The 288358-nt window shown below is 41.7% G+C and overlaps 5 protein-coding genes across 10 annotated transcripts; 3 read left to right on the forward strand and 2 right to left on the reverse strand.

Moving 5' to 3' along the window:
• Positions 1 to 61854: 61854 nt before the first annotated feature.
• On the forward strand, positions 61855 to 84099 carry LOC108701230 (ly6/PLAUR domain-containing protein 1). 3 transcript variants are annotated; one of them, XM_041576380.1, is made up of 4 exons: positions 61855 to 62036; positions 63925 to 64003; positions 64530 to 64664; positions 83578 to 84099. In XM_041576380.1, exons 2-4 carry the CDS (start codon positions 63955 to 63957, stop codon positions 83811 to 83813), a joined length of 420 nt encoding a protein of 139 aa, XP_041432314.1. In that variant the 5' UTR covers positions 61855 to 62036; positions 63925 to 63954; the 3' UTR covers positions 83814 to 84099. The 3 variants fall into 3 exon arrangements, with proteins under 3 accessions (XP_041432314.1, XP_018091066.1, XP_041432315.1); XM_018235577.2 differs by lacking the exon at positions 63925 to 64003 and having other exon boundaries at positions 61856 to 62036; XM_041576381.1 differs by lacking the exon at positions 63925 to 64003 and having other exon boundaries at positions 61880 to 61961.
• Positions 84051 to 132292, reverse strand: LOC108701229 (G-protein coupled receptor 39). The gene is made up of 3 exons (XM_041576379.1): positions 131952 to 132292; positions 130483 to 131713; positions 84051 to 84649 (listed from the first exon to the last, which is right to left on the reverse strand). The coding sequence occupies exons 2-3, from the start codon at positions 131333 to 131335 to the stop codon at positions 84138 to 84140; spliced, it is 1365 nt and encodes a 454-aa protein (XP_041432313.1). The 5' UTR covers positions 131336 to 131713; positions 131952 to 132292; the 3' UTR covers positions 84051 to 84137.
• Positions 132293 to 145270: 12978 nt separating this feature from the next.
• slc35f5.L (solute carrier family 35 member F5 L homeolog) lies at positions 145271 to 162613 on the reverse strand. 4 transcript variants are annotated; one of them, XM_018235580.2, is made up of 17 exons: positions 162490 to 162613; positions 161196 to 161253; positions 160808 to 160949; positions 159778 to 159921; positions 159606 to 159626; positions 159089 to 159151; positions 158634 to 158715; positions 158156 to 158346; positions 155681 to 155762; positions 154351 to 154438; positions 153382 to 153446; positions 152399 to 152503; positions 151773 to 151932; positions 149585 to 149675; positions 146941 to 147095; positions 146748 to 146833; positions 145271 to 146088 (listed from the first exon to the last, which is right to left on the reverse strand). In XM_018235580.2, exons 3-16 carry the CDS (start codon positions 160940 to 160942, stop codon positions 146755 to 146757), a joined length of 1461 nt encoding a protein of 486 aa, XP_018091069.1. In that variant the 5' UTR covers positions 160943 to 160949; positions 161196 to 161253; positions 162490 to 162613; the 3' UTR covers positions 145271 to 146088; positions 146748 to 146754. The 4 variants fall into 4 exon arrangements, with proteins under 4 accessions (XP_018091069.1, XP_018091071.1, XP_018091072.1 ...); XM_018235582.2 differs by lacking the exon at positions 159606 to 159626; XM_018235583.2 differs by lacking the exon at positions 159089 to 159151.
• On the forward strand, positions 162558 to 179029 carry actr3.L (ARP3 actin-related protein 3 homolog L homeolog). Its single transcript, XM_018235586.2, has 12 exons — positions 162558 to 162690; positions 167627 to 167682; positions 168238 to 168362; positions 168662 to 168772; positions 169823 to 169918; positions 170617 to 170724; positions 170982 to 171125; positions 171506 to 171679; positions 172138 to 172230; positions 173125 to 173250; positions 177197 to 177280; positions 178393 to 179029. The coding sequence occupies exons 1-12, from the start codon at positions 162647 to 162649 to the stop codon at positions 178486 to 178488; spliced, it is 1257 nt and encodes a 418-aa protein (XP_018091075.1). The 5' UTR covers positions 162558 to 162646; the 3' UTR covers positions 178489 to 179029.
• Positions 179030 to 194184: 15155 nt separating this feature from the next.
• dpp10.L (dipeptidyl-peptidase 10 (inactive) L homeolog) lies at positions 194185 to 269289 on the forward strand. The gene is given in 26 exon segments (NM_001091635.1): positions 194185 to 194398; positions 215134 to 215248; positions 221535 to 221630; positions 238085 to 238179; positions 239743 to 239817; positions 245100 to 245152; positions 245239 to 245320; positions 248797 to 248917; positions 249902 to 250056; positions 251983 to 252080; positions 252208 to 252331; positions 254030 to 254068; positions 254425 to 254532; positions 254933 to 255024; positions 255114 to 255161; positions 255902 to 256023; positions 258114 to 258161; positions 260858 to 260956; positions 261435 to 261504; positions 261811 to 262005; positions 263181 to 263235; positions 263549 to 263648; positions 266880 to 266938; positions 267023 to 267095; positions 267843 to 267916; positions 268317 to 269289. Coding segments are annotated over 26 exon segments (2391 nt in total). The 5' UTR covers positions 194185 to 194341; the 3' UTR covers positions 268455 to 269289.
• The last annotated feature ends 19069 nt before the right edge of the window (positions 269290 to 288358 follow it).

The following is a 288358-nucleotide window of genomic DNA, read 5'->3' on the forward strand; positions in this document are numbered from 1 at the left end:
ATGAAAATGCAGAAATGGTGTATTATTCCCTACAAGCAGGACAGTGGGAGCAGAATAAGAGATTTAATGCATTAAGTGCCACATATTGATCTGAAATATCTACTCTGCACCATAACCTTGTGCCCTGCAGGTGCAGCTTATGGATATGTGATAGGATTCATTTTCCAGACATCTGCACATGGTTTAAACAGCATTTTAAAGACTTGAAACGCTCTTAGATCAAAGCCAACCACAGGGCTGCAAAGTCATTTTGCTCTGAAATGCTGTAATCCATAATAATCACTATATGGTTAGTCAACTAAAGAAAAGCCCATTTTTTTCTGTGTCTAAATTTGTCTTTACATTTTCCCAGTAGTTTCTAGGATGTCTTAATACCCTGTTTGTTAAACTTTGATCCCGGATGTTGTTAGACTACAACTACCAGTATGCTTTGTCCTTGATTATGTCTTGAAGAATGATACTCCAGCCACATTTGGGGTCCCAAAGTTGAAATGTGGGGTCTGGACAAGCTCTGTATCCATTTACATTTAAGATAGAGAGATAGACAGACAGACAGAAAAGCAGACAGATTTGTTAGATGATAGGTAGATGATAGATAGATAATAGATGACAGATAGATAGATAGATAGATAGATAGATAGATAGATAGATAGATAGATAGATAGATAGATAGATACATAGATAGATAGATACATAGATAGATAGATAGATAGATAGATAGATAGATAGATAGATAGATACTGCAGATTGATTATATGCAGGCACAGCTATTACTGGTTTGCAAGAGCCTAAGTGTTTCTTTAAATGTATTTCCAAACGTACATCACCCTGAAATCGCTGTGGGTTTACAAAGTCTCCTTTGGGAATATAGTCAACACTTAGAGCTGCTGATTGTGCCTGTGTTATGCTGCTGCATGGGATTGGTGAGTTGTATTGGTTGGTGAGACTCAAATAAGGTGGTATCAAACTATTTGCTAGGCAACTCCAGCTTATCACACTTTCAATTCTGAGTTATTTTTGTTATTATTATTATTATTATTAATAATAATAATAATAATAATAATCCTATCCTAGCTGTAACTTAAATGAACACCATTTCCAGACACAAAGGTCACAGTGAACTTTAAGCATTAAATGACTCTGTGACTCCCAGCAACACCCAGCCACTGAACTGTGATCTTATAGTACAGAATATATATACCAGGGCTGGGCCATGCCGACTGGACGCTCTAGGCAACCTCGCTCCACACCCGACCCCTAGTGTGAGCACATGAATGCACGACTGCACATGCTCACACATGCAATGACATCAGGGGGTTGGGGCGAAGAGATACAGGAGTAGTAGTGACGGGGGCAGTAAATGGCTGATACTGGAGGGACATGAGGGCCTGGATTAGAGGTATGCAGACTACAGGTAAGAGGCACTAGCCCTGACTTATACATATTATACAGTGTTGCTCCAGAACAGGAACTTTTGTATATTGGGGGCATTAGTATTTTTTTAGGGTATCAAAGTTTGATGAGAATGATTAATATTACCACGAACATCTGTATAACAGCAGTTTTTAGCCGTCTATATGCTTATTATGATGAAGATTCCTGCAAAAGATAATCCCAAAAATAAAATGATTGTCCAAATGAAACTTTTTGACCAAAGCAACTTTCCTTAAATGAGGCATATTGTGTAAAAACAAGAATCTGCCAGTGCATTATACTCCTTTAAATATAGAAGGAATATGCTTAAAAAATGTGCATTTAGGGTAAGGGTTGATTTATTGAAAAATTCCCCCAAAACCCAACTAGCCCTGACCATCTTTTCCACTTCCTGCTAGCTGAATTCTTTAGCTGTACATGGGAGCCGGCGGCACTCAGCATACTGAACTGTAGGATAGGAACCAATCAGCAGCTAGACTGACCTGAAAGGGAACTGAAGTCTGTCTTTGCTTGTGTGACTGCAGGGCTGTGATTGGCTGTCCCCCTCCTACTGTGCCTCTGGCAGAAACCTTTAGGACACGCCCACTCTTCATATGAACACAGACAGAGACTATAGCAGATCTATAGGGAACTCCAATAAAGTTGCAATTTTTAAAGCTTATATTAATTTTTAGCCCCAAGTAAAACCAGCCCCCCCATATTACTCATTATTGTCTACAAAATTAGAGTTTTTTTTTACATATTCAATATGTCTCCTTTAAAGGGAAAATTGAAGATGTAATATAAGTGCCATCATACTAAAATAAGAAACTTTCTAAATGTAATCAATTAAAATTCGGTCCTGTTTCTGAAAAGTTACGCTTCCATACGCCTCATCAGAATTCTAAATACTTGCTGAAAGTTTCTATGCATCAGACTTACCTTCCACTTTCTGTATTAGTCTGCAAAGCATTTCCTGAAAGCGTTAGGTATATGCAGAGCTGTATATACCATATCGGGACTTGGGCCTGGGGTGTGGGTGCCTATATTGTAAAAATAAAATATACTTGCTGCAGCAAAGCTGAGGCTGAGAGGGGGTCCCTGTATTTCCTGCGATTGGAGGCAGGAAATCAGAATATTAAATATATCAATATATAATATATAATTGTAAATAAATGTGCTGGGTATCCAGTTTCCCTTTGAGTAAAAAATTCAGGGATCCCATCATGAGTTATTTAATAAGCCCACTTTTTGTTTACACAAGTGCTAAAGTTTATTGTATATGCAATTAAATAGGCTTCACTGTTCGTAAACGAAAAGCAGATGTAATTAGCACCCAGATTAGTAGAAGGGAATATCTCCAGTCAGATGTCTCACCATGTAACAAGAAAGAATTGAAAATTTAAGAAAACGGCAAGTGAATATTAATGCCAAAAATCCCCAAATCCCTGATGTAATTATTCTGCATTCACAATAATTGTTCCTAACAGATGACATTAATGACTTTGAGATATGAAGTGTGCCAGAGAGGGAAGCCAAGAGATCACAGCTAAAAGAAAAAATCAGGGTCACGCTCATAATCAGCCACTTGACTCATCTTAAATGCTCCGTGCATTACCATTAGCACTTGCAGCTTTCTCCGGTTCTCATTTCTGCTGGTATTCTTGTGTCCCATCACCAAGACCAAGTGACAATTTTATTCTGCAGCAACTTCTTTTCATTTGTAACATTTTAATTGTTGCTTAAAAATCTCCGCCCCTCCGAAAAAAATACACAGGGTGGGACACGGGTAAAAATGTTTGCATTGTTCCTTGCTGTACAACTTTAAACAACAATACAGATACTAAACTGATACGTTAACCACAACTTTTCTTTCTTCTAGTTGCTGTAGAAATAGGCGTGTAGTTGCTTTGAAATGTATCATTATTAACAATAACATCACTAAAATAACAAATACGCATTTAGTTCTAAGCTACCTTTGAGAAGAGGCATAGGGTCCATTATCTGTAAACTTGTTATATAGTGAAGTCCATAATACAGAAGTGCAATTTCCCATAGAGTCCAATTTAAAGGGGAAGTAAAGTCTAAAATATAATAAGGCAAGAAATGTTGTATTCTGTATACTAAACATAAACAAATCAACTAATCAACAAATAAACTAATCAAACAAATGATTTATGTTTTCAAAGTTGGCCAAAGGGGGTCACCATCTTGTAACGTTGTTAAACATCTTTGCAAGACCAAGACTGTGCACATGCTCAGTGTGGTCTGGGCTGCTTAGGTCATGAATTATCAAAACGGCACAAGTCAAATAATATCTGCCAGAAGCCGATACAGCAAGACTGATTAATAATCAGAATATGCAGACTGCACTGGGTCCTGTGTTGTCTTGTAATCTAATGTGGATTTTATAGTTTTTGTATTGTTTGATACAAACTTTCTCCAGCTCTGTAGAACCAATGGCTGCAGAAAAATAATCCTCCAAATATTATCCCAGTTTATCTTTTTAAATCTGGCTCCATGATCTTTGTCCCTGCAGCTGGAGTTGGAAACAGTAAAGGGGATGTAAAGAAAACAATAAAAACAATACAAATCTCTACACAGTCGCCAACTGCTCTACAGGGAAAGAAACAAAGCTGCTTGAGTTCTGCATGGCTGGGAAGTAAGGCGGGGGCTCCCCCTGCTCCTCATAAATATGATTGTTTCCCTGCAGAGCATTTAGGGACCATCTGACAATTCCTATCCACAGCAGTAAATGAAGGGAGAATTTCACTGCATACAGTCAGGTTTCTTATAAAAAACAATACACATTGGATGTGGGCGGAGGTGGGGCGGGGCATGGGCGGGTGGAGGCCAGACATGGGCGGAGTGAGAAGTGGGCAGGAGGATGGGATCAGAGTGTGCCGGTTGAACTCTTCTGAAGGTTTTTTTGTAGGGGCACCCGGCACACTCTAGTTACACTACTGATCCACAGCATTGTTTTCTACAGGAAACTTCTGACCCTATACAAATTGCATTGATCTTTAAGAACCAAATCTAAATCTCAGGTGCATTCAAATTTGTTTGGATTAATATTAGCTAATAACTTAAACCTAAAGTTATAACTTAAAAAAATTTTATACAGTGAATTTATCGTACAGGAATGGGATTCCTAATCCTAACCTGGAAACCCGTTTTCCGGAAAGCTTCAAATTTGGGGATGGCCATCTCCCATTCCCACTTATTTAAAGGAGAACTAAAGATTATGCCTAAAAATTACGTATTTTATATAGTCAAATTATTGTACAGGAATGGAATGCCTAATCTGAAAACCTGTTATCCAGAAAACTCCAAATTAGGAAGCCAAATGGAGTCCATTTTAAGCAGACAATTCAATTCCAATAATAAATCAGAACCTTGTACTTGAGCCTAATTGAGCTGCATGAATTCATATTGGTGGCAAAACAATCCTGTTAAGTTTACATAATGTATAAATTTCTTTTTAGCAGACAAACTATGAGAAGCTAAGCTTAGGGGGTTGTTGAAAATGATCAAAACAATTATAAAAACATTAGCACAAAGTGTGCTTACATCTGTCATAAGAGATGCTGCTACAAAGCTGATTATTAATCCTAATGCGGGATGCACTGTATTCTATGTTGCCATGTAATGTCAATGTCAATTCCTTGTTTAACATCTCCTTGAAAGCTATTCTAGGAAACACTTTATGTAGTTCAGATTCAAATTCTGACATATGAATGGCAAAACTTTTTTGTACCATGCTACTGACACGCTGGAGCTATCTTAATGGAGGGCAATTATTGCACTCTCCAAGAAAACTCTTTGGGAAAATCAAATGAAATTCATTCCACATTCATCTCCTCTTTTATCTGCGGTGCTGCTCACTTCACTGCATCTACAGTTTTGTCACAGTCATCAGAAATTACATTTGGAAAGAGGAGATAACTGCAGAAGTACTCAAGGAAGCCACAAAATGCCAATAAATTGCCTAAAGAGGAGATTTCAGTTGCCTAGGAGTGACATGAAGATGGATGATTCAACAATAGAGAGTTTCTTAGACAAAGCTTTGATCAGATAAGTATCCAAAATTAGTTCATAATGGAGAGATCCATTCTCACTGGACATTCAGTTTGGTACACAAAATTAATTTACCTTGTTCAGACTAGGGACCCTCATCTGTTATTTTGTGGCACTAAAATGTAGTTATCAGGCAGGTTTCCCATTGCATTATTGCAGCTGTGCAGCATGGTAAGCTTAGTGGAATGGGGGTTATTCTTGGCTACAATATATATTTTCTTTGTGTTGAAACAGAATGTACTACCAAGTTATAACTAGACTATAGTTCAACACACTGCTTTATTTTATGGATCAACTCTCTGGAGAATTTTCACAATGAAGAAATTACGTAAGTGAAAAATTAGTATAGAAAGGGTGATGTTGATTATGAAATTTAAAAGTGACAGTTCTGTTTTTATAATTGTTAGGAATAGCTTATGATAAACTGCCAGGAGCCAATGTGCTGTGTAACTAAGAGTTTAATAAGAAAAAAACGTACACAGACCCCCTACAGACAGTTGAAAATGCGGCAGAGAGAAATAAACAAGTCCTTAAATCAGGCCAAAAGTCAAGGGCAGGGGGCAGACAAGGTCAGAACAGGCCAAAGGTCAGGACAAGCATAGAACTTGCGAAGTCAGGAAATAGGCCGAGATCAAATCAAGAAGTTAGACCCAGAGGGAACAGGACAGGGACATTACAGGAACAGAGTTACCAGATCAGGAACAGGAACATGGGCACAAATCAGGAGCAAGATCTTTACGACACAAGCCTGGGCTAAGGTAGAATGAGCATAAATGTTGGTGCCGGGCACACTGGCAAACTCACGTATTGATCAGACCAGAAAAATAGTAAATTAAAAATTGAAGCTTTATTATATAGTCATCTCTCGCCTAGCACGTTTCATGTCACTAGGAAACTTAATCATAGGCTTGAGTTTACACAGATATGGATCAGTATTTAAAGGCTGAACCAGCAATCAAAAGGGGGGGGGGGGGGGGAGAAAGGAAAAAATTACATCACATCTAATCCAAATTTAAAGGCAAAGTATGCCCAAATGCAGAAAATACACAGAAAATACACAAAAAATATGTACAAAAGGCACAGAAAAAATATGAATAAAGGAAAAAAGCTATATGCAATCTGAAAACAACTAACAAAGAGCAAGATGACTATATAAAGGCATTAGAGAAAACTATTTGAGTAGAAAAATATATAAATGTAAATAAGTATTAAGTTATTATTACAATAATAATAAAAGATACATGAACGGTCTTGTTCAAAAAGTCTGATATAAATATTTAGCAATATATTAATATATGAACATGAATAAATATATAAATATGATATAAATATATGTTACTAAGAAAAGTGTTGAAACCTCTTTCTTTTTTTATACAAGAAGAAATAACATTGTCTGTTAATTACACACTTGGGGGCACATTTACTAAGGGTCAAATATCGAGGGTTAATTAACCCTCGATATACGACCATCGAAGTACAATCCTTCGACTTCTAATAAAAAAGTTGAAGGATTTACCGCATTTACTTCGATCGAACGATCGAAGGAAAAATCGAACGATCGAACGATTAAATCCTTTGAATCGAACAATTCGAAGGATTTTAATCCATCGATCGAACAATTTTCCTTCGATCAGAAATTGCTTAGAAAGCTTATGGGGAAGGTCCCCATAGGCTTACATTGGTGCTCGGTAGGTTTGAAGTGGCGAAGTAGGTAGTCAAAGTTTTTTTTAAAGAGACAGTACTTCGACTATCGGATGGTCGAATAGTCAAACGATTTTTAGTTTGAATCGTTCGAATCAAAGCGAAGTCGTAGTCGAACGTCGAAGTAGCCTATTCGATGGTCGAAGTACCCAAAAAAAACTTCGAAACTCTACGTTTTTTTCATTCGAATCCTAAATGTGCCCCTATGTGTGTGAGACTATAACGTTATAAGACAAATATCGTTCTATGGTAGTTTATAATATATGATTCACCTCATTCGAAACAGGAGGGAAATGGTGGAAAAAATAGTGGAGAAAAGAGAAACCAAGGGAGAGAGAAAAGGGGACGTGGACCAAGCTGGATAAATGATGAATACCCCTGAATCTGTATATAGTTATATCTCTAATCATAGTAACAAGATAGGTCAAAGTCTGAATTTAGACCCTTGGGCAGTCTGGTGTCAAGGGTAAAAATCCAAAAAACTTCCCTTTTTAAGTATTCTTTGTAAGATATCACCTAATAGGGGGGGTATCTTACAAAGAATACTTAAACGGGAAGTTTTTTGGATTTTTTTTAATTTACTATTTTTTTGGTCTGATCAATGCGTGAGTTTGCCAGTGTGCCCGGCACCAACATTTATGCTTTTTCTATACGGATTATCCGCTCCCTTGAGCTGAGGGCCTGGGGCTGGAGCACCTGGGCCATGTCTTTACTTTGGTGAGTGATTCTACTACATCTGCCTTATGCTTGAAAACTTATTCAAGATAAGGTAGAATGGCCAATGATTCAGCATTGGGCTGTCTGGGAAGCGGGTTTAAATGGCCAATATTCAATTAACGATTGCCTGTAGCTGGATAGGGGGTGTGTATCAGGGAAGAGTGGCACAGAGGCATCATTACAGAAGGCAATATGACTATGAAGATTTCATTCATCCAGGTCATGGTAAATCTAATATAAGTAATTCAAGAAACAACTTGACTTGCTGAGTAATTATTGAAGACGTTTCACTACTCATCCGAGCAGCTTCTTCAGTTCAACTGACTGGCGTGGGAAGTTTTCGGCATATAGACTCTTCCACTAATCCAATCACATCGGCACATTGTAACTCTTCAGAGAGGTGACATCTGAAATTCACAGAGATGTAGATTCTGTGTAGTTACTGTGATAGGATTAGCAATGTGTCATGCAACTCCTAGAAACATGTGTTACTTTCTTGGCGAAAATTTGTTCTTGTGATATACTACATCAGTCAGGAACCTCACTGGCCTCTCTACTCTTTGAACCCCATCCCCTGAACCTTGATTATAGTGCTATATATTTCACATACGCAGTATAATTATTTTTGGACATCAGTCAGGATCCTCACTGGGTCATCTGTGCTCCTGGCCATTTCTACAAAAAAGACACAGAGCAGATCAAAGGAAAATATTTTATAAAATGAAATACGAGTAACAGTAAGTAATGCCATTGAAACAGTTTATTTCTCCATATAAGTATCATTGAAGCTTGTTTATTCTAAAAGACCAATTTTCTTCTTAAAACACATTTTGAGCAAGATGAAATAATGGAGCCATTTCTAAAAGCAATGACATATGAGGTACTAAAAGCTCTATTTGTGTGACGGTTTTCTTGTCAGATAGAAACATGAACAAATCAGCCCTCTAATGGTGTCCGCTGTAGCTTTTGCATTACCTAAGATTGCTGTGCTGGCTCTAAGAAAACCTAAAAACAGCCAAACTTTCATCATGAGTTCATCATTGCACCAAGGAATCTGGAACCCAAACTCATATCCAAAGTTGTATTTGCTTAAAAAAGATGACCAAAGTTTCTGGATCTTCCCCTTTAGTATCCGACCCACAAAAACTCATTTCTCCTCAAGTAAAATACAATAAAATCCAAAGTTTAAAAGGTCAGCGCTAAATAAAGCTCAGGGGAAAAAAGAAGGATGAAGAGGGAGAACAATAACAATTTTCATAGTGTAGTATTTACTTATAATATTAATAACGCCCAATTGCTGCGTGTACAAGGCCAGTCCCGAGGGCCAAAACATTTCTGGAATACAGCCCCCAGTCCAATAGGGCCCAATTATCAGTTACACAAAAATTATACTCCAAAAATGTTAAGTTCAGTATAAAAAAATCAATATTTATCGAGTACAAAATTTAAAAGAATAGGCATACTGACCCATTGATCCTCTGCCTTACGCGTTTCATACCCACTGGCACTGCCTATGATTAAGTACCAGTGGGTATGAAACGCGTAAGGCGGAGGATCAATGGGTCAGTATGCCTATTCTTTTAAATTTTGTACTCAATAAATATTGATTTTTTTATACTGAACTTAACATTTTTGGAGTATAATTTTTGTGTAACTAGTATTTACTTATAACGTTGTAGTTCCACACTTTCATATGTTCCCAATTATACCTTAAGTGTGATTATCCTTTATAAGTCACCACGTGTGGGAGTTTGAGTGGGTACTTACAAACGTTTAGCTTAAACATGTGCACATCAGGAAACTTTGTAGAAATATGGCTGTGAGATATCCTCTTGATTTTCATGATTAAAAACAGGCATAACGTGTCTCACGTGTCATAGATCTTAAATTGCTTGCTATAAAACAAGGGGGCATTAGATTGACATAATAACTAGAAATTAATTAATTTCTTCTGCATCTCTGGACAATACCAGTAAGCCCTGGGGCACAGAAATAGTGTCAGTTAATAGTGCTGCTCCAGCAGAACTCTGCACTGACAAACAGTTTTTTAAATATTTAAGTTTGAAATTTGGCATGGGGCTAGATATGATGTCCATATCCCAGGTTCTCCAAACCATGTGACTTGTGCTCTGATAAACTAATTTCTCTGCCAGTTAAAATACAATATAAAAAAAGTCCCATGTACCATTAGCCTCATAAAGCTTGTACAGTAAAGGAGATATAGATATATAGATATACACACAGAATGCTCTTGTAAATAATGGTACTCTGCCTTCTATGAACAATAACTCCAGATCATAAATACATTACATACATACATGAGGGGGAGAAGTAGTGGCAACCAAAATACATTCAATTTTGAAATCTGACATGGGGCTAGACATATTGTCAATTTCCCAGCTGCCCCTGGTCATGTGACTTGTGCCTGCACTTCAGGAGAGAAATTCTTTCTGGCAGGCTGCTGTTTTTCCTTCTCAATGTAACTGAATGTGTCCCAGTGGGACATGGGTTTTTACTATTGAGTGCTGTTCTTAGATCTACCAGGCAGCTGTTATCTTGTGTTAGGGAGCTGCTATCAGGTTACCTTACCATTGTTCTTTTGTTTGGCTGCTGGGGGAGAAAAGGGAGGGGGTGATATCACTCCAACTTGCAGTACAGCAGTAAAGAGTGATTGAAGTTTATCAGAGCACAAGTCACATGACTTGGGGCAGCTGGGAAATTGGCAATACGTCTAGCCCCATGTCAGGTTTCAAAATTGAATATAAAAAAATCTGTTTGCTCTTTTGAGAATGGATTTCAGTGCAGAATTCTGCTGGAGCAGCACTATTAACGGATTCGTTTAAAAAAAATTCCCATGACAGTATCCCTTTAAATACAAGGAGAAGCAGTGGAAACTTTAGCCTCATATGGCATAAATACACTCAGAGACAGTGAGAACCTCAAGCCCAAATACATTAAATACAGTGAGAGGCAATGATTTATGACACCCCAAACCCACTTACCCTTTCAAAAAAAAGGTTTCTTGGAGACTGAAGAATATTTTAAAGATCCAAATGAAGTCAGACATTGTTTGCATTGCTCCCCAACCAAGTGGTACACATGAAAATAGCACCCAAGAGGGAAAAACCCTTCTTTGCTATTGCACAACCTGGGTCGTATTGAAGTACAATAGGAAGGGAAGAAACAATAGCTGTCTCAAAGCTGTTCCATCATGAAGTGCTGGCTCCTTCTCAAAGCTCAGAATCAGGTATAATACACTGAGATGGCTGCCTCTACACCAATGGCTACAATTACATTTCCCCATCACAGCCAGTGTCTATTGCAGCTGAAAGCAACTGTCCTAAGACAAAGTTACCGCCTGATTTCTGCCTTTCCTATGAACACATCCCGTGTATCTTTCATTGCAGATGATGTCAGTGACACTCACATGCAACGTTCCTTTTTTATAATGGGCACAAGGGGGAATGTAATTAAAAGTCGCAAGCGTTATTTGAAATGGTGTCTTTGCAAATGTTTAGCAGTGCACCACTAGTAATGTAAAATCAGTTGATGGCAAATATTACAATGCGCATTGTCCTGCTCATCTGCTCTGGAGTTTCGTAAAATATTTTGTCAATAAAAAGAATTTGCACTTGCGAAATCGAATTACTGTACATATGCTACGAATGTTCGCAACAGCCATTTGCTCACAAAATTTGCGATTACGTCGTTATGGTCAAAAAGGACGCAAACATGGTTGCTAACATTTGCAAGCGTCTTTGCTCAGTTTTTTTTTGCACATTTTTTTAGCACTAGCGAAACATATTACATCCCCCCCATTAGTGTGCAAATATTATTATTTGTGCAAATTACAGTACGGCTATCTACTATAGCGTCAATGTTTAGCAAATAATTTAAATGGATTCTGTAATGATTTTTCGGTGTCGTTTTCATTTCTAAATGACATTGTTTACACTGCAAATAATTCACTCTACCAAAATATTCCTGAACCAACACGTATATTTGTTTTAGTTCTACTATTGGTGTGTAGGCAGCTATTATGAGTGGTCATGTCAGTGGCGTAATAGGAGTTTGAGCATTGAAATGGAAACAGGCATTTATGAGTCCTAACCCCAAACCAATAACTTAAAAGCTTATAGTATATCCAGTTTAGACTCGACCCCGTTATATGTAATTTTCTGTGTGATGGAAAACAGGGCCATTGGGTGTATGTGATCAATTGGTGCATTCTGTAATTTAATACAGAGGAAATGGGGATATGTGATATATATTTTCTTGCTGTGTAATTTAATATAGGGACGCAGGGCAAATGTACACTGCATATGCATATATTAGATGTGTAATTTAGAGTACATGGGGTTGCTGTGTAATGCAGGGATTCTGTGTATATGTGATATAATCATATACTGGGCTATATGTTTGTTGGGGATATTTAGTATACATTACTGCTCTTTAATGAAATGATTCCTGACAATATGGCATGTAATGATGTTATATGACCTGCTGTAGGGTCCCATGACATTAATTGATATACTGTTGTTGTATCCTGTACAATGCAATTAAGAAGCACTGGGTTCATATGATATGGGCTTATGCTGCTGAATGGATGGGCCTGGGGGGACCCATAATAAACTGTTGTGCTGTGATAATTAGCACATGGACACCGGGGATACATGATAAATTAATATGTTTGGCTTCTGAATGTTTTGTGTTATACACTGACCAAATTATGCAATGATATGCAGAGAAACTGTGGATGTATATTTCACTGTGTCTGTTGTAGAGTGTTACAGAGACTCTTGGGTTATGCGGGATACCATCATCATCACCATCATCATTTATTTACATAGCCCAGCAAGTTTGCCATTTATTTATAACAAGCAGAGGTCTTACACAGGGGCGTAATAACAGCACGCATGGCCCCCCGCCAGAAAAATATTCGGAGGGCCTGGCACACATAGGGACTCCAGCGAGCACCCCTATCTACGCCAGCAGAGAAAACACTGTGTGACCCTTCCAATATGTTCCAATGTCTTACACCAATAAGAAGAGAATGATTTGGCTGTATCTGTGCAATAAAACCAGGGGTTCTTTTGCCACTGGGACATAAAGAGTAATAAACATGTCTTTACCCATCATGGTTGAAGCCTCTATATTTTTTTTATTTGATAATGTTTACTGTTCGTAGCATGAGCCACTTAAAGGGGTTGTTCATCTTTGTGTTAACTTTTATTTTAAAGGGATACTGTCATGGGAAAAAAATTTTTTTTCAAAATGAATCAGTTAATAGTGCTGCTCCAGCAGAATTCTGCACTGAAATCCATTTCTCAAAAGAGCAAACAGATTTTTTTATATTCAATTTTGAAATCTGACATGGGGCTAGACATTTTGTCAATTTCCCAGCTGCCCCATGTCATGTGACTTGTGCCTGCACTTCAGGAGAGAAATGCTTTCTGGCAGGCTGCTGTTTTTCCTTCTCAATGTAACTGAATGTGTCCCAGTGGGACATGGGTTTTTACTATTGAGTGTTGTTCTTAGATCTACCAGGCAGCTGTTATCTTGTGTTAGGGAGCTGTTATCTGGTTACCTTCCCATTGTGCTTTTGTTTGGCTGCTGGGGGGGAAAAGGGAGGAGGGTGATATCACTCCAACTTGCAGTACAGCAGTAAAGAGTGATTGAAGTTTATCAGAGCACAAGTCACATGACCAGGGGCTGCTGGGAAATTGACAAAATGTCTAGCCCCATGTCAGATTTCAAAATTGAATATAAAAAAATCTGTTTGCTCTTTTGAGAAATGGATTTTAGTGCAGAATTCTGCTGGAGCAGCACTATTAACTGATTCATTTTGAAAAAAATTTTTTTTCCCATGACAGTATCCCTTTAATGTAGAGAATGGTATTCTGTGACAATTAGGGGGTTATATACTAAAACTCCAATTTTTATTAAACCAAGCTTGACCAAACTCCCATCCATAATTTTATCTTATTTATAAATAAAATAACAAAAAAGTCGGTAGGGAAAACACTTGATAAAATAGAGCGAAAACTCAAATCATACAATTTTTTTTCAGATTTGATGTCTGAATCACTTGATTTTTTCAGGTTATCGCCCAAAAAACCCAGAATTTATCAGATGATCAGACGAAACCCAACACAGACCTTCCAATTGTAAAAGGGACATCTGCTATTGACTTTATGGATTGGATTTGGATTTTTAGCAACTTCAGTGTATAATATTAAAAAAATTTTTTTAATTTTTGCCCAAAAAACTTTGGCCACAAAGAAAAGCAAGTATTTGGTTTTCATTTTTTTATTTTTTTTATTTCTTTGAGTTATTTAGCTTTTTATTCAGCAGCTCTCCAGTTTACAATTTCAGCAAACTGGTTGCTAGGGTTAAAATGACCTTTGCAACCACACATTGATTTAAATAAGAGACTGGAATAGGAATAGGAGAGGGCCGGAATAGAAAGATGAGTAATAAAAAGTAGCAATAACAATACATTTGTATCTTAACAAAGCATTTGTTTTTTAGATGGGGTCAGTGACCCCCATTTGAAAAAGACAAATCATTAAAAAACTATAAAAAAATAAATAATGAAAACCATTTTATAACATACTTAAAGGGAATCAGTTAATAGAGCTGCTCCAGCAGAATTCTGCATTGAAATCCATTTCTCAAAAGAGCAAACAGATTTTTTTATATTCAATTTTGAAATCTGACATGGGGCTAGACATATTGTCAATTTCCCAGCTGCCCAAGTCATGTGATTTGTGCTCTTGATATACTTCAATCACTCTTTACTGCTGTAATGCAAGCTGGAGTGTTATCACCCCCTCCCTTTCCCCCCCCCAGCAGCCAAACAAAAGAACAATAGGAAGGTAACCAGATAACAGCTCCCTAACACAAGATAACAGCTGCCTGGTAGATTTAAGAACAACACTCAAAAGTAAAAACCCATGTCCCATTGAGACTCCTTCAGTTACATTGAGAAGGAAAAACAGCAGCCTGCCAGAAAGCATTTCTGTCCTAAAGTGCAGGCACAAGTCACATGACCAGGGGCAGCTGGGAAATTGACAAAATGTCTAGCCCCATGTCAGATTTCAAAATTGAATATAAAAAAATCTGTTTGCTCTTTTGAGAAATGGATTTCAGTGCAGAACATGTTTTCCGATGACAGGATCCCTTAAAAGTTAACTAGACCATTTCCAGAAGACTTTCACTGTCTTTCAAAGACTTTCAATGTTGAGCTTTGCAGGGAGCTTTTTAATCTCAGTTTCTCCAGTGTTGTACTCGCCCACCAGGATACCAAGAAAACTCCCGGTGGGCCCAGGTGTCAGTAAGCCCTTCTGCTCTTAACCATTTGGTCAATGTCATGGTCATTCCTTACATATGAAAACAAAAAAGCAAAATAGATGGAAGGATACATAGTATTTATGGAAAAGGGACCAGGACAATAAAGAGTTTGAGGGATGAGAGAAGTACAAATAATTTGGAGAGTGGGTCTATGGTTTGAGGTTTTTGATGGGCCCATGTCCAACAATGCCCTTCTCATCCTAACTTTTATGTTTTTTTCATATAGATTTAGACTCAAACCCCCAAAGATTTTAGTTTTAGTTTGCACACAAAACTAAAAAAAATAAAAAAATCAATTAAAGGAATGTTATAATTTTAAGCTTTATTCGAAACGGTTTGCTCATTTTTTTTCTAACTGGTTCTAATCCCCATACAAATAAACAGAATGTGTTCTTGTAACCTTCCCTCGGCGCCTGTACTTGCCTTTTATATTATAAAATCATGAATTATAAGCATATCTCAGCCTGACCTTGTAGTGTTCATGAAAGAGAAGAGAATGGGAGCCTGGAAATGTGCAATATGCAGGAAATTCAATCCAAATGATCTAGAACAGCGATAACAAAGAAGAGCCTGTTATCAGAGTCACTCAATATAACTCGTGGCCCATTTAATATGGCACAGACAGGCTAAGCTTCACATTCAGGAACATAAACATTAAAAATACTTTTATTCAGATCTCCTTTCTCCAGCGTTACTCTATTTATTTAGCTACTGACTTGGGCTCTGCAGAGCTCATATTTCATTGGTAAGTGCAAGTGCCAGGGGCACTAAGGGACACTAGAGCACCACACTTAACACTACCCCCAGTACAATACTCCCTGCAACGGCGTCCAATTTGTGACCAGTAACGTAACTACCCCCTGCAGGGCTCAAGTCAAGTAGTTATTTATTGCCTTTTGTACGAGGAGTACAAAACCCCCAGTAGTTCTACCACTGTTCGCAACAAAATGTATGCGCATTTGTGCTGAATAATTTAAATGTCTGCCTGTCATCATTTCTGTTGTTCCACATGTGAGTGATGCCTGCACCCGATTCTTTAGGTGCAACTGCACTACAGTCTGCAGCAATTGACACAGGATGCTATATGGATGCATAAAGAACAAATTTGGATGCAAGTACCTTTAATAAAAGTGGTTTTACACAACTTACTGTGGGGACGTATATAAGCCTTATAAAAATCTATTTAACTTTTAACCGAGTTGCTGAACTCTCACTTGTCAGTATGAGTCCTCAGAAAGTGAAGTGAGAGGCAGGACTCAAATTCCTCAGTAAAGCAGGTCCCATGAATGTGATACTGCCAATAGGCATGCTGCAGGGAGGTCACTAGGCATAAGTAGGTACACATATAGGGGCAGATTTACTAAAGGGTGCTAGACACGCTAGAGACTTTTCGCCAGCGTTGCAACCCACAGGGACATCTCCAATTCATTAGCAGACACCTACGCGAATTCGCTAGCGAATGGGGCCGTCGCTAGCGTTCATTCGCACTCTATCTCCTGGCGACTTTTTGCTCTGGCGAACAATCGTTACTCCGCAAATTTACTAAAGTACGGATTTTACTGAACATTATCTCTTTCGCCAGAGTTGACTTCACCACCTCAGACCAGACTAGGGGGCAAATTCATCAAGGGTCAAATATCGAGGGTTAATTAACCCTCGATATTCGACTGGGAATGAAAATCCTTCGACTTCGAAAATCGAAGTCGAAGGATTTTGCGCAAATACTGCGGTCGAACAATCGAAGGAATAATCGTTCGATCGAACGATTAAATCCTTCGAATCGAACGATTCGAAGGATTTTAATCCAACGTTCAAAGGATTATCCTTCGACAAAAAAACTTAGCCAAGCCTATGGGGACCTTCCCCATAGGCTAACATTGGGTTCGGTAGCTTTTAGGTGGCGAACTAGGGGGTCGAAGTTTTTTCTTAAAGAGACAGTACTTCCACTATCGAATGGTCGAATAGTCAAACAATTTTTAGTTTGAATCCTTCAATTCGAAGTCGAAGTCGAAGGTCGAAGTAGCCCATTCGATGGTCGAAGTAGCCAAAAAAACACTTCGAAATTCAAAGTTTTTTTTCTTCTATTCCCTCACTCGAAGTTAATGAATTGGCCCTAAGTGTTAAAAAGAAGCTAGATCTTCCTCGATCTTCTGTCACTTACATCATAACCTGTGTGACGAAAATGCATTAAAGTTCAAAAAAAGCTGGCGACTTTTCCTTTTTTTAAGCAGGATTAGCTGCAAAAGTCCTAACTTACTTTTTTAGGTAACCGGTTTTCTCCAGACATTTCATAACATGTGGGCTCATGTGTAGGGCATTATATTAACTCTCTTGTCTTTATTAAGGTTCCCTGGCCATGTGTAATAAAAAGTGGTAACTTCCAGCATTTGCACCAACATTTATAGTAAAGACGTTCATACAACTTTAAATTACCCATGTATGCAAATAGACCTAAGCGCAAGATCACTATTTGCAGTGCTGGAATATTGGAGGTTGGCGTCTTTTAAGCCTTTTGTTTTCTTTATATGGATCTATATTGGGATCCATTCAAAATGTAGTATTGTCTCTATAGATGGCAACTTGCACAAAGGTGAATAAAAGACTAATAACACTAAGAGGTACATTTTTAAATGAAAAAAATGAGAATTCCAAGCTATTTTTTGTGTACTTCGACTAGGGAATAGTATAAATTCTATTTGAATTTGAAAAAAATGCAAAAATTTGAATATCGAAATTTATCATGTATGAATTCGACTTCGACCATTCGCCATCTAAAACCTGACAAATTGCTGTTTTAGCCTATTGGGGAACTCCTAGAACCTATTTGGAGTCAATTGGTGGACTTCGAAAAATCAAAGTTTTTTTGGGAAAAACTTCAAATCGAATTAGATAGAATGCGCTATTCCTTCGATTGGTACGATTTGAATTTGGCCGAATACGGACGTATTCAATCGAAAACAGGCCTATTCAACCTAAAAAACTTCGTCTTTCTCAATTCAAATTTCAAAGTTTTTTCAATTCGAAATTCAACCCTTGATAAATATGCCCCCCCCTAAAACATGATAACATTTTGCTTGCATATAAATATACTGCACTGTTATGCTGCAATGGTGCAAAAATAGTGTGATTTTATAAATTACATTTTATATAGAAAAGGACTCTTTGTAGCCATTTCAGCTTCCTTTCAAACAGAAATTGGGCTGCCGTGCTTACATAACCCAAAACAGATATGCTGCCTAGAATACAATTTAATTTATTTAATTCTTACACAGGAAGATAAATAGGGGCCAAATGCCAGCCATGGCTCTCTGCAGGTGAAGCCTCTCTTTCATAGAAAACAGTCAAGAAGGTTTTGAATGAACAGATAGAAACTTTAGTGTTAATCTTTACATGTATCCCATATTCATTGCAAGTATCCAAGATTCACTGATTACAACTCAGAGCCAGATTATGATTAATAATCAGGGCTTATATATCCTTTGGGGGGGGGGGGGGTTGCACCCTTTGCCTAGAAGATGTATTAGAATTCATTTTTTTCAGAATAACCAACTCTGACAGAAATCCTGTCTCTCTACATGCAGGATGTTTGAGTCAATTATTTTGTTTGTGCTGGAATCGGTTATTAGAGCGAGCTCTACTATATCAAAATCTGACTCCTGATTAAGGGGCAAATTTACTTCCGTGCTAATTCTCGCTTCGGAAGGCTTCGCCATACTTCGTGCAACTACGTAAGACATTATTTCGTAGCAAAAAAGCTCATTAATCAAAATATGGAACTTGGTCTGGTGTACTTTTGCCAGCGAAAATTCGTGAAAGTTTTCTCTAGCGTTACTTTCTTCCTAGAGAAACTTTGTTAACATACTAAGACTTATGTCAATATAAATTTTTCAGGTACATACAGGTAATATGTATGTATTTATTAGTGATGTTGGTGAAATTGCTGGAAGTGGCCACTTATTATTAAAAATGCCCAAGGAAACAAAATAAAGACAAAATAGATCTCCTATTGTCCTAGACATGAGCCCACCCTAAAACAAATGTGGCCCGAGCTTCACATGGTTAAAAAGTAACATGTATTTAACAGTTACAGCTTGACAACTTTTTGTCTTTTTTTATGACTTTGTTGGAATACAGGATATGATGTTACTGGCACAATGTTGAGGATGTAGCTTCATCGTATCAATTTGCCAGGTAGAACCTGGTAAAATAAACTTTGTTGAAAAGGATAACATATTAGAGAGTTAAAACTTGGATAAATCTGCGGATAAACAATTTTTCCCTTACGTCCCATACGGCAGCAACCATGAGATTTATCTCCCTCCCTGTTAGGTAAGAGAAGTGGTCAATCACAATTTAACTAACCCCGCCTATAAGTTAACTCCCCCTCCTCACCAGTGTTTTCTTGTCCTACCTGTGGTAGGTAAGTGGTTTTCAGTAACTGATGTTTTTTTCTTTTCAGTATGTAGATGTCCAGATCCCAAGGGGGCTTGATGACCGCAGGCATGACACCCAAGGGGTAGATTGCCGGGGGTAGATTACTGCCCTTAGGTTTTGGTCTATCTTCTCATTATGCAGCCTTAGGGTTGCCAGTCCCAAAGATGGCCGATGGAGATGTATTGATCGTTCAGGAGACGTTAACTCCTTCCAGGAGTATGCTTTTTTTCTGAGGTGAGTGGGCACCTCGCAGTGACGTCTAAGGCCACTGTGCACTCTGGAGGTGGTGGTCTGAGGACGCTGGAGTCTCAAGGAGTCAGGAGTGTTCTGATGGGCATGTGCACAAAAGTTGAGCACAGTGTGGAAATTGTCACGCGCCGGAAATACCCGCGTCGCTTCTAGATGTGGAGGAGAGTGTACGCTGAGAGCAGTGTTGATTTCTGCCTGGATTGCAGCCTCCTGAGTAGGCTATAAGGTACCTTGTGTTTAATATGTTTCACGGAAACGAATGGTGTTGTTCTTGTGTTGCAGATGTCCAACTGTTGCAAATAGTGAACCACCTGCAAAGAAGCGCAGGAAATCTAAACAGTTGCAGTGCAGAGCTTGTGATGATCAGCTGCCTGATAATTATGACAAGAGATTCTGTGAGCAGTGCTTTCAGTATTTGGCGGATAAGGAGAAGGGAAATGCTGTTTACCCAGAAACTTCAATTGCCTGGATTAAGGATGTTGTAAGATCCACCATGTAGGAGATGTTATCCCAGTCTCAGCATGCGACTAATTTAGAAAGCATCTCAAGTCCGGTGCATTCTTCCTTTTCCAGCACAGTTCAATTAGAAGAGTCAGATAATGATTCTGCAGTATCCTCAGACGAAGAAGAAGCTATTTATCTGTTTCCAACTGTGTACCTCTAGATTAATTATTAACTAAGGACTAAGCCCTATGACTGAAACCAATGCCCAGGTCAGGAGACCTTTATTTCAGGTAATGCTCTTATGCTGGGAGGCTTTAGCATTTGAAATTATGACCAGAGGTAAATAGTCAGGGACCGCCATATGGGTTTTACCTTGACGTGGTATGGTGGCTTATCAATCTTATGATCATAATTTTGTAACTAAAAAAACCCTGTCTTTGTAAATTTTTCTAATTTTTTTCTATGTCTGTAGTTAATTTGGCCAGATCAGTAGCACTTCCATTGTATTTCAGTACATTTTTATTAAGCCATGGAGTGCTCCCACAACCTTTCCTTTTTGCATATCCTTATAGCACCATTTTGGCCCAGGAGGTGCTGGTTCTCCCTTCTAATGAGAATGTCCAGGAACGACTACTGGATACTTCCCCAGATTCCCATACTTCTGATGCAGGGGGTCTTATGGTGCCAGAATCTGCAACTACTTCAGATGACTGCTTGGAGACTGACAGGTCCATACTAGAAGTCCAGGGGCTGTCCTCTGACGTGATTGACATCCTGATTCAGTCCAGAAAAAGACCTACGAATAGAGTTTACTCAAGAATTTGGAAGATCTTTCAAAATTGGGGTGCTAAACATGAGTTTGGGAATGAATTATCTTCCACCAATACACTCCTTAAATTTCTACAGGAGGGGTTTGAAAAGGGGCTTGCAGTAAATACACTCAAGGTACAGATTTCGGCTCTGTCAGCTCTCTTCAACAAGCCACTGTCTTCGTTGGCCCTCATTAAGAGGTTTTTAAAGGCCATATCCAAGATTCGGCCCAGACAGCTCCAACCTTTTCCTACTTGGGAGTTATCGCTGGTGTTAGAAAAGTTGTAAGGAAATCCGTTTGAGCCTTTGGAAGAATGCTCCCTAAAATGTCTTTCTTTCAAGACTCTATTCTTGGTAGCTATTACATTAGCTAAGAGAACGGGAGAATTGCAGGCTTTATCCATCAAGGAACCTTACCTGGTGTTTTTACCAGACCGAGTAATCCTGAGACCTCTTCCATCTTTCAGGCTGAAGGCAAATTCCTTTTCCAACAACAATCAGGAGATTGTGCTTCCATATATTAATCAAACAGGAGAAGAACAAGAAACACAATTGCTCCTCCTAGATGTTGGTCGAGCTATCAGGATTTTTATTGATCGCACTAAGGCGTTTAGAACCTGTTAGAATCTGTTTGTCTCATTCTCTCTAGAAACATCTCCACATTGTGGGCAGAAGTAGCAGGGGTGTCTGTGGACAATATCTGCAGATCAGCCACATGGAGTACCCCAAATACATTCATTCGGCACTACAGAGTGGACATCTTAGCCTCTCAGGAAGCCTCCTTTGGTAGGAAAGTTCTCCAGAAGGCAGTGTAACTGGATCCCGCCCTTATCTTGCTAACTCTCACGGTTGCTGCCATATGGGACGTACGAGAATGAGTACATTTTATACTTACCGAAATTTTTTTTCGGTAACTTAAATTTTATTTCTCAGCAAAGAAAGATACAGCAATAACATGTCGGATACAATTCTGGCAAAGACCAATGAAAAAAAAAATGACATGAGCTTCAAATAACATGGTGGGGTCTATCGCAGACATGCTTAATACGTGTTATACATGTTACATCGTATACATAACAATGAGTATTAAAACAAGTATATAAAGTCAAACATCATGGGAGAGGAGGAAAAGAAAGACAGATAGAAAACAATTAAAGAGGGGGGGGGGGTGGGAGTAGTAGGGGAAGGGGTCCTATGCTCACTGAATGCTAACCACGTCACCATACCATGCGTGAGAAGGGGTCACGGTTGGGTGGAATCTGAGAAAAGCTCCCAAGGAGACCAGACCTTGAGATACAGGGGGATTCTGTTTTGCATCCTCGCCAAATTGTATTCATACCGTTTGATACCATTAACCCTGTGCTGTACTTCTCGGAGGGAGGGGATAGAAGAGGTTTTCCATTTGGTAGCAATCGAGATACGGGCCGCTGAAAGTATCTGGTTAGCCAGCTTTTGTGTGTGCTTAGAAAGCTGCTTGTATGGTTTCCCCAAGAGTACATGTAAAATGCATTTATCCAGAGTTTGATGGGTCACCTGGTTTAGCAGAGTTAAAATGTCGTCCCAGAATGTTAGTAATCGGGGGCAGAACCAGAATATATGGGGTAAATCCCCTCGGTGTCCGCAATCTCTCCAGCAGCTAGAGGAAGTTTCCGGGAACAACCTATTGAGCAGAACTGGAGTGTGATACCAAAACATTAAAATTTTAAAAACATTTTCCTGTTGCCTAACACAGGTGATCCCTCTTTTGGTATTATCCCAGATCGCCTCCCATTCCTTAATATTGATCCTTCGCCCTACACAATCATCCCATTTCTGCATATAGCTATGTCTAGATCCCGTATCCAGGGAGGGGCAGACTAACAACTTATAAATGGAGGAGATTAAACCTTTTTGGGGTAACCCCCGGACCGCCAGACGTTCAAAGGGAGTAAGTGGGTCATCTCTTGTCACCAACAGTGGGGCATAGTAGTGCCTTAGCTGAAAATATGCATACCATGAGAGTGAGAGACCCGGTGCCTTATCCCGTAGCATTTCCCTCGTTGGGAAAGTGCCATTGGCCAGCTGGGTCAAATCCCTCAGGGTAAAAAAAAGGGGCATGTATCCATTGCTGGACGTATTGCGGGTTTAACGCAGGCTGGAATTGAGGGTTGCCCAAGTGCGAAAGTAGTATGGATGGGTTTGAGGCTAGCTTATATTTGAACCGTAACCTCCACCAGAGTCTAAGTGTATGCTCTGTGGCCTTAAGCATCCGCACTTTGGGCGTAGCCTTTCCCAGGTTGGACCAAACCCAGGCATTAGGATGGTAGGGTTGAAAGTGGTGTGTTTCAATGTTTGCCCATACAATTTCAGAGGACCATCGAGACCATGCCAAAACTTGACGGAGATGGGCTGCTTCATAGTAGCGTTGAAGCTGTGGAGCCCCCATACCACCCATTTGTATTGGGGTTGTTAAGGTTTTCTGATTTATCCTATGTCTCTTCTTCCCCCAAATAAAGACATGGAACAGTGTCTGAATCTCCTTCAATACTGTCAAGGGGAGAGAGATAGGCAAAGTTTCGAAGAGATAGAGGTATTTTGGGAGGATAGACATTTTTAGAGAGGCGATTCTGCCCATCCAGGATATGGAATAGCCCGTCCATGTCTGAAGTTTACATTTAGTCTCCTGAATCAAAGGTGGGAAGTTGTACCTGAAAAGATCTCCATATTTAGGTGTGATCTTTATTCCCAAGTAAGTGATATAGTCCCTCTTCCAGTTATACTTAAATGTGGCCTGCAATGTTTCCAAGGATGGAGTAGGGATAAATAAAGGGAGGGCTGCAGTCTTAGTTACATTGACTTTATAGCCAGAGAGAGTGCTGTAAGTATCTAGCAATTTGTGTAGAGAAGGAAGGGAGACCTGTGGGTTGGTTAACGTTAAGAGCACGTCATCAGCGAAGAGAGCGATCTTGTGTTGAGTAGAGCCTACCTCTACCCCTTTAATGTCCCTATGATTGCGTATGTGGGCGGCTAGTGGTTCTATGCTTAATGCATAGAGAAGGGGCGAAAGAGGGCACCCCTGCCGGGTACCGTTTGAGATCTTGATGGAGGCTATAGAACGGCCAGGCAATTTCAGGTAGGTCGTGGGATTGCTATAGAGGGCCTGTAGGGCCTGGAGAAAGGGGCGTGTTAGGTTAAGGTGGTGGAGAAGGGCGAAAAGGTATGTCCAATCCAGGCGATCAAACGCCTTCTCCGCGTCCAAACTTAGCAACAGTGCTTGCTTTTTTTGCGAGTCTAAAATGTCAAGTAAATTAACCACTCGTCTAGTGTTATCCCCTGCCTGGCGGCCAAGTATGAAACCTACTTGGTCAGCATTGATCAATCTCGGGCAACAAGGGGGCTAGACGATTAGCTAACAATTTGGAAAATAGTTTTAGATCGGTGTTTAATAAGGCGATCGGCCTATAATTGGCACATACCGTTGGGCCTTCGGCAGCTTTTTCATCTTTGCAATACAGGTATGGGACCTGTTATCCTGAATGATTGGAACCTGGGGTTTTCCGGATAACGTCCATAATTTGGATCTTCATGCCTAAAGTCTACTATAAAATTATTTGAACATTAAATAAACCCAATAGGCTTGTTCTGCTTCCAATAAGGATTAATTATATCTTAGTTTGTATCAAGTACAAGGTACTGTTTTATTATTATTATTATTATTATTATTATTATTATTTTTACAGAGAAAAAGTGAATCATTTTTAAAAAATGTGGATTATTTGGATAAAATGGAGTCTATAGGAGACAACCTTTCTGTAATTCGGAGCTTTCTGGAAAACAGGTTCCAGGATAATGGATCCCATACCTGTAGTTCCCCTTTAATTTGGAAAGTGTGGGACTGTGGATTACTTAAAAAGATACATAAATCTTTTCTTGCTGCTGTCTGTATTGCAGGAGATTTTCCCTATGTATCTGACTCTAAGAAAGTGATTTTCAGTCGCTGTGGGAAGGTAAGTCATTGCAATTAAAACAAGTCAGATTTATGCCCACTCTTGTTTTCTTTTGTTTGCAGAGCTACGCGCTGTTTTCTTTCGGATCCACTGGCTAACATGATACAAATCCGGTTTTATTTGGACTTCATTAATTATTGGCAAAGATCTCTTTATTCAACAAAAGATTGTATTGCACACTTGATTTGCCCCCCATGTTTGCCTGCCTAGGCTGTGCCGCCAGTTACAAGGGAAGAATAAATGATTAAACGCAGACATTAAGCAAATTGAATAAAAAGCGCCAAGCATTAAATTACTTGAGAGAAACTGGGGCTAGCACTGGTTGCTTGGTGCCAACAATCACTATTCAGAGATTCAGAGTTTTCATCATAATTAAATTGTCATTGCAGAAAAGCAAAAAGTTGTGTACAAGCAGTCGAGCCATTGTAAGCAAGACGTTTTAATCTGAATGTCTCATTGTGTCACTTCTTCCTGAGAGAAACCCATTTCTTATTTTATCACACAAAGCACAATCTATTTCCTTGCATTCTATTACGCGGAGAGCAAATTAAGTAAATAAAATCCCTTCACGTGGGATCTGCTTGTCCCAGGTGCTTTATCATCCCCAGTAGATGGGACTGCTGAATGATTTGTGTGAGCTCCACACAGGGAAGATAAGAAGATTTTTCAGAAGCAATTACCCAGAGAACCTATTTTAATCATCAGCGTTTCAATTTCTTTCTGAAGTTTCTTTGGGCACATAAATCAAATTCTTTGTGTTTTCCAGTTGTTTGTGTTTTTTTTTTGGTTGATGGAACCCATATTTCAGGGACATTGTAGGGATTATTAGCATTTAGGGTCTCTTGCAGTTATTTACCAAATAACAAATATTTGAATAAAGGGCTGAAATTTGAATAGGAGAGGACCTAAATAGAAAGATGAGTAGTAAAAGGTAGCTATAACAATACATTTGTAGCCTTACAGAGCATGTGTTTTTAAGATGTTGTCAATGACCCCCATTTGAAAGCTGGAAGAAGGCAAAATTATTTCATAACTATAAAAAATAAATAATGAAGACCAACTGAAAAGTTGTTTAGAACTGGTCATGCTATAACATACTAAAAGTTAACTGTTATTAAAGCAAGCTTTGCATCATGCCAAAATACTGTTTATGTGCCAGAATGGGGCATCTGATTCCAATGTCTATACACTGGCTACACAATTAGATGGTGAGGATGGAGGGAGAATGTGGGTTTAGTGTTTATACAAATGGCCTGCGGGTGTCACTGTGCACAGGACTTGTACTGTGCATACACAAGATTTTCTGTACAGCTTGAGAGTGTTAGAGTTTAAGCTTACTGTTGTGTAATGCCTGCATGACTCTGCTAATAAAGCACTGTTATACTCTACTCATCCTCGGCTACCCAAAACATAACAGTGGGGAGTACAACGACATCTAGGAAGTGCAGAATGGAAAGTCATCTCTTGCCCTGCCTCTATGTCTAAGAAATAGAGGCGGGGCAGGCAATATATGATTGGCAGCTGAGACTTTTAAACAAGTTTATAACAGGTATGGATGTTTTAATAAAAAAAAGAATTTGGCTTTCATGTTTAATTTAAAAAGGAATTATTATACATATTTTTATGTCTGGATGACAGGTCCCCTTTAAAGCTGAACCATCCCATTAAGAGGTCACCGCATGTAATGATACTGGTGCTTATTCTTTAGTGCTCTCATTTACTACAAGATTCGACTGGAAAGTCAGGGTATGTTATATGAAGCAGCAATAGAAATGTGGTGCACGGGAAGTAAATGAAAAGTGTGCTGGGTGCTTCATCATAGGCAGTGCTGGAATCGGGATGGGATGTGCAGGGGTGCCATGCTTCCACTTCTTTATTTCACTGAAATAACTTCCCCTCGGGGGGGCATGCAAGAGTTTTGATTCCCGGAAGTTTTTTTTATTGTAATACCGGAGGGTTTTTATTTGCTTCTACTACTGCATGCAAATAAAACAGTTTTAATATAAAAAAACATATAAAAAGCATATAAAAAAGGAAAGAAAAGATTGCTGGGAGAGAAGAGATGGAAAAGTGTTATATAGATGAAGAAGTTGGAGGTATCAAAGAGGGTTATAGAGAACACGAGAGAAAAAGAAAATAGGGGAAACAAAAGGAAAAAAAGAAGGTAGCATTGCCGGGCCGTCGGCCAAGCGCCCTAGGCAACCCGGCCAACTATGTCGCCCCCATTGTTTGCGCATGCGCAGAAGAGAGGAAGCAAGAGTGCGCATGCATGGAAAAGGCAAGGAAGCGCGAGTGCGTATGCACGGGAGCACCAATGACCCGAGATTGCACATGCGCAGAAAAGCGCATGATTGCCATTCAGAAGGAACTGCAGCCACACATGGGTCCAAACTAGGGGAAAACATCAGAAGAGGTACATGCCTGGCGCCCTAGGCACTTGTCTCTTCTGCCTACCCCTAGTTCCCGCCCTGGAAGGTAGACAGCAGTAACAGATTGAGGAATGGTGAGAGAATGATAGAAATGAAATAATGTGGGTTAATATACAATATGCTGGCAGACAAGAAAACTCCTATGCACAATTTAGGTAAATCTATGCAAACTGGGAACCAAACTATTCATTAGAAGGAAATTGCAAATTGGCTTTGCTTTAAAGTGGGTAAAACCAGAAAGTGTTGGTAGCCGAGGCTTATTATGACAGTGGGTGTGGCTTCTAATTGTAGGAGGGGCTTGATTTAGCATCCCGTGCTATGAGCAACACATATAGCATCCCTCCACCCTTTTCACCCTAATTCAAACACTGACCATAGGAACTGCATTATTCCAGCAATATCCCCATGGGGTCATTTTCCCTCAAGACCCAAAACAACCTTGGTCTTTAATGCTCCACCCATTGTGTCATATTATATGATAAACAGCAAGTAATACAATCTGTCCTTCATACAAGGTGACATCATGCGGATTCCTACTTATAATGCCATTCTGCAGGACGTACTCTCGAATGCGCTCTCTTAACAACGTGCAGTCAGACCTGCAGGCCAATAACTGAGTTGAGACATTGGAGTTAATATGCATAGGTTGATCCTTATTACTTTTACATTTTCTGTCCACAGGGTATTTTCTGAAAAGACCAATTTTTTTTTTAATTCTAAAATGTATATTTTAAAAATAAATTGGATTTGTTTTCTCCATCTCACGTTTCCCAAACACGCTCAATAATCAGGTCGTACCTTTCTTTTACCCACAATGCAGCATTTCTTCACCGAATTTCGGAATAATTGTGGGTGCTGGTCAAGCCAGTTGCAGCATACAAAAATTCTCAGCAGCTCCAGCCCCAAATGAGCATGCTCCCTGAGCTATACCAATGTTTCTTATAGAACAACTGTTATAATTGGTACATTATTTGCTGGCAGGTCCAGCATCAGGGGGCACAAGGGCCAGGGGGGGCCGGCAGTGCTGCACTGAAGTCATTCGCTGAACTGTCATCCTGAACCACAGTCGACCCAAAGCACAGAAGATTCAAAGTTCCGAAGTCCTGAAGCTCCAAAGTCACAAAGATCAAAGTGCTGAAGACCAGAAGCACCAAAGACCCAAAACCGCGAATGGAGCCAAATCTGCGAAAAGACCCAAAGCCACGAAAAGACCCAAAGTTGAAGCGCTGAAGCCATGAAAAGACCCAAAGCCACGAAAGGAGCCGAAGCTGAAGCCCCAAAACAGCTAAAAGACCAGAAGTTAAACATAAAATCCAGATTCTTTTTTTCATTAATACATCCGTACCTGTTATAGATGTGTTTATACATCTGAGCTGTCAATCATATTTTGCCTGCCCTGCCTCTATGCCTGATGCATAGAGGTGGGGCAGTCAGTAACTTTCACTTTCCATTCAACACTTCCTAGATGTCACCCTATTCCTATCATTCCCCCTCTCGCCTCATGCTCTATAATTGTGTAGGGCAGGGGTCCCCAACTGCTGGGCCGTGGACAGTCCTGAACTTGGCTGCTGAGCCTAGCCCGCAATTAACGTCCGTGCACCGAATTGGACACCTGAGTGCCCGTTTTGGACGCACAGTTGCCACTGGCACCCCTGATCCCCCCAACCCCCCCATAGCCCCTCCCGACCCCCCGGTCCTTGAAAAAATGTTTGCCTTTACACCGGTCACTGGGCCAAAAATGGTTGGGGGCCGCTGGTGTAGGGCACTTCGTATGGGCATTAGGTTCGCCATTTTGGAGCATACACAAGATTTGGTGGTGATACACAACTTGCCTTAATAACAGTGTCCACAAAATGGCACCTACCTGCTTGCTGTGATTGTGTAATCCCAAGGAAACAAAATTTAAAAAATGTAAATAGTATAAGTAAAGTTTATTTTGCACAACTAACATGATAGAAAATTATTTGGAATTATTTCTTAGGGTGACAGGTCCCCTTTAAAATGAAGCTCAGAGATCCCCTTGAATACAGCTCTACCTGTCTGCACTGAGCAGCGCTGTCCAGGCACGTTTCAGGGGCTGCTGCCGCCTGAGGCAGCAGCCCCAATGCCGCCCCTCCTCCTGCTCCGCTCTTCTAACTACCAGCTTCGGAGCGGGTGGAGGAGGGGCCGCATCGCTAGTGCAGTGAGCGCTATTGCGCTCGCTGCGCTAGAAGAGCCGAATTTCCGTTTTAAAAAACGGAAATTCGGCTCTTAAAGTTACCAGAGGCGGCTTTTTGCCGCCCCTGGTAACTGGCCGCTCCGTGCCGCCTGAGGCAAGATTCTCACCTTGCCTCATGGCCGGAGCGGCCCTGGCGCTGTCCAAACCTCCCAACTGTCTGGTTTTTAGAGGGACATTCCCTGTTTTGACAGCTCAACCTGCAGTCCCTCATTGGTACTGGAATGTTCCATTTTTCCCTGAACTAAAAAGCCAGAAAAAGAAACAAAGTTTCTAACTTAACTGGCTTTTAGTAGAGAGCACAGAACAGCCACAGCTGCTTATAAGATACTTCTGTAACAATTTCAAGATAAGGAAATTGTAACAATATTAGGTAACAGGTCCCTTGGTAAATGTTAGACTCACAGCTTAAAGGGCAATTCACCTTCATTAGCAAAACTGTAATAACTGGAAAAAAAAACAACAGAAATATTTTCAAACTTTCATAACCTGCCAAATTTTGTAAAATGAACATGGTAATTAGGGGGTTTGACCACACAAATGGGCATGTTTAAAAATCCATTGCGCTACGCACAGCAATTTTTTGTCCCTCTTTTTACTTTCAAAATGTTGGGAGGTATGCTGTACCCATGAGGGGCAGGCTTGGGAGACAAATACCTAACTTGTACATTATTCAGACACAATAGAACCCTGCATGGCACGTGGTAATGACAGGCATTGCTCCTGCTGGAACTATGCGCTGCTTCTAGAGCCAGACAGGAACGTTAAAGAAAGTGAAGACGGGCATAGTAAGACCCCAGATGCCAGTGCCCAGAGCACACTTACTGTTGGCACCTATTCTGTTTTGAACCAGACAATTTGGTTTTTACATGGTATGTGCAGTTTAAAACTTCCTGCCTTTTTTTTTTAGAAATTGCATCCCTTAGTTTATTGCAAGACGTGGCAGATTCTCAGCCTGCGGATAAACTCAGGTCAGTAATCAGCCCCTACACTGAGACGCAGGCCGAGAATCCACCATATTTGTCATAAGGTAATTGTGAATAACCTCAATGATTTCTGGTAGAGAGGGCAGAGAAGGATTTCCACTGATGCAAATTCTGTCTATTGTTTCCAAATTTATAACAAAGGGCACACTCACATTAGATGGATGCAGAGAAATATCATTAGAAAGTCTTGATTTTTTTTGGATCATATTCTAGCTGAGCATTTTTTGCACATTTCTAGTAAATGTTTACCTTGCTTTTTCTTATATCTCAGACCAAAGTAATTCAATTTCAGAACAGTCCGTGTTTGCATAATCACCACAGGAGGTAGAGGCAGATAAGAACCCTGGGAAGAGGAAGATGAACGGGCTGCAGTTTAACTAGAATCAAGCCCCAAGCGCCATTCTTTCCTTTTAAAACAAGACATTAAACGCGGGCTTGACTCTGCGGATGGCGGCTATGCAATCTTTTTACTTTTTCTTATGTTTTTAATGGGATACTGTCATAAGGTAATTATCTTTTCTACAATTAGATTTTATTTTCTGAAACAGGCTGAAACTTATTTTCTGCCACACAAGAAATCTAGTTTTTTTTCAAAGCGCTGTGTTATTGTTTGATGTGGGCATGTTATTACTTATTGCTACAGTTATTTTCTTTAGCACTAATAGGGAATGTAATACAATTACAGTAAACATTAGCACTAGTGATGGGCGAATAAATTTGTCAGACGCGAATATGCTGCGAATTTCTGCGCTTCGACACGACGCGAAACAGCTGCGAAAATTCACCAGCAAAAATCTGCCGCAGCGAGAAAAATTTGGGCACGCATCAGAATAGTAGTGCGCATATACAGTACATTGCCACACGTCAAAATGACAAAGGAAGGAGAGTTTGTAGGTCTAGTCCCCTGTTTTAAAAAAACAAATAACCCCTGTTATTATAGCATAGGGATCCCATCACCAGGGCCACCATTAGAAATTGTGGGGCCTCGTACAACAAAATTTTCAGGGCCCCCTGGGCCTCAGCCCCAAGGACGGCGCGGCTTTGGCGCTGTCAAGGGGGGCCCGGCTCTTTCGAAAAGTGCAGTACAGCCGGGCCTGGTACAGTTGTACCCCCTGTGCCCCCCTGGTGGTGGCCCTGCCCATCGGAAACCACACGAGTTGTTGACCAATAAGAGTCATACTCTGGGTTGGATCCAACTCTAATACACTGTCCAGGAGACGGATTGTAGATAAATTAAATGCCAAATCCCCCAAAGCAGTGGGAATGTAATTCATTGACTTTAACACATGACCAAATAACAATACTCAGGTCTGGACTGGGATTCAAAATAGGCCTTGGCATTTATATTGAACAGAGGCCCAAACAGCCCCCACCAGCCCACTAAATAGTGACTTTCTATATAATCTTATAGCAGCCCCTCTGGCATTTGCCAAAATCCTCAGATTGCAAGTCCGGGCCTGACCCTACTCCAAACCCCACTTAAATGACAAAGAGGCACCCTTACTTTGCAAAACATAGGGACTGATCAATACTTATTCCTTGACTCATGTTTCACTAAAAATTCATTCCTTGAAGGCATTCATTTTAAAAAATAAGACCACAAGGGATGCCATTATGGTGGGTCATAAGAACTGCCACAAAATAAAGGACAAGGTTACACTTGAAATAGGCAAGTTGGGGGAAAGTTTGGACGGCAACCCTGAGCATACTATATTTGGGGGATTCCTTTGTATTGCATGGGGCGTTAGCAATTTTATGATTTTTTTTATAGAAATGGTACAGAATTTTTTTTATAGATTATAATTAGAGAGTTTCTTATTTCAGTATGATGAAGCTTATATTCAATTTTCATGAGAGTTCCCCTTTAAGGTTGAGTCTCTATGGTCACTCAAAAATTACATTTCTGGTGTGGAAAGAATATTATTATATACTGTAATTTACAGGGTACATTAGAACTACTGTTACAATTATGGAAATAGTTTATAATGACACAAAAGTGATACGTAATCTAACAATGTGTTTGTAGTTAAAAGACAGAAAAGACTCCATACAGTTTCTGGGAACCAACAAACTCTTTAGAATCCTATATACCATGGGCTATGGATATGTTAGTGCACTGTAAGGATTACTAGACTTCCAGGCCCAGGCCTTTAACACAATGGGCAGAGGACTGATGCAAGGGTGGGTTGGATAGGGGGCAACCAAATGCAACAAAATGTTTTAGGGAGAATTATTTTATCCAGAGAGAGATCAATGGCATTTTATTTTCCAAAAAACAATAACCCCCTGACTGCAGTATACCTGCCTATTTATATGACTTTCCAGTGTTAATTACAAAGCTCAAGGGCAGCCTCTTACGGTTCCCATTATTAACCTAGAGGCTCATTGATTTTTCCAGTCAACTTTACGAGGCACGTTCAGGAGTTGGAACTAAAAATTGTCTATATATCCTTGCCTCTGATTAAAAAACAGCAGTAAAAATGTACTGCAATACAGACCATTCAGATTCATCACTGAGAGAGCCCTTCCTCTGCAGGAAATAATCTGGTTCAGGCAGCTCTAGGGCTTACCCAATGCAGGGACAACCCCCAAGCTATTCCTCTACTGAAGGGCATTTCTAAGCTAAAGAACAAGTATTTTCTCTTCTGTTGTAGAAGATTGAATACTGCCTGTTGCTTTGCTGTGTTTCTTAGCAGTAACCGGAATGGTATCCACCTATTACTGTACACATGGGTGGATTTTGGCCCAAAAGAAGGAGAAAACACTTGGTGTGTCATTAATCTTAACAAATAGTCTGACACATCAGCCAACCATCTTTGGTGACCAGAGCCAAGGCTGCCTGGGTTAACCACATGGTACCTGAAGAACAAAGGGACATGGTGGCTTCCTCTTCCTTTAATATCCTGGGCACTGGTTCAGAGCTAAATATTTTAATAGGGTCTGTGAAGAACTCAGGTTTCCCTGAAGAGACAGGTAGAAAGGCAGCTCAAAGCAAAAGGCAATAAAATAGCATGAGATAAAAAGTAGGAATGCACCTGAGAAGGCTCAGGTTGGAGTTGCGGACCAAGGAGGAAGCAGTAGGCTCCAAAACACAGATTGCGGTATCAAGGCATAAAGATCTCCAAAATTTTGAAACAAACTGAGAACCTCTATCAGAAACAATCTCAGTAGGAAAGCCATGGAGGTGAAAAATATGTCGAATTAATAATTTGGAAAGTTCCATCGCTGTAGGTAATTTGCGTAGTGAAATGAAGTGTGCCATCTTACTGAATCTGTCTACTACTACTCAGATGACTGTGTTGCCCCAAGAAGCAGGTAAGTCTACAATAAAGTCCATGGCTAGATGGGTCCAGGGCCGAGAGGGTATGGGTAACGGCTGAGGCAGTCCCTTTGGCTTCGGGTGGAGCCCCCCGCTACTCAGATGCCGCTAGGTCTTAATGCAGGAGAACCAGCAGGCCCGGACTGGCAATCTGTGGGTTCTGGCAAATGCCAGAGGGGCTGCTGTATGGTTCCATAGAAAGTTACCATATAGTGGGCTGGTAGGGGTCTGTTTGGGCCTCTGTGTACTTGGAATGACAGGGCCTATTTTGACTTCCAGTCCAGGCCTGAGAACCAGGGATAGAGTTCTGGGCAAGCAAGGAAACCGTACATATAAACAGGAATGGGGGATAGAAGGTTAAGGACAGGCCGAGTCAGTACCAAATTGAGCAGTGCAGTACAAAGTCGAGAGGCAGGAGCGTAGTAAGGGTCCCAGGCCAGGTCGGTACACAATAAGCAGGTAAGACAAGATCAGAGAGAATGGTACAGACCAGCATCAAAATGGGCATCAGACTAGAGTTGGACAGGGAACAGGCAGGGTCAAAAACTGGAAATAATATGTAGAAAGGAACCAGAGCTGGGCCAGTCGCCCTAGGCAACCTGGCCGGTGGCAGCGCTGGCTGGTCGCACACATGTGCAACTGCCGGTCGGGACAGAAACGCAAATAGATGTGCATAAGCAATAGAAAGCCAGCAATACTATCATGCCATTGTCTCCTTTGCAACATATTTTCTTCATCTGCATAACATTTGTTGTCATTTTGATTTCATTTGTTTAATATGAAAATCAAATAAAATATTTTAAACATTAGAAAGCCAGCAAACCCCGAAGCGCAATCACAAAGGAACAGCGCGTTTTAGAGTACCGAATTCAACAGTCACCAGAATTCCCCGCTGCCCCACTAGACAACCAGGGACAGGTATATTTCTTACACCAGCCCTGAAAAAGACTGCAAAGGGGCTGATGTATGTTCCTACAGCAAACAAAGAAACACAGGACACACAGTTCATAGAAATATAAAATTATAAACCAAGCCATAAAAACATCTAAAATTGTAAAACTATTGTGAGTAAGGACTCTCCTGCTACAATCTGTACCTGCTGATTATGTCCCATCATACTTAGATGGATTTGGATGAGTTCCATTTATCTGTACATAAACTACAGCAATACACATGGGTCTTGTATATATTTAATTTCACAGTAATATATAAGCTGTGCAGAGCAACAGCCAGTGGAGTATATAGGTCGGTCATGACTGACATGTTAGGAAATATACTGAAATGTCATAAGTTTTGGGTTTGTCTTATCAGGCCAGTAACAGAACTACAGACAGCATTTGGAAAGGATGCCAAATGACTGCATCTTGCCTTGATATGCCCATCTCGAGTGGCCGATATTGGGTTGATCCGATCGTGGTCCCTAGGGCCCAATGATCGGACCATCATAGCAGGAATGCAGGTGGTCAGTGTGAGGACCACATCAATGAAGCGACTTGGCCCTCAATCCTACTGGATTTTTATACCTACAAATTGGCCTCTGCACGGAAAGATCCAATATTAAAAATAACCTATATAAATAAGAAACAATATGTAACACGGAGCTGGAAAGTTTGGACGTGAAAACAGCATCTGCTGCCTGGCACCCGACAGGGATCTTTTATCAAAGGTATGAAGAGTTAAATATTGCTGCAAATCACTTGTACAGGGGCTCATTTATCAAGACTGGGCAAATCTGCACCTGGGCAGTAACCCATGGCAACCAACCAATGATTAGATTTTTTAGCCAGCTGCTGGGTAAATTATGAAAGCAACCATTTGACCATGGGTTACTGTCCAGGTGCAGATTTGCCCAGTATTGATAAATGACTCCCTTATGTTTAACTCACAATGTAGAGTTTATTTTCCCAAAATGTCAGTATCATTTCAGGTATCTGCAGACTACAGTAACATTTGCAACTTGAGTGTGATTTACCAAAGTTGGTGTAAATTAGTATTTATTTTAGTTAACTGCACGACAGTTGCAACACCAGTGGGAAAATTGGGTCCGGACTGCAGGGTCTGTTTCTTCTATAGCATTCAAACCCTCCTCCTCGTTGCTTTCTTCTTTTAATTCACACACTTGCTTCTGAGCAAGGACATAGCGGGGGAGGGGGTAGTAGAGAGGTGCGAGCGGGAGTGTTTAAGCATGCCGGGCCCTCTGAATTTTTCTGGCAAGGGAGCTTGGTATGCAGGAAGTATGCAAAGTATAAGTCTTGAGCACAGTGACATCTACAGGCCATTTGTATAAACACCACATATTCCCCCTATAGTAGGAAAGCATTTGGACAACTATAATAAACAGCAACAATTAAACAGTATGCATTTTAAAACAATATTATTCATTCTTCACATCACAAAGTCCTTGGTCCATGCAGGTAGTTTTCTGATTCTCTCAGTATGTCTTATAAGTTCACTTTCTTTAGGCCTATTGCAGTTGACATCAGGAGTAGGAAAATGTCCTTCATCAAATGAAGCTTCTCCAAAGTCATATCTAACAGGAGCAAGACGACTTGCATTCCATATGCCTCCATCAGACAGTTCATATGTGTATGGTCCTCGCTGGCATCTCACTTCAAGATGTGTAATAATTTAGATTGTCCTTGTTTCAGTATTCCTGGTTTCTTAATTCTGACTAAAGATCCAAGCTGAAAGTGCACTTCTCTGGCACCACGTTTTCTGCGTTGCATTTGGCTTGTTGACGTTTCACAATGTCAGCAGTAGATGATTTTGTAGGCACAGTATTTTGTGGAAGTTTCATCTCTGCAACATGTAACTTAGTGCGCATCTGTCTGCCATGTAATAATTCAGCAGGAGAGGATTGGGTTGTTGCATGACACGTTGCTCTGTAGTTATGTAGGAACTCTGTTGTAAATACTTTCCAAGATTTCCCAGTAAGATTTGCTGTCTGTAGTGCTTCTTTCAGACTACTGTTGAATCGCTCGATTTCTCCATTTGCTTGCGGGTAATACACTGAAGATTTCCTATGCACAATATTCCTCTCTCTCAGAAAGGATTCATATGAGACAAACTGTGGTCCGTTGTCTGATATTAACTCCTTTGGATTACCTTCTCTGCTGAAGACTGTAGACAGAAATGTTATTACTGTAGCTGAAGTTATATGAGAAACAAATGCAATTTCAGGCCATTTACTGTAATAGTCTATCAAGGTTATAGCAAATCTGCAGTCTATAGGGGCATCTGTAAAAGGACCGACAATATTAATAGCAAGTTTTTCCCATGCTGAATTAGGGAATGGTACTGGTTTTTCGTCTGGTCTCAACTTAACTTTGTGTACAAAGTTCTTTGCACAGCCCAGTGAAGTGTTGCTTTGTGGTGAAATTTTAGACATTGGCTGTGTGACAGGCACTGGTGCTGTAGTAATGAGACCATCAACTAATTGTAGGTTTAATGCAGCAAAGAGATCCCTTCCAAGTATAGCAGTACCCTTATTCACAATGTAAAAGTCACATTTTGCAGTATTTGATTCAAATTGTACAGTCAATGGCAAGCAACCAAGCACAGGGATTGGATTCTTTAAGTAACTGACCAGTTTCAGGGCAGGTGCAACAAGCGGATCTTTTGCAAAGTACTTCAAGAAAATATCCTTTAGTAGTATAGAAACAACTGAACCTGTATCAAGCATCAGGTTAATGGAGTGTCCCTTGTCAGCAGAAGCAGTACTGACATTGACAGTGCATATAAACTTGTCTGGAATAAATGTACCAGCTTTATCCACACTTAATACTGTAACATTTGTAGTAATGACTTCATGAACATCTTTAGCAGAACTACGGCAGATCTTAGCAAAATGTCCTCCTTATTGCATTTGTAGCACTGTAAAGCTTTTGCAGGACATGTTACATAATTTGCAGTGTGTTGTGTTGAACCACAGCGAAAGCAGTATTTTTTATTTGTATTTGCTGCACGGTTTTGTAGTGTAGGTGAATCTCTTTCCTTGTGCACTGTATTTGTCCTGTGACTGTGCATTATTAGGCCACAGTGCTGAATTCACAGTCTGTACATTCCCAGCAGTTCCCTGACTGAGAGTTATAGCCTCTGCCACTGCTGTTTCAATTTGGCTAGCAACTGTAATAGCCTTTGCAAGGGTTAAATCCTGCTCTAGGAGCAGTCTCTCTCTAATGCGAGATGAGTTTGTTTTTTCCACTATTTGGTCTCTTAGCATTTCATCTGTTAGATTCCCAAACTCACAGGTACAACCAGCTCTCTCAAATTGTCCGCGTTGGCGGAATATATATCTTTCAGCAACCACAATTACTCTTGGCACGAAAAATTTCTTTATAGCAGTAAGAGCAGTTTCATAAGTCTCATCAGGTAATGGTAATGTATAGAATATACGCTGTCCCTCTGCTCCCAGGCAGTGAATAAGTAAAGCACGCTTTCTAGCAGCAGAAATCTCCCCTTGGTCAGCAGCAATAATGTCATTTTCAAACATACGGATCCAAGCAGTAAAAGGTATGGTAGGCTCACCAGGGTTTGGAAGAAAAGGTGTAGACTGTTGCAGAGGTAGAAGAGCCATCTTGTCGTCAATCTGTTATGTTTTGGGTAGCCGAGGATGAGTAGAGTATAAAAGTGCTTTACTAGCAGAGACTCATGCAGGCATCACAACAGTAACTTTCACTTTTAAGCTGTCAGGAAGTATGCACAGTATAAGTCTTGAGCACAGTGACATCTACAGGTCATTTGTATAAACACCACACACAATAATGCCATGCATGCCAGTACACTGTGATTTGGGGCAGAAGGAAGTTGATTGATCCCCCCCCCCCGTGTAGATACAACTGATGAAGAAAAGCCTGGTGTGACATAGCCCTAAGGTGAGATGGGAACCAGGTGCTCTGGTGAGTTGTTTAAAGGGGTTGTTCACCTTTAAATTAACTTTTAGAATGATGTAGAGAGTGATAGTCTTTGCAGTTGGCTTTCTTTTTTTTTATTATTAGTGGTTTTTGAGTTATATAACTTTTTATTCAGTAGTCAGAAGGAAGCAGATCAGTGATTTCCCCCTGGCGTAGATATGCTGGCAGAGAAAATGCTTGGTGTGACATTGTCCTTTGTTTGGGGAGGCTTATCTTACCAAAATGCCATTTTAGTCCAATTACTGGATAATGGATTAACCATCATCCAGACATGTTCACTGACCCATATTTGTCCTGAGTCTCCTGGATTTAAGCCCCAGTCCTCTGCGCTTTTCCGAAGTTACAGGTCCGTCTCCTGCTATTAGTAATTTGATCCTGAAACCTAATTTACCTGCTTTGGAATGCACTGAATCTTGACTTGAAGTCCTCCAACATTGTCCAAAGCAGTGGAACAGAGAGCACAGCAGAGGGAGGAGTATGAGTGGGATGGAGGTGGGGCCAGGGTGGAATGGGGGTGTGGCCAGGGCATATCAGGAGTGTCCAAGATCACTTTGGGTCAGGGTTGGCATCTCTGATCAGACACCTGCATTGGTTTTTTTTAGGATTTTTGAAAAGTCTTTCTCCACCCCAGCATCGCAAGCTCAGTGTGGATTAAAGCTGCCAGACTGCTTCCCTGCACCTGCTCCACCTCCCAAGATCCATCTTACTTTATTAACATTGGGGTTTGTGAGATACTTTGTTTCTACACAGCCCTGGTATTGCAACACAGTATTCTGCCTACACTACACTGGTACCTATATTTAACTCTTCCTGACTCATAATGTGCACACTTAAAGGGACATTTCTGTGTTAATGGTGACCAAGGCCTCCATCAGAATTTATGTGCCCTCATACTATTAAGTTAGCAGGACCCTCCCCCCAATTATTAGCATATTAATTATCTAGTGCCCCATGGCAGACAGCCCTATAAACAAGAAAATATGCTGTTTTGAGTAGTTCTATTATTGCATATAGAGAGAATTTACCAGCCTATGTAAAGCAAATTCAGATTGAAAGGTAACTTTCCCTTTGCTAAAATAGTACCTGAAGGGTTAATTCTTTTGTGATGTATAACAAAGATTCCCATTTACTCTCTAAACAAAGAAGAGAAAAGTCTAGATTTAGGAGTCACAGATGGAAAACAATTCAAGCTTTGCCTCTTTGCTGCTTATCTAACAAGGTTTGCTGAATAAGTGCTCTTTAGGCAAAATTCTGCTTATTCCGAGAGAAGAAAGTAATGAACATGCCAGAACATGGTGCAAATGTGCTTACTATGAATTAAGCAGGTGGAGGAATTAATTAGGAAAATGTGTGATTGGGAAAGATAGTACAAGACTGTCTGGAAAGAGATGCTTTTGGAAACTAGAGGCATAAAAAAGCATAAAACAGCTGTGTAATAACAGGGGAGGCTTAGACGTAGCCCAGTGCGCAGGAACAGAACTATAGATGGAGCAGACCTTGCTACTGCTGGGGGCCAAGGAGCAGGGGTAGAGAACTAGGGGTAGGCGCCTGCCTAGGGCGCAATCATGGGGGGCGCACCTTTAAGGACATTTTTTCTTCTTTTTTTTTAAACCCTGGTTTGCTTGGCCTTTAATAGTATATTAATTTTATAAACCACCTGTTCCAACCCCCTATTGCCAGTGATTCGTACTGCGGCAGAAGCACTTCCCACTTCCCTCTTGGCAGCTGCTGGAACAGGTACATATTTGGGGTCAATATGATGGATTTTAGGCTCCTGCTGGCACAAGTACATATTTGGGGATAATATTGTGGATTTTTTGGCTGCTGCTGGCACAGGTACAGATTGGGGGCAAGCTGGGGATTGGCTGCTGCTGCTGGCTCAGGTACAGGGCCAGAACTAGGGGTAGGCAGAGTAGGCACGTGCCTAGGGTGCAAAGCTGGGAGGGCGCCAGGCACGTACCTCCTCTGTCGCCTACCCCAAGTCCGGTTCCCTTCTCTGGCTGACTCTACATACAGTTTGCGCTTTATGCGCAAATTCACGCATGCGCACGCGTGCGCAAAATCGTGCATGCGCACACACTAAATAGGCGCTGCGACTGCCGGGCCTGCCTAGGGCGCCTGCCCAGCATGGCCCGGCTCTGCTCAGGTATATGGTGTCTGCTGGCACAGGTACACAGATGTTTGGTCAATGTGATGGATATTTGGCTCCTGCTGGCACAGATACAAATTAGGGGCAATATGATGGATTCTTTTTTGCTGCCGCTGGGATAGGTATGGATTGGGCAGGGGCGATCCACCCCCCTCTCCTGCTCTGCCCTTAAAACTTTAGCATCGGAGCGGGTCAAAAGGGGCTGCATCGCTAGTACAATGAGCGTGTACTGCACTTTCTGCACTAGCAGAGCCAAATTTCCAGTTTAAAAACCTGAAATTTGGCTCTTAAAGTTACAGGAGACGGCTTTTTGCTGCCCCTTGTAACTGGCCGTTCACTGCCGCCTGAGGTGCCTCATGGCAGGAATGGCCCTGGGATTGGGGGTAACAATATGATGGATGTTTTGGATTGTGCTGGCACAGGTACAGAATGTGGGCCTGGGGACAACCTGAGGGATTGATTGCTGTTGGCACAGGTACAAATGGGGGCAATATGATGGCTGCTGGCACAGGTACAGGGGGCAATATGAATGTTAAGGTGGGAAATGGTAATGCAGGACTGGGTGAGGGAGGCACCAGGGCCTGAACTAGGGGTAGGCAGAGTAGGCACCCGCCTAGGGCGCAATCATGATGGGGGGGGCGCACTTTTAAGGGGCTCTTGTTTTCTTTTCTTTTTTTAAACCCTGGCTTGGCCTTTAATAGTTTTTTAATTTTATAAACCGGCTATTCCAACCCCCTTTTGCCTGTGATTTGTACTGCTGGCACTCCCCATCTCCCTCTTGGCAGCTGCTGGCACAGGTACATATTTGTGGCAATATGATGGATTTTTGGCTCCTGCTGGCACAAGTACATATTTGTGGGCAATATTGTGGATTTTCTGGCTGCTGCTGGCACAGGTACAAATGGGGGTAATATGATAGGTGCTGGAACAGGTACACAGATGTTTGGGGCATTATGATGTTTTTGGCTTCTGCTGGCACAGGTACAAATTAGGGGCAATATGATGGATTATTTTGGCTGCTGCTAGCGTAATTACAGACTGGGGGTAACAATATGATGGATGTTTTGTCTTTTGCTGGCACAGGTACACATTGGGGGCTTGGGAGCAATTGACTGCCGTTGGCACAGGTACATATGGGGCAATATGATAGGTGCTGGCACAGGTACATGGGGCAACATAATGAGTGTGCAATTTGAATGGTAAGGTGGGAAATGGTAATGTTGGCCCGGCCCTGGGAGGCACTGATTAAATTCCTTGCCTAGGGTGCCAAAATACCTTGGCCCGGCCCTGCCAAGGAGATGTAGGAGGCACTAACTGATAAGAAGTTACAATACAGTATATCTTTATGTTTAACTCCCAAAGTTTAGGGGGAGGTTAAAGGATTTTGCTGGATGGCCCAGTAACGCAGTGCAGAGCCAAGTCAGCTGGACGCCCAAGGCAACCCGGCCAACTACATTGCTCCATTCTGATGTTCACGAACAGCGCAGGACAGATTTTACAGTTTAAAGGGTGAGTAGGATTTGGAAGGGTAGGTGGGCTTGGTCACAGCTTGTCCACATCAACAGATTTGCCATCTTGGTAGCTCTGAACTGGCATGTATGGGGCAAGCTGACTCTCAAAGCTCTCAGCGTCTCTAATACAGATAGGGAGGTGGTGTGCTAGGAAGGAAAGGCAGCTTGTAGTTATAGAGGATTCAAGGCAAGGACTTGCTGGCTACTTATCTCTGAGATATTACATGTGCCATGTTAAGGAGGCAGAAAGAGCTTAGGGAGTCGCATGTTTGAGAGATTGGTGTAGGGAGATTTGGCTTTTTGGAGAACTGAGCTGATTTTTTCATTGCCCGTACCTCCTAAGATTTGAAAGGCAGAAAGAGGGACAAAAAATGTGCCACACTTAATATTTTTTTTTACCACACCCCCTAATTTCCATTTTACAAAATTTGGCAGGTTATGAAAGTCTGAACACATTTGGGCCATGTTTTATGTGTTATAACAGTTTTGTTAAAGAAGTCACCCAGCAACAAATCTTCTCTACTGTGGCGGGCGACTAATCTCCCCAAATGCCTTCCTGTCGGCAAGAATACAAGGACAATATTTAGTGATATATATATATATATATATATATATATATCAGAAAAGAAGGACGGCACTCCGATACGTGGAATATACATTTATTCCAAATACATACAAGGATCCAACGCCCTACGCGTTTCGGGAATCACTCCCTTAATCATAGGCATACATCTTGGACCATCTTGGACCAAACAGACAGGTTATATAGAAAAAATAAATAGCGACCCCTACTGGGCTCAATGTAGGTAATGCAGTTTAAAAACACATGTACTTTATTATCTATTAAAACCAGTCTACAAAAGGTCAAAACCTCGTTTTTCATATTAAAAAACAGACAATCCTTGTAAGAATGTGTGTAGGTTTTACTATAGCGCCCTGGAGAGTGGGTAACCAGTAATTAATACTTAAAGACTTCTAATCAGCGTGTAAGAAGTAAACCTTTTCCAGTAAAAAAGGTTTCAAAATGTATATATACAATATGATTTATTAAAATATGCAAAAAAGGTGGTAGGTGGATGTAAATGGAAAAAGCATCAAAAAAGAAAAAAGAAAAAAAAAGAAAAAAGAAAGAAAATAAGAAAATAAGTAATAAGTTGAAAACAGGAGGGTAGGAGAGGGAAATATTTGTAGCTGAATACCAATCCTGTTAATAGCCCGGCACTCTAATATAAATATAACAGGTCATGTCTAGTATTCAAGCCGTTCGGTAACCTAGTCTCCATCTTTAGGATCCAGAACGCCTCTCTCAAATTTAATAAATGCTCAGCATCTCCACCCCTAAGGGGTAGTTTCACCTGTTCAATAACTTTCACCGACAAATCGCGGATTCCTTTTTTTGAGCATAATACGAAATGTTTACCAACGGGGTCCCCTCATCCCTATTCTCGATCGATCTAATGTGTTCTCGTATTCTTTCTTTTAGACAACGGGTAGTGCGGCCCACATATTGCTTATTGCAACTTAAACATTCCAATAGATAAACCACATTTTTGGTGTTGCAATTAAAAAAACCGTTACTGTGGAACACCCTACCCGTTGCGCTAGATCTGAAGGTCGCCCCAGTAGAAATAACTTTACAGGTTTTGCAAATGTTGGCCCCACATCTATAACTACCCTTAGTGGACAGCCAGTTCCCCCTGTGGCTCTCACTTCCTGTAACCACTAGGCTGGGCGCCAGCATTTTCCCTAAAGTGAGTGCTTTCCTTGAGACACATTTGACATTAGTGGCAGATAGGACACCTGACAGTTTTTCATCATTGTACAGTACTGGAAGGTATCTTCTGACAACGTTACAGATTTATATATATATATATATTTTTTTATTCAAAGGACACACATTACCAATCTTTAGATGTATGGCAATCGACTTCCAACCCCCCCTGTACAGTGTCAGTGATAGAGATCAAGCCCTCCTCAGAAGAGAATCAAGATGGATATTCAGATTGGACGCAGTGGCTTCACGGGGCCTGAATGAAACACTACCTTTTGGTTGTTTCAAATAATCTTCTTCTTATTTTTTTTCAGCAGTTGAGAAAGTACACAGCTGTGCTTTTGCTCCAGATCCGGACTAACAAGCTACTATATGCTTAATGTGACATTGTATCGAACTTTCACTTTCTCCTATTTAGGATACATTTTGTAAACAACATTGCTATATTTTTGTTGTAATTGATTTATGTAACCTTTATCCCCAGGTTGTAGCCAGCCACGGTCCACATCTAACCCCTCTCCACCGTCTATTCCCCCCTCCTCTGAGCATTGGGTAGCAGGAGTACCCAGGAATTGAGCTAATTGTGTGCCAGTTGCCGTGTATACCAGGGCTTATGTATGTACCCTGTCCTTACATGTCTGTTTGGGTTAACAATCAAGCCCTCCCCTTTATTAATGCAAATTTTTTCTTTATTAATGCAAAAGTTTAAAAAAATATTGTATCTCCTGCTCATCACCAGTGTTTCTGAACCAATGTGGGTGTGGCTGGGCAGCATGCCACCCCCTAAAATCGTGCCCCCCTAGGCCTGGGCCTTGGTGGCCTTTCCACAAATCCGGGCCTGGGGTTGCCACCTTTTCTGGAAAAAAATACCGGCCTTCCTATATATTTATCTTTCCCTGGTCACTATGGCAGCCTTCACACCAAGGGTATTCCCCACCTCTCCAGCCGATAGGACAGGATAACTAAAACTCCTCCCAAAATACCTACCTTCATCCCATATACACTCCCTACTCCCCTCATACTCTTGTCTTTTTTCCTGTCCTCGCTGCATATAGGATGTGGATTGGTTTTGCAGGGTTTTTGGATAACCCGAGGAATGTTTTCTTTTATGGCTCACCAGGACCCATTATGGGATCCTTGAACCTGGGGAGTTCTGTGCCTCTCTCCATGGAAGGGTTTGAAAGAATGCTGCCTCACAGAGGAGCAGTCAGACCACAACCCCGTTATTAGGCAGCCCGGGGTGGTATATTATACAATTCCCTGTGCAGAGCGATACACAGGAAGATTCAAAATGAAGTACTATACCTGCGTGATACACCAGGTTTCTTGGGCGGCACCAGGGATCCCTTCGGTTTGTTTCTGAAGCGATAGAGTAGGCGGATGCGCGCCGCCATGTTTTTGGTGGGCGCACGCAGGCAAGCACGCAAGTAAGACGCGTCATAGGATATGCGCTCAATGCGAGCGCATTGTGATGACGTCACTTCGGCGCGAAAGTGATACTGAACGCGCAGGAGAGAGAGATACAGCTTGTGCTGCACGGGGAAAAATTTAGATTACTATTTGCTGAATAGGTATGTGCAGGCTTTTTGGTTTTATGGAGGTTTTCTGTTTTAAAGCCTTCATGGTTGTTTCTTTCGGTCTTTTGGTTTAGATTGCTCAAGATGGAGCCACAGGTGCCTAGCAGCCCAGACAATGCTGCCCAAAATGATAGGAGGTGAGTCATGTGGAAGGTAAGTTTTTGTTACACTGAGAGAGAAAAGAGTGCATTCTGAATATTTTCAATTGGTCTTGTTTTCAGTGTGTCTTCACCCAGGAAGAGGAGTAGTAAAGAAAAGAACAGGGTATGTGTTGCATGCCAGAACTCAGCACAGAAACATTCAAAATTTTGTGACCGCTGTTCAAGGAGATTGGCTGGAGACGCTGCAGCAGACACAGCAGACATTATAAAATGGATTAAGGAAGCAGTATCTGAAGGAGTACAAGCAGCTACTAAGAGATCCAGAAGTGAGTTGGAAGCTGAATCAGAAATACCTGTACATTTAAGTAGAAGGCAAATTGAAAGTGAAGTAATATCTGAGGATTCAGCAGATGAGGATTCAGAGGAAGAAGAAATTAGATCTTCTTTTGATTTGTCATTGGTTGAACCATTAATAAAGGCAGTCAGAACACAATTGGAATTACCAGAGACACAAGAGGCTCATTCTTCATCGTTTAATCCTTTTAAAGCTTTGAAAAGGGAAAGAGCGACATTTCCAGTACATGAGGTGATAAAGGAAATCGTGACAAAAGAATGGGAAAAGACTGAAGGAAAGAATCAGATTCCTGCCAAAGTATTTAAAAAATATCCTTTTTCGGTACAGGAGGAACAAGTATTGAGTAAACCGCCTAGAGTAGATGCGGCAGTGGCCCGGTTATCTAGAAGAACAGCACTGCCAGTGGAAGATGTGGTGGCATTTCAGAATCCGATGGACAAGAGAATTGAAACCTCATTAAAGAGGTCATATGTAGCTTTAGGGGCAACCACAAAACCAGCGTTAGCCTTAACATCAGTCTCAAGAGCTTTGCAATGTTGGCTACAGAATGTGGAAAAAGCATTGAAGGATGGAGTCAAAAGAGCCTGTATTGTAGATTCATTGGCCGAGATTAAACTGGCAGTTGATTTTATAGCAGAAGCATCAGTGGATTTGGTAAGAGCATCATCCAGGGCAACCGCGTTGTCAGTGTCAGCTCGTAGAGCTTTATGGTTGAGATCTTGGTCGGCGGATAAAGCGTCAAAGATAAGTCTTTGTAACTTGCCATTTGAAGGTACAATGCTATTTGGGGAGAAGTTGGAAGACATTATTAAGAAGGTCACAGGGGGAAAGAGCGTGTTTCTTCCCCAAGAAAGGTTGTTTGGAAGAGGAGAAGTAAGTCAAAGTAGGCAGTTTTTTCAAGACAGAAGATTTCCTAAAGAACAAAGATTTAATGAAGCAACAAGACAAAACATCACATCAAATCAATGGAGAGGAGGTCAAAGTTCTCTTTCTAAACAACAGAGAGGAAGAGGAACAAGGATCGGAGGTCGGAACAGAAAATTTTTCTGAGGATTCGGCAGTCCAGTCTCTTTTAATACCCAGAAGATTGGAAAGATTTGGGGAGATCTGGACAGAGTCAATCAGAGATCAATGGGTATTACAGACAATAAAAGAAGGTTATCATCTGGAATTCGAAGTGACTCCGAAACACAATTTCTTTACAATGTCGGAGGTGCCAACACAAAAGGAGAAGAGAAAGATAATGTTGAATCATATACACCAACTGCTGATGGATGGAGCTATTGTTCCGGTGCCTCGAGAATTCAGGAGAAAAGGATTCTATTCAGCGATGTTTCTTTTAGAAAAGAAGACAGGGGATTTTCGTCCAGTGTTAGACCTCAGACCAATAAATTCTTACCTGAAAATAAGGAAGTTCAGAATGGAATCAATCCAAACGATCATAGCAGAGATTCAGCCAACAGATTGGATGTTGTCTCTGGACCTAAAAGATGCTTATTTACACATACCAATTGCAGTAAAGCATCAAAAATTTCTCAGATTTGCTATAGAGGAGAACAAGCATTTTCAATTCACATGCCTACCATTTGGGTTGGCGACGTCTCCAAGAGTTTTCACGAAGATTCTACAGTCGTTAATAGCAGAAATCAGAAAGAAGGGAATTTTAATATATCATTACTTGGACGACATTATGTTGAGAGCGAAGGATGCAAAGACCTTGCAACTTCAGAGAAATTTAGTGATGAAAATTCTTCAGAATCATGGTTGGAGACTGAATATGGAGAAGAGTCAGCTTACACCCACACAGGATCTGGTATATTTAGGAGCAAGGTTCTTGACGAAGCAGGTGTTAGTGACTTTACCGCAGGACAAAATGATCAAGATAAACAGCGTGATGACACAGTTTCTTCAGAAGACAAGTTGGTCAGCCAGGAAGATAGCCAGTGTTTTGGGACTTTTGAATTCAACAATTCCAATGGTCAAATGGGCAAGGTGGCATATCAGACCATTGCAACAAAACTTTATTCGACAATGGAAACGGTCGAATCAGTTGTGGAATCAGAGAGTAGTGATTTCGGATCAGGTCAGGGAAGACATGAAATGGTGGCTGTTAAAAGAAAATTTGGCCACAGGGAAATCCCTGGACGAAGTTCGTTGGACAGTATTGACAACAGACTCAAGCCCTTGGGGCTGGGGAGCACATCTGAATCAGACATTTGTTCAGGGCAGATGGAAGACAGAAGAACAACACATGTCAGCCAATGTCTTGGAATTAAGAGCGGTTTGGAAGGCAATTCAAGAGTTAGAGCATCAATTGAAGGGAACTGCCTTAATGATAAGAATGGACAATCTAGCGGCAGTGATGTATATAAAGAAGCAAGGAGGTACGAGAAGTCTAAGCCTACTGGGGGAATTAAGCCCCATTATGAGGTGGACAGAGAGATATCTGCAAGATTTGTCAGCATTGCATATCCCAGGAAGACACAATCAAATAGCAGATTTTCTAAGTCGCACGACAGTCAACAAGCACGAATGGGAATTAAACCAAGAGATATTCCTACAAATAACAAAAAGATGGGGTCAGCCAATAATAGACCTAATGGCAACGAGAGTGAATCGGAAGGTGAAACAGTTTTATGTCAGAACACAGTGTTACCAAGCAATGGGGACAGATGCTCTTTCACAGGATTGGAGCCAAGGTCTATTGTACATATTTCCTCCATACCCATTAATCGCGAGGGTGCTCAGGAAGATAAAGAGGGACAAAGCCGAGGTGATAGCAATTCTTCCAGATTGGCCCAGGAGGGTATGGTATCCCTTATTGATTACAATGTCAATAGACAATCCATGGGCGCTTCCGAACAGGAGGGATCTTCTCCTACAAGGACCAATAATGCATCCATGTCCGCAGGAATTATCATTGAAGGCTTGGAGGTTGAGAGGAATAGACTAAGGAAAGAGGGATTTTCAAATGCAGTCATTGATACGATGTTAGCATCTAGAAAACCTTCTACAAATAATACTTACCGGAGGGTATGGAAAGTATTTTTACCATGGTTACTTGAGAAAGGAGTTACTCCTGAGCAAGTAACAGTGTCTCATGTATTAGACTTTCTCCAGGCTGGTTTTGACAAAAACTTAAGTGTCAGAACTTTAAGATTGCAAACATCAGCTATATCAGTATTAACGGGGAAACAATGGGCAAGAGATCAAAAGGTAATAAAATTCTTGACAGGAGTGTTGCATTTAAGACCTCCAATTAAGAAGCTGTCGGCAACTTGGAGTTTACCTTTGGTGTTAAAAGGATTAACGAAGGAGCCATTTGAACCGTTGGACACAGTTTCAGAGATGTTGTTAACCTTAAAAACAACATTATTAATCGCAATCACGTCGGCAAGGAGAGTGAGCGATTTACAAGCTCTATCAGCAGAGGAGCCATTTACGATAGTTCAAGCAGACAAAGTGGTGTTAAGAACAATGCCGGAATTTTTACCAAAGGTGGTGAAGGATAGTCATCTAAACAGTGAGATTATTTTACCATAATTTTTTCCGGAGCCAGTTTCAGATCAAGAGAAAAAGTGGCATAATTTGGACATAGTAAGGTGTCTATCTATCTATTTAAAAAGAACAAAGTCTTGGAGGAAGACGAATAAGTTGTTGATTATTCCGTCTGGAAACAGGAAAGGCCAAGCAGCATCCACTACTACGATTAGTAGGTGGATAGTGAATTGCATTAAGGCAGTTTATCAAGAAGCGGGAGTTCGTTTTCCTAAAGGGGTAAAGGCACACTCTACTAGGGCAGTTAGTGCTTCATGGGCATTTCAGGCAGAAGTGTCGATGGAAAAAGTATGCAAAGCAGCATCCTGGAGTTCTGCAAATACTTTTTTGAAGCACTACCATTTGGATGTGCGATCTACTCAAGAAGCTAATGTTGCTTTAAGCATTTTGGGATCAGTGTGTGAATAAAAATTTTTTTTTGGATTCGAAACAGTCTGAAGAGTTAATGTTTATCCCTCCCTTAAAAATTGCTCAAGTATATCACCCTTGGTGTGAAGGCTGCCATAGTGACCAGGGAAAAGAGAAAATTTAAATTCATACTTACCGGAATTTTCTTTTCCTGGTTACTATGGGCAGCATTCACACTAACCCCCCCCTAGAGACATGCTCGGACAAAAAAGACAAGAGTATGAGGGGAGTAGGGAGTGTATATGGGATGAAGGTAGGTATTTTGGGAGGAGTTTTAGTTATCCTGTCCTATCGGCTGGAGAGGTGGGGAATACCCTTGGTGTGAATGCTGCCCATAGTAACCAGGAAAAGAAAATTCCGGTAAGTATGAATTTAAATTTTCTCTTTTTTCCCCTATTAATAACATTGGGATCAACCATCGTTTTTACCGGCCAGGCCAGTAAAATACCGGCCAGGTGGCAACCCTAGACCCAACCCACCGCTGTAAGACTACGGTTTGGTAATACTTCTAGCATATCTTGTAGACTCGCTTAGACAAATAAATATTGCTTTTCAAGGTACACCTAACAGCACCACTCACAAGAGCAGGCAATTAACTGTGTTTTTTTTCCCCCATACTTAGAATTACCCTCATATATGCTTCCTTGGTTACGGCCCCGTAGCAACCACATTTTGGCGCCAACATTGAGCTTTTTTTAAACGGTCACTTGTGTACTGCCCTTTATTCCTGATGAAAGTTCCAGTAAGGAACTGAAACGTCACTCTAAATAAACCTCTATTTTTCAGCATATCGTCATTTGAAAAAAATTTTCCTTGGAGTGCTGTCAATATGGCTGCTTTATACTCATTTTTTCTAGACTAGCACCCAGGTTTTTTCTTGGTTGTGCATTCCATTGGATGGCTATATATATATATATATATATATATATATATATATATATATATATATATATATATATATATATATATATATATATATTCCAGTTTGGTAAAATTCTTTACTAGGCCATTTGATATGGTTATATATACTTAATATAATTACGAGTATATAAAATGAAGGTTTTACAGTATATCACTTGTGATCTGACAATTTTTATTAATTAAGCTACAATTTCATCACCTACAGTAGATGCTACAGAAATCCAGATTGAAAATAGAAATGAAAAATCTGTTGAGACAAGAAGAATAAACTAATGGAAATATCCCTCAATAAGGAGGGTAAATGCTTATTAAGGTAATCTAATTGCTAATGACAAGGAAACAAAGTCTAAAGAGGCCGGACCCATAGCGGCAGCACTTTATCCTCTTATTATAATGAACTTCACTCCCTGCTGTTTTCAATAACAGATTTAATAAATATGTAAATGAAAAAAGTTCCATCCATACATTTAATAGTGAGAACTTTGAGTTGACACTTTGATGGATTGTAATGTTATCCTTTTGAATATCCCTCTTCATAGAAAGACTTTATCAAAATCTTCATGTGCCAATGCTTTCTTCACCTTATCTGCAGAGACACTCGGTTCAAATTGATTATAAACCAGGATGTTTGCGAGTCTATAATTCATTCACAGATTAATTAGATTCTAGGCTAATGGCCAATCATGGAACGAAGCGGTTGCTGAGCTGCTGTAAAGAAACCTTGAAAATGGCCTCCATAAGACTTAGAGGCCAGCTCTAATCACTAATATGATTAAACCAGCGTTAGACAGAACATCCCTTTGAGCCGTTCCTTAGCGGCATTTAGTAGGAAATGTTTTATTGACTTAGAAGAAATGGCTGAATGAGATACAAGACATCCCCATTCTTATTTCTTATCAAGCTCTGTGGCAAAATTGATAAATATCTGTTGGTGAACATGTGCCTGACAGTAGGTTTAGCCTTAACACCCAATTACCCAGATACCATGGGTGTCCGCAGAAAATTTTCCAGGGTGGGGCAAGGAGGCATCTGTGGGCAGGCCTGTGAGATAGGTGGGTGTCAATCAAGGGAATCCTGCACAGTTTCCCTAATTTGAAAAACCATCCAGGAAGTTTTGACCCGGGCAACCCTTCAAAATACCGGTTGTCTGACAAGTGGCAACCCTAGTTCACACAAAGATGGCAAAGTGGCAAGTTCATGTATAAATACCCCCAGAACTCACAAACAGATGGTACAGTGGCAAGTACATACATAAATACCAGCATAACACACAAACAGATGGCACAGGGGCAAGTAATTGTATAAATACCCCCAGAACTCACAAGTACAAGGCTGCAGACTGCAATAGATAGGGCTTTCCTTCCTTCGTTTTCTCCCGCGCTGCAATCTGTGCTACTGGCCAATCAGATGCTCCCTGGCTGCTCTCTCTCTCTGTCACAGCTGAAGTAATACAATCCGGCAGCACCGTGACAAGGGAGGGGGGAGCGAGCACCTAGGGAAGGAGCTAAAAGAAAACTCTGCTGCACAGAAGAAAAATCTTCGAGGGATCGCGACAGAAACCACAGTAAGCTGGGGCCAATGCACAAACAGGTGGAAACTTATGTGCACAGTCCCAGGGGGGGGCACTGCCCCCTCTTGCCCCCCTCTGCGGACGCCCATGCCAGATACCTGACTGTTTCAGTCAATAATATATAGATTTTATTTTGCAAACATCTATAACTATATTGCATTCCATAGTACTAATATTTGTATTGGTGTTCACCAAAATGTATGTGACCTGTTGAGCCTGTACTGAACTTGGAGAAGTGAAATGCAGATCATTAGGGCTCATTTATAAACAAATTGCAAATTTGCACTTGGGCAGTAACCAATTGCAACCAATCAAATGTTTGCTTTCATTGCTGAACCTGCAGCTGCCTGCAAAAAAGCCAGTAATTGGTTACATTTGCCCTGTGCAAATGGGGCTCATTTATCAACACTGGGCAAATTATCCCATGGGCTGTTAACTATAGCAACCAATCAGTAATTAGTTTTTTTAAAGCCAGCTGCAAGAAGAACAATGAATGCAGCAATATGATTGGTTGCCATGGGTTACAGCCCATGGGCAAATTTGCCCATTGTTGATAAATGAGCCCCAGTGTCTATTATGCTTGTAGCACCTTTAGGGATATTGAAAATGCCATGGGCAGCAAATTAATGGTGACTGGAACCAGGTTCAGACTAGGGCAACGGGACCCCGTAAAAAAAAACCCAGTGGGCCCCACCGACCCAGACCCATTCATCGCTGCATTTTTATCTGCCCCTCAGCCCAATTGTGGCTGCAACAAGTTAAAAATAAGGTAAGTGGGGGGCAGAGTGGAGTTGCTGCTTTGGGGCCAAGGGGCAAAGAGGGTGGCGGCTTCGGCCGGTGGGCCCTGGACCCCCAGTCTGACACTTGATGGAACCATCTACTCCTGCATCCAGTATTAACTGCACCACTTCACATCCCACTGCAATTCACTTCCAAAGGGTGCATTCAAACCATGACAAATGGTATTTCCCTGGCGGGACAGGGGACCCGCCAGCAAAATTTTCATCTGGAATAACTTTTGACAGAAGAAGGCAGACCTCCTTATTCTAATCAACTGGAAAATCTCTAAAGTGTGGTTATTTTAATTTGTTTGCTTTTCTTTTGTGGCATTCCCATTTTACGGGGGGGGGGGGGGACGCCTGGGGATCAACTGAATTTCATGGGCTTGACTGTTTTCATATCACAAATTTCTTGAAGCAGTCAGTGTTTTTTTTTTGCAAATACAGTGTGCCGTCCTACTGGCTTCTGCAAGATAATTTCTACTACAGTAACCCAGTTGGGGGGCAGAGCTGAGCTGGGTGTCAGACAAAAGTCAGAATGCCCTGAGTGAAGTTCAGCACCCTGACATTTCACAGCCTCATGCAGGCCAAACAGAAAGTGTCAGTCTGTGGCATTTTACAGCAGTATCTTAAGCATTATACAAAGCAGTATAAAGACTCCTTTAAAGCTTTTAAAACAGCTATAGAAAAGTAAATGAATAATTGAAAAATTCCCAAACTTCTCCCCTTCAAAATCCCCCTTGTAGGCAATGATGAATAATATATAGTGTTGATCCTCTCTGGTCCCTGTCTGTGTTTCAAATGAGTGGTGGATGTGTCCTGATGGTCCCTATAAAAAGCATAGTAAGAGCTGGGTAGCCAATCACGACCCCTCATTGTCACAGGCAAAATTGGCTGCAGTTCCCTGTCCCTGTCTAGTAGCTGATTGGTTGGCCTGTTAAATTGCAGAGTTCAAAAAAAGCCCTGGCTCTGCAGCCAGCAGAATGTGGAACAGATTTGTGAGACCCAAGTTTGTGGGTTCTGGCAAATGGCAGTGGGAAGTTGCCAAAGATAGTCACTATTTATTGAGCTTGTAGGGGGATGTTTGGGCCTCTTTGTACCTGAAATGCCAGGGCCTATTTTGATTGGTGGTGGAACCAGTAGAATGTTATGAGAAAACAAAATTTTCAAAGCACATTCCTTTTATATTTAGAGGTGTTTAATGCAAAGGCACACTCTTTTTTTTTATTTTTTTTACACAATATGCCCCCTTTAACGAGTGAATGACTGCCATCTTTGCATTAACCCTAAGCATCCCAAATATATGCCTCTTTAAGTTGGCTGATAAATCATATTTGTAGACGATAGGGGTGCAATTTGCTGCACTTAGAGTAATGCCATTTTATCTTAGCAATCTTTATAATAAGCATTAAATCTCTGGCAGACATGAGCCAGGCACAGCTGGAAGTAACTTATCTTGATTCAATGCTGTGCTCAGGCTTTGAATGTTGTTGTTTGAGACGAGTGAGCGGCTGGAGATGCTGAATGGCATCAGTGCAGTCCTACCTAACGCAGCAGGATGTGGCCCTCTCATTAGTTATCTTCAGCGTCTGATAGGCTCTTCTCAGAAGGTCACCGTCTGCAACAGCCAAATAATCATGATATTTCTGTGCAAGCAGAAAAAGAAGAAGGATTCATTATTTTCAAAATTATAGGACCTTACGTCTACAAAACAGATGAAGCTTCCTGCCAGAGAGGAGAGCTCGGAGGCTTAGCCTATTATTTGAGGTTATTCTTGAAAGAAAGGTTTGAAAATTACATTTTTAGCACAGCTGTTATAGCGAATAGATCATGTATTTCCATCCTTCACCTCTGCACTTTGCCAGAACTGGACAATAGGCTTTGAAGATTCTCGTTTCCTTCTCACACTTTCATACATTTATAAAATGAAATTTGGGGAAATGTAGACAGATTTTTTCACTCCTTTTTCTGGGTGGGCAAACCGTCTGTACTAGTTGAACTATTGGAATTCACCTGAATACTTTCTTAGCAAACCAACTTCATTCCTGAAACAGGGCTTGGAAACTATTTATGCCCCTTTTTTGGTATTTTGGAACAGAAAAAATAGTTTGTAAGCAGATTTAACACCTACCCATATAAATCAAATGAAGGATAAGACTGGATTCTAAATAGGCCCGACATTTAAATGCACAGAGGCTCAAACAGCCTCCAATGGGCCCAATAAATATTGACTGTCTATGGCATCTTATAGCAGCCCCTCTGGCATTTGCCAAAATCCACAGATTGCCAGTCAGGGCCTGAGTGAATGACATTTCATGAATATCTGTATGTATCGCATACAATATTGTTACTATCAGTTACATATAGTTACAGTACATAGTTAATTGACAAAGTTTATCAAGCTCAACTCCTCAAAATGAACCCATTCTATTATATACACATGCAAACCCAAAACTAATTGTAGACCTTAAGATCACAGTAGCCTTGGGTATTGTACTTGCTCAAGAAATCATCCAAGCTACTCTTAGTAAGTTAATAAAATTTACCATCACAACCTTACTGCCCTCCCCATAGAACCACCTCCACTGCTTCAAATGAAAGTTCAGTTTGTCGAGTCTTATGGGGGCGGGGGGGGGGGCTCTGGTTCTTTGGTTTTTTAATGGGATCTTTTCTATCTCTATTCCACTGACATGTAAACCACCCAAGTGACCTGACTAACTTCTAACAGCTAATACCTACAGATTGTTTTATAGTCACACTCTCAGCCATTCCTAATACATTTCTGTATTAAATCTCTATAACTTCTTATTAACCCTGTATTCCTGAGGGTCTGATAGAGGGAGGCAAAATAGGGTCCACTCTCATGTGATCTACCTCAACCTGCCAGTGGGTGCAAGGTGCAAAGGAGCCCTAAAGCAAATGGTAATGCTCCATACTCCCTGAATCTAACAGGCATACCCGATAAATCTCTCTAATGTCATACTCTCTACATCTAATAGCCATACCCTATTAATCTATATAAAGTCATACTCTCTACATCTAACAGCCATACCCTATAAATCTCTATAAAGTCATTCTTTCTACATATATCAGCCATACCCTATAAATCTCTCTAATGTCATACTTTCCACATCTAATAGCCATACCCTATAAATCTCTATAAAATCATACTTTCTACATATATCAGCCATACCCTATTAATCTCTACAAAGTCATACTTTCTACATCTAACAGCCATACCCTATAAATCTCTATAAAATCATACTTTCTACATATATCAGCCATACCCTATTAATCTCTACAAAGTCATACTTTCTACATCTAATAGCCATACCCTATAAATCCCTATAAAGTCATACTTTCTACATCTAACAGCAATACCCTATAAATCTCTCTAAAGCCATACTCTCTACATATAGCAGCCATACCCTATAAATCTCTATAAAGTCATACTTTCTACATCTAACAGCCATACCCTATAAATCTCTATAAAGTCATACTCTATTCTTGTAAAGGTCATACACTATAGATCTCTATCAAGCCATTCTCTCTACATTCCACAACCCTGAGTATATGTGTATCATGTGTATCCCTATAGAACCATACACTCTACATATAAGAGCCTATAGCTATCTATACTGACATATTTTATAAAACTAACAGCCATTCCCTATAGATCCCTATGAAACCATACTCTCTAGATTTAACGGTCATACACAATAGATCTCTATAGAGACATACTCTCTGCATCTAATGGCCATACTCTATACACCTAACAAATGTACCCTATAGATCTCTGTAGAGTCAAACACTGCAGATCTAAAGTAAGAAACCAGCTTAGCTGGATCAAGAAACTAGAAACTTAAAGGAGAACTAAACCCTAACATTGAATATGGCTAAAAGTGCCATATATTATATGCTGAACTTATTGTACCAGCCTAAAGTCTCAGCTTCTCAATAGCAGCATTGATCCAGGACTTCACATTGTCAGAGGGGGTCACCATCTTGGAAAGCGTCTGCAACACTCAGTGCTCAGTGTGCTCTGAGTAGCTGTTGAGAAGCTAAGCTTAGAATGTATACTGTATATTGTGAGTGGGTCCCTGAGCTCAGTAACTGACAGCAGCACAGAGCATGTCCAGTGAATCGGAAGAAAAGAGGATGGGGAGCTACTGGGGCATCTTTGGAGGCACAGATCTTCCCTGCTAAAGGGCTGTAGTTGCCTTGGGTTGGTACAGAAGCACAAAACATAATGTAAAACATGTCTAGCCTACTTCTTTAGTTAAGCTTTAGTTTTCCCTTAAATATTTTTATGCATATGAAGATTCAAACGTAAGGTGCGTGCAGGAAGAAATGTTGCAGCCTACACTGAAATGATGACAGTGAAAAATAAATACACGCCAAATGTCAGTTTATGCCGTTATACTGGATGATGAATATTTCAGACCGTTGATTAAAAAAATGCTTTTCCTTTTAACCGACTTGGAATAAAGTCCCCCCCTCCCTGATTCAGTGACAGTGACAACAAAAGCTTTTAGGCCCCCAACCCAACAAGGTCTCCCAAGGTATGTTTCCCCTGTTGATTACCCTAAGTGTTCCACCTGAACTGCATGTCAATTAATATTTATTTGTCCATTCACATGCACTGTGTGTCTGTTAGCAATAGCTCTAGATTTTAGAAGATTGTAATGCCACATACAAGGAATATATATATATAATGAATTATATGCCACTTGGCACACATAGGGCAGAGTCAGGAGACAAGGCTTGGCCCCATGATAAGGCACTTAGGGCACCAGTGATATTCTCTGAGAGTCTCATGTTTTATTCTTGTTGATTATACCTTTATTTACTCCTTTTTGCTATTGGAAAGTTTCCATTATAAGATGTGCAAGGCAGGGAGTCACTGTGCCTAATCCATTCTGCATATAATGAGTAGCTCTGTGATGCACAAATAAGATATGTTACATAAAAGGATTATACAGCACCATGGCACAGTTGATACCATTGCTGTGGGGCAGAGTTGGGGTGCAGAGTTTGATTCAGATGTGGGCATCTGCAAGTAGGGTAAATGTTCTCCCCACATCTGCGTGGGGTTCCTTGTGGTATTCAGTTTCCTTCCACACAGCAACATAATAGAGGTGTGTGAATATGATAGAGATGTTAAAGTGCAAGCTCCATTGGGGCAGGAACTGGTGAGAATGATGTATAGTCTCTGTAATGCAGTGCAGAATATGTCGGTGTTATATAGATAACAGATAATAAGACATTTTCCAGGTTCTGAAAGATGGGAAAAATCATGTGAAGCCGCAGACACGTTTCATGAGGGGAATAGACAGCACTTAATGCTTCCAAGGTTTCTTCTCTTTCACAAATTAGTGAGCGTTGCACATAGTGCCGGCTCAAGGCATTCCTTGCGCTACAGGTGCAGCCAAACCCACCCCAGGGCTCATAGAAAAAACGCATTTCTCTTCCTGAGACACTGAACTCGCCGCTAATTAACCCAATCAAGTTCAATCAGTTCTGCACAAAAATTCCTTTCATAGAAAAAGATCTCGGCATCGGCTGGCGGCGTGGAGCAGCTCTGTGCCAGAAACCACCATGTGAGCAGCCTACATTGCTTTTATTGATTGCAGGCGATTGTTGTCAGTTCTGAACACAAGCTTCTCAGATTTCCATCAATTGCTTAATTGCCTTGATTAAACGAGACAAAACCACAGTCATCACCACTAATATCTTGCTTGAAAAGTTACTGCTGAAATTGATTTTTTTTTCTGCAATGTAAACAATGTGATTTGATATGAAAGGAAATGAATTATATGTGAGCCCCTGTCTATTCCTGTTCATATGCTCCTGATCTCTAACACATTCCATAGAATTTGGAGGGGGGGGGGATGGTCCCCTTGTTATTATTAACATGTATTTATTGTGCACCGGAGGCACAAGAGCAAGAGGAACACTTTGGTATCAGAAAGAGATTTAAGGAGAACCCAAAAGAGCATGATATTGATGGCAATGTATTTGCCAATGAACCTATGGGGGCCCCTGTTTTATGTAGGCAAGAGACACCTTCCCAAAATAATGGAATCAAGCTGGGAAGTACTAAGTTAGGACCACCATAACTGACAGCTGATTGGAGTGGTTGGTTGGCATATTGAGCTAATGGCTATAAGCAGTTGGTGGGAGCAGTAGTTCTGACTTGCTGGCAGTTAAGATGGGTGTTTTTTTTTTTTGGAGTAACAAAGCAGACACCCACCCACAGCATTTTAAGGGCTCTTACAGACAAGCGTTTTTTACCTGCGCTCCCCTGCGTTCCGTTTTTCTGCGTTCAGCCGCAGGGGAGTGCAGGAATAGACGCATTAATTTTTTCCAATGGGGCTGTACTCACAGAGGCGCGTGTAGGCGCCGAATGCAGGTTGAGACGCAACATGCTGCATTTTCCCTGCGTTCGGCGCCTACACGCGCCTCTGTGAGTACAGCCCCATTGGAAAAAATTAACGCGTCTATTCCTGCACTCCCCTGCGGCTGAACGCAGAAAAACGGAACGCTGGGGAGCGCAGGTAAAAACGCTCATCTGTAAGAGCCCTAAATCAGAAGTGATTGGCAGCTCTGGTCCCGGTTATAGGTGTATACATGTATATACCTATGATGTGTGGTGTATGATGCTGGGCCAGAAGGCAGAGATTGTAATTTGGAATGAGAATATGAAAGAAGGGAAAACTAATCTAGAATATGTAGGGGATGATATTGAAGACTTTCTGAGCTAAAAGACTGATGGAGGATGGATGTGACAGAGATACAATTTGGGTGAAAGACAATTGCAAACCATTTGCTATAGGAATGTCCTAATTCTGTTTTTATAGGAAACTTGTAATAACACCACATAGTTAACCTCTTATTTATTTGGTCTTGATCACATTAAATGTGGGTAATTTTCTAAAATGTTCAGCAACTCAGTCAGCATGTGGCTCCATTTCAAACGTCCCCCCTTAGTGATGGGAGCCTGTTGGGAGGAGAGGGGGGGGATGAAGATTTGGATACCAAAAATAGAACTATTTTTTAACATCTATCATAACATTGTCTTTGCATGCTATATCAGCAAAAAATACGTGACCTATAGGTATCGTTTAATGTACGTTACGATTTTGTGTCAATATCATTTTAAGTATAAACAGTTCTATGAGTTCTAGAGCTATGTAGTAACATCATATACATTTGTGATGCATTTTATTGTGGCTCAATAATTTCACTAAAAATTATTGAAAGAAAGGAAATCAGTTTTTATTCAGATTCGGACTCACAAAAGCCATTTCCCACCAATATGAAATAGACAAACAAAATAGACCCCTTACCTGGATTTTATATTCCAGCTCCCATATCTGCATTTTATTGGCTCACTCCTGTACCTGGATGTTATATTCCCACTCCCATACCTGGATATAATTGGACCACTCCCTTTCCTGGATTTGATATCCCCACTAACATACCTGCATTTTATTGGCTCACCTCCTTACCTGGAAACCTGCAAATGGTTTAAAGATGTGCAGTATTATTTATTCTGACATGGAGGCTAAATTACTGAAATTTGGAGGATGAAGAGCATTTGGAGAGGGGAACATGTTGTTGGATTAGGGATGACAAAAGAGATTTGGGTTAAACTTTGTCAGTTTAGGGGAGAGAGAAAATATTTGGGATGTAACAGGTTATCACATTAGGAGAGAGAAGTCATTTGGGGTGTGACAGATTAGCAGATTGGGAAAAACAAGAGATTCAGGATGTGACAAATTGTCAGATTAGGGTAGAGTAGAGAGTCAGGACAGAGAACAAGACAGATTAGGGTAAAGAAAAGACATTTGAGATGTGAAATCTTGTCAGAAAAGGGAAAAGGGGAAAGAGAAGAGATTTGGGGTGTGACAGGGTCAGACTAGAAAAGAGTCAGAGTGAAGGGATTTAGGATAAAGATTATCAGATTAGGTCGAAGAGGCGATTTGGGTACTGAGCGTTAGGTTATTTGTAGAGGCTGCAGGGACGATGAGGGTGGCATAGCGGGGCCTGGGGGGGGGGTTGAAAAGAGAGAGAAAAGATTTTGGGGAGTGTGAGGAGCCGCCCATCGCCCGGTGACGCTCCAGGGGGCGGAGTCTCGGCGCTGTAGTGACAGGGGAGACTCAGAGCGCAGAGACTTCGCGAAGGATCAGGGGGCTCGGGGGGCTCAGGATGGGTCAGTAGCCGCTGGACAGGATGTTCGTTCCGCTCTTGTGGGCAGCTGTCTGCGGGGGGCTCCTGATGGGCGCAGGTACCAGGGGCTCCTCTGTCACAACCCTCACCCCGTGTATCACTGTCAGACCCCCCAAACCTCTCTCCCCCGTGTCTCGTGTCCGTCCCTCCTGTTCTCCCCTACCCAGTGTCTCACTACCCTCCACCCCATCCTCCCGCTCTCCCTACTGTCTCCCTGTCACCCACCTGTGTCTCCCCGAGTAGCCTCTCGCCACCAACTCGCTCACTTACTGCAGCCCGATGTCTCTTCCCACTCGCTTGCGGCTCCCTCTCCCCGGCGCCTCTCACTCTCCTTTCTCCGAGTTCATTCCCCGAACCCCATTTCCCTCCCGATCCCCTCTGTCTTTTCCCGTCTGTCCTTTGGTTACTTTCTCTCATTTCTCTTTCTTCTCTCTCCCCCTATTTCTGTTTCTCTTGCCTCTTCTGTATCATTTCTCCCTCTCCTTTTCTCCTATTCCTCTCTCTTCCTCCTTCTCTCCTATCTCTTTTCTCTTCTGTATCTCTTGCCCCTTCTATAAAATGTCTCTCTTTCTCTCCTATTTCTCCCTCACACATTTACAGGATCGTCTTCTGTTTCTTTTCTGTCTGTTCCATATGTCTGCTCCTCTTTTTCTCTCTCCCCCATCTCCCAACACCCCCTATTTGTCTATCTGCCTCCAAGTTACTTTTCTTCTCATCTTCAGCCTCATCCCTTTCTCATTTCACTCTCTCTCTCTGCCATCACTTTCTGTCCTTTTTTTTAGATGCCCCTTTCTCTCTTTTACATTTCACTCCCTATCTCTCACCAACTTCTCTCTCTGTTTCTCATTCTGACAGTCTGTATGTCTATATCTTTTGACCTCTCTCTCTGTTCATTGAGTCTGCCTCTGTTCCATTATGGAGAGCCCCCAGTGCACAACTTAGTTCAGCCCCCCTTCCATTTCAACCCTAAACTCCAACAATACACACAGTATTAGGGAGAGTTCACTTCTCACTTGCTCTTTTTTCTTATGTGGTGATTCACATGTAGGGCCTGAGTGACCCAAACAATTGTATTTATTTCAATAAATAGAGTACTTCGGCACATGAGGGCCACTCCTTCAACTTCCACTTAGAAGCACCTAGAAGCTTGAGGCAAGTGTGAGGTGTTAGTAGGAAGGTGCATCTATACACTATTGCTGTACAGAGACACATCTCTGCTGACTGCCCCCTGCCCACAAGTTTCATTCTTCTCTGTCTCCCCTTGAATCATGTACATTCCATTTATTTGTGTTATTCATCCACCCCCCCACTAATTCCAGTCTGTAACCCAACTGTTGTTCTCCCTCTTTTTGTCCTTATTCGCATATTTCCCTATTTCCACTCTCTATCACCTTTGTAACCCTAGGGCGTGTCTCTGCTCCTCTTGTTACTTACATTCCACCTTTCCACTTTGGGGCATAGTGATGCATTATGGGGTGTGCTGGAAATGGAATACATTGATTTGCAATGATTAATTATTGGGTATGTTGGAGATGGAATACGCTGGGATTTTTGGGGGGCTGTTGATGAAATACAGTGGGGGTACAGCAAGTTTGGGGTATTGTAATGGATTATGGGAGATGTTAGAGAGGGAATACAGTTGACAGGGTGAGACTACAGCCACTTTTGGGTACAACAATGGATTATCAGGGCTGCTGGGGATGAAATAATTTGGGAGTCTGAGTGGTAAACACAATCTGGGGTACAGTCATTTATTATAGGGGAATGATGGAGATGCAATACATTGGACGGGATGGAGTGACATCCAGTTTATGGTACAGTAATGGATTTTGATTTGGAGGAGGTGTAATAGTAATACTAAGCCACCTGCTGGCAGCGCTGCTTCAGTTCCATAAGTGGGTATCAGGAAAAATTGCTATTCATACACTGATTTTGAATTTTCTTAGTTTTAGTGAGAGAGCTGAGCAGCCAATCAGATGAAAGGAAAGAAAATTAAGGAAAAGGGGATGCGAGGGGACAATCGCAGTAAGTGTGGAGTGAAAATACATTTATCATTTGTGTGTGTTAGTGCCAAATGGTGTGTGTGTGTTAGTTCCACATGGTGTGTGTGTGTTAGTTCCACATGGTGTGTGAGTGTGTTAGTGTCACATGATGTTTGTGTCAGTGGCACATGTTGTGTGTGTGTCACAGTGGATGACAGTGCAAGGCTGGCTTCCCATGGTAGGGTTTTATATAAAAAGGACATGCAATGAGAACCCTAAAGTCTGAAACTTAGGAGTATAGGACATAACCGTGGGGTACTTGGGCAGCATTTTACTAACTTATAGGAACAGGTCTTCCGTATTATGGGTGCATGACCAGATCTATAGACAATTCGGTGGCATTGTGCATAGAATACAGCACTGTCCCCCTTCCATGTGCTTCTTCCCTCTTCTCCTGCTCTTTTCATTCCATTGCTCCCTCACTATTGTTTCTTCCCTTTCAGCAATACCATTTATTGCCCCGGACCTCTCTAAAGACCCCTGAGCCCTGTTCTCTCTCTTTCCTGCAGGGTTTGCTCTGCAGATCCAGTGCTACCAGTGTGAAGAATTTCAGTTGGATGACTGCTCTTCCCCAGAATTCATTGTCAACTGCACAGTCAATGTCCAGGACACTTGTCAGAAGGAAGTGATGGAGAACAGTCACGGTAAGGGGCATTAGGGCAGGTTGGTGGCAATGGTCCATTTCTAGATTAGCTTAGATTTCTCCCTGCAGAAGGGGAATGGGTGGTGGTGGGGGCAGGTTGGTGATGTGGGTGAGCTCTGGGTGCCTCTCAATCTGTTGTTTTATAGTTGTCTTTCTGCTTGGGCCAGACTCTGAAGGTCATTAGGGCAAAACTGATAAATATTCCACTGGTATTTATGAGGAGTTGGGCAGCTAGGCTGAATATAAATAAAAGGCAAGTAGAAGCAGTGTGAGATGAATAAGGGACCAGAACTTGGAGGTTTCTGGAGGGTCACTGCTAGATATTTTAACTTCAGAGTAAAGGGCATGTGAAGTGTGGAATAGGCAGAATTTGCTTCAGTTTCTTCGGGAAAGAAAATAGCTTATTCTACACAGACAGGTATACGTGTAATGTTGAATTTATTCACCTTACTGTGAGGTGCCATACTAATTCCCAATAACCAGATAATGTATAAATCCTAGATTCCAATCAACTGGAACAGGGCTTCACTTTAGACTAGAGGAAAATAATCCTCTTTGAAGCAGTGTTGTTGGTTCTTCACAGTGAGGACAGAGAGGTTGGGGAATGACCTGCAAGATGATGGCCGATCTACTGTACAAGCATGGACAAGCATACTATCATAGGCTATTGTGATACTAAAATCTAAAGTTAGTATAGATATTGGTATATATAGTTTATGTGAGGGTATGGAGGGGTGTGTTTATGGATGCTGGCTTTTCATTTGGAGGGGTTAAACTTGATGGACTTTGTCTTTTTTCAAACCAACTTAACTATGTAACTATCAGGCAAATATGACACTGACTTGCCAAGAAGTGTTGAATCAAGTATCTAAATGTACTCAATGAGATAAATTGCACATGATGGGTCTCATTTACTTATACTACGTGCAACGGGGGAGGGGTGAATTTTGCCCTCTAAAACACAAAGTGCTCATACTTGATTGCCTTTTATCTGTACTATGATAATGTGACAGTTTACGATTAATTTCAATGGTGATGTAGCAGAGAAAGGTTAGATTGAGATTTCTTTTCCCCAGTTGGGCCAAACAGTTGTGAAGTAATGCCTTCCTATTTATTTTCCTTCTGGTGTTCTGCCATAAGAACAAGGGCCCATTTATTAACTTTTACTTCTATTTAATTTCCTCTATTTTTCTTGTATTTCTTTGGCTATTTTTCTCTGCTCTCATTCTTTGTCTCTTGGCCTCTTCCCCCTGTCATTTATACTTCTAAATGGTTTCCAATGGTTAAAAAGATCAACAAAAGCCGTAGTTAAATATAATAATAAAAATACAGTCTTGTACATAGTGGCATTATAAGCACTCGCTAAGCCATCAAGGAGAAGGTTATAGAGTTTTACGCTAAATACGCTGAAGTAGCAGCTAATGAATGTTTAGATCAGTCTATGATTGGCTGAATGTGCTAGAGTATGTATGGACCCATTGCGCCAAATCACATCGCATACAGGGCTGATCACATTTTCTGTGGGTTCAAAATGCAGTTATTTTAAAAGGCTCTTTTATGGGGAGTGTTTGGGGGTCACTCTGGATTCCCTTCAATTAAATCTATTATTGGGCACAGATTACACATGCAAACCAAACTCCATAAGCACCAACTGGGGGAAAATGGACCCGATTTTTTCTGCCTCCTCCTGTATTACTTCTAGTTGGCCGCCATGCCAGAATGCAGACACCCATATTTAGTATTAATAACCGGAAAGGTGACGCTCGTTATGTTCTTCTTCCCTTGTAACTAAATGTGCCCGGCGCTTTCTCCGCCACTCTCAGGCTAATAGGGACTGTCTTTATCTTAAAGATGATTTCATTTCAGATGGAAAATTTTCCTGCCACGAAATATTATATATTGTGAACCCTGGCATCTGTACAGCCCAAGGTAATAATGACCTCAATCAGAAAACTTCAGGGATAAAATGTGTGAGTCGGAATTTAATCCCTTCCCCGGCGGCGAGACCGTTGGGTGACTCTGTGAAATGTGCTCTGCTGCCTGCGCTCCCCTCCGCTCTCTGCTTTTACTCACAATGAAAGTTAAACAGCTGCTCCCGAGATCAGGGATTGTGCGTGGTAAGAGGAAACGTTCAGTACTTTTTTGTTTTTTGAAACAAGTCAACTGGGGGGTAATTGTTAAACCTATTAAGAATAACGGGGGCACAGTAGTAGCTGCCTCCTACACCCCCTTGGGTGAAAATCTGCACAAATTACACACTAATGTAAACATAGCTGTGAATTAATCCTCCATTCTGCCAAATCTTGGTATCATTTACCTTAAACAGTGAGATGCATTTGTATGCAGAGAGTTTCCACCCTGTCTCTTGCTCTGTACGTCTTCATCGTTTGGATTTCTGTGTTAGGAGAACGGGCACGTCTTACTACAATGGGAGTCTCAGATCTGCCATCCAGCCTGGAGGCCACGAGGACCTCAATCCCTCAAATTTACCCAGGCACTTATTTTGTACAGATATGGGTATTTCTAAGTCACTCTTAGGCCCAGATTTCCTACATGATCGCCCCTAGGCCTTGAGGTCCTAGCTCCCTTCTGCTGACCTTCACACGAGCAACCCCATGCCCCACTCAAGCGCATGTGCCAGAGCACTCGGGAGCAGTGTCGGACTGGCCCACAGGGATAGCAGGAAAACTCCCGGTGGGCCAAGGTGTCAGTGGGCCCTCATGCTGCTTAACTTTTGGCCTATTTCATGGCCATTCCCTATTTCTATGACAACAAAGAGGCTAAATAGATGGAATAATTGATTATAGTGTGTAAAGAAAACAGACTAGGAGAATATAGGTTGATAGAGGAGATGAAGAATAATAGTACTAAAAGTGACCCCTGGTCTAAGGTTTTATGGTGGGCCCCTGGTCTGAGGTTTTTGGGTGGGCCCCTGGTGTCCCAGTCCGACACTGCTCGGGAGCTGTACGTACCCAGTGCGCCTTAGAATGCAGCTGGGAGGCATGTCGCCCCAAATCCGGGCCTGGTCTCTCGGAGATACTTCCTCAGCCACAAGTGTTTTAGTCAACCCCCTTAGATACAAGAATTGTCCTACAGCTCCAATAGTCACACTGAGATCATCCTCCCCTTTGTACCCAGGGCCGCCATCAGGGGGCCCGACTGTGCTGCACTTTTGGAAATAGCCAGGCCTCCCATGACAGCGCCAAAGCCATGCCGCCTCTTCCTGAAGTCCTGAACTGAATTGTCGAAGTCCCGAAGCCGCAAAAAGACCCGAAGTCACGACAAGAGCCAAACTTAAAGTCCTGAAGCCGAGAAAATACCCAAAGTCATGAAAGGAGCTGAAGTTAAAGTCCTGGAGCCAGTTCTACTGAATACCAATATATTATTTTAATACTCTATAGGCCCCTGTCACCAATGTTTTTTTGAAAAATATATTCTCGGACCCCAATGTTATATTTAACTTGTAAGGGAGGCCCTGGGGCAAATGTTTTTTTTTAACCTAAAGGGGGCCCTGACCACCAATGATTTTAAAAAAACGTTTATGGTGTGCCCTGGCCCCACAGATTTTTTTCTAAAAAGGAATCATCACGAAAATGAAAATTTAATATAAGCTTCAGTATACTGAAATAAGAAACTTTCCCTGGCGCCAATGTTTTTTTTTTTACTTTATAGGGGCCCCTGTTCATCAATTATTTTTTTAACTTGTAGTTTTTTTAAAAAAAAACTTTTATGGTGGGCCCTGGCCCCAAAGTTTTTTTCTAAAAGGAAACTATCACGAAAATGTAAATTTAATATAAGCTTCAGTATACTGAAATAAGAAACTTTCTAAATATAATCAATTAGAAATTATATACGGTTTCTGAAATTATCAAGTTCATCTTCACTGTTCCTGTCTCAGCATCTGTTTCTCTTCATGCTGGAGTTGGGTGTCAGATGAATGATCCAATATATCTTATAGGGGGGCTCCTTTTGCCTAGAAAATGTATTAGAGCTCACTCTATTAAAATCACCAGACGTCATGTCTCTCTACATGCAGGTTTTGTGCAAAAGGCAGTTATTTTGTTAGATTTTGTTTGTACTGGAATCAATTATTTCAATGAACTGTAATACATCTGCTTGGAAAGGAAGCCCCCCCCATAAGATATACTGGATCTAACTGTCAATGAATATCTGACACCCAACTCCTACATGAAGACAGAATGAAGAGAAACAGATGCTGAGAGAGGAATAGTGAAGACAAACTTGATTATTATGCAGTATATTTTATTGATTGTATTTACAAAGTTTCTTATTTTAGTATGATGAATCTTATATTAAATTTTCGTTTTCACAATAGTTCCCCTTTAACTTATAGGGGGACCCTGACCATCAATGGCTTTTTATAACTTGTGTGTGTGGGGGGGGTGTTACCGTTTTTAGCGCTAATGGTCTTTTAACTGTGGTGTGGCGGGATCTGCTTTCTAATGGAGGCCTTGTTTGTACCCATCATCTCCTGCTCCCCAGTATCATTCTACCCCTGCACTTACAGAGAAATTGGAGTTTCATCCTTAGCAAGCAGTGCCATCTCCTTGGCTTCCATTCTCCAGGCTGCCTGTCAGAAGCTTGCTATGGATCCCAGTGATATTGATTTGCATTTCTGACACTTCTTCAGCAGAGGTTGCTGAACTCAATAGAGGTTGTAGAAATTAATCCGGTTGACGGCACAATCCTGTAATTAGAGTTTTACTCTTCAATAGATTTGGGAGAAAAGCTATTATTTTATGTTTATGTATTCGCCGATTCCCGCCTCAGGTAAAAATGTGCTTGTGTCTTGGAGCAAAGTGAGATAACCCCTTCAAAGCTTGCGCAAATGCAAAGGCTTTGTGTTGAGATAAGGTTGATGATGTGAATCAGAAGCATAATCGATCTTCTCGCCATCCTGTACACTATGGATTAATCAGTATATAAGGGGCAGTAAAAGCCTTAGCAGATCAGCATGTAAATTCATGGAAAATGTTCTCTGTGTTCATGTTCCCCACATACACCAATTATACTAAGCAAGGTGCCATGGGGAGGGGGAATGAATATTCATTGCTGCAGACTATGGACAATAGAGCAAGAGGCAGATTACACAATTGTGATATATTATTTTGTATCAGAGTTCTGAGAATATGGCAAGCTCAGAATTCCCAGTGGTCCATGGGAGGTAGATAATTACATTTCTCAGTGCACATATTACCTCCCTGCATAATTGGCTCCTGCTAACAAAACAGTCACAACAAAGGGTGAAAGGGAGGATGTTGTATACTGGCAATCTAATTATCTACATTGCATGGACCAAACATGGAGGAGTTTCAGTTTTCCTTTTTCGCTGTTTAGCTCAAGAAATAACAAAAAACATACTTTTTTGTGATTAGAACAGTAGACATATGTAATAAAATGCAATACGTTTGCCCAGGAGCAGTAACCCATAGCAATCAATAAGATGTTTGCTTTTAAACAGGTGACCAGTAAATGCTTGGTGCTGATTGGTTGCTATGGGTTTACTGCTTTTGGGCAAATTTAGTGTCTTATAATAACTAATCCCAAAAAAAGTCTAGCACAAGCCGTATTCAGTGAACTCATTTTGCACAAAGTAGTTTACTGACCCATTAAGGATCAGCAGTTGCAAAGAGGGGCATAGTGGGCCTTTAAAGTACAAGTATGATGTTATAGTATTCATCCTGCCGCTTTTGTAGAAAAAAAGTTGTTAGGGTTTAAACAAGGTTTCCACCAAAATAGGCATATCTCATTAGACAACTTTTTTTTTCTCATTTTGGTTCTGTACATTACCACAATGAATTTTAAATGAAACAACTCAGATGCAGTTGAACTGCAGACTTTCAGCTCTAATTAAGTGGGTTAAACAAAAAGATTTCATTAAAATGTGAGGAACTAAAGCCTTTCTTTAACACAATCTCTTCATTTCAGGGGCTCAAAAGCAAGTGGGCAAATTAAAAAACAGAACCAAAATTGGAAAAAACTTATCCAAATATTTACGGACCTAACTGTAACTGATATAAACTAATATAAAAAGTAATCTGATGATCTTTTAACCATAAGGATGACTTGACAGTTGCCCCACTGGGGAATTTGACTTTCTTTGGATTTTCGCTTCCCTTTATTCATATTCCCTTGATGCCTATGATATTGGGACTACCGAGGCTTCCTTAATAGTGATGAGTGAAATTTTTCACCAAGTTTTGCCAGTAAAAATGATGATCATAGACTCTAATGGATGAAAAAAAATTGTCACGCATAAAAATTTGTTGCACAATTTGTCACGTGTCAAAAACATTTTATCACCCATAGAATTCAATGACTTCCAGACAAATATTTGCATCTTTCTGGGTTTTGATATTTTATAATATGTAATAAATACTGAGTTTTTAGGGAGCAATGTTATGTTTCTAGTTTGAGACCTCTCTGATGCATTGTATTATAAATAGTGATGGGCGAAATTGACCCGTTTCGCTTTGCTGAAAACTGGCGGAACGATGAAAATCCGCCTAAATACATTGATGTCTGCGAGCAACAAAATTTTGTCGCGCTACAATTTTTTTTGACACATGACAATTTTTTCCGCCCATTGGAGTCTATGGGCGTCATTTTCGCGTGCGAATCTTGGCTGTAAAATTTTCTCATCACTAATTATAAAGAATAATGTTTGATAAGGATATTGAAAGTCAATGAGTGGATGTGTGACCATAGAAAAGCTGCAGGGTGAGTTAAGCAGGGAACTCTGAGTATCTTTCATGCATTATAAGGAATAATGTACCCCCTACTGTAAATTATAAGGATATTAAAAGTCACTGAGTGGTTCTGTGACCATATAAAGGCACAAGGCTGCAGACTGAGTTTTACAGGGAGCAATGAGGATCACTAATGTATTATAAGGGATAATGTTCCCCCCTACTGTAAATTATAAGGATATTAGAAGTCACAGAGGGGTTCTGTGACCATATAAAGGCACAAGGCTGCAGACTGAGTTATACAGGGAACTCTGAGTATCACTCATGTATTATAAGGAATAATGTACCCCCTACTGCAGTGATCCCCAACCAGTAGCTCGCGAGCAACATGTTGCTCTCCAACCCCTTGAATGTTGCTCTCTGTGTCCTCAAAGCAGATGCTTATTTTTGAATTCCAGGCTTGGAAGCAAGTTTTAATTGCATAAAAACTAAGTATAGTACCAAGTAGAGCCTCTTGTAGGCTTCCAGTCCACATAGGGGCAACCAAATGGCCAATCACAGCCCTTATTTGGCACCCCATGGGACTATTTTATGCTTGTATTGCTCTCCATCTCTTTTTACATTTGAATGTGGCTCACGGGTAAAAAAAGGTTGGGGACCCCTGCCCTACTGTAATTTATAAGGATATTAGAAGTGACTGAGGGGTTCTGTGACCATATAAAGGCACAAGGCTGCAGACTAAGTTATACAGGGAATTCTGAGTATCACTCGTGTATTATAAGGGATATACAGTATAAGTATATTAGAAGTGACTGAGGAGTTATGTAACCATATAAAGGTACAAGGCTGCAGACTGTGTTATACAGGGCAGGGAACACTGAGTATTAGTCAGATCTCAGGTCAAGGCAGGTTTGTATTGGGCTCCCTTGCACCTGATTGCCCTGCACCTTGTGCCCCATGTAAAAAGTAACATCATTCAGGTCACTCCTATGTATGGTCACAAGTATGGCATTTTAATGGGTGTGAATCTGCGCCCACTTAGGACCACTGGGCCAAATTATTTTTAAAAAACCCTTTTGTCTCGTCATCTCATTTCCCTCAAACCATTTCTGTTCTTTCTGTTTCCAGTAATTTCACATGAATATGGTGATAATCCAAGAAGCTCTAACATTTCATTTTGAGCACAGAATTGAGACCTTGGCAGGGCAGATTTCTGTTTGTAAGAGATTGGTCCAAAATGTTTCCTTCTATTAACAACGGCTTTAAATGAATTTCATTTTTTAGATGTTTTCTCAATTATCTGTTCCCTGGGGTTCGGCCATTTATTTAAGAGCTTCTCAGTGGAAGTTTAAGTTGAAATTCATGAGCATGACTCCCTGCTCTGCCTGGAAAGAGATAACTGCAGGACAGAGCAGCTGAAATCAAGTGTGAATAAAGCAATCTCTTTACATAAACCCCTCCTTACTAAATGCTGTATTCTGAGCGTCACACCAGGGTTTATACAATCATACCTAATTCATTATCTCATCCTTCCCACAGGGCTTAAGAACGTTGGTTTAATGATGTATTTTACATGCATAATAGGTCAGTTCTTTGCCAGCAATAAATGGCGTTTGCCTATAAAATGTACTTTTCTTATGATTTTGTTACTCAGTCATATAACATATAATACATGTAACAGAACAGGATGACTACCACATCATACTGATAAAAAACAGGTACCCATGGCATTGACTCTAAAGCTCCCGCGATAATTCAAAACAAGATGTCTCCAAAATGTAGTGAGAGATTGAGCATGACATTTGTAGGATCATCTACATGTCTGTCTACTGTAGAGAACATCTGATGAAGAGCCATTGCACATCCAGGCAACATCTCAGGAGTAGTCCTTGTGCTATTGTATGTCCAGGAACAATCTCAGGGATGAGTCACAATGCTATTGTGTATCCAAGAACCATCTCCGGAGTCTCATTGCCATTGTGCAGCCTGGTCCGTGTCCACATGAAAGTTGGTGGTAGCTTCAGGATTCTCACAGTGGCCGACATTCATACTTGCACCTAAAGAAACAGGCCCATACATCATTTTGACATGAATCTTACTTTACTCCAGATTTGCCTGTTAAGATTGGAGGCCCATTGCCACCATTTGAAACAGTAATGTAACTACCCTCTGCGAAGTTGTGTAGCCAGGCCCCCCCACCCCCCTACAAAAGCAATTTTCACTGTGGATTCACTCTTTGCACGGCCCAAGGGGGTGCAGTCGCATCCCCAGTAGTTCCCCACAGATTCAAAATGTAAAAACATTTCTGATACACCCAAACCATGCCCCATTCTGACCAAACCCCAGACCAGGTGAAATACCACTGTTTCTAAATTAAGCTTCATACCTTTTCAGGTCTACAATTCAGGACTTTTGCCTTTTACTGGGCCTCAACTATCACAATTTCCCAAACTGGACCACAGCCTGTCTCTCACTGATAGCAGCCTGGTGAGGCCAGTGACTAAAGGCCTACTTTACGGAGTAATAAAAAGAACCAGATAGCATGAGCGCCGGCCAGCACTCCTCTTTCATCTGATGCTGTGTCCAAGACAATGGTGCTCATGGTCGCCATGTGGTTTCCATGGTAGTGAATGTCAGCGCTGGTGTAAAGATGTGTTGGTGGTGTTGGTGTGTGACAGTATTAAAATGTGGTTTGGCAAGAAATTTGGGTTAAATACCTGATTATAGGACTGATTCTGTGAGTTCCTGGGTATATCCTAAATTGCTATGTCTGGCTGATCTTCTGGTTCCTGACTCTCAATTTTGAATATTCTGATCACTTCCTGCCCTTACCTTTGCCCAAACTTTGACCTGAGACTCTATAAAGCCATGGATACTGCATATTCTACTTTATCTGCTTGCCAGAAATCTGCTTCCTCCTTGATTGTCACTTCAACCCTGGTAAGGGCCGAGCCTAACGTAAAGATCATGCACTTCAGTAGTGAATACTGTGGGATTTTTTCTGTTGAACCAAGAACTAGTCGACTGGGATTAAAATTTAATAAATTTTCCTACATTTTTGACCATGTTAAGGTAGCAAAAATTTCATCCAATCTGGATCTCCAAAGGACTTCCAATCTTGTCCACATCTTCCGGGGTGGGGGGGCAAATGGAAAAACAATTTTTACAATTGTGACTGCTATTATGAATATACCAGCATGCTGTTTGCTCTTTGCAATCCACTGGTTCAATGAAGTATTTCAAGATTTCATTCGAGATATCCTCCTGTTATTGTCTGTTACACTGAATCCTGACTTACCTCTCCTCTGAATAGGGAAACATTCATCATGTTCATCTTCAGTCCCATCATTCTTATACTAAGTATGGTTGTCCCCAGTCCATGATTTCCTTCCATGGTTACAGCATCTCTCCACAGTGAACTGTTATAAAATGGCATGCTCTAATGGGGGGGGGGGGGGGTGCAGTCCACCAGATTATTACCACAAACATTGCTCTTACTTAAATGGGGCTAAAATCACTGCTCTCACTGTAACAACCCTTTCCCCTCCTTAAATGAAAACTATGCCCCAAACTGAATACTCGAGCAACAGATAGTTTATATCAAAGTGGCATAAAAAAGAATCTTACCAAACTGGAATATATATTCAAGTAAATTTACATCTCGTGCTCCCTTAAGCCCCCATTTCGTGATGGTCTGTGTGCTGCCTCAGAGATCACCTGACCAGAAATACTACAACTCTAACTGTATCAGGAAGAAGTGTGGAAGCAAAAGACAGAACTCTGTCTGCTTATTGGCTCATGTGACCTAGCATTTATGGTTTGTTTGGTATGTTTCTGTGCACTGTGAATCATACGATCCCAGGGGACGGCCCTTATTTTTTAAAATGGCAGTTTTCTATTTATGATTACTCAATGGCATATACTACTAAAGAAGTATATTATTTTGAAAATGGTTTATTTACATGAAGCAGGGTTTTACACATGAGCTGTTTTATGTAATATCTTTTTATACATTTTTCGGGGGTATAGTTTTCCTTTAACATAGGATGTCTTTTCATCTAATCTGAGGATATATTTATAATATATATATATATATATATATATATATATATATATATATATATATATATTAATAATTATACCCCCTTAACAAGCTTCTTTTCCAGTGTAACTAATTCCAATTTGGCCAGCCTTTCCCCATGACTGCTCCATTTTATTCCCTTTTATCAGCTTAGTTGCTATTCTCTGTGCTTTCTCTACTTCATTACATAACTGCCTCTTCTCCAGTCTTTCCTCATAATTGAGCCCTTCCATTCCCTTTATCAGCTTAGTTGCTTTTCTCTGTACTTTCTCCTTTCATTGCTGCCCATATATATTTATATATATATATATATATATATATATATATATATATATATATATATATATATATATATATATACACACATAGTGATCATATCCCCCATAACTGCCTCTTCTCCAGAGTAACCAATCCCAACTTGGCCAGTCTTTACTTTATAACAGATTTTTTTAGTTCACTGGAATAGGGATCCGGGCTTAAGGCATGTCAATATAGTCCAACCGAAACACCTTTCACTTGCTTTTCATAATTATAAAACAAATGTGATAATCTGAATTTCTAACACAATCATTGTATATGATGCTTCCCTAATTGTCACCCTCCTGGTACTCTCCTCAGCAGAGGGCCTCCTGGACTGTGGGTGTCTTATATATACAAAGGTTTCCTGTGGAAAACAAATGTATAAGCACAACAGAGTGGGACAAGCTGTGGTGTCCACTCTTTTTAGGTTCCAGTTCTACAGTTAGACACTCCATGTTCTGAAATATTATGGGTAGACTATTTAAACTTGAGTTTCTGTCTGGCTGAATAACTTGGAAGCTGGGACTGTCACTGTAAGTGACTGTTACATCAACTTTATTCTAAGAAAATGCAAATATATGGATTGGTTATAGTGGGTGTTGTCTCCCCACACTTTACTGGTGCCTCTGATTTATAGGGGCAAATTCACTAAGATTCGTAGTTGCGCCAGGCGTAACTTCGCCGCACTTCGTCGCACTTCGCCGCACTTTCGCCACACTTCGCCAGGCGTAGTTTCGCCAGCGCTTCGCAAATTCACTAAAATCCAAAGTTGTGCTCAGGGGTAGCGTAAGGTTGCGAAGTTGCGATAGCGTTGATTCTCTAAGCGAAGCTACGATAGCGATGGTTAATTTGCATACGGCGCCAAATTCAAATTTCAATGGAGGAATACGTATCAGCACTACAAATGCCTGGGAAACCTTCAAAACATCAAATAAAAATTTTATTTTGCCCTACACATGTGCCCACTGTATAGGTAAGTTGCCATGAGTCAGGAAATGTAGGGGGGGAAGGTTGGGAGCCCCAAAAAAATTTTTCGATCTTTTTCAGCCTATCACCCATAATGTAGAAAACACGCCAGCGTTTTTTGGGACTTAGAAAAATTTTTGACTTTTTTTGAAGCAATCCCTATCTACTCTATTGCGCTTCGCCTGGTCTGAGGTGGCGAAGGAAGTCTAGCGTAAAAGGTAGCGTTCAGTACACTGCACGCGTTAGTGAATTTGCGTAGTTACGTCCGTAGCGAAACTTCGCCAGGCGTAAGGGTGCGAAGTAACACTAGCGAATCGACGCCAGCGTTCGTTAGTGAATTTGCGCAGTAACGAAAATGCCAAACGCTAGCGAAGTAACGCTAGCGTTCGGCGCTTCGGCGCTTAGTGAATTTGCCCCATAGAGAGATTGTGATGAGGTGTGACTGAGCTACATGGTGTCTCAGTAATTGTTTTATTTGTTGTTTGACAAAGGCATTGTTGCTAATACAATCCTGGTTGTGCGGTTACCCTTCTGTTTGTTTATTCATCCCATGAATTTCCTATCCCATTTATCCTGTCTACTCCTTTCCAGAGTCCCTCGAGTGGAACATTCCTTGCCCTCCTGCATGTCCTACAGGAAGAATCCTTGTCCCTCAAGGGCCCGTTCCTTCAGGGTAGCCTACTGCTACTGGTGCTGTCAGGCTTTTCATATCCACGTATTTAAAGTAAAAATGCCATCTTCCTGGATCTGAATAAAGCCAAGGGTTGTCCATTCCTGGTATTAAATACATACTTCTGTCCTGTGACTCTCCATTACCAAAATCTACTCTTCATTCCCTTCCTGCTGCTTTTTATTTCCCTGTATTATTATCCAGTAAATTAAACCCAGAGATAGAATTTGTTGTGCTTATGGTGATAAAACTGCTGTTAGATATCAGTTCAGCTGACGATGTTTCTAAAAACCAAAGATCTCAAAAGAAAAGAGGTTTCCAAAGCGTGAAAGCAATTTGATGCGAGGCTGCTGCTGATGGAGGTTGGTGATTTACACTTCTAAGTGATCCAGCCTGGATGGGCTTGGGGGGACCGGCGCCTGCAGCTGCTGATAAACAAACTTGCCAGTGAATTGGAGACTTATAGGATGTGTCATTAATTTTCACTCTGCAATAAACTTGACTGTGGATATATTGCAGTGCCTGGCCCGCAGGGCATGTTCTCTTATTAATAAATTGCTTCCAATCTTTCACCTGCCCACAATACTTTAAGCCAAGCAGCAGATAAACTGAATTACGTGTATTAAATATGGATAAACAGTGGCTGTTATATAATAAATGGCGCATATGTGGCCAGTAAAGTACTGAAGTGATGGCTCGTTTGGGCTTGGAGACTTCTGCCCCCAGTAAGGATATGATAAAGGCTTCTTTTATTAGAAGCAAGTCAAGATGTGTGGTCAGGTCACTTTCATTCATCACTGGATCTGGACAATCATTTTTGTTGTTGTTCATTTTCTGAATAAGGAACCGGCCTCTGAGTCCAGACAGTGCGGCGGAGAATTCTCCGATCACTTGACTGGAAATATAATGTTTTATCTACAGAACTAAACCTCCCAAAGGGAAAGCCCCAGATAGTGTTTTTTCAATTTCCGTTTCCATTGATTTTGCCAGATTTTTTGGAACAGAATTTATCGTCTATATAGCGTTTTTTTTAGTTCATCAGCTTCTGACTGTGAATTCACAGAAACAGGTGTAAAGCAGTAATTATTATGTAAAAAAATGACAGAAACTCCACCAAACTGTACTGAAATGATAAATTTGCCAGATCCTAAACCTAAACTCCAGGGTTATATGTGTGTGTTTGGTACAGGAAGATAACTACAATCTCAGCCATAAAGCAGGGCAGGACTGCTGCTTACATGGGGTAGGATCTATGCCCCCTGGAACTAATGTTCTTTTATTATGATTACTAGAATCACATTTATTGCAGAGACAGTAACAGAAGACTGCACCTTTGTTGCATGGGACATTAACTGATATTGCTTTCAGATTGAGAAAATATCCCTGGGGTTATCCTCCAAGATAAATGTAATATTTAACAATTATTTAAAGAAAGAGACTGTGTATCAAGGTGATGTAAGAGTTTCCTAAATGTATTCTGGTGTTTCATTTGTTCCATGTCTGTATCCATTTGAAGTCTAATTGGTTGGTGTCTGAGTTACAGGGGGATAATCTGGGTTTAGAGGAAGGCTGTGCAGAACTGACAGCTTCACATTAAATTGCAGTTGTTTAACATGCTTCAGTCACAAAACTGATTCAAGTCCCAGTAATTTCAGAAATCCGGTTGGCTTACATGGAGCTATAGATGTGTATCTGTTCGTTTCCAATTACAGAGAAATATGAGAAGGATTCGACCCAAGCCACATGCAGGCAGAACAGGTTAGAAATGTGCCTCTTAAAGGACCAGTAACAGCAAAAAACGTGAACAATATATATATCTATATATCTATTGATCCAGACCCTGCAACTAAACGATTTTTGTCAACAAATATTTTATTATAAATTGAAAAGGTATTTATTATATACCCACCAGAGAACCTCACCCTACATACATAAAATACCATAAACCCCAAGTGCACCCCTAGCTACCCTGTGCACCTTATATTATGAACATGGATTAGCAGAACATCTCAAAGTGAAGGTTTCAGTCCTTTAAAAACGCACTAAGCATATTAGAGTGGCAATTTTAAGGTCCTCGGATACCACCCTTGGCTATAATTTGCAGAGACATTATTATTGCAGAGTCATTAAGATCTCTGCAATAATAGGGAATGATCATATTAACCCCAGGCATACCTATAGAGACACTGCAGAAATTGGGTAATGAGAATAATAACTCCAGACCTGCCAGTAAGTTCATTGCAGAAATAGGTAATGAGTATATGAAGTCTAGACCTGCTAGTAAGATCACTGCAGAAAATGGGTAATGAGCGTATTAACTCCAGGCATGCCATTATGGTCACTGCAGAAAATAGGTAATGAGCATATAAATCTAGACCTGATAGTAAGGTTGCTGCAGAAAATGGGTAATGAGCATATTAACGCTAGACGTGCCAGTATGATCACTGCAGAAAATGGTTAATGAGCATATTTAATCTAGACCTGCAAGTTAGATCACTAAAGAAAATAGGCAATGAGCATATTTACCCCAGACCTGCATCTAAGATCACTGCAGAAAATGGTTAATGCACATATTAACCCCAGACCAGATGCATGATCTCTGCATAAAAAGGTTAATAAGCATATTTAACCCAGACATGCAAGAAAGATCACTGCAGAATATGGATTTAAGAAGCATTACCTGATTTACCAGTTGCACAAGGCTACCAACTTCTGCTTCTTGCTCCCATGCTGCTTCTTTGCCTCTCTCTACTTTACTGAAACTCTGGCAACTCCTCTCCTTCTAAGAAAATATAAAAAGTTGCCGTTTTCTTCGTAGTGTTGGAAAACTGATGGTGGCTTATGGCAGCAGCCCTACAGAACTGGGTCCCAACAGGATATTGGCGGGCCAGTATCTATGAAACAAACACACTACTTTTACCGGCGCAGGACAATTTAAGTACTCTACAATTTAATTTTTAGGTGTTGCTGTTTCTGTAATGTGGAATTACCACCTAAAATCTCGTGTTACATATTGGTGATATGGGAGCCTCCTTTTTCAATAGCTGAATATCGATCCTTCTAGTTCACCCAATAGATATTAGATATCCTCCTGGGTCACATAAAAAATGGTTAGTGACCTATTGGATCACTCCAGTAGTTGGTTAGAGACCATTCTTGCAGGGCAGGCATGAGATCTGCTACTCCTGGGTTTATGATAACTATAGGTAGAGCATTTGGGCAATTTGTGACAATTTGTAGCTACTGTTTATTTTACCAGGAGCTTCAGACAATAGAGGCAATGACCCTATGGAGGCCCCAGATGCATCATGTTTGTATTCATTTTATGAGTAGAGTGGTGCAGGATGGCAAGGGAGGGCACATCTGAAGCATTGGCAAGGTTGTTCCTCACAAGCAATCATAGTGATACTGTTTCCTGACCAACTGGAATAAATTTTTTATGATGCTCCAAACCTGCCTGCCCCTTCCCATTCACCCACATTCCCCTGATGTTCTTGTTCTCCTATCCCTGGTACAAGCATTTAGTGCCCAATGACTGCTGATGGTTAAGGAGGCAGTGGGCAGTGTACACAAGATATTGGGCACATGCTCCAGTTTTTAAAGCAAACAACCAGTCCTGGTATCAGGCAGGGGCATAGCTGCTAAAATACAGTTATTGTGAATTGGCAGCTAAATGTCAGCTCAGCAGTAAGAGACAGTTGGGGACAAAAGTACCAGTGGGAATTCTTCTATGGAATACCCACAGCACCCACGTATATGCTTGTAATTCCAGAAATACTCCATAATGGGCCCTGATCCCACTGCAGGGGAATGGGTGATTTAAACGCAACTCCTGCCACCCGCTCCCCCAAGCATCTTATCTGTTTCATTCCAAAGTACGAGGAGTCACCTTTCTATTTGATAAAGTGCACCTCTGAAGCTTCTGCAACGTGAACAGACGGTGCCATGATACACTTTCCCGTGTAAAATAATGCAGCCAGTGAGATGAGCTGCTCTCTCCTCCATCAAATGAAAATTTACCTTTAGTATCTTAAAGACAGACCCAGTCTAAGCAACATTTCACTTGCTCCTCATTATTTATTCTGTTTGGTTTTTTTTACTTATTCGTCGTTCGCAACTCCCTCACTGGGAAGCTTCAATGTCATTCTTATTCTTCTTTCTTACTGCGTATGTTTCTGTTGGGGCTCTCTCCTATTTATATTCCATTCTAAACTCCTAACTGCCGCAAGGGTAACTAAGCTCAGCAACCAGAGAGCTGTTACAGTTCCAAAACCGAGAAATAAAAAAAATATAATTTCAAAACCTTATAAAATGAAGATTAATTTTATATCTCCTTGCAATATCACTGTCTACATCATACTAGTAACCATTTCTAAGGTGAACTACATCTTTAACCCCCCACTTAACCCTTGCTGTTTCCTCAGTGTAGTGATGGGGAAGGGGAAAGATCTGTGTGTTATAGATAATAGAAAGTATGTATATTTTGTAGGGATGCACTGAATCCAGGTTTGGCCTTTATCGTCAGGATTCAGATTCAGCCAAATCCAAGTGCCTGGCCAAACCAAGTCCTTAAATCAAGTGACTTTTTATCACACAAACAAGAAATTTGAAGTTGCTATGCATGTGGGACTAGTCCGACAATATAGTGGATTTGGTGCATCCCTAATATTTTGTATTTGCCTGAAGTTTGCTTGAGTGTCAGAGTGGGGGGTTCTCTCTCCAAAACAAATTTCTTTTATATATCCACCTTATGCTTTTCTATCAGTCACTCTGTGTTATACCAGTGGTTCAGGCTCCAGTGCTGAACAATTGTCTGTGCTTTGCATGTTATACAGATAGCTTGAATCCATCTAATTCCTTCTTGTCTATGTGCGCAAAAAAATTATTTTGTGTGCACATTTTAAACTTGTGAACTTTTAAAAAATGCGTGCACAGGTCAGAATTAATACAAATTTTAGTGTTTTCACACAAAATTCTTTGTGCGCACCACAATTTGTTGTGGGTGCTGCCTCAAATTTTGTCTGAGCGCACACCTTAGAGGGAACATTTCTAGAATCTCTGCCATAAAGCAGGGCAGGACTGCTGCTTACATTGGGTATTCAGGGTCGGACTGTGGGGGCCGGGTCCCACCGGGACTGCTGTCCGAGGGCCCCCCTCTGGCCCCCGCTCCCCTACTGTGACGCGTGAGCCACTCGCCACGCATGCGCCAAATGTGCTGCGTGGCGCAGAAAAAAATAATTTTTTTAGACAATCCCAATATTGGGAGAGGGAGTCTGGCCCACCAAGTTTTTACCTGGTGTCCTGCCGGGCCAGTCCGACACTGTGGGTATTAGATAGGATCTGTACCACTGTGACAGACTGCTCTGTTATACAGATAGCTAGAATATCCGCCATAAAGCAGGACAGCACTGCTGCTTACAATGGGTATCCGATAGGGTCTGTACCACTGTGATAGAATACTCTGTTATTCAAATAGCTAGAATCTCAGCCATAAAGCAGTGCAGGACTGCTGCTTACTATTTGTATCATATAGTATCTGTGCCACTGTGACAGAATGCTTTGGTATAACGGGAAGATCAGAGCCAGTGCCCCTGGACTGCAGGATCAATTACTCATTTTCTGCTCATTAACATTTACTGCGCTGCTGCTTGTTGAAGCCTGGGGCTGATCTGGTGAGAGAGATAAGGAAGATTAGCCGAAAAAGTAAATATATGGAACCTGTAAACCATAAATATATACAATACAAAGAAGAAAAATCATAAAATAACAGATTGTGAATAAATGATAAAAGCTAGTTTAATAAGGATACAATTTTCAGCCTGAAATATCATGTTTATAAGCACTGCATCCTTAATGCTTGATATTGAGGGGAGTCCACTGCATACGGGGGTTGTTTAGCATGAGTCTAGGTTTTTATAATTTCACATGAGGCTGGAATTCAGGTGCTCTACATTCTGCATGGGGGGTTATTAAAGTTGTAGAGTTTTCACGGGGTCTAGTAACCCATAGCAACCATCATATGTTTGCTTTTGAACTAGAGCAGCCTGCTGATTGGTTACTAGTGGGTTACTAGACCTGGTGAAGCTTCCAAGTTGTTAATGATAATATAACCAAGGGATGTGGGACATACAGTTTGGATTGTTAGCTCCATGGCTCCAGTAACCTGTCTGTATGACTTGTTTTGCAGGGATATTGTACCGCAAGTCCTGTGCCTCGTCTGGTGCCTGCCTCATCGCCTCTGCCGGTTACCAATCATTCTGCACCCCGGGCAAAGGGAACTCTGTGTGTATCAGCTGCTGTAACACGCCTCTCTGCAATGGGCCCCGGACAAAGAAGAAGGGCAATACTGCAGCCGCTTTGCAGGGGCATGTTTGGGCCACGCCTGTGTTACTAATGGTGGCCCTGGGGACCGTACAGCTCTAAAGTACATGGCACTTTTTTTTTTAGGAATCCTGCTTTCTGGTAGCTGTTTGCAATTTCTTTCCAAAGCAATGACAAGTCACCAGAAATATATATATGTAAATATATATATATATTTATGTGTTATAGAAAGAGAGACATTTTTAAAATCTTTATTTCTTTTTGGGGGTTCAGTGAAACCTTTTTTATTTGAACTCAGCACTTCCATAAAGGGCCCTGTGTCTGTGCGCACCCTGGTAGCATATTAAACAAGCACATCACAAACTGATGATTCTGCTCTTCTCTTGCATTATGGTTCCCTGTGTATTTTATTGGTATTATTTGAGCTCAGATTTCACTTTCACACAGACCATTTGGTCTTGATGTTTTACTGCCGCTACTTTCTACCTTCATTTCCTTTTCTGTCCAACTGGCTTCCTGGCTACTTAGTGGCATGTCAGAGGCACCGGCAGCTTGGAAATTATTAAATGTCTTTTCTTTAGTCTTCCTTCCAGAGAGGCTCCCTCTTATAGACATGAGGATGAGGGGGCGCTTTGAGCTGGCGTTGTTCTTGGCTGAGATTTGCTGGGCTCTCAGAAGCCTTTCCTTGTTGACATGTTCAATGGTGAGGTGGCAACGCAGGACTTGTAGGAAGACGGCTCGGAACTGCTTAGAAGAGATGTTATATAAAAGGGGGTTGACCACAGAGCTCAGGTAGAAGAAGGTATCTGCTACAGGGAGTAGTGTCATGTAGATGTGGAAGTACTTGACAGACCATTCGTATTTTGGAGTGCTGGCTGCCATGATGCGGAGGACTTGGTTAGGCATCCAGCAGAGGGCAAGTGTCCCGACAATGAGACCTGTAAGAAAAGAGAAAGGGAGACTGTGAGAGGCCGAAGGTCCATTCAAAACATGACAAAAGGTAAAACAAGAAGGAGCTGTAGGAAATAGACATGGCACATGTTATATGAAACAGGACCATTATACTCATGCACCAGCCCTGCCCAACCTTCTACATACAGTGAGCTGCTTACTACCCATATGTCAGGGAGAGATTATTCTGATAAAGCTACAGAGAAGTCAGAATTGCCCTTGGGCAGGCTGGGGCAGTAACAATATCTTGGCCACACCCAGGTCTGTACTGGGATTCAAAATTGTCACAAACAGCCCAATCAACAGTAACTTTCTATGGCATTTTACAGCATCCCCTCTGGCATTTGCCAGAATCCACAGATTGCCAATCTGGGCCTGGCCACATCCCACAGACCACCAGTTGGACAGCCCTGGTCTGCACAAAGCTTTGCACCTATAATCATGAATCCTATTCCTCTCTCACTCATGTAACAGCAGAAAGAGACTGCCGTACTAGTGCACAGAAAATCAAGGGCACAGAATGGGCAGAAAGCTCTGGTCACCTTGGAAGCAATGTACAAAGGCTGTGATTTAAAGGGGAAGGTACCATTAGCAAAGAAGCTGGGCTGCAGTCTGTGTAATAAAATCTGCCCTGGAGTAGAAATTGCTTCTCCGAATGATATGTTTATTGATCCAACCGCTCGGCTGCTTTCTCCCCTTTCCTGGAGGGAGGGAGGCATCAGACTGATCTCCCAGATACACATGAAGTTATTTCTAAGTGCAGCATTAGGGGCAGATCCCATCTTTCTTTCTTTGTTTTCACTTGTGTAGCTACCTTCTACCCACAGCTCTTCCCGGCAGTAATAATGCAGAATAGACTCTCTTTTTCTTTGCTGGGAATCTCATTCCTTTATTCAGAACCAACCCCATGGGATCACTGGCCAGTGGCCACACTTGAATGAGCCACCTGACTATTGCCCACAATATCATGGCTTCCCAACACATATCGATCACACAAGCTGGACAATCCCCTTACCTAAGGACTCTTACACATAGGGCACAAGCTTGCTTTTGCACTGAGCTCTTTTTTATCTCTCCCTGTCCCAACCCAACTTCTCACATAAAAAGAACTGCCACTTATATTTACATACCGACAACCTCCCTCTCCAGCATACCTCCAAACTGTCTTATTTTTCGCAAGATAGTCTCGATTTTTAACAGCTCAACCCGCAGTCCAGGCTTGTTACCAAAATGTCCCAAATTTTTTTTTTGATCTCCTGCACTGAACAGCCAGATGCACTTAGATACTTTTTTGTAACAATTTAAGATAAGCAAATAAGTAATTGTAACAATTTAAGACATGCAGGTCTCTTGAGGAAACTGACTTGCAGCTTAAAAGAACGGTAACACCAAAATAAAGTGTTTTACAATAATGGAAATGTCATGTACTGTTGCCCTGCACTGGTAAAACTGATGTGTTTGCTTCAGAAACACTACTGTAGTTCATATAAACAAGCTGCTGTGTAGCAATGGTGGAAATTGAAGAAAGACTATATGGCACAGGTTAAATAGTGGATAACAGATAACACCATTATGTTCTACAGAGTTTATCTGCTGTGTAACCTGAGCCTTTTCTCCTTTGAATGGCTGCCCCCATTGCTACACAGCAGCTTATTTATATAAACTATAGTAGTGTTTCTGAAGCAAACACATCAGTTTTACATCAGTGCAGGGTAACACTGCATTATATTTTTATTACTTTAAAACACTTTCATTTTCTGATGTTACTGTTCCTTTAAAGGACAATTCACCTTCATTAGCAAAACTGTAATAACAGAAATGTGTTCAAACTTTCATAATCTGCCACATTTTGTAAAATGAAAATGGTAATTAGGGGTGTGGTCACAAAAATGGGCATGGTCAAAAAAAAATTTGCCTTGCTGCAAATCTTTTTGTCCTTCTTTCTATTTCAAAAATGTTGGGCGGTATGATCTCCAGTGATGCCCAACTGGCACTGAGGAATGACATGCAAATACTGACACAAGGGTAGAATGAGTTACAGTCTGCATGTGGCACTGATCCACATAGAATTATATCCATAGCCACAACAGATTGCGCCAAGACCAATGCTGCTATAAACCCTGCACATCACAGGCAACGCCATTCTAACAGATTCTGTAGAAATTGAGCGTATCACAATTTGTGAACAAATCTCCAGTGTGTGCCCGCAATTATGCTGGAACCGAACAAAGGGGCGGGATGATGGTACAGGGGGCGGGCAGTGACATACGGGGGTGGGGCTATGACATTTTGTGGCGAGTTTGTGCCTTGTGTGGTCATGGTTTTGACATCAGAGGTGGTTATTGTCCGGATTATTATTCGGGTTTCACAAGGCTGAACCTGAACGGGCAGTTGTGACCCAAACACCACTAAGAAAAACAAAACTGTTTGGATCAAAACCGAACATGTGACAACTTTGCATTCTAGAGGGGAATTGCTGTATTTTGGTTTAAACGTCTTTCTAATTTAAGCTTTTTGTCTTTCCTCAGATCCTGCCATCCAACCCAATGGCACCAGTCAGACAGCAGAAATCCTGTACTCAGGATTGTAAGATCAGTGAGCCAATCAGAGAGAAGCCCCCAGGCTGCTGTGTTAGATTAACAAGCCAATCAGAGACCTCCCTGCCAGAATCTGGGAGGCCACTACTTTATGATTTTCCTTATGTACAGAACTATAAGGGGCTCAACACTGGGAAACGTTGCAGTAAGTAACTCAGGATATTATCTAAAAAAGAAAATTACTGGTTGAGTTACTATGAGCTACTGCACAGATGCAAACGAGCCCAGTGTTGATAAATGATAAGCGAGCCCCACTATTGTGTGTGGGTGGAGCGCAAACATTGCATTCTGAAGGAGATTTTGTTTGTGGATCTGTTACATTGTACAGGTGTGGGGGGGGTCTGTTACAATATGTTTTTGGGGGACACAATCTATTGGTGGTTTGGTACATTGTGTTTGTGAGGAATATTTTAATTGGGAGTCTGTCAAATGTTTATCTGGGGACACAATTAATTGGAGTCTGTTACAGTGTGTTTCTGGGGGACAATGTATTGGGGGTCTGTTAAAGTTTGTTTTTGGGGGACAAAATTTATTGGGGTCTGTTGCAGTGTGTTTCTGGGGGACACAATTTATTGGGGGTCTGTTACAGGGTGTTTCTGGAGGACAGAATTTATTGATGGTGTGTTACAGGGTGTTTCTGGGGGACACACTTTATTGATGTTTGTTGCACTGTGTTTCTGGGGGACACAATTTATTGGGGATCTGTTACAGGATGTTTCTGGAGGACAATGTATTGGGGGTCTGTTTCAGTGTGTTTCTGGGGGACACAATTTATTGACGGTGTATTACAGTGTGTTTCTGGGGGACACAAATTATTGGGGATCTGTTGCAGGGTGTTTCTGAAAGACACACTTTATTGGATGTTTGTTGCACTGTATTTCTGGAGGACACACTTTATTGGATGTCTGTTACAGTGTGTTTCTGAGGGCTGTTACAGTGTTAATGTGAGAAGGCACTGAATTGGGTGTTTGTGGCTCTGTAAATCTGCAGTGGGGCAGTCCTGGGGAGGGGGTTGTTTATCTGGCACTTCCATCCCGCAGTCGCCGGTAAAAGAGACGTCGGTGTTTGGCTGTGATTAAGCTGAGAGACAAATGAGCGGTCGGTGTCCTTGGGAGCCCATCTAAGGTTGCCCCCCCAGCCGCCTCTTCCCACTGAATTGTTTCTCTTAACGAGAAAGAAAACACTTTTCCTCTGATCCTTTCAACTTGTGAAGGAAAAATGTGTCAGAGGATTCACGGTTTTGTGTTCCGAGCTGCAGATACCGAGCCGCAACATCAAGGCGCAGAGCACGAGATGTTAGATCAGACTTTAACATAATGTACCCGATACTTGAACTGAATTTATGTTTGTGCAGTGCGCATCGCTGGGAGTACAAATCCCTCTATTTACATGAGCAGATTGAAGCCAGTACGGCAGCGCAACAGACTGAGGGGCTACAAGGCAGAAGTCCAATTAATCAGAGTAAGACACAGTTACAGAGTAAGGCGATACTAACGAGTAACAGTAATTACCTGATTGTATCTCCCTCTCCATGAATCCCTCTTACTTCTATATGTCTGGCCTCAACCTACAGTATCTCCTCCCATAGCCTTCTCTGGCCCCATAATCCCTTTAAGGCAATGGCTCATGTGGTGACTTTAAACTTCTTCATCATGACAATCATTAAGTGCATCAGGAGCTTTTAGGCGATTTATATTTAAATGAATGAAGGATCAATTTCTTGAATTTTAACCCCCTTCTACACACTATCTATCTATCTATCTATCTATCTATCTATCTATCTATCTATCAGTACAGCTGCTTAAGGGAGAGAATTCCATCAGAGAATATATTGTATGGTTCCCTTGCCCAAGTGCCCTTGGACTGTTGGTGGGGTTAATGCTTTTCTCTATTTCTCCCAACCATTCATGATTGGAGTTTTGGCTGCGTAAAAACAGGTGTACTGCTAAACAGAACCTCCTGTAGGCTGTCAATTCACATAATCAATAACATCCCTTATTTGGCACCCCAGGAACTCTTTGCATGTTGTGTTGCTCCCCTACTATATGAATGAAGCTCATAGGTAAAAAAAGGTTGGGCCCCCATAGACTCATGGCTGTTAAATAAAGCTGTTAACAAAAGAATTCCTTGGTATTTGGTTAAAATGCTAACCATGTAGTATCTGTAGAAATAAGTTAAATCAACTGGACTTTTCTTGAAGACGTTTCACCAGTCATTCTGAATTGAGAAAGCCCCTTTGATGACTGGTGCAACGTCTTCAAGGAAAAACACTGCAAGTCCAGTTGATTTGACTTATTTCTAAGGATATACCATGATCTTGATGAATGAGAATCTTCACAAACTAACTACGTTTAGGTACTGTCTCCTGCTAACAAATACATCTCTGCCCCATACTTTGGGCTGTCACTCACAGTGACAATGTAGCTAATAGGTGGGTACGAAGCAGGGGAGGGCTATTAACAGAATGCAATTCCCACTGGATTAATATCAGTTAGGGGAGCAGTGTGGGAGTAAAGACAACACATTTTGTATTCTGTCCAAAAACTTGAAAGGCTTCAATTACAATGTCCCATGCAGTGTGTAAAGTGCAAAAAGGCAGCAATTTTGCACTTTGCCAACTGCGTGGGACATTGCACAAATTCAAAGCATATAGACATGCAGCTCCTTTCATTAATACAGCGCTGACTGTGATAGCATTGTATTAGTGAGGGGCGGGCAGACAGGTATGTAGGTGTTCTACCCTCCCACACCCTACCTGCCCCACCTCATTCTTAGGCACAAGGTAGGAGTAGTTGAAGATGCAGTCCGCATGAGTAGGCGCTAAGGACTAAGGCATTTGGTAAGGACAAGGATGAGCTGCACCTCCTGACACCTGAAATCCTGCGCCCTGCGCAGAGAGCAACAACCCCGGGGGTTGTAAATGACCCTATAGCCTTGTATGTGTGCAACGGAGCTGCAGGAAGGTTTGGCTGGCTCAAAAGTGGGACTGCACTATTGCATGGAAGGGAAGAATTTATCCTGCTAAATATTAGCAAGTTTTGCCCAATGCCAATGTAAAATAGACGGCCAAGAAGCTGAAATGGAATCCAGCTTCTAAAGCAAGACGATGACAGGGCTGGGCCACCCCGCTCCCCCCCTTGCACGTGCACGCAAGCTCCCCTGACGGGCCGCGACTTTTGCATGCGCAGGTCAGGAGGACGGGAAGAGAGAGAAATGAGGTGAGATTGACAGAGGGGAGGAGAGCTAGGGAGGGTGGGAGAGCGATGGAGGGGAAGGGGGGAGAGCAAAGGAGGAGAGAGAGCGACAGCGGGAGGGTAAGGGGGCAGAGCGACAGAGGGGGGAAAGCAGTGGAGGAAAACCAAAGAGGGCTACAAAAAATGGACTAGGGGTAGGCAGAAGACAATTTAAAAGGTACCTGTCCTGTGCCCCCCTATCATTGCACCCTAGGCAGGTGCCTCTTCTGCCTACCCCTAGTTCCGGGCCCTGGATGATGACCCTAAATAACTGATCCCCAGCCAGTTGCTTGAGAACAACTTGTTGCTCACCAACCTCTTGGCTGTTGCTCCCAGTGGCAGGTGCTTATATTTGAATTCCTTGCTTGGAGGCAAGTCTCGGTTGCATAAAAACCAAGTGTACTGCTAAACAGAGCTTCTTGTAGGCTGCCAGTCCATATAGGGGCTACCAACTAGCCAATCAGTGCAATTATTTCACACCACCCAGGAACATTTTTCATGTTTGTTTTTGTCCCCAACTCTTTTTACATTTGAATGTGGCTCATGGGTTAAAAAGGTTGGGGACCCCTGCTCTAAATGGAGGAAAAGCAAACTGAAGGTTTGGCCCTCGCAGGTCTCTGACATAAACATTATTGAGAATGTATGGGTAGATGTTCAACATGCAAAGAACTGACCCAAGGACATCTGGGATTCTGCAAGGAAGAGAGGCACAAATCCCTACAGCAAGAAGTAAGAGGCTCTTAGCTGCAAACAAAATGCACACTGTGATAAACTGTGCCAATGGGGGTTATGTAATACTTACTTGGGGTACAAACTTTTACATATATATACACACACAAGGCAGATTCTGCAAGGTGCAAAAAGGGATTCAAAATTGCAGACATCAAATTGTAATTGCCAATGGGTCTATGCACATGCCTTAAAACTTGTATCTGCACCAAAATGCTGCTTGTTTCCACTGCATTATGTGCATGGTGCAGAGTACAGGGGGAGGCAGATGAAAGGGGAACTAGCACCTGCCCTTAGGGACTGTTACTCTCAGCCTTCCATTTGAACCTGAAACTGACAATGTACAGTAATTGAGAGCAAAGGAGTTGTGTATAATAATCCCCTCCTTTCCCAGGGAATCAGCAGAGTCAGAGTAAGGGAAGAGAAGGAGCTCTGTGTAGTGAGACCAGCGTCCGGCTTCCTATTGTATGGCAGCTGTATATTCAAGCAGGACTTTATACAGAGACACACCAATCCTCTTTCCAATAGGGAGTAACTAATGTTGGTTCAAAAGCTTTCCTTTAAATGGAAATGGGGCCTTCTATGAGCCCAATGGGGTAATATGAAAATGGGAGGGAGTTGTGCTGCAGCGCTGTCAGGCATTCCTCTATAGTCAGAATCCAACCAGAGGAATAAATTGCAGCCTGAGAGCAGAATGGGAGGCCTTCATGTGTGACATTACCCCCCCCCCCAAACCCACACAGATCTGCTGCAAGCAATCGAGCAGAGAGGCACGTGGCAAAGTCAGCTCCTTCCCAGTGCTTTGCCTCATATAATCCTCACGTCTTTCAGTGACAATATACACAAGGCTCCCTATCCCTAGGGCCCATCAGCTGTAAGGGGCCCCACGTGTGTTAGGGATGCCAGTCACATTAACAGCTTGGAGCATATAGCTTTGCCCACATACTGCCTGAGCGCGCCCGCTGCCCGACATTTACATACATACACTTACATACTGTCTGAGTGTGCCCAACACTTACATACTGCCTGAGCTTCCCTCACATTTATTTACATACACTTACATACTGTCTGAGTCTCCCTGACACTTATATATTGCCTCCAGTGTGCTTAACCCAGCCTACCATTGCTGTAAGCAGTAGCATAAATGAAAAGTCTGTGTGACCACAGTTTAAAGGGAAGAGAAGAAAAATCACTGGCACAACATGGGTTATTTCTAGCAGGGAAAACCCTTGCTCATTTATTACGGATGCAACATTTCGGAGCGGAACCCCATTGTCAAGCATACCGGATGTTAATGAACGCAGTATTTAAAGGATTACAAATTAGGCTCTAATTAGCAAACGTAATTACTTAGAAATTTAAAAAACTTGAAAGAGTTAAAAAGTGAAAAATGCGGCAGTTACAAAGTGAATAATTCCAGCAAACTGAAAAAATTGTTCCAGCAAACGAAACTTTGTAACTGTCGCCTTTTTCACTTTTTAACTCTTTCAAGTTTTTTAAATTTCTAAGTAATTACGTTTGCTAATTAGAGCCTAATTTGTAATCCTTTAAATACTGTGCTCATTAACATCCGGTATGTTTGACAAAGGGGTTACGCCCCGAAACGTTGCATCCGCAATAAATGAGCAAGGGTTTTCCCTGCTAGAAATAACCCATGTTGTGCCAATGATTTTGCGCTGAATTTGAGGTCGCCAACGCCTCCTTCATTGTGCACCTGGGACTCGTGCAGATTGGGAAGGCCAGGGTGTGCGAGGGTAATTTCTTTTTTATTCCACAGTTTAAAGGGGTCAATGTACAATCATATCTGCAGACACTATGGATTGTGGAGGTAGGAAACATTTTACACTGGGGCTAACGGATTTTAAGATGAATCATTTTCCAGTTGTTATGCTGAGTACCCAAATGCCCCCAGAATACCCCCCTGGTGGCAGTGAGTAGGGAATCAGTATCCAGCTCAGGAACCTTCTCCACATCTTTTTTCTGAAGTGAATGCAATAGTGTGTGTGTGTGTGTGGGCGGGCGGGGGCAATGATTGTGCCCTTTTCTCTCCTGCCAGTTGTAGCCAGTTCTTTGTATTAAAGAGAAACTCTCATACCTTATGTGCTTGCTGCATTAATGATCCCATTCCCACATGAACACAAGCTGTACCAGCTATTAATGACTCCACTAAATTGTACTTGTTAATGGGATTGCACTATTGCAATTTTCTTGTAAATGGAGCTTTTACAGCAGCGACACCTTCTATCTGCTAATATAGCAATATTCTGCAACTACATATGTAACTATTCTGATAATGGATTGGGAGTCTGGCACCGCAGTTCTGCAAAGTAAAACTCCAACATTTCCCTTTCTTTTCTGCCCAGGCTCAGCTCTGTTCATCTCTGTATGTTGGAAAGGCCCCATACTACTCAGCACAGGGTCCCTGCAAGCTCCTGTTCTGCCCACCCTTAGCTCTGCTCATGATATTTTTCAGAAGGGTGTACTCTGCAAACTCTTATTTGCCCCCCCCCGTTAGATTTGTTTATTATACTTTGGAAGGGCCTATACTAATTGGCACAGGGGGCCTACATACTCTCATTTTGCCCCCACTCAGCTCTGATTATTATACATTGGAAGGAGTCCGTAACATTTGGCACAGGAGCCCTGCCTTGTTCTGTGGAAAGGGGCCCATATAATTTGGCAGTGTCAGACTGGACCACCGGGATACCAGGAAAAGTCCCGGTGGGCCCAGGTGTCAGTGGTTCCTTGTGCTGCTAAACATTTGGTTTATTTCATGGTCATTCCCTAATTCTATGAAAAAAAGATGCTAAATAGATGGAATAATCGATTATAGTATACAGTATAAAGAGAAGAGACTAGGAGAATAGAGGTTGAGTGAGCAAAGGAAGAATAATAGTACTGAGAGTGGGCCTCTTTTTTGGTGGGCCACTGGTGTAAGGTTTTTGGGTGGGCCCCTGGTGTCCCAGTCCGACACTGTAATTGGCTCAGGGGCCCAGCATGCTCTTGTTCTGCCCCCACTCAGCTCTGATTATTGTACATTGGAAGGAGTCCATACTACTGTCCCTGCAAGCTCTCATTCTACCCCTATGCATGCTCGGGACCTGGGGTTTTCCAGATAATGGATCTTTCCGTAATTTAGAAATTCATACCATAAGTCTAATAGAAAATAATTTAAACATTAAATAAAACCAATAGGATTGTTTTGCTTCCAATAAGGATTAATTATATCTTAGTTTGGATCAAGTACAAGGTACTGTTTTATTATAACAGAAAAAAAAGGAAATAATAAGTCTATGGGAGATGGCCTTCTAGTAATTCTGAGCTTTCTGGATGACAGGCTTACGGATAATGGATCCCATACCTGTACATTGGATAGTAAGATATTTCCTGTAGGATGTGCCATCTTTGGGCAGAGAGCATTTTCTTGGCCCTTACACCTACCCCCGTACCCTGGTGCTCAAATGCCTTAACCATTTAGAAATAAAATAGAATCTAAGAGGATACAAAACCATCAAATTGGAAAAATGGCATGCAATGAACATGTGGAACAGGTTGTGGTATTTAAAGGGATACTGTCATGGGAAAAAACATTTTTTTCAAAATGAATCAGTTAATAGTGCTGCTCCAGGAGAATTTTGCACTGAAATCCATTTCTCAAAAGAGCAAACAGATTTTTTTATATTCAATTTTGATATCTGACATGGGGCTAGACATATTGTCAATTTCCCAGCTGCCCCAAGTCACGTGACTTATGCTCTGATAAACTTCAATCACTCTTTACTGCTGTACTGCAAGTAAGTGATATCACCCCCTCCCTTTCCCCCCCAGCAGCCAAACAAAAGAACAATGGGAAGGTAACCAGATAGCAGCTCCCTAAAGGTGGCCATACACAGGCAGATAAAGCTGCCGATATCGGTCGTTTGGACCAGTTTGACATCTTATCTGCACGTGTATGGGGGCTTCCAACGGGTCTTCCCAATCGATATCTGGCCACAATATCGATCGGGAAGGTTTGATTTTTAACCGACCGACCTGTCAGAGCCCCTTGGGGCATCGTAATTCGATTGTTTGGCAATACGCCCAAACGTTTGAATTACCCCCGATATAGCCATGCCGTTAGTGGCATATCGGGGAAAGATCCGCTCGTTTGGCGACTTTGAGTCTATGGCCAGCTTAACACCCTTAACCCATGTCTCACTGAGACACATTCAGCCTGCCAGAAAGCATTTCCCTCCTAAAGTGCAGGCACAAGTCACATGACCAGGGGCAGCTGGGAAATTGACAAAATTTCTAGCCCCATGTCAGATATCAAAATTGAATATAAAAAAATCTGTTTGCTCTTTTGAGAAATGGATTTCAGTGCAGAATTCTGCTGGAGTAGCACTATTAACTGATACGTTTTGAAAAAAAACATGTTTTCCGATGACAGGATCCCTTTAAGCTCTTTGTAGATGGGAAGGTTGAGCCTGTAGGACAAATGCACTGGACAAGAGACAGGGATCTACCAGCTTATGAAAATGAGCAGATAATAGGAATCATATAATGGCATTACACTGGCTTGGGCAAGGGCATCGGTGTCAAAATCCCTGTTTTTGTAAATATCTAGAATTGTGTAGAATATAATGGTGAATAAAACAAAAAAGTAATGAGTTGTATCACTGTGTGTAAGCATTATTCAATGTGTGTGTATGTTTATGTGTTTGGGTGTATGTGAGAGTGTGTGTCTGTGTGTGTGTCTGTGTGTGTGTCCGTGTGTGTGTCCATGTGTGTAGGAAACAAGCTAGGTTCTGTGCGCACACGGTATCTGTAGAAAACCCAAGAGCAGAGGAGTCGGATCATCAAAGACTTGAAGTAAAATAAGAAAAAGCAGAAATTCTTTATAGATCTGAGTGGTAGGTTCTAAAGGAAAGAAAATCAGCTTAAAGCACAAAGCGCTGAGCAAGAGAAACATCGGAATATTCCCAGGGAATCAATAGATTTACTCACACATAACTCTGTTAGATGCGCAATAAAGAGAAGAAATTCAGTGCAACATTATAGCAGCTTCTTGTGTGGGCAGAAACCCCTTGTTTGCCATCATATTACTGACCCCCAAAATCATCATTACCCCTTGTGTACTAGAGTATCATTAACTCCCAAAATCCATCCCTTTCTCTTATCCATTCTGATATTACTGACTCCATAAATTCAACCCTATCCCTTATGTTCCCTGAGATATCCGACTCCCCAAATCTACCCCAGTCCATCTGTTGGTGATGTTGGCATTTCTCTGGTTAATCCAGTGTATGAAAATGTGAACATTCACTTGAAAATGTTGATTTTTGGAATAGTGCTGGCATGTTTGGGGTTAATCCAGTGTGCACAGTCTATTCTCTCCAGTACCTTTAAAGGGGTGGTTCACCTTTAAGGTAACTTTTCGTATGTTATAGAATGGCCAACTCTAAGCAACTTTTCAATTGGTTTTCATTATTTATTTTTTATAGTTTTACAATTATTTTCCTTTTTCTTCTGACTCTTTGCAGCTTTCAAATGGGGGTCGCTGACCTCTTCTAAAAAGCAAATGACTTGTAAGGCTAAAAATGTATTGATATTGCTAATTTGTATAACTCATCTTTCTATTCGGGCCCTCTCCTATTCATATTCCAGTCTCTTGCTCAAATCAATGCATGGTTGCTAGGGTAATTTGGACCCTAGCTACCATATTGCTTAAAATGCAAATTGAAGAGCTGCTGAATAAAAAGCTAAATAACTCAAAAACCTCAAATAATAAAAAATGAAAACCAATTGCAAATTGTTTCAGAATATTTCTCTCTTTAACATACTAAAAGTTATCCCAAAGGCACCGCACCCAATTTCTAAAGGTGGTCTGCAACTTCCACACTTACACCTCTATTTTCTGGCAAGCCAGATATATTATATGCACAGCTGGATACACATGAATGAAACGGACACGGGCACTATACTACTGGCCCTTAAGCTAGGCTCATGGGAGGCCTTACGACATCTCCCTTATAGGAAATTATGTGACTATATAACTTGTCCTACGACAATTACAACCCCATTTAGGGCATGGACCCTTGCATGTCGCATAACCGGTCACCCCTCACTTACTCAATCTCCATTTACACCGCTTTGGGGTAATTCCCATCTCCCTCACTTTAGGGCCCTGCAGGATGTCCAATATTGGCCTAAAATGGGGGTTCGGACACTAGGCGATCTTCTTATTGACAATGTATTTCCCTCAGTAGCGCAACTACAAGCCAAAGTCGGAGGAACTGTGATACAATTTTATAGGTTCTTGCAGCTGCGCCATGCTTTTCATGCTCAATTTGGCTCGCTTGTCATCGAATACTCTTCCCCAACAGTTGCAACAGTGCTCCATAAGCCACAAACAGGAAAGCTCACGTCACGTCTTTATAGCTCTTTGATGGACTCTGTCCCTTCCCCCTTCACTAGAGCCAAACAGAAATGGTTGCAAGTTATCCCCCACCTTAATGATGAGCAATGGGATGATGCTGTTGACGGTTTGTACCGTGACCTTATCTCGATCAGAGATAGGATGGTTAAGTTTAAATTGATACATCAGTTATATTGCTCCCCATTAAAATTGCAAAGAATGGGGGTGAGGTTGGATACCGCCTGTCCTAAATGTCAAGGGCTTGATGCCTCCTTTTTCCACCTAATCTGGGAATGCCCTTTAATCCTTGGGTTCTGGAAGGGTGTGCTCCGCTACCTGGTCGATAATATTGCCTTGCCGAATGTCTGCAGCCCCGAGTTATGCCTTTTAGGCCTAGTGGATGATCTTCTACCGCTGAATAGGTCTAGAGCACTTGCTAAAACATTACTTTTCTATGCAAAGAAAATAATTGTAATGAACTGGATGGGACATACTGTGCCGATAGTGGAACATTGGGTCAACCTAGTTAATAAGATACTCCCTTCTGTTCGACTTACATATGAAGCTCGAGAATCCTCTGGGAAATTTGACGCAATATGGTCCCCCTGGCTAGATATTCATACCGTTGAGGATGTGGGCAATTAAACTGCTGTTTAAGCAAAGGGATTAGATACAACAGGTACTCTAGTACTCGTCGGGTCTTTAACAGTGGTGTATGACCACTAACCTTCACTGAACTGTACTGTGGAGCATATGTCAATACATGTATCATGAACGATTGTGCATACAGCTGTCTTGTATTTTCCTTTCTTTCTTCCACCTCTTCTTTCTTTTTATGCCTTAATTGCTTGTATTGAAAATGATAAATAAAAACTTTAAAAAAAAAAGTTATCCCAAAGGTGAACAACCCCTTTAATATCATATCTGGGATTAATGTCCATTTCCTACAGTGGTGGTTCTGTCCATAAAGAGTCAGTGGCTGTCCTTACTCTGCTTGCCCCTCCCCCTCGGTATGCTTGTCCACCACTAGTTTATTGCAGATGGAAAGGGAAAATATTATAAGTAATTATATGACAGACCCCATGGGCTGGGAAGTACTGTATGGTAGATATGCCATACAGGGTTAATGTAAAGCTCAGATTCCATTTCCTGATTACAGTATATGTGTGGGATACAGATCCCTATCCCCCAAGGTTTAGGTGAACAAGAGTACAGAGGGGCCAGTGGGGTTCTTGACTCATGGGTCAGATTGGGTCGGCAGGCAGCCGGAAATAAACCCGGTAGCCCTCGTGGGCTCTGCCAGCCCAGCCCCAACCCCCACAGACAATTAAGCAACTACCTGACCTCCCCGCTGGCTAGGGTTGCCACCTGGCTGGTAAAAATGATGCTAGATGCCAATGTTATTAAAGGAAAACTATACCCCCCAAACAATGTAGGTCTCTATTAAAAGATACTGAGTAAAACAGCTCATGTGTAAAACCCTGCTTCATGTAAATAAACCATTATCATAATAATATACTTTTTTAGTAGTATGTGCCATTGGGTAATCATAAATAGAAAATTGCCATTTTAAAAAATAAGGACTGCCCCCTGAGATCGTAAGATTCACTGTGTACACATACAAACCACATGTAAGGTCACATGAGCCAATTAACAGACAGAGTTCTGCCTTTTGCTTCCTCACTTCTTCCTGTTACAGTTAGTGTTGTAGTATTTCTGGTCAGGTGATCTCTGAGGCAGCACAGATAGAGTCACGAAATGGTGGCTCAAGGCAAATGATGTCAAAGGGCAATATTTATGTAAATATATATTCCAGTTTGGTAAGATTCTTTAATATGTCATTCAATTTGATCTAAACTATCTGTTGCTTAAGTATTCATTTTGGGGGTATAGTTTTCCTTTAATAGGAAAAAACGCCAAGAATATAGGAAGGCCGGTATTTTTTTCCAGAAAAGGTGGTAACCCTACTGCCGGCCACCCAAAGATATTAGTAGGCAGGTCCGGACTGAGAATTAAAATAGGCCCTGGCATTTCAGGTACACAGAGGCCCAAACAGCCCCCACCAGCCCACTAAATAGTGACTTTCAATGGCACCTTATAGCAGCCCCTCTGGCATTTGCCAGAACCCACAGATTGACAGACCGGCCCTGTTAGTAGGTGGGGGGAGAAAAGGTTACGGCAGGGACACTGTCTGTCCCCCTGGCCCCTCTATACTACTAGGCCCCCAAACCTTTGGGATAATGATCTGTATTGATAATGATCTGTATTGCACACATATATTGATATTGTCAGTAGAGTAACAATTACCCAGGCCCTGTCTGATGGGAAGTTGAGGACAGGCTACTCTCTGAGATGTCTAGACACATCCCCCTGCCAGCCCCCATGCATGCTCACTTGCTAATCTCCATATAGGGGGCAGATAGGTGGGCACAATTGTGAAATCATGCAGCAGATCCCTTAAATGTCCAGGCCCCCTATCTCTCCCTCCCCCACAGGGTTTGCAGTATGGTAGTTACACCACTGGACAGGAACCCACTGATCCAAGTATATTCCTGGGCCCCCAAAAGTTGGAGACAAGAGGATAATGAAATAATGGGCCATAATTATAGAGAGCACAAAAGGGTAAATATTGTAGTATTTCCTCTAGATGATTTCCCCATAAATTTGGGGCTCTATGGAGATTTTGCTCTGGGATTCACTGCTTCCCGGTGCTCCCTGAGGTATATCTATGAGATTGTACAGCCAAGAAGGTGTTAAAGAGATGATTGCAGTGTATAAATAAGACACAAGCAGAAGTGTTAATTTAGCAGCTGTAATAATGGCCCAATGTGTGTAACCAGCGAGCGCGCTGTTATTAATGGGGCCGGTTATAATGAGGAGCTCACCCGCTATCCCTGGCTCCAATCTCATCACAAGGCAAAGAGCGCTCTGCAATTTATTTCCACTGGCGAGAAGAATAATGCCGCAAAATATTCCTTTCCATAAATAATTCATCTGCTGGGACCTTCATGAGAGTTGCACCGAGCTGGGCCCAGTCCATAAATACCCCTTGCCTTTCTCAGAACTTTCTCGTTGTGAGAGGAGGCGCTGATAGATCTGATCCATCTCTGTCCTTTCTGCAGGAGGAGCAAATGCCACCCCATTAGTGTTATTAACAGATCCATTCGCTCAGGCTCATCTCCAGCTGCCGTCCCAGGTTCCCAATAAGTGACTCTTGCAGTGAATCAGAGAGCACTAATGAGTGTCTTAATGAGCTTCCTGCAGAGCAAATTGTCACTTGGAAATGAGCATTAACAGAAAATACTTCACCCCAACAAAAAAGGAAGCTTCAGCGCCGTTTGTTTGTAACACAGTGTCTAGTGTTTGCTTGATCAAGGATGGGGAGATCAGTTGCATATATTTCTGCCGGATAAACAATGAAGAGATTAGGGCCATATTGTGTCTGCCAGATAGAGTATGGGAGATCAGGTCCATATAGTTCAGCAGGATAAAGAATAGAGAGATCATTCTGCTGGATAGAGAAAGAAGAGGTCAGATCCATATAGTTCTACTTGATAGAAAATGGAAAGATCAAGTCCATATAGCAATGGATCTCTATTGAGCATGGAGGGGTCAAGCCCTCCATGTCTGCATCAGGTCCAAATAGTCAAAAATCATGTCTTGCACCCAAGGTTTAATCAGGCCCATATAGTCATAGAATGGCAGGGATATAGTATTTCTTGGGGCAGACTTCAGCCTACTTAGGGAATTTATTCACTTGGTATTTCCCTTACATTTTCCCTACATTATATTTCTGCCTTTTTTATTTTGCAAGGTCTAGGACTGGACTTGTGACCAGTGTCCATTAGTAACCAGTGTTTTGGGGCAATCATTTCCTCTTCCTCAAGCAATTACCCACCATAGAGATCCCAATCCCCCATATACCCAGTGACAGCATTGTGACACAGAGTGGAATAACAAGTTATTGTAATATGCTGTTTAAGAGTCACAAGTTGTGATACATCAGTAGTGTGGCCCCCTTGCCAAATTCTTATAATTTCAGGAATATATTAATAGGGTAAAGCCAGGCATTACATTTGTATTACATAAAGATCCCTCTTGCATCAAGCTTTTAGATGTATCAGTTTATTGTGAAAAGAATAAGCTATGTACTATGGCACTTAGGAAACCAGTAGAATAGGAAAAAAAAAACATGTTGCTCTATGACAGTTTCCATCCACTGGGTGCAACTGCTGGACCCCTATGAGTGAAGTGATGAGATGCAAAAGTGTAGGAACAAATGAGTGAAACAATTTAAGGCTTGTGGTTATCCTGAGAAATTTGTGGTCTAGCACTGGCAATTTTAAAAATAAACACTGTTGTTTCCCCCAACCGGAGTGTGGGCTCTGTTAGCCTGTACGTCTGGAGCGGGAGGCTATATCAGCTGACAGGTGCCCTTTAAGTATGTATGTATGTATGTATGTATGTATGTATGTATATTTTTATTTGTAAAGCGCTCCTTGAGGGCAAAGCACTGTACAACAAAACAATAAATTAGTAGTAACAAACAAGGGGTCATTGGAATAAAAAGTAACAATTAGTGCATTATTAGAATAAAATTCACAAAAATATAAAATATAATTACAATGCAGATTAAGTGCTCAGTGTCAAGGAAACAAAAGGCTAGAGGACCCTACCCCGTAGGGCTTACAGTCTAAATGGAAGGGTAACATACAGACACAATTCAGAGGGGTAATAAGGTGCTGTGGGTTACAGTTTGTTACACTGTTATATAAGTGCCCATTTAAGTGTAGTAAGACAAGTAACACAATGAAAAGAAGATATCATTTTCCTTCTCTGCTGGTAGTGTGAGTATACTGTAATTATATAGAGAATAATGTACCCCCTATTGTAAAATATAAGGATATTATAGGCCCCCAAGGAGTCCCATGAATATATAAAGGCACAAGGCCAAAGCTTGAACGCTTTTATACAGGTCACGGAACTCCAAGGCGACATCACTAGGCACCAAATATACTGAAGACATCTGTTAGACATGTTGGAACTATACCAAAAGTAAATGGACTGCACAATGGACTGTATGTTAAACTGATGTTATTTGAAAGGCATTTGTGACTTTTAAAGGCATATTACATTAACTTGTTATTCCACTAGGTTATCGATTGAGGAAGGACATACGAATGACCTGAAATGTTTGATTCTATCCTAACCCCACTGCAATATCATGGGTATTATTGTCTCTTCTTTGGCTTCCATTAGTGACTAGTGCCTATTAGTGATTGCGTCTATTAGTGATTATGCCCATTAGTGACCAGTGCCCATTAGTGATTGCGTCCATTAGTGATTATGACCATTAGTGATTGTTTCCATTAGTGACAAGTGTATATAAGTGAGTCTAACTGGAGAAGAATTATTCATATACATTTATTATCAGTGAATCTATTGATAATACTATATAGGCTATAAAAAGAAAATAGTGGATACCTAACATTGATTAACTTCAGTCTGGAATTCATTGTAAGGGTTAATTACAAGGTGACTTCCCTCTCCACCAGTGGCACAACTAGAGATGGCAGCCCCCCCCAGACTTGTGCCCCCTTCACCCTCTGGATGAGTGCAACTCTGGTGGGCCCCAAGAGGTTGTGGGTACTGGGTACAGTCATACCCCCAGTAGTTACGCCACTGCCCCCCCCCAACTTGTTTTCTAGGTCAGCTCAAGGTGCTAGTAGGGTTAGGGTAACGAACCATAAAGCCTCTATACAGTGGGGTCCTTCAGGGGGTATTTATTTACAAAATGGAAACCAGCCTGCCCCTAACCTGTAACAGAACAAAGTATTGCTATAGTAATGGGTCTTTGCCCAGGTCTCAGAACCAAAAAGAAACATAATAAAACTACAAACAAGAAAGGAGTTTGTGGCTCTGGCAGAACCGGAAAAATCCAGGTTCCACTTAAAGGGATCCTGTCATCGGAAAACATGTTTTTTTCAAAACGCATCAGTTAATAGTGCTACTCCAGCAGAATTCTGCACTGAAATCCATTTCTCAAAAGAGCAAACAGATTTTTTTAATATTCAATTTTGAATCCCAGCTGCCCCTGGTCATGTGACTTGTGCCTGCACTTTAGGAGAGAAATGCTTTCTGGCAGGCTGCTGTTTTTCCTTCTCAATGTAACTGAATGTGTCTCAGTGGGACATGGGTTTTTACTATTGAGTGTTGTTCTTAGATCTACCAGGCAGCTGTTATCTTGTGTTAGGGAGCTGTTATCTGGTTACCATCCCATTGTTCTTTTGTTTGGCTGCTGGGGGGGGGGGAAGGGAGGGGGTGATATCACTCCAACTTGCAGTACAGCAGTAAAGAGTGATTGAAGTTTATCAGAGCACAAGTCACATGACTTGGGGCAGCTGGGAAATTGACAATATGTCTAGTCCCATGTCGGATTTCAAAATTGAATATAAAAAAATCGGTTTGCTCTTTTGAGAAATGGATTTCAGTACAGAATTCTGCTGGAGCAGCACTATTAACTGATTCATTTTTTCCCATGGCAGTATCTCTTTAAGCAAAATGCACAAATGTGTAAATGTCCATGAACTTGAGAACTTGCCAGTGATCTATAGCATTATACTAATGCATCACACACATTCCTTCAGTAGTGAGCATGGAAATGAGCCGAGTTACTGATGTTACTGGGTTACTGGTGTAACTAATTGAGAAGATGTGACCCTTTTCAACTGCTGGACCCTCAGCACTACTAACTGCCTCTCAGGCAGAACACCGAGACTCAAACACATGGAAATCCCTCCTTTTATCAACTAGGGAAAAGGACATCCCATAATATCTCAGATTCAATGGAGGAATAGTCCCAGAGCAATATCTTGGGCTGAACTTAAGGGAGTTATTTATCAAAGGTCAAGTTTTTTATACCTCGAATGAACTCGAATGGTTTCTAATTCAAGAAAAAACTTGGAATGGAAAAAACTCAAATCAGTGAGGTCAGAGTTTTTCGGCAGGAAAAAACTCGAATTGATCGAGTTATCAGGCCTCAAACAAAACCTCAAACATCATGAAGGCTATTAACATCTTCAAATGGTTCAAGGGACCTCTGCTATTGACTTCAACATGACTTCAACAGGTTTTAAGATGGTGTATTTTCATAATTCCAGCTATTTCCAAGGTTGGGGTATAATAAATCTTGACAAATGTGAGGTTTTTTTTAACCTGAAAATTTTTATTTTTAACCATAAAAAACCTTGAAAACTTGAATTTTCATGGAAAACAACTCAAACCGTAATAAGCAACCCCCAAGTGTACACCCAAGCTGCCAGCCAGGCTTCCAGGAGATTCCAGGAGATATAATTGGATTTCTCCTTGAATATCACTTTAAATGGTCTAAAGGTGGAGACCCCCAAGCACTGATCTGGGCCCCCAGTTTGGGAACCTGTTCTTTATAGAGTGTTGAGAAGACTGAGTAGATGGAATTTCAAGAATTTGTGCAATGATGCGAGTCACATAATTTGATAATAAAGAACAATCTCCTTTCATTTACTGCCATTGATTTTTTGATATACTGTTTTCTGAGTTTTTATTTTCGTACAGTCAGGCTGCAGATAATTGGGTTTTTTCCCATAATTTGAAATGAAATCAGTCAAACACAGAATGTGAAAGATTCCTGGCAGACCTTTGCTCCTCAGTACTGAACGATGGAGGCCCGGGTGCAAAGCACTGATGCTCTTGGTTCTGCTGGTTGGGTTCAGCCACAGAATTAAATGTAATGGCCTCCAAAGTTCATGCAGAAGTCTCTCAAAAGAACCTATAATGCCAGAGGATAAAAATACCCCTTATAAGAAATGAAAACACAGAGGAGCTCCATCCTGGAGGTCAGGACCCAGAAATAGAAAACATCTATTTTGGTTATTTTTGGTTCCTTCAAAATGTTATGTCTCTCGGTTGTTATGGGATAAATACAGTTAAGAGGAATATAACACATATGCTAGCTTGGGTATGTCCTGTCCATTAAGAAATGCTATATTTTATTGTCAGCCCTATAACAGCAATGATCCAGGCTGTTATATGACAGTAATCAGGGCCGGCTTTAGGCCAATTGGACCAATTGGGCCCAATTGGGCCCCGCACCTCTGGGGGGCCCCGCACCACAGGGCAGCACAGATAATATTTCCCTCAGCACATGATGCTGCCTGGCCTGCCCCCAACTTTGAGAGTCCAGCCCATCCCCAAATCCATAGGTCTAGCCTGCCCCCAACTCTCATAGGCCCAGCTTTCCTCCAACCTTGATAGGCCCTGCCTGCCCCCAATCCAACCAAGCCTGCTCCCAAGCTGAATCGGCCCAGCCCCAAACTAATTGGCCCAGTCCACTCTCCTTTTTCCTCCCTCTCTCTCTTACCCTGTGTGCCCCTATTATGTTACCTTGTCTGCCCCTTTCCTTTCTATTTTGTGCCTGTATGCCCTTATTTTCCTAAATACTTGGTGTGTCAGTAGCCAGCAACACTTTGTCTAGGGGCCCCGCCAACATGGTCCCAATTGGGCCCCACATTTGATAGGACCAGCCCTGACAGTAATGCAGGCAGGGTGCTATCAGTTCACCATCTTTATTTCTCACCCATACAGAGACTAGTTTCCTAGTCTCCTCCCACTATTGCCCAAGACTGCAACATTCTGACGTCCTTCAAAAGCAATTTACTTTATAAAACGTAACAATTATGCAAAGACATAACACAGGCCAGTCTTGTTAGGCCAACTTTTGTTCTTTTGTTTGGCGGTGGCACTGCACATACTCTGTGTGCAACTGGCTGCTTGTGGATCATTGGAAATCTGGGGATTGCTGGACATAATTTGAGATTAGGGGTTGTTGGACATAATCTGAGTTTAGAGGTTGATGGACTTTACTTTATGGGTTGTTGTTGGAAATATCAAGCTGAATCTTTTATTGGCTGTAAGTTATAGTCATAGGGCTGATTAGTAATCAGTTGTGATGTAGAATGTACTGGCTTGTATGCTGCCATGTAAGGATTAGAAACATTTTTGACCAATATAGTTTCACAGTTTAAAGGAGAAACAAACTCTTTACCAAAAAGAAAAAAAACCCAACACGAGGAGCGAATTTCGGGCGACTTCAGAAAACAAATTGCTCCTAGTGCCTTCCCTCTGGAGATTTTCATTACAGCTGGCGGAAGGCAGTTCGGTGAGATCAGTCGCTTGATTTGTTACAAGTAGTCTTGTAACAAATCAGGTGACAAAACCTGGAACTGGCAGCCTGAATACTGGAATGGAAGAAATGGAAGGTGCTGAGAATGCAAATCCCAGATCTGGCAGTTTGCAATCTGGACTGGGAAATACGTGGAACCAACAAAGCTGAAATGGGAAGCGGTGAAAGAACAGCAGCAAATGGAACTGCCAGTTTGCAAAGTGGAATGGTTAATAATGAGAAAATACAATTAAATCCTGGAAGTGGAATTCCTCAAGCTGCAGTGGGAAATATCATTTTTACAGAGAGTTTTTGTCACGGTCGGCACCCAACACCAGAACAAATGCCAAGCACCCTGGTCTCGGCTCGTGCTTCACCTGTAGTGTGACCTCCATTGGTCTCGGGAGGAGCCCTCAGCTACTTGGATGCCACCAGGACTTAAACGAGAGGTGCAAGGCTAGAGGGGCACGACTGTTAGCAAAAGGTCTTTGCACAAGGTATTAAACGTAATCGTAGTAGGAACTGGCCGGGTCGAGGCAGGCAGAAAGTGAGCGTAAACAAATCAGGCCGGGTCTGGGCAGGCAGCATTCAAAGCGAGGTCAGGCAGGCAAGGGTGAAAACCGGGAGAACAATCAGAGGGATAAAGCAGAAGATGTAGTCGAAATTCAGGCAATGGTTCAGGAAACAGAGGTCAGAATCGTCAGCAACAGGCAGGGGTCACAACAGATAAAAGCAAAAGGCACCAGGAACAAACCTATAACGGGCAATGAGAATCTGCAACATGGCCCTTTAAATATTTTCAAAATTCGCTCCATTGCGCACTGACGTCATCACGCCAGTGCGCATGTGCAGATTTACACTGCAGAGGCGAGCCGCACGCGCCCATAACAAACCGGCGCAGAAGGAACCGGACGCGGTGGGCGTCCCTGCCGTCCCCCCACTAGACCACCAGGGTAAGCCATTACAGTTTTCAGGCTCATGGTGTTGATTCATCAGGCTGAAGAGGTGCAAATCCAAGTGGCATGAATGAAAGAGAGAGAGAAATAAATCTTTCTTCTATATAATAATGCCTGGGAAAGAAGCCAGCAGAAGGCAGAATGCTGTGTGTTGTGTCTTTACTGGGACTGAGTCTGATATATGAGACGGAACGTTTATTGGTAAAAGTCTCCTCAAGGACTTTATGGGGGTTTCAGCCAATGTGTATGTCTCATTCACTTCCCTGACATGAAGCAGTCTGACATTAGCTTTAAAATAAATTGCTCCAAAATCTGGATCTTTTCAGCAAAATATTGCATAAAACAAAGAGAGACCCATGGGCCAGATTCAATTCAGTGAGAGAAATTTAGCTCTTGGTTGACCATGTGAAAAGTCATGGACAAGATTCAACCCGAGGAAGAAAAAAAAATGCCTCCAAATTTAGTTCCAGTTTTTTCCCCATAGAATTCAATAGATTTTTCACATTGAATTAGATGAGTTTTCATGAGGAAACTACGGGCGACTTCGGAAAATGAAGCGCTCTGAGTGCCATCCAGCTGACGATTTACATTCTAGCCGGCGGGAAGGCAAGGGAAGGCAGTTCGGGGAGATTAGTCGCCAAAAGAAGAGGCTATTAATCGATGGGCGATTAAATCTCCCCGAATCTACTAGTCTATCTCTGCTCTAATAACACCTCAAAGATAGGGATGTAGCGAACGTCGGAAAAAAAGTTCGCGAACATATTCGCGAACTTGCGCAAAAACGCGAGCGGTTCGCGAACGGTTCGCGAACCCCATAGACTTCAATGGGAAGGCGAACTTTAACATCTAGAAAAGACATTTCTGGCCAGAAAAATGATTTTAAAGTTGTTTAAAGGGTGCAACGACCTGGACAGTGGCATGCCAGAGGGGGATCAAGGGCAAAAATGTATCTGAAAAATCTGCCTGTGTGTGCTTGGAAGAGATAGTGTAGGGGGAGAGCTGTTAGTGATTTCAGGGACAGATGATAGTAAGTTTGCTGGCTAGTAATCTGCTTGATACTGCTCTGTATTGGAGGACAGAAGTCTGCAGGGATTTGAGGGACATTTTAGCTTAGGTAGCTTTGCTGGCTAGTAATCTACTGTTCTCTTTAAACAACTGCCATACGTTGACCTTGTAGGCATTGTTTGCCCAGTTTTTTTGGACGCAGCCACTGAAGCACAGTTGCCAGAAAAAATATGCCATATAAATGCTGAAAATAGTCATTTTTCGCCATACGTTGACCTTGTAGACATTGTTTGCCCAGTTTTTTTGGACGCAGCCACTGAAGCACAGTTGCCAGAAAAATTATGCCATATAAATGCTGAAAATATAAATTTTTTTGGTTGCAGCCACTGAAGCACAGAGGCCAGAAAAATTATGCCATATAAATGCAGAAAATATGCATTTTTTTGGTCGCAGCCACTGAAGCACAGTTGACAGAAAAAATTATGCCATATAAATGCTGAAAATATAAACTTTTTGGTTGCAGCCACTGAAGCACAGAGGCCAGAAAAATTATGCCATATAAATGCAGAAAACATGCATTTTTTTGGTCGCAGCCACTGAAGCACAGTTGACAGAAAAATTATGCCATATAAATGCTGAAAATATAAATTTTTTTGGTTGCAGCCACTGAAGCACAGAGGCCAGAAAAATTATGCCATATAAATGCAGAAAATATGCATTTTTTTGGTCGCAGCCACTGAAGCACAGTTGCCAGAAAAAATATGCCATATAAATGCTGAAAATAGTCATTTTTTGCCATATACGTTGAGTCAACGTATGGCAAAAAATGACTATTTTCAGCATTTATATGGCATATTTTTTCTGGCCTCTGTGCTTCAGTGGCTGCGGCCAAAAAAACTGGGCAAACAATGCCTACAAGGTCAACGTCGTTGACCTTGTAGGCATTGTTTGCCCAGTTTTTTTGGCCGCAGCCACTGAAGCACAGAGGCCAGAAAAAATATGCCATATAAATGCTGAAAATAGTCATTTTTTTGGTCGCAGCCACTGAAGCACAGTTGCCAGAAAAATTATGCCATATAAATGCTGAAAATATAAATTTTTTTGGTTGCAGCCACTGAAGCACAGAGGCCAGAAAAATTATGCCATATAAATGCAGAAAATATGCATTTTTTTGGTTGCAGCCACTGAAGCACAGAGGCCAGAAAAATTATGCCATATAAATGCAGAAAATATGCATTTTTTTGGATGCAGCCACTGAAGCACAGTTGCCAGAAAAAATATGCCATATAAATGCTGAAAATAGTCATTTTTTGCCATACGTTGACCTTGTAGACATTGTTTGCCCAGTTTTTTTGGTTGCAGCCACTGAAGCACAGAGGCCAGAAAAAATTAAACCAGTAGGGTTTGCACCCTAGTTTGTAACGGTGGCGGAGGGAGGAGGAGGACGCTAAAGGACAGCTTTGTGTGGAGTCATGAGGCTTGAAGAGAAGGACAGCTGCATAGAAGTCAGAACAAGTCTTCCGGCGTGCAGTAACCCTCCGAGATCCACCCCTCATTCATTTTAATAAAGGTCAGGTAATCGACACTTTTGTGACCTAGGCGAGTTCTCTTCTCAGTTACAATCCCTCCTGCTGCACTGAAGGTCCTTTCTGAGAGCACACTTGAGGCTGGGCAAGACAAGAGGTTCATGGCAAATTGTGACAGCTCTGGCCACAGATCAAGCCTGCGCACCCAGTAGTCCAGGGGTTCATCGCTCCTCAGAGTGTCGATATCTGCAGTTAATGCCAGGTAGTCCGCTACCTGCCGGTCGAGGCGTTCTTTGAGGGTGGATCCAGAAGGGTTGTGGCGCTGCCTTGGACAGAAAAACATTTGCATGTCTGACGTTACAGACTGGCCAAAGGGCTTTGTCCTTGCAGGTGTGCTCGTGGCAGGATTACTGGCACCTCTGCCCCTGGAATGTTGATGAGTTCCTGAAGTGACATCACCCTTAAAAGCATTGTACAACATGTTTTGCAGGCTGGTTTGTAAATGCCGCATCTTTTCGGACTTGTGGTATGTTGGTAACATTTCTGACACTTTATGCTTGTACCGAGGGTCTAGTAGCGTTGCGACCCAGTACAGGTCCTTCTCCTTAAGCCTCTTGATACGGGGGTCCTTCAACAGGCATGACAGCATGAAAGACCCCATTCTCACAAGGTTGGATGCAGAGCTATCCATCTCCGCTTCCTCATTATCAAGGACTGCATCATCCACGGTCTCCTCCCCCAGCCACGTACAAGACCAGGGGTCCCCAAAAGGTCACCACTAGCCCCCTGGGAAGCCTGCTCCTGTTGGTCCTCCTCCTCCTCCTCCACAAAGCCACCTTCCTCCTCTGACTCCACTTCTGGCACCTCTCCCTGCGTTGCAGCAGGTGCCTGGGTTCGTTCTGGTGATTCCGACCAGAAATCGTGCGCTTCCAGCTCCTCGTCACGCTGGTCTACAGCCTCATCTGTCACTCGTCGCACGGCACGCTCCAGGAAGAAAGCGAAGGGTATTAGGTCGCTGATGGTGCCTTCGGTGCGACTGACCATATTTGTCACCTCTTCAAAAGGTCGCATGAGCCTGCAGGCATCGCGCATAAGCACCCAGTAACGGGGGAAAAAAATCCCCAGCTGTGCAGATCCAGTCCTACCACCCAGTTCAAAAAGGTACTCGTTGACGGCCCTTTGTTGTTGCAGCAGACGTTCCAACATAAGGAGCGTTGAATTCCAGCGAGTCTGGCTGTCAGAAATCAAACGCCTGACTGGCATGTTGTAGCGCTGCTGAATGTCAGCAAGGCGTGCCATGGCTGTGTAGGAACGTCTGAAATGGGCCGACACCTTTCTGGACTGGGTGAGAACGTCCTGGAATCCTGGGTACTTGGAGACAAAACGTTGGACTATTAAATTTAACACATGTGCCATGCAGGGCACATGTGTTAAATTGCCTAGTCTCAACGCTGCCAACAGATTGCTTCCATTGTCACACACCACTTTTCCGATCTGCAGTTGGTGTGGGGTCAGCCACCGATCGGCCTGTGACTGCAGAGATGACAGGAGTACAGATCCGGTATGGTTTTTGCTTTCCAGGCACGTCATCCCCAAGACAGCGTGACAACGGCGTACCTGGCACGTCGAATAGCCTAGGGGGAGCTGGGGGTGCACAGGTGTGGAGGAGGAGGACCCAGCAGCAGAGTAAGAAGAAGAAGAGCGTTGAATTCCAGCGAGTCTGGCTGTCAGAAATCAAACGCCTGACTGGCATGTTGTAGCGCTGCTGAATGTCAGCAAGGCGTGCCATGGCTGTGTAGGAACGTCTGAAATGGGCCGACACCTTTCTGGACTGGGTGAGAACGTCCTGGAATCCTGGGTACTTGGAGACAAAACGTTGGACTATTAAATTTAACACATGTGCCATGCAGGGCACATGTGTTAAATTGCCTAGTCTCAACGCTGCCAACAGATTGCTTCCATTGTCACACACCACTTTTCCGATCTGCAGTTGGTGTGGGGTCAGCCACCGATCGGCCTGTGACTGCAGAGATGACAGGAGTACAGATCCGGTATGGTTTTTGCTTTCCAGGCACGTCATCCCCAAGACAGCGTGACAACGGCGTACCTGGCACGTCGAATAGCCTAGGGGGAGCTGGGGGTGCACAGGTGTGGAGGAGGAGGACCCAGCAGCAGAGTAAGAAGAAGAAGAAGACGAGGTAGAGAGCGATGGAGGAGTAGAGGTGGTGGCAGAACCGCGTGCAATCCGTGGCGGTGACACCAACTCCACTGTTGTTGTTGAGCTACCCATTCCCTGCTTCCCAGCCATTACCAAGTTCACCCAGTGGGCAGTGTAGGTGACATACCTGCCCTGACCATGCTTGGAGGACCATGCGTCAGTAGTCATATGGACCTTTGGCCCAACACTAAGTGACAGAGATGCGGTAACTTGGCTCTGCACATGTTGGTACAGGTGTGGTATTCCCTTTTTAGAAAAAAAATTGCGGCTGGGTACCTTCCACTGCGGTGTCCCAATTGCTACAAATTTGCGGAAGGCCTCAGAGTCCACCAGCTGGTATGGTAAAAGCTGGCGGGCTAAGAGTGCAGACAAGCCAGCTGTCAGACGCCGGGCAAGGGGGTGACAGTCAGACATTGGCTTCTTACGCTCAAACATGGCCTTCACAGAAACTTGGCTGGTGGCAGATGACTGGGAATGGGAACAGGTGGTCAAGGTGGAAGGCGGAGTGGAGGGTGGTTCAGACGGGTCAAGGAGAGCAGAGGTAGAGCAGTAAGATGCTGGACCAGAAGGAGTGTGGCTTTTAGTTTGCCTGTTGCCTTTGAGGTGTTGCTCCCAAAGTGCTTTGTGCTTGCCGCTCATGTGCCTTCGCATAGAAGTTGTACCTATGTGGCTGTTGGGCTTACCAAGGCTCAGTTTCTGACTGCACTCATTGCAAATTACAATGCTTTTGTCAGAGGCACACACATTAAAAAAATCCCACACTGCTGACTTTTTGGAAGTGTGCGATCTGGCGGTAACAGTAGAAGTTGGCGGAGTTGGCGGTATTGGCGGTATTGGCGGCAATGGCGGGTGCGTTGGCCGGCTGAACACAGGTGCCGATACATGTTGTTGCCCTGCTGATCCCTGCGGGCTGTCCTCCCTGCTTCTTCTAAGTCTTATTCTCCTACTGCCTCTCTGACTCTCCGTCTCTCCATCTGAACTACCCTCCTCTTGCTCTCTTCTACTAGGCACCCACAAAACATCAATCTCCTCATCATCATTCTCCTCAGATGCATCAATTTCTTCTGACACATCACAGAAGGAAGCAGCAGCGGGGACCTCCTCCTCATCACTCATTATGTCCATCTCTATCGTGTTCTCTGCCAGAATTAAATCTGGTGTAAGGTCCTCATCTCCTTCATCTTCTTCTGGCAATAATGGTTGCGCATTACTCAGTTCAAGAAACTCATTGGAAAATAACTCCTCTGACCCCAGTGAAGAAGGGGCACCGGTGGTGGAGGAAGTGTTACGTGGGGTGGCCATAGCAGTGGAGGATGAGGAGGATGTTGTGGTAAAGTTAGAAACGGTAGAGGATGGGGTGTGCTGTGTAAGCCAGTCAACTACCTCTTCAGCATTTTGGGAGTTCAGGGTCATTGGCTTTTTAAAACTGGGCAATTTGCTAGGGCCACAGGATTGCATAGCAGCACGGCCCCTAGCACGGCCTCTGCGTGGCGGCCTGCCTTTGCCTGGCATTATTTTTAAAAAAACAACAACAACAACAAAAACTCAGTTGGTTTTTCTGGAAACGATAATACACACAGCTAGATGGCGGGTTGAAGAAAACACTGTGCAAATAATGCCTACAAAGTCAACGTATACACTACTACAGCGGTGGATACGGATTACGTAAAATATATGAATGCTGCTTGAAAAAAAGTAACTCAAGTGGTTTTTCTAGAGACGATAATATTATCAATATTTAGACAAAATGTGAACAAGCTCACACAGCTCGATGGCGGGTTGAAGAAAACAGTGTGCAAATAATGCCTACAAGGTCAACGTATACACTACTACAGCGGTGGATACGGATTACGTAAAATATATGAATGCTGCTTGAAAAAAGTAACTCAAGTGGTTTTTCTAGAGACGATAATATTATCAATATTTAGACAAAATGTGAACAAGGTCACACAGCTCGATGGCGGGTTGAAGAAAACAGTGTGCAAATAATGCCTACAAGGTCAACGTATACACTACTACAGCGGTGGATACGGATTACGTAAAATATATGAATGCTGCTTGAAAAAAAGTAACTCAAGTGGTTTTTCTAGAGACGATAATATTATCAATATTTAGACAAAATGTGAACAAGCTCACACAGCTCGATGGCGGGTTGAAGAAAACACTGTGCAAATAATGCCTACAAGGCCAACGTATACACTACTACAGCGGTGGATACGGATTACGTAAAATATATGAATGCTGCTTGAAAAAAGTGACTCCGGTGTTTTTTCTGGAGACGGTAATATTATGGATATTTAGACAGAATGGGAACAAGGTCACACAGCTCGATGGCGGGTTGAAGAAAACAGTGTGCAAATAATGCCTACAAGGCCAACGTATACACTACTACAGCGGTGGATACGGATTACGTAAAATATATGAATGCTGCTTGAAAAAAGTGACTCCGGTGTTTTTTCTGGAGACGGTAATATTATGGATATTTAGACAGAATGGGAACAAGGTCACACAGCTCGATGGCGGGTTGAAGAAAACAGTGTGCAAATAATGCCTACAAGGTCAACGTATACACTACTACAGCGGTGGATACGGATTACGTAAAATATATGAATGCTGCTTGAAAAAAGTAACTCAAGTGGTTTTTCTAGAGACGATAATATTATCAATATTTAGACAAAATGTGAACAAGGTCACACAGCTCGATGGCGGGTTGAAGAAAACAGTGTGCAAATAATGCCTACAAGGTCAACGTATACACTACTACAGCGGTGGATACGGATTACGTAAAATATATGAATGCTGCTTGAAAAAAAGTAACTCAAGTGGTTTTTCTAGAGACGATAATATTATCAATATTTAGACAAAATGTGAACAAGCTCACACAGCTCGATGGCGGGTTGAAGAAAACACTGTGCAAATAATGCCTACAAGGCCAACGTATACACTACTACAGCGGTGGATACGGATTACGTAAAATATATGAATGCTGCTTGAAAAAAGTGACTCCGGTGTTTTTTCTGGAGACGGTAATATTATGGATATTTAGAAAGAATGGGAACAAGGTCACACAGCTCGATGGCGGGTTGAAGAAAACAGTGTGCAAATAATGCCTACAAGGCCAACGTATACACTACTACAGCGGTGGATACGGATTACGTAAAATATATGAATGCTGCTTGAAAAAAGTGACTCCGGTGTTTTTTCTGGAGACGGTAATATTATGGATATTTAGACAGAATGGGAACAAGGTCACACAGCTCGATGGCGGGTTGAAGAAAACAGTGTGCAAATAATGCCTACAAGGCCAACGTATACACTACTACAGCGGTGGATACGGATTACGTAAAATATATGAATGCTGCTTGAAAAAAGTGACTCCGGTGTTTTTTCTGGAGACGGTAATATTATGGATATTTAGACAGAATGGGAACAAGGTCACACAGCTCGATGGCGGGTTGAAGAAAACAGTGTGCAAATAATGCCTACAAGGCCAACGTATACACTACTACAGCGGTGGATACGGATTACGTAAAATATATTATGGCTGCTTGAAAAAAGTGACTCCGGTGTTTTTTCTGGAGACGGTAATATTATGGATATTTAGACAGAATGTGAACAAGGTCACACAGCTCGATGGCGGGTTGAAGAAAACAGTGTGCAAATAATGCCTACAGGGCAAATAATGCCTAAAAGGTCAACTTATACACTACTACAGCGGTAGTAAAATAAAAAAAAGTAAAATAAAAAAAAATGAATATTAAAAAAAAAAATTAAAGTTGGTGCTGCTGAACTACTAGGAGCAGCAGATTAGCACACCAGTCCCACTCCCCAACACTGCTAGACTAATAGCACTGGGCTCTTATAGTAGTAGTAGTAGTAGTAGTAGTAAAACAACAAAAAAATAAATAAAAGCAGTCCTTACAAGGACTACTGTTATTGCAGCAGTCAGCAGATGAGATCAGAAGCAGGACAGCTGCCCACTGCAGCTACATACAGAGCACTGCAGTAGAAGGTAGATTACTAGCCAGCAAAGCTACCTAAGCTTAAATGTCCCTCAAACCCCTGCAGACTTCTGTCCCTCCAATAACAGAGCAGTATCAAAACGATTACTAGCCAGCAAACTTTCAACTGTCCCTGAAATCACTAACAGGCAGCAGCTCTCTCCCTACACTATCTCTTCAGCACACACAGGCAGAGTGAAAAAACGCTGCAGGGCTTCGGTTTTTATAGGGAAGGGGAGTGGTCCAGGGGAGAGCTTCCTGATTGGCTGCCATGTACCTGCTGGTCTGGGGTGAGAGGGCAAAAAAAAGCGCCAACAATGGCGAACCCAAAATGGCGAACGTCGCGCGACGTTCGCGAACTTCCGGCGAGCGCGAACACCCGATGTTCGCGCGAACAAGTTCGCCGGCGAACAGTTCGCGACATCTCTACTCAAAGATCCAATCTTGCTAATACAATAAACACCTAACTTCATGACATCCTTGCGGATTATGATTAACGGATTATGCTGATTGGAGCAACATTCCAGAGGATATATTTCCGAAGAAAGATACTATGCAGAAGTTATTCTGAATTAAGAAAGCCAGTTGGGTGAAAGGTCTTCAAGAAAAAAAAAACAACAACACAGCAAGTCCAGTTGATTTGACTTATTTCTACAGATATACCATGACCTGGATGAATGAATCTTCTCAAACTTTTTCTTACTAAATTGAATCTGGCCCAATGTCAGGTTCTGGAAGAGATTGTTGTTGTTGATGATGATGATTACTGGATTGGTGGCTGAAAAATTGAAGTTGACACAACTTCTTCATTGAATCTGATAAAGGAATCTGTTTTTATCCCGGCCAGCCCAGAACCTGCTTTAAGAAACACAAATAGGAACAAGTAGGCATCTTGCTGTGACAAGATCAGATGCTCAGATTGTAACAGCATGGGACACTCTTAGAAGGAATGTCAAAAAGATGTTGTGTGTAACCTGCATTCTGATGTGGATCTTTATTTCAGCAGCTACCCTAAAGCTTATCAAAGAATGGATGAAGACCTTGACTGTTGAATGAATGAAGCATTTAATGAATTCCTATGAGACATAAGTGAATAGAAACAGAGATTTTGTGCCAACTGAAGTTGTTTCTTAAGTTACCTTGGAAGCAGATGATCGTGTGATGGAAGTTGCTGAGAGGCAACCTGTCAGGGAGCCGGGAGGTCCCTCCAGGGAGGTAGTCAGGATCGAGGAGGAAGCCCTCTTGAGGGAGCAAGGTCGCGGTGTCCAAAGGGTTAATCAAAAGAGTAGTCGGGATCCAGGCAAGAGTTCACAGGCAGGCAGAAATCAGCAAAGTCCAAAGTCCAGGCAAAGGGTCAGGATATCGATCAGGAACAAGATTTAGCAAATAAGCTCACAGGAAACCCAGGATACACTTAGGGAAAGTATTCCTATACTTAGGCGCCATTCTGGCGTCTAGATGGCGTTTTTATTTTGAATTTGGCGCCATTGTGACGTCATTGACGTCCTTGCGCCGACGTCGGCGAGCTGACATCATCGCGCCGGCGCCGCTACTCACGTGGCGGCCATGGGCGCCGCCATTTTGGGAGCGATGCCGGCAGGGGAGGAAGCGCCGCCCGGAGCTCCAGGACCTGCTCCGGGCGGCGATCGTGACACAACCTAGGCAAGAATTGCTTCATACTCCAGCTGCACCTGCAAATGATGGGTGCCAAGTTGTGCAGAAGAAAAAGAAAAAAAATCAAAACAAAAGAATACCAATGTACACGAAAAGGTAAAACACTGGTGATTATTCAGGGCAGTAACCCTATAAAATTACTTCTGGCAGATTTGAGATGTTGGAACTCTGTACTGAGAATGAAGATCAAACAGAGCATGAAGAGTCGCTTGAGAGATCACAGTCTTCTGAGGAACTGCTTGAGAGACATGACAAGCCTTTATCTTTTTCAGTTAAAAGTTGGGGCTCGCAAGGCGACAATGTGGGTAAGAGAAAAAAATGAGGTAGTTGGTTCCGTTGACTAAGGATCAACTCATTTAATATGAACAGTGTATGCTCCATTGCAAGGGGGGCTGATTTACAGTGTCTTTAAAGAATGAGATGTATTGTTTTTTGTGTGTTTTGTTTGTAAGATTTATTTGATGTGAATTGTTACCTGGTTTGTCTGTAGTTTTGTTGCAAGAATATTAAATAACATTTCCTACTATTGTTCCATATAAGCCTCCCTATAACTCCTCCTATTGCTCCATATAACCCCCTTTATTACTCCTAATGCTCCATATAACCCTCTCTCTAACTCCTCCTACTGCTCCATATAACCCTCCCTTTAACTCCTCCTACTGCTCCATATAACCCTCTCTCTAACTCCTCCTACTGCTCCATATAACCCTCCCTTTAACTCCTCCTACTGCTCCATATAACCCTCTCTCTAACTCCTCCTACTGCTCCATATAACCCTCTCTCTAACTCCTCCTACTGCTCCATATAACCCTCTCTCTAACTCCTCCTACTGCTCCATATAACCCTCCATTTAACTCCTCCTACTGCTCCATATAACCTCTCTTAACTCCTCCTACTGCTCCATATAACCTCTCTCTAACTCCTCCTACTGCTCCATATAACCCTCCTTGTAACCCTTCCATTGTGCATATAACCCTCCCTGTAACCCTCCACTTGTGCCAATAACCCTCCTGTAACCCTTCCATTTGTGCCAATTGATATACCTCCCATTAACTCCTCCTACTGCTTTATATAACTATCCCTTAAACTCCTCCTACTGCTCCATATACCCCTTCTGTTGCACCTGTTATTGCCCTATATATGTCTCATGATAGTGATCTGTATAAACCTTTCCCTGACCCTCCTTGAGTTCTCAGCTTCCTGAGAAATATAATAATGGACAGGATAATGAGTTGGATGCAGGAGGAACAGCCGGGGATTGGGGGGAGTGAATAGGAAATGCAGCCTGAAGCCGCTAATGGAAGTGGAACATCTTGACAATGTAACTATTTACCCAGTTTTAAGACAGACGAGAAGTTGTGACTGCTGAGCGGCGCATATAATTATTGATGGGAAGCGCCATTCTATTAGATAGAAATGCAGATGAGCCGACGCATTCACACAAATGAGGACACAGAACATTAAAAATGTAAATTAAGAATTAAATAGCAAAACAGTGGATCGGTGCCAAGTTTTGCTGCCAAAATGCAAATAATCTGCTAGTCACACATTAGAGGAGCCCTTTGGGGAAGAATTCACCTAAATATTTTTTTGGTGGGGGAATAATGCTCAACAGACAGGTAACCCCCAATCACAAGAACTAGAGAGTTGCTGCTCACCTGATGTCCTTGTGTTTATTGGCCAGATTATGATATAACTTACTGTGGTACAAGGAAGGAGTAGGACCACCACGGGCACAATGCAGAATAAAGAGACCAGAATCTGACTGACCCCCCCTCATTAGCCTTAACCCCTCTCAAAAACCTTAACTAAAGCAGGATGTGCATGTTTAGGGGTGAACCTAGACAGAATGGGGATAGCTGTAATTTTACAGTGGACCTGAGAACATAGGAAAGGCACAAAACTTGGATGTAGAAAAATGCTGGAGGGCCCCTGACCCCCCCTCCCCATTCTATACAGTTATCATTGCTGATCAGAATATAAAATGGGATATTTTCCTCCCTCAAACAACTCCAGATATTTATATGAGATGGGTGATTCAAATCTAAAACTCTCACCCCAGCTGGACCAATTGAATGGCGGCCTCTCTACTAATTAAAAAAAACATAGGTTCTGCCCTCCAGAGAACAATTTAATGGGGTGCTATGGTTAGAGACACTTAGGGGCAGATTTATCATAGGTTGAGGTGAATTTTCGAATTAAAAAAATTTGAATTTCAAGCTATTTTTGTGTACCGCGACTAGGGAATAGTCCAAATTCGATTTGAAAAAAAATCGAATATCGAAATTTATCATGTATCGACTTCGACCATTCGCCATCTAAAACCTGCCCAATTGCTGTTTAAGCCTATGGGGGACCTCCTATAACCTACTTGGAGTCAATTGGTGGACTTTGAAAGATCGACGTTTTTTTTAGGGAAAAACTATGATTCGAATTCGATAGAATGCGCTATTACTTTGATTCATACGATCTAAAACTGACCTATTCACCAAAAAAACTTTGATTTCATTTCAGTTGGTCTTTTTGAATTCTAATTTCGACCCTTGATAAATATGCCCCTTATTTTTTGCCAAAAATTAATAAGACTTTGCTAAGTGCTTTGTTCACTGGACATATGTGATCTATATACCTAAATTCCTCATACAGAGGGAATATACTGCATACGCCATTATTTAACTAAGTTGAACGTAAAATCATATGATATCAACTTTGCCTGTGATGCCTTGGAAATGTTATTAACAAACAACTATTTTGTGTTTTTGGAGCAGTACTATGTCCAACAGGTAGGGTGCGCCATGGGAGTTAATATGGCACCTATATATATGCAAATACCTTTATGCATGATTTTGAATGCAGATATATTCTGAATAATAATGACTGGAATAAGCACATTTTACATTATTAGCGCTATGTGGATGATATTTTCCTACTTTGGGATAGTACTGTGGCCAACTTTGATGAAATGGTAAAGGAATTGAATAAAATACATCATGTGATCATATTTACTTGTGAATACTCTGAATATGAGCCAGCATTCTCGGATGTAAAAGTAAAACTTGTGGATAAGGTGAAGCAAGAGTTGGCATCATTAAAATCAGGTACATTTGGTTGTGGCAATTGCTCACACTGTAATGGAATTATTTGTGGCAACTCTATAGCACACCCAACTAATGGCACCCAATCCAAATTGAGGGACACTTCACGTGCAATAGTATAGGTGTCATTTATTTGATAAAATGTCCATGCTGATTTGTATATGTGGGAAAAACCTCCAGAGCAATACGTGTCCGGTTAAATGAACATAAAAATAATATATGGAATTATACACCATATTTTTTTTCTTTCCAAGAGGAAGGAGAAAACGAAAAACAGGGAGTAAGATTTGAACAAATGTCCGAATTATCAGTTGCAAAACGTTTTTATTATAATAAGCTCACAGTACAGATGGTACTAGAACAGGTAATTTTACCTAGAGGAGGTAATATACAAAAACAACTATTAAGGAGGGTATAGATAAAGATAATGGATTCACTTTCCCCAATAGGATTAAATGAAAATTTTACCTTACGATGTTTTTTATAATGTATATATCAATTTTTTGTGATGGATTAAATATTGTTTATAAGATAATATTGTTGTGTCCTTGTAGGTAATGGACTATAATATGTCTTCAACACAATTACTTATGACATTTTGATGTTGGACTGAAGGTTGGACTATGGGCTAAAGTAATGAAGGGTTAATGTTTGTGAATTCTCATTCATCCAGGTCATTGTATATCTGTAGAAATAAGTCAAATCAACTTTGATCCTCGAAGACATTTGGATGACTGGTGAAAGGTCTTCAAGGAAAAAAACACAGCAAGTCCAGTTGATTTGACTTATTTCTACAGATATAATGAAGGGTTAATTGTTCACATGGATGTTAAGAAGGGTATTTAAGCATGTGTTTTCAGTAAACGTGTATTGCACCTGCAATAAAAGGAAACTGCCGGTATAGTGCTATGAAGGTGAAGCAGAGGACTCTGACATTTTGGTCCTAGGTAACTAGGGTAGCCAGGATAGATGTTCTCAAATTCTGCACAGAACCTGTAAGGTAGCAATTCCACAGAATGCTCTTGGAAAAACATCAAAGCAGCCCATGTAAAAACGTGAGACATTAACGGCCAGCCCCCACCCCACAAGTTAAAAAAAAAACACTGGTGGTCAGGGCCCCCATAAAACTAAAAAAAAAACAGTTGTCTGTCCCTCCCATAAATGTTAAAACAAACATTGGTGCCCCCCTCAAGTTAAAACATTGGTGGTCAAGGTCCCCTCATAAAATATAAAAAAAAAACGTTGGTGGCCAGGGCCCCATAAAAGTAAAAAAACGTTGGTGGCCAGGGTCCCCCCCATAAAAGTTCTTCAGCTCCCATTTGGCAGCTTTGGGTCCCATTTGTCATCTTAGACTTCAGTTCCCCTTTGGTGGCATTAAGTCCCATTCAGTGGCTTCAGCTCCCATTCGGCAGCTTCAACTTTGGCTTCCATTTGGCAGCTTCTGCCCCCATTCAGCTGCTATGCTTTGGCTCCCATTCGGTGGCTTCTGCACACTTGTGTGGGGCAGGTGTTATCACAGTGTGAGTATCTGCTCTGTATGTATGTACCGTGAGTATTTGTAGAGCTCAGTTTACCTTTAAAGGAAAACTATACCCCCCAAACAATGTAGGTCTCTATTAAAAGATACTGAGTAAAACAGCTCATGTGTAAAACCCTGCTTCATGTAAATAAACCATTATCATAATAATATACTTTTTTAGTAGTATGTGCCATTGGGTAATCATAAATAGAAAATTGCCATTTTAAAAAATAAGGACTGCCCCCTGAGATCGTAAGATTCACTGTGTACACATACAAACCACATGTAAGGTCACATGAGCCAATTAACAGACAGAGTTCTGCCTTTTGCTTCCTCACTTCTTCCTGTTACAGTTAGTGTTGTAGTATTTCTGGTCAGGTGATCTCTGAGGCAGCACAGATAGAGTCACGAAATGGTGGCTCAAGGCAAATGATGTCAAAGGGCAATATTTATGTAAATATATATTCCAGTTTGGTAAGATTCTTTAATATGTCATTCAATTTGATCTAAACTATCTGTTGCTTAAGTATTCATTTTGGGGGTATAGTTTTCCTTTAAGCAAAGTTAATGGGGTTAAGTAATAAAAGGCACCACGTTTGCTCAGAAGCAGTAAAGCATGGTAGCATTTACTGGTGACCTGTTAGCAAATTTTAAACTTATATATGGGGGTTAGTGCGTTAGAGAATCCTCTGTTCTCCACCACTTTTCAGTTGGTCTTCATTATCTATTATGTATAGTTCTTGGATTATTTCTCTTCTGATTTTCTCCATTTTGCTACATAAAATGCTTTCTGGTTGTTTCTCAACAACCAGAAACTCTAGGTTATAGTTCTATTGTGCTGTTACCATTTATCTCCAATGACACCCTGTATTGAAGGAAGGGGTGCAAATGTGTAATAGCCACACAGAGCAGCAAATATAATTGGGAGGGTTGGGGGAGTTAATCACCAACCTGGGCCCTGTGATTGGGTTTTGTTTTATTCACCTTTAGCTAGTACATTCTGTCTAATTTTCTTATTGAATTGATTGTAATGCCAATATCTGAAGTGTGTTCATGATCTCAACCTGGCAATTACAGGCCTGTAAGTCTAACATCTGAGGGTGCACGTTGCCACCTGTTCAGATCTGCAAAACTCTGGCTGATTGACTGGAAATTTAGCCAATCCCTGCCTGCCGTGTTACTTCACCCCAACATCATCAGTTCTGCCAAGATGTAATCACCTCCTCCACCAACGTCATCTGCCCCCAGTCCCTGCCTGGATCTCTACAAGAAAAAAGGTGGCAACCCTAGTCTATTCCCCTTATTCTTAAAGGGATCCTGTCATTGGAAAATATGTTTTTTTCAAAACGCATCAGTTAATAGAGCTACTCCATCAGAATTCTGCACTGAAATCCATTTCTCAAAAGAGCAAACAGATTTTTTTATCTTCAATTTTGAAATCTGACATGGGGCTAGACATTTTGTCAATTTCCCAGCTGCCCCTGGTCATGTGACTTGTGCCTGCACTTTAGGAGAGAAATGCTTTCTGGCAGGGTGCTGTTTTTCCTTCTCAATGTAACTGAATGTGTCTTAGTGAAACATGGGTTTTTACTATTGAGTGCTGTTCTTAGATCTACCAGGCAGCTGTTATCTTGTGTTAGGGAGCTGTTATCTGGTTACCTTCCCATTGTTCTTTTGTTTGGCTGCTGGGGGGGAAAAGGGAGGGGGTTGATATCACTCTAACTTGCAGTACAGCTGTAAAGAGTGATTGAAGTTTATCAGAGCACAAGTCACATGACTTGGGGCAGCTGGAAAATTGACAATATGTCTAGCCCCATGTCAGATTTCAAAATTTAAAATAAAAAAAATCTGTTTTCTCTTTTGAGAAATGGATTTCAGTGCAGAATTCTGCTGGAGCAGCACTATTATTTGAATTTTTTTCCCATGACAGTATCCCTTTAAGCTATTGGCTGAGGTTAAGGGTTGGTAGCAGGGGTGCAGGTCAGGAATTTTGCTCAGCTCTGTCAGGTCCCCCACCCCTGCCTTTGTTAGTGTCTTCAGAAAAATACTGACTTTACAATATTTGTATCTCTTTTCTATTCCAAGCACACATACCTTTGGACACCCACATGAATACTGTGTTGCCTGCTTTCAGCACATGTAGACACCCTCCTCCTGCCTTTTAACCATCCTCTAACATGCGCCATTCACACACAGGCCCTATGGTAAGTGATAAGTAAAGGGTTGGCCTCCACTGTGTTTTGAACCTTGCATTGGATTCTTTAAATCTAACACAAGGTACAGGCTGCATCACAAAATTGCTCTTACCACATTGTGTTGCCTTTGTAAATGAGCCTTGCAACAAGGTGCACATCTCCCTGAGTGCTGCTGGGGGGATTCTTTCTCAGTACCGACGTGCTCTGGGTCTGGGTCTGACAGACAATATTTTGGGAATGGGAGGGGCTGAAGAGTGTTCTGAGAAGCCCAAGAGGAAATCATTTCAGAGCCTGTGGAGTGAGACTGCACTTTAAAGAAAGAGCAGAATGAAACATTACGGCCATTAAACAGCACAAACTCAATTTGCAGCCATTACTGGCGGGTGCTCCGTCATTCCTGCGCACAGTAAAATTCATGTTCTGTGTCATTACCAAAACATTATGTTATGTGACTGAGGCAAAACAACGGCCGCGCTGCCATGCACACTGATTTTATCTCTGGCAGCCGTAGGGGGAGAGAGGGCTGCAAATCCACCCAGGCCCATATTACTGCCCTATAAATATCTGTATTCTCCTGACTGCTCTGGTTGCACATGAGGATTTCTGATAGTAGAACTGTGCCTCCCAGTAACACATAGCAAGGAACCCACTACCCAGATCCACTCAACACAGATCCCACAAGATACACTGTCTGTGGGGGGGGTCATACACCTCAGATATACTCATTGTGCGACCTGTGCCTCTCAAATACACATAACAAAGAACCCCCCTCAATACAACTGGTGCTGAGACTCCCAGATCCACTCAACATAGAGTCCACAAGATACACTAGTGTAGTGGACAATGTACCTCAGATATACTCATTGTGAGACGTATGCAACCCAGATACAAATAGGGCCGGATTTACCCCATAGGCCCGCTGTCATTCATCGCCCCGTCAACTCCATTTTATTTACTCAAATTTTCATCATCGGGACTAAAAAAAACTATAGTATCTCTGTGCATCCCTAATGTTTCTGAACTAATGTGGGTGTGGTTGGGCAGCATGCAGCCCCCTAAAATCCTGCCACCCTAGGCCCGGACCTTGGTGGCCTCTCCACAAATCCGGGCTTGGATACAAATAATAAAATGAACCTGCCCCAATACACTTGGTGCTGAGACTCCCAGGTCCACTCGAAGCAGAGACTACAAGATGCACTGAGTATGGGGGACAACATACCTAATATAAACTCATTGTGGGACCTATGCAACCCAGATACATACAGAAAAAGTAAACATCCCCCAATACACTTGGTGCTGAGGCTCCCAGATCCACTCATTGCAAAGCCCATTGCATATACTCCAACATGGAGCTTTCCCTCTGCAAGTGCTATGGTACCATCCCATTCTGGATAAATCATTTTGCATGTATTTAATCCCATGTACAAACCCAAGGAGAAAACTGCTCTGTTACAGAACCAGCTCCTTTTCATCTGAGTCCATGGACTGTCCCACATGGAAAGTTTTCTAGTCCACAGGCCAGTCAGAGACCCTGACTCCATGGAATATAAGTTCTGCTATGGTACAACTATGGGCGTCTACTCTTCCATCTTAGGAATGGCATTTAGCACCAGTCCTCCAGTCATATGTATCTCCCTCTTATGGGGTAGTTATATTCTCCTTTCCCTCACTCATCAAGGGAGTTGGGTCACTGGGAACCTACAGCTCTCTGCCTACAGAAGGCTCAGGGAAATTACCATTTTTCAATTAAGAAGCAGTTTTTTTCTTAAAATGACTGTAACTGAGGTCTTTTGTCCAGAGATGATCCTTGGAGGAAGCTAAGAACCCCTTGACAATATACTTTCATTTTTTTCCAGCCATTTTTGGAATACTTCCGTTAAAGGAGAAGGAAAAGTTAAAACTAAGTAAGCCTTATCAGAAAGGTCCAGCTAAATATACCAGTAAAGTAAAAGTAGGGCTGCTCTGAGTCCCCTGTCAAAAGAAACAATTCTTTCCTTCTATTGTGTACACATGGCCTTCTGTATCAGACTTCCTGCCTAGCTTAAACCTCCTTGACCCAGGCGTGAGCATGCTCAGTTTGCTCCTCCCCCCCCCCCCCCTTCTCTGCTGTAATCTGAGCCCAGAGGCAGCTTCTCAAGTCTACAAGTTGCTCTCTGTATGGTTGTCACCAGCCCATCCACCATTTAGTTTTACATGTCCTTTAAGTGTTTAGCTGTGATTAAGGGGCAATTGTTTAGTTAGGGGTAAGGGGTAACCCTTCTGGATACACTCACATGAACACGCCCTGCAGCCCCAGAATTAATCTACTGGTTCAAACAGGGCTAAAGGGATAATTCATCAGTCAGGGTAAGGGGTACGTTTTAGACAAATAAGATAGACAAAAGGTATGATCAGTCCTATTCATTCTACTCATGTTGCACAAAGGGGGATACTGCCCCATTAATTATAAGGACATGCCATTTTGCATTGCACTCAAGTTGCACAAGGTGATAGTACCGTTACTTTGGGAGACCGCCCCCCTACCCGCAAAAAACTTTCATGGACTTCCACACTCGCACATGCAAAATCATGGGTCACCCCAATTGGATCTGTTTCCTTTGTAGTTATGCCACTGCAAGGGGAGTAACTGTCTCTTTAATGATCAGTACATGTCCTATTCATTGCACTCATGTTGTACAAGGGGAATACTTCCCCTTTACTGTTCAGCACAAGCCCTATTTATTACACTGGTGCTGCACAAATGGGCTACTGCCCTTTCAAGGATCAGTACATGCCCTATTCATTGTACTCATGTATAAATTAAAAAAACAAAATACTTATTGTTTGGAATCAGTGGCGAAACAAGACCGTGCAAGGCCCCCCGCAGAAAAAAGATTTGGGGGGCCCAGTGCACATTACCTCTCCCGCACTGATGGTCACTGAGGGATTTTAATACTATAGAGGAAGCCGACCTCAATAGTTACGCTACTGTTTGGAATATAACAGCCCCTCACACAAAGTTGACCCCAGAAGACCATATAGTAAAGTGAAGTGAAGATTTTAAATATTGCTGCTTACGATGGGTATCTTACAGTAGGACAGAATTCTCTGTTATACAGATAACTAGAATATCAGCCATAAAGCAGGGCAGCACTGCTGCTTACAATGGGCCTCAGATCAGATCAGATTTGGCCAACTCCAAGTGCCTGACTGATCTGTAACCAAATCCTTAAAATAATGTCACTTTTTGTTGCAAAATTTTTTTTCTTTGTAACCCTTTCTTATCATGTATGGTTTGGTCCGGATCTGGTTTGTGTAATCATGTGACCTTAAATTACAAGAGAAAAGAAAGTAACAAAATTTTTTTGGAAACGTACTTTTGAAGGACTTTGCTCAGTTATGAATTTGCTCATTAGTTTGGATTCAGTTCCCTGGAAGATTCAGAATTCAGATGAATCCAGAAATGATGGATATGACACACCCCTATCTACAGAATTCAGTGTTTTGCCCAGACTGGAAAAGGACAAGTTGCCCTTCTTACTGAGAAAAGCAGAGGCAGAAATTGGGGAATGAGGGAAACTCTCGCACCCCAGGGCACAGCTCTAGCCTCTTACTGTGGGCAGTCATTTCATTCCCCAAGGAGAAGCCACATTAAATTCAGTGTGGCCTCGTTGCTAAAGCTTTATAATTAGTCGTTTCTTCTTGATAGAAATTCTAGTGCCGGCTATTAAATGTGCCTCTTTAGGAAGGTCCGAAAAGCTTTAAAATGGAAATGAATGAATATAAATGTGTAAATTATCATTATTTTCTCAAAGGAAGAAATGATTTGGGATAATATATTCAGAATTATGCGGGGAATAAATGTCATTGTAGCTAGGAGATTGCTTTGTGTACGGAGGGGGGATTATCCATCTGGATTCTGATAGAGGCTGTATTCTCACCATTTAGGCTTATTTTCTGGGCCACTGGCCATTTTGTTCTCACTGATAACCAAGCCAAAGACTTTTAATTGGTTGACTTATCACCGATCAGATGTGCTTTAGAGAAAATGGCAAAAAGAGACTTTATTCTATATCACATCAGTCTCCTACAACTGACTGGATAGACTCCATGATGAGAACCGGAATGTTCTGTTGTATCGAATGTGAGGTTCAAGTTAAATGAACACCAACCAAAAGAATTTATGCATCATTCTTATTCTCCCAATCTCCCTGGTCCTACAAAATATACATGTCACTTCAATTTTCCTCCCACAGAAATATTTACTTTCTAGCGATCAGAACGAGAAATATTCCCTTCCTATCTGCCCATCTGAGAGATACACCTCTTCCATCTGTCCAACACGAATATATACCTTATATTTTCTACCTTCTTACATTGTATCCCCATTAAGTAGCGTGTGCCAGTGAATTACTTTTTGTATTGTATCCTGAAGAAGTACTGTGTGTAAGTGATCAACTTGTAGTATTTTATCCCCAATAAGTACATTGTGTAAGTGTAGTAGTATTGTAGTATTTTATCCCCAATAAGTACTGTGTGTAAGTGATCAACTGGTAGTATTTTATCCCCAATAAGTACATTGTGTAAGTGTAGTAGTATTGTAGTATTTTATCCCCAATAAGTACTGTGTAAGTGATAGACTTATAATATTGCATCCCCAATAAGTACTCTGTTTTAGTGATAGACTTGTAGTATAGTATCCCTTATAAAAACTGTGTGTGTAAATGATAGACTAGTAATATTGTTACCCCAGTAAGTGATAGACTTGTAACATTGTACCTCAAAAAGTACTGTGTGTAAGTGACTTGTAGGGGGTTATTTATCAAAATCAGAAGAATAAAAACTCAAAAAAATTGTGAAAATCATATGAAAATTCGAACCGTATGGATTTCTCGAATTTTCCTCCTGAAAACTCAGATTTTTTCGGATTTTTGACCGAAAACCAAGAAGTCTTCGGATTATTGAACGAAACCCAATAAAACTCCAAAAATTTCCAGTTTCTGAAAAATTTGAGTTTTTGACTGAAAACTACCCTTGAAAAGCTCGAATTTTTCCGGAAAACTCGACCTTTGATAATCTGCCCCATACTGTGTATAAATTATAGATTTATAACAATGTAGTCCCTAATACATACTGCCTTAACATAACAGGCTTAAGCCATTAACGTTGTTTCAACATACATACATATATGCACTCACTCATGCACGCACACACAAACACACTATATTTACCGTTCTGTAAGGATAAAATAGTACAATTGTATGTCACTGATATGTACTAGTGAGCAATTGACAAGTAACATGGTATTCACCCTCTTTTTCCCAATATGTACTATGCAAGGGATTAACTTTCCCCACCCCCACAACTTGCAAAATTGTAATATTCAGTAAAGGATAAACTTGTAATGTTGCATTATACAGGATTCAGGTGCCATGGATTTCCCCCCTGTATACAAAGGATTCACACATAGAAAAAAACAGGCCAAATTGGCCCTTACCCAGAAACACAATGGTTTGCTTCCTGGCTGTCTGGGCCTCCGGACTGCTGCTTTTAGTCATTTCACTGGCCATGCTAGTTTTGTTCTTGCCCCTGACAACCACAGTCCCTTTTTGTGTGGCCATAATGGTAAGCATCATTTTGCGGCACATGAAGGCCACTGAGCACAGCACCAGGATGTAGATAATGAAGCTACTGAACATGCTAGACTGGAAAACCACCCAACGGTTAGACAGATTGGTGCACAGGGTCGCATTTTGCCTGGGGGTGTGAAGGGCAGTCTGATTGCAGATACGGTGTCTCTTGTGGCCCTCTGACGGATTCAGGGGATACTCTGCCCCCATAGCAAATATCAGAGGCAAAGCAACACAGAGTGATGTGATCCAGGCAAAGCCAATCATCAGCTTTACCACCCGAGAGCCTGAGATCACTTTAAAGCGGAAGGGATAACAGATGGCCACAAATCTTTCAAAGCTCAGGGTGGCCACATGGAAGATGGTGGCATAGCTGCAGGCCTCAAAGAGAAAGCAGTAGATTTTGCAGGTGATGTTCCCATAGTTAGAGGACAAGGGGAACCAGATGACTGAGTAAAGCTCCACTGGCATCCCCAACAGTAGGACCAATAGATCTGAGCAGGCCAAGCTGATCATGTGATCGGTCACTCCCTTCTGCAGATAGCCCTTATCCCGCAGGACCTTGCTGGTCTTGATGGTGAGACTGTTCCCTAGAACTCCAGCCAGCAGAATGAATGCATACAGGACTGTTAGAGTGATCTTCACAGCCAATCTGACCTCAAAATCTGGCACATGAGAGTGGTCAATAAGATCACAAGGATCTGTTTCTGTCACGTCCATCTTGAATCTGTATGGGGTTGCTTTCCCTGTATTAGGCTATAATTACCATCTGGATGCTAACTAGAGTGTGAGCTTATAGTCAAATGTGTAGCAGAGCAGGGATTTGCTTGAGTACCAGTCAAAATCGTCCTCTTTCCAAACAGAGTTCAGCTGGGCCAAGAAATTTTAGGGGCAATTTGGGCTGGGAGTAAGGGCATACCATTGTCTTACTGTGGGAATATCTATTGTATTGGTTTGCAACTGCTCATGCAGGGAAAAAAATCCAATGTGCTTGGGTATGTATCAGAAACAGTCTCTTCTCTGCACTCCTGGGAGATAGGACGTCTAGAAATTTGCTTGAGGATCAATTGGAACCACACAGTTACTCGTCTTTCACTCCTAAGAGATAGGAAGCCCAGAAATTTGTTTAAGGATCAGCTGGAACCAGACCCAATCTCTTTGTACCCCTGGGGAAGATTTGCTTGGGGATCAGTCAAAACTAGTCCAAATCTCTCCCCTTTATTCCTAACAGACTAAGAGCCCAGAGATTTGCTTGAGCCTTTCCTCTGTGCTCCTGTGAGACAATAAGACTGAAAAAATACTTGAGGATCATTCAGAACCAGACACAAACTCTAACCTTTTCTCCTGGGAGACAGGAAGCCCAGAGCTTTCCTTGAGGATCAATCAGAACCAGACCTAGTCTCTCCAACGTGTTCCTACGAGATCCGGTCACTCCCCTTCACTCCTTGAATTCAGAAAACCGGAGGATCAGTAGTAGACCAAGCCAGTCGCTGGAACTTGTCAAACATTAACCGCACAGCATTAGGGAGGGTGAAACTGTGAATCACCCTCTGCAATCTCTGCCCTACCTAAGGCTACAACATTAACCCTTCCATGGCTGAGTTTCCCGCACACACTACCCTACCATGTGTCTGCATATTAACCCTTTAACTGCTGAACCCCATTACCCACTATACCTCCTGGGCCCCCCTGCAGCCACAGGGTCTGCTTCCTCTGTAGTAGTAGTCTGGCCAGAGCAGAGGGGCTACTATAAGGTGCCATATTCACTATTCCACGTAGGGTGCCAATATAAACCCCATTAAGGAGATTCTTCAACAATAACTATTACATACCCAACAGTTACCTTTCAGCAAGGCCACCTTTCCACGTCCCGTCCAAACATATGTGCAACTTCAATATTGTATATAGGAAAGAATACAGCCAAAGGCAGAATAACTGCAATGTGCATTTATTGCCACAACATGTTCTGGTATGTTCAAGTGTGTTGATAAAGGGCTGTTATACCTGAAACATGTTGTGTCAATAAATGCACATTGCAGTTATTCTGCCTTTGGCTGCATCCTTTCCTATATACAATATTGAATAAACCCAATTTTTGTGGAGTCCCCTCATACCAAAGATTTACCCTTACACTTAAGGGTCTTTTAGGTCACTGTAGTCTTAAAACCCCAGTGGAACTAGGAGATTGAGCTGCACAGTGGGTGTTGTATTCAAGTCTGGACTGAAAATCAAAACAGGCCCTAGCATCACAAAGGCCCAAACAGCCCCCACGGGCCCAATAAATAGTGACTGTCTATGGCATCTTACAGCAGCCCCTCTGGCATTTGCCAGAATCCACAGATTGCCAGTTGGGGTCTGGTTGTATTCCCACACTGAGGCCCATTTATTGAAGGATACATGTTGTTTAAAATCATAACTGCCAAATTATTAAAAGATCCGAATATAAAAAGTACGAACAGAAAAAAGTGCAGAAAAAAAATCTGAATATAATTACTAGCGAAAAAAGTCCAATAGGATCAGCACAGCTCCCATAGACTTCTATTGGACATCAACCACCTTTACTTGGAGAAATTTCATAAATTTTAGAGTTTTAGAGAAATGTAAAAAAAAAAAATACGATTGGTGGAAAAAAAAAAGTATGATGAGCATTAGTCTTGTGAAACGTATGCAATCTTGGGAGGATCTACAAGTAAATTGAGCTCTTTATAGCTGCATTTCAGTGTGGTTTTTTTATTCTTGTATTATGGGGAGGTGTCTCCTCAATGCTCGCTCTCCCTGTCTAATGGTGTCTTTGGAAGAGATCATGCTAAATAAAGAGAAAAGCAGGTATGGTCTTTCTCCCCCCAAATACAATTTTCTCTTTTTTCACTTGGTTAGGACTGACGCATGGACACTGCCTTCACAGGGCGCGTCAGTTTATACATGCTTTGTACAAACTTTGTAACTAAAGTGTCTCTTTTTACTAAATGTTACCTTTAAGTCATGTAAAAATAAATTTTCACTGGGGGCTATATAATGGAGTGCTGGGGTTAAGTTATGTAGTATGTATATATATATATATATATATATATACACAGTATATGATATGATATGATTAACTGCCTCTTCTCCAGTGTAACCAATACCAACTTGGCCAGTCTTTCCCCATAAAGGAGCCCATCCATTCCCTTTATTATCTTATTCACTTTATTTTAGCTATTTCATTACTGCTCCTTATATATTTATATATAGTGATCATATCCCCTGAACTGCCCTTTCTCCAGTGTAACCAATCCCAACTTGTCCAGCCTTTCCCCATAACTGAGCCCTTTCATTCCCTTTATCTTAGTCACTCTTCTCTGTACTTTATCCATTTCATTAATGCCCCTTATATACTAATATATAGTGATGGAATCCCCTTTAACTGCCTCTTCTCCAGTGTAACCAATACCAACTTGGCCAGTTTTCCCCATAAATGTGACCTTTCATATTTATGTTGACTGGGATGAGCTGTTCCTCAATGATACCGGCGGGTTCGGATCGACCTTGCACTGCTCCACCTTCAAATGCCGGCATCCGACTTCCGGTTTTATAGTCTCGCGTCTACTCGCCCGCCTCTTTTGTGACATCATTGGCAGGGCGGGTCTATAAAAGGACTCCGGAAGCGCGGGTGTGGGCGGGCGCGGGCTGCAGCAGGGCGGGTTAGGGTCTTTTACGGGTCAGGAAAACCCTGACCCGCACAGCACTAGTCAATAAATAAAGATATGAGCAGGATCAGATAGACAGACAGTTGTCCACTTTATTATGAAATCCTTTTGAGATAAAATAAAACCCTTGCCACTCTGGGCTCCAGGTCCGGACTGGCAATCTGTGGGTTCTGGCAAATGCCAGAGGGGCTGCTATAAGGTGCCATAGAAAATCAGTATTTAGTTGGCTGGTGGGGACTGTTTGGGCCTCTATATGGCCTGAGTGGGCCTCTGTGTACCTGAAATGCTAGGGCCTATTTTAATTCTCAGTCCAGGCCTGCTGGGCTCTAATTCAACACAGGATTTGAGACCTTCCCTGGAAATAGGGTTGCCACCTGGTCGGTATTTTACCGGCCTGGCCGGTAAAAATGATGGTTGATCCCAATGTTATTAATAGGGAAAAAGGTAAATATATAGGAAGGCCGGTATTTTTTTCCAGAAAAGGTGGCAACCCTACCTGGAAACAATGCCCTATTGAGATTCACAGATGGAAAAAAAAAAGTTCAAAGGGTCACTTTGGGAACCAGCAACAGTCTCCACTGTGGTCCTCTTTCCACAGCACTCTCAGCTCACACTGTTCTCTGATCTTAACTCTGCCTGCTAAGGATTCCCCAGGAGCATGGACCCACTCAGAACCACTGTATATGAGGCAGTAGGAGATGAATCTGGGAGCAATGGACCTCCCCCTCTCAATCTCCAGTTACCACTTCCCAAGGGCCATACCATATCTTGGAGGAATAAAAAGGAAGTTATAGAGAAAATCAGTGATAAGGCCTTAGAGAGGGCGGGGATTGGATGCTGCACTGTACCAGGGACCACCCACGTGGTCAGGAAATCCAGGACTTCCCACCTGAAACCCAACCACTTTGGAGGGTATCCTGTAGGTATATGAGCCAATGCAGATTTGACTCTGCGCTCATCTCCTGCAGCACCGGGCCAGGCGAGAGGGGACTGGGCTAGGCGTTTGAGGCAGAGAAGGTACATGTCTGGCGCCCCCCAGCTCACAGGTGAAAAAAGGTTGTGGACCCCCACTGTACTGGACCTCTAACAAATCATAAGGCATTTCCAAGCTACAAGAACATACGGCATTGTCTCATTTAATGTAATTTCCAGAAAACAAACGCACCCCATTAGAACATTAGGCCAGCAGATTTTTCACTTTACAGCCATTAAATTTAACAAACAGATTTCACAGCTAAAAAAACAAACAATAACAATTCTTGTACTTAATCCTTTAAGTGCCACATTTCATAGAATCTTCAATCTGTGGATAAAAGTACCTGAGAGCCACAGATCGTACATTCTACGGTTCTACCAGCACTTCCTGCTTGGGGAGCAGAGGAGCGGCTTTTAAAGCCGATTGCTCTGTTCCCGCTTGTTCCCCAGCCCCTAGGCAACAAGCAGAAAGCCATCACCCAGGAGCCCCTAAAGAGCAGCCTACACTTTCTGCTCCCCCCTAGACCCACCTCCAACAGGATCCTCATTGATGGCACACTTCTTCCAGCTGCAGCGGTCGTCCTGCATCTCCAGCCTGCCTACTTGCACATGTAAGGGACACTACACACTCACAAACACACTTTTTACACTAACACACTTACATTTACATATACATTTTGGGGGGATGGGGGAGCTTTCACACATTCACAGCACTCACACATACTTGCACACGCACAAAACACAGTTAACAAATTGTACACACACACATGCACACAAACAATTTTCTGGCTTCCTTTATTTGTTACTGCACAGTTTTTTTGCCTGAAAAAAAATGTTTTATTGCCATTGCAATACTTACAGCATTGCGAAATACCGTTTGTACGTTATTTTGTTGATTAAAATACATTTTTGGTGATTTTGGTGCATTTTTACCCATTTTAGATAAGGGGCTAGAACAGGAGTGCCCATACTTTACTTATGCGAAGGCTTCTTTTAGTGTTGTTGTCCCATCACGATCTACATCCATAAAAGCATAGTTCCATGGAAAAATATTACTTGAATATTATATTAATTTATGAGAGAATTTATATTGCTATATTTAATAAACAACTATGTGTTATGTAACCTTAACATAATAAATATCTCAATGAAAAGAATGAATGAGGGTGATTTAGACAAGCTGTTGACAATGTCTTGAGATCTACTGATCACCAGCTAAAGGACTACTGGTAGATCCTGATCCACCTTTTGGGCACCCCATGGTTAGAAAGTGGAAGTTTCGATGCACTTTTCAGGTATTTCATCAAAACAACCATTTTGGGAAAGCATTGCGACTCAGTAGTTTGGAGTAGAAAGACATGGCTACCCATTTTGGATTCCACTGAATGTGTACGTTCCAAAAATATAAGGTATTTGATGGCTCAACTTATTTTTTTGTTTTTACCCCACAAAAATGCCATAAATGTGATGATTATTCAGTAGCTTTAGTCACTTCCTGGAGTTTATAAACGCCATATACTTTGGTAATTCTACGCACAATGGGCATCAAACTGTTCAGTGGAACCCTGGCATTTTTTTAATGCTGTGTGGAAGATACAAACTTGCAAAGTGAAAATTTTGGGGAAACCGCTAAATTCAGAAAATCTTTGATGCTTGGTAATTAGGATTAGGATTACATGGTTACCATTTTGGATTCAACTGAATGTGTACTTTTCAAAAATATATGGTTTCCTGGCGTAAACCTACTGTTTCGGGATTTTTTGGCTTTGGAATAAAGTTTTCTGCTGTAATGCTTTGAAGATTCGGTAATTTGCTGCTGGGAGTTTTTGGTCTATAGAAGTCAGAAATCTCCATAAAACTATACATATCTGGTATTGAGACGTTCAAGACACTTGAGGCTTTCCAAATCAGTTGAATTGTTGTGCATAAAATATTTTTCTCATATAAACCCATATACAGGCATGGGATCCATTATCCGGAAACCTGTTATCCAGAAAGTTCCAAATTACGGAAAGGATGTCTCCAATAGACTCCATTATAATCCAATAAGCCAAATTTTTAAAAATAATTTCCTTTTCTCTGTAATAATAATACACTACCCTGTACTTGATCCCAACTAAGATATAATTAATCCTTATTGGAAGTAAAAACAGTCTATTGGGTTTATTTAATGTTTACATGATTTTCTAATAGACTTAAGGTTTGAAGATCCAAATTACAGAAAGATCAGTTATCTGTAAAACCCCAGGTCCTGAACATTCTGGATAACAGGTCCCATACCTGTATCATGAAAAATAGGGTTTTTATTTGTTTTTGTTGGTATTTAGCTCTAAATCTTGATAAGGTGGCCATTAAATGCTACCTGACTATTGTTTGATTTGGGTCACTGCACCTTGGCAATTGATGTCTCCACCGCTGCCCCAAAATGTATTTATTACGTTTTTCCATTTACAAACAACATTTAAGGAAAGTAAAAGTCTCAGAAAATAATTGACTGGTAACATTTTGGTGGCTGATGCATTCTATAAAGTACAGTAACAGCGTGCCCTTAATAGTTGTACAGGTACGGGATCTATTATCCAAAATGCTTGGGACAAGGAATAAGGATAAGGGAGCTTTGTATTAGTTGGATCTTCATACTCCATAACGGGTCCCATACCTGTACAGACATTGTGGGTCATATATGAACATTGGGCAAATTAGCCAATGGGCAGTAACCCATTGCAACCAATCAAATTGATGCATTCATTGTTCTATGTGCAGCTGGCTAATAAAGCCAGTCACTGATTGGTTGCTAGGGGTTACTGCCCATGGGCACATTTGCCCAGTGTTAATAAATGAGCAATCATTGGTTACTTAATATGTAACATATCACATTGAATACAGACTCAAATATCATGTTGTACCAGTTTGGACCAAGTATAGGATATGGTTTATACGGTGACTCCTGGGGATGATCTCTGTGTTTGACCATTCTTTAGGTTATTTTTAGGGATGCACTGAATCCAGGATTCGGTTCGGGATTTGGCCTTTTTCAGATTCGGCCGAATCCTTCTGTCCAGCCGAACCGAATCCTAATTTGCATATGCAAATTAGGGGCGGAGAGGGAAATTGCGTGACTTTTTGTCACAAAACAAGGAAGTAAAAAATATTTCCCCTTCCCACCCCTAATTTGCATATGCAAAATTAGGGATTCGGTTCGGTATTTGGCCGAATCCTTCGTGAAGGATTCGGGGGTTTGGCCGAATTCAAAATAGTGGATTCGGTGCATCCCTAGTTATTTTATATATTGGTCTGTTTCCTGAACTATTGGGTTGTTCAGTAGTAACTCTGTATTGTACCAAGTAGTATGTATAAAGGTGTAGATTGCTAGGTATGTAATAAATTGAGGGAGAGATACATAATGCATATTGATGTACAGTATTGAAAAATTTCACAAAACACAAAAATGTGTGCATTGTTCTTTGTTTGTAATCTCTATGAAAGATTGTATTAAGAAAGGTTCTTTTTTGGGTTCTGTAGAGTGATTAAAACTGACCACACATACATTTAGAGAAGTCATTTATTAATACTTAGCACAAAAGCTCAGGAGCTCCCCACAATGTGGCTCAGCAGCAATTCCAACATAAGCAGGTGCTTCATGTGCAGGCAGAGGTCACCTGACCAATCCCCAGGAAGGCAGGGAGAGCAGGACTCGGGCTTTTAAAGGCAAGGTACAGCAAGGTCTCTTAACAACGAGTTGCACATGCCGGATAAAAGATCATGGCACATGGACTCCTTGCAGCTTGTCACTGTAGCACTGGGAACAACTCAGAACACAAAGCCATGGGTTGTCGCTCAGCAGCTGCCTACACTTTATACTATTTAAACACAGGTATTCACCTGTACTGAAGGGAAAACCTATATATATTCAACCCACAAAGTATTCACCTGGCCCAAAGCTAAACTAATATCCGACACAAAAAACATCTCTCGGAGAAAGCACATCATGGGTCTCAGTCTTGGTTATAGGGGATTAAAATGAATTACCATAATTGCTCCATTTCTCTTCCTTTACGAGACCCTTGAAAGAATCTGGATACAAGTGCTGTGATTTTTGACTTTCCAGTGGGCCCCTGGGAGACATTACAGAAACCGCACACAGCTCCTTATGTACATCATGATGTATATTATTATAGCAGCATCTATCCTATTGCAGACGGCTTCATCACTGAGCCAGGAAAAGATTCTATTTCTCTCCCTATCACTTTACCAAGGCGGCCACCAAATTCTAGGCTTCCTATCGCATTTCTAGAATGCACTAAAAGGGAAATCTTTCCATTCCTACATACTTTGCCTATGTACTCCCTTGTTCCGAGGCCTGCAAGGATTGCCTCTATATGAAAGGAAAGCTAATTAAAGGGATTCTGTCATGATTTTTATGGTGTCGTTTTTATTTCTGAATTACATTCTTTACACTGCAAATAGTTCACTTTAAGCTGGCCAGAGATGTAAAGATTTTTAAAAGATCTTTTTGTTATCTTGAGACCACGATTATCTCAAAACGATTGTTTAAATGTATTATTTGTCCATCAACTAAAAAGATAATTTCAGGCGATATTGCCAGGAAAACGGAGGGTAGCTACCTGCTTGGCCCTGCAAACATAGATAGATTGCACTGGGACCAATAACAAATGTTTAACCTGGCTGATCAATTTTCGGACGAAAAATCGTAAGATGTACAATTGTTCGATTCCCCCTAACTTCACGATAATTTACGGTTTTCTCTGAAATTGATCGTTCACCAACGAAAGATCTTTGCTTCTATGGGGACCGTTACCATATAAAATTTCATTCCTAATCCAAGAAGTGTATTTTTTTTTAGTTGTAATATTAGTGTTTAGGCAGCCATCTCAGGACATTTGCTTTCAAAAAGAGTCAGCACTTTAGGATGGAACTGCTTTCTGACAGGCTGGATTTTTGGGATCTGGATTTTACTATTGAGTGTTGTTCTTAGATCTACCAGGCAGCTATCTGGTGTTAGGGAGCTGCTACATGACTAGGGGCTCCTGGAAAATTGACAATATATCTAGCCCCATGTCAGATTTCAACATCAAATATAATAAAATCAGTTTGCTCTTATGAAAAACCGATTTCAGTGCAGAATTCTTCTGGAGCAGCACTATTAACTGATGCGTTTTGAAAAAAACATGGGCAGTATACCTTTAAGCTGCCCAATAAACTGTGGTATCTCGGCCCATGTATGAGGCCCTCAGACAAGCTTCCCCCTATTGATATTTGGCCCAAAATCAGCCAATTTAAATATCCTGTCCGATTGAGGACCATATTGGTTCATAATGCAGCCCTCAGTCTGACCAACTGTATGCCGTTGTGATCCAATCGTTGGGCCCTAGGGCCCAGTATCAGATCAGCTCAATACCGCCCACCACAAAGTGGGCATATCGGGGAGAGATCCACTGGTTTGGCAAGTTCTGCATGTATGGACATCTTTACACTCATTTCCCTTAAGTGCTTTTAGGAGGAGATATATGAAGCAGTAATACAGATGTTTCCCACTATCCTTGCAGCCACTTACACACCTCTAACGGATTAACCTGTATACGAATGTCTGCCACAAACAAAAACTTGGGGTGAGTGGGCTCAGAATAGTCGGGGCACTGCACAGTGCACACCGGTTGTCCATTTACTAAGGGTCAGTCAATTGAGAAAGACTAATGATCACAGATCAGTCCTTTTACTCATGGTCAGTCAGTTGTTGCAGGTGAAACTCAGGCTCAACGGTCAGTCCCTACAATGAGGGTCAGTAAGTGGTTACTGCGAGACTAGTGCTCTCTGGTCAGTCCTTACACTAAAGCCCCCATACATGAGCTGCCAACAAGTCAATATACAAGGGCAATATATTGGGCCCTCAGAAGGGCTTCCCCAGTTCATATCTGGCCGAAAATCAGCCTGATGTCGATCGGGTGGGTTTAAAAATCCCGGCAGATCAAGGACTGCATTCCGTTGGATTGAGGACTCACATTGGTTCATGATACAGTCCTCGTCTGTATGCTCGTCATTGTGATCAGCATATCAGGGACCGATCCGCTCATTTGGTGACCTTGCTAAACGAGAGGATGTCCATATATATAGCTTTAGGGTCAGTCAGTGGCTGTACACTGGAGATAAGCCAAAGGCAGTGCTGGTTTTGAGTCCAACCCTAAACAGGGCAATGACCAGTGTTAAAAAAAACAAGTGTCTGTTCCCCACCCAATGGTCACACACTGCATGTCTCACATACAAAGTACTTACCCAAACACACAGATCTTGTAAGAATCGACCAGTTTATTAGATAATAAATGTCATTACAGAAAGAGGGAAATTACAGAACCAGCAAATATACCTGAGATTTAAGGCAACTGCTTCCGGGTCGCTGCAAAGACTCAAGGGCACAAACATATTTCCTGGAAAGTTAACTGTGAAGGGCCCCATAGTAGTAATAAATCCTATGTGTTTGGGAGCCAAGTGGCCAAATAAGCAAATCAGAACCAAGAGCTGGGTTCCCCGGGCAGGTGATTTCTTTGCTGTACTTGTCCTTCATCAAATAGTGATCTCAGTGGGCATTTTTGGGGATTTTATTGCAGGAACCTGGAGTTTGGGGCAAAGGGGAACCGTCGCAATGATAAGAAATGCACTAAACTGCACTGGATGTCTAATAAATCTGCTTCAAAACAGCCTTAAATGGTGAAACTATAAGCAGAAACTATAATTTGTGAACTTCTCAAAACCAACATATTTTGCAGCTGCAACCAACCCACTGATGCTCTGAGTTACTGACAGATTTACCCCCCCTCTGATTGGCTGATTCCAGAATGAGTCATGTAATACACTACTGACATACAGCTGGGTTGTGTTTATTGCAGCAGAAAAACAATGTTAGGTTGAAGAAGCTCATTCATAAACGGATTAGTAGGAAATAAATCGTTTTGCGTCCGTTACAGTCTGGTGCATGTTTTCTATCAAATCCCCTTTAAAGCAATGGCCCACGGGGAGATTTGTCGGCCGCCATTATTTATGCATGACTGCGAGCGATAAATCTCCAGAAAATGTGTCTCCATTGGAAATAACTGAAATCGCTGGCGGTAAAACCAACAAATCACAAAGTCGTCCAAAGTTTCCTCCAGTTATTTCAAATGGAGATACTTTTTCGGGAGATTTGTCTCCCGCAGTTGCTCATAAATAATCGCAGTTGACAAATCTCCCTGCATTAAAATCCAGCGACTTAATTACTACTCAAAGTATGGAATGGTTCCACACAGAACATGAATGGAAGATGTTTGTGCCACAGTGATTGCAACTGGTCACATAACTGACCCCAAAAACATACTGCCTTGCGACTACCTGAGAGGAAACTACTGGATACAGCTACTGACAAGATAGAAGGGGTAAATGGTAGTAGCAGCAGGACAAACTCAAAGCTCAGACACTGTTGGGGTTACAATGTATCATTCACAGTCCTTCCACTGGAAACGTGGGCTCCAATGCAAAATCCTAATTTCAGTAAATAAAAACATCTAACTAACATCCAAACAATCCACCCCATGGGCTAGTGAGTCCCTCTTCACCTCTCTCAAGATGACTGGGTCTCGGACTTCTGGATATTAAGACTAGACAGATAATACTACCGAATTAGGGTAAGGTGATAGGGTGTATTTCTTCCCAGGAGAAGACAAGGGCATACACAACTTCTTGTGAACTTCTTCTAAGGACCATGTTGTCTTCTTAAACATATGTCTTTGAGCTGAGAGCAATGGTGGGGAGTACTTTATTGGGCAACATTGCCCTTCTCTTTCCTTGCTGCTTGTAGGTTCCTTACTTTGCACAGATGCTGATCAGTAGTGAGTTGGAACCCAACTGCATCCATATTATTAATGCCACCTTAAGAATTAGCATTCCAGGACACAGAAAAGGAAAAGCCCAAAAAGGATGCACAGTTAGTGTAATAGATTGGATATAAATTTGGCTGACACCGAACCAATGGGCAGATGGCATAGGAGGGATTGGACCCCGAAGAGCTTTCACACATTTACCCTATCACATCTACGATAAATTCAGACACCTAGGGGCAGATTTATCAAGGGTCGCATTTTAAAGTAATGGATATTTTTTGGAATTTTGAAATTCGAATATAAAAAGACAAACCGAAATTTATTAAGAAAATCAAGGGTTTTTTGTTGTGGGTGAATAGACTGTATTCGATCGTTCTAAAAAAACCTTTGAATTTTCAAAGTCCACCAAATGACTCCGGGATGCACCAAATCCACTATTTTGGATACGGCCGAACCCCCGAACCCTTCGCAAAAGATTCAGCGAATATGGAACCGAATGCTAATTTGCATGTGCAAATTAGCGGGGTTAAAGGGGAAAAAAATGACTTCCTTGTTTTGTGACAAAAAAAGTCATGCGATTTCCCTCCCCTCATTTGCATATGCAAATTAGGATTCGGATTTGGTTCGGCAGGGCAGAAGGACTTGGCCGAATCCGAATCCTGCTGAAAAAGGCGGAATCCTAGCCGAATCCTGAACCGGATCGTGGATTCGGTGCATCCCTACTCCAAATAGGTTCTAGGAGGTCCCCCATAGGCTAAAACAGCAATTCTGCAAGTTTAAGATGGCGAATGGTCGAAGTTTTAAAGAGACAGTATATGATAAATTTCTATTTTTTTTTTTCGAATCGAATTTGGACTATTCCCTAGTCGAAGTACACAAAAATAGCTTGAAATTCAAATTCTTTTACTTCGAATTTTCAATTCGACCCTTGATAAATCCGCCCCCTAGTGTGTTGCAGAATCTACAACATATGCAACTCTCTCCATTCATACATAAGGACTGCCGACAAGTTAGACCACATGTGGTTCATCCTTTCTCCTATTTGCAAACCTTTGTTCATAGTTGTGATTTATGGGCCGATGTCATTTTACTGAATTCACACACACACACACCCCTAAATCAATAAATGGCCATAAGTGCTGAGCACTGACCCTACGCACCTGGATCACTAGTGTTACTCTGACCCAGGATTCTGGGCCATAATAAATATTAATTAGTGCAAACTGAGGCCACAATAGGGATAATTAAGATTGCCAAAGTCAGTCCTTCCTAGGACAAACACTGGATGAGAAAACCGAGATGAAGTGCCCTAAACTCAATGCTTTATGCTTTCAATGGTCAGAAAAAACACTTCTGCCTCTCTAGCCCATTAGGCGTTGATACATGCAGAGAAATCAATCAAAGACAAGATGCTGCTCCCTGGAACTCAACAGAAGCAACTGCTTTGTGCTTGGCTCCTACTAAGTGCCAAAATAGTCACTATTCCTTCAAATACTAGCCCCAAAATCCTTATGGCCCTGTGCACACCACATGTGTATAGAAAATGAGAACACTACAAACCTCACATTAAAGGAGATCAAAGATATGATCATTGCAGCTTGCTAAAATGTTAGGCACCCCCCAATTATAACTGCTTACCTGATACCCCAGGCTGGAGCTCCTGTTAGCAGAAACCTGCCCCGGCCCAGGGTATTTCTGTATAAGTTAATTGGCCATGATCTTCTTCTGTCTTCTTTTGCCCCAGCCTGGGTAGGCACATGCACAGTTGTTGTTTTGCATCTTTATTATTACTATTACTCTACTATGCCAGCTCAGCCCAGAACAAAGAGAAGACAGAAGAAGCCAAATAAGATGGCGATGAGGAGTTTCTACAGAAATACCCTGGGTCGGTGCAGTATTTAGCAAAGCATATTATGCAAGTGATTATAATCACATTGCATGCCTAATATTTTGGCACCAAGCAGTGATTATACCTTTTGTTCACCTTTAACAGACAAGGTAGCAAATGCAGCATAAGTGATAGACCGCCTGTTCTGGATTCCTCCCAGTCAGTCCACTGTAGTACAGAACCAGCGTGAGATACAAACGGGAATCTGTAGTACATAGTCATTACACACAAAGAAATCTATGGTACATGTGGTATTACATACAGGGATCTGTGGTACATGAAGCAAGACATGCATACAGGAATCTGGTTTATGTAAAGGCATCACCTACACACTGAGATTTAGGGTACATCTACAAATCTGCCTGATGATTGAGAACACACACTTACCCAGTCACACACACTCAAGGAGACCCACAGTACATAATGATTGTCACTCTTAAGGAACTAGCATGTGCACAAACACACACACACACGCACCAGTCAACACACATACATATAAATATACACACACAGAGGGCTAAAGAAACAACATCTGTGCTGATCATTTACACACTGGTAAGACAGAACAGAAGCAGAAAGCACTCCATGTCCAGCTGCACATTTGTACAATCAGTACCACTCATGGATTCCAATGCAATAATTCAGGAGAATAAAAATAGGTTAAAAAAAGAAACCAGCTTTCTAATGAGCACACCCAAGAGTGTGCTGGCCCAGCAAGTGTTACCCACCAAGCACCCAGCCACCCATAGCCAGTACTGCTGCCCTTCTATTGCCAGGCCAAATCCATGGGCTCATGTGCTGTAATGAGTTTTTACCTGGGACACAGTAAGGATTTAACATTCTGTGCCCCACAGATACCTATAGGACAACTCCAATGTGAAATCATCAGTTTAACTTGATATCCAGATATCCAAGAAAGAAACCAGTAAGAAAGTTCCCTTCGGTTGTTAAGGCAGAATGGTGCTGTACTGTCGGTACCATCTAGATAAGCAGCACTGTACTGAAGGGACAGGCACCAGGGCTCAGAGAGAAGATTGTCACTTTGCCTTGTAAAACCTGCAGAAAGATTGGATGGAGACTGTGGTTATACAGAGGTGCAGAGCAGCAGGTATTATTTCATAGAACACACAGGAACATACCTAATGCACACATATGTACACACACACACACACACACACACACACACACACCTCCTTGCAGAGATGATCGGGGGGGGGGTAAAGTTGTAGTGTACACATGCATACAAGGCCACAAAATAAAACACAGTAGTACGGGTAAAACCCAAAAAAACAGGAGTCTTTGTTTGCTAAAAGCACGTGTGATATGTTTAGGCCTTACAGTTCAATGAGACAAATACCCTCCAAGGATTACACTGGAGGCCGGAGATGTTCCCCTGTATTCTATCTTTATTGGGCTGGTGTTCTATACGTTTGTGTGAAACCTTGAATTATTTTTTATTCTACCAATCCCTAAACAAGGGCTTGATCTGTAAATTTCTCTAGTTTGCTTTAAAAGAGTAAAACAAAAATCTTCCTTTCTTGAAGCTACTGTATCTTCCAGCACAGTCACTTCAGGGAGAGAATCCCACAACTTCCCAGCACTCACTGTAACAACTCTTTTAACTAAACCATCACTAGACATATGGCAACACACACAGTGACTGAAACAAACAGTCAAAAGCTGAAATATGCAATAAAACATAATGAAACCCATACCGAGGGACTATGGACAGGCTCCATCCTCCTCAGACACGCCATGCAGTGGAATCAGGCTCTGGCTCTGCTCACTGTCCTCCGCTGCTCTAAAAGGCAAGAAAAGCAGCCAGGTAACAAACATATGGAGAAGGTGTTTTATTAGGGGCAATAGGGACATTATTGTCAGAGTGCTCAGCAGCAGACAAGGTCTAACCTCTGTATGCGATGTTTCCGGCATATGAAGACAAATACACGACGAATTCCAACCATGACTGGATCCCAGTTATTATAATGGCACAGGAGGGTCACAACGAAGAAGGATATGAACACTGGAACAGCACCAGCAAAAAAGACCCATGAAAAGTGGACCTGAAAGGTAAATTTGAATTGTAATGGCTCCAGATATTCAAGGCACTGGCCCTACAGTCAGAATACGGAGGTATTGGTCTCCGTTTCCCATGCCTCTCCCTCTCGGTCTCCGTTCCCCACACTTCTCCCTCTCAGTCTCCATACCCCACGCCTCTCCGTCTCAGTCTCTGTTCCCCACGCCTCTCCGTCTCCGTTCCCCACGTTTTCCTTCTCGGTCTTCGATCCCCATGCCTCTCCCTCTCTGTCTTCGTTCCCCAACCTTCTCCCACTCTGTCTCCGTTCCCCACGCTTACCTTACTCTCTGCTCCCTCATCCTCAGCTTTTTTCTCCATTCCCAATCCTACCTCTCTCCATTCCCCATGCCTACCCGTCACTATTCCTTGCCCATCCTTACTGCCTTACTTAGCTCCCTGCAAATGGAGAAATGTTTGAGGGCAGAGAAGGAACAATGTTTCACTGCTCACATGTGTTTAAGTTCATTAACTGCTTCCCTTTCCCACTGGGCCCTGGCAAAGAGCTGGGCATAAGTCCACTGCCCTGGGCACTGATGCTATCTGCCTTTCTTTTTTTACCAGAATACTATTGGCAGCTGATAGAAATCAATAGAGCGGCAAACGGATGAGCTCAGATAACTTTGTGCAATGACTGCTCTCTCACTTGTACTTAGTGCTTTTGCCTATGTCAGGAGTTTCAGTCTGTGTCTCCCTGGGGAACGGGAAACGTCTCCATACAAGCTGCTATGAATCCTCTATAATGGTGCTGCCTTCTCGGCATTTGTTGTGCAATACGGCAATAAATATCAGCTAATGTTCTGCAATAAATTGAAGCAATTTACACTACACTATAATTAGAGAAGCAATTACAGAATTAAGGTTTCTGGAAAACACAAACTTTCCAAAAAAAACAGAAGCCAGAGAAATAAATGGATTATTCTTTTCAGAGACAAGTGGGGTCCTAGCTAATTTGCCATCTGTGCTGAGATAGGGCTGTGGGGTGTTCTGGCTTTGTACAGTGTGGTCAGTTTGCTAACTTTATTATCTGCTCCCACCTTGTGGTGCACAAACAGAGCACGCTGGAACCTTAAAGGGATACTGTCATGGGAAAACATGTTTTTTTCAAAATGCATCAGTTAATAGTGCTGCTCAAGCATAAATCTGCACTGAAATCCATTTTTCAAATGAGCGAACAGATTTTTTTTACATTTAATTTAGAAATCTGACATGGGGCTTGACATAGTCAGTTTTCCAGGTACCCCCAGTCATGTGACTTCAAACTTCTGTCACTCTTTACTGCTGCACTGCAAGTTGGAGTGATATCACCCCCCCAGCAGCCTATCAGCAGAACAATGGGAAGGTAAACAGATAAAAGCTCCCTGGTAGATATAAAAATAGCACTAGATAGTAAAAATCCATGTCCCACTGTGACTCCTTCAAATACATTAAGTAGGAGAAACGATAGCCTGCATGAAAGCAGTTCCATCCTGAAGTGCTGGCTCTTTCTAAAAACACATGACCAGGCAAAATGAACTGAGATAGCTGCCTACACACCAGTATTACAACGGAAAAAAAATACACTTATTGGTTCAGGAATTACATTTTACATGGTAAAGTTAATTATTTGCAGTGTTAACAGTGTAATTTAGAAATAAAACCTACACCATAAAAATCATGACAGAATCCCTTAAATGAAACAGAATCAGGTGAATCCTTGGCACAGACAGGCACTTAAGACATGATGGCAGTGGCGGAACTACCGGGGCAGCAGGGGGTGCGAGCGGGCCCGGCTGCGCGTCCTGCACCAGGGCCCGCCCCCCTCTAGTTACATTTCTGAATGATGGCACAGGGTAAGATTTGTCGCCTGCTGTTAAATCTGCACCACCAAAGGCAACAAATCTCCCAAAAATGACTTGCTATAGTAGACCATTAAACAGCAAGTAAAACCTATAATTTGCAGTAATCTGGCTTCATCACAGGAAAATGCCTCCCTTTACATTACTGTACCGATTAAGCCATAGATCGCCATAATGTTTTAGGTTTTACTTGTGGCGATCTTAATGTTATACTATGGCAAGTCATTCTTACTGTGTGCCATCTCCATAAGGCTGTTTTCAATGCCCTTCCCCCAAGTATTAATGAACAGATTCAATAAAAACAGACCCAATACAGCCTGCAGCAGCAACTGGAGGATGTGCCACTGAAACCTCTGTACTGAACCCTTTAGCCAGTTTCTTATCCATTTACAAATGAATTACCCAACAGCCCTTAGTATAGAAAGCAGTAGTTTATGTGGCACAATCCAAATGGAATCCCACCAACTGCGTCATTCAATCCCTTCACGCCCCATCATAAAAAGAAAGACAATAATTTTGACAAGATCTGTCCTTCATAAGGCGATGCTGATTCATGCTCATTATCATTATTGCATAATAAAACGACACAACAGAACAGAGCCATAAGATAAGGAAAGCAAAGACTGGCACACTGACTTACCTTCTGTAGGCACATATCAGCAATGACAGAGAGAGGGATGGTGAGGCTCAGGGCCAAGGTGCCAATGAGAGAGGAGGTCAGGAAACATCCCCTAGACACAGAAGGAAAACAAATGATTTTAAAACTAGGAGGGCACAACTAGATCCAACCACGTTAGAAAAACTGTGGCAATGTATTGACAATGGCAGTGTCAATACAGGCACAAACACAAAGCTGCACCAAACTCAACATGGAAGGATATTCTCATTATTGTTGGCTTAATTAGTGACTTGGAGCAAGTCATATCATACATCCAGACATGAAATACTAATGTGCCATCCCCTCAGAGGTAACTTTCACCCAAAATGGTCATGATATATTAAAGGGCCCTTATATTTGTGCACACTGGAATTCTGGCAAAGAATGTTGCATTATTGGTATGTAGGCAATCACAACCGGGCAAAGATATCACAGCCATTTTCAGGTGGAACAATAAATTGTAGTGCTAATACTGATACTACTTATGTCCCAACCTAATAAAAAAATGTTATATTATTAAGTGCTGGTAAGTTGGCTTTGACTCCATGTGACCATATGGACAATATTTCTACAGAAAGTAAAATCTTCTTTTGCTCCCTAGGCAGGTGTATTACGGTTGTGATTGAGTCTATCCATCTTGTTGCTCTCCTTCCCTTTCCAGGCACAAATGTTGAAATGTTCTAGTGATCTGGGTCATCTCATAATATCATAATACATCAACTGGCTTCTAGTAGGAGGTCAGACTTTTCCTGGCCATCTAAAGTCTTCATCAACAGCAAGATTCAAAGGCATCAATATGTTTTCGGTCCTGCGTCTTCATTGTCCGGTTATATAACCCCATATCAGTATTGCTAGGGAATTCATGCAGTGTTTGGGTTCCTGGGTCACCAGTCAAACCAAAAGCAATAGGAGCTTGCTGGCCTATACTAGCTGTTACTATAATTCACATCTAAATAAATTGTGAATGAACAAAAAATCCCAGAAAAAAAAAAAGCTAGAAAATGGTTGACTTTTTAGCACCACCTGGTGTACAATTTACAAAATAACAGGTGGATATTCACCTAATTAAAGTTGTGCGCTTCAGTAAGCTCAAGACATTCCTACATGGCAATTATCTGATGTTACATGCAGAATTAATTTCCTAACTGTCACTGTACTTAAATGTGGAGTTCTTGCTTAGCTGCTTTCTTCTTGTTTCCCGAGTCACTAAAGGCCTCCGATCCAATCTTTTCTGGATTATCTAGTCACAGGTGGGCCCTGAGCAGAACTTTTCTGGTTTCTCTAGACATAGGACAGCCCTGCGCAGCTCTCTTTTGGTTTCCCTAGAAATGGAATAGCCCAAACTGCTCGCTTCTGTTCTTTTTTTTTTTAGTTATAGAATGACCCCAAGGTGCCCTATTCTGATTGCCCTAGTGACAGAATGGCCCAGAGCTTCTATCTTCTGGTTTTCATTATTAAGGAATGACCCAAGCTGCTTTTGTCTAGTCATGGAACGGCCCCCAAGTGTTCTATTCTGGTTGCCCCATTTACAGAATGGCCCCAAGCTGCTTTTGTTTGGTTTCCCAAGTCACAGAATGGCCCAGATCTTCTCTCTTCAAGTTACCCTAGTCATAGAATGGCCCCCAAGCTGCCCAGAGCAGAGACTCATGTGCAATTCAAGTATCCTCTTCTATAATTTAGAGCCAGGCCTGGACTGCCAATCTGTGTGTTCAGGCAAATGCCAGAGGGACAGCTCTAAGATGCCACAGACAGTGATTATTTAGTGGGCATGTGAAGGAGCTGTTAAGTCTTCAGTGTACTTGAATCCCAATCCAGAACTGCTTACAGCAACATCATCGGACTTTCCTGTAGTTCTTAATTTTACTCTCAACTGTAGCATGTATAAAGTGCTGTTATTTCAATATAAAAATGTGCAAAAATCTTGGAAATTAGAAAACAACAAAAAAAAATATGTATGTACATGCATGCAAGAGTGCTTAGAAGAGCAGTCTGATAGGTGGGACCGAGGCATATTCACGTTTTCTACAATGGCCTTAAGCACAAAGAGCCTTCCACAATAACATGCAATTACCTTTTATTGGCCCCAGTAGGTGAATGGACTCCAGTTAGTACCAGAGCCTTGAATTGCAGCCTAGATATAATGAATATGGCAGTGGTGCCAGGTACTCACCATAACCACAGAAATTCAGACAATACAGTTCCTATGAGTCCATTGATGACAATGTAGATCCAGACTAATGTACTGGGGAACTCAAAGGCTTCAAACCCAGTATAGTGCAGCAGGAAGAATCCGGGCCAAAGCAGCAGGAGATTGAATAGCCCAACAAATCCTGAAAGACAAAGATTTTCCTTCTATATAATTTTATGGATTATAGTTTGCCAATTTACACTTCAGTCAGATGCCTATTGGCATGTCTTTGTATCATACAAATTGTCACCGATTCACTGGGTTGCCTATATTCCTACATCCAAATGAATAGATCTGACACACAAACTGCACAAACAGAAGCTCCTGAACAGTACAGGGTAAAATATTGTGTTCTATTTCTCCCTGTAGACAGTGGAGAATGAGTGTACAGCTTATTGTGTGCCCAGAAAATTTCTTCTCTCTATATTTGTATTTATACATACAGGTAGGAGCTGCCATATCATTTCCTTTAGTACAGTATGACAGTATTGTGTGCCTAGAACATTCCTTCTGTGTATATATGTATTTATTTATAGGATGGGAACTACCATATTACATAAGTATATGGATATTATCAGTTTACCAGTAACTGCCCCAGATGCACTTACCAAAGAACATGGGAATATCCAGTTTATCCTCTCTGTCCACCTTGCGTTTTAGCATAACAATATAAACCGCATAGAGCACAGCCCCAAGTACCGACCAAATGGAGCCTAGAGGAAAATGGACACACAGATAAATACAATCCATGGCAATAAAAGGGTTCCTAATTCAGTCCCCATCCCTCATGTTATATTTGGGGGTTCGACTGCATTAAAAATGTAATCTTTATCTCATGGAGGTCCCAGGGACTAATATTCCATTTCTAATGGTCATCTCAAACAATTATCTGTGGCAGCATGTATGTCACAGACACACACTTAAACATTCCTGCAACTCTCATCTATCCCTGTTCCACCCAGTTAATATCTGTATCCCCCTGATCCACACAAATGTAACAATAAATATTCAAGCAACTGTCTCCTCTGCTCATGCTACCCAATGAATATCTTTATCCCCTTGATACACACACGTAACAATGCATATTCCTTTAAATGTCCCCTATCCCTGTTCTACCCAGTTAATAATATACCTAGACCAGTCTGTATTAAGAAACCTCTTCCACAGCCTCACACCTCTTCAATCTGGAAGTGCACACAGCCTGATTCTTCCTTCATCTAGACCCAGAATACAGGTATGGGATCCTTTATTGAGAAAGCTCTGAATTACAGAAAGACCATCTCCCATAGACTCAATTTTAATTAAATAATTCAAAATGATTTCCTATGACTAATAACAAGACAAGACATTGTTCTTGATCCCAACTAAGAAATCATTAACCTTTATTGGCAGCAAAACAATCCTACTGGGTTTAATTTTTTTTTTTTTAGTAGACTTTAGGTATGGACATCCAAATTACATAAAGATCCCTTATCTGGAAGACCACAGGTCCTGAGCATTCTTGTTAACAGGTCCCACACCTGTGTCTACTCTTTTCTCTCCTGGATCCCTTAAATAAACATAAGAGTCCGCAATAGAGGATTTTCTTTACCTATGGTGTCTTTTCCTCTAGATTTGTCTGATCCAGACAGACTGACAAGAACCACCCCACCAATGCTGGAAAGAAAATGGACCTTGTCAGCAGAAATCCATTAAGTACTAAGGAATTTGAAAAATACTATTTAAATACAATTGCACAACATAAAACTAAAATAACTACAGGAGTAGTTATGGGAAACTCAAGGCACAACAGTGAGAGTAGGTCCGAGTAGGGAGGGAAGGCTCAGGGTCCAATAGTGAGAGTAGGTAGAAGTAGGCAGGGTGGGCTCAAGTCACAATAGTGAGAATAAGTAGGGATGGAGAAGGAGGCACAGTAGCGAGAGTAGGTAGGTATAGGAAAGGGAGGCTCAAGGCACAATAGTAAGAAGAGGTAGGAGTAAGAAGGGGAAGTAGTGAGAGTAGGCAGGAGTAGGAAAGGAGGCTATAATAATTCTATCAATGGATAGGCAACACTAGTTAACTCTGAAAGCAACAGTGGTTTCCAATCAGTTGCTTTGGCCTTTGGATGACAATGAGGTCACACAAATGTCCCCCTAATTAACCTCCAAAGACCATATTCAACTGAAGAGATCAACCAATGCTACGCATGAGATGTAAATGTCATTGTCTCTCCCGTTAGATAATCAAGTCAGCTAAAGCCTGCAACATTCAGGAACATAAGAGAGGCCTCACTTGTTTCTTGCCTTCTGTTCTCAAAATTAGTGTGCAGTGAGTTTTTGAACTTGTATAGTTTAATTCTCATGTCAATCGTAAACTGGTTAGATCAAACTAAATTTATGAATAAAGTGAAATACAGGCAATTATTCGGCTCATCATAATAGCTTGATGGCAGTCCGAGTCGTGGAATGATCAAGTCACTTATCTCTTGTAAACAATATCGCTCATTTGCTAGCGAAGACGCCTCCATTACATTTCATACAATGAGAGTCAAATTTCATATTTACAGTGTTCCACATCTTACCTCAAGGCCACTGCCAGTAACTTGGAGAGTGTGAATCGGTCCCCACTGTTACTGGGAAACACCGAAGCAAGAATCAAAGTGAATAGCCCTGAAATCAGAGATGCCAATTAATAATACTGGACTAGCATGTATATTTAAGGGGCATGTCAACCCAAAAAATAAATTTGCCTAACAAAAGAAAACATAATTCTAAGCAACTTTGTAATATACATTCATTACATTTTTTTCTATGTTTTAGTTGTATATATCCCTGTCTATTCAGTGTCTGTCCATTTCTATTCTCTGCCCTGGTAGCTCAGACTGACACAATGAAGGACAAGGCATCTGATTAACAGACCCGTCTTTGCTGGGGAACTAAGACTTTTGCAACATTGTGTAAGGGTCAGGGCATACAGGCAGATTCAGGGAGATTAGTCGCCCGGCAACAAATCTCCTCTTCTTCGTGGCGATTAATCTCCCCCAACTGCCTCCCCGCTGGCTGAAATGTAAATTGGCGACGGGATGGCACTCAGCACAATTCGTTTTTCAAAGTCGCCCAAAGTTGCCTCACAACTTCAGGCGACTTCGGAAAACGAATCGCGCCGAGTGCCATCCTGTGCCTTGACCCTTAAAAGTAAAAACCATGAGATAAAGTGCCCATGCACGGCAGATTAAACCTTCCGATACCGGTCCTTTAGACCGATTCGGCAGCTTAACTTTCCCTGTAGGGGGTGTTCCGACAGGTCTCCGCATGAATATCTGGCCAAGATACCGATCGGGCAGGTTTGAGTTTTCTTGCAATTGAGGACAGCGTCGGCTAGTTGATGCGGTCCTTGTCCGGTCGATGCCTATTCCCTTCATTGTAATCGTTTGGCCCTCGATCAGATTAACCCCATATCTCCCTGCCTTTGGTGGGCCAAACGAGCGGATTTTACAGTGTATGGCCACCTTTAGGAAAACGCTGCTTTCAAAAGCAATAGTTTTTGGCAAAACGCAAAAGTCACCACAACATCAACAGTTGTGAGTATGACACGCAGTGAGTATGACAAATTAGTATCTCATTATCTATGCTAATATTCCACACAAGTCATTGATTTATGGCGTTCATCAATACACTGGTGTAATTATGCAATACATTTTGCCTATGATACTTTGGCACATAATGCTTGCGCTGGCATAAATGATATTTACTAGATATGGGCTGTCTCCGCAAAAATACATCTGAAGTATTGACATGAGATCTTGCAGTTACAATAGATTAAAAGGTTCAACATAGTAAATGTGCCCCTTGTTTTATTACTGGGTACAACACTAGATCAGATGAGATGACTAGGAACAAAGTATACTTTACCAGAAGTAGATGAAATGATATTAACAATAGCGACTTGTGTATCAGAAAGGGCCTCCTGATAGGAATAATTTGCCAAAAACCACTGAAATGAGAAGAGTTAAATTTTATATTATTATTATTAAATAAAATTATTAAAGGGGTTGTTCACCTCTGAGTTAAGTTTTCGTATGATGTAGAGAGTGATATTTGGAGACAATTTGCAATTGGTTTAATTTTTTTTTATTATTTGTGGTTTCAAAGTTATTTAGCTTTTTATTCAGCAGCTCTCCAGTTTGCAATTCCAGGTCAACCTAGCAACCCTGCATTGATTTGAATAAGAGAATGGGATATCAATAGGTGAAGGCTTGATTAGAACGATGAGTATTAAAAAGTAGCAATAAAAATTAATTTGTAGCCTTACAGAGCATTTGCTTTTAGATGGGGTCAGTGGAAATTGGAAAGAGTCAGAAGAAGTCAAATAATTCAAAAACTATAAAAAAGAAAAAAGAAGGCCAATTCAAAAGTTGCTTAGAATCCACCATTCTAGAACATACTAAAAGGTAACCCACCCCTTTAAAGATATACTGGGGAACACAGCAATAGGGAAAATCTTTTTTTTTTTTTTTTAAATGTAACTTTAAAATCAAGACATCAGGCAACAATTCTAGTAATTTCCCAAGATACCCTCAGTCTCCTGAAGGTGTTTATAATATTTATTATGGCACAGTCTTTCTTTACTGCTGCCCTGCAAATTGACTTTGGTACCTACTACCAGCTGATGTGAATAGAACAATGTCTGATCAGCATATTAACAGAAGAATGGGCAGATAATGGATGTCTGACACCTCTAGTGAAGGATTTAGCTTCCTGAACAGGTAGCACCTCCATGTTTATATGCTGCTGCCCCTGCTTTGGGCCAATAATGTGCCAGTGATAGAAAACGTATAAGAGAATAGAGATGGAGCCAGAAGTGCCCATATACCCAAGTGCTGAACATACTACTGCATACCTACTGTTTTAATCAGAAAAAAATAAGTTTTTTTTATTTCTTTAGCTAAACAGGGCAAAAAAGGGAAACTAAAGCTTCTCCATGTTTGGTCCTTGTGAGATTCCTAGTATACAACCCCCTCTATTCCTTTGTTTTGTTACCAGGAGTCCATTATGCAGGGGTACTTTGTGCTCTGGGGATCTAATTGCCTACCTCACAAGGACCAAACATGAAATAGCTTCAGTGTCCCTGTTTAGCTCACAAAACCAAAATCTTGCAACATGTACAGCCCTATTTGTTATTAGGTCCGACAATCCCACCTGCCATTCCCCTGCCCACCCCAAAATATTATTGATGTTTTTCTGGAGAGTGAAGATCCAATTTCAGAAAGTGTCATATGCAATCATTACTCTATATATAGTCCCATGGTTTTAAAGTGCTACTACACACTCGTTTTTTTCTTCCACTGTACTTGTCAAATGGAAACGTAAAAGGTGTTGTTCCCCTTCCAACACTTTTTTCAGTTCAGTTGGTTTCAGATAGTTCACCAGAAATAAAGACTTTTTCCAGTTACTTTCTTTTTTTTTTACGTGTGAACGTTTTCCTAATATTGAACTGTAAGTCTCATTTTTCACCTTTCTAAAGCAACTCTGGGAGGGGTTGCCGACTCTATAAACTATAGTCTAAATTGATACATTTAGTTGATTACTCTGGGTATCATTAAAGGCAGCTGTTACAATTGATACAAAAGTTGCTAATACTCCAGAGATGCTGCTGAGAAATATATCAACTAAATGTTGCAAAATTGTAACAGTATAGCGTGCACCTGAATTACTGAGCTGCCAGAATGGAACACCAGAGACAGGGACATTAAATTTTAAACTTAGATTTTTGGAAAAAAATAAAAAAAGGAATGTAATTGAAAAAAAAGTGTCTTTATTTCTGGGGAACAATCTGAAAACTAACTCAGCTAAAAAAGTATTTGGAAGGTGACCAACAGATGTGAGTGCATAACACTGGTTTTAACCCACCAGGAAATCAATAAATACCTATCTAGGGCCCTCGAGCAGGCAACCAGAAGTGACACATGTCATGACTGCGGCTGTACACCTGATGCAGAGCTCTACATTCTTTCCTCTGATATAGCAGTTCAGGTAGTTCAGGTGTACAATGATGCAGTTCAGGAGGGGGCTGGGGCCACTTTAAGGGACTAAATTATCCACCTGGTGCCTGAAGAAGCATTAGGGTGCACAATTAAACTGTCAACTTTTCCTCACAGTAGGATTTAGATGCACCATTTTGTTGTCCACATGATTTCCAGCTGGACATGGGTGACAACCAATTACAGCTGCATTATGGTGCACCTTTATACTGCTTCACACTTCCACAACAGGACAAGGAGGTTTACCATGTAATTACACCACCCCTCCTCATAGGATAGAACGGTCTCCCAGTAACAGCCCAACCCATACAAATACAGACAACCCAATAGAAGAACAAAACTTTACCACAAAGCAGAAGAAGAAGCTAATCTTGGCCACTTGGCACACAGTGAGTTTCCCAACACTCCTGAGCACAGCGTCACTCTGGCGGATAGGTGGGTTAGCCATGCGAGATAACTTGGCTTCTACAGCTTGGCTGGAAGGGAGCTGGCGCACCTCCATTAGATTACTGAAACGCACCCGTGGAACCTTAACAGCTGGAGAGAAATTGTAGGTCAGAATGAACTAGAAATGGGATGGGCACATAATCCTGAAACCAATAGCTAATTTTATGAAAATATTGTACTACATAAATAAGATTGCATCTAAATATTTAAAAAATGGTGCTGGCAAAATCAACCTAGTGTGCCCATGATTCCTTGCGAGCACTGGGCAAAAATGTTTGACAGAAGTCAAGAGATCTTGCCCTAAAGGGAACAATGGCCCTCAACTAAAGATTGGCTAAACAAGGAAAATATTTTATTTGATACATTTTGTGCCTTACATTTCTCAGGGGCACCTCCTGCAGTTCCCACCTTCTCATTATGCAAATCATGAAACTTGACAGGAACATAGAGAGGTTCACTCTGTAAACAAAGCAGACATTTCATCAGATAAGCAGTTGACCCGGAGTAGCAAAAAGTTTAGGAGCCAGAGGAAAAACAGAAAGGCCCAGAGGAATAGGAAGTACAAAATTCAGATGTACTTGAGAATCAGGAAGTACAGAATAGAATGGGACAAAGAGAAGCTGGATATGGGGAACAGAAGTGCAGAACATAGAATGACCCTGAGAAGCAGAGCACACAGAAAGCCCGTAAGACCGAAAAGCGCAGCTGTTAAAGGGAACCCTGAGAAGAACAAATGGAAAATAAAGCAAGAAAAGTTGGACGGTGAACCCCCAATGGCCAAGCGCTCCTGAAGAGGAGAGAGTCGCTGAAGATGGTAGATGATAGATCATACCAGAGAATGTGCTAGAGAGTGATCAGTAGTGCAGGCAGGAAAGTAACCTTCAGCATCTGCAAACTGAGGGAAGAAATATAGATTTTACACATAGATGAAACTAAGTACAATATTCTGTACTGCCAGTATTTCAATAGAGCACTGCTTTATAGACTAAATAGAGGAAAATTCTTTCACTGGGGTGGTAGGACTAACGTTTTCTCTCATTTTTAGCATCAGTTTAATTCTGCTTTTCTAGCTAAAACTTTGCTGTATGCAAAGATGTGTAGGAGGTGGCAAGTGGAATAAAGGTAAGTTTACCTGGACAAACTGTATTTAGGGGATAACAGGTAATAGAGCTGCCTCCTCCTCCACCAATATACATACCGCAACCATGAAAGACAAAAATATCTGATGTATAGCAATAGGGTGTTCCCAAATGTCATTGCAGTGCTCTGGACACACAGGATAGGATGATACTGAACAACCAACTGCAATACTTTAGGTATTATGTGCGAACAGACCAAGCTATACTTACCATTTCCGTTGCAACTGATATCTGTAGAGTAGAGAAGTCGAGCATCATTCACTGACAGCCAAGACAGGTCCCCTGCTAATAGAGTCTTACCTATCATCTAGCCTAGTCTATAACACCCCTAATTTAGCCTTGTTACAGACATGTATGAAGCAACACACTGAATGAAACTCACAAATGTGGAATTCCTGTCATGGAAGCATTTGCTGCATTGCTGTCTCCACGGCCTCCATACAATGAACCCCAACAAGTACAGGACAAACATCGAGGTTTTTGCAAAAGTGCTAAAGAAAGGTTTGTTGTATTCCTGAAATATGTACTGAAAGAAAAGATTTTCATTATTTTTTTTTTTTTATCTCATGAATGGAAAGCCACTCATATTCAGTATCAACAACTGGCAATTTATAGAGCAGTACTTGGACTGTTTATAGGAATAGTTTTGGTGGATATAATATGTTCACGTTTAAAGAGGAAACATGTTTTTTAAGTAATCACTTTATTACTCATGAATGTACTGCAAGTATTACCCGTGTACCATGAAGAACTTAACCCTAGAGAAAGCCTAATAACTGTGATAGTGCCTGTGCAGGAGTCTAGTCTCAGAGCGAACATCAGATCTCCTTACAATTAAAGACAGGCAATGCAAAGGTCAGTAACAAAGCAGCAATAGAGGAATTATAAACATGGTTTTATATAGAGGTATAGGATCTATTATGGAAAATGCTTAGGACCTGGGCTTTTTCTGGATAAGGGTTCATTAATATTTGGATCACCATAACTAAACACTGCTAAAAATCAATGAAACAAACCCAACAGGATGGTTTCCCCTAATATGAATCCATAAAGTACAAGGTACGGTTTCATTATTAAATAGAAAAAAGTATCAATTTTAAGAAATTATTTTCTTATAATGGACTTTTTTTTTTTGGTGAGTTTTCTAGATACTGGATTCCTGGATAGGAGAACGGCAGCTCTGACTGATATTAGAAATGATGGTCACAAAGGGGGGAATACATTTTATATTTTGCAGAGGAAACAAACCCATCAAGAAGAGCAAACAGAATTCTATGAAATGACAAAAGGCTAATAAATTAAACACAATACAGAGTATTACAGTCTCTAGTTTGGGGTCAGGTATAAAAGTCAAGTGCACTTAGATTTCAAAGAAAGCCTCATTGGGCTGAGAGAAAGGAAACTTAACTCACAGAAGTCAGTTCAGACGAAGCAACCCAAATAACATCCACCAGGAGCAGGATAATGATTCCCAACACCAAGCGTCTCCTCTGGTAAATGGAACTTCCCTGAATGTTTATTCGATTCATGATAAAAATCCAAATCATGTGGGAACTGAAAAGTCAGTGAAATTATGTATCAATCTAGAGAAATGTCATATCGGTCTCATTCTTATATCAAATCCTCAAACCTGCTTCCTATATAACCTGACCGATTGATATGTTCTGTGCATCATCACTAAACCCAACTCTCCACACTGCCTTCTTGTATATATAATGTATTATATTATTTATATATATATATATATATATATATATATATATATATATATATATATATATATCAATATGCCCAGCCTACCTGCTTAGGGCTGATTTTGCTCAGGGAATAGTTGCATATTGGACCTCTGGGGCAACATCTGGAAAACAAAAGTGATTTGTTGTGTCACACAGCATGTACATGAATCTTTTTACTATGATGCAGTCTTGAACAAGACAGCTTGTATAGAATAGACAACCTACACACACTAACTATAATTCAAACATGTAATTATAATTATTAACAAACTGACAGCATTTTAGCCAGGGGGGCAATCCAACAGGCAATTCACACCCCACTCTTCCCCTATGTAACTAAACTGGCAGCTTGCCTGCAAATAAAGAGCATTGAGTCTGAGTCATTGAGTCTGAGGCAAGATTAATAAATGTTTCATTTCAGGTACGTACATACCTGTATATTACAGACACATTAACCTACACACCTGTACATTACAGACACATTAGAATACTCACACACCTGTATATTACAGAGACAGATACTCACATACCTGTACATTAGACACATAGATACTCACACACCTGTACATTACAGACGCAGAGATACTCACACACCTGTACATTACAGACACATCCATACTCACACACCTGTACATTACAGACGCAGCGATACTCACACACCTGTACATTACAGACACCTCCATACTCACACACCTGTACATTACAGACGCAGCGATACTCACACACCTGTACATTACAGACTCAGATACTCACACACCTGTACATTACAGACGCAGAGATACTCACACACCTGTACATTAGACACATAGATACTCACACACCTGTACATTAGACACATAGATACTCACACACCTGTACATTAGACGCATAGATACTCACACACCTGTACATTAGACACATAGATACTCACACACCTGTACATTACAGACACATAAATACTCACACACCTGTACATTACAGACACAGAGATACTCACACACATGTACATTACAGATACTCACACACATGTACATTACAGATATTCACACACATGTACATTACAGATACTCACACACATGTACATTACAGATACTCACACACATGTACATTACAGATACTCACACACATGTACATTACAGATACTCACACACATGTACATTACAGACACAGAGATACACACCTGTACATTACAGAGATACTCACACACCTGTACATTACAGGCATACACACGCCTAAATACAAATAGATACACCCAGACACACACACGCTTATCAGACGCTGAAATACACAGTGATTCGCACATTCAGATTCAGACATTACAATTCACACACAAAAACAGACTCATGTAAACAACAAAAGTTGCCCTCATACACACAGACCTGTTTACAAGGTATCATGGTCGCTGCTAGTTCCAAGTTGCTAATAGGCCTCGGGTGACGTCACGAGCATGTGACGGCGCGGGGAACGTCTCTGCGACCCCTCCCATTGGTAGCCATCTTGCTGTCACTCTGTGCGGAAGTTGCTTCTACCCTAGACATGGCGGCTCGGCTCCCGGCTTGTGTGGTGGATTGTGGCACTGGGTGAGTGTTCGGAGTGGCCCATGAGCCTGATGTGTATGTGAGTGTGGCGAGCAGGGGGGACGGGTACAGGTACATTGGGTTCAGTTTGTATGTGAGGGGCAATGTGTATGGGAGGGTGGGCTTGGTGAGTGAGTACAGTGTGTATGTGGAGGGAAGGGTGGGTGGAGACAGTCTTGGGGGTGTACAGTGTGTATTAGGGGTGGCAGGGAGAATGGCTACAGTTTATATGTTGGCTGGGGGACTGAGTACAGTGTTTATATGGGGGAATGGGCACAGTGTTAATGGGGTGGGGCAGGGGGAATGGGTACAGTGTTTATTTGGGGGGGTGCAGGGGGAATAGGTACAGTGTGTATTTGGGGGGGTGCAGGGGAATAGGTACAGTGTTTATTTGGGGGGGTGCAGGGGGAATGGGTACAGTGTGTATTTGGGGGGGTGCAGGGGGAATAGGTACAGTGTGTATTTGGGGGGGTGCAGGGGGAATGGGTCCAGTGTTTTTGTGGGGGGTGCAGGGGGAATGGGTACAGTGTGTATTTGGGGGGGGGTGCAGGGGAATGGGTACAGTGTGTATTTGGGGGGGGTGCAGGGGGAATGGGTACAGTGTGTATTTGGGGGGGGTGCAGGGGGAATGGGTACAGTGTGTATTTGGGGGGGGTGCAGGGGAATGGGTACAGTGTGTATTTGGGGGGGGTGCAGGGGGAATGGGTCCAGTGTATTTGGGGGGGGTGCAGGGGGAATGGGTATAGTGTGTCTATGGAGGGAAAGGGTACAATGTTTACTGGGAGGGAGAAGGGGAAATGGGTACAAAATAGTCAGGTATTTGAATCCACAAACCATGTATAATGTTGTCTGCTGCTCAATCAAACAGTGATCTGGTTTGGCCACTTCCAGAATAAATGTATTATGTAGAAAATTAAGGTTCACTGGAGAACAAATGTGTTCAATGTTCTCAAGTGATTTATTTAAAGATTCATTGCACTTTTGGGGGCTGGAGGGGCAGGGGAAGTGGGTACAATGTTTATGTGGTGGGGCAGGGGAATGGGTACAGGTGGGTGGGTGCAGTGTGTATGTGGGTGCAGGCAGTATGGGTACTGTGTGTATATAGGGTACAGGTGGGTGGGTGCAGTGTGTATGTGGGTGCAGGCAGTATGGGTACTGTGTGTATATAGGGCACATGTTGGCTGGTTACATTGAGGTGCTGGGATTGTGGGGCAGGGGCTTGTTAATAATAGGTTAATTAACGGATTCCGTTTGCCATGCTGGTTGTGGCTTCATCTCAGCAGTGTTATTGTTCAGCTCTGTCACTGCCTAACTCTGTACAACACCTTTACCTGACTCAGTTAGTGATTAGCCAGGGCCTCCCTCCCCGCTGCATACTAAAGGGCTGTGTGTAGCACAAGTGGTTTGGCTCATTTAGCAGTGCGGGAGCCTTTGTGAGGATAAACAGCACAAGTAAATGGGCTCTGTTTCTAATTTTATTGTGTTTATTCAGTTTTTACTCTGATGGGGCAGATGTGGCTTGGCAGATGCAGAAATCATATCAGCGGTGTGAGCCCACTCTGCAAGCAGCCACTTCCTCCTTTTTCTTTTTCCTTTTCTACCATATAAGGAGTTTCATTTCAGAATCACTATGCTTGTCATGTGACTCCGCTGAAAGGGATGTTTGTCTTAAAGGAGACGCCACCCAAATTTACACCCAATGTACTTTAGCAGGTATTTTGTTTATTCCTTTCTAGTAACAGCACTGCTGGTTCTGACTGAAACAGAGCAGCAGAATGGAACTGGAGTCTAGGCTGCAATAGAAATAGACAGAGACTGCTTCAGCAGCAATTACATTTACATTTTCATAATTTAGTTCATGTAAAATGTAAAAGTTTCTTAAAGGGGTAGTTCACTTTTAAATTAACTTTTAGTATTATGTAGAGAGTGATATTCTGAGGCAATTTGCAATTGGTTTGCGATTGGTTATTTGTGGTTTTTGGGTTATTTAGCTTTTTATTCAGCAGCTCTCCAGTTTGCTATTTCAGCAATCTGGTTGCTAGGGTCCAACCTAGCAACCAAGCATTGATTTGAATGGGATATCAATAGGGGATGCTTGAATAGAAAGATGAGTATTAAAAAGTAGAACATAAAAATACATTTGTAGCCTTAGAGAGCATTTGCTTTTAGATGCTTTTTCAGTGAAAGCTAGAAAGAGTCAGGGAAAGGAGGCAAGTAATTAAAAAAAACTATAGAACATAAGTAATGACGTCCAATTGCAAAGTTGCTTAGAATTGACAATTCTTTAACATACCACCCATTTAATATTTAATTTCCTCTTATCTTGGGAAAAAAGTCCAGTTCTTTAACCTGCAAAGCTGTTGCCAGTTGAGAACCATTTATTCACCTTGTAAAAATAATGTTTAATTGCCAGAAGAACTTACACCTTTTTTAGGGGGACCATGAAGACCCAAGCTAGCATGGGGACCCAGTTCATGGATATGCCAACACAATTTGCAGTTGAGCTTTTTTGTTTTGCCTCTAGCACATCTGGAACTGTTTATGCTGGTTGCTAGGGTCACCTTTCCTAGTTTCAGAGGCAGACTGATGGATGAATGGGGGGGGGGGTGACTAGGAAGATAAGTAATTGAAAATAAATGCAATAAAATTTATTTTCAATTCTTTTGGTTGCTGGTCCTCACTCATCATAGCAAATAGAAGGCAGGTGTAGCAGTTGGAAAAGGACATGTCCCTGCCTGTAACTGAATCCCACTCATTTAATTGGACATTCTATGCCCATGGTAGCGCCTGGTCTCAGGTACATGCCAAACTGAGTGAGCGTTCCTGAGCAAGCTCTGGCTGCCAGTGTTTGTCTCCTTTCAGATATTGTAATCTCTTTTGGACAGGACCCTATTTAATCCTTGTACTGGTTATTGGTTGTTTTATATGTTTTCTTATATGTTTCGTGTATACGCCAATTTATTGTGCAATGTTGTGAAATATGGTGGCTTATTATAAATACACTACAGGCTGACGGGAGCTGACCCTCATTGCTAGCATGGTCAGGAGCCAACCATCATTGTTGGCAGGGGCATGCTGATTAAACTTGTAGTTGTACTTGGTCATTGAAGCCTGAGAGAACCCCAGAAGTCAGGACCCTGTGTGTGCCATGAGCTATGAATGGTCTCTCTGTATCAGTGGGACAGCGCTGCTTCTCATACTGTGCACTAAAGTCAACTGAGGGACTCGGCTATAACTCTGCTGGGTCCCAAGTCTTTGCTCCTTCAGCTTAGTAAGGTATCACCAAGCTTTACTTTGTCTGCACTCCTTCAACATGGCAGACTTTGGCCACTTCATTATGATTTTCCAGAGGGCAATCGCACATGGAGCTGTTCTGAACTCGTTTACCTTTATGGTAATTACCTGCTCTAAATAGAACCGAAGTGCAATTTTTCACTCCTGGACAATCAGCAAGTTCTGTTTCACCATATCATTTCCCTACATTCCAGCCTACAAAGCATTGCAGTTGCAGCATGTATGGGCAGGTCTGTGAGCTGCAAAGCATCTGGGCAATTTCCCTCCCAGGAACTCTACCTCAGCTTATCTTTCTTTTCTTCTCCAGTAGTCAAGGCAAGTTTGGACTAGTGGGGATTCTTCCCTCTGCCCAGAGCATTCCTATAGAAGATTGGCTGTGAGGGTCAATGTGGGCTAGCAGGGATTATTTCATCTGCCTGGAAGACTGGCTGTCAGGCATATGATTGCAGGTAGTATCTCAGAGGCAATGTGCCAACCACTGCCTGAGGGATGTCCTGCCAAGCAATTCAATTGATGTTCTCTCACTCTCCTTGGGGACTTAATCACCCTTTTTCCATGAGCGTGTCAGTGTTTCTTTGCAGCAGGTTTAAGTGATACAGACCCAGGAGGTATCAGCCCAAGCTTCTTTTAGCTGCCGTCAGATCTGATTGTTCAGCGTGTTGGCCAGAAATAGAATCATTAATATTTGCCCATCCTAATATATGGCCAGGAATACAGTAAGGGACATATTTTTTTAACATTGGAGACAAATATAACAAATGATGTTGCCCATAGCAGCCAATCAGCAGTTTGCTTTTGTTTTCTTGTTCAAAACTAAGATCGGTTGCTATAATCACTGGTGATGTTTGTCTCCAGTGTTAATAAATATGCCCGTAAATGTCCTTTTGGCTCATGAGCAAATTGGTCAGATACCATGAGGTGTAACAGGCCTTTCTGCACCAAAACCATTCGGGTACATTTATGTTGATGCTTTGGGCATGGAATTGGCACGGGCCAATGTAGCTGCTTAGCTTTGATTTGAAAGTGAAGTTGGCTCACTTTGCTGAGAAGGTCCAATATTCATGGCCAATTTAATGGGGTAGATGGGAGTTAATATGTATGGATACTCCACAGACAGCTCATTCTGATTGCAACATGCACAGCGCCAGAATCCATTAGAATCCTGTATATTTAAGTGACATGGTTCTTGAGAATTGCTGGTATATTACAGTAGTGTGTGTGGGTATTTGTATTTGAGGCTGCACATGAGGGACTCCACATATTAATTTGCCAGAATTTTCTTTTTTATTCACCCCGCTCCTTAAATGTTAATCAAACAGAAGAAAGAATTGCTCCTGACTATACAGAGTAACCCACTGGTACATCATTGCAGACCTTACGCATATGGGACCAGGGAAATTGGGGCACTGGGCAGTAACTCCACAGTACTGACAACTATTAGCCACACAGTCACATACTGATGCAACGGGCCAGTGTGCACAGGCAGTGTAATTGGCGTATGTGTATATAATTCCCAGAAAGCTTATAAGACATATAGGCATCATATGGGGGTCCTCACAACAGCTTTCTGGTTCATAATGTATTGTTTGTCATCTTTACTATTACTTTTGTTGTTGACACTTGTCTCTTTGCCTCTGTGTTTCAGATACACCAAACTTGGATATGCTGGGAATACAGAGCCACAGTTCATCATCCCATCATGTAAGATTTTACTTTAAAATGGTTACCCTCATCCTGGGTTATGCTGTGTAGTGGGAACAGGGTGAGCACTCACCCTGGGGAGTATATTAATTATGTAATATTGGGCACTTTACCACTGTGTTCCATCCTTTGCTACTATTTACATTCTAGAGCATATGTCCAGTTCCATATTTAAGCATGCTTGTTTTGCATGGCCCAGTAAGTGCTCGGTTCCCAGTATGGTTGAGTAACAGTTTATTGTTCCCAGTATGGGCCAGTAACTTGCTCCTCCCTTAGGTATTGTTCCCAGTCTGGCCTACTAAGTATATTTTTTATTTAATAGTGTGTAACCTTTAGTTACTGTCCTCAGTATGGCTCAGTATTACCTCTTAGGTATTATTTCCAGTGTAAACTTTATAAAAGACTCAAACAATGAAGTCTCTGCCCATTGAACAACATTTATGCAATGATGTAATGGTGCTGTCCATATTTGCTTTATATTATGCTCAGCGTGCCCTCCCCTTCTTTTTATTTATTGTCAGTATTGCCCATTAGCCATGTTCTTCCCCCATTAAGGCATTGCTATCAAGGAGTCGGCCAAGGTGGGAGACCAGGCTCAAAGGCGCCTTATGAAGGGGGTGGATGATCTGGACTTCCATATCGGGGATGAAGCCATAGACAAGCCAACATATGCAACTAAGGTAAAAAGCTCTGGGTGTAGTTTTTAGGATTCACTCATTTTAACATCAAAACACCTGAATTTTTTAAGAGAATTCCCAGCAAGCTTAGCACTGTATTGCAGGCTGCTGTACTGGAGGCCATGGGGCTCAATGTGAATTCTTTAAGGCCCCCAGATGGCTTGAATGCTTCATTGGCCTCTTCCAATGACGACTTGGTCTTTATTTTAATCTTACCACTAAACTGTAAATAATGAGCCACTATATGGAAACTGCTTGACTGCACTGTTGTAATGTCTGACCTGTTCTCTCTCTGGTTGTAGTGGCCCATTCGCCATGGGATTGTGGAAGATTGGGATCTCATGGAGAGATTCATGGAACAAGTTATCTTCAAATATCTCAGAGCAGAACCTGAAGATCATTACTTCCTCCTGGTGAGGGACACATGCAGTATGTTTGGTGGGACTGGGCAGAGCATAGCGTCTGGTTTCTACCTGTCTGGGTTTCGCATGGGGACGTGGGTTGTACTTTCCATTGTTCATTTACTTTGCATGTAGGCATGTCACATACAGAGCATATCCTGTACATGGGTGGCACCTGTTATCCAGAATGCTTGGGACCTGGGGTTTTCCAGATAACAGATCTTTCCGTAAATTGGATCTTCATACCTTGTCTACTAGAAAATCATGTAAACCTTAAACAAACCCAATATGATGGGTTTTGCTTTCAATATGGATCAATGCGGTTGTTCCCCTTCCAAACACTTTTTTCAATTCAGTTGTTTTTAGATTATTCCCTAGAAATAGACTTTTTTCAATTACTTTCCATTATTTATTTTTTACTGTTTTTCCAAAATCTAAGTTTAAAAATGTTCGTGTCTCTGGTGTTTGAGTCTGGCAGCTCAGTAATTCAGGCGCAGACTCTAAACTGTTACAATTTTGCAACATTTTGTTGATACATTTCTCAGCACCATCTCTGGAGTATTAGCAGCTATTGTATCAATTTTAACAGCTGCCTGTAATGAAACCCAAAGATTCTGCTCAGTAGGGACAAAGAAATGTATTCACTAAATGTATCCATTTAGAACATTTTACAGAGTTGGCGACCCCTCCCAGAGCTGCTTCAGAAGGTGAAAAATTATACTTTACACTTCAATATTAGAAAAAACAGTGACCACATAGAAAAAACTAGAAGTCATTGGAAAAAGTCTTTATTTCTGGTGATCTATCTGAAAACAACTAGTTGTTTGAAGGTGAACCATCCTTTTAATTATATCTTAGTTTGTCTCAAGTACATGGTACTCTTTTATTACAGAGAAAAGGGAATTCATTTTTTAAAAAACTGGATTACTTGGATAAAATAGAGTCTATGGGAGACTGCCTTTCTTTAATTGGTTGCTTTCCGGATAACTGGTTTCCAGATAACGGATCCCATACCTGTTCATACCTTGCATTGCCTTTACCCTGATTATATTTCTTTTTCAGACTGAACCCCCCCTAAATACACCAGAAAACAGGGAATACACTGCTGAAATCATGTTTGAGTCTTTCAATGTTCCAGGACTGTACATTGCTGTTCAGGTATGTATGGGTTGTCTTTCAGACACATCTATGAGACAATGTGGGACACGTTACCAGTTTTATGTGCAGGATATTGAATGAGTTTGTCTTAAAGACATCACACTGTTTTATCTCAGGAAGTAGAGTTTGTCTATGTGAATGTAAAAAAAGCAACACATCTGCAGAGAAGCAATGGTACTTTTTTCCCCGCTGGTTCTTGGGCTTTATGTAATTCTGGCTATGGCATCGCTGAGCTATACTCTCTGGACACAGAATAACAGAACCAGCAGAGAGCATGCAGAACAAAGGGATAAACCCCTGAGCTTTATTGTGTCAAAACAAATTGCACATTACATTTCGAAGCAGCGGCGTTCCTAGAGGGGGGCGGGCCCTGGTGCGTGATGCGCAGCCGGGCCCGCCCCCCCTCCGTACGCGCGCTGCCGGGTTGATTTCAGTGGCGTGCGGCGCTGCCGGGGGGCCCTGAGGGGGTGCGGGCCCTGGCCCGCTCGCACCCCCTGCTCCTCCGGTAGTTCCGCCACTGTTTCGAAGGGTGCCCCTCAGTCACATGGGGGAACTTCTTGTAACTGGCAGTGCTGCTACTGTCACCACTGCTAATCACCTAGTCCTTGATGAAACCAGGAACCTGGTTGTCTCAAGGGCCTTCTTGCTCTTTCTGGTATGACTGGCCAATGTTTTAAAGAGTTGGTTTTGTTTTCTAGGCTGTTCTTGCTCTGGCTGCATCCTGGACTTCTCGACAGGTGGGAGAGCGCACGCTCACTGGCACTGTCATAGACAGTGGTGATGGAGTTACACACGTCATTCCTGTGGTAAGTACCCTTAACACTGCAGGTGGTATGGCACTCTTAGTATCTCCCCCTAGCAGTTGTTCAGAAAGTGTGCCGCTGGTGATGGGTCAGTTGGTATAAACCATTGTATTCACTTTATCTGACCCCTCTCCTGCCATCCACACTCATTCCCATAAGTGCAACTTTGTTTGGCAGTGTGAGTTTTCAGACATTAAAATATGTGAAATGCCATCAGTGTTCATATATTTATACATTTCTTTTTTTCTGTTACCCTCTAGGCAGAAGGTTACGTCATTGGCAGCTGCATTAAACACATTCCTATTGCTGGTCGGGACATAACCTATTTCACACAGCAGTTACTCCGGGACAGAGAAGTGGGAATTCCACCTGAGCAATCCCTGGAAACTGCCAAGGCTGTGAAGGTAATCTCCAGAAAGCATGCTTGGACTTTGTCTCCATGTATTGAGAAGTACAGAACGTTCTGAGAATTCTTATCCAGATATTTTAGAGAGCATGCTGTTAATGTAAAGAGATGAGAACATTATGCAATTGGTTGCCAGGTACTGTGAAGCGCAAGTACCATGCTGGATATTTGTACCCACATACTGAGAAGAATAGAGCATGCTGGGAATTCTTATCCAAGTCGTGTAAGGATCAGGAAACCTGAAATTCTAAACTGTTGACATTTCTGATATGGTTATAGTACCCATGTCCTCCTAGTGCAAGACCAGACTGGACCCTGGAAGCTACCATTCCGGAACTAAAGTAAGGAAGTCACAACATTTTCTTTCTCTATTAACAGGAGAGGTTCAGCTATGTGTGCCCGGATTTAGTTAAGGAATTTAGCAAATATGATACTGATGGTGCCAAATGGATCAAACAGTACACAGGGGTGAATGCAGTTTCTAAGAAGGAATTCAGCATTGATGTTGGCTACGAGCGCTTCCTGGGGCCCGAAATCTTTTTTCATCCAGAGGTAAGAGTTTAATTGAAAACTTAATATTACCCTTTCTTCTGTATTCTGGGGTGAGGACCACAGACCTGTAGAGACATTAGTACTACTAGTAATTTAATACTTATTTGGACCCTTCCATAAAAGCTATAAACAATAGTCATCCAATAAACTGTAGTAGGTGATAATTCTGCTGAAGCACGCTAATGAATTTTAATTAAAATATTAAGCATCTAGTATGGTTTGAGTGCACATTTATATTTTTTTTATTGCTTTGTCAATATTGAGGTGGTTTCATTGGAACACGTAATTATACATAACAAATGTTGGTACGAATGCCTGCATAGCATAACTGAATTCCCTTCTGATGAAGATTTATAGGAAACTTAAGGTCAAGGTAACCCATGCTTATAAATAAGGAATAATTAGTTCAGATCAGCCTGCCAGATCCGATGTCTTACTAATGGATATACCATATTCAGTTTGCCAATCCAGATTTCACCCAGCCCATCTCTGAAGTGGTGGATGAAGTAATCCAAAACTGCCCTATTGATGTTCGGCGCCCACTGTACAAGGTTTGTAGAACAACATATGTTTAAAGTAAGGTTGCGTTGTTGGTCTGCCTCGCCGAGTAGTTTGTGTTGGTACAATCCGTGCTGTTTAAAGGGGATGTAAAGGCAAAAAAATAAAATCCCATTTTTACTTTCTTTAATGAAAAAGAAATCTATCTTAAATATACTTTAATTTAAAAAATGTTTAACATTTTCACAAATACCTGACTGTATGCAGTAAAATTCCCTTTTCGTTATACTTGCTCTGACAGCTGCAGATAGGAAACTTCAGACGGTCCCTAACTGCTCTGCAGTGAAACAATCATACAGTTAGGCCCATAAATTATGAGTGCTTAAAGGTGGTGACACGCTAAGATTCCGGGAGATTAGTCTCCCAGCGACATCTCCTCTTCCTGCAGACTAGAATGTAAATCGCCGGTTGTATGGCACTCGAGCGCTTCGCTTTCCGAAGTCACCTCACGAGGAAACTCCAGCAACTTCGCGTAAGTGATTTGAGTGCCATCCCGCCATCGATTTACATTCTAGCCAGTGGGAAGGCTTTTTGGGGAGATTAGTCGCCCGAAGAAGAGGAGATTTGCCGCTGGGCGACTAATCTCCATGGAATCTTAGTGTGTGTCACCACCCTTAAGCACTCATAATTTTCCAAATTTTTCTCTCCAGAATAAAAAGTTATTTTATTATCGAGACATAGAAGAAAGCTCACAGAGGCAGATGACAACTTTTTTAAAATGCAAGTGTATGATTTTTTTTAATGTGCAGTATTACATGGAAAGGAGTTCTACAATGTGTAATGACAGTGTCTGTCTAATTGCTGAGCAGAACACTGGCTGTGAGCCCTTTGCTTGATGTGCGCATTTCTCACTGGCATATGGAGTAAACTTCTGTTTCATTGCACAGAATATTGTACTTTCTGGAGGGTCCACTATGTTCCGTGATTTTGGAAGGCGCTTGCAGAGAGATGTAAAGAGGACAGTTGATGCCCGGCTGAAGCTGAGCGAGGAGCTGAGTGGGGGTCGTCTAAAGGTGAGTTTTTGTGTAACTCTACAACTGGTACCATAATAAAATAGTCTGTATTAGTGTTATAAATAGGCCCACACTCCCATTCATTCCCCTTTCTGTGTATTTATACCTCACTCTGAGGTTGTTTCTGCTTTCATCTCTTCTCCCATTTTCTTCAATTTGCCTCTCCTCTACATTATCATTATTTAGCTTTTATTACTGATTGAAGGAGATCTGTCACCGCTTTCAAATCCATTAGGAAGCCACAAGGGATACAGCAAGTAGCTGATAGGAGACATTAAAGGGGTTATTACCCTTTGAGTTCACTTTTTGTATGCTGTAGAGTGATATTCCGAGACAATTTGCAATTGGTTTTCATTTTTTTTTTTTTTTTTAGTTATTTAGCTTTTTATTCAGCAGCTTTCCAGTTTGCCAATTCAGCAATCTGGTTGCTAGGGTCCAAATTACCCTAGCAACTATGCATTGATTTAATTAAGAGACTGGATTATGAATATTAGAAGGTCTGAATAGAAAGATGAGTAATAAAAAAGTAGCAATAACAATAAATATGCAGCATTTGTATTTAGAATGGGGTCAGTGACCCCCATTTGAATACATAAAAAACTATTAATAATGAAGACCAATTAAAAAGTTACTTAGAATTGGTCAATCTATACCATACCTTTAACTTAAAGGTGAACAACCCCTTTAAATGGACCCTGCTTAGCTTTTTATGTAGCAGCAAAAGCCTCAGAATTTAGGAGCTACTCTCATTGCGCTCTATAAAGGGCCTCCCTCTGAAATACCTATGGAGGATCCGAATATAGGTTTTATTTAAGAAGGAATTCTCTTTAATAGAGCAGAGATTCTTAACCTATGGGTTGGTGCTCAAAAATGGCTCTCGATGGTATTTAGAGTGACTACCCATGGTCACCTTTAATAAAGTGAATTTTTATATGTAACATAAGGTGCATCACATACATTTACTTGTAGCCATGGATCAACCGCAGTAGTTGTAAAAATATCTCATCTTTATTTTTATCCATTATGAACCATTACATTATGGCAAAAAGTGCAGTGCTTACAATAAACTTAAAGGAATTTGACTATATTTGGTGTGAGAGACCGAGAATTCCAATTTTTCATATATTGCTTAAGGTACATAAGAGCATAAAGGACCCAAAAGGGGCGACCAATAATAGCTGGTAATGGATCTTTAAATTAAAAATTAGGAGAATATGTAGATAAACTTTTACAGCCGCTTGTTCAGAATCTTACCTCGTATATAAAAGATGTGATAGGGGAGGAGGATTATGTATGGGTCACATTCGATGTTACAGCTCTATATTCTTCGATTGATGGCACTGAAATTCTGGTTAGAATTTTCTAATATGTATTCTAATGAGCAGAATGAATTCATCCTAGAATCAGTAGAATACCTTCTAAACCACAACTACTTTGTCTATGATGGACGTTTCTACCTCCAGAGGTGTGGTAGGGCTATGGGGGGAGCGATTTGCTCCCTCATATGCCAACCTATTTATGGGTTGGATAAAATAATTCCACATCTTTGGAGATAGATCACCATGGAAATTGAATTTAGTGAAATACTATCGATTCATAGACAATCTCATTGTGGTTTGGAGAGGTAATTAAGAACAGATAGGAGAATTTGTAAGATATTGCAATGAGAACCCTTGAAATATAAAATTCACATATAATATTGGAGATCTAAGTGTAGAATTTCTAGATATAAAATTCTTTCATGATAAGGGAAAGATCGAAACAGATTTGTGTAGGAAAACCAATCAGCAGAAATCCGCTTCTGAAGAGAGAAAGTTGTCATCCGAGGCCACTCCTGGAGGGTATCCCGATTGGACAATTTCTCAGGTTGAGAAGGGTTTGTTCCACTTGGGATACTTTCCAGGAGGGGGCAATGGATCTATGGGACAGATTAGTCAGTAGAGGTTATGATACATTGTGTATTAAAAAAGCATATGAGCGAGCAGTAGGCAGTGAATGTAAAGATCTATTAAGACAAGATGCTAGAAAAAGAAAAAATAGACATAAGAAAAGAAAATTCAGACATATATTTTGTAACTGACTATATTAGTGAGGCTGATAAGATCAGAAAAATTATATTAAAACATTGGAAATTGATAGAGTTGGACCCTTTAGTGAATGTGGGAAAATTGTGGTTCTCCTATAGCAGAAGTAAAACCAAAGCAAATTATGTGTCCCCTAGTATGTTACCGGAAAGAGAGAAATCTCCCAGTTGGCTTAAATTCTATGGAACATATAGTTGTGGGGCCAAAATATGCAAAGCATGCAAATTTATGAATGTATCTAAAACCTTTAAGAGTACCACTACAGGGAAAGAATATGAGTGTAAAACCTATGTAAATTGTAAAACAGAAAATGTTATATATCTGGCCTCTTGTATATGTGGTTGTCAATAAGTAGGGAAAACATCTAGGAGAATTAAAGACAGAGTTTTGGAACATGTGGCATGTATTGGGAGAAAAGATGTGTCCTCAGCAATAGCAGATCATGTTCTGAGTAAACATAATGGCAATGAGATGTAACTTTTCAGGGTATAGAACATGTGAGGCTAGGAAAGAGAAAAGGAGATATTGAGAAAACACTTAACAGGAGGTGTGGTGGATGTTCACCCTAGAGACCAAACAGCCAGCAGGTCTGAAGAAGGATTGGGCAATCAAATATTATGTAGATACCTAAAATGGTTTATAGAGTAATATTCCATTTAAAAAATAAAAGAATATTACATACGAGATATAAAAGTATATTTTGAGATGGAAAAGTATACTAAAAACGAATGAACATTTACACAAAAAAACAGAAAATGGGTAACTAAAGACGATGTAACATATTTCTTTGTTAGATGGTTTTAAACTGAAAAGTTTCTTTGTTTTTTAAAAGGAATGTTGCAAACAAACATAAAGTAAATATAATGTGTGTACAACTTTAAATGTTTGAGAGGACAAGAATTGATGTCTATAAAGTTTGGATTTGTTGTAACAGGAAACTATACTCTGAGGAAATGACCCTTTCAGGTTACGGAACGCGTCAGCAGCGTGTTTATTGTAAGCACTGCACTTTTTGCCATTATGTAATGGTTCATAGTGGATGAAAATAAAGATGAGATATTTTTACAACTACTGCGGTTGATCCATGGCTACAAGTAAATGTATGTGTTGAACTGCTGATGCCGAGTGGGAGTGGCCAGGAACCCGCGTGTGGAACGGGATCATTGTGTTGGTGTGCTGATACTCCTTCCTGCACACTGGAGAGGGGACATAAGGTGCATGACTGGTTCTAAACCAGTTTTTGGGCAGTGAAGTGGATGAGCCCACAGAATTAAATGTTAAAGTTACAGTAGAGCTATGTATATTATAGTGTTTTTGCTCTTTTAAAGGAAAACTATACCCCCCAAACAATGTAGGTCTCTATTAAAAGATACTGAGTAAAACAGCTCATGTGTAAAACCCTGCTTCATGTAAATGAACCATTATCATAATAATATAATTTTTTAGTAGTATGTGCCATTGGGTAATCATAAATAGAAAATTGCCATTTTAAAAAATAAGGGCCGCCCCCTGAGATCGTACGATTCACTGTGCACACATACAAACCACATGTAAGGTCACATGAGCCAATTAACAGACAGAGTTCAGCCTTTTGCTTCCTCGCTTCTTCCTGTTACAGTTAGAGTTGTAGTATTTCTGGTCAGGTGATCTCTGAGGCAGCACAGATAGAGTCACGAAATGGTGGTTCAAGGCAAGAGATGTAAAAGGGCAATATTTATGTAAATATATATTCCAGTATGGTAAGATTCTTTAATATGTCATTCAATTTGATATAAACTATCTGTTGCTTAAGTATTCATTTTGGGGGTATAGTTTTCCTTTAAGCAGAGTTTATAGTGTTTTTTTGTCATTACTCTATGCAGCCCAAGCCAATTGATGTTCAGGTGATTACCCATCACATGCAGAGGTATGCTGTATGGTTCGGAGGATCCATGCTGGCTTCCACGGTAAGATTCTTCTAATGGCTTTAATGTTCCAGACATTCCCAGAAAGCCATAGACATTGCAGTAAACTCCCATCTTGCCCAATAGCAATGTTAGGAGACAAGGACAGAACTTTGGGGCAAGGGCAGAAATGGTCGGGGCGGGGGCTGTATAACAAGGAAAGAAGTGTATTTAGGGTTAACAGACTTTGCAGGAATCCGGGTTGTGGGCAGTCTAAAGCTATGTTGGTTATGAAGGAAGTAAGGAGGTTGGTAGCTTCTCTACTGACCAGTTTTCTTTCTTCTTGCATGGATTTTTAAAAAATATTTTGCCTGTTTACTAGTCCATCAATCCCTAATCTCTACATCTGTTTCTCAAAAGAGCAAACAGATTTTTTTATATTTAATTTTGAAATCTGACATGGGGCTAGACATATTGTCCGTTTCCCAGCTGCCTCCAGTCATGAAACTTGTGCTCTGATAAACTTCAGTCACTCTTTACTGCTGTACTGCAAGATGGAGTGATATCGCCCCCCCTCCTCTCTTTCACCTCCAGCAGCCTAACAACAGAACAATGGGAAGGTAACCAGATAGCAGCTCCTTAACACAAGATAACAGCTGCCTGGTGGATCTAAGAACAGCACTTGATAGTAAAAATCCAGGTCCCAATGCGACACCTTCAGTTACATTGAGTATGAGAAACAACAGTCTAAAAGGCTGGCTCTTTCTGAAAGCACATGACCAGGCAAAATGACCTGAGGTGGCTGCCTACACACCAATATAACAACTAAAAAAAATAAACTTGTTGGTTTAGGAATGACATTTTATATAATGGAGGGAAATATTTGCAGTGTAAACAGTGTAATTAAGAAATAAAAAATACATCATAAAAATCATGACAGAATCCCTTCTGTTGGAGCAAGTAGGAAGAGGTAGAGAAATTGAGATGTACATTATGGTATTTGTTAAATTCAATGGCTCATGCAAGTCAACAGTGTTCAGGCAGGGGGTGCTGTTGGTCTGGTACATCTCAGCAAGGAAATGCATTCTCTGAAGTGTTTGTATAGGCCAAGAAGGACCCAAGCAGGCAGTTCCATAGTGGATCCATGTTAAATTGTCCTTGTATGTTGTTTTCAGCCGGAATTTTACCAAGTGTGTCACACCAAGAAGGACTATGAAGAGATTGGGCCGAGCATATGTCGCCACAACCCCGTGTTCGGTGTCATGTCCTAATCCCGTGTGTCGACGCATGTGTTTTGGAGGGCTGGTCTACAGTGCGTGTCAGGACAACGGCTGCCCAGGCTTGGAGGAGCTCATTAATGTCTCTTTGCACAGGTGGAACCCAGGCAGAATCCTTTTGATGAAATATTGTTGAATAAAAGAACCGAGTGGCTTTTAGTTGTCTGTGCCCTGGTATTCTGTCCTCTTCTGACAATAACATGCTCGTTCCTATTGTTATGGGTTGTGTTTGTTCTGTAGAACACGTGCGGTACAGGAAAACTGGGCCCCAAATGCTGGACATTGGGATCAGCTTATGTGCTTAGTGGGCATTGTAGCCCCTGAGAGCCAATGGGCTTCTCTCCCGCTTTGCCTTTCTGCCCTTTCTGGATTCTAAGCGCTTTCTGTTTTCTAATGAGGATCGACTTCTGTATAATTCTATATGATTCCACTCGCTGCCTGTGTAAGGTCCGGTATTTGTTTTGTTTGGGGGGAGTTTCTTGGTTTTGTTTTGAAGCCGAAAATCCAATAATAAATACCATGATTTCTCTTCTTACCAACAATCTCTTCTTGTGTCTCATATCAAATATCCATTAGTAATTGTAAACACATACACACAAACAACACTTTGCCCCCATATCTAATAGCTGCCAATTAGCCGTTAACCTCTACTGGTCTGGTGCACATAGAATAATGTGAGCAAGTAACTCATGGCAAACCGTTATTTGTCTAATGCACGTATAATAATGTAGACCATATTCCATGGCAGCCAATCATTAGATGGTGCTGGCCTAGTGTTGTTGCCATAATTAGATGTGTCCCATAGCAATGCGTCAGCAGTTAGCTGTTACTTGTCCATTGCAGTTAGCATAATGAGCAATCGATTCAGTCGGCAATCGATCCTGTGCATTTAGAATCATAAGAGCAGTAGCACATAGCAACCAATCAGCAGGTATCTGGTCCTGACCTAGTAAAGTTAGAATAGCAACCAGTCAGCTGTTATTTCACCATTGTTTGTATTTGAAGTTTGTGGCAAATGCTGCTGCCTGCCTGTCGGTAGGGTTCCTGGGAATGTTGGCTTACTCATCCCCACTCCATTACTGGAGCAGCATTCTCCCCAGAGTGAACTTTCCCATACAGCATAGGAGGGACCACCAGTGTCCATTGGATTTTCAGAGTCTAGCAATGTAACCAGTTTTGTATGCTTCTTGCCATTTTCCATTTGCCTGATTTACATATACAATTTTTAAAAAATCAGCTCTCCTCCAATCAAGACTCCAGATCCCACAATGGCTTGCACACTTAGTGTTCTCATTCTCTGATCTGTTAATCATAGAACATGCAAGGCATTGTGGGAATTGGAGTCCTGGCCGGTAGAGAGGTGACACTGATAGAATATAATAATGGTGTGAGCAGTACCATCAAACAGAGGAGGTTATCTGATGTTAAAGGTTTGTTTTGCTGCCACTACAACTGAGGTGTCTTGAGTCTGTGCAATGGGCAGTGGGCAATTTGCGCTTTTCCCAATACTGATTTGTTTCTAAAAATCTCTTTCACTAATATTAGTATTTGTGTTTAATATGCACTCTGCACACCATGTAATTACTCTCAGCAGAGATCAGGGCATCCGGCTGACGTAATGAGCAAGAGTCAAACGCAGTGCAATTAAGTCCGATTCAGGGCCCACATTGCGTGAATAAATTATGGGAAAGACCAGTGCATCGTGTGGGGATTGTATCCAAAACTGCACTTTGCACACTGTGTCTGGGTAAGTGAATGAGCCTTAATGTCCTTTGTAATGCAAAGAACTATTTTGTCCTAAGGTTCCAATCAGAAAAAAAAATGCAATATAAAATAATGTACCAACAATTCTTTTCCTCCATGTGTAAATGTCTGGCACAGAGCCAACTCCAGTGTCGCCTAAGTATTTCTCTTCATCTGCAACAATGTAGCCAGGACCCCAACTCCATTGATCAGATTCAAGCCAATTAGCACTTCTCTCCCACTCATTGGGTTATACTTACCTTCCTATAGGTACCTACAAGCACTGTGATAAGGTATTGAGTGTGTGGGACAGACAGCACTAGAGGCAGCTCCAATAAACAACAGTAGGGCAGCTCCAATAAATAACAGTAGGGCAGCTCCACTGTAGGACAATGAGATATGATTTTCCTCTAGCAATTGGATTAAGTGCTTATTGTTATATTGGAAAGGCAGGGTCACAACAGCAGGTATATTTACCTGTGCCAGAACGAGTGGTCTTTGCCTGACCAGATAGAGGTTGCTAGTTATTGCCATGTGGATGTTTCCCAGCTTGGCACTATTGTATAAATAGGACTTCAGCAATTTCATAACCAGCTCCGGGGTAATTAGGGTACCCACAGTATAATCTAGACAGATGTTTAGTATCCAAGCACAGAGCTATCTTTAGGGGCTCCTAATAGAGGTCTCACACATGCCCCCTTACTGGGGAGGGCAGAGGAGACAGATGCACAAGATGGGAGCAGCCAGACAGTATATGGTCTCACCAAATGATTGGCTCTTTGTGTAATCAGCAGAAATAGTGAGTGTGGAAGGCAGCAAGCTCTCTGATAGATATTGTGATTATTGAATGTGGTGGTATTGCTACACAGGCCAATCATATACGTGCTATGTGAGTCAGCTGATACGTTAATTTTTCAGATTTTCTTTAATTTCTGCATGTTTGAATATATGTGGTTGCTTCGCCCTGTGTTTTCTATGTACCTAGCTATGTATCTTTCATGATACCTTATAGTCCTATAACGTGTGTAGATTTGGCTTGGTCTCTGACTGTATATATACTTCCAAAGGATTATTGATGGAGCTAAGGGGTGTAGATCACCAATCTATAGAAAGGGTTGGTGGTCAGGCAACACTGATATAAGATGTCACTCTTACCATCCTGCCCTACTGTTGCCTCCTATGTGGCATGGGATGGATCCCTTCTAACACTATGTGGAAACTCATTGTAACACATGTAAGAGTCACATTGCCCCACTAGGGGGTACAGAGAGCTCATGGGTTCAGGAAGGGTTAAGCTGGCCATTGACTCTAAGATACCATCATACAAAACAATGGTTCGTACGATTTTCGGACTGTCTGTGGAGTGTCCTGACATTTTTTGTTCAATCAATTCAGCCAATCAGACAGGTTAAAAGATTTATATAGACTACCGATACTATCTCTGCATATATTGTCTAACTGACAATATCAATGGGAGACTGTCACTGCTATTCGACATAACATTCGTATGATTGTTTTCTTTCAACTAATGACCCGAGCATAATGTGATTTGTTCTCTTTACTATTTTATTTAATCTGAATGGTTAGTTGATTTAATCTGAATGGTTAATTGATCTAATGGTACATCAAAGGGTTTAAGGAAAATTAGGGCAACCCCCAATGAATTACCAGTGGGAGACACTCTCTCCTCATCTGCTATTATAGAACCTCACCCCAATATGTCTCTGAGAGAGAGGGGGCTATAGGGTAAAGGCAACTGGTCATACCAGATGGATTTGGAGGTTCTAAAATGACAGATGGTTGAGCTGAAAGTTCAAAAACAAGAGATGCAGCTGGAGGATCTAAGACAATGGAAAATGGAGCTGGAGCAACTACCCAAAATCTACTCATTCTGATTGGGTTTATAGTTACAGTATGTGTAATCGACATTGCTATTGTCTGTCACTGTCTGTTTTTGTTCTCTGTACTGCTGGATCTGACTACTGAGCCAACTTCCTAATATCCATTTATTCCTCCTTCTCACTGGGTGTATAGTTTGTGTAACTGTCATTGTGTCTGTAACGATCTGTCCCTTTCTGCACTCTGCACTGCTGGTTTGGACTTCTGAAACAATGTAACTAAACAACTTCCCAATATCCATTCATTTCTCTCTCTCTCTCTCTCTCTCTCTATAGTTATGTGAATGTGTCATTACTATTGTCTGTCATTGTCTGTGTGTCTCTTTTCTGCACAGCTGATTCTGACTCTTGAAACGATATAGCAGAAGACAACTGATTAACAGACCGGAAGAATAAATTCTGCAGCAGTGCAGAAAGGGACCACAGAACAATGTATTTAATTATATGCTTAAGAGTTATTTTTTCATTAGGCACATTTTTTGTTTCGAGTCAGAATCAATTGACAATTATGTGCTATTTCTGAAATAATCTTTACCCTTCACTGTCCCCCTTCAGCAATTTGTGTCATGCAGGAGGCAGGGTCAGATTTTGACTGACAGTTGGGACTTGTCCAGACAATGTATTGGAGCTATCAGAGTGTGTGACTCCGAAAACACCCGAAATACAGTCAGATTGCTGAGCGGGGAGAGTAAAGAGGAACTTGATTTTTCTGAATTTCCATTGATTTCGACAGTTCCTTATTCCCAAGCCAGTGTATTAGTTCCTCTTTAACTGCAGTGTCACTAACGGTGCCGCCATTACTGATGAAAGTTACAATCATCTCTTTCATATGTAGCTACTACTATCTCCCTTTGATACCATTGGATGTATTAGGGCTTTTATCATATGGCGGACATTTGGCGTGACGCACGGTGAAATTACAGCCCATTCTGAGCAGCTCAGCTTTAGCCAATCACTCTTCTGCCGCAGCGTCTGTTAAATAAATGATACATTTCATTACAACATAAAAGCGCTGTCTTTGTAGGCTAATGTTCTTTTTCATGTGGTGCTGCTGTAGCCTGGCACATATAAAGCAGAGGGTCTGAATGGCCTGAAATAAATGAGAGTTGATATCATTAGATTTAATTCCTATCCTGGCTCTGCTGTAAATGACACATGTATTAACCTCCCATTCCATGTGGTTTAACTGCCCTTTCTCTGTGCACAATTCAAAGAGATAAAACGAGTGTCACATTAAAGTGAACAATTTCATCAGAAAGTCATTTTGTGGCTCAGAATTTTCTCTTTTCATTGCTTTAAAGGCAAATTCAACCCCACTGTGATAAGTCACCACTGCCCCCCCCCTCCCTGCCTCCCCCTGCTAAGTGTTACCCCAGAATCTTGTCCCGCTTCCAGCACATGTGCAGTAACGAACTGGAAAACTGCTCCGCTGATACGCCGCTCACTCTACGAGTGCCGAAGATGTCGCCTGTGAGCTCCACTGCACTCACTGCATGTACAGTACAGTCAGTAATCTTACAGGGTACACATTTTTGGGTAATGCTTAGCAGGGGGAGGCAGAGATCGGGCAGTGGGGTATTATTACAGTGAGGGGTTTAGTTCTCTTTTAAATGGAAAGCAAAGCTCCTCTTGTGATGCCAAGACCTCCCATTCTTTATGGGGGAGAGTGTCACAAAATCAAGGAAAAGTTACTAGAATTTACTGTCACAATCAATCCTTGGGGGGGTCAATTCAAATGAATCCCTCAATAAATTGCCATAATCACAGTTCTTTAGATCATGGGGACATCACTTAGAGACTATACAGAAACAGAAAGAGGCACTGTTGTCCTAATTGGTGCCAGAAAGAATGGATTTAACATTTTAATGTTTTGGTGTTACTGTTGCTTTAAAGGAGAAGGAAAGGCTTGGTGCACTTGGGGATGCCAAATTTTAGGCACCTCCAAGTGATTGTATTGACTTGAAACCCCAGGCGGGTGCTTCTATCAGCAGAAAACTGCACCAACCTAGGGTTATACCAGTGAGCACCACAGAGCAATCTTCTTCCGTCTTCCTCCTTTTTCTCATGGCTGCACATGCACAGAAGAACGAAAAGCCAAACTTTAACTAAAATTTCGTTCTACTGTGCATGCGTTTGCCCCGGGAAATTTGAAAAAAGAAAATGTTTTAAAGTAATGAATATATCATGTACTGTTGCCCTGCACTGGTAAAACTGATGTGTTTGCTTCAGAAACACTACTATAGTTCATATAAACAAGCTGCTGTGTAGCAATGGCGGAAATTGAAAAAAAGGCTATATGGTACAGGTTAAATAGTGGATAACAGATAACACCATTATGTTCTATAGAGCTTATCTGCTGTGTTATCTGAGCCGTTTCTTCTTTGAATGGCTGCCTTCATTGCTACACAGCAGCTTATTTATATAAACAATAGTAGTGTTTCTGAAGCAAACACATCAGTTTTACCAGTGCAGGGCAACACTGCATAATATCTTTTTTTTTTTTTTTTTTTTTAAACACTTTCATTTTTTGATGTTACTGTTCCTTTAATGTCTCCAGTGCTGATCCCACACACAAGGAAGCCCCAGGATCCTCCCTACAGGACAGAGGATTAAGTGGCCCCTGGTCCTTGAGATCTGGGAAATAAAACAGCCCTGTGTATGTAAGAGCCAAGTTAATAGCTGCCCATGGCACAAGTGAAACGGGAGATTTCTTACCTGTACTCCAATCCCTATGCACTATACAGTGTGTGTCTGTCTGGGTACATTCCCCTCCGGAGCAGGAATGTGGGGTGCCTGGGTGCTGCACCACCCAATATAACTAGTACAAAAGGAAGGGCATGCAACTAGATACTCCTTGCACCAGCACCTTGGAGATCAGACACACAAGGGGCCCTGTAACCCTCAAATAATGATCTGCTTGGATGTGGGGGGGCAGTGTTTAACCATCAGAAACATTTCTACCAGTCACCTCCTAAAAGTGACATCAGTTTGGTCTGGCCCAAACACTGCACTAACCAAGGGAGAAGGGATTAAAGTGTAAGTGAGGGGCTAATATTAAAACATAGAACGGAGATCTTGGTACATTTGTTTATGTTGCAGGAAGACTCAGATACAACACAGATTTATTCTGGATTTGGGGGATGAATTGAGCACAGCAAGTAGACTGTTTGGGTGTCACTGTGTTGGGTAAGTGCTAGGCAGCTGTGCTCATGTGTATGAAGATGAAACAAAACCCTTTGTCATAGCGTCCTGGTTACTCAGGGCTCCTTCTCCCAGATGGGCCCTTGTTGTTGATTTGGCATCCACAGCTCTTACTTATTAGACAGTGCTATGTTTGGTTCCAGCTAGGACACTATCTTCAAGGAGTGTGTATGATCTCCCCATACCCAAGTTTCCTCCCACACCCCCAAATACACACAGACAGGTTAATTGGCTCCTGAAAAAAACAGATCCAGGTGAAAGCTATGGGGTTCCCTAGGCAAGTCCCTGGACATTACCACTAGAGGGCAGCCTGGGTCAGTCATTGCACTGGGCCCTAGGTCTGAAGGAATGATGTGTATATGGAGGCAAGCTGTTCTGTAATTAATCTGCTCTATGACTTTAATTAAAAAATTTGCATTTAATATCACCCCCCCCCCCCTTAGATCTGCACCAGTAAGTTCTGCATCAGGAATGAATTGCCTCTGTTCTGATTAAATAACAAGTTCTGACTTCTGAGAGGATTCACCTCAGCTCTGGGCAGAATACAGAGGGAAATGGGTTTTGGATCTTGGGCTTTGCTGTGAGGCAGGAGATGAGTGACCTGGACTTACAGGTGCAGCCATGGGATGGAGGTTTTCCCTGGCATCAAAGATGGCTCTCATCATGTTGCACTGTTCTGGTTCCACTGGGAGGACAAGCAAGCCTACAGGAACAGTGATCCAAAAATAAAATATGGCATTTAATGCCAATACAAGTGCCATATACAATATACACAGGTGTAATATTTCAATACAACATACTATATAGAACCTAAACTCTTATATCTAACACTGAGTAGCACCGCACGCAAACATGAGGCCCATGAGAAGCCTCTCCCACAAAATACTTTAAAAATATCCTCTTCTCTCATGGGTTTTACTTATCTCTCTGCCCCTGATCGAAGGCTTCTCCCTCTATATCTATCATCTATCTATCTATCTATCTATCCAGTATATAATATAATATATATATCTTTGGCACACCACCCTGTATCTATCTCCCTTTCTGTAAAGTAGTGAGACAGAGACTGACACAATGTGCTGGTTTATCTGTTGAACAGGGACAAAGTTCTTGACAAGTGCTGACACCTCAGTTTGTCCCTATAACTGAACGACTAACATGGGGTCCAACTCCCCAATAAATCGGATGTCGTATAACAGAGAGTGGGAAGGGCAGACAGGGAAATGGGAAGTAGATATATGGGAATGTACTGCAATGAAACTTACTCAGGAAATCTATATTAAATCAGTGCCAGTACCATTTCCTCCATTAAACACATTCAATTAGAGCCACGGGCACTTTCTGGGTAACACTATTTTATAATTACTTGTCACTGTATAAAAGCCCTTCTGGCAAACGCCACGCAGATATTACGAGATTTCCAAACTTATATTCGCAGGGAAACCGCGAGGGATAAATGTCATTTAACTCTTTCTTGCTGGGGCAGGAATATAGAAAATGTACAGTCTGCTTTGTACTGAAAAATCCCAAGCATTCCATGAACAGAGACGTTCCCAAGAATGGGTTAAATAGCTGCAAATCATGAGCAATAAAATATGTGGCCTTTATTTTACATAAATTACATTTTAGAATATTAATGTTAGCTCCAAGGTTACAACCCCTTTAAAACTGGACAATATAGAAATCCACTATCAACATGGGAACTGTTTTTATTCTGTAAGGGCAGTTAGATTATGGGAGGGGAGTGAGTAGTGGGGTAGAAAGCATTCTCAAGAATGTACTCATGTGATATTTGGTGAGGTCCCCCAAAAAACAGGCCTTTGCCCAATATGGTCACCCACCTGCTGGGCCATATTGAGTAGTTCAGGTCTATTGGCCCTTAGGACAACAATTGGATCATTATGCAGACCTACACCTAACAGTTGGGGCAGAACTGCATCAACAGGCTGGTTTAATCTTCGCATGATAGGACTAGCAGAAGGAAGTAGACCTAAAGGGCTAGCTCCTGTAATAGCTGACTCTTGGAGTGACATCATTTGGCAGGAGGCCTCAGTAGGAGGTGACTAGCTAATGTGACGGCTAGCTCCAGTAATAGCTGACTCTAGGAATTAGCAGTAGGAGAAGAACTGTAAGGTAGGACTAGCTAATGTAAGGGCTATTTCCTGTAATAGCTCACTATAGAAGTGAGCAGGAGGCCTCAGTAGGAGAAGAAGATCTGGAAAGTAAAACTAGCTAAAATAAGGGCTAACTTGTGAACATGTGGAGGTAGGGGACATCCCCAATCCAGCAAAATCCTCTTCTGGCTATAGAAACATCTTTCAGAGTCATATCCATTCTACCACAGCTCCCACATCTGATGATCTCATTTAAAGTCACCGGCTAATGGATGATGTACAGTAGAATTCAATAAGCTGAGGGTTGAAACATGAACTTGCTAGAGTCACAATTCAGCTAGATAGGAGACTTCAGTAAAAGTCTCTGAACCATCACCCTTTTGGTTCACACTCCCGTCTGGTTGCCTCTGATGCTGAACCTGTTCAGATCATCATCATAAGCATCAGACCAACTTTTTGGTGAAAAGAATGATTAAGATGGCATAGACACAACTTATGTCTGTACTGTTCTTCGCCCTATTTGTCCCTGTACTCCAAATAAAAAAAATGTTTTACTACAATTTTTATCATCCTGTGGTTTATTCTCCTTTTGACTGTGTCCCTTTCCTTACAGTGGGGAGACAAGCGAGTTACCCTACCGGCCCTCATTGACTCTGGTGCTAGTGGGTGTTTCATTGATTTCCAGGTGGCTAGTTACAATCAAATTCCATTCCTGTCAAAGAAAAATACAGTCTTTATTAGATTTGTGGATGGTTTTTTTTCTCCGGAAAAAAGGCGCTTGCGAGGGGACATGATTACACTTTACAAGTACATTAGAGGACATTATAGACAAATAGCAGGGGACCTTTTTACCCATAAAGGGGATCACTGTACCAGAGGCCACTCCTTTAGACTAGAAGAAAAGAACTTTCATTTGAAGCAACGTAGGGGGTTCTTCACAGTCAGGACAGTGAGGTTGTGGAATGCACTGCCGAGTGATGTTGTGATGGCTGATTCAGTTAATGCCTTTAAGAATGGCTTGGATGATTTTTTGGATAGACATAATATCAAAGGCTATTCTGATACTAAGCTCTATAGTTAGTATAGGTATGGATATATAGAATTTAATTAAAAGTAGAGAGGGGTGTGTGTATGGATGCTGGGTTTTCATTTGGAGGGTTGAACTTGATGGACTTTCTCTTTTTTCAACCTGATTTAACTATGTAACTATGTACTATTCTGAATTCTTCAGTAAATCTTGTCTGCACCCTTCAATCCCTCGCAACATTTGGTCCCTTTCCTCTACTAGTGAACCTGAGCTCTTACCCTAGGTCTATCATGAATTTCTTGACATTTTGACACGGTACCATCACATAGAACCTTTGTCCAATTGAACTTTTGCCTGGCAGTCCAATTCCATTTGGACACCTATTTCCGTTAGAACCAGAACTAAAAATTCTTAAAGGCTATCTCTAAATCTGTCCAAATGGTTTATCAGACCTTCTACATCTCAGGGTGGAGCAGGAATCTTTTTTTGGGGGAAAAGAAAGATGGAATCTTAAGGCCCTGCATTGATTACAGAATACTGAACAAAAGTACTAGTAAAAATCAGTACCATCTGCCTCTTGTTCCAGAACTAGCTCAACCATTTTGGACCTTCGGGCTGCTTACAATTTTGCAAAGACCCATGAATGGATCAAGTGGAAGAGCGCTTTTTGTAAGGTACCTGCTCATGCCTTTCGGACTCCAGCCACGTTTCAACATTTTGCAAATGATGTTCTTTGAGATTTCCTTGATATCTTTGATAATATTCTCATTTTTTCTCAATCTCTTCAAGAACATTGAATTCATATGAGCAAAGTGTTCACCCACCTTAGAACAAATCAATTTTATGTCAAATTGTGAATTTGAGAAAGACTCTGTCGAATTTCTGGGCTTTATCATTTCTTCAAAGGGCATCCAAATAGACTCTAAGAAAATGTCTGCCTTTAAAGACTGACCTGCCCCTATTAACTGCACATCTAGTCAAAGCTTCATTGGTTTCTCTAATGTCTACAGGAAATACATTACAAACTTTTCTCAGATCATTTCCCCTATTTCTAAACTAACATGGTCAAATAAGAAAAATGTCTGGATTCCTTCAGCACAATTGTCTATCTATCTCTCAAGAAGGCTTTCACTTCTGCTTCCATTTCATGTTACCCTGATCCTCTGGCTTCTGGGTCTGCAATAGGGGAACGACAGTAATGGATGGCTTGCTTCATGTTACATTCATTAAAGGAAACGAAGCAACACTGAGCAAAATTATGACATCTTTGATTGTGAATTATTGACAATTGAAATTGCCTTTTGATGTTTCTAGATATCTTCAAGTATGTGACAATGATCTGATTCTCGTTTATACCAACCAGCAGAAACTTGAATATATTTGCTCTGCTAAACGCCTCAGGGCAGACTGGGTCACTGGGCAATGTTTTTCATGAGAATCTACTTTCACATTACTTATCGCCCAAAAAGCAAAAATGTTAAAGCTAATGTACTATTCTGATCCAAATCCGAAATCTTTAGCTGACACTATTCTTAAAGGTATACTGTCATGGGAAAACCTGCTTTTTTTCAAAAATAGTGTTGCTCCAGCAGACTTCTGCACCAAAATCCATTTTTAAAAAGAGCAAACTTCAGACTTCATTCAGTCACTTCAGTATTACTCATAAGGAAGATGTCCTTTAGGTCTAAAATGTTTGTCCCAACAGAGGCTCGACTTGAGGTCTTTAAGGCAGTCCACAATTCCAAACTTGCTGGTCATCCTGACATTAAACTACTATCCTCCTGGCTAAACAATTCTTTTGACAAAGAGTGTGTTATATTTGTGTTATATTGTTAGGATTGTGCTCATGCAAAAAACGTATGCGCTAAACCTAAGGGTTTGCTTAAATGTCCTACTGAACTAAAGATACTAGGGCAGATAAATATGTATTGTTACAAGGGTACTAGTGTGTATTAACTATAAATTACTAGTTTCATTGAATATCTATTGGTACCGGAGTACTAAAGTATGTATGGACTAGAATGTACGAAGGTGCTAGAATATTAATTACTAGAAAACTAGAAGACTAGTGGTTCCCATGTTAGTAGTAGGGTAGAAGAATGTATACCCAGTGAGAAGAGAGTGCACTACAAGTCATAGCGACTGATAAGGGTTAAGTTTGGGTGAAATTCCTGCAAATAATCAGCATTTTTGGTGTACGATTGGCAGAGATCAGCGCATCAATGCTGCAAAAAACCTCAGCTGATATTTTATTCATAGGAAACAGTTCACAGTGCGTTGCCTTAAGTGATTCCTGCTGGGTGTGGATGTGAATTTACTGCCTCTAAATTCAGCTGTGCCTGAACGTGTCGTTGGATTGGGAGTTACTTCCCTCTCCCCCAACAAAATTCTACTGGGAACCTCGGATGGGGCCACAAGGTTCCTCATTTATCCATAACATTGTATTCCCCTGCTGGCACGCAAGCCCCCATTATTTCCTACTGTGGTACTAGTTTGCTTGTGAAAGGAACAATTTTCAGATAAATGCCACATTCTGAGAGCAGAAAAATGGATCATTTTGTTCATATCTTTGGGAGTGACCCCATCACTTGTTTTATTGCCTTGAGGTTTTATATAAACATAATATCAACTTTTTACTATGAGCTTGGGGGGGAGGAGTTTGTTTAGTGTTGGTGTTGCAATGGGCTAATAAAAAAAAACAAGTGATAGGGGGCACAGTTGGCTGCATGTTGGGTATACGGGGCACAGTTGGATGCACATTAGGTATATGGCACCAAATTTATGGCTATGCTAATGCTATTAAACTAGCAGATCTGGGAGCACCAGGGGACATTAGGGGCCCTAATGGGGCTGTATGGGGCAGGCGGATCGGGAGAGGGGGCCTCGGTCCAGCGAGGGCTCATGAGGTCCGAAGCCCACCAGGTTTTTTCCTGGTGTCCCACCGGCCCAGTCTGAACCTGGGCTGCACGTTGGGTTGATGGCACTACATTTATGGCTATATCTGTGGTATTAAACCAGCTGATCTAGGGGCAAAGTTGTCTGCACAATGGTTATACGGGGGCACAGTTGGATGCATGTTGGGTAAATGTGAGGCACAGTTGGATGCATGTTGGTTATATTTATAGCTGTGCTGTTGCTATTAAACCAGATCTGGGAGCACAGCTGGCTGCATATTGGGTTGATGGCACTAAATTTATGGCTGTATCTGTGCTATCAAACAAACTGATAAGGGGGCATAGTTGGCTGCATGTTTGGTAAATGGAGCTGAATTTCTAGCTGTATCTGTGCATCTGAACCAGCAAAACTTGGGGCACAGGTGGCTGCATGTTGAGTATATAGTGATGAATTTATGGCTTAATCTATGCTATTAATTCAGCAGATTTAGGGGTACACTTGGATGCCTGTTGGGTATATGGCTTTGAACTTAAGGCTGTATATATGCTATTAAACTAGCAGATCTGGGGCAACATTGGCTGAACAGTGGGTACATGGCTTTGAATAAATGGCTGTATCTGAGCTATTAAACCAGAGGATCTGGGTAGTGATGTGTGGGTTGACTAAAACTGGACCCGCACCCGACCCTAACCTGGCCCAGCAGCACCCACACCCAATCCTAACCCGGTGCGCTCCTTCATTTATATGCCCGACCTGCCCTGCTCCTCTCTGCAGTCACGGCACAGAAGGGGGCATATCTGGTGAGAGCAGGTCCGGACTGAGAATTAAAATAGGCCCTGGTATTTCAGGTAGACAGAGGACCAATCAGCCCCCCCCAGCCCACTAAATACTGACTTTCTATGGGACCTTATAGCAGCCCCTCTGGCATTTGCCAGAACCCAGTGGCGGAACTACCGGGGGAGCAGGGGGTGCGAGCGGGCCAGGGCTCCCCGGCAGCGCCGCACGGCACTAAAATTCGGCCGTACGGAGGGGGCGGGGCCCGGCTGCACATCATGCACCAGGGCCCCCCCCCTCTAGGAACGCTACTGCCAGAACCCACAGATTGCCAGTCAGGACCTGGGTGCGTGTAAATAAAAGAGTGAGCATGAACAGTGGCGGAACTACTGGGGGAGCAGGGGGTGCGAGCGGGCCAGGGCCCCCCGGCAGTCCGTGCGCCACTGACATATGCGGTCAAATGCGGCCGTGCAGAGATGGGCGGGGCCCGACTGTGCGTCACGCACCAGGACCCGCCCACCTCTAGGATCGCTACTGAGCATGGAGGCAGAAGTGGAGCAGTAGAAGGTTGCAGCAGCCTAGAGACATCGTGCACAAGTCGGCCCAAACCCGCTCGACCCTTGGGTCCCGCGAGCTTCACACAACCTTAGATCTGGGGGCACAGTTGGAACCACGTTGGGTATATGGTGCTGAATAATTGGTGCTAATAATTCCTTCACAGAATCTCTCTTTTTTGCTTTTAGGGCAATGTATTTGTTTCTTATGAGTTATGTGAATACATATTATATATTAAAATACTAGGGCAATTATAGATCAGAGTATAATATAGCTACTACTGTGTAGAGAGAGTAGGATATATACAGTATGAAACAAAGGGATTGATACGATATATAATATACAGGAGAATATGTAGGATAGAGTGCAGATTATATAATGTATAGTGGTTATAAAGCACAGACTGTAGGATATGTTATTTCCTGGGGATATATAGGAGACGTTATAGGATATAAAAGGTATAGAGGGATATGTAGAACAAAGTGTAACATATATAATGTACAGGGGGATATATAGGACAGTGTGTAGGGTATATAAGGTAGATGAGGATATATAGGACAGAGTATGGAATGTACTGGCGGAGAGAGTATAGGGTAGAAAATATAAGGTGCAGAATAGAGAGTGCACAATCTATAAGGTGCAGAGGGATATACAGGACTGGGTGTAGGGTACATAATGTACAGAGGAATGTGGAGGAGAGAGTATATGCTATTTAAGGCCACAGATATACAGGAGATAGTATAGAATATGCAGTATATGGTACAGAGGGATACATAGGAGAGGGTGTAGAAAATATACATACAGAGGTACTGTATATGTAAGACAGAGTGTAGGATATACTGTATAAGGCACTTTGGGATATATAAGACAGAGTGCAGGGTATACAAGATACAGAAGAATATATAGGACAGAGTGTAGGATATATAAGGCACACAGATATACAGTAGAGAGTGTATAATATATAAGGTACAAGGGGATTTATAGGGCTGAATGTAGAATATATACAGTATGGTAAACAGTAGTATAAACGTAAGGTAATAAGTGAGAGTGTAGAATATATAAGATACAGAGTGATATATAGGACAGAATGTAGGATATTAAATGTACCTGTGGATATATAGGAAAGTCTGTAGGGTATATTACCAGGCTAATATATAGGGCAGTGTGTAGGGAAAATAAGGTACAGGGGATATAGAGGACAGAGTGTGGGTATATAAGGTAAAGATATACATTACACAGTATGGGATGTACTGGCAGGGACAGTGTGAGGGGGATGTATAAGGAGTATATATAGTAGGTATAGAAAACAGGGAGGCTAAAACAGAAGAGGAGTCCTGTGCAGTCTCCCAGTTAGTGGGGGTATATAACATATAAATACACACATATAAGGCGTATATAGTAGAGAGGGTGCAGGGGGTGGGCTGGCAGGAGGGAGGGGCTCGGTGCAGCCGCATCTCTCCCACCAGTGTCTCAGAGTGCGAATCTGTCGGTGTGTGTGTGTGCGAGTCGCTGCGCGAGTCCGGGAGACAGAGGGAGCCGCTCGGCTTATTCCGCAGGATGCTGCCCGCTCTGCCTGCTCCGCTCTTTCTGCCCCGGGCCCCTCACTGACCGCTGCATTTACCCATAAGCCCCACATCACAATGACTGCCAGCAAGGAACAGTCGGGCGGCAGTCGGGGCCCCAACCCCCCGGAGCAGGTAAGAGCCTTATCCCCCTCCACAGACACCAGTGGGCAGCCAGCAGCACCCCTCTTATACAAATCATGGTGTTGGGGGGTAACAGCAATATCTCCTGGGTATCAGTGATCACTTGGGGTGGGGGGGGGATGGGAGGTCAATAACAAAATACCCTGTGTGATTGGCAGAGAACTGTAGCACAATACCCCGGGCACTGGCAATTGTATGAATGGGGCAACCAGCAATATTCGATGGGCAGCAAGCAGAAGGGGCACTGCTACATACCCTGGGCTCTGTTCAGCAGCCTGGCAATGCAGGGGCACCGGGGGCATCATACACTTGTGTCATTCACTCACTCACACATACACACACACTAACATATATACACTCTCATGTATCTTCTATCTCTCTCTCTATCGTCTATCTAAGGATCTATCTATCTATCTATCTATCTATCTATCTATCTATCTATCTATCTATCTATCTATCTATCTATCTATCTATCTAATCTATCAACTATATCTATCTATCTATCATCTATCTATCTATCTATCTATCTATCTATCTATCTATCTATCTATCTATCTATCTATCTATCTATCTATCTATCTATCTATCTATCTATCTATCTATCTATCTATCTATCTATCCATCTATCATCTTTCTATCTGTCTTTCTCTCATCTGTCTGTCTGTCTATCAATTATCATCCACCCTCTCTCTCTCTCTCTCTCTCTCTCTCATCAGCATCTAATTGCCATCTCTCATCTATCTATCTATCTATCCAGGGTCGGACTGGCCTGGCGGGAAACCGGGAAAAAACCCGGTGGGCCCCGACCCTTCATGGGCCCCCGCCGGGCCAGACCCCCGCGATCATTGTATTTAAAAAAAAAACTAAATGCGCATGGGCGCCTGCGGCGCTCCGCCTGCGCATGAGCTCCTGCGGGAGCCGTCTACACATGCACACTGGCATATAAATTAAGGTAGTGAGCACACAGCGCGGCGCAGCAAGGGAGCAGGGGTGTCTGAGGGGCCCCTGGACAGCAGTCCCGGTGGGCCCCTGGACCCCCAGTCCCACTATCCATCTATCCATCCATCTATCTATCTATCATCTATCCATCCATCCATCCATCCATCCATCCATCCATCCATCCATCCATCCATCCATCCATCCATCCATCCATCCATCCATCTATCTATCTATCTATCTATCTATCTATCTATCTATCTATCTATCTATCCATCCATCCATCCATCCATCTATCTATCATCTATCTATCTGACTCCTGGTCATATACTACATATAAAAAGGTGTAAAAAGCATGTGTTATTTTTTGGACCTTGCACTTAGCCCTGTTTGATAAATAAGGCCCATTCACTAAACCTTTTACCAGTAGCTCGTGAGCAACATGTTGCTCACCAACCCCTTGGATGTTGCTCCCAGTGGCCTCAAACAGGTCCGGACTGAGAATTAAAATAGGCCCTGGCATTTCAGGTACACAAAGGCCCAATCAGCCCATATAGAGGCCCAAACAGCCCCCACCAGCCCACTAAATACTGACTTTCTATGGCAACTTATCGCAGCCCCTCTGGCATTTGCCAGGACCCACAGATTACCAGTCCGGGCCTGGCCTCAAAGCAGGTGCTTATTTTTGAATTCCAGATTTGGAGGCAAGTTTTGGCTGTACAAAAACCAGGTGCATTGCTAAACAGAACCTCAATGTAGGTTGCCAATCCACATAGGGGCTACCAAATGGCCAATCACAGCCCTTATTTGGCACTCCAAGAACATTTTTGATGCTTGCATTGCTCCCCAACTCCTTTAACTTCTGACTGTTGCTTTCCGGTTCAAAAGGTTGTGGATCCCTGCTCTACATTCTGACAATTGGGAAGGAAAAATGAAAAAAAGCATTAGTGGGAAAGAGCCACCCCTGCTTATATGCTGTAAGTTATGGCCCTCCCTTGCTGAATTTGTATACATTCTGGGCCCCTAGGCCTGCTGTAGTTTGTCGCCCTTGTCCCCTCCCCTTTATTCACACAAATTTGCGGAGCAATAGGGATTGGCGCACAGGAAGTTTAAAAAACTATCGGATCTTCTGCGTATCCCCAGTGTTTCTGAACCAATGTGGGAAACACCGCCCCCTAAAATCCTGCCACCCTAGGCCCGGGCCTTGGTGGCCTTTCCACAAATCTGGGCCTGTATTGTCAGGTTTGCTCCTCCCATGCTTAAAGGAGAAGGAAACCCCCTGGGTGCAAAACCCCTCCCCTGTGTTGCCCCCCCCTCCTCCCCCCTGGCCTACCTGTCCCCCTGGGCAAATGCCCCTAACTTGTTACTCACCCCTCTGCGCAGGTCCTGTCCACGGAGTTCACAGTCACCATCTTCTCCCACGCACGACTTCTTCCTGCTTTGACCGGCGTCTTCTGGCGCATGTGCAATAGGAACAGTTACTGGTACGGATCTACTGTGCATGCGCCGAATGTCACGAAAGAAATCGGAAAACTTCATGACATTCGGCGCATGCACAGTAGATCCGTACCAGTAACTGTTCCTACTGCACATGTGCCAGAAGACGCCGGTCAAAGTAGGAAGAAGACGCGCGTGGGAGAAGATGGCGACTGTGAACTCCGTGGACAGGACCTGCGCAGAGAGGTGAGTAACAAGTTAGGGGCATTTGCCCAGGGGGACAGGTAGGCCAGGGGGGAGGAGGGAGGGGGGCAACACGGGGGAGGGGGGAGGGGTTTTGCGCCCAGGGGGTTTCCTTCTCCTTTAAATGTTATTCACTTACAGTTTAGCTCCTCCCCTGTTTAATTTTATTCAGTTATGGTCTAACCTTTTACTTGCTTTAATTATATCATGTTGCTTAAATGCTCCTCCCCTCCTTAAGGCTATGGCCAGACTATCCTTACAAAAGTAGATTCTCCACTGCCTTTCTGTTCCCCTTGTCTTTCTAACAGTCTGCGCTAAATGCCACTTTCACCACCACATCTGCCTGTACCTGAGCGGAATCAATGCTTCCGGGTGCAGGCAGAGCAGGAGCGGAAGAGCAGCCTGGGCAGAGGATTTTCAGGCTGCGTTTCCCTAGCCTAAACTTTATCAAAGGGGAACTCATTTTGCCTAATGAAAGAAAGCTTTCCAATATCCATTTATTGGGTTTATAGTTATGTGTAACTGTCATTGCTTTTGTCTGTTACTCTCTGTTTGTCCTTTTCTGCTTTCTGCACTGCTGGTTCCGACTCCTGAAACAATGTAACTCTAAGCAACTTCCCAATATCCATTCATTCCTCATTCTCACTGGGTTTATAGTTATGTGGAACTGTCATTGCTGTTCTCTGTTACTCTCTGTCTGTCCTTTTCTGCTTTCTGCACTGCTGGTTCCGACTCCTGAAACAATGTAACTCTAAGCAACTTCCCAATATCCATTCATTCCCCATTCTCACTGGGTTTATAGTTATGTGAAACTGTTATTGCTATTGTTTGTCCATTTTAGTGCTTTGGTTCTGACTCTTGAAACAATGTAGCAGAAGCCAGATGTTTAATAGAGTTGTGAAGTAGACTGTTGCTACATTGTTTCACAACCAGCAGTGGAGAAATAATAATAACATTTACAAACAAACAGCCAAAACCAGTGTTTATAGTGTTTAAAAGGCCAACAACCATCTATTTTGCTCAGGAGAGCAGTGGCCAGTGAATGTGGTTCAGTAGGCCAATATCAGTGTATACAGAGTTCACAGGGTCAGTATCTAGTGTTAAGTATGGAACAGGTCAATATTTGTTCAATTGAGCAATTGTCAGTGTAGCCAGTTTTTCATGTGCAACAGGCCAACACCCTAAATAATGGTTAATAGGCCAAGCAGGGCAGGAACTTGGGGTACAGAATATGATATACTTTTACACATAATTATAAAACCAGTTAGACTTAAGAATGAATGGATATTGGGAAGAAGTTTAGAGTTACATTGCTTCCGGAGTCAGAACCAGTAGTGCGGAGAACATAAACAGCCAAACACTGACGGACAATAGCAATCAATGGCAGTTACACATAACTATAAACCCAGTGTGAATAAGAAATACATGAATATTGGGAAGCTGCTTAGAATTACATTTTCTCTCTTTAAGCAAAACTGAAAAGCATCTAAAATCCCATGTCACAACTGTATCAGATATTCAGGCATATTTGGCAATAATGGCATAAGTCCAGAGCCTTAGGGAATAGTAGTGAAAGAGGGGAAAATCATGCATCCACCAAAGATATAAGGATGAGACAGTGTCCAACTGAATCTTGGAAAAATGTAAATCCACAGAGACATGTCTCAAAGTTCTGGCTCTCTGGGCTGATTGGTTAAATGAACACTGAGATGCATGGAAATCTCTTATCTTCCTATCACCTCCTAACATCTCCTGCCAAAACTGGATCATTGTGGTTGAATATTTTATAAGCCTTAGGGTAATCTGCGTTCCCTGCCTCTGCAATATTGAATTATTGGCTGAACTGTGACTGAGCTGCCATCGAGATGATCCTTTCCCAATAATTATACGGTAAACAACACACGCCAGTTGCCCACAAAATGTTGCTCACTGTGTCTATTGGGTTACAAAAATAAGAATATATGGTCAGTTTAGAAATCCATTCACTTTCCTTCTCTATTACCCAATTATCTAATACCCTGGCTGTGTTTCTATTGCCGATTCCTAAAGATACATGCTACAAACCTGTTACCTTTGGAGCCTGAGTCTGGCAAGCATGGTATAGAGAGAATATCTTGGCTGAGAGGGGCAGCTTGCACTTAATCAGAAGATAAGAGTTCTTTGTTGAGATTCCATGATTTGCTTGGAAGATTTAACATTCCAAATATGCCTCAGAATGCAACTTCTTGGGTTTCACCAAGATATGTAAGGTGCAGGTGGAGTTATTAGTTGTATCCTTTAAGGTTTCTATAGGAGATGTAAGATGGAGTTAGTAGTGGTATCCTTGCATTTCTCCAAGAAATGTAAGGTGGAGTTAGTTCCTTGGGTTTCCCTAAGAGATACATGATTCAGTTAGTAGAACTTTCCTTGGGGGTTTCCTCAAGTGATACACAAATGAGTTAGTAGCACTTTCCTTGGGGTTAACAAAATGATACAAGGTGGAGTTAGTATCATGTTTCTTGGGTTTCCCAATAGATAGAAGGTAGAGTTAGTAGCACATCCTATGGAGTTTTCCCACAAGATATAATGTGGAGTTAGCAGCACTTTCGTTGGAGTTTCCACAAGAGAATCAAAGTGGTGTTAGTAGCATTTTCCTTTTTTTTCTTCAACTGTATTTATTGATATTTGAAAATATATAGTATGACAAAATGCAATGTCATAGTAAATTCGATGTGAGATGGAATTAGTAGCACTTTCTTTTGGGTTTCCCCAAGAGATAAAATGTGGAGTTAGTAACACTTTCCTTGGAGTTTCCCCATGATATACATGATTGAGCTAGTGACACTTTGCTTGGAGTTTCCCAAGAGATGTAAGGTGGAGTTAGTAGCAGTTTCCTTGAGGTTTCCCAAGAGATGTAAGTTGGAGTTAGTAGCACTTTCCTTGAGGTTTCCTGAAAGATGTAAGGTGGATTTAGTAGCAGTTTGTATGGGGTTTACCCATGATAGAAAAGATTGAGTTATTATAACTATACTTAGGGTTTCCCAAGAGATGTAAGGTGGAGCTAGTAGCAGTTTCCTTGGGGTTTCCCTAACAGATATGAAGTGGAGTTAGGAGCACTTTCCTTGGGTTTCTTGAGAAATGTAAGGTGGAGTTAGTAGCAGTTTCCTTGGGGTTTCCCCAAGAGATATGAAGTGGAGTTAGTAGCACTTTCTTTTGGGTTTCTCAAGAGATGGTGGCGTTTCCCAGCATTTTTGGTGGGTTTCCCAAGAGATGTAAGATGGATTTAGTAGCACTTTTGTTGTAGTTTCCCAAGAGATTTAAGGTGGAGATAGTAGCACTTTCCCTTTGGTTTTCCAAGAGATGTAAGGTGAAATTATCAGCATTTCTTTGAGGTTTCCTCAAGAAATATTTAGTAGCACTTTTGTTGTAGTTTCCCAAGAGATTTAAGGTGGAGATAGTAGCACTTTCCCTTTGGTTTTCCAAGAGATGTAAGGTGAAATTATCAGCATTTCTTTGAGGTTTCCTCAAGAAATACAAAGTAGTTTTAGTCACACTTTCCTTGAACTTCCCCTAAGATATACACAAATGAATTAGTATCACTTTCCTTAGGGTTTCCCAAAAGATATAAGGTGGAGTAAGCAGCCCTTTTCTTTGGTGTTTCCCAAGAGATGTAAGATGTAGTTAGTAGCACTTTCATTGGTGGTCCCCGATAGATATACAACTGAGTTAATAGCTATTTGCTTGGGGTTTCCCAAGATATGTAAGGTAGAGTTACTAGCAATTTCATCAGAGTTTCCCCAAGATCTAGTTAGTAGCACTTTTCTTGGGGCTTCCCCAAGACGACGTTAGTAGGGGTAGTAAGGGAAGTTTGTAGCACGCATTTGGGGTTCTTCTTTATAGTGATTTCAAGAAAACTGACAGATTCTCTGCCACTAATATAGTAAATAAATCGGTTCATTATCACTTGGTTTCAAAACACAGCTCTCTAATTCCTTTGGTTCCCCCCAAAATTACAGATAGGTTATCTAGATACTGATACTGTACCATTATTAAAGGCTCACTTACAAAAGCAGTACAAATTGCAAAATTTTCACCATTAGTGTTTGTTACTCAAAATTCTAAAGTATTTCTGAGAATTCTAGAGTAAAGGTCAAGTGCAGAATTGTGCCACACCTTATATGCAGTTTAGCTTCTGCAGGCCATTAGGACCGCACAACAACAAGGAGGTGTCCTTTGTTAAAAGAATGAATGATAATATTGTGCCATGTCTGAATTTCAGTCAGGGATTTCCTGCATGTTGTAAATTGATATTTAGAAGTGTTAAACACATTTCTTCCCTTCCAACTCAATGAATAATTGCACTGCTTGGCAGATTGGTGATGGAGGAGGAAAATGCAGTTTGGTTGGGCCATGAGTGTAAGTCTAATCTCCAGTAGATAAGGAACATCACCAAGTTTATCACCACATGGTTAATGATAGTTAGGGTCTAAACATATTACATTTGTATACTACGTATCATATTACTGTCTTGACTAGTCCACTTGACTGAGTTGTGGTTTGCCGAGTAAGAAGAAGCTTCTGAGATTACTTAGGTGTTTTTGTTTTAGAAATAACTTGTACATGACTTGTCTGGGATATTGGCCTAATTTCTGGATGCATAGTTATCTGGCTCTGGCAAATACTTTCCTTCCCTAGTTTTAGACTTTCCCCAACTGACAGTTAAATCACTTCTAAATGATTGTCTTTTACTCTTTATCTGACTGTCCCTCTTAGAACTTATCTCATTTTCCATCTCACACCCCATCTCACCCTTCACCTCACTTTTCATATCATTCTCCATCACAGAACTTATATCACTCTTACTGCTTTGCTTCCCACTCTTCATCACGCTCCTCATCTCTTTATCTACCTCTTTATGGTGGATTTATGGTGGTTGCACTGTCCATTTTACTCTCCATCTCACTGTACATCTCTTTATATAACCCACTTTCCATCTTTCCCTCCATCACAAAATGTATCTCACTCTTCTTCTTATACTTCATCTCTCTTTCCATTGCACTCTTCGGGGCACATTTACTAAAGGACAAAGTGGCTAACGCTAGCGATTTTTCGCCAGAACTCCCATCCGCAGGGACATCACCAATTCACTAAAAGGCGCAGATGACAATTAAATAGGGAAACAGTCGCTAGCATTCGTTCGCACTCTATCGCCAGCCGACATTGCTCTGGTGAATTCAGATTTTACTGATCGTTTCGCCAGAGTTTCCTTCGCCACCTCAGACCAGGCGAATTGCTGAAACGAAGCTACATCTTCCTCAATCTGATGTCAGTGACATCATATCCTGTACCCCGGAAAGTCATAAAAAGTGTAAAAAAATTAAGGCGACTTTTCTATTTTTAAAGCGGGATTGCCGAAGTATTCGAGATTTTTGTGTGAACATTTTTTTTAACACATTTGATTGGCCTGCCACATATATTTTAGGGTGGGCTAATGTCTAGGGCAGTAGAGGAGCTTTTATTCTTTATTAAGCTCTCTTGGACATTTGTAATAAAAAGTGGCCACTTCAAGCATTTACACCAACATCTCTAAAAAAGACATGCATACTACTTTTATGCACTTCCCCTATTCAAATTCACCGAAACGTAAGATTAATAGCGAATTTTCACTAGGCACAAACATACGCTAGTGAATCTTCACTATGAAATGCTTGCACTAAAGAAGTATCGCTGGTGAAAAGTCGCCAGCGTTCGTCGCCCAGGACGCAACCTCACATTTTAGTGAATTAGCATAGTGGTAACGAATTTGCGCCTGGCGAAGTGGTTGAAGTGTGCGAAGTGGTTGCTAGTGACAATTAGCCCTTTAGTGAATCTGCCCCTTCATCCCTTCATCTGCCTTACTATCCTTTTTAATAACACAATATTCATTTTACTCTCCATCTCAGGCTAATTTCACCATCTCCCTGTACATCTCTTTATCCACCTTGCTTTCCATTACTCACTCTTCATCTTTGTCCACCTCACTCTCCATCACACTCTTCACCTCAATTTCCATCTCACCCTCCATCTCTTTTTTTTATATATTTTTATTTATGAAATTTTGTCTTACAGCAAGAGCATTGTAGGATGTAACCAAGCATAGAACGGTACAACATACATAACTTAGACGCTACATCATAGTTAAGTGGGCAATACAGACAACAAAGAGAGCCATATCACAAAACTGGGGAAGCCCCAGTTATAATAATAGTAGTTCCACGTTACCAGTAGGATTACCGATCCGACTGGTGGTCTTAAAGTGCTACGGGTGCCCAGAGATCGTCCCTTTAAGTGCCAGAGTACAGTAAGAACCCGGGGAGCTAACCCCGAATCCAGGTACTATGAAGCTATATATGAGAAACTGGTAATAACCGACATATTACAGTCCCTAGACAAAATGTCATTAGACAATTTAGCTTTGTGTGCATAAGCAATAACTCAAAAATTCAAAATACAATAGTAATGGAAGCAGGGAAATAACAATACAAGCAATAAGAAGATAAAACAAAATAAATACAGAGAACACTAACGAGAGAGAAAAAAAATAAATAAATAAATAAATAAATAAAAAGGGAAATGGTCAAACATACTCGAAGTACGGACAACGGGTACTATTTCTGGCACTTGACCCCTGAAGGCAGCTCCTAGTGGTTAGAGATAGAGGAGGGACCGGAGGTATTATGGCATATGCAGGGTCGGAGGAATGGACCCACCAAATCTATATAACAGCCATGGTTGCCAAATTTTCGAGGTCCGTTGGGAGTTTTCGGAAGCTAGGCCTGTTAGCCGTTCATTCATGTAAATCCAGTCAATTTTATTTTTAAATTGAGAAAAGTTAATAGCCGGAGACTTCCAAGCTTTAGCAATAGATTGTCTAGCAGCCAAGAAGATATGGTTCAGTAATTTCAGTTTAATCTTGGGGGTCCCTTTAGGAGGGATTCCCAACAAGGCCTCCTGGGGAGCCTTTGGCAAATTCAATTGTAATACCGAGAAGATCAGGTGATAGACCCTAACCCAAAACCTAACAACTTTCAGGCAAGTCCACCATATGTGGGACATAGTTCCCGGGGAGGAACAGCCCCGGAAGCATTGGTCATTGGAGCTATGATGGATTTTAGCCAGTCTAACAGGGGTCAAGTACCATCTGAAAAGCACCTTATACCCTGCCTCTTTTGTAATAGTGTTCAGGGAGCTATGACTCAAATTATCCCAGGCCTTCAGCCAGTCCTCTTCCGGTATGGTGATTCCTAGCTCCTTTTGCCATGTTTTGATATATGTCAGGTCAAGCAGATTGACTGGAGACACCATATTACGGTATAACAGCGAGATAGTGCGTGGGGTAATAGAGGTACTGGTGCACCAGCGCTCAAAATAGGTCTGGCTAGCGGAATCTGGAGACCTCAGGGTGCAAGCCTCCCGAGCCCAGTGCAGTAATTGGGTTGCCCTGAAATGCTCTCTTTTGGGAAGGCCATAGTGGTCTTTCAGGCTGGAAAGAGTTAAGGGGCCTCTAACCGTGAGCAAATTGCCCAGCCTCGTCAAGTTGTTGGAAAACCACCAGGTAAAGGAGGGAGTGCGGAGGCCAGGCGAAAATGATCACCCTCCATCTCTTTACTCCCCCACCCTTTCAACCTGCCCTGTTCACCTTCTGGACACCCAGTTATTCATGGATAACTTTCCCTTCCCTCTTCCATCCTCGTGCCAGACAATTCCTTGTCTTGGAGAAGGCCCACGGTGGATCTAACTCAACAAGCACTGAACACAAACTCAAAAATTATTATTCTCCCTCAGTCTGAAGTTTTCCACAAATCTTTAACAGTTTTTTTGGAATAGTGTATCTCATTACAATGATTAATTATCATAGGCATGACCTTATTTGAGGAGTAGTCTGCCAGGAGCAAAAACGAAAGATAATTAAAATGAAATGTGAAATGTTGTTGCTGTACAGAGCACACAAAACCTGAGAAATACAACATTGGCCAGATATGTCTTATGTAATTATAGGTTCTTGTCAGTGTACCTGCCAGTGTGTGTTGTTCTTGAAAAAAAATAGTTTGGGGAAACGCATGGGCGTCATTCTGACTCAGAGGTGAAACAGTGGTTCTCTGGCTTTCTTGGGCCACATAACTCTGTACAATGAGCAGTGTGGTTCCTGGAGACCTGCCCTTTACCGGTTACTGTTGGTGGAATGCTTTCTTTTATTCTTGCCTCTTGGCGTCTGTGGAAAAGGCAAGAATGAGATGTGCAGGTTCCCTGTGGTTTGACAAGTGGTGTTGCTTTCCGGAAAATTTATGCCATCGAGTCACATTGCACAACAATTGGTCTTTCTGGCTTCATCATTCGTCCTCCATGTGTACCTGATCTGGAAAGGACTGGCGATACAGTATATGTACAGTGAATCCCTTGACCTGAGCAGATCTAAAACGACTGAAGATAGAGTATATGTACAGTCATCAGGGGGGCACAGGGGGTACTCCTGTACCGGGCCCGGGCCTGAAGGGGGGCCCCGCACTTTTCAAAAGAGCCAGGACTCCCTTGACAGCACTGAAGCCGCCCTTGCGAAGTCCTGAACCGACGAAAAGCTGAACAGCCAAAGTTGAACCGCCTAAGTGGCGGAAAGACCTGAAGTCACGAAAACAGCCAAAATTGAAGTCCTGAAGCGGCGAAAAGACCCAAAGTCACGAAAACAGCCAAAATTGAAGTCCTGAAGTGGTAAAATGAACCAAAGTCATGAAAAGAGGCGAAGTTGAAGTAATGAAGCAACGAGTTCAATTCTACTGAACACCAATGTGTGTTTTTTTAATTTTTTTTAATCCCCAGGCCACCAATGTATTATTTTAATACTCTATAGGCCCCTGCCACCAATGTTCTTTTAAAAAATATTTTCTGTGGCCCCAATTTTTTTTTACTTGTAAGGGGGGCCCTGGCTCCAATGTTTTTTTAAAAAAAATATTCTCTGGAGCCCCAAATTTTTTTAACTTGTACAGTGGGCCGTGGCACGAATGTTTTTTTTAAAAAAGTTTTCTCGGGCCCCAATATTTTTTAACTTGTAAGGTGGGCCCTGGCACTAATGTTTTTTTAAAAAAACTTTTATGGGGGTCCTGGCGCCTTTTTTTTTAACTTATAGGGGGGCCCTGGTCACCAATTATTTTTTTAACTTTTAAGGGGGGTTTGTGGTAAGGGGAGACAGGCTGGATTGGCTGGAAGGGTAGAAAGAATGGAAAGGTGAGGGAGCAACGGTTAGAAGGGTGGTTGGGTTGGATCGGTGAAAAAGGGACCTTTGCCATCTAGTCTATTCTTTCATCCTATCTTCCTTTCCTGTTTCCATTTATAGCCCCTACTATGTGCCCTGTGTTGTTCAAAAAAAGCACTAAATGCAAAAGTGCACAAACTATATTTATAGCAGCCAATCAGCACTTAGTATTACTGGCCTAGTGCAGTTTCCATAATGAGAAAAAGTAGCCCATAGCAACCAATCTGCAGTTAGTTGTTACTTCCATAGTGCAGTGTTAGTAAAGAGATCATGTAACCCACAGCAACTAAACTGAAGTTAGCAGTTCCTGGGGTAGTGCAGTTAGAATAATCAGAACAATATCCTATAGAAACCGATAAGAGGCAAGCTGTCACTTTCCTAGTGCAGTTGCAATAACAGTATCAAGTAAACCATAGCAACCAATGTGCAGTTAGCTATTAGTGTCCTAGTGCAGGTAGAATCACCAGAGCAAGTATCTCTTGGAAAAGATTACCTGTTACTGGCTTAGTCCAGTTATTATAAAGAGAGCAAATGTCTGATTGGTTTATCCGAGCCCATACCAACCAATCTATGGCCAGCTGATACTGATATCGGGTAGTTAGAATAATGAGAGCAATGAGCCATAGCAACCAATCAGCAGTGTTTCACCTTAATGCTGCACTTAAAATAATAGTCAATAAATCTACAGTTACTAGTTACTGCACGGCTACAGTTAGAATATTGTAGAGGAATAACCGTACCAATCAGGTATTTTCCTAGTGCAGTTGTGCTGTATAATAAGTGCAGGTAACCCGTAGCAACCAATCAACAGTTAGATTTTCCTGGCCTTGGGCACTTAGAATAATGAGAGCCGACATCTGATTGGTTACTATGGGCAACTAGATTTGAGCAAACTTTACCTGTGTTTGTGTATGAATTATTCACAAGCCATGTCAGTGGTTATTATAGTGTTTGTATCTGGCACGTTGACAGCTATTTGGACCTTTTTCTCTCCCAGGATTTTCTGGTGCTCCTCTTGGGGTCATCTTGCTAAGTGTTGTGGTTTGAGATCACAAATGCCCATCTGGACTGATACCCACAGGTTGGAATGAGATTTTCTGGAGATTATGTGGAGGTTTTGGTGAGTTGAGGGCAAGGATCTGGGGAACTAGAGGCTGTCAGTGGTCTAGAGTTTCTGGAGATTATTCAGAAGTTGTGCATATTATCTAGATATTTTGTGTATTCCCTGGCATCCCTGTGTTTCACTCATTCTGTGCAAGCGATGTAAGTCCCCCAGAAGCTTGGGAGTCTGTGATTGGGAGATGGTTGTCTGTTCCTGGCCAGGGGGTGCTGTACTGCAACTAATTACTGTGACTGTCAGATACGAATGCATTAATGTTTTACTCCATTGGACAGAGAATTTGGTGGGAGCATATGGAGAGATAAGTGGCTGATAAGAGCATTAGATTTGGGTAATGCAATTCAGATTGTGACATTGTGAGATTATTTGCAGTTGGTCGTCATATTTTATTTTATGTGGTTTCTGAATTATTGAGGTTTGTGTCCAGCAGTATACCAGTTTAGAATCTCAGCAGCTATCTGGTTGCTGTGCTCCAGCTTACCCTAGAAACCAGGCAGTGTGAATGAGAGACTGGAATATGAACAAGAAGGAATGAAAAGTTAAAGTAACATTGTAGCCTCACTAATAGGTATTTGGCTGCTGGGGTCCCCATTTGAAAGCTGGCAAAAATAAATGAATACAATGAAAAATATCTTAGAAAAGGCCAATATTATCCTAATGCATGTGTGCATGCGATAAGGATTAGATTGTAAGCTCATTGGGGCAGTGACTGATGTATGATATGTGTGCTGCAGAATATGTCAGTGCTATATAAATAAAAGCAGATAATAATCCAATTTTACAGTGCTGTCCAACTTCTATGGGCTGAAAATTTTCTGGCCTACATGGTGGAGGGCCGATAATGGAAGTCAGTTGACCACTCCCCCTTTTAAACCACACCCACTGTAAACCACACCCACATTACCACAAGAACTTTTTAGATCATATCCACATTAACAGTGGTAACACACCAAAAAAACAAATGGTTGGTGCTCACTGCAGGGATATCCCTCATCACTCATATGTGAAAAATTTAAGTCATGTTAAAACATACCCTAAAATCCATATGCCTCCTCCTGCTCCCCTGTAGATAATACAACAACCCCCAACACATGATTAAACACCTTAAGGGCCCCTAACAACAATTTCCAAATGCCCAGTAACGGAACAAGTAGTTTATGGGTCTGGGTGCAGGTCTTGTATCTGGGTCATCTGCCCCCCCCCTCCGGACGCATTTTTTTTATCGGTTTTGTGCCGACGCAAGTGTTCGACGGGCCCTGAGGGGGTGCACCCCCTGCCCCCTGTAGTTCTGCCCCTGCTCATGCAGCCCCTAACAACAATTTCCAAATGCCCAGTAACGGAACAAGTAGTTTACGGGTCTGGGTGCAGGTCTTGTATCTGGGTCATCTGCCCCCCCCCCTCCGGACGCATTTTTTTTATCGGTTTTGTGCCGACGCAAGTGTTCGACGGGCCCTGAGGGGGTGCACCCCCTGCCCCCCTGTAGTTCTGCCCCTGCTCATGCAGAAGCTCTTCCCATTTGGGGTGAAAGCTCTGCATACAAGGGGTGATACAGATGGCTAACATGCCATCTGTATGACTGTTAGCCGGGTCCCTTTGCGCTTTCAGCAGGATTTCCTATGTGTGCAGAATAATAGCTACTAACCCTACATCTGCATGTACCTAATTTTACCTACTTACCCTGTGCATCTCTAATATTAGCCACTAACCTTGCACTCCCCTAATATTAACCACTAACCCTGTTTGTCTCTAATATTAGCTACTTAGCTACTAACTCCGCATATCTCTTTTATTAGCTACTAACTCCGCATATCTCTTATATTAGCTACTAACTCTGCATATCTCTAATATTAGCTACTAACTATGCATGTCTCTGATATTAGCTACTAACTCTGCATGTCTCTAATATTACTAATCCTGTGTGTCTCTAATATTAGCTACTAACGCTTTGTAGCTGGGAAGGGGTTTAAATGCCTAAGCTTTGCGTGCGGTTTTCGTGGTTTGCACTATTATTGTAAATGAGCACTAGGAGGGTTTAAATTGCAGATAACCCCACAGAAAACCTCAGATATATAATGAATAGAGCCTTACATAACTCGCTCCTCTGGGCACATTTAATATTAATTTTTAATGTTTAATGGTTTCTACGCTATTGGCTGTTTAGGCCGATCCCTGGCTTTCTGCTCAGCAGTGTCAGAAACACTAGGGTTAGACAGATAGGGTGAGTCCTGGTGCTCTGAATTTGAGTTTATTCCCAGGGTTGGCTCCCTTGCATCCATGGGGCCCCTGTATTGTGTACTTCACGAGAACAGGCAGAATGGGCGCATGAGCAAAAGAGGGAAGATATAACTAGGGGTTATTCAAGAGTTCTGAACTTGGTCATGTGGCCCCTTTGCCTGCCAGTGCCGGGGACAGACCCATCAAACGCTTCCAATAACCAGTATGTCTTATGTGATATCTATCTGCAAAGCTCAAGGGCAGTCTAATAAGATTCCGTCATTAACATAGGACTGGAAACTCTATGTGGCATGTTCACCAGCCAGAACTAAAAATCATTTGTATCTATTATTTTATTCACGTAGTTCACATATTTCACAGAGCTGTACTGTACCTCATTCCCATCAGTCCCTGTCCCAACAGAGCTTACAATCTAATGTCCCAATCACATTTCCATCAGCCTCTGTCCCAAGTGAGCTAAGGTCCCTGTCTCATTTTTGCCTCTGATTTGAAAGTTATAAATTATCTTTATCTGTTATACAGTATGATTTTTTTTTTGGAATGGAGAATGGCTCATTTTGAAAAATATTCTATTATTTCAAATATACCATTCCGTATATGAAGAGCAGGATTGTCTCCTCGTGGGTGGAAATGATGTGCTGGAAGGAAACCCTTTGCCATAAAGCCTTAAATTCAATTGGAATGGAGAATTGTACTTTGGGGAGTAAGATGTGGGTTTGGGGGCTCATGAGTGGGTGCATTTTTTATTTTCATGCTTGGGGGACCCGCAAGAATATCAGGACTGATTACTTATTGCCGCAAGCTTCTCCCCTCTCTGTTTATTCTCTCTGCCACTTTCATCTGGTGAAGGGGAAATAAATCTCCTGACAAAAAGGGCACATTTTTATTTGATAAGTTCTAATTAAGCCTTCGGAATATAAAATGATACTAATTAATCATCCTGTCTGAGCACATCCACTACCGGTGCTTGGAACACAATGCGCTGCTATTTTTATGAGGCACTGTATGCATAGCAGTATAATGTGATCTGGGGGCCCCAAGGCAGGCTGCGGCGATGCAGTACCCCGTTCCCACATCAGTGCAGACTGAGGGCAGATGTTGTAATTGGGCCGAGAGGGGGAGAATATTATAACCCAGAGGGAAACAATTTTTTTTATTCTTTAGGGATTCTCTAGATCTTTCATGTCTGCCCCCAAACTCTGCACTATGAACAATTCACCTAAACTGGTAAAGGAATTGAATGAGCTACAAAGAATATCAGTCTGCTTGTCCTGAGAAGGTGTTATCCACATTAGGTGAGGGAGGTACCTGTCCTGAGAAGTTATTATCCAGATTAAGAGAGGGGGAGGGATACCTTCTCTGAGTGGTTGTTCTCGTCAGGACAGGGTTAAATTCCCTAATTTTTTGCAACTGTACTGCACAGAAATCATTACGGATGGGGCAATTATGGCACAATATATATGTGCAACTCCACACCTGCCCTGGAGGTCTGCTCACACACTGGGCGATTCCTGCAGATATGAGGAGTTGCTAAATGTAACGCCATCCAATAAGTAGCAGATGTGGACGAGGGGCAATTAATTATTTAGTGGCTGAAATTTAGCCGGGAATCTGAGGCTTGTGGTGATGGCTTGAAGCTAAAGGATGGGCAGGGTGTGAAACAGGAGAATGTAGAGTTTTCATTGGTGGTTTTGTTTTACTTTTGTATGCATCGGACCCTTTGCATTCATTATTTTACTATTTATATGAACTACTACTGACTAGTTATTGGGCCCCACAGTAAGATCATTGGACCCCTTAGCAAAACATTTTCCATGATCATATATTGCAGCTGCTTATCAGTTCCACTGGCCCCCCAGCAGTTGCAGGGTCATTATCCTCTACAGTTACACCACTTTTCAGTGCAATGATCGGTGGGTTTGTATCATGGTGGTTGTGTTTCGAAAAAAAAATACATCCCACGAGTTCAACCTTTTGCCCTTACTGCTTGTTTATCCTTTGGCCGTGCACATACAAGGTGCATAGTAAAAAATATTGGTACTGTGTGCCCTTGTGTTTATGGGGGACCCCATATAAACAATGTCTAAAGGGTCCCAAAGTTTCTGCATGTTTTCCTACTGTCTTAATTATATCTTACTGTCTTCATCTTGCTCTTCTTTTTCCATTTTGTTCTACTGTCTCCATCTTGTCCTACTGTCCCATCTTGCCCTTCTTTCTCCATCAAGTCTTACTGTCTCCATCTTGTTCTACTGTCTCCATCTTGCCCTTCTTTCTCCATCATGTCCTACTGTCTCCATCTTGCCGTCCTTTCTCCATCAAGTCTTACTGTCTCCATCTTGTTCTACTGTCTCCATCTTGCCCTTCTTTCTCCATCAAGTCTTACTGTCTCCATCTTGTTCTACTGTCTCCATCTTGTTCTACTGTCTCCATCTTGCCCTTCTTTCTCCATTATGTCCTACAGTCTCCATCTTGCCATCCTTTCTCCATCTTGCCATATTTTCTGCAGCATATTGTGCTATCAGCATATTATCCTACTGTTGATATCTTGCTCTATTGTTTCTACCTTACTCTACTATTCTCCATTATTCTTACCTATAACTGGTGCTTTATACCACAATGTCTGGTGGTTAATTTGCCACGCCAAATAATATAATAGCGTTACAGTCATTGTTAAGGTGAGGTCATTTAGCTCTATGTTGATAAAATAGTCCCAGGCGGTATATTTTGTGTGTGTCTCTTGTCCAGAGAGTCTCATTATTGGTGTTTCAAAGAAAACTGTGATTTGGGCTAAAAGTCTCTGCTTTTTTCCCTCCCGACAGCAGAATAATTGCTCTGGGAAAGGCAGTAAATAGAATTTTTGTCTGGCTGGATCCTCCTCTGCATGTTTGAAACCCAGAACAGCAATAAAATTGCATTTATTGAAACAATTGTGTTCCTCGGTGCATCCCCAATGCCACTTACATGTGCTGTTGCTTTTTTGATTCATTGGACATGATTTGAGGGCTAGTTTTTGGGTTTTGGAAAAAGGATATTTACTCCAAGGGGCACCTTGCATCACTGGAAATAAGCATAGAAAAAAGGACTATATTCTTCTGTCTCTGGCTGTGGATGTTGCAATCAGACAAACCCTCTTGGTGGACGGTGGACCCCGTGTGTCTTTTGCATCGTCAGCGCTACCAATTATCCAGAGGAAGGCAGTGGATGCATCGGTGTCAGGCTCTTATTAGATTTATATACCAGAGACAGGGGTCACAGATTGGCTTTTGGTATTTCTTTTCGTTCAGCCCAGCTTTGAACATTCTCTCTTTTCAACTGAGTCTTTTTCATTAGGAAACAATAGCGACGAAACTCAATATCCACCTGCACACTTGGATAGTTTGCCATGATTATTGTACAGAATACCACAAATAATAGCAACTAGATCTGAAAGCAATACTAAAATCATATTGTGCTTGGTCTGACTTTAATATAAGCTGCAGTGGCCCCCTGGGGCCAATTGAAAGGCTGTGATGGCACACAGAGAAGGGGACAACTCGTATAGATGAGAAGTGAGCAATAAATCCCATTGAGTTCTGAGTTCTAGGGATAATTCTCTCCCTGTAGTCAGTGGTGGATAAAGGAGAGAGAAGTTATTTTCAGTGAGACCCATGGGGAGTTATTAGGCCCCTATTGTGAGGCTGGTTAGAGAACTGGCAGGGGAAAAAATGTGATTAGAGTAATTAGCCCATGACAGCTCCAATGGTTAAACCCAGGAGGATCTGGTTCTGCAGGGCTGGCAGTGAGAGTGAGTGTTTTAAAGTAATGAAAAGATAATTTACTGTTGCACTGGCACAACTAGTGTGTTTGCTTCAGAAAGAAGCAAGCTAAATAACTATGGGGAAGCCATTCACAGCTGAAAAAGGGGAGAAAAGACACAGGATACACAGTAGATAACAGATAAGCTCTGTAGTATACAATGGGATTCTATAGAGTTTATCTGTTATCTACTGTGTATTCTGTGCTTGAATGGCTACCCCATGGCTACACAGCAGTTTCTTTATATAAACTATAGTAGTCTTTCTGAAGCAAACACACCCGTTTTAGAAGTGTAACAGTATATTATATCGTAGTTCCTTTAAAACACTTTCATTTTTTGTGATTACTCTGCGCTTTATTCTATCACTTTCTCAGTCCAGTTTCCCATATAAAGGGACCGAGACTGTCAGAAAGGGTGGGGCTGATTTGAGTGTGTAAAGCGGGCCACAGACGCAATAATAAAGTCATACGAATCTCCGTTTTGCACGATTTTTGGACCGTGTGGATCGTCATTTTTTGTGCCATGGCGATTGGTCATTTAGTCGATCAGACAGGTCAGAAGATTTCTGTCGGCTAGCCATAATATCTCTGCATGTATCTGACAATATCAATGGGTGACTGTCACTACTTTTTGTCCAGCATAACTTTTGTACAGTGAATTGTCAGTGAATTAATGGCCTGAACATTGTCTAATTTGTTCTTTGTACTACTTTATTTAATCTGAAAATTAGTGTAGGTAGGTCAGGAGATTGCACAAATGAGTGCCCTTCGGACATAAGGATATATCTACATGTCTATGACCAGCTTAAGAATGGAGCTAATTTATATAGGCAGAAAGGATGGGACCAAGATGGCTGCATGGAATAGGCGTGCCCTGGTTAATTGTCCCTGATATACAGTAAATGTTAGAATGGGGGTGAAGCATGGAAGAGATTTTATACAAGCTTTGCTGTAGGGGCCATTGGGGCCCCTCTGATATTGACTAGGCTATTCTAACTCTGTTTCTGAAGACATTTGTGATTCTGGAACAGAGCGACAGTTCTGCCCCCGCTGAGATGTGATGTTAGGCACATAAAGTTGATTTTGTGTGATCTGTGAGCTCAGACTGAACCTTTGATTTATGGGAAACACTTTAAAGATTCTGCTTTTGGCTGCAGTTAGTGTGTGTTGTGCCGTATGGGCAAACTGATATCCTTGAACAATATTTTAAATGAAAAAATGTCTAGTTTAGCAGCAAACAGGCTGAATGTGTGTCACGGTAATTTTTCCATGGCGCTGTACAGTGAGCATACCTTCATTCTAAGCAGAAGAGATTGTGGGTTGTTAGGGTCTTCATGAAAAATTTGGGGGAATAAATGTACATTAAAAAGGTTTTCTTTGAGTTTTTAAAATGTGCACAACCCCTAGGTTAAAGTTGTTGCTGCCATAAACAAATTTACTAAACTATGTTGGGTGCTCACCCTTGTTGACCTTTAAGGTGGGCTTTTAGGAGACAGTATCTAAAAGGAAAGAGACATTCTCTATAAATGAAAATTTAGCTCAGGATGAGCCCACGCCAGCCATTGCTCTGGGCCCCCCTCGGTAAGACAGTCCCACAAATCTTCAGCACCGATGTAAATAAACTTTGCCAAAGACAGTTGGTGGATGATTATATTTGTCCTCTGAGCTGACACTCATATTTCTTGTTGTTTCTAGGAGTTGGGAAACAGCAGCCCCCCGCAGAAGAATTGGAAGGGGATCGCTATTGCTCTGCTGGTCATTTTGGTGGTCTGCTCACTAATCACAATGTCCGTCATCCTTCTAACTCCAGGTAATAAATTAACCCAATATATATCCTGTTTCTCATCGTTTGTCCCCTATCAGCAGAAACACATGTATGAGAAACATGGAGTGAATCTGAAGGATGGTAGATAGAGACAGTGCAGCAGTTGGCATGATGGAGACAGTAGGGAAAGATGCAGTCAGTTATACAAAGCTGAGACAGTAGGGTATGGTAACTTAGACACAGTAGGACAAGATGGAGACAGCAGGGAAATATGGAGACAATAGGACAAGCTGGAAACAGTGGCGCAAGATGGAGACAGGACAATATGTAGATAGTAGGGGAGGATTGTGACAGTAGGGCAAGACTGAGACAGAATCACAATATGAAGACAGTAGGGTAAGACAGAGAAAGCAGAGAAAGTTATTTTATACAGTATGGCAAAATGGAGACAGTGTTACCCAACTTTTAACTACAAAATCAATTAGTACACAAAGCCTGTATAAGCACTACCGTAGTGGAGATTAATCCAATAGTTAAAACAAAGTAATGTGAAAAAGGAGGATATACTCACAGTTCACCCAGTCCAAGGGTGCATATACATGAGAAAACAGCAATAATTGTGAGTTCCTCAAAAAAATCAACCAAAATTGGTAAAAATACAAAAATGTTTATTAGGACATATTAGGTAGAGTCCTAACGCATTTCGTGCCTGTTAGGGGCACTTACTCAAGGCTGTGAACAAGTGCCCCAACAGGCACAACATGCATTAGACCTCCACCTATTATGTCCTAGTAAACATTTTTGTATTTTTATCAATTTTGGAGGCACTCACAATTATTGCTTTTTACCCAACTTTTAGCCTTAAAGTTGTTCAGTAGAACTCCCTGTAACCACAGAGGAGTGGTCAGAGTCCAGGCCAGAACCGCCATCAGAAATCACAGGGCCCCATACGAAAAAATTTCCTGGGCCCCCTGGGCTGCGCCCACTGCAAGCCACACCTCCCCACCCCACAGGTCCGCCCCCCACCACACAGTAAAAAAAACAAAAAAAATATTGGTGGCTAGGGTTCCCACAGGTTAATAAAAAATAAAAAGATATTGGTGGTCAGGGCCCCCCATAAAAAAACATTTGTGGCCAGGGCTCCCCATGAGAAAAAAAAATTGGTGGCCAAAATTGGTGGCCAGGCCCCCCCCCCCCAACATTATAAGAAAATTGGTGGCCAGGGCCCCTTAAACGTCCATGCCTTCCTGAAGTCAGCAGCTCTCAGAAAGATGGGGGGCCCGGCTAATCAAGTAAGTGTGGCGTGGCAGAGCCCCCCCTTACTCTCGGGCCCCCTACAACGCTCCTCCCTGTCCCCCCCTGATGGCTGCCCTGTTCCAGGCTATATAAATAATTGCCCTCACAATTTTTTTTTTGCCTCAGCCAACAGTGTTCATTGATTTTCCTGGATATTACATGATGCATCTGATGAGCTGAGAAGTTCTTATGTTACGAGCAGGAGGTCACATTGTACAATTATTGTCTAGATATTTCTCTGCACAGCTGCCCCCATTCTGCCCCAGGAACTGCTTTGGAGGGATCCATGTGAAGCATTTGGGCAGTGTATATGCACAGTAGAATTTTCCAGCCAGACGTACACTCTGCACAGTCAGTTTCAGTTTAAAATTGTGAGTCCTAAAAATTAATCCTCCTGGGGCTGCCCCTGTTTCCAGCCTGTACTCAATAGACACACAGGGAAATGTGCTGCTTAAGGTAAAAGTTGGGAAGCGCTCATACATTTTTCATGTTTCTGCTGCTGTTAAAGCAGTGACATGTTTAGCCGGTTTCTGTCCTCAGCCCCAGGAGACTCACATCTCAGTATCCAACACTAGATATGAATCTGGTTCAAGTGCTGGTGAACTATCATTACATGCCCTACAGCGAGTGAGATATTCAACCCCAGTCTCTGCTATTTGCTTTCCTGTGTCCATGTCTTTTCTCTCCAATGCTCTCTCCAATGTGCTGAAATATCCAGAGCCCAAAAATGTGAATACCTGAATTGGTCCAATTTCTCCTTAGTTCAACAAGTATCTTCAGGGGTATTTCTGTTCAGGGTTTGGGCGAATTTGACCCATTTAGTTTCGGCTACAATTTGTCGCCGGCGCCGATTAAAGTCTATGGGCGTCAAAAAAAATTTTTTTGACGCACAACACCATACAAATATATGGGAGTCATTTTTGCGGAGAAAAACGGCAAAAAAATTCTCCCATCCCTACTGCTCTTCATTAGCCGCCTTCCCTTGTTCTGTACAGTGACCTGATTTCTCTCTTGGATCGGAACCTAAAGTAACCTGAGTTTCTTTAGTATAGGAATTAGGCTTGAGAGCTCACCTTGGTTTGTCCTTGTTGCTGCCAATTCCCCCAGTTCCCCCAAGGGAAACCTGTCAAAAATGATGGACTTTAGAAATGACAATTTCCTCTAAATAGCATTTATTTCTGTAAGATTAGTGGCCAGTTTGTATCCAGATGTGAGGCATCAGACTGTACAGGTATGGAACCTGTTATCCAGAATGCTGGGGACCTGGGGAAAAGATCTTTCTGGAATTTCGGATCTTCATACCTTAAGTCTAGTAACATAGTAACATAGTAAGTAAGGTTGAAAAAAGACACATCGAGTTCAACCTTTTTTTTTTCTTCTTCTTCTTTTTATTAACTACCTATCTGCCAGTTGATCATGTAAATATTAAATAAACCCAACAGACTGGTTTTGCCTTCAATAAGGATTCATTATTTATTTGTTTAGATCAAGTACAAGGTACTGTTTTATTATTACAGAGAAAAAGGGAAACATTTATAAAAATTTGCATTATTTGGATAAAATGCAGTCTATGGGAAATGGCCTTTCCATAATTCGGAGCTTTCTGCATAACTTGTTCCGGATAACAGATTCCATACCCAGGGCTGTATTTAGGTCTGATGCTGCCCTAGGCACCGGACCTAAACATGCCCCTTATGTCGTGCGCGTGATTCCTCTGCCCCCCTGCCCCTCACCCCCCCAGCTCCATCACTGGATTTCCTATTGAAAAAAAAAAGACAGAAAAAATAGGCACCAATAGGCTGCCCCCAAAACTGTGCCACCCTAGGCACAGGCCCTCGGTGCCTTAATATAAATACGCCCCTGCCCATACCTGTACATTGGATAGTAAGAAATTCCCTGTAGGATGTGCCATCTTTGGGCAGAGAGCATTTTCTTGGCCCTTACACCTACCCCAGTACCCTGGTGCTCTAATGCCTCTATTACCTTTTAGAAATAGAATGGAATCCAAGAGGACAGAGAACCATCAAATGGGAAAAATATGGGAACATTTTCTGGATAACAGGTTTCTGGATGACGGATCCCATACCTGTATTACTTGCTCTTATATAGGGTATGATGAAAAATTTGTGAGTACATTTATTGATGATTTCTGCCACTTTTGCACTTACTGTGTTAAAAAGCCCTGCTGTGTCCTGCTACTGTCTCTCAGGGATGTGTAGAAAACATCATATAGTGAATAAAGTACCCCCTCTTGTAAAATATAAGGATATTATAAGTTACCGAGGAGTTTCATGACCATATAAAAACATGAGGCCGAAGGCCGAGTGTTTTTATACAGGTAATGAAACTCCGAGGTAACTTCTAATATCCTCATATTTTACAACTGGGGGTACTTTATTTATTATAATACACACGTTTTAGTGAGTCATGTGACAGAAATGACATCAGAACTCACCGTTTATAACTGATGACATCAGAACTCACCGTTTATAAGGATATAATTTACAGGATATTCATGGCTTTTGTGTATTATATACAGATTCAGCACAACTAAATTCTGCACAATGATTTGTTCAAACAGTCCATGCCAGCACCATGGATGCCCCTGATCAGCAGCGCTCTCCAACTTTACTTTGGTTCGAGCACAAGTACATCAGTGAAAATAAGTATTAACACGTCAACATTTTTCTCAATAAATATATTTGTAATGGGTCTATTGACATGACGTTAAGAACCCAAGAAATCCACACATACACAGAAATCAAAACAAATAAGTCCATAAAGTATGTTCAATAAATTGGAATGACACAGGGAATATGTATTGAACACAGGAAGAAAAGGAGGTGCAAAAAGGCATGGAAACATGGAAACAAACTGTCAGTATTTGGAAAGCAATCCTGCCCCTATCAGTGCAAATGAATATCAGCTGGTTTAGTTCTATTATGATGGCCCAACTAATTGAACTTTTTGGATGTCATTGCATACACAAGGTTTGGAGGAGAAATGGCACTGCACATCACCCCAAAAACACCATGCCAACAGTGAAGTTTGGAGGTGGGAACATCATGGTGTGGGGCTGTTTTTCAGCATATGGTACTGGCAGACTTCATATAATTGAAGAAAGGATGAATAGAGAAATGTCCCAGGACATTCTTGATAAGAATCTGCTGCCATTTACCAGGTGTGATGAAAACTCACCCTGGTGGTCCAGTGGGGCAGCGGGACGCCTGGCGCGTGGTGCTGCTTTGTCAGCCAGCCAAAATTCTCTGGCTTAGGGGCGCGTGCAGCGTGCACTTCCGGATGTATTGTGCGCACTAACGCTGGCGTGCTATGTCAGCGCGCAATGGCGCGAAATTTCAATATATTTAAAGGGACCTTTGCCCTGTATTCTTTGCCCATTATAGGTTCACCTAACTGATTCGTGTTGTGACCCCTGCCTGTCTTGATTCTGCTGTCTTCTGTGATTCTGACCCCTGCCTGGTAACCGACTATTCTACTCTCTGTAATCTGACCCGTGCCTGTCTTGACTCTTGCTTGTCTGACTCCGATTGAATACTGCCTGCACCGACCTGGACTGATTTGACTACGCTTTCTGTCTACGCCTTGTACTGTGACCTTCTGCCCAAAGATTTTTCGTGCCCCTTTGCTTGTCCAGAACCCTTAGCTCTTTATAAGACCTGGCGGCATCCGATTAGCCGAGGGCTCCTCCCAAGGTGAAAAGTGTCTGTTAAAGGCAGAAGCAAGAGCCGTGAACAGGGTGCTTAGCATTGGTTCTGGATTTAGGGTGCCGACCGTGACACCAGGATGCTGAGGATGAAACAAGGGTGGACATTTCAGCAAGACAATGATCCCAAACACACAGCCAAGGAAACACTGAATTGGTTTCAGAGAAAGAAAATAAAGCTGCTGGAATGGCCCAGTCAATTTCCAACTTGAATCCAATTGAAAATCTATGGAAAGTACTAAAGATCAGAGTTCATAGAAGATTTGAAGGCAGTTTGTGTGGAAGAATGGGCCAAAATCCATACTCCATTCTCCATACACTAGGGGGCCCATTTACTTAGCTCGAGTGAAGGAATAGAGGAAAAAAACTTTGAAATTCGAATTTTTTGGCTACTTCGACCATCGAATGCGCTACTTCGACCTTCGACTTCAAATAGAACGATTCGAACTAAAAATCGTTTGACTATTCGACCATTCGATAGTCGAAGTACTGTCTCTTTAAGAAAAAACTTCGACCCCCTAGTTCGCCACCTAAAAGCTACCGAAGTCAATGTTAGCCTATGGGGAAGGTCCCCATAGGCTTTGCCAGGATTTTTTGGTCGAACAAAAATCGTTCGATCGATGGATTAAAATCCTTCGAATCGTATGATTCGAAGGATTTAATCGTTCGATCAAACGATTTTTCGTTCGAACGCACGAATAGCACTAAATCCTTTGACTTCGATATTCGAAGCTGAAGGATTTAACTTCGACAGTCGAATATCGAGGGTTAATTAACCCTCGATATTCGACCTTAAGTAAATTTGCCCCTAGGCGTCTTGAAACTGTCATTACCAACAAAGTCTTTTCTACTAAGTATTAAATACATTTCAGTAAGCGTGTTCAATACTTATTCCCTGTGTCATTCCACTTTATTACACATAACTTAATTTATGGACTTATTTGTTTTGATTTCTTTGTATGTGTGGATTACTTGGCTTGTTAGTAACATCTGGTGTAAATTTCATAGCCCCATTAGAAATGTATTTACTGAGAAAACCATTGACGTGTTCAATACATATTTTCTCAGCGTCAGAAACATTAAGATTAAGTGAAATTTAGTGCTGATTTTCTATGATAAATGCCTCTTATTGTTCCTTACAGAAGGCAGCTGGTCAGGCCCATGTTTAGGTCCATGTCTAGGACAAAAATTGAGACCTGATTATAATAAGAGCTTCTGCCAATATAATAATTCTTTCGGGTAACCATGGTGTCTGCTGAGGTATATTGAAATAAAAGGCAAAAATTAATTAAATATCCTCTCCTGTTACAGATGAAACGGGAAACTCTTCGGACAATCTCCTTGCATTGGAGGATCTCTTCAGGAATGAATTTACCATTCATGACCCTGAAGCCAGGTGGATCCGTGGTAAGTCCCAGACGTTGGCTCTCTTTTTTTTTTTGGAACATGTGTTTTTATTAAGTTTTAAGGACAAAATGAAGAAAAACATACAAAAGAAGTCATTGGCTCTCTTGATCCTCTTTTGGGTCAAGTGGTGTAGGTCAGATTGAAGGACATTTGTGCTTGTGTTACTCATTCTGATTTTGATACTTGAGCAAGGCTCAGGAGAAGGCTTCTGATTGTACCCTACCTGGGCAAACAAATTCACCTGCACGGCTAAACATTGCCATAGGAAATGCCCAGGCAGTGTTGTTGGGCAGAAACTGAATTTATAGAAAGATCTTAGTTTAATTCATGGTTTGAATAAAACTCAGCAGTTTTTTCTGTTATTTAATAGCGTAATTTATCTGTTTTTGAGGTTGTGCCAACCACAGGCATAGGGGGCGTTGCTATGTGTAAATGCTTATATCTGACTGAGCACCACTGAGTTATCATGTTATTAGACATGGAGTAACTTGATGCCAGCATTAATAGCACAAGCCACCTGATCTGATATCATGTCACCTCTCCTGATAATGAATATTATGAAGAGTATCACCCTGTTATAAAGTACTTTTACTATGAGTAGTATGAGGGATCTTGCAGTTGCTATTGTGAGTATCTCTGTACAGTAGAAAGTGTCTGCCTGTGATTAAAGTGAGGCATTTGTAGTTAATATGGATAGAGTTTCAGTGTGATTGCTATGGAGTATCTGGTTTTTACTAAGAGGAGTATCTGTGTGACTATTACTAGATTATCTCACAGTTACTATGAGGAGTATTTGTCCTGACTTATTGTGGGATGCACATACAGCATGAGGACAGTTGAAGGCAGGTTTGTCACAGGGATGATAAATAGGGCAGCACAGGCAGTGATGTCATTTTCATGTATTTCTGGGTTAAAGATGAAGTGGGTCAGTGCAAATTATATGTGGGTCACCCTGTGAACTTGGCTGGTTTGGCAGGAGGTTATAGCATTACCGTAAGGGAAATGTCTGGGGCTGACAGGAAAATCTCTGTGTTTTACTGGAAGATGTTTGTGATGTCACAGTGAATAATGATGAGATTGTGTTGATGAAACGTTACAATGTAATAAGGGGGGGTGGAATGTGGAAGGAATGTCACTGTTTGTCGTTCAGCTGTTCACCCTCTATTTCTGCTCCTCGGATAGGCAAATACATTTATGTGTTTATTCCTTGAAATAAAATCTGGGACTTGCAGCTCTGCCTGTGTCTCGCCTGATTGTGCCAAGTAGCAGTTGCTAAGGGTTTTGTCTCTGCCCATTGGGGACATATAGGATTTCTGTTCTATTTACCTATTGAAATTAGGGATGCACCGAATCCAGGATTCGGTTCTGGATTTGGCCAGGAATTAGCCCTTTTCAGCAGGATTCGGATTCGGCCGAATCCTACTGCTCAGGCCGAACCGAATCCGAATCATTATTTGCATATGCAAATTAGGGGCGGGGAGGAAAATCACGTGACTTTTTATCACAAAACAAGAAAGTAAAAAATGTCTACCCCTTCCCACCCCTAATTTGCATATGCAAATTAGGACTCCGATTCAGTTCGGTATTTGGCCAAATCTTTTCGGGGTTTGCCGAATCCAAAATAGTGGAATCGGTGCATCCCTAATCGAAATAACCCTGTCTGGTAGATAATGTTCTGGGCCTATTGAGACCAGCATGGGAAGGGTCTGAGTTAGCAAAATGTTCAGACACACTGCATGTACTGTAGAGAACTGAATGCAGGAGCTGCTTGACTATTGACTGAGCCCTGGATAATAATAATGTGCACAAGTGGAAACCTATATAGCTGACACTTAATTAACTCACTATTAAAATCTCCAGCAGTGCAGCCAATTCACAGACTACATCAACCCCCCCCCCCTGCCACCACCAGGAGAGATTCATTATTATTAGCGTTGTGAGCAGATCAGTCCTGTCAGTGGCTAGCTAGTCCCCTAGTGGGACAATAGACTGACTGTTACTTTCTGGGTGCAGATCCTCCCCCAGAGAAATTATATACATGATTTTCCCTTCTTTGTTGCACATCTCCCTCAGTGGGGCAAAATATCTGCCCGCCTGCCCCCTTCTTTGGTTGCAGAGTATCCCCCAATGGGGGCAATATAACTGCCTTCCACTTCTATGGGTATAGAGTCTCCTCTAGTTGGGCATTATACCTGACTGTCCCTTCTGTTGGGTGCAGAGTCTTCACCTCAGTAAAATGATATACCTGGCGATCCCTTCATTGTGTACAGAGTCTTCCTCAATGGGGCATATATTTGGTATATAAGTCTTGCCTAGTAGGGCAACAAGACTGCTCCTTCTTTAGGTGTAGAGTGTCTCTCATTGGAACTATATACGTGACTGTCCTTTCCTTGGCTGCAGAGTCTCCCCAAGTTGGAAAATATAACTGCATGCCCCTTCTATGGGTTCAGAGACTCCCAAAATAATATCATTTCCTGCCCCTTCTATTGGTGCAGAGCCTCCCACATTAGGCCAATATATTTGCCTGCTCTTTCTTTTGGTGTAGAGTCTCCCTCAGTGGGACAATGAGATTGACTGCCCTTTCTGTGGGTGCAGATTTCCCCCAGTTGGGGCAATATAACTGCCTGCCCCGTCTATACCTGCAGAGTCTCTCTCAATGCGGCAGTTTATCTACCTGCTCCTTCTTTGGGTACAAAATCTCCCTCAGTGGGACAATAAAACTGTTGGTCCCTTATATGGGTGCGGAGTTTCCCCAGTGGGCCAATATACCTGGCTAGTGATGGGCGAATTTATTTGCCAGGCGCAAATTCGAATAAATTTGTTAGTGAAAATTCGCCAGTGTCAAAAAAGAAAATGGACACCGGTGACGCAATTTCGCCATTTCACAGGAAATTCGCAATTTTTTTGCCGAAACGCCAAAATTCGACCATCACTATACCTGCCTCTCACTTCTTTGCGTGCAGAGTTTCCCCCAGTGGGACAATATAGCTGTTGGTAGGCAGCAGAGTTAAGGTAAATTGGCAAGTAATAGGGAAACGAGTTTTATGATGCTGTGCAGGAATATGATATGTATTTGTATTGGTAAGATTGTAACCTCCAATGTGCCAGGGACGGATGGGACTGAGATAGGGACCTTAGATTATAAAATCACAGTGGCAGGTAGTGATACGAATGAAATATAATCTCTGTAAAGCACTTTGGAATATGTTGGTGAAAGAGTAATAAATAAGATGCTGTAAACAATGTCTGACTGGGGTACCTAAGGCCCACCAGATAACGTAACCTCAAGGGTGTCTTCTCCTCAGCATATATACCATTACATTATCTGTCTATTCCTAGGAAACTTAAACCATATATTGGTGTCTGCTCCTCAGCAAATACAGTATATCGTCTCATGATCTGTCTATTCCCAGTAAACTAAACCATATCATGTTGTCTTCTCCGCATATAAAAAAATTTAAAAATTATATTCTCACAATCGATCTACTCCAGTGCAAATGAACTGACTTTTCCCTCTGCTATGATACCATTTTAAGATTGCCATAATAAACACACACACTAAAGCACAGGGTACTGTTAAATCCCTTAAAGAGGAATCTTTTCAGAAGTCTTTGTGTATTTGCTGAAGGCTTTCTATCTATTCAGCTGAGCAGTTGCAGAATGGGCACAATAGACTGCGGGTGAGTTGTATAGAAAGACATCATGTCCTTGGTCACGATCAATGGTGATCGCTCTTCTGATGTGAGGGTCACTTAGATTAAATCTCCTTTATTCTAAAACGTCCCCAATCTTTTAAAAGATTGTAAGCTCTTCTCACTGTGTCATTTATAAAAACTGTACCCCTGTATGAGTTTGTACCTTGTTAATTACTGTGTGCATGAGTTGTGCTATATAAATACAAACAATATGAAACCCTTTCTTTGTAGTCCTGACCCAGTCTATAAGATCCTTGTCGATTTGGAAGAGTCCAACATTGCTCCATTGGTGCACTGCAATCACATCCCCATGACAGGAAATCATTGTTATCTAAAGGAAAACCTGTTTGTAACCCCCTGACTCAGCGCCTGTCTCCTTACTGTGGTAATTAGATGAATTGGCCCCTGGGGATCCTCCCTCTGCACATTGTGCAACCAATCCCACAGCTGAAAATGGCCACAACTGCCCTCCCCTTCTCCTGCTTGGGATTCCCATTGTTTCATAATGTATATTAGGCTGTTAGCAGGACATTCAGGTATTGGACCAATGCTTGGTAGAATTATGTAACATGTCACTTCTGTGAATTTATTTATTTATCCAATGTATATTTATTAATGTTATATATTTCTAAAGTGTCAACAATAGAAGGGTTCATACATCAAACATGCAGATTTCATACCAATCAATACAGGGAATAAAGAGAGAGTTCTGCTCATTCTAGCTTACAGTCTAAAAGGAGAAGGGTATGAGACTTGCATTATTGGACTGGGAACCTGATCTTTACACTACAGTATACAGTATAGTAGGGAAGGAATGCCAGGCTAGATGTAAGCGTGAGCAAATAGTGTATAGGGAAAGAATGCCAGGCTAGATGAGGGCAAGGACATAGAATGTATAGGGAAGGAATGGCAGGCTATATGAGGCAATATTATATAGTGTATACGGAAGGAATGCCAGGCTAGATGAGGGCATATAGTGTATAGGGAAAGAATGCCAGGCTAGATGAGGGTATGGGCATATAGTGTATTGGAAAGGAATGTCAGCCTAGATGAGGGCATGGGCATATATTGTATAGGAAAAGAATGCTAGATGAGGGCAAGGGCATAGAATGTATAGGGAAGGAATACCAGGCTATATGAGGCAATAGTATATGGTGTATAGGGAAGGAAAGCCAGGCTAGGTTAGGTCAGGGATATATATTGTACAGTAGGGAAGGAATGCCAGGCTAGATGAGGGCATGGGTAAATAGTGTATAGGGTAGGAATGCCAGGCTAGATGAGGCAGCATTTTATAGTTTACAGGGAAGGAATGCCATGCTAGATGAGGCAGTATTATAGTGTATGGGAAAGGAATGCCATGCTAGATAAGGGCAGGGGCATAAAATATATAGGGAAGGAATACCAGGCTAGATTATGGTATGGCATATAATGTATAGGGAAGAAATGCCAGGCTAGATGATGGCAGGGGTATATAATATAGTGTATAGTATATATGGAAGGAATGCCAGGCTATATATATATATATATATATATATATATGAACAAACAAGGACTTTATTTTGAAAAATAAAGGTGAAGTTTTAACAGTTCGGCTCCTTATCTGGGGCCGTCTTTATTTTATATATATATATATATATACATATACATATATATATATATATATATATATATATATATCCTGGCATTCGTTCCATATATACTATATACTGTTTTATATACTGCTGCCATCATCTAGCCTGGCATTTCTTCCCTATACATTCCCTATACATTTTTTAATCTCCTGGCCACCAATGTTTTATTTTAATATTCTATAGGCCCTTGACAATTTTTTTAAAAAAAAAATATTTTATGGGGCCCCAATTTTTTTTAACTTGTAAGGGGGCCTTGGCGCCAAAGTTTTTTAAAAAAACAAATTTCTGCGGCCCCAATTTTTTTTAACTTGTAAGGGGGCCCTGGCGCCAAGGTTTTTTTAAAAAATATTCTTGGGTCCCCAATTTGTTTAACTTGTAAGGGGGCCCTGGCGCCAAGGTTTTTTTTAAAACAAACTTTTATGGGGGACCTGGCGCCAATGTTTTTTTTTATAACTTATAGGGGGGCCCTGGTCACCAATTATTTTTTTTAACTTGTAGGGGGGTCCTGACCACCAATTTTTTTAAAAAAAAACTTTTATGGAGGACCCTGGCACCACAGTTTTTTTTTACTTATAAGGGGGCCATTGCCATCAATAGCTTTTTATAACTTGTGTGTGGGGCGGTTACCTTTTTTAGCGCTGATGTCTGTGTGGTCTTTTAACTGTGGTGTGGGCGGGATCTGGGGTGGGGCCTGGGTGGGCGGGGCCATGCCCCCCCAAAACATTTTTGTACGGGGCCCCGTGATTCTAATGGCGGCCCTGGTCACATGACTTCCAGCCTTCAAATGTGGCTTAATATGAATCCTCCAGAAAGAAGTGTGGAATTTGGATAATACTAAACTTGTTTTAGCGTTTGCATGAAAATGATAGTTATTGGCTTGTTTATTAGAATATTAGTATTAAAATATTAAATAATTTATTTGATTTGAATTAGGATACACCAATACACTCAATAATGACTGGAGACAAAATAATGTCTATACATACACTTTGAATAAAAGGATCATTGTATCATTTAGGGTTAGCGGTATATTTATCCATTGCATGTTTTAGACAGACTCCTTATTTACCTAAACTTGTACCTCGGCTTCTGTTGCCGTTCAGAATATAATGTATCCTCCTGGCATTGGCTTTCAGTCCTACCCTGCCTCTGCCCACCTTCTGTCAGTAAGCAATGTATTTAGGTAAAAGCCCATGCTGCCAATGATGGTGTGCTTGGTACCTCTCTCTTTAGTGGCCCATGTGCCGTCATTCTATAGAATCGCTTTCAGACTTGAAGCATTGCCATTAATTCACTTTCCCCCAGATTTTCACTGTCCATCACTTTCTGAAAAAGCTTTAGCCACAAATTCAATGTCATTGCTTTACCCCATAGTGCCCATTGGCCACTGTGCTCAATCCCATACCTTGTGGTGTTGGATCTGAAGCTGTTAACAAACAGATTAGATATGGAGTTGTCCTTGTAATGCTCATCCGTGTGTTAAGTGCTTCTCAACGAGCCGCAGACCCCGTGCCAGAGTGCAAAGATTCCAAGTAAAGGAGAAAATAGCCGGAGAGCACATCTTCTTGATTTAAAAATTTGCAAAAATTGTTGGTGAGGTGAAAGGGTAAATAGCTTGTTTGTTTCACTGTATTTTATGCACCTGATGAAGGCCGTTGTAGCCGAAACATGTGCAGGATTTTCTGCAAAATAAAATGAAAACCTTTTAAATCAAGAAGGTGTGCTCTCTGGCTGTTAACAAGCAGCCTGCCCATAACTCAATTATATTTCTGTGCATTGGTATATATGCACTGCTATTATTTTCTCACTCTATATAAATGCCTCATAATGCTACATGTATTCATTAGCAGCATATTTATTGTACAAGTGCACTTCTAGCTCTGTGCTGTAAACATTGAATAAAACATATTCATACCTCCCAACACTTTGGAAGTAAAAAGAGGGACAAAATGTTTTTTTCACACGTATCGCAACAAAATGTTTTGACCACACCCCTTTCTGTGGCAACACCCCCTAATTACCATGTTCATTTTACAAAATTTGGCAGGTTATGGAAGTTTGAAAATATTTCTCCTTATCTAAACTGTTTTTTTGTGTCTCAAAATTGTTACAAAGTATCTTATTTGCACTTGTTAGCTGTTCTGGGCACTTTGCTAAAAGCCAATTAAGTTAGAAACTTTGTTTCTTTTTCTGGCTGTTCAGTGCAGAGAAAATAGGGACATTTGTGTACAAATGAGGGACTGCGGGTTGAGCTGTCAAAAGAGGGACTGTCCCTCCAAAAAAGGGACAGTTGGGAGGTATGCATATTTGAGTCCCCGGTGCAAGGCTCCTGCAGAGTTCTGATGTTGCCTTTATTCACTAATACATAAGGACAGAGAGGCCAGCCCGGCACATAGTTCTGCATACTTATAATTAGCTGTAATTTACACTGATCACTTTCCAACTTGTTAACAGAAGTGAGAAATTGGAGGCGACCAGAGACGGGGGTTGAACCTGTAGGTTTAGTTCATAACCTCCTGGGTTTGTACTCGGGTGCCACTCTTGCAACGTCATGGGGGGAAATGAGATATGGATAGATTTCCCGACAGCTTGACCTCCTTAATAAAACATTCTGGTTTATTTGTGCTAATGGAATTCCTAAGGGCTTTGGTTAATAAGAGTCGGTGGTGTGAATTACAGCTCTCTCCTCGCCACCCAAGGCCACTTTCATCTTCCCTGCTTTGTTATTATAATGAGATTCCCTGCAAGGAAGATTGTCGGTGCATCTGTATCTGGGCTGGGGACTGGGGGTTAAATGGAGCCAATTGTTCTGGTGACACAAGTGAAAGTGCTTCTTTGGCTCCTTCTGTTCAACCATTTTGTGAGTTGGTGAAGGCGACGAGAACCATTTCCCAGTTCTGTGCCAGTGTATCTGCTGCTAATGTGCCCTGGTCCGACCTATCTGGCATATGTCCAATCTTGGCACAAGGCAATTTTTCTCAATTCAGGATCAGTTTGGCTGAATAGGAGTGATTTTTGAATGATATTTATGGAAATATTCTGTTGCACATTGGCAACGCTGAAATCTTAATTTTCACAACTGAATGGTGGGCCGCTAATATCCACAAAACAAAAACCCATGGAATGAAAAATAGGGGCACATACACAGGGAGACCCTTGAGGGATAGAATATTACTCCATGGCACAGAAAAACATAGAACTGCTCCTGCAGCCAAGTAGGTGGTTCTGCCCTCAAGGCCAGGGTACTAGTGACCACAGCTAGATGCAACATCCTGCCTGGGCTTGACCCGGTGTTATCAATGCTGTCTGCATTACCTCTGCTCTATATGAGCAAGTCCTGCTTCAGTACTATTGGTATCCCTGTATTTCCAAGTAGGCATGGCCTGTTTCACCTGTTGTCAATCTACTCACAGGTGTTCTGAGTTAGTCATTAGTCTGGCTATATAACCCCCTGCTCTGCACTGACTAAGGGCTCTTACTCACTGGCGTTCTGACCTGCGCTCCCCTGCGTTCTGTTTTTTGGCGTTCAGTCGCAGGGGATCGCAGGAATAGACGCATGTCATTATTTCAAATGGGGCTGTACTCACTCAGGCGCGTGTAGGCGCTGAACGCAGGAAAAATGCAGCATGTTGCGTCTCAACCTGCGTTCGGCGCCTACACGCGCCTGAGTGAGTACAGCCCCATTTGAAATAATGACATGCGTCTATTCCTGCGCTCCCCTGTGGCTGAACACCAAAAAACGGAACGCAGGGGAGCGCAGGTCAGAACGCCAGTGAGTAAGAGCCCTTACTGTCTGTTATAATCAAGTGTCCTAGGTGTTCTGTTCCTGTGATTGCTGGTCCTTTGACTCCTGCTACCTGTGTGACCTGGTTCTGACCCCGGTCCATTCCTGTCCTTGAGTTTGCCTCAGGATTCTGCTCCTGTTATCTGGCTCTGACTCGGCCTGTCTTACTATGTCCTTCCCAGAGCATACGTTGCTTGCCCCTGTGGGAGTTGCTGGATTCTCATGCAGTAAGTCCTGGCAGTACCCGAGTAGCTGAGGGCTAGGCCCAAAGCCAAACGTGGCTATTAAAGGCAGAATAGCACAGCTACACAGGAATCCAGTCACTCTCCTGGGGTTTGGGTTTGCCATAAGTTACACTAGCTTGAGAGCAGAATCCATCCAAGGCTCCTGGGGAATCTGCATACGACAAATTTTACTCTCTCTCACCTCAGAGACCCATCTTATGTCCCTCAGTGAGAAAGGAATAGAATAAAACTATATTATTTGTTTCTGTGACATTAAAACACCCACTCCCAGCTCTCGCTACTCCATCAAATTTACAGAGGAGCAGCCACGTTACCTACGCATGGTTAATAGTCTGCTCTGTGTGCCCCCCGAGACCTCATAATGCTCTGTTCTACTGCCATTAATCTGCCCCATTCTGACTCTCCTTTTGGCCTTGTACTTCCCTTGTGGTTCTGACCTCCCCTGCAGAATAATCACAGCAAAGACTGAAACAGAATGTTCCGCAAGCAAATTTAGTTTCTTCCACTCACTGGCATAACCGCCAGTTTATAACGATTGGATACAACCTTCTCCAGTCATTATTCACTTTTACTGGGGATCATTAAGTGGAAGCTGCTAGCGCAATAGGCAGTGTTGTGGAGAGTGTCTGTGGCCCCTGTAAGGCTGCATGTGGCTGCACAGTCTGTCTGCCCTGATCCCTGTGAAGGATTTGGAATTTACTAATAAGCAGTATTCTAGGGGAGAGGAGGGGGTAGGTACTTGGTAATTCCCCAGGATGTGGCCATTCACAGAAGTACTTCTTAATAAATGTTCAGAGGAGAGACCACCCATCTCCAGTACATCACTGCTATGAGCTAGAACCAGAATATTAGTTATTACAAATGCAAAGCCAGAGAATATCTAAAGAGGATATTTTGGTCCAACACCCAACCTTCTCGTTGCCTGGATAACTGTACAACCCCCCAGGCTACACAGCAGAAGAGTGAGTAACCATGGCAACTGTTTTAACCTATATACCATCATCAGCATTGATTCTAAAGTCCTTGTAACACCCAGGACACACAAAGCTGGAGATATTTCTACTTAATTTTGCATGTCTATCTCTGTGTATCATCTGTCCATACAGTATGTATGTATCAGCATTCATATAGTGCTGTCACATTTACACAACACTTTCCAGGCCATTGTTTACAGTCTATCACATTTACATCTATCATGGGCAGTTAACCTGCCTCTGGGTTTCTGGCATGCAGGTTAAAGTAAATCCTAACAACATAGACACAGGCAAAACATGCACACTCCTTGCAGATAGTGCCCTGCCTGGAATTAAACCTAGGAACCCAGTACTGTAGAGATAGCCACTGAACCTCCATTTGAAACCAGCATGGCTCTTATAGTCTGTGGCCTGTACAACATGCATTTCACATGACATACCTCCCAACTATCCCTTTTTCGGAGGGACAGTCCCTCTTTTGACAGCTCAACTCGCAGTCCCTCATTTGTACTGGAAAGTCCCTCTTTTCTCTGCACTGAACAGCCAGAAAAAGAAACAAAGTTTCTCACTTAATTGGCTTTTAGCAGAGAGCCCAGAACAGCCACAGGTGCAAATAAGATACTTTGTAACAATTTTGAGACACAAAAACACAGTTTAGATAAGGAGAAATATTTTCAAACTTTCATAACCTGCCAAATTTTGTAAAACAAACATGGTAATTAGGGGGTGTGGCCACAGAAAGGGGTGTGGTCAAAAAAATGCTGCGCTACATGCGGAAAAAAAATTTTTGTCCCTCATTTTACTTCCAAAATGTTGGGAGGTATGCACATGACTCTCTATCAAATGGGCCCGTGTGTAGTGCTGGAATGTGGGTTCCCAACCAGATTCTCACTCTCAACATCTCAACTTGGCTTCAGGGACTCAAACCCATTTAACTGTCTATTTTCTGAATTCTCACAACAGACTTGCATTAAAGGGATACTGTCATGGGAAAAAAAATTTTTTCAAAATTAATCAGTTAATAGTGCTGCTCCAGCAGAATTCTGCACTGAAATCCATTTCTCAAAAGAGCAAACAGATTTTTTTATATTCAGTTTTGAAATCTGACATGGGGCTAGACATATTGTCAATTTCCCAGCTGCCCCAAGTCATGTGACTTGTGCTCTGATAAACTTCAGTCACTCTTTACTGCTGTACTGCAAGTTGGAGTGGTATCACCCCCTCCCTTTTCCCCCCAGCAGCCAAACAAAAGAACAATGGGAAGGTAACCAGATAGCAGCTTCCTAACACAAGATAACAGCTGCCTGGTAGATCTAAGAACAACACTCAATAGTAAAAACCCATGTCCCACTGAGACACATTCAGTTACATTGAGAAGGAAATACAGCAGCCTGACAGAAAGCATTTCTCTCCTAAAGTGCAGGCACAAGTCACATGACTAGGGGCATCTGAGAAATTGACAAAATGTCTAGCCCCATGTCAGATTTCAAAATTGAATATAAAAAAAATCTGTATGCTCTTTTGAGAAATGGATTTCAGTGCAGAATTCTACTGGAGTAGCACTATTAACTGATGCGTTTTGAAAAAAACATGTTTTCCGATGACGGGATCCCTTTAACAAATTATATCAGTCGGTTTAACATATGGTGCCAATATGTTAGATAATTATAAACAGATAAGTTGTTACAGCCAGCAGTACTGTCCAACCCCCAGAGTACAGGGCACTCACTGTGGTCCTACACTTGTGATCTCTCTCTATTCTTGAGCTCATCTGTGTCCCATAGAGTGAGCTATTACAGGGGCTAGCCCTCACATTAGCTAGTCCTACCTTGGAGATCTTCCTTTTCTGTTATTTCTAAATGTGCCTCCTCCTCCAGTTATCTCTCCTTGTGCCTCCTCCTCTCTCCTGTTAACCCCCCCATGCCTCCTCCTCTATCCTGTTATCTCCCATGGTGCCTCCTCCTCTCTCCTGTTAACCCCCATGTCTCCTCCTCTCTCCTGTTATCTCTCCCTGTGCCTCCTCCTCTCACCTGTTATCTCCCTGTGCCTCCTCCTCTCACCTGTTATCACTCTGTGCCTCCTCCTCTTCTCTCCTGTTATCAGTCCCTGTGCCTCCTTCTATTCCCTGTTAGCTGGGAAGAATGTAAGGTGAGTGATAGTTGGAGTTGGTGTAAAGGAAAGTTATTGCCATTGTCTTCTGGAAACTCAGTTCTCAGAATCTCTTAGTGTGAATACACTGCTACTGGGCTAATTAGTAGTATTGTTGAATCTGATTGTTGCTGAGATGATAGTCAGGGAGTCAGTGCGACAGGGAGTCTTTTTCCATTGGTGACACTTAACTCTGCACCTCCTTCCTTTATGTGTCTCTGCCATTCTTTATTTGTTCTCATTGAGACTGGCAGCAAGAGATGGGGATCAAAAAGAGATTGTTATGAAGGTGGGAAAAGATGGGGCAGTAAATCGTACGACTTCTGGATAGTTCCCCATCTCCAGCGGGCAGTTACTTAATGTCTCCCCTATTATTGTCCCAGGAATTACAGGATTTCTAGACCCATATGTAATTCAAAAAACTCCAGGATTTGAGATGCAATTCAATTCAGTAAAACGTATCTCATTGTTTATCAAATGAGAACTCTATTGAACTCTGTTGAAGTTTATTGGAAAAAATGGTAACTGAATTTGGAGAAAAGTTTTTTTTATCTCAAATTGAATCTCGTCCATGAGCTGTCATGTGATAAACCACGAGATAACTTTTTCTCACTGCATTGAATCTGGCCCATTGTTTGGAAAGAGCATATGGTGACATATCCAAAATGGGTAAATGTATCTTTCTACTCCAAACTACAAAACTGCAATTTTTTATTAAAAGAGAAGGAAAGGTGAAATTGCTGGGGGTGCCAAAGGTTCGGCACCCTGAAGTGATTGTAATAATTTTCCTGATATTCCAGGCTTGTCAGGGCTGGATTTACATAGTGGGTGCCTTTAAGCCCCTGTCGTTCATCGCCCCCGTCCCCTCCCTTTTTATTCGCTCAAATTTTCATCATCGGAACTGGAGAAATAGGTATTGGTGGACGGGAAATTGAAAAAACTATTTTATCTCTTGTGAATCACAACACATTCAAACACTTGCAAAATCTTGCCGTATTCAACTGCGCAACATTGCTCGAATAAGACCCTATCTCAGCTCAGAATCAACTATAACACTGATTCAGTCTCTCATCATCTCCCGCCTTGATTACTGCAATTTACTCCTCACAGGTATTCCAACAAGTCACCTTTCACAACTCCAATCTGTTCTAAACGCGGCCGCTAGACTCATTCATCTAACTCGCCGCTCAACATCAGCTGCTCCCATATCCATGTCCCTTCACTGGCTCCCAATCTCTTCTAGAATCAAATTCAAATTACTTACACTCACATTCAAGGCCCTTAATAATGAAACCCCTCCCTATATTTCATCTCTAATCTCCAAATACACTCCTTCACGAAACCTTCGCTCTGCTTCTGATCTTCGCCTCACTTCTCCTCTGGTCACTTCTGCCCATTCTCGTCTACAAGACTTCTCTCGGGCTTCTGCTTTTCTCTGGAACTCTCTGCCACAAGCTGTCAGACTTTCTCCTTCCTTCCAAACTTTCAAGCGCTCCTTAAAGACCCATCTGTTTAAAGAGGCCTATTCGATGTAACTTAATTAATCATTGCTGTATCAAAAATGACAAAGTGTTTATACAATCCTAATGTCTCAATTGTACCCTAACCTTTTAGTTTGTAAACCCTATTGTACTCTGTAATCCTTGTTTGTTATCCACCATTTATTCCCTGTTTGCTATAACTGCAGTAAAGCACTGCGTATCTTGACAGCGCTATATAAATAAATGATGATGATGATGATGAATCCCCAGTGTTTCTGAACAAATGTGGTTGGACAGCATTCCGCCCTAGGCCCAGGCCTTGGTGGCCTTTCCACAAATCCGGGCCTGAGGCTAGTGCTCCTATCAGGAAACTGCCCTAGCCATTGGTTCTTCTCAGCAAGCACCACAGAGCAATTCTCTTCTTCCGCTTCTTCTTTCTTCAAAATCCTGGGGCCGACGCTTGTGCAGAAGAGTGGAAGGTTAAAGGGGTTGTTCACCTTCCAAACACTTTTTCAGTTCAGTTGTTTTCAGATACTGTAGTTCACCAGAAATAAAGACTTTTTCAATTGTTTTTCATGGTTTATTTTTGACCGTTTCCCCAAAATTTCAGTTTAAAGTTTAATTTTCCTGTGTCTGGTATTTAAATTTGGCAGCTCGGTAATCCAGGTGTAGATACTGAACTGTTACAATTTCCTACATTCTCAGCAACATTTGTAACAATTCTAACAGCTGCCTTTGTTTACCTTTACATTAACTTTTAGTATGATGTAGATGTTCTGAGACAATTTGCAATTGGTTTTAATTTTTTACTATTTGTGATTTTTATTTATTTAACATTTTAGTCAGCAGCTTTCTAGTTTGCATTTTCAGCAATCTGGTTGCTATGGTGCAAATTATCCTAGGAACTGTGCACTGATTTAAATAAGAGACTAGAATATGATAAGGACAGAGCCTGAATAGAAAAAAATAGTAATAAAATGTGGCAGTAACAATAAGGGGCAGATTTATCAAGGGTTGAAGTGAATTCGAGGGAATTTTCGAAGTAAAAAAATTTGAAATTCAAAGTAATTATTTTGGATACTTCGACCATCGAATAGGATACTACGACTTCGAATTTACTTTGAATTTGTTTTGAAGTAAAATAGTTCGAATATTCGATAATCTAAGTACTGTCGCTTTAAAAAAAACTTCGACTTCAATTGTTCGCGCAATTAAACCTGCCAAAGTGCTATGTTAGCCTATGGAGAAGTAAAAAAGTCGAAGTAAAATTGTTCGATCAATTGCTGAAATCGTTCGATCGAATGATTTTACTTCGACCGCAAAACGGACGAATACGGTAAAAAAAACGTTGACTACGATATTCGAAGTCGAAGTATAGCCATTCGATGGTTGAATTTCGAAGTATATTTCACTTCAAAATTCGACCTTTGATAAATCTGTAGCTTGACAGAGTTTTGTTGTTTAGATGTAAAGTTGCCTAGAATTAGCCATTCCATAACATACTAAAATCTAACGTAAAGGTGAACAACCCCTCAGGGAAACTCAGGGATTCTGCTCAGCAGGGACAGAGATAACAAATGTATCAAATGGAACAGTCGGTGGCCCCCCAAAACCCCCCCCAAGGCTTTAGTTCCTCACATTTTTATTCAATCTTTTTGTTCAAACCACTGAATTACAGCTGAAAGTCTGCAGTTCAACTGCATTTGAGTTGTTTCATTTAAAATTCATTGTGGTAATGTACAGAACCAAAATGAGAAAAAAGTTTATTTCTGCACCTAACTGTACATACATGAATGGCCCTGGTTAGCAGTTTTTATGACATTTCTGAAAATTGTCTAAACATTTTACAGTTTGCAACATATATATATATATATATATATATATCACACTTTTTTTAGACATACAAAGCTAAATCACTTCAAATATGAATGTCATGGTCTGCTGAACAATTTGATGCCCAGTAAATGCATACATGTACCAACGTATGTGGCATATAGATTGATATAAATTATAAATAATGTTCTCAGATGCCAACTCAGCTTCTGCACATAAAGCCCTTTCTCTGTGTATGATGTGTTTTAATACCCCAAAATATTGCAAAGACCTCAGAAAGTCATATTGTTTTGGAAACCACACATTCGGATGTATCCAACATGGGTAAATATTTCTTTCTACTTCAAATTACGAAGCTGCAAAGCTTCCGAAGATTGAGCGGCTTTTATGACATTTCTGAAAATCTCTAAAACAAATTTGCTGCATTTATCTCACACACAAAGACAATTCACCCTAAATATGAATGCCAGGGGACTACTGAACAGCTTGATGCCCTATATACATAGATTTACTGAAATATGTGGCCCATAGGGAGCCCAAATGAAATGAGTGCATATGAATTTTATTGCTGGCAACTCAGCTTCTTCAAACAAAACCCCCTATAGTTAAAACTATAGAGCTTTAATGATGACAAATGAAATGGGAACTTTCTTTTGTCTCCAGATCAGGAGATCGTATATAGGAACAGGGACGGTTTCGTCTTCAGACTCAACGTGGAAACCAATGAGACAACAACGTTGCTGGAGAACTCAACTTTTGTGAGTGACTTTTCCATGATCTGTTTTATCTGTGGGGCTATTGTGATAGAGGGGGCTTTATCCAGGTGTATTCCAGAGGGGGTTGGTACACATTTCAGCATTTAGGGTAAGTCACACTGGGAGATTAGGGGAGCTTTAGTTGCGAGGCGACTAATCACATCTTCTTTGGGGTGACTAATCTCCCCGAACTGCTTTCCCCTGTCTTCCGCCTGCTAGAATGAAAAATCGGGCGACTAAATCTCCTCAAATCTCCCAGTGTGACCTTACCCTTAAAATGATGTGTAAATGTCCTTGCCTGGCTGTTTATTTTTGCTGCACTGCTGGCGTTGACTCCTGAAACAATGTTGCAGATTAAACTGATGAAAATGCATGGAAAAGAGCTAACTCCTGTCAGGAGTCAGAGAAGAGAAGGAGACAAATAGCCAGTGACATTTACACATACTACACATACAAAGCACACTTTTTTTAATATATATATATATATATATATATATATATATATATATATATATATATATATATATATATATATATATATATATATATAAAACCTCCCCTTCTCTATGTCTCCCCCATTCCTGATGCCCCTTTACAGTCAGGGCTGGTCCTATCAAATGTGGGGCCCAATTGGGACCATGTTGGCGGGGCCCCTAGACAAAGTGTTGCTGGCTACTGACACACCAAGTATTTAGGAAAATAAGGGCATACAGGCACAAAATAGAAAGGAAAGGGGCAGACAAGGTAACATAATAGGGGCACACAGGGTAAGAGAGAGAGGGAGGAAATAGGAGAGTGGACTGGGCCAATTAGTTTGGAGCAGGCTGGGCCGATTCAGCTTGGGAGCAGGCTTGGTTGGATTGGGGGCAGGCAGGGCCTATCAAGGTTGGAGGAAAGCTGGGCCTATGAGAGTTGGGGGAAGGCTAGACCTATGGATTTGGGGATGGGCTGGACTCTCAAAGTTGGGGGCAGGCCAGGCAGCATCATGTGCTGAGGGAAATATTATCTGTGCTGCCCTGTGGTGCGGGGCCCCCCCAGAGGTGCGGGGCCCCCCCAGAGGTGCGGGGCCCAATTGGGCCCAATTGGTCCAATTGGCCTAAGGCCGGCCCTGTTTACAGTCTTACAGTCTTCCCCATCCCTGCTTTCCCTTCTCACTGTCTCCCCCATCCCTATCTCTCCCTCTCTCTATCTCACCCCATCCTTGCACCCCCTTCTCTCTGTCTCACCACATCCTTGCATCCCCCCTGTCTCACCTCATCCTTGCAACCCCCCTCTCTCTGTCTTTCCTTCTCCCTGTCTCCCCCATGCTTGCCTCCCCTTCTCTGCTTCTCTGTCCTCCTCTCTGTCTCCCTTGTCTACCTCTCTTTCTGCCTCCCCCTCTCCCCGTGTTTCCCCACCCTGCCTCCCCTTCTGTGCTTCTCTGTCTCCCCTCATTCATGCCTCCCCCCTCTCTCTGTCTCTCACTGTCTGCACCTCCCTCCCCGCAGCCCTGCCTCCCCTTATCCCTGCCCCTGTCTCCCTGTTCTCTGTCTCAGCATAAAGCAACTAATGGACCTTGCCTTTCAGGTAACATTCAAAGCTTCAAGATACTCAGTGTCCCCAGACCTGCGCTACGTTCTCCTGGCCTATGACTTGAAGCAGGTACAGATTTCCTTCTGCAGAGATATTATTGGCCCCACATAGAGGATCCAGTCTGGGGGCAAATACTGTGGGGAGGGGCTAGTGAATTATTTTAGGACAACACCAGATATTTGTATCTTAAATGTGAATTTCATATTTACTCCGCACCCCAATGTGCAGGTATGGGACCCTTATACAGAAATCCAAAAAGTTCAGAATTACAGTAGTCCATTTTATGCAAATAATTCTAATTCTTTTAATTATTTACTATTTCTCTGTAATAATAAGAACCTTGTACTTACTGGGAACTCAACTGCATGAATTCATAAACCCCTGGGGTCCCAAGCATTGCAAATATTGGATCCTGTTTCACACTTGGTGCAATACAAGCCATCAGTGGATTATTTGGTCATCCCTATCCTTAATACAGTGCCTGCCCCCAGTCCCTCCCACACACCTAGTCTAGGCACCATGTACAGTACTCTTGGGGTCGAGCTACCATTTCACTGATAATCATTTGATTATCAGTTTGACATTAGCTCCACCCCCAAAGTACTGAACATAGTGCATAGAAAGCCTCCTTTCCTCTAGGGAAGTTCAAATTGTGTTTAAAACTTGCTGTGTCTGTAAGAGCATAAGTCCATTGGGTTGGGGAATGTGTCGAGTAACAACTTATGTCTGCATGTGGGTGCCAGGAGTTGCACAGCTGAAGTCCAACATCATAAAATAACCCCACAAAGCCCCCATATTTGCCCTGGGCTCATCCAGTACTAAAGACAACTACATACAGTTTACTGCAAGTGAAGTCGGCTGGGGCATATATGGGGGTCAGTTCTCAAATGAATTTATAATGAAATAAAAAGCATTGCATTTGTTGTACTTTAGAGGGTAATTAACATCATGGTTCTTCATTTTTACCGTGTGTTTAAGGCAGTGGATATTGTTGTGCTTTCAGCACAAATGTGATGGCGGTGCTGTTCTATTGTAGCCGTAAGGCAATGCCCCATGGCTGGAAATGGTGGAATGTGGTACTGCAAGCAATTATCTATCATTTCTCAGCAGTTACTTAACTAAATAAAATGTTTGATTTAACCACCAGGAAGAGCAGGAAAAACAGCCCCTAAAACAAGGTTAATATGAAGCTCCAGAAGCAGCAGAGCTCAGGGTACGAGTTAGCCCATGGGTGACTGTACTTACAGTAATAACTACAACCTCCCCCACCCCAGCCTCCTCTTGTATCCCAGGCCCCTGGGTTAGTAAATAAATGAGTCCCTTTGCCTCTATATTCCCCCCGGGAGCTGGGGTCCACACAGGGAACAGGCAGGAACATAAATAAAAGAAGTGATTACTCTGCCTCTCACTAACAGTGTCTTTAAATTTTCATTTATTGCAACCAATGTCAGGATTCTCATGTCAGGGCTCGATTCTAAATTATAGGTTAATTGATCTGCTGCAATTAGGCATTAGCAGTCCTGTCACGCCAATTACATACATCCCAGCACTAATCCCAGGGCACCAGCGTATTTATATCTCATTCACAATAGGAAATGCATATGGGATGGGGGTCAGAATAACCACCTTTCCTGGTGCATCATGGGAAGCTGTGCTCTAATTAATATTGTGTGCATGATAAGGCAAAGGAAAAGGTACAGTTGAATGTGCATAATGAGACCTGTTATCATTCAGTTTCCTGTTTCATTTCATCCTGTGATTAGTCATGCACGCACAAACACATTATACCAATGATATATAGTGAATAATGTACCCCTTGTCGTAGAATATATAGTGAATAAAGTACCCCCTCTTGTAAAATATAAGGATATTATTAGTTACCGAGGAGTTTCATGACCATATAAAAACACGAGGCCGAAGGCCGAGTGTTTTTATACAGGTCATGGAACTCCGAGGTAACTTCTAATATCCTCATATTTTACAACTGGGGGTACTTTATTTATTATAATACACAAATTTTAGTGAGTCATGTGACAGAAATGACATCACTACTCACCGTTTATAACTGATGACATCACTACTCACCGTTTATAAGGATATAATTTACAGGATATTCATGGCTTTTGTGTATTATAAGGATATTATAACGAATTCCATGACCATATAAAGGCATGAGACCAAAGGCTGTGTTTTATACAGCTCTTGGAACTTCAAGGGAGCTTCTAATATCCTCATATTTTACAGCAGGGGGTACATTATTTATTATAATACAAGTTTCATTGAGTCATGTGACAGAAATGACATCACTAAGCTCCAATTATTAACGATTATATCACTAAGCACTAATATCACTTCTTCATTGTGAGGATATAATTTACAGGATATTCATGGCTCTTGTGTATTATAATAATATACTCTACAACACCCCCAGTTCCACTCAGGCACAAATGGTCATACAGACCTTAACTACCAGGAAATACACATTGAGGTCCTATGGAACCACTTAATTCAGGGACTGGCGGGTACAAGGGGAAACTACCCCTTTGAAGCACAAAAGTCTGTAAAAAGAAAAGGAAAAAAGGAAAAGTTAATATATATTTTCTCTCCTTTAAAAGGAGACTTTATCCACTTAGGGTTCAGTAACTCAGCTTTATTAATATTCCTCTTGCACCACTAGTGATAAATGCTTCTCTGAGCACAACAGGGTGGGGGGCATCCACTTTCTCAAGGCAACAGTCTCACCAAATGTTCCCATAGAAGGTTTTCTGGCAGCGGAATACAGTGCTGTGTGCAGCAGCCCCTGTGCCTGTGGGGCAAGTTATGTGAAGGTTTGTTAAGGAATCACATTGATGAGTAAGTAAACTGTGTATATTACTGGGCCCCACAGCAAATTATTTTTGAGGCCCCCAAAGTGTCTAGAGGTTTTTGTTTTACAAAGATTTTAGTTTCTAACTTCTATGAGTTTCACTTGATAAAAGGTGTGTAATAGTGATGTGTGGGCTGGCCCAAAACCCACGGGACCTGCAGGTTGCAGACGGGTCCGGGTTGAGCTCTTGTCCTGTTCTCCCTACCCGCGATCTAGCAGTGCCGGCTTCTGGCGCCTACATTTATAGACTCGCGTCCGCCCCTTTTGTGATGTCACTGGGGGGGGCGGGCGCAGGTCTATAAATAGAGGGGGGAACAGCAGGCTAGGCAGGATATGGGTGCGGAGGGGGGTTGAGAATTTCTCAAACAGCCCACCACTAATGTGCAAGGAAGTCCCATTATAGAAGAATGTCATGTAAGAAAGATAGGAAAGAATTTAGGACTATTTGATAAGCAGGAGAATCCAGAGCAGCAGTTAATTATACAGCGTTAAAAGTACTGTCAACCCCCCCCCCCCAATTTTTTGAGGATTTACTCAATTTTGCTGCCCCTTTGCCCCCTGTCTCCCATCTTTATACCTAATTCCTTCAGTGTTACAGACTCCCTGTCGATTTTCCCCACACAAATGTGCCCATATTCATCATCAGTTGCATGTGGGCAGTGACATTATTCCATCTACACAGTGGTGTAACTAGATGTTACTGGGCCCCACAGCAAAATAATTTTAGGGCCCCCAAAATTTCCAGAGGTTGTCCTGTTTTACCAATATATATTAAAATTACTCATTAATTTGGGCCTCGTGGGCCCACTATACCTACTGGGCCCCCTGTGGCCGCAGGGTCTGTTTCTTCTGTAGTTATGCCCCTGCATCTACATGCGTGTGTGTGTGGTGATGCCACTTCTGCTGATGTCACTGCATGCACCGCATTCATCCCCTGGTGGTGCCTAGTGCCTAGTTAACAGCTCGGCATTAGGATTATTAGGATTATGATATGGTTAGGACTCTCTGATGAGGGACAGGGTAAAGATAGATGTTATAGGTATTGCCTCAAATAAACAGGAGAATCCAGGGTGGCTGTTCATTACACAGGGCAGGTAGAGTTAGGATTATGGTTAGGACTCTCTGATGGGATGATGGGAAAAGACATGCCATAGGTATTATCCTTATACCTGTATAGAGAAAGATATGCGACAAGCATTTTGGACTTGTATTTATATTTGTGCCAATGATAAAAACAAATACAATCATAGCTACTTTCCCCATCACAGCATTTATACATTCCCACATAAGGTATAGAAATGAATGTACAGTTACATAGGTTGGATACCCCAGTACAGTGTAGAGATATAACACAAACCAGTGATCTTTACTATCCTATATCTGAAGCGTTCTTGGCTTCTTGTACTGATTTTAATTTTGCCACAGGGGTTCAGTTCAGTCTCATTGGGGACAACTAAGAGATCTATAAATCCCTGCTAAGAGAAATATTAAAAGATCAGCTGAATATGCAGAAAGACAGTCAGTTATTCTCAAAGAGATTTGTCAGGGAACCCACACGGTGTAGATAAAGGGACAGAGTTCTAATCATAGTAATTCCCACCCTCTACTGTTTCAGTAAGAGAAATTCAGTGAAAGGTATTTACAGTAGTGGATCCCATAATGGCACTAATACAGACAGTTGATGGGAACTCAACAACTTCAGTACAAGTAACTGATCCGTTTGTGCCTTCTGTATCTGCAAAAATCTAACAGAATTATATGACAGGTATGGGACCTGGGAAAAGGAGTCTCCCCATAATTTGGATTTGCATAACTTAAGTCTACCAAAAAGAGTCAAACAGGGGCGTGTGAGAACAATGCAGGAGTTTCTCTGTCATAAGCTACAAAATATTATAAACTAAAGTTGGGGGCAGGAGGGGTACACAGTAGTGATGAGCGAATTTTTTTGCTTTGCCAAATAATTTGTGAATTTCCCGTGAAATTTGCGAAATGGCAAAAAATTTGCGAAACGAATTGAAGTCAATGGGCGTCAGTATCGATGCCAGCAACAACTTTTATATGCGTGCCTATTTTGGCCAAATGCATTAAAGTGTAATGCATTTTGATGCGCAAAAATGATTACACATGCAACTATTCTGACGCACACCCAAATTTTTCCAACGCAGCGGATTTTTCACCAGCGAAATGCTGAAATTTGCTGCAAATTCACTCCTGGCTAATTTATTCGCCCATCACCAGTTCCACAGTATTTATAGCAAAATGACAACTCTCTGGCTGTATGAGCCAGGCTTCTGCCTACTCTGCCCGAAGGCTGGACCCTAACAACAGACTCTGCCTGAGATCCACAGTTTTCCCAGTTCATTTCCATCCCCCACTCTGAAAGCTGCTGATCTGTGGAACTGCATTTGGGTGCCATTATACAGACGTTCTACTGGGAATACTGGGTTTCACCTATGTTCAATGTGATTCTCCTTCCTTGTTGCAGGTTTTCCATTTCTCCTTCACGGCCTCCTATGTCATCTATAACATTCATACAAGGTAAGTTATTCCTGTAACATGAAGTGTCAGTTCCTCTGCCCAGTGTTTCCACCCTTTCTAACTCATATCTAATCCTTATTCTGCAGGGAGGTCTGGGAATTGAACCCTCCAGAGGTGGAAGATTCCGTGTTACAATATGCAGAGTGGGGTGTCCAGGGACAACAACTAGTAAGGGACTTTAATATCTAAACTCCTCCCAGCTGGGGCTAAACCTTTGTTTCTGGCATTATTTACTGTTGGGAGCATTAATCAATTGTTTGGTTTTATGTATGAGGCTGAATGGAGCATAAGGAAATGTTGGGAAACAAGGCGCTACAACTATAAAGTGACTATTAGGGTTAGAGGAAGGTTAGTGCTCATGCCCATGGTCCACCCCATGTCACAGGTCTGCCAAAGTCTTATTTAATTGGCATTTGTGGATTAAAGGAGTGGTTCACCTTTAAGTTAATTTTTAGTATAGTTATAGAAAGACTAGAAGCAGCTTTTTAATTAGCCTTCATTTTTTTCTTTTTTACAGTTTTTGAATTATTTGCTTTCTTCTTCTGACTCTTTCCAGTTTTCAAATGGGTGAGGAGTCACTGACCCCATCTAAATACAAACGCTCTGTAAGGCTACAAATGTATTGTTGTTGCTATTTTTAATTACTCCTCTATCTATTCAGACCCTCTCCTATTCATATCGCAGTCTTTTATTCAAATAAATGCACGGTTGCTAGGGTAATTTGGGCCCTAACAAACAGATTACTGAAATCTCAAACTGGGGATCTGCTGAATAAAAAGTTAAATAATAAAAAATGAAAACCAATTGCAAATTGTCTCACAAAATATTAAAAGTTAATTGTGAACAACCCTCTAAAGGGGTTGTTAGCCTTCCAACACTTTTTTCATTTCAGTGGGTTTCAGATCGTTCACCAGAAATAAAGACTTTCTATTTTCTATGTGTGACCGTTTTTCTAATATTGAGGTGTAAAGTGTCATTTTTTACCTTCTAAAGCGGGGGGGGGGGGGGGGTGCAGCATCTATAAACTGTTTTAAATTGATACATTTAGTTGATCCATTTCTTATCTTTGTCCCTGCTGAGCAGAACCAATGGGTTTCATTAAAGGCAGCTGATACAAGAATTGATACAATAGTTGCTAGTTGAGAAATGAACTAAATTTAGCAAAATTGTAACAGTTCGGAATCTGCACCTGAATTAATGAGCTGCCAGACTGAAACACCAGAGACACCAACATTCAACTTTAAACTTTTGGAAAAATGGTAAAAAATAAATGGAAAGTAATTGAAAAAAGTCTTTATTTCTGGTGAACTATCTGAGATCAATTGAACTGAAAAAAGTGTTTGGAAGGTGGACAGCCCCTTTAAAGGAGAACTATACCCTAAAAATTAATATGGCCAAACATGCCATATTTTACATACTGAACTTATTACACCAGCCTAAAGTTTCAGCTTGTCAATAGCAGCAATGATCCAGGACTACAAACTTGTCACAGGGGGTCACCATCTTGGAAAGTGTCTGTGACACTCGCATACTCAGTGGGCTCTGCGCAGATGTTGAGAAGCTAAGCTTAGGGTTCGTCGCAAATATCAAGCAGAAAATGAGATTGGCCTGTAATATAAGATTATGCCACAGGGCTGATTATTAAATTCTGATGCTTGTTGCACTGGTTTCTGAGCTGCCATGTAGTAATTTATTATATTTATTACTAATCAGCCTTGTATAGTGACATTTATATTATATATATTCAGTATATTGTGAGTGGGTCCCTAAGCTCAGTAAGTGACAGCAGCACAGAGCATGTGCAGTGAATCAGCAGAAAAGAATATGGGGAGCTATTAGGGCATCTTTGGAGACACAGATCTTTACTGCTAAAGGGCTGTGGTTGCATTGGGCTGGTACAGAAACCCAAAACATAATGTACAACATTTCTAGCTACTTCTTTAGTTAAGCTTTAGTTCTCCTTTAAGGGATGTGATTGGCCACACTAGTCCTATACATTAGTCATATACACTAGTGTTATATGCCAATCATATACACTAATCCTATACTAGTCATAGACATTAGTCCTATACACTAGTCATAGAAACTAGTCCTATGTACTAGTTATCATATGTGCCATAGCAGCATATTGTATTGAGTACTGAAGCCATTGTGCATGGAACTGCGATGAAAGTTTTTGTGGCTGTTTGTGATCTTTATATTATAATCCAATCCCGTGTGGTTTAAAGGCATAGCCTTGTGTTTCCATGAGATGTCGAGGTCTGGCTAATCTGCACGAGGGATTATACAGATGGACATTTCTGAGGCTCCATTTGTGTCCAGGACATAGATATGTAAATATGGGGGGTTGTAGAGGAATGGATGGGGGCTGGCAATAGCAGGATCGTTCTTGGCTCCTTGGCTGATAGGAGAGATGGCCGCGTCACACCTGGTGCCTTTTTCAATTTATTTTCTTATCTCCATGAATGAGAGGTTGGTCATCATTAGGCCAGAGGATATGAAGGCTGCTGCATGTGACATTGTGTACGGCTGCTGTGGACGACAGAGACTTTCATTTACCTGGACTGGAAAAGGATGAATGTGATTGGCCCTCATAATAGTCAGCTGTCTGTATTAAATGCCCAAACTTGGCGTTAAGTGCTGACAGAGATAATCACCGTTCTTTTGTTTAAATGTTACTAAAGCTCCATACTGGAAGTTGCAAGATATTCTGAGAAGGAAGTAGTTGAGATTTATCAAAAAAAACAAGAATAATCTCAATGACCAATGGCAATTTAATATAGAGATTGTAACTGTAACCATCTTAAACCCAAATACTATGGAAGCTGTTATTTTTCTGTTTGAGCAGGAAATGGTCTCAGCTTATCTTGGCCATAACAAAAGATGAAAATTCTGAGCCTAAGTCTAAGAAGCAGACTGCTAGCTGTTAACTAAATACCCAGCTGCTATCCCTAACCCCAGCTGCTATCCCTAACCCTAGCTGCTAATTCCTTCTGTGAACCTTAACCCCAGCTGCTAACCCTAAATCTAACTGTAGAGCGGGGTCCTTTTTCTGACATTGGGTGGACAGGTACAGTTAGAGAGATGATCCCCTAATGGGAAGTACTAGGTACTTCAGTTACACAGAACAGCTAGTATGGGTTTCCCAAACTCCAACAAGGAGTCGGTGACCTAGAGGCCGTGGCTAAAGGTGGCCATACACGGGAAGATTAATGCTGAGTATAGCGGTCCTTTAGACCGATTCGGCAGCTTAACTGCCCGTGTGTGTGTGTGTGTGGGCTTCCAATGGGTCCCCCCGATCGATAGCAGGCCAAAAAACAGCCTGATATTGAATAGGCAGGTTTGATTTTTCCTGCGATCGAGGACCACATAGGCTAATTGAGGCGGTCCTATGACCGTCTGCGCCCATTCTCGTCACTGCAATCAGATCATTTGGCCCTAGGACCGAACGTTGTGTAAAGATTTGCATTCCATCTACTAAATTCTGAACCAAAGGGAATATGAATGAATCTGTGGGATTAGCCAGGAGTTATGTGATGAGGGTGTGAGTGATTGTAAGGGGAGGCCAAAGTAATGAAGGTTTTGGGCATCGATTTGTAAACAACATTATTAAATTATGGTCCTGTTTCTTTTTCTTGCTCCAGATCTATATTTTTGAAAATAATATTTACTATCAGTCAGATGTGAAAAGCAGCTCCCTAAGGCTGACATCTTCTGGGAAAGAGGGGATTGTATACAATGGAATTGCAGACTGGCTGTATGAGGGTAAGTACAGTCCATCAATGCCACAAGTAGAGCTACATATAGTACAGCTAATGGTTTCATTCACTTACAATCTATTCCAACATGGGTATATGATATCTGCCAGAGAGCTGTGTGCAAGGGTCCAAAAACATTTAGCAAATTCTCAAATTCAAACAAAATGCACAGTAACCCACTTTAAAAAACCATAGCATTAGATATATACATTAGACAATATTGTGCAATAAGGAATATCAACATATAATCACTCATTAAATCCCTGCATAATTATCAACACTTAAGCCCTTACTTGAACAAATGCAATGCCTCTACAGATGACCATATTCTCAATAATATGCAGTATTTAATTATTAGGGATGCCGACTTGAAACTTACTAATACTAGTGTTTATTAATAAATAAGCATTATCCTTCCCAAAATATAAGCCATGATAAATGTATAATTTTTCGTTCACTGCCCTTTCCCTGCAAGTATCAACCCTGCTCACCCACAGTCTAACTGTAACACCCCTACTCACCCACAGCTTACTGTAACCTCCCTGCTCACCCTCAGCTTTACTGCAACATCCCTACTCACCCTCAGCTTTACTGTAACCTCCCTGCTCACCCAAAGCTTAACTGCAACATCCCTACTCACCCACAGCTTTACTGTAACAACCCTACCAACAAGCCTTACTTAACACTGATCTTGCAGTAACAGACCTACTCATTAACAATTCTACTTACTCACTCACTCACTCACTCACTTACAGATTTACTATAACACTCATACTCAATGCCCTACTGTCATAGCCCCTCTGACAACTCTCCTATAGGGGAGAATATCCTGTAAGTTCTAAAAGTCCTTCTTTATCTTCTGTTTTGCATGCAATCTGTATGTCTGATACATACACCCACCTGTTGTACATTGCAAAAGAATATGTTGGTGCTTTATAAATACTTGGTAACAATATAAATAATCTGATGCCCTTCTCCTGTTTCCTTGCAGAGGAGATTCTTCACTCCCATGTGGCACACTGGTGGTCCCCTGATGGGGAAAGACTGGCTTTCTTGATGATAAATGACAGCTTGGTCCCTAATATGATTCTTCCTCAGTTTACTGGGAGTTTGTATCCCAAGGGAAAGAAATATCCATACCCCAAGGTGAAATACTTGGATGTTCAGTGATGGGAAGAGGCTGATGTGGTGCAAAGAAAAGTAGGGTTCAGTAATGAGAGGGGAAATAGCATGAGTGGTCCTGGCCCATTCTGCACCTCAGATGTATTTGTTGGCCAACAATCTCTTTGTTATTCATTTGGACTGTAATACTTTTTATGCCTCCTTCTTTTTATAAACTGTTCACTAATAATTTCCTATTTGAATGAAAAATGTTCATGTTGATGACATTTTCATTGTAATCCCTTTCTCCACCTATGATCCAGTCCAATCCATTACACCCTGTGGGTGAGGCAATGATGCAAGTAATGTGATTTGATGACTATGCCCATGGACACATACTGATTTATAAATAGAAAATGTAGGGCCAAGTATCTCCCATTGCTCCTATTGGTGCACTAAATGACTAATCCATTGCTGAATATTCTACTCAAAAAGCTGATAATACCTATTATGTTAAAGGCAAATGATACTCTCTGTGGTACTCTTATGTTGCACGGGTTATTGTACCTGTATTATCTTTTCATTTAGTAAGAGTAGCCATATTGAGCAAACAAGGTTCCCCCATCCACAGAATCCCCATTGGAGATTATACAATTGGTTTTTTTTTATACATATCTAAATATATTATTAAGTCTTGATAAAGACCCCATTGAGGGTAGAAAGTCAATTTAATAAAGCCTTTTATTGCATAAGTCCCTTTTTTGTATATTATTATATATAGTCACAGGGCCAAACTGGGAGTAAAAAGCAGCCCAGGCAAAAAAAATCAAAGCAGTCCACATGTAAATACGCTATGGTCTTGTACTCATCCACTCATATATTTGGGGTAAAACTGCAAAAAAGTATGTGCATAAAGAGCTGCCTTTCTCACTTAAGTGTAATTAATGTAAAATATGTTAAAGATTCTGCAGCCTGAGCCTTTATGTGGTCACAGAACTACTCAGTGACTTCTAATATCCTTACAGTTTTTACAGTAGGGGGTACATTATGCCTTATAATACATGAGTGATACTCAGAGTTCCCTGTATAACTCAGCCTGCAGCCTTGTGCCTTTATATGGTCACAGAACAACCCCTCAGTGACTATGGGGAGAGCTTGGCACATATATTTGGTACCTGGCTGTAGCTGAGGGGTAGCTGTTGGCAGTGGATAATATTGTCCCTCAGATCAGGGGGCAGAATCCCTCCCATAGGAAGTCCTGATGGGCACAATCCAACCACAGAGGAGACACGTCATCAGCTGACAGTTACACACTGGCACTTACCACTAATTACTCAAGCAGCAGCGCCTCACTGGCAGTGTCGGACTGGGGGGCCCTCCACACTGTCCCCTGGGCCCCCCAAGCCGCAAACGATACCTCTTCCACCCCCTCCGTGTGCGCACGGACGCGCACGCGTGCTGGTAAGTAGAAGAGGGAGACATACGCGCACATGCACGCTGGTGAGTTTTCGGAAGAGGGAGTGCAGGAGCGGGTTCGGGCTCAAACTATTGAGTACTATTGAGCACCTCCTGTATGTACACTGCATATACATGTGCATGCACGCTTGCACGTTTTTCTTATAGAAGAGGGAGCACAGGACCGGGCCACTTGAACTAAATATAAAGCGGCCCCTCGGGCATTTGCCCGAATAGACAGATTGCCAGTCCGGGCCTGTATAGTCACCAAACTCAATCCTCTCCATGTTGTACATCACCTATTAAGGCCATCACTCTTTCATGCCGCGCAGTCTTGGGCTCAAGACTGTGACCTTCTCATCCAGCTTTGTATCTGTATCCATGATACAAATTCAGCTTGAAACAGAGTAGTGCTTTTACAATAAGTTGATTGTACAATAAATCACAGTTTTCTGAATTAATTTGTACTGGAAATGTATTGGAGTTTAAACGCTAACTTCTTTATGTTTCTTCTAGGCCGGGCAGACAAACCCTACAGTGAAACTCTTTGTGGCAAATCTGTATGGACCTACGCACACACTGGAACTGATGGCGCCTGACAGCCTGCGGGGCAGGTACCCACTACGAGTTTCATTTTCTCACTGTGGAATACGAAACCCACATCTACTGGGGAAGCGGTGCATTCATGTGATAAGATACAGAGTAAAGCTGCAAATCTACATTATTTTTCTTGTTCCCCAGAGACTATTATATCACGATGGTGAAATGGATCAGTAACACCAGGACTGTTGTGAGATGGCTGAACAGACTGCAGAACATGTCAGTTCTGACTGTGTGTGAAACAACCACCGGTGCCTGTAGCAAAGTAAGTTCTTCGAGTTTTATTATAAGGATACAAAATATTTAGTCTATTTCCTTCATCCTCTAGTGGGCTTTACAAATACTGTATGCGTGGCCTAAATACACATTCCACCCCATTCCTCATTCCCTAACTGCACCTGAATATCTAGTGACTTGTCCTGAGGAATCATGAACCATGATAACTGTAATATAGAAAGGAAGGGCAGTTGTTTGTCCCGAAACGTCTGAACATGACTCATGTGTCTGGAGCACTACAATAAATCTGGGAACACCCCACATTTGATCAAGGTATTGGCTTTTCATTTTTTTGCTATATGTATAACTGGTGGTGGAGGAGGCCAGTACCAATACCTTTCCCCATTTCCTTGTATTTTTGCATATAATATAGAAAGAGTAACATGCCGAGGTTATGTACAAAGCAACACATTCAACATGCATTGCAACGAATGTTACACAGAGAACTTACCTACAGCATCATACAAACTGTATACAGAGACTGTAATGTATAGGCACAAACTGAAATATAGAGATTGTAATGTGCAGGCACAAACTACGAATATAAAGACTGTAATCTAGAACTATAATGTACAAACCAAGACTTACCTACAGTATCCTACAATTGAAATATAGAGACTGTAATATACATATAATACACATGAGCCATGAATATTATGTAAATGATATCCTTATAATACACAAAAGCCATGAATTACCTGTAAATTATATCCTTATAAACGGCAAGTTCTGATGTCATCAGTTATAAATGGTGAGTTCTGATGTCATTTCTGTCACATGACTCACTGAAACTTGTGTATTATAATAAATAAAGTACCCCAGTTGCAAAATATGAGGATATTAGAAGTAACCTCGGAGTTCCTTCGGCCTTGTGCTTTTATATGGTCATGGAACTCCTTGGTTACTTATAATATCCTTATATATACTTTATTCACTATACACACATAGAGACTGTAATGTGGTTTGGGACTGGCCCACCGGGATACCAGGGAAACTCCTAGTGGGCCAAGGTGTCAGTGGGCCCCTAACAATTTGGCCTATTTCATGGTCAGTCCTTAATTCTGTATGGAAAAAAGAGGGTAAATAGATGGAATAAAAGATTATAGTATGTAAAGAAAGGAGACTAGAAGAATTGGTTGAAGAGGTTGGAGGGTGAGCCTATGGACTAAGGTTTCTGATGGGCAACCCAGTCTGACACTGCTGTAATATAGTGACTGTAATGTACTGTAATAAAGAGACTGTAATGTGCAGACATAAAGTATAGATGTACTATAAAGATGTAATGTATAGGAAGAAACTGTAATATAGACACTGTAATGTACAGAAAGAAAACATAATATAGATGCTGTAATGTACAGGGAGAAACTGTAATATAGAGACTGTAATATATATGAAGTAACTTTAATATAGAGACTGTAATGTACAGGAAGAAACTGTAATATGGAGATTGTAATATATATTAAGAAACTTTAATATAGAGATTGTAATGTACAGGGAGAAACTTTAATATAGAGATTGTAATGAACAAGGAGAAACTTTAATATAGTGACTGTGATGTACAGGAAGAAAATGTAATATGGAGACTGTAATGTACAGGAAGAAATAGGGACTGTAATATGCAGATGCAAAGATGCAAACTGTAATAAATGAACTGGAATGCACATTAATTTTAAAACTTGCTTTACAGAAATATGAAGTGACATCTGATGTCTGGCTTTCAGGACAGGTAAGGAGGCCTGCAGACTATTTAAGGGATTGGCTGGGACAGGTTGTATGTATAGAAATCTAACATTGTGGAACTTCATTGTGGAACTCCTCATTCCACATAATTACTAAGGATACTAAGGATTGCTAGGAGCCAGTACAGTAATATGATGAAGGGTAATCAGGACCTGAATTTAAGATAAGGAGAGAGAGAGAGAGATATAAGAACTATAACATGATTGAATCTTGAACAAGTTGTTCAAATAATTATCTGCATTCCCTTCATTTACTCATGTTAGGGTATATATTAATCTTGTGCGTGATTGTATGGTGTACCCCAAATTGGAATTTTAGTCTCCCCTCTCTTCACTTCCACAGAACGAGGAGCCAGTGTTCTCTAAGGATGGTAGCAAGTTTTTCCTAACGGTACCTGTAAAACAGGGAGGCCGGGGGGAGTTTCACCACATCGCCATGTTCAGTGTCCAGGTGAGACATTTAGCAGGTAAAGACCATCTCACATCTTATCATACTCAGTGCCCATGTCACATTTTCATTGTTTAGGTAAGACATTCTGACTGCTGGAGCTTTCCTCGGTTTTCTTCAAATATTTGGTGATTATATGAGAAGATTTGGGGCTTTCAGAAAATATCTTGCACTCTTCTGGAAGAAGGCAGAGAACTGAGTTTAGTGAAACCCTATCTTATGAGACTGGACTGATGGTTTTGACGCTTCAGCCATTTCCATGTATATTTCCATGTTTGGGTTGTAAGAAAGACAACTGACAGCCAATTTCAGCTCATCGTATCTCCAAGCATCCCTTATCCACATTAAGCTGAAATATATAGAATATCACTTTTTATGCTCATGTTGCTGTTCTTTTTCACAGGCCAGGAGCGATTTGGTTAGCACACGGCACCTAACATCTGGCAGCTGGGAGGTCATTAAGATCCTGGCTTACGATGAACCCTCTCAGAAGCTGTAAGGAGCACCTTCTGTCCTGTGGGAATCATCATGATGGGATCTTAGTGCTTACATGTATATTAATGTTCCTCTGTATCTCCAAACAGATATTTTCTAAGCACTGAAGACTCCCCAAGAGGAAGGCAGTTGTACAGGTAAATCACCGTGGGCTGTTACTGTGATGCATCTGTTGTTTAAGACCCAAACCCCCATGAAAAGCAAGACACCTTCAGTCAACTCTGTATTTACCCAGTAAACAAAAATTCTCTCCGATGAAATTCCCTCTCAACCCATTAATTTAATACTGTCATTGTGGTTGCATCAGAGCAGACAAGTCTGGGCCACCAACACCTTATTAACCTGAGTGTAGGGTTTAAATACAAGTAAAAGTATCATCAGTGACTTGGAACCAAGTCCAGCAGAGCAGGTTATCCTCTTTGGCTCATAGTTCACTATGGTCCCCAATTGGCTGTGGATTCCACCAAAAGTTTCCTGGGTCAGGAGAGGACAATGACAGAGTTGCTGGACAAGGAACTTCATGTATATTCTTCTTACAACAACTCCTGGTTATACCAACAACTGTTTCCTGCGCCCCATGAGACAATATTTTACTACTTTGTATGTATATGCAAAGGCCTTCCCTATTAGTGGAACAGGTAGACCTAGAAAAAATGAAGACCATTTGGAAAGTTGCTTAGAATTAGCCATTCTTTAACATATTAAAGGTTAACTTAAGGGTGCCTAAGTCCCTGTCTAGCATTAAGCCGGGGCTAAGAGTGGGTTACAGTAAATAATTGTGTATGTGAGCAGAGTGTTGTGCCCACTCTGATAATTAGAGATGGAGATTATTACGCAAATGACTATATTAATTGCTTGTGACCATCATTTTTTCTAGCGTGTCAATCTTTGGTTTGTTAAATCGCCAGTGTCTTACGTGCGGCATCACCAAAGACCTGTGCTCCTACCTCAACGCAAGGTTCAGCCCCTCTAACCATCACTTTGTGCTGCACTGCAAAGGTAGGCGCCACCTGGAGGAGAACTCAATGATAATGAGAAAACTGAATTTACATGAGGGTCACTGTGGCCCCATAATATCTTTGTCTGATACTGGATGTTAATATAATATAATAATGTCATATCAGTAATGACTGAGACTTTGTACTCATTTTACAGTGAGTGAGTGCTAATTGTACAGTACAGAGAGTAAGTGCTGGTTGCACTGTACAATGAGTGAGTGCTAGTTATACAGTACAGAAACGGACTGATAATTTTACAGTACAGATAGTAAGTACAGTATCGTGAGTGAGTGCTAGTTGTCCAGTGAGTGCTTGTACAGTACAGTGAGTGCTAGTTGTAGGGTACTGAGAGTACAGTGGGTGCTAGTTGTAGGGTACTGAGAGTACAGTGGGTGCTAGTTGTAGGGTACTGAGAGTACAGTGAGAGCTAGTTGTAGGGTACTGAGAGTACAGTTGGCGCTAGTTGTAGGGTACTGAGAGTACAGTGGGTGCTAGTTGTAGGGTACTGAGAGTACAGCGGGTGCTAGTTGTAGGGTACTGAGAGTACAGTGAGAGCTAGTTGTAGGGTACTGAGAGTACAGTTGGCGCTAGTTGTAGGGTACTGAGAGTACAGTTGGCGCTAGTTGTAGGGTACTGAGAGTACAGTGGGTGCTAGTTGTAGGGTACTGAGAGTACAGTGGGTGCTAGTTGTAGGGTACTGAGAGTACAGTGGGTGCTAGTTGTAGGGTACTGAGAGTACAGCGGGTGCTAGTTGTTCCTATTAATAACATTGGCATCAAGCATCATTTTTACCGTCCAGGCCGGTAAAGAAACGGCCAGGTGGCAACCCTAGTTGCACAGTATAGAGAGTGAGTACTAGTTGTGGAGTACAGAGAGTAAGTTCTACTTGCACCGTATAGAGAGTGAGTGCTAGTTGTGGAGTACAGAGAGTAAGTTCTACTTGCACAGTATCGAGAGTGAGTGCTAGTTGTGGAGTACAGAGAGTAAGTTTTAGTTGCACAGTATCGAGAGTGAGTGCTAGTTGTACAGTACAGACTATCTGCCAGTAGCTTAGCATCAGAGGAAAGTTTTATTAGTGAATTGGTTCCTGTTTCCCAAGCACCTTCAGGAGAATTGGGGGACCCAGTAGTGCAAGTAGTTGATATCCCTACAGTGTACATAGATATGTAGGATTTCCCTACTGTCTTGTTGTGCCACAAACAGACCTCTGACCAGTGTAATGTCAGTAACAGGCATAAACTCCAGTGATACCCTGGGCCTCAAGCTCCGCCCATTCACATGGTATTCCCAATACAAATAAATATCAGGGATTTGTATCATGCTGAAAACAGATATAGATTCTGGAGGTTAAGAATCTCTGCTTCCAGTAAAAGGGGAGGGGGGCAGAATGTTTTATTGGAGATAAGAGGGGCACAACTCCCCCAAACCAAGAATAAAAACCTTAGGGATCAAGATAAAAGGTGATACTTTTCATTACTGTACTGAGCAGGTTTCTCTGCAAGCTTTTTCCTGGATTAACCCCTCATTGGGAGAAGCACCTGCCACTTTGCCTTGCTGTGTGGGAGCTGACATGCAGGGTAGGTTCAGAATGGTGCACTTATTCAGATGTATTCATTTCAGCTGGGAAAAGTCTAACATTTTGTGCAAATTACATAAAATATTATTAATTTTCTGATATTATCCTTATTATTTGGTGAGACAATCCCCTTGCCTGAGAATCATCTTGGATTGGCTGAAATGATAATTAGAGGAACAAGGAATTATTTGTACCCCAGTTACAGGCAATCAGGTGCAACTCCCATTAATGTGTCTGTCTGTGATTGGTTAATATAACAAATATTTAGAAAGACTTCTGTACCTGGAATATTTATGGCAATTGCAAGGTGTCATTATGGGAAAGTTGGATCTTAAAAATTAAAGGTAATGGAGGGCGCTCTGGCCTGGAAAAGCTTGGCATTTTTAACATGTAAATCTTGGATTAAGAGTTATTAATTGCCTTTGTGCTTGATTCGTGTGCAAGATCATTCTATATTTATCAAAGTTGCATCTTAAGCATTGATTTGATTGACAACAGTTCCTTTTGTGACATAGGGCCGGGAGTTCCAACCAGCAGTGTCCATAGCACAGACGACCCATCAGGTGAGAAGGAATTTTTGAAAATTAATTTTTAGTTTAATGTTCCAGATAAAGTCCCTCTCCCAGTGCCAATGTTGTGCAGTGCCAGTCATCACTTAAACACAGGGGTCATTTTCAGAGTTCTCACATATCCAGGGTCTGCATCTGGGCTCCCCTGCCCACCCCTCATGCATACAGTTCACCCTTAATACATACAGTGCTTCCCACCCCTCATACATACAGTGCTACCCAATGCAGGTATTCATTGGAGGAATACAAAGACCGGCAAATGTAGAAACATGGATGATTGTGCCCACTTTTAACCCTTTGCATCCTGCGCTGCACTTGATAAGTGACACCTAGCGACCTACAAATAATTCCATGAAATAAAAACATCCTTGTTATTTTGTCTTACTGACCAATAAGATCAAGTGTAGGTGAAAGTGAGTTAACATAGAGTTTCACTTCCTCTATCTGTAAATCCAACAGGGGATTGGGGTCCGGATATTTCCGTATGATTCCATGTACTTTCACACTCTCCATCTGTTCTGCTGGGCATTTGAGATATATGTATTTTAAATGTCAAAGCTTCTCTACAAAGAATGAGATTTCCTTTTATATGAAACCACTCTACCATATAAGGCTCTATAGCCATCAATAACAAGATAATTAGAGACAAGTCATGTTAGACATACTCGGGCCACTGATACTGCTAGCCTCAGATACATCATATACAGCCATGTGGAAAGGTAAGTGCACTCTGGGCCAAATTGTGATTTTAACAACACACATATTTTATCTCCATTCCAACAATACTGGTAGAAAAAAGAAAACAAGGCACTGGTCACATTCTTTACTCGTTGTGTCATTTACATAAAGAAAGATAGAATTGGTAATTGCCCCTCTCATGTAACTACAAACAAAAGCAGCTTCAGCAGACTGGGGCAAATGTTTAGAACACAATTAGAGAGGATTTTGGAGGGAACCTCATTTAACCCTTAGAAGTAGTTGAGTTGCTCTTTGTTGTTGGAATGAGTAGTATCACCAGGCCTGGATAAGAGGAAGGGTATAGGTTCCTGTGAGTCTGGGAAGGATCCCCAAACAATTGGGCATCAATCATTCCACTGTCCAGAAGATCATCTACAAGTGGAGAAGATTTCACTGCTGACCCAACAAGCTGAGCCTAAGAGCAGAACACAAGATGCTGAAAGAAGTCTCTAAGAACCCTCATCGAGGAACCTATAGGCAGCTCTCCCTACTATTGGTGCTACAATGCATGGTGCTGCCATTAGACAGAGGCTGCACAAATGAGATCTACATGTGAATGTATGGGGGGGGGTGAAAGAAGAAACCCCTAAGCAAAGAGCATGACTTCTGGTGCTCTAGGCAGAGAAGAAAGAAAGAGTTATTGGGCCAGAGTACTATAAGGCAGCAATTCACCAGCATATGGTTGGGAATGTTATGGTTCGGGGGCTGCTTTGCTGCATCATGGCCTGGGCAGCTCTCCATCATCCCACTATGAATCCTTCATTGTACTAGAGGAGCTTGTGGGTAATGTGGGATCATCTGTCGGAAGATTGAAGATCAACTGAAAGTGGCACTTGCCCCATGGAACTGACCTAAAACATTCCAGTCAATCCGCCAAGGAATGGCTAAAAGAAGAGAAATTGAGGGATCTCAGTCCCATTTATTTCCAAGTCAATGTCAAGACAGACAGAAGTTATACGAATAACCTATTTGAAGTTGTTTCTGGGGGGCAATACCAGGCATTAGAGCCGAGGGGGTCAGATCTGTTAATTGTTTGTAAAATAAATAATTGCAAAGTCAATTTAGTTCAGTTACTTCCCCTTTGTCTTTATATATCAATATGTGCAAATGTTACACATGAGCAAACTTTACATGGGGGAGCAGATAGAGCTTTAAAAAAGAATATCCATCTGTTACATCTAGGACTATCATGTACAGGCACAACCAGGAACATCCGTGGGGGCAGCTAGATCTGCTCAGAATACAGAAATATATCACTTTTATCTGACACATCTTGGCACAGCCCCAACCAGAAACATTGACCAGCTTTGGTGTACCTAGAAATAGCCAGTACCGGTCCAATCAATAACACTCGATATTTACCATTTGTATTAATACACCCACTGTAATACTTACCTGGACACTTCTATTTGTACAATATACCTATAGAACTCATGATAGTGAGGGGCAAATATAATGGCAGAACCTCTATAATGACAGTTACACATGCATTTGTTTTGCACCGGGGTTGCACTGTGTGGGTTAAACTCATGCAATTCATCGGTGCACCTGGAAAAGGCAAAGAAACAGCAAATGCGCTGAAAGGTTTCCATCTTTAGCACAAAGTCCTCATAACCCTAAATCTTCAGAATAAAGTTTGTTAGATACGAATGCACCTGAACCACAATGGTGTTATATTAGTTCAAGTGTAATGCTCTTGGGAAGTGGTGTAATACTGTTGGGGTGGGGTATCATGTTGTTGGGGTGGGAGTGTAATGCTGTTGGGGTGGGATCTTATGCTTTCAGGGTGGGGGTGTAACAACATGGGGGTGTAACAATGAAATATATATTTAATCTAAAAACTGCAGTTTCCTGGTTTGGGCAGTGGGTAAAACAGACCATTATCTCAGAGTTACTGCCCCTGTGTTTGTCCTATTGCAGCTTTGTCACCTAATTCCTCTCTCTTTGCCCAGAGTTTTACCCCTTGGAAAGCAATTCTGTGCTGAGAGAGGCAATTGCACAGAAGAAGATCTTCAGGACTGAAATAAAAATGATTCATATTGAAGATTATGGTAACTGAGATGTTTCTTGTCCTTCAACTACTGAACAGGCCTCTGACACAGAATCGGGGTGCTGAGCCCCTGACATTGCATTATCTATATGGGGATATTATGCTTATATAATCATGGGATTGTTGGTGAAATTCTTAATTTTGCAGTTCAGAAACAGCTGGAGAGCCGCAGGTTCAATATGTACTGAAATCTCATTAACATTGTTACAAAATATATAATCAATTGTCTATAATATGTATATGTGGAGTAGGGGACACCCACTTCAGGGACTAGGGAAGACTGGGGGGACTGGGCAGACTTTTTATGTAAACTGTAGAGACTGTCAGAGGTAAATAAAGACCACTGTGATGAATTAGTGTTTTGGTCCTTTCCCAAATTAGGAGCCTTTCCTGTGTCCCACAGGCCCTTGTTCAGCCTCAGGCTACAAAAAAACTGCATCCCCCTGTACTGCCTGTAATCTCTTTTCTCTCTGTTTCAGAACTTCCGCTCCGACTCTCATTTCCCAGAGATTTCTCTTTGAAGAATCAGTACCCCCTTCTGTTAATCATGTAGGTTTCCTTTTGGGTTGAAGAATGCAGTTAAAGTATTGTGACCCCTTTTACATTTAAAAAAATGTTATGTGACCCCAGAATATATGTCGATATTCCATGCTGAACACTTGTTGCCATATACCTGTTTGTCATAAGCTGTTTGTTGTAAAAATAACCGACCAATCTACCCTTTATATACCATTTCCAGTTACCAAACAAATAGTTTGCAGTTGCAATTTTCTTGTAGGCCAAGCCTTTGTTGAATTTGCCCTTGGATTGGGAACTGGAAAAGATTTACACCTTTTGTGTCTTCTCTTTATGCAGAGACGAGTTCCCAGGCAACCAGCTGGTAACTGATGAGTTCCATATGGACTGGGACTCGGTGCTTATTAATACGGATAACATCATTGTGGCGAGATTTGATGGGCGGGGAAGTGGGTTCCAGGGTCTGAAAATCCTTCAGGAGGTTCACCGAGGTCTTGGATCAGTGGAAGTGAAAGACCAGATTGCAGCTGTAGAGTGAGAATACTTATACGCTTGGTCCTTATATGGGTTCTTTTATAATCATAATGAGTTATTTTATTATCATAAACCACCTAAAGGCTTCATATAATTGTCTTTGTACCCAGTGTGTGAGAAAACAAAAGCCTTTTGGGGAAATAATATGACTATTTCCTACCACAAGGGTGTAGCCATCCATGCATGGAATTCAATCGCTTTGAGATTATAGCAGAACATGTACATTCTGGGCTAGTTGGCAGGGATTACAGTAAGGAATTATATTATTACACATTAAAGGAGAAGGAAAGGTTAAAATGAAGTAAGCTTTATCAGAAAGGTCTATATAAATACACCAGTAAACCCTCAGAGTAATGCTGCTCTCAGTCCTCTGTTAAAAGAAGCACCACATTTCTTTCCTTCTATTTTGTACACATGGACTTCTGTATCAGACTTCCTGTTTTCAGCTGAAACCTCCAGGGCAGGGCTTGAGCATGCTCAGTTTGCACCTCTCCCTCCTCCGATCCCTGCTGTAATCTGAGCTCAAGGCTGTAAGTGAGCAGGGAGAGGCTCAGGCAGGAAGTGATGTCATACCAAGGTTATATGGCAGCTTCTATCCTAAACAAACAGAGACAGTGTCTAGAACTGTTTACTCAGGTATGGTAAAGCATTCTGCAGAATAAATATAGCATTCTAGCTTGCACTATTGTGGCTAATATGTTGGCAATAAACTGTCTTGGAGCTTTCCTTCTCCTTTAATAGGGTACAGACAGAGATTTTGAAGTTGAAGTTCAAAGAGCTAGAGGCTTAAAAGTTGGGAGAAGAGGGTGGATAAGGGGATCAGATAGAGGTTTACAAGTTGAGGGTTGAAGGAGTGGATGCTTACAAGGTAGAAGAGAAGGTGTGGATATGGGGTTCGGACAGAGGTTTTAGAAATTGAGGGTCCAAGAGCTGGAGGCTTAGAAGTTGGGAGAGGAGAGAGTAGATATGGGGTTCAGATAGAGGTTTTTGAAGTTAAGGGCTGAAGGTATGGAAGGTTGGAGAGGAGAGGGTGGATATGGAGACTCAGAGATTCGGTTGGACTCCAGATCTTTGCCCCTAACTTGCAACATTTGAGACTGTATTCAGTTTAGGATTATATTGGTCAAACTCAGCATCTAACTCACAACATTTCCTCGTATTTTCCTCCCCCCCAGGTGGCTGCTGAAAGAGCCGTTTATCGACCCCAACCGGCTGAGCATATTTGGGAAGGTAATTATTTGTTAATATAAAAGCATCCCTGGTCACTGACAGAGGATTAGAGGCACAGAGACTTCACATTGAATCTATTGATCTGTTAAATAGCAAATCAGTGGACTGATGAGAGGTTTCTCCGCTTGGTGAGCCTCCAGCAGTGCGACACACGGCAAACCAGCACAATTCCCAGAGCGGCTGTGTAAGATCTCATTACTGGGCCAGACCAGGGCTATAATCAGGCTGTATGTGTCAGTTAGAGAGGTAGGAGCAGCACCTCAGACTGCCTGGTATTTCATCTTCTAACTTAATAACCCATTTGTCTTTACAGGGCTATGGAGGATACATTGCTTCCATGATACTAAAAGCAAATGACAGACTCTTTAAATGTGGGGCCCTGTTTGCCCCAATCACAGATATGAGACTTTATGGTGAGTGCTTCTCTGTATGTCTGCTGTGTCTGTAGGTCCATCTATGTGTAATAAACACTAGCTCACAATATGGTTCATATAAAAATAATGGGGGTGCACAAAATGTACTGGTACACAATACTCCTAGCCTCCAGTGTGCAGTGCAAAGAGTTACCCCTTGCATGAATTTCAAAATTGTATCAGGGTCTCAGCCAATGTCTATCCACTCCTAAAAAAAAGGCAAATGTTGATATGGACCTGAGTTCTCTGTCTGGTCTGATAAGAACTTGAAATGTTAATCATTGACCTTTAAATGATTGCAAAAATGAAATAACATCCCTTTGATTCAAGATCTCTGATACTCAAGAGGCTTGACAAATAGTGAAAACTCATTTTAAAGGGGTGATTCACCTTAAAGTGAATTTTTAGTATGTTATAGGATGACCAATTATAAGCAACTTTTCTAGTTTTCATTGTTTTTTTTATTGTTTTTTTAATTATGTGCCTTCTTCTTTTGACTCTTTCCAGCTGTCACTGACCCCATCTAAAAAACACATGCTCTCTAAGGCTATAAATTAATTGTTATTCATACTTGTTATTACTCATCTTGCCCTATCCAGGCCCTCTCCTCTTCATATTCCAATCTCTTATTCAAATCAGTGCATGGTTGCTAGGGGAATTTGGAATCCAGCAACCAGATTGCTGAAATTGCAAACTGGAGATCTGCTAAAAAGCACAAATAACTAAAAAAGCACAAATAATAAAATATGAAAAACAATTTCAATGTCTGAGACTATCACTCTCTACATCATACTAAACATTAACTCACATGTAAACAACCAGTTTAAAGGAATTGAAAAATTCCCAAAGTGCTTCCTGGCTTCCCATATTTCCTAGGAAATCCTGGTTTTAGGGAGGATTTGCTACCGAGGAGGGTCAACTAAACTGAAGGAAAGGTTATATCTGTGATTGCAACACTTCGTTAAGAAGGGGACCACAAGTCAATGAGCAGTTAGGAAAGTCCCATAATAAGGGAATAAGGAAAGATGCTTTCTCTGGTGTTCGGTCTATAAGACATGTTTATCTCATTTCTCTATACAACTTATTTTATTCCCGGCTATAAAATGCATCTTATTTTATCTGTGTCCCACTATAAAGCATGTTTTATTTTATCACTTGCTTGGAAATATTTTTGATATTTTGCTATAAAATGCGCTTTTCTTTATCTCTTACTGTAAATTGTCCTTTATTTTGTCTCTTACCATAAAACGAATTTTACTTTTTCCGTCATCTTCGTCGGCTGTGAAACGCGACCCTCTTATTGTTTCCAGGGAAGCTCACTTTTATTCGCTTTTGCTGTCAAAAATGTTATATTTATGTATCTTTCTATAGGGCAAGATTGGTAGCATGGGTGACATAAAGGAGACTTTATTTGGTTGTTGCTGTAACAGCTCTGTATTGAGTTGTGATATTGTTATTGCCAGAGCCATAGGCAGATAATAATCTAGGCTAAATGCAATATTTGGGGTTTTTTTTTTTTTAGATATTTCTACTTTATAATGCCAGACTGTTGAGGTTCAACTGGTTAGATGCAGACTGGTGAGGTTCCTCTGGGTAGAGCCAGACTGTTCAGGTTCCTCTGGGTAGAGACAGACTGTTATGGTTTTCTCTGGGTAGAGCCAGACTGTTCAGGTTCCTCTGGGTAGAGACAGACTGTTCAGGTTCCTCTGGGTAGAGACAGACTGTTCAGGTTCCTCTGGGTAGAGACAGACTGTTCAGGTTCCTCTGGGTAGAGCCAGACTGTTCAGGTTCCTCTGGGTAAAGCCAGACTGTTGAGGTTCCTCTGGGTAGAAACAGACTGTTCGCTTTCCTCTGGGTAGAGCCAGACTGTTGAGGTTCCTCTGGATAAAGCCAGACTGTTGAGGTTCCTCTGGGTAAAGCCAGACTGTTGAGGTTCCTCTGGGTAAAGCCAGACTGTTCAGGTTCCTCTGGGTAGAAACAGACTGTTCCGGTTCCTCTGGGTAGAGACAGATTGTTGAGGTTCCTCTGGGTAGAGCCAGAGCCAGACTGCTCAGGTTCCTCTGGGTAGAGACAGACTTTTCAGGTTGCTATGGGTAGACCCAAACTGTTCAGGTTCCTCTGCGTAGAGCCAGACTGGTCAGGTTCCTCTGGGTTGAGCCAGACTGTTCAGGTTCCTCTGGGTAGAGCCAGACTGTTCAGGAGCCAGAGTGTTGAGGTTCCTCTGGGTGGAGCCAGACTATTCAGGTTCCTCTGGGTAGAGCCAGACTGTTCAGGTTCCTCTGGGTAGAGCCAGACTGTTCAGGTTCCTCTGGGTAGAGCCAGACTGTTCAGGTTCCTCTGGGTAGAGCCAGACTGTTCAGGTTCCACTCGGTAGAGCCAGACTGTTCAGGTTCCTCTGGGTAGAGCCAGACTGTTCAGGTTCCTCTGGGTAGAGCCAGACTGTTCAGGTTCCACTGGGTAGAGCCAGACTGTTCAGGTTCCTCTGGGTAGAGCCAGACTGTTCAGGTTCCTCTGGGTAGAGCCAGACTGTTCAGGTTCCTCTGGGTAGAGCCAGACTGTTCAGGTTCCTCTGGGTAGAGCCAGACTGTTCAGGTTCCTCTGGGTAGAGCCAGACTGATCAGGTTCCTCTGGGTAGAGCCAGACTGTTCAGGTTCCTCTGGGTAAAGCAAGACTGTTCAGGTTCCTCTGGGTATAGACAGACTGTTCAGGTTCCTCTGGGTAGAGCCAGACTGTTCAGGTTCCTCTGGGTAGAGCCAGACTGTTCAGGTTCCTCTGGGTAGAGCCAGACTGTTCAGATTGAGATGTTAGATCATTAGCCATTGTCTATGTTTGGATGTTGGTCAATATGTCATGAATAAATCCCAGGATGTTGATTTTGAAACTGACATTGTTCCAATGAGATACTAAGACTGCTCTGTGGGTAACTGCAGCCAGGTCCCAAAATAATCCTGGGCCTCTGGGTGACAAAATACTGGTGAAACCTTGAGATATCGTCATATTAGTATTATTAGTATGTTGGGGTTAATAGTCATCTGGCCACAGCTCCTTGTGATGATGTGATGAAATGGAAGTCATGGAACACACTATGACTTAAGAAACACATGAGGTTATTCTTGGTGATGATTTTTGTGAGCTAGTTTTGTGGAGAAACATTCACTCAGTGGTCCCTTTCCATCTATAAACCACTTTAGCATCCATCTTTAATCCCTTCTTACTCTCTGTCACCTGCAGCATCAGCCTTCTCAGAGCGCTACCTTGGGCTGCCATCCAGAGAGGAGATCACGTACCAGGTAGGAGGGACAAGAATTGGAGAGAAATAGAATCAGGGTTATGTTATTACATTACTCATTGTATAAATGCTTGATTCTCTCCAGGCATCCAGCGTGCTGCACAATGTTCATGTGCTTAAGGATAAGAATCTTTTACTCATTCATGGAACAGCAGATGGTGAGTCCACAACGATAATATACAGTAAAAGTTCCAATCTTTGCTCATTTATAGCTGTACGGAAAATAAGATGTCAGGGAGGTTGGGGTATTAGAGAGACCAGGTTACAAGAGAGGCTGCTGTGCATTGTCTGTTACATTTGTTAACCAGTATACTGGGTAGGATGCAGTACTTACCTGGCCTCTGATCCCTTTGATTTGCCACCTGCCAGATAAAAGATATGCCTTTGATATTGCTCTCAGTGGACTCAAACAGATGTTAATTTTTTTAATTTCTAGCCTTGAGGCAAGTTTTGGAGGCCTGAAGACAAAGTATACTGCCAAACGGAGACTCCTGTAGTCTATAAGTCCACATTGGGCTACCAGATAACCAATCACAGCCCTTATTGGTCATCCCCAGTGGAAATTTTTTGTGTCCATTCAGTTCGGTTCAATAAACCATATTGTGTGTGTGGGGAGGGGGGTTCATTCTTTGGTTATTTCTTCTTGTAAAATGGGAGGATTAAATCCATCCTTGAGAAAGACCCACAGTGTATTGATTTAGAGATATTGGGCCAGGGGATTGCATTGCAGAATTGGTTTATGCTATTAATGATGGTTATGGCGAGATCCTACAGGAGTTACATGTAAATATCTGCACTTCCCATTGGTTTACCTTATTGGCCAGCAGTTGCCTCAGTTGGTGCCTTAAGTCTTCTCACCTGCCTCATGCAGCCTTCTTATTCTTCTCTTATTGTGTTTCCTTTAGCCAAGGTCCATTTTCAGCATTCAGCAGAACTCATTAAGCACCTTGTTAAGGCTGGAGTGAACTACACAATGCAGGCAAGTTCTTGTTTCACCTACTGCTATCTGCCAAATTTTAAGGAATATTAATTTGTTTTAACGAGGAAAGATAATGAGTTGGCTTCTTAAAAGGAACAGGCATATGAAAGACCAAGAAATGTAAGAGGCCGGTAAGAATTAGGGAAAGAATGTCTTATGCTGGGAGAAGTTAGACGGTATCTGTGGTGGGGTGGTGGCACATATGGAGTCAACGACCCAAAGTCCTACGTAACACTATAAGCTGATGGGAAGTGCACAGCACCTTAGTGTCTTAAACGAGGCTCAATTTAGAGTAAATCACTGAAGTCATAGCTGTGTTACTGTCCTGTGGCATCATCTTGGGACTGGTTAGGGTTGTTTTGAAGACATCAAAGTATTTGTCTTTTCTTTCCTGCCCCAGGTTTACCCAGATGAAGGTCATATCATTTGGTCAGAAAAAAGCCGGGCCCATCTATACAGCACGTTGCTCCGATTCTTCAGTGACTGCTCTCAGGCACAAGCTGTGTTCATTCCACAAGAGGCCGAAGAAGATGAATAAAAGTGAAAATTATCTCAGGAGACAACATGGCTCACTGGAGCCATCAAACACAGCTTCTATCTTCAGCTTTTGGCCTGAATCTTGGGCAGCTGAGGATCAGCACACTACGGACCATGAGCTACAAACTGGGAAGTTTCTAGACAAACGCCAGGACTCTTTACGAGGAATTCTCTTTGTACCTTGGGAGACACATACAGAGCATTTTAGTTTCCAGAGGAACCTAGTTTTGCATACAGTAGCGTAGTGCATGTTTTTGTGCTTATTTTTAATTCAAAGGAACATTCTTTATCCACCACTACAAGCTGACCTGCGTCTGGGATCCTCTCAGAGACCCCCTGATCAGTCCTCTTTCCCCCCAATACAGACCCTATTTTCTGGAGTGACAAAGAAAAAGTGCAATTTCTCTCTGTTCCTTTGCCCTTGGGGAACACTTGAGAATAATTAAAAAATGATCTTTCTAAGATGCTGTTCTCACATCCAAATGGCAAGCCATTGCCACGCCCCAGACTCCTCCTCTTGTTAATATGGATTCCTTTCCCGCGAGCAGTTGGGAGCAGTTTTTGGTAGCGGAGTTTTGCTATGTATATTTCTATGTATACATTCAGTCAGAAGACTCTCTCTTGTACAGTTAAAGGGACCTTATATTTTTCCAGCCTGAGGGCTCAGTTTGACTGAAAAGCCCTTTTTTGTCACAATTGTATAAGCTGATGATATTATTTCCTCTTGGTGTGTGTTTTGAATAGATTAGTTGACAAAGATTCAGTTTGCATTTCCACTGTACATTTACTCCTGTGTATATAAACACATAAATATTAAATTATGGTTTCATACAGTACATCGTAACTTCTTGCTTTACAGTGAGTATTGGTGCAACAACAGAAAGAAAGTGCAGCAAGGGACCAATGGAGTGCAATGAGTATCGATTTTGTAAAAAGAGAGTATAGAATACAGAGTGGTTAATCCTAAAATAATGCTTACTACTGTCTGCTGTTTCCAAAAAGTGGGCAAGTTATTCTCTATCATGCTTGTTTGGAGGTCAAATAATAATGTGGAAGAAGCCATGGATTAATAATGTGTGGACCAGGCTGAAACCCATGGGACCTGTGGGTTTGGGCCAACATTTGCACAGGATTTCTGGGTTATGGATGGGTTCAGGCTGAGCTCTCCCTTTTCCCTCCCCACCCACAACCTTACTCTGCTCAGCTTCCGCCTCCAGCAGTTTCTATTTATAGGTGTGTGCCTGCCTCGGCTCGCTCCCTTCATGACGTCAGAAATGGAGCGGGTGTGGGTCTATAAATAGAGGTGCCTTGCCGGGGTTGGGCACTGGTGGGTTGGAGTCGGTGCGGGTCAACTGTTTGTGAACCCGCACATCACTATCGTGGATGCTTGGATGGATGCTGATAAGTAGGGAGGTTGACTTAAAGGAACATTAACACCATACAATGATGAAAAAAAGGTAATAAAAATATCATGTACTGTTGCCCTGCACTGGTAAAACTGATCTGTTTGCTTCAGAAACACTACGATAGTTCATATAAACAAACTGCTGTGTAGCAATGGCGGAAATTGATAAAAAGCTACATGGCACAGGTTAAATATGGATAACAGATAACACCATTATGTTCTACAGAGTTTATCTGATATCTGCTGTGTAACCTGAGCCTTTTCTCCTATGATTGGCTGCCCCCATTGCTACACAGAAGCTTATTTATATAAACAATAGTAGTGTTTCTGAAGCAAACACATCAGTTGTACCAGTGCAGGGCAACACTGTATTATATTTGTATTACTTTAAAACACTTTAATTTTTTGTTGTTAGTGTTCCTTTAAGTATTGTAGTTCATGACTAAGTTGGTAGGTGGAGGTTAAGTATGGATGAGAAATTAAGGCAGTTTGTGGTCCTTTAATATAACTATTTTACTAATTAGTATTTAATTAAATGGATCAAACATGCTCAGTTCTAAATGCTCTAGTACGCATGGAGTAATACTCAGCGAATGGGATTCTGATCTGATGTTGCAAAAACTGGGGAATAGGGAAAGTGCTTTGGGTAGAAAGCTTCACGGCTCTGGGCACATGGGGTGCTGGAGTCCCCAGCTGTTTTGGAATCTCACATTCACTAAATGCACAAAGCGTATGACCAGGCCTCATGTCAGTGCTGTGATACAGGGGGTCATGATTCAGACTGATGATTCAGACTTACCTTTTGTATCTGATTAAATATATCTTTATTGCTGTATATTGTCTTGTGGAAAATATAGAATGACTGGGACAGAAACAGGCCACACAGTCTGTGGCCTCTTAGTACTGAAAGGGACCATCTCTGTTCTTACAAAAGGAAAACCAGAATTGGGGTCAGTTTAGCTATTTCTCTGCCACACACAGAAGTGGGGGTACATTGGTAGCATTGGGTAAAAGGGAACAAATGTCCTTCAACCAATTCTGGGCAACTGAGATACAGGGAATGAAAGCAAAGAGTCAGGCAGTACTAAGCCCCAAGATCCATCCTGTTAATATTCTAATTCATTCCAAGGCTCAGTGCTGACATTTCGGGCTCATATCTTTATTGTGCAGCCTCTCCTGCCCGTCACCCTTATTGATCTGTTTTCCAGTACATTTTTGGGCCTAGTCATCGGATGTCACCATAATCTCTCATACAGACCATATTTCCAATTCTAATAATGGTTGCCAGAATGATAGTTCCAATTCTTTCTTATTGTCAGTCCAGACCTCATCATTAACCCCTTAATTAGTAAGAATATAACACAATGCAAAGTAGCCAGCCCCACTGAGTAGCAGTTAAAGGAACAGTAACACCAAAAAAATTAAAGTGTTTTAAAGTAATTAAAATACAAGGAAAAAGAAGAAAATGGATGCAGAAAGTCATGCTACCGCTATTCCGCAAGGCTCTGAACTGCTGTACTTGACCCTCCTCCAGCGCCTAGATGAACAAGAGGGAAAACAGAACTATATTATTCAAGGTCTGTGGTCTCTCTCTGAGAGGTTGGATGCAGCTCAGCGTTCCTCTTCTGCGATTCCTGAGGGGTCTGTTCTGTCATCTACTCCGGGTAATAGAGGTTTTTCCCATGACCCAAAAATCCCCTTCCCTGATAAGTTTAGAGGTGATAGGAGTACATTTTTTGTTTTTCAAGAGGCATGTAAGTTATACCTCAGTTTTTTCCCTCACAACTTCCCTACTGGTGAGGATGAAGTAAGTTTCGTTATGACCTTACTACAAGGTGACCCACAAGTTTGGGCACTAAGATTACCCCCCTCTGACCCTGCCCGTCTATCCCTAGAAGCATTTTTTGCTACCATGTTATACGATGACCCGGATCGTGCAAGCTCTGCTGATTACAAGATTCGAATGTTTCAAGGGAAAAGAGTAATTGAGGAGTATTGTACTGAATTCCACCGCTGGTCAGTTGAGACGGGGTGGAATGATACAGCTCTTCGTAGTCAATTCCGGGTGGGGCTTTCTAGCTCTGTCATAAACAGCCTGGTTAATTACCCTCCTTCATCCACTTTGGATGACCTCATGGGGTTAGCCATCCAAATTGATAGGAGGCAAAGAGAGAGACGGGCTGAGGGGATACTGATTTCCCTATTATATGTGTTAATGACGTATTACCAACTTCCTCCCTTCCTTACCTTCAGGGGGAATCCATGCAATTGAGGGCTACAAGCTTGTCCCCTGAAGAAAGGGCCCGAAGGCGATCCCTGGATTTATGCAAATATTGTGGGGATAAGGGGTATTTCCTTTAAAATTGCCCCAAGAGACCTGGAAAACCTCAAAACCTAAATGGAGAAGGAAAGCTCCATTTGGGTAGAGAGATTTCTTCTCCCCAATTCGCCTCAAAACACCTAGTACCTGTAGTTTTGTCCTGGCCTGGGGGTTCAGTTAAAGTTTCAGCCTTGGTGAATTCTGGGGCTGGGGGAAATTTTTTAAATGCTGCCTTCGCAGAAAGTTGTAACATTCCCCTTATTGCCCTTACACCTCCTATGAGGTTTTTTACTATTGATAGAAGCCCACTGGGGTCAGGTCCAAAAATCCAAGGCATTATCCATGTGTGTGAACAATATGCATTGTGAAAAATTAGCTTTTCATGTCCTTGATGGTTCCTCGTTCCCTATAATTCTAGGGTTACCTTGGCTACAGGTACACAACCCCCATATTGATTGGGTAACTGGGGAGGTTTTCCAGTGGGGTTCCAAGTGCAAGGATTCATGTCTAGCTTACACTCTTATGGTGGCAGTTGCTTCCCTAGAGAAACTTCCTTCTGTTGAGCATTGCTCTAAGTCTCATACTGGGGTACGTAGTTCTCTATCAGCAGTTACATCCGCTCATAAAAGATCAGCTGATAACACCCATAGGGAGGTACCAAATATCAGGTTGGGGACTTGGTTTGGCTAACCACTGGGAATATCAAGTTTAAAATCCAATTTCTTAAGCAGGGGCCCAGATTTATTGGTCCATATCCTATTGTGGAGATTGTGAACCCAACCTCTGTCTGTCTCAAGTTACCTGATATGTTTAAGTTATCTAACCTTATTTCATGTTTCTGTGTTGAAACCAGCTATACAGGTCCACCAGCAAGTTTGTCCTCCTCCAGTGTTGGTAAAGAGTCTGGCCAAATCTGATGTCAGGGCTGACCACTATAAGAGACAGTCCATCCTAGGTCTCTTGGTAAGCTTGAGGGTCCAGTGGCCCCTCCTTGGGGGGGGTAATGTAAGGACTCACCCTGGTGGTCTAGTTGGTGGCGGGGGACGCCCGCCGCATGCTGCCATCTTCCCCTACCTCCTGTTTCCTTATGGTGCTCGTGGCCGTGCGCTTCCGGGTTTATGCGCCGGCGTGATGACGTCATTGCGCAATGGCGCGAAATTCAAAGTATTTAAAGGGGCCTTGTAGTAAAAATCATTGCCCGTTGTTAGGTTCTATTAGTAGAGTTCCTGGGTGCTTAATCTTTGTGATTCCTGATTGATCTTCTGTCACTGATCCTTGCTTGCCTTCTTGACTAGTCTGATCTCTCCAATCTGACCTTTGCCTGTCCAGTAATGGCCTGGTGTCAAGTGAGAATGGAGAGATGGACTCTTTATGTGGATTTATTACACAGATGCTCCACTGACTTTAATTTGACTTTTTGGTGGTAGTTGGTTATATTGGATATTATGCTGTTTTGAAACACTTGGACAACTCAATTACAATAATTGGTTAATTGCTATCACTTCATGGACTACTCACAATGCATCACGTTAGGTGAAAGGTCATAGAATGTTTAAATCTTCACCCCTTGTATGTTCCTGCTCACTTGATAAAGGGCCTAGCCTAGCCCTGGTGTTCTTCACATTCCCAATAAATTTATTTGCAGTCAAAGATTACTGCCGTGGATCTGTCCTACATTATATTTTAGTTACTTTAAAATGCTTTTATTTTTTAGTGTAACTGTGCCTTTAATGGTTTAATCTTGCACTTTCTCCTGCTTAATCCAAGAGTCATTTATAAGCATTGTAATTGTAGCTCATTCATATTTTATGTTTAGTGTCTTTATATGCTCATGAAACCCTTTGGTGATTGTCATATCCTTATAATTTACAGTAGGGTCTATATAATAATATATTATATAATATGAGTGATTCTCAGAGTTCCCTGTATAAATCAGTATGCATCCTTGTGCCTATGGTCACAGAACCCCTCAGTGACTTCTAATATCCTTATAATTTACATTAGGTGGTACATTTTCCCTTATCAAGCGTTCACTGTAGCCTTGTGCCTTTATATGGTCACAGAACCCCTCAGTGACTTCTAATATCCTTATAGTTTAGGAGGTACATAATCCCTTATAATACATAATTTAACTTGCTATTTTTAATATGGTTTGATTACTATCAAATGACAATAAATATTTTACCACCTGCCTTGCCTGGTATATATTACATGTTAAATCCTGGACCACCCAGACACGATAAGCTTGATACCCTCATGTATGGGGTATGAGACATTATTGAGGGGTACGGGTAACGCCAGGTACAATTGCTAAAAAAATTAATAAATTAAAGTGGTGCTTTGGGAGGAAGAGTTGTAAGGTAAGTGGGAGCCTATTGTGCTGTGCTGAAGTGATGTTCCCTAATGCACAAACTAGATTTATATACCAACATGTCCCAAGGAAGTGATACCAAGCCAAAGCCACAGAGACCTATTGGACAGCTCCCACTTTGTACCCTTAAACACAACAAAGTTGGATCTCACTTGAACAGAAGGTCTCTGAGGCCATGGTTGGTGCCACATCCTTGGAACAGACTGGATTACAGTACATGAAGTTACTTACGATTGGCTGTGGGATCCCTTTAGCAGTAAAGGGTAGAGAGAATTACAGGAAACAACTCCTTCACAAAGGGTGTGATAGCCTGAGACACAATCCTTTATATTTCAAGCTCAGAATAGCTTTTGGCCCTTATAGCTGATTGCCACCTCAGTTCTTGTTCTGCACATTGCTGGAAACACACATTATGGATTTTTAAGGGAAACAAACCCTTAAAGAGTCCAGTTAAACCCAATTCAGCCAATATGTTCATGCATTATGGTCTGGGGCTCCTTATGCTCCAGTCTAATTACTTTAACACAATTCTGCCTCTTCAAATCTTTCAAGAATGTGGGATGGAACCAAATCCCAGGGGAATTGTGGGAGAATCTCAAGGTTTCAGTGCAGAAAGAACAGTAATGATGTGATGAGCAAAGACATTTCCCAGGCAGAGCCCCCCAAGGAGAACCCCAGGAAGGAAATTCTCTGCTTTGTCCCTTTGCCTTTCGGTGTCTCAGGAAAGTGACAATATTTATTACCAGCCATGACTTTGATTATTCAGCCACATTTGTCCTTTATTCTTTTCAGGTTCCTATTGAGGAAAAATTTTCCCTGTGCAAAAAATACTCAGCTCCCTCTGCTACATCTGAGTCACTATGAAATATTCCATTCCTTGTAACTGATAATAAATCATTAAAACCAAATGTAGAATATTCTATTATATTTTCAGTATAATATAATCATGCCCAGTCTCTCCCATTTGCCTTATTTGATCTGCTCCATATGATTCCATTTTCACACTTGCCCAATGGGACTAACAGGACTGGAACAATAAATAACCTAATAAAATCCTAACACTTAATTAACTAATAAAGGTTACATAGTTCAGACTCTGCATCATGCATCTCTCACCTAAACAACCCAATATTAAAATGACTTTTATGAGAAAAAACATAAATACCAAAAACCACAACTCCAACAACACAAAGTCCCACAATTCTACATTTGCAGTGAGTCATATCCCAGAACCACCCCGATATGTACTAGCATGGTTTTCCCTAAATAAAGGCAGACACGTCATACTCCCTATTAAGTCCCCTGGGATGTAGTGTCTGTAAAGTGTGAATCCAAAACGTCTCCCTCTTTTTTCAGAAGTCTTTTGCCCCCCCCCGTCAAGGGGGGGATAAGAGATTCCACCAACAGATTCCAATTTTTCAATTCTACATTAGGACCTTTAATCTATCCCTTATAAAGGCCCTAACGTAGGACCGAAATGTTGGAATCACAGTAAAATGGTGGAATAAAGAAACTTTATTTATTTTTTAATAACGTAGTGCTGGTCCTTGAAGCTTGTATGCAGTGGTGTAACTATAGAGGAAGCAGACCCCACAGTTGCAGGGGGGGCCCAGGGAACAGGAGGCTTCCTCTATAGCTAATAAAAAAACCCTCCTGTACTCTTACCTGTGGTGAGGAAGGGGGGACGTAAGTCGGGCATGAGTGGGTGGAGTGGGTGGGACATGGGCGGGAGAAGGTGAGACTGGAAGTGGGTGGGAGCTAGCTCCTTAGAACTAGCTCCTCTCCATATATACAGTATGTTTTCAGCCCATGAGGGAGTGCACAGAAACAATTTGTACATAGGGAGAATCATCTACATCCCAGTCAATTGGTTCCCTCTTTCTTGGGTTGGTTTCATTAGAACTGTGACAATTACAGAAGGTGCCATATCACAGCCATTGGACTCGGTGATTCACTACAATAACAAGGTCACGGCAGATTCATAAAATGACGCAATAAATGCAGTCCAGGAGGGAAAGGACTGTAGGAAATGACTAGAGGAAAGGCCCACGGGGGCCATAAATCAGGTGCCTGAATGCTCTAACTTTCACTTCCCTGCTATGAGACTATTTATGGGTCAGGCTGACTGGGCTCTCACTAAAGGGAATACATTCAAATTAATTAAGGCTCAGTCTGTACATAAATCTGGGGCCCAACATCACCCAATGAAAGACTAATTACTAGGGGAGGCTGAGACTAATAAAATGTATATATCTGTTTTCAGTTGATTCTTATAGAACCAAGGCCCATTCCTATGGGAGTGACTATTCCTATTGCTTAGAAAATTGATATTACACCTTAATGCTCAGTGACTGTAATCTGTTTATTGGGTTCCCCTTGGAAGTATAGCGGGGACTGAGACTGGACTGAGATTCAAAATAGCCCCTGGCATTTCAGGTTCACAGAGGCCCAAACAGCCCCCCACCAGCCCAATAAATAAAGACTGTCTATGGCATCTTACATCAGCCCCTCCGGCATTTGCCAGAACCCACAGATTTCCAGTCTGGGCCTGGTTACCCCAATGTTTCTATATATCTATAACCTTGTTATGAGCTAATGAGGCCCAGCCTGAATGCCAGATAGGGTGAGATTTGGGGTGAGTGCTTATTTGTTCCTTGGGTACCCCTGGAACTATAGCAGAGTGACTGTTACTCCAATGTTTCTACATATCTGTAACCTTGTCATGTGCTATGAGGGCCAGTCTGAAGGCCAGTTAGGGGGAGATTTGGGGTGAGTGCTTATTTGCTTTTCTATATTTACCTAAAAGCCCTGCTTGGGTGAGATTTTGGGTGCTGCCCTAAGTATTCCTGAAGCTGTAGGGAAACTTCTTCCTTGAAGGAGATTGAACTGTCTGCGCCTCTGTTTTGGAGTGTCTGGAAGTGCATGTAACGGTCTATTCTGCAGTGAGACCACACACCAACTAACTGAAATCGCTATATGTAGAAATAAATCAACCATCAGCCCTGAATTCAGACATTCATTCAAAGTTTAACCTTTATACGCAATAACTAATCCTGTGGTTGGGAATAAAACGGCACCTCATTAAAGGACTACATCGAAGACGATATACATGCATTTTTACTTCAAATATGTGAGTAGTTCCATAGAAAGTCTGTAAAGGTTTCTCTTTTGGGCGTACTACTCTATATATTGTCTCCCCACACAGGTCCCTGGAAATATTTTATCTGCAATTACTAGCGCACCCTACCCCATAATTTTCAAATTCGAACACAGTGGACAGGTGGATCCACAAAAATCAGCGGTGCAGCTTTAGCATATTTCAGTGTTCGCGCAAACCTCGACCCTACACAGTATAAAGTTCTTCCTTGAAGGAAGCTGCTCCTGATAATTTTAAGAGCAGAATTTCTGTATTTCTAACTGACCTCTCTACACTAATACCGCCCATTCTGCCCTGGTCTGAGAACAGGAAAGGTAAGTGTGGGAGCACAAATGCCAAGAAAGGTCTCAGACTAAAACTAACGTGTAGGTATCTGATCTCTTCCTTAATCTAGAGTGTGTGGTATTCAAAGAGCTGTACTTTTACATAATTCATTAATAGAAGCAAGAAAAAACTAGATAACAATAAGGTTATAAACAGAAACGTAACTAGAGGGCGACGGGCCCTTTCGCAGGACGCGCAGGTGGGCACCCTCGCCCCCCTCCGTACACCGGGAATATGTGCCGCAAAGCGGTGCGCAGACTGCCGGGGGGCCCTGAGGGGGTGCATTTTATTTAGTATAATCACTAAATAAAATGCATAATGGGCATATTAACCCCAGACCTGTCAGTATTATCTCTAAATAAAATGAATAATCAGACATGCCAGTAAGACCACTGTAAAAATGGCTAGTGAGCACTCCATTAACCCCACTCAATCCAGTAAGATCCTATGAAAAGAAGGACAGTTGTGAGGTATGTAACAGAACATAGATACCAATCTACAATATATTTAATTACATTCAAGATTAAGCACATTTTTATTAAGTAAAATAAATGGCAAATTTATCAAGCTGTGTTTTATTTTATGACATGTAAACTCCAGGTTATTTAGCTATTAGACCTGTTATTTAATTTACCTGTTCTTATACCTGTCATTTACATTATATACTTATATAAATGTTATATAAATGTTATTTAATTTATCTGTTGCCTGTTATTATATCTGTTGTTATACTGCTTATTTACTTGTTACCTGCTATTATATCTGTTATATATCTATTATACTTGCTATTATACCTGTGATTTACTTATTATACCTGTTATTTAATTTACCTGTTCTTATACCTGTATTTAACTGTTATGTGCATGTTATTTGATTTATCAGGTAAATTAAATAACAGCTAAATGACAAGTATAAAACCAGTTATAATAACAGGTAACATGAATTTGTTACCTGTTATTATACATGTTTTTATACCAGTTATTTACCTGCTATTATACCTGTTCTTTAATTTACCTGTTTTATTATACCTATTATTTACCTGTTATCTATCTGTTATATACCCGTTATTTAATTTACTTGTTATTATTCCTGATGTTTACCTATTACACCTGTTATTATACCTATTATTTCATTTACATGTTACCTTTATTATACTGTATTATTTACCTATTATTATACCTGTTATGTACCTGTTATATACTTGATATTTAATGTACATGTTATTACGCCTGTTATTTACCTATTATTATGCCTGTTATTTAATTTTCCTGTAACCTGTTATTATACCTGTTGTTAATTTACCTATTATACCTGTTATTTACTTTTTATTATGTTTGTTAACTTACCTAATATTATATCTGTTATATAATATACATATTATACCTGTTCTTTATCTGCGATTATACCTGATATTTAAGATACAATAATTCTCCTGTTCCTACTCCTGGCTAGGGATGGGCGAATTTTTTCACCTTGTTTCGCCGCAAAAATGACACCCATAGCTTGTATGACGTTGTGCGTCAAAATATTTTTTTGACGCCCGAAGATTTTAATGGGCGTCTGCGACATTTCGACAGCGGCAAATTTTTGGCGAAACAAAACAGGTCAAATTCCCCCATCCCTACTCCTGGCTAATACAGTATATCACAGAGAAATGCCTCCACGGCTAATCTTCTGACAGAAATCTCACTGTACCATGCAAACTACAGTGACTGGTCCCATTACAGCCATTGCTGGCGACCTCAGGTCATATGAATCATTTAATAATGCTCTTTATCCTTATTGCAACAACAAGTCAGAGAGATCAGTGAGGGTTGGGTAGAATTGTACAACAAAATGTAATTTCCTTGGTAGAGCTGAGTGAGTGCAGTGGGGGGGCATCTTGTGCATCTATTGTGTAAATAATGAATGAGTGTAACTGGCAGAGCCCCAGTGCAGTAAAACAATCTTCCAACAGCTATGGGCAACTGGGCACAACAACAGCTCGCAAACATACAATTTCATGCCAGTTATGGCATAAACATAACCATGCAATGGCACACATAGGGAATAATGTAAACCCTACCGTAAATTATTGCTCATATAATATAATGTACTCTCTAATGCTGCAGTTATATATGGGACACTGAGTATCACTCATGTATTATAAGAGATAATGTACCCCCTACTGTAAATTATAAGGGTATTAGAAGTTACTGAGAGGTTCTGTGACCATATAAAGGCACAAGGCTGCAGACTGAGTTATACAGGGAACTCTGAGTATCACTCTTGTATCATAAGGGATAATGTACCCCCTACTGTAAATTATAAGGATATTAAAAGTCACTGAGAGGTTCTATGGCCATATCACTCATGTATTATAAGGGATAATATAGACCCTACTGTAAATTATACAGATATTATAAATCACTGAGGGGTTCTGTGACCATATAAAGGCACAAGGCTGCAAGCTGAGTTAAACAGGGAACTCTGAGTATCACTCATGTATCATAAGGGATAATGTACCCCCTACTGTAAATTATATATTATTCTCTTTTCTTTACATACTATAACCTATTATTCCATCTATTTTGCCTCTTAATTCTCATAGAAATAGGGAATGACCATGAAATAGGCCAAATGTTTAGAAGCAGGATGGCCCACTGGCAGCTGGACCCACCGGGAGTTTTCCTGGTATCCCGGTGGGCCTGTCCGACACTGTGTGGGTCATATATGTGCTAACCAGGGTTTTCCTTAGGTGCTGTTAGCTGCTGGCCCAGCTACAGTGCCGGATTCAGTGGGCATACCCCCCTCTCCGCGAGCGCGTATGCGTGCCAGCACCGGAGCGCTGGGGAGCTGCTGGGGAGTTGGGCTCCCCAGTGCACCCTGGAAAGCGGCTGGGCGGCATGCCGCCCCTAATATTTTGCTGCCCTAAGCCCGGGCCTGCCCAGCAATGAAGGAGAAGTAACCCAAACTGTAAATGAATGATGGATACCAATCAGTGCCCACTTAGTGCAATTGCCCATTTTATCCTGCTTAGCTGGTAAACTCTGGCAGCACCAATGACTGTCGCTGCTCTATAGAGGTGTGCAGTATGTATTCACACCTCCTAAGATTTTATAAATTGAAAGAGGGGGGAAAAAAGCTTTGCCAGACATAGAGACGTGAATTTCTTGACCATACCCATTTTGTGGTCACACCCCCTAAATACCATGTCTATTTAACAAAACTTGGCAGGTTATGGAAAGTTTCTCAGGGTTTTAGGGTCATGTATTATGTGTTATTACAGTTTTGCTAATGAATGTGAAATTGCCCTTTAAGCTGCAAGTATTAGTTCCCCCAAGAGACCTGCTTTTTTTATTAGCTACAAATGTATCTAAGTGCAAGTGCTGAGTAAAAGTGAGAGTTGGGCTCTCTGCCAAAAGCTTCTTATTTAATTAAGCATCAGAAACTTTGTATCTTTTTTCTTGTGTCAGTGCAGGAGATCAAATAGAAACTCTGGTGGCTGAGCTGTCAAAATTGTGACTGTCCCGTGAAAAACCGGACAGTTGGGAGGTATGTAAGTTCTTCTTATGTAGGGTGCAACATGGAGGTGGGGGGTGGCTACTGAAACTAGATGACATTCCTGGGGTCTGCCCCACCCATTTGCCTGGATTTAGTTTAAAGATTTATAGATTTTGGAACTGGGCACAACTATGCCTCTAATATGAGAAGATACAGGTTAGAGTCCTATCCAGATCCATGCCTTCTGCTCTCCTCAACCCTGACATTCAACCCAGCGTATGCGCCTCCTGGGACTGTCTAATTCAGTGTTATGTTTTATTTGTGACTGCATTAATCTCTCTCTAGCTTGGACCTTATACACAGTGTCACACAGTGTTTGTAATTTCTTATTATTTCTCTTATACTACATACCCCCCCCCCCCCCCCACCATATTCTCAAGTCAAAGTCAGCACACACAGGGGGTGGATGGGGGGTGCTTGCTGCTCACAATATAAGGAGGATTATGGGACAGAATTAATAGAAGCAGAAGTGATAGTGACTCTCATGGAGGAGATCTCTAAAGCCTCCCAGGCCTCAACAAACACAGTGCTAAATCCCTTCCTGATAGCTTTGTTTGGAGGCTTCCATGTTCTCAGCTGGCAATGTCCCCTCCCTTTCCATCTGTCTAACAGGGGGCACACACACACATTGTTACAGAAACCCATTTTAGGGGATTTAATAGAAACCTGCATGAGATAGAAATGTGGATTTAGTACTTCTCAGAGCTTCTCTTTGCCAGAGCCACTTCCAGTTGGGTCTGGAGTGTGTATATTTCATGCTGATACAGAAGTACATAACCTTGCCACGTCTACTCCTTTATATCTCTTTTATACTTTCCCCACAATAATATATGGGCCGAGAGGGCTGGCCGCCAGCATCTGATTAAACTGAGAACTGGCCAGAGATCATTCTGCTTTCTGGGGACTCATCTTCTATCCCATAATAACCCATATCAACCACGACCCATATTAATGTAAACATTCCTGCTGAATTGTGCTTAGTGCTGGGGAATACCTATGCTGTCATAGCTTTATGATATCTCTCTGTACAGGTTATGAGCAAACTTAGGGGGCTATTCCAGCTGAACTGTGCTTAGTACAGGGGAATACCTACCTATGCTGCCATAGCTCTATGGTATCTCTCTGTTAAGGATATGAGCACATAGCAGTGGCACTTAGCAGACATGGGCTAGAGGGGCTAACAGACTCTCCCACAATCACCAGGCACAGAGCATGAAATATTTCTGACTGAGGGAGTTAAATTCTGCAGGTTATATATTTGGGGGGGGGGGGTAGATGAAAGGGAGAGAATACTAGAGGTTTATGTAACAAAAGCTTCTCAGTAATACAGCAGAGCATTTGGGTTTATCATTGAATTCTTTCACCCCTGGACTACATGATAAGGGAAAAAGGGATGGATTATTGTTTGTGGCACACAGGCAGGTAAGCTGAGTATCCATAATGGATAATGCCTGTCTTTTCTGAGCTGAGCTCATTAGCAAGAAGCAGTTCCAGGTAACATTTCATAAGAGAAATAAAAAATATTTAAGGGGAGTATAGTTTGCCAGTCTGCACAGGGCAACAGAAGCTCCAGGACCTTATCAGAGTCCCCAAGGCACTATAGAATAATTATCCAAAACAAATCCCTGAAGCTACTAAATATAAAAGTCAAAGAGTATAAAGTATAAACATAGTAAAAAAATGGTACATACTGACCCTCCAATAATCCAGTGGATTATTGGAGGGTCAGTATGTACCATTTTTTTACTATGTTTATATAATAAAGATACTCTTTGACTTTTATATTTAGTAGTTTCCGGGATATTTTTTGGATAAACATTTCATAAGAAAAATTACTCCGGCCTCCTCAGTTTTGCTTCCAGTCACACAAAACAACAGATAATGGGCACACTTACCTGGCAATTGGAATTGGCTGACAAATTGCCATTGCCTTTCCTTGCCAGGGTATTGAGGTGCAGTAATATACTCCTGCAAATGACCATAGAATGGAACAAAAGTGATCTTTCTGGCACAGGGACATGGGTGCCACTCTTATTGTGCGTATCTGAGATTCTACAAGGGGTAGTGACCTGTTACAATCACTTCCATTTTGGGTGATGCTAAACTCCAAATATACTGTTCAAGGTTAAGCAACCTAGAGATTGCCGTTTGTTACTAGTGAAACAACTCGTGAGTTCTTTCTGTACCCTCCAGTTATTGCAGAAAGATCCTGACAAAGAATGACAAAGCTGTGGGCTACTCCTAAGTGTTAGGGTTGTATATAATGTATATAATAATCATAATTATAACATTTAGTCATTGTGACACTTTCCACAAAGATCCTTATTCTATTAAAAATATGGGGCAGGATTGGTTTCGGCTAAACCAATTTGGGGAGAATGTAGCCAATAAAGTCCATAGAGAGGATCTTCTGGAATGTGTTTCTCCATGCAGCGCCGGATTTCAATGACGGGCGCCCCTAGGCCGCACGGTCCAACCAGGCGGCCGCGCGGTCCTAGCGCCCACCTCACCTCCCCTTCCCAGCGCGCCGGCGAAAAAACGCCGGCGCAGCTGCTGTAATTTAATGGTGACGCACACGTCCCCATAATGCGGCTGGGCGGCATGCCGCCCCTATTTTTTTGCTGCCCTAGGCTCGGGCCTATGCGGCCTTGCCGCAAATCCGGGCCTGTCTCCATGTGGGTTCCTATAGAGTGCTTCTTCAGAAGGGATTAGACTAAACCAATGCAGTTATCTGCAGCTGACACAAGGGCTTTATGGCTAAAGCTGGCCATAGATGCAAAGATCTGATCGTGCAAATCATTGTACAATCTTCCCATCTTCTGACCTGCCACTAACCATTCCGATCAAATAAAGTACAAAAGAACAGATCAGCCGATGTTCTGCCCCTGACAGCAATCGTACGAAAGTCCGATCAACCAAATGACCGATCTCCGCCGGACAAAAATGTCTGGACTCTCCACACATGGTTGATCTTTGCGTCTATGGCCATCTTAAGAACATGGTTAGCAGATAAGGGTTGTCTGTACACAAACAGAAAGGATCTCCCTGTTCTCAGGTGTTTGATATCTCCTGATTGTGAGATATTGGTGCACAAACATTTGGTATCTATAGCTATTGGTGCACAATAGTCTGGTTACTATTAGGGTCAGGGCACATGCTCAGATTCAGGGAGATTAGTCACCTGGTAACAAATCTCCTCATCTTCAGGGCGACTAATTTCCCCGAACTGCCTCCAGCCGGTTAGAATGTAAATTGCCGGCGGAATGGTACTCGGAGCACTTCCTTTTACGAAGTCGCCCGGAGTTTCCTCGTGATGGCTCTCCAAGTGCCATCCCACCGTCCATTCTAGCTGGCGGGAGGCAGTTCGGGGAGATTAGGCCCCCGAAGAAGAGGCGGTTCGTCGCAAGACAACTAATCTCCCCGAATCTGAGCTTGTGCCCTGACTCAGACAAACCTAAACCTAACTCCCATAAACTTGAAATTCAAATAGAAAAGACCAACTGAAATTTATTAAAAAATCAAATTTTTTTTAATTCAGTTGAATAGGCTGTATTTGATCATTTGAATCGAATTCGGATCGTATTCGATCGAATTAGATTAGGTTTTTCCCAAAAAAATTGGATTTTTAAAAGTCCACCAAATGACTCCAAATTGGTTCTAGGAGGTCCCCCCTAGGCTAAAACAGCAATTCCAATGATAAATCTGTAGTTTTAGGGTCTGCAAACAGAAATTGATAAGTTTATTGTGTCCACAGCCTCTGGACTCAATAAACTTCACTTTGATATGTATCTGCCTGGTGGAAGATTGCCTTCATTGAGTGCCTGCTCCAAAAAGTTTTTTTTTTAAACAGCAATTTAGCAGGTTTTAAATGGTGAATAGCCGAAATTGAATTTTTAAAGAGATAGTACATGATAAATCTCGATATTCAAATTTTTTTTTTCAAATTCGATTCAAATTTGGACTATTCCCTAGTTGAATAGTTATACTAAAATAACCTCGAAATTCGATTTTTCAATTCGACCCTTGATAAATCTGCCCCTAAATATTTTACAAAGAATTCCCCCCCCCAAACACCAGTGAACACACCAGACTGGCACCACCTGTGCCCCAAAGGAACCTCTCATCTAAATCAACACAACCCAATAATTCTTTGTAAATAGATCCTGTTGTGATTGCGCCTGATTGGCAAATTAACTTGATTGCAGGAAGAAACAAAGGGTCATCCGACTGTCTGGGGAGCCAACAGATTTCACTTTTCAGGGAGGAACAAAGCATCGTCCAACCCAGAGGAACGCCATGGATTCCAAATAGAACCGTAAATTGCTTTTTGTAAGATGAATCAAACTCCTGTCGTGACGAACACATACAGAATTACAGGATGAGTCTGCTGTGTTAATTCTAGCTGAGATGCCAAGAATTCTAATTATTTCCTACAGCTGCTTTCTTTCTTTCTTCCCCCTCAGCTGCAGTGTTTCCACTAGCCCAGCATCTGCCCTCCAATCCACCCCCTGCTATAGTATTCCGACTGTCATCTGTTCCCCAAACAGCCACCCTGGCTGCAGTGTTTCTGCTGATACAGCATGTGCCCCCCAGTCCATCCCCCCAGCTGCAATATTTCTACTGGCACAGCCTCTACCCCCCCAACCCCATACCCCCCCAGTATGACTGCAGTGTTTCTGTCCCCCAACAATGTCTACAATATTTCTCGTACATCTAGTGCCACCCCACTTGTAGTCTCTCTAATCTGTCTCATAATGTTCAAACAGAAAACAGGACCAATACCAACATTATTACTGTCAGACAGTAACCTGTAACCAAAGCAAAGTCCCACAGCAGCCAATCAGCAAGCAGCACTTCCAGGACACCTGTTTAAAAGCAAACGTCTGATTGGCTGCCAAGGGTTACAAGTGGCAAAATTGGATTATATTCAAAATGTATCAGTATTTTTGCTGCCCCAAGCAGTCCTGTGAAAGTGTATTCCTTTCATAACAGTGGAGGTCAATGTCGTGTAATAAAGAGACAGGGAGGGTAAAACCACACGCAAGACGCAACCTTATGTAACGTAACATACTAACTCATATTATTTCCAATTCAGGAAATGTCCAGCCATTTGGCTACAACTCTGGAGATTGGCGGTTTTGGGGGATTGTGGGTAAATAATACACTTAAATTTATCCCAGGGAGACTTGGAAGTTTCCATACAGATTGGTGAAGAGTTCTTGCCAAAAGAGAATGCAAAGAAATTGCCTCTGAAGTGCAAACGGCAAGCAAATTTACATCTGGGGGGTATGTGGAATGTAATGTTTTTTACTACCAGGCTACGTTCAGGCCCTCAAGTAATATCTGAAACTATGTGTTACCTACAAACTGAATTGGCCATTTAAGGGCAGTGTCAGACTTGGACACCAGGGGCCCATCAAAAAACCTTACTTGGGGGAAACCAAAAGTTTTTAGTTTTTTCCTCTCCTCACTCAACCCCTATTCTCCTGGTTTCTTTTCTTTACATACTATAATCTATTATTCCACCTATTTAGCCTCTTTGTTCTCATAGAAATAGGGAATGGCCATGAAATAGGCCAAGTGTTTAGCAGCATGAGGGCCCACTGACACCTGGGCCCATCCGGAGTTTTCCTGGTATCCCGGTGGGTCAGTCTGACACTGCGTAAGGGTTCCATGATGTGTGATTGTGACCAGCATTCTGTCACCAGAAATTCCATAGTATCATGTGTGTGCCTCCCCGTAAAGCCCCTGTAAGTGAACCCCCCCTGTCATTACATTAATTCTCTCCCATTGCCAAAGTGTCTCTGTGCCATTGGCTAAAACATATTTTCCATTTGGCTTCACAAACTTCCCCTCACTTGGGATCTTACCCACCTCCCACTCCCGAAAGGCCCGAATGCCAAGGCTGCAGTGTGGGTGCCATTTGCATGCAGATAATGCCCCCACTCAGCAGATACTGGAGATTTAGGATAAAACATATGATGACAAAGACGTGGCACGTTTATTAGCGAGTGCTAACGTGGCAATAAAATAAAGGTGATCCAAGCACATTTGGCAGAAATGCCAGAGAAAAGTAAATTGAATTCTGAATAATAAATGTATCTGTATATAATGGGATTCAGCAGAACGGCACTTAACCCTTGCCAGACTCCAGGCACCCAACAGTCCATTCATTTAACTGAATCCAAAAGCCATATTTCTCTTCTTGGGCACAATTATGGGACCACCATTATTTGTCATGTTAGCTTCATCATGTTAGAGTGTGAGCTCTGAGTGCCCCCTGTATTTGCTTGTATTAATCAGACATTTGCAGGCACTGTGCTATATACAGTATATTCCCCTATTATTAACAGCATTATTACCCATAACACCCAACTGCTGCACCCTCAACAGTCGATTGGTGCCAAGATCTCATATATGTCTTACTCGACACTATTTACTAGACTGCCCTCTGCTCAGTGAATTGTCTGTGAAAAACAGGAATTATGGTGCAACTTATTTACCAGTTCCACTACAGTGTCAGTCAAAGTAGCACAATGATTGTTGTGACTAGAGTGTGTTATTGATAGTGTAAGTCTTTTTGTGATAGTATGAGCATGGGTTAATGGCATTCAAAACACATTCTGACACTGGGTTAGTGGCACATAGAACATATTGGCACTGGGCTAGTGGCACACAAATCTAGGGATGCACTGATTCCAGATTGGCAAATTGGTTAATTCTTAACATGTTGTAGCATTTGGATTTGGTTCACCTAGGCATTTGGATTCAGCCAAATCCTGCTG

Source organism: Xenopus laevis, chromosome 9_10L (genome assembly GCF_017654675.1).
Source record: "Xenopus laevis strain J_2021 chromosome 9_10L, Xenopus_laevis_v10.1, whole genome shotgun sequence".
Lineage (NCBI taxonomy): Eukaryota > Metazoa > Chordata > Amphibia > Anura > Pipidae > Xenopus > Xenopus laevis.

Excerpts from the sequence above, each read along its gene's own strand:
- LOC108701229 (XM_041576379.1), bottom strand. The coding sequence starts at position 131,335 with ATGGACGTGACAGAAACAGATCCTTGTGATCTTATTGACCACTCTCAT. Across the intron at positions 84,650-130,482 it reads GCAAACCATTGTGTTTCTGG|GTCTCATTGTCGGGACACTT; the intron begins GTAAGGGCCAAT and ends CTTTTCTTACAG.
- actr3.L (XM_018235586.2), top strand. The coding sequence starts at position 162,647 with ATGGCGGCTCGGCTCCCGGCTTGTGTGGTGGATTGTGGCACTGG. Across the intron at positions 162,691-167,626 it reads GTGGTGGATTGTGGCACTGG|ATACACCAAACTTGGATATG; the intron begins GTGAGTGTTCGG and ends TCTGTGTTTCAG. Across the intron at positions 168,363-168,661 it reads AGCCAACATATGCAACTAAG|TGGCCCATTCGCCATGGGAT; the intron begins GTAAAAAGCTCT and ends CTCTGGTTGTAG.
- LOC108701230 (XM_018235577.2), top strand. The coding sequence starts at position 61,982 with ATGTTCGTTCCGCTCTTGTGGGCAGCTGTCTGCGGGGGGCTCCTGATG. Across the intron at positions 62,037-64,529 it reads GGGGCTCCTGATGGGCGCAG|GGTTTGCTCTGCAGATCCAG; the intron begins GTACCAGGGGCT and ends TCTTTCCTGCAG. Across the intron at positions 64,665-83,577 it reads AGTGATGGAGAACAGTCACG|GGATATTGTACCGCAAGTCC; the intron begins GTAAGGGGCATT and ends CTTGTTTTGCAG.
- slc35f5.L (XM_018235580.2), bottom strand. The coding sequence starts at position 160,942 with ATGATTTGGATTTTTATCATGAATCGAATAAACATTCAGGGAAGTTCC. Across the intron at positions 159,627-159,777 it reads ATGACAGGAATTCCACATTT|ATATCAGTTGCAACGGAAAT; the intron begins GTGAGTTTCATT and ends TCTACTCTACAG. Across the intron at positions 151,933-152,398 it reads GGATATTCCCATGTTCTTTG|GATTTGTTGGGCTATTCAAT; the intron begins GTAAGTGCATCT and ends TTTGTCTTTCAG.